This window comes from Antedon bifida, chromosome 6, assembly GCF_963402885.1.
Source record: "Antedon bifida chromosome 6, ecAntBifi1.1, whole genome shotgun sequence".
Classification (NCBI taxonomy): Eukaryota; Metazoa; Echinodermata; class Crinoidea; order Comatulida; family Antedonidae; genus Antedon; species Antedon bifida.
Genome location: NC_136231.1, coordinates 19,957,406 through 20,169,161, shown reverse-complemented (window position 1 = coordinate 20,169,161; position 211,756 = coordinate 19,957,406). Strand labels below are relative to the sequence as shown.

Sequence of the window (211,756 nt, the reverse complement as noted above, 5' to 3'; positions counted from 1 at the left end):
TAACATTATTTGGGGAAATAGTAGTCAAACTCTAATGAAAAGAGTTCAGACTCAGACAAAACAGAACAGCTCGATTCGTGTGTGGTCTAACATGGGACACACCTAGTAATGAGGCATTAAGACAAATTAATTGGTCACCTTTATCTGATCAAGATAGATACAAAATGTTGTATGGCTATTTATGAGGTATTGACAGGTAATGCTCCACCTTTCTTAAATAATATGTTTATATTTACAATGATATAAATTATTATAATTTAAGGCACCGTGATACACATCTATTCATCCCGAAGCCAAAAACCGATTTTAAAAAACGAAGTCTGTCTTATCGTGGAACAAGCATATGGAATAGTCTCAATGTCTATACACTTCCAACTTCAGGTACAATGTTGTCCAAAACGTATCTGAAAAATGCTTTGCAAAATTAATGGTATGGTATCTATGATGGTGTACATCCAGTTCTTAAAATGGCTTGATACTATGCAAAATGTGTTTATTATTACTATTATTTTAAGATAAAATTGAAAAAAAAAACATTATGTAGTACAGTAGAATCCGTATAAAGGAGACACTTGGGATAGGGTTCCCGTTGACGCGGGAAGTAACGGTATGGTGTTCCCTACTTGAAGGGTGTCAGATGGAAGGGATTCTGCTATAATTTTTCTGTTCAATTTTTTTTTTCAATCTTTTTTGTCGTATTTATATTGTGTTGGTTTTTTGGTAATTTCACGAACTTGTGTAAAAACAATCAATATTGATTGAACAGTACTGTACATCAGTCTCGTGAATAAATAAAGTTTATTTATATATATATATCCAATCTGCAGACAGTACTGTTTCGATCTTATTAGATCTCGTCAGTGCAGCTCAGGTTTCGAAATGAAATGTATTAAGGGGAAACTTTCGGGCCCCAATATAGTGTCTTAGTAAGAATTCTCTCTGAATTGAAGTCCCAAAAGACAGCCTCTACTGTAAAATTGTTATTCTAGAATAAATATGCCAAAATGTAATTTTTATTCAAGATTAACTTGAGTTAATCAAATTTCAAATGCATAATTCATTCGCTGAACACAGCATTCCAAGCAATCAGTTAATAAATACATAAATTGTGCTATAAGAACTATAAACTAACTTAAATGTGATTTAAAGTTATGAATCCTCTCAACCATTTTCTTCTGTCTGGTTTCTTTGCATTTCGAAGGTGTAACGTTTCTGGTTTTTTTTTTTTAGGTTTTGCATATTCTTTATAATTCAATGCACAGCCAACAGAGATTTATAAAAAAAACCTCCACTAACAGACTGAGATAAAACAAAATAAATAAATACAAATATTAAGATTAACAATTTTGGATCTAAAACGGAATAAACTAGGCCTAAGTATTAAAAAACTTACAACTGGTAGTGTAGGTCTAATTTAAACTTTCTATTAAATTGCTTAATTTAATTCAATTATTTTCTTTCGTCAAGCACGCTGGCTCGAAATCTGACTTGCTTGTCGCATATAATATAATATAATGGGTAATTGGTATTTAATTATATGAATATTCCACATTGTCTATGATAATGTGTCTCTCGAATAATAATAATAATAATAATTTATTTGAAAGCTACACTTTTGAAACAGTGGCACACTTCCAGAGTAAGTAAAATAAAATATCAGCCGTATACTACGCTTCGCTTTAAAGTTCAGGTACAGGCATGCATTTTAAATATAATATCTGGTTAATTGTACATAAATCAAATATTTTTAATACTGAAATGAAGACGAAAAACATGAATTTTCCTTAAAATGGTTAAAATTAAAAATTTAGCAAAATTCTGCTATAAAAACCAGGAAGACTTTTTTTCAGTAGGTGGGTAGTTTAACCTAATGGTAATTTGAACTGATAAGAAAGTGCTTATTTTCAACAAGATTGTGTAACACAAATAAAATCCCAAAAATGATGAAACATAGGGGAAACTATAGATCGATAATTATTGGAATGTAGATTAAAGCATTTATAGGTTTATGGCCTTTCCATCCTTTATACTAATGATTTTTTTTTATTCATTTAAATCTTCTTTAGTCAATAGTACTTATTTCTGAACTCAGATTTATCAAACATGCTGCAAAAAAATGTCAACGTGTTAACTTTGATTTATCGTTCCTCCTAGTCGTCCATTCATAGAAATACTGAAATACAGCATTTGGTATAAAACGAGACAGAATCAATTGTAATATGAAATATATTCTATTCGAAACGCCAGGGGCATTTATTGTTCAGGAGGGTTTTTAGGGAGGCGTTTATTTTTTGGGTGCAATATGGTAGCATTTATGATTAATAGCTCTCTAGATATGAAATAATACAACACACTAAATCAATATCAAGAAGTCAAAAATACAGTATATTGTATCAAATGCTTGATATGATAGTTTGTTGTAATATTGTGTATACACGCCCCAAGGCGTATTCGCGGAAGTAAATAATTTGGTTGGGTGTTATTCGAATAAAATACGGTTAAAATATTAATTTTGTGTAGGCCTAGGCTACATGATCTCTCGCCGATTTCGCTAGGAGGAAAACAAAGTCCTAGAATTTATTATTTAGAAATAATCAATTAAATTTATTACAAATGTGAATAAATAAAGTAAATAATATTGATATGTTATTTAATACAGCGCTAAGTCCAGAGTCAAATTTGGGAGTTCTATTTATAAACAAGAAATATTTCTTACAAAAAACGCTTACTAATAAGATTTAGTTTTAAAGATATATTGTCCCTCTGAAAAATATTTTTTATCTCAAATTTGTTTTTGAATGTGTCATTTTATTGTCACATAATAGTTATTTTACCTGAAAAAATGTAATTGAAAGCAAAAAATACTTCAACAGTGTTTGTCAGACAATGTGGTTTTTGAGTTATAATTAAACGTTTCTTTACTCTTTTTATAATATGAATTTTGTTACAGAAGTGAATAACTTTGATATGAAACAGACTCAATTTAGTTTATTTTATTGCTAAGGTCAAGTCTGGGGGTCACTTCATCACACCTTAGATACCTCAAGTGTAAAGTATCATATTACAAACAAAAACTTTCATGGACTGTTTTGATAATAATTCAATGATTATCTGACAGCGAAATACAGTATTGTCATGGGACTCATAAATACCAGAAATGCATTTTAGCAAAAATGTCAAAGTGTAGTACTATAACTGCTGCTTGATTTCATCTAATGAAGGAGTCATCTCGTGTGACGTAGCGGGCTAGAGAGCAGCAGCGTGAAAAACTACAGTAGGTCTATATTTTACATTTTTTGTAAAAAGTCGTCGTGCTTCACGGTGACAATTCATTACGATTGACCACGAACATTTGTAAGTGTACGATACATAGCCTACTACTGCATTACGAATTTTCAGATTTTCCAATTCGTATTCAATTAGCCAAAATGTGTGAATAATCATGGAGTAAAGGAATAAAGGATCAAAGCGAAAGTGATGAGCACTAAACAATGAACATTTTTAGAGAGGGCGCTATATCTCATTTAAATAAATCCTGATTTCTCCTCACAAGTTAACGGCGGTAAAGGGTGTGACCATTCTAGATAGTGAGATAAAGGCTGAATTATTTTGCTATATTTGTGAAATTTAAATAAAATTGAATACTTTTTCCAAGGCATATTTGTCAAGTGACATTACAGTCGGTAAGTGTTTGATTTAATGCGTGCCCAAATTTAATTTAAACAGCGAGAGTTGTGTTGCCTGATGGTGGTGGTCATTAGAACAACCACACTGACCAGGCAGCAAAAGGATAAGTCGTGCACACATTTGTGGGCCTAGGCCTAGCCTAGGCTACCACCATACCATAATTGTCTTATATACCTTCCAACTCTCACTCATAATGCGTAAGTCTCACGGCCTAGCTTAACTAAATTTGATATCAAATTCCAATAAAATATAATAATGTCACACAAGTTTCTTTAGTTTTATAATTATTACATTTTATTTGTAAAATTATAGGCCTAGCCTCTATCTAGGGCCTATTAATAATTATGCACCAAAATAACTGAACCAGTTATTATTTACTGTTTTATTTTATTTTTCATGTTAAACTTTTTTGCTATTTTACTTCTAACCTCATGACTGCATAAATAAAATGTCAATAACAATAGCCTGGTAAGCATACATTTCATTTATTTATTTATTTATTCATTGTTTTCCATCTTGGGTACACTAAACGCCCTGACTTACTAAAGACAAGGTAATGGTGGAGAGGGTGATACTCATCCGACATAATTACTTACAATGTTGTACTTATGGCACTGTTAACAATATCTTTAGCGTTCTTACTATCTTTAGTTCCTATTATTCTGTAAGCTGTTTTACTGATTTTCTCTACTGTCTTCATAATCATACATTGTTTATCGAGGCTATAAACCAAGCTATTGCACAAAATGTTAAAACTGATACATTACTGATTCGTAAAACAACACCAAGATTCTATTGCAAACATACGTCTTAAAAAATAAAGCCTCTGTTTGCACGTATTGGTAACGTATGTTGAATGTTCTTTCCAGTTAAGTTTATCATTAATTATTGTACCTAAATATTAATGTTTTACAATCTCAACCTTATCATTCATAATTATCAGCTCACTGTGGTATTTATCACGTTTCCTATAATCAATAATAACCTCTTTTGTTTTTTTTTATATTCAACTTCAAGTAATTATCAGTACACAAATTAAGAGAACCAATTTACATCACTGATATACTGTAACTGATTAGAGTGTACGTGATACTACAGTATGAGTATAGTAATACTAATGCACGTCAATTGTATGACCCACTATACGACCCTCGGGAGAGTTCATTTTGTCCGATGTGCGTCATTTTGTCCGATGTGTGTCATACCTTATGAATACCATGACGCACCCGTGCGTCAAAAATGTGACTTACCTTTAGGTGACTTACCTTTAGGTGACCATGACGCACCCATTTTGACGCACTGTGACCATGTTGTTTATGATATTGACACACCATAGTTCATTAATTGACGCACCCCTGTGTTAGTAATTATAATAATAATTTTGATATTTTGTCGGGGGACATGTTTAGGTTTCTACCCGATAATTAATGGACTCTCTACCTACCAATTTATTTCTACCAAGAACGTCTCTCTACATACACACCACATACACAAGGTTCAGTGTTGTTTTTTGTTGTACTTGAAATAATGTACACCCGACTACTAGCTAGCTTTACTTAACGAACATGTTGCAACTTGTTACAGTATATGACTATGAGCAAAGGATACGCCAAGCAAGTATACACATTAAATACAAATTTACCTATACTGTAGTAAGACCAGTTTTTTTTCTCAATAAATTCAAACTTGTTATTAGTACTGTAGTGAGCAACCCATTACATTCAATGGGTCAATTAATCTGGCAAAAATACTGTGATATCAAAAGTACAGTAATTCATTATTTTTAATTTTAGCAGTCAACCTAGCATTGCACTACCACCAATTTTTGGTATTGAAATGTTCTTAATTAAACTTAATTAATTATAGATGAATTCAATAGTATAGCAATTTTTCTAGTTATAGTAAAAAAGCTATTTATACTGTACTATGCCATGCGACTCCAAAAAGGGTTACTCTTATATTACATTACATTAAATACTGTATTAGTTTACCATTTTAGTTTTAAATAGTCAATGCACTCTGTTTGAAATGAATGATGTTATGTTATGTTAGTTACTACTACTCATTTATGTTATGTTAGTTACTACTACTCATTTATGTTATGTTAGTTACTACTACTCATTTATGTTATGTTAGTTACTACTACTCATTTATGTTATGTTAGTTACTACTACTCATTTATGTTATGTTAGTTACTACTACTCATTTATGTTATGTTAGTTACTACTACTCATTTATGTTATGTTAGTTACTACTACTCATTTATGTTATGTTAGTTACTACTACTCATTTATGTTATGTTAGTTACTACTACTCATTTATGTTATGTTAGTTACTACTACTCATTTATGTTATGTTAGTTACTACTACTCATTTATGTTATGTTAGTTACTACTACTCATTTATGTTATGTTAGTTACTACTACTCATTTATGTTATGTTAGTTACTACTACTCATTTATGTTATGTTAGTTACTACTACTCATTTATGTTATGTTAGTTACTACTACTCATTTATGTTATGTTAGTTACTACTACTCATTTATGTTATGTTAGTTACTACTACTCATTTATGTTATGTTAGTTACTACTACTCATTTATGTTATGTTAGTTACTACTACTCATTTATGTTAGTTACTACTACTCATTTATGTTATGTTACTACTACTCATTTATGTTATGTTAGTTACTACTACTCATTTATGTTATGTTAGTTACTACTACTCATTTATGTTATGTTAGTTACTACTACTCATTTATGTTATGTTAGTTACTACTACTCATTTATGTTATGTTAGTTACTACTACTCATTTATGTTATGTTAGTTACTACTACTCATTTATGTTATGTTAGTTACTACTACTCATTTATGTTATGTTAGTTACTACTACTCATTTATGTTATGTTAGTTACTACTACTCATTTATCCCAACCATAGCACAGTATGGACAACCATGACCATCAAAAATACATGATGAAACACAGAAAGTAATTGTAGTAATCATGTTCAACTCAGCTTAGCCACAGTTAAAGGATGTAGACATGTAGTAAACCATTATAGCAAAAAACACTGCATAAATCAATTTAAAGGTAACTGTGCAGTGTTTGCCATTTGCTATCAAATGAATAATTAATTACATGTCTATTGACGATGAGGCAATGTAGAATATTCTTGCTTTAGTGACTCATACACTGTACTGCTAGGCTTCTTTAGATTAAGGTGTGTGGTTTACTACTGAATAAAATTGTACTTAGATGCATTCAGTGTGGTGCTTCCGATCTCATACTATCTCAAGTTTTATTGTATTTTTTTCTCTAGATTATGTTTTTCTGCTATACCGGAGTGTTGTATTGTATTGTATTTAACCATAAATTTCAAATTTTAAATATATTTTTTTCTAGTTATTAGTTATTATATTACAGTGAAGTTTAATATCTCATGGTAATTGTTGTTTGTTCCTAGAGCCTCCCCACACAGACTACTGTACACATGTTTTGATGCTTTTAAACATCAGTGATTTTTGGTAACAACACAATAAAAATTATGTTTAAATAATTTTAAATATTTCTTTAAAATAAAACATATATTAAGGACCTTTGCACATTGAATTAAAACAAAGATAAATGCTCTTTGGCACAAACAAATTTCTATCTACAAAGTGACAAAATAAAAGTTGGATTACAGATCTATCACAGATTAAAATATCTGCATCACAGAAAATTTTAATTTTGCCACAAATGATATAAATTTTTGTCGGTAAAATTGTGAGTATCTAGCCTACACTTTTGAGTCGCTGGTATAATCCCACCTTCAAAACTGGAAGTTAATTTACGTTCAAGGGGGGTGGAGGGGAGCTTATTCCCTTTTCCCACATTTAAGAAATTGGCTACGAATGACGAATGACTATTTTCAAATTCATATTAAAGTACCATACTCATGTTGTGGTCCATCGTATTGGATCATATTGTCATTGTGAAGCAACATATTTTATTGAAATACATAATGGATTGGATAGTAGTATGTTGTATCAAATCCTGATGATGTCTTAGCACTGTGGCAATAATTCACAGTACTATCGTGAAGTTATAACAATATCTCAATTTGGGCGACCTTTTTTGAATGAAATTTGTTGCAATCTGGTAACAACAGCAGTAGCATAACACAAACTATAAAACAAACTCTGACAGCATTTTTTCCTTCTCTTTTTATACAGAAATGAAGTCTAGGAAGGAAAACGTTGAGATGGCCAAGTTGGCCGAGCAAGCAGAACGGTACGATGATATGGCAAATTATATGGAAATGGTTATCAACGACGTTTCCAAAGAAAAGCTTCAAGTAGAGGAACGCAACCTATTTTCAGTAGCTTTCAAAAATATTGCAGGTGCAAGGCGTTCAGCTTGGCGAGTAATAACGTCAATGGAACAGAAACATGAAGGTCGCAAAAAAGAGCTAGCAGGAAATTTCAAGAAAGACATCGTTGAAGAATTAAAGGACATCTGTAAAAGAGTGTGGGGGCTTATTATTACTCTGACTGAAAAAATTGACAAACAAGAAAACAAAGAGGATTATGTATTTTATTATAAAATGAAAGGAGATTACCATCGTTATGCTGCCGAAGTATCTGAAGATGAGGAGAAGAAAAAAGAAATAGAAGATGCTGGCGCAGCATATGAGGAAGCCTACGGGGTTCCAATGGTAGCAACTGATCCAGTCCGTCTAGGTCTTGCACTCAACTACTCTGTTTTCTTCTACGAAATGAAGGGAGAGGTTAAGGACGCATGCGAACTGGCCAAGAAAAGCTTTGACACGGCTATTGCAGAGCTTGACCAGCTCACAGAAGATTCTTACAAAGACTCCACCCTAATCATGCAACTACTAAGAGACAACCTGACGCTCTGGACAAGTGAAAGCGAACATGAAGGCGAAGATGCTGATTAAGAATAACAACCTCTTGGTCACCAACGTATCAAACACAAACTGGCGATACTTTCTTCTGTGCTACCTGAACCAAAAAAACATTTAATCTCAAAACTACCATCATTAAAGGACAAATTTATGTAGTAATATACTTCTGTATTACCAACAATGATTTTATATGCGTTATCCTCATACAAATTAGTTACAGTACTGTAGCTGCGTAACAATTGACTTAAAGCAACCATGCTAAATTAATTTATTATTCTCGGTTATTTTTTCAATTGGTGCTACCTTTAAAACTAGATAGTTTTTCTTCTAAGAACACAGGAAACCAAATGGAAAATACATTTTTGTTTCGTTTTTTTTTTTTAATTTAATGAAGAGTTATCCTTAATTTCAGGACCTCAATTAATTTTTTTTTTCAATTGGTGCTACCTTTAAAAGTAGATAGTTTTTCTTCTAAGAACACAGGAAACCAAATGGAAAATACATTATTGTTTCTGTTTTTTTTTTTATTTAATGAACAGTTTCAGTTCATTTCTAAAACAGTGAAATAACCCGTCATTATGACAACAAGTGGAAATTTAATCTCACCGTTACTATTACTATCTTTAATTGATAACGCAAGCATTTTTATGGCAATATTTTTAATATAAAACAGATTAAATGATGGTTGCTACAGTATATTTTCCATTTCTGTTGGTTTGGAAACAATTTCAATATTTTATATATATATGTAATTCTAATATAAAGAAGTAATTATTAGATCTGGTAAAGTAACATCCAAGAAACAAATATGTACCAAAATCTAAATTACAAACCCACTGGATCAATACAGTTTTCAGTTTCCAATAAAATCATAATTAATACTGTAATATGTGTGGGAATATGTATGTATGTATGTATAATGTATGTATGTGTGAAATTATTAGTGCTCCATGTCAGTCTATATACAGCATTTAGAAAAGTTTTTGCTTTCATCTGAGCTTTTTCAAATTACTGGTAGTCATTTCATCCCAGAATTGTGTTAGGTCTTCACGACCCAGCTGCTGATGTCGATTTGTCATCAATATGCGCAGATCTGCTATTCTTAATAACCAAATTCCCAATTGTGCGTTATTTACTTATGTCTGTCTGTTTGCTATTGATGTCTATTGCACATTATTGATTGACATAAAGTAGAATTTGTATCTTCAGTTGTCATAGAAACCTATTGGATGTAATAAACAAGTTTTCAGTTTACATACTCGTATTTACTTTCTTCAGCCTCCTTTCTAACCAAACGAAGTTCTGTTAATACAGTCGACTCTGCCAATGCCGGTCTGGAAACTCTCCCAACCAGACTTTTCTTGATGGACCAAAAGATCACAAATTCCTTTTTCCCATTAAAAGCGTATTTCGAATAGCAGACTTTACAGAAAACCAGACGTCCGACATGATGCTGAGCTCCGAATATCAAAGGGCTTAGCAGTGGCAGCGGCATGATCAGTAGCAGGCCCCTAATACCAGACACTGAGCCGTAGAAAATATGTACATAGTACAGTACTGGTGGTATTTGTCGCAGCCAGACATAAGATCAAATACAAGGACTGTTGAACGTTCCTATCTTGGCAAGGCGAGCTCAATATCCTGCTGTTAGATTGCCTTGGTCACACAAACCAAAATCCTACCTACTAAGTTTTCTACCTGTTGGAAATAACTACTGTATAGTATAAACACAATTAAATCGACAGAATTGTAAAACAAAGCATTTTCAAATAATAACAACGTATTATAGGTGATCTTTCTGATCGAAGATAGTTTTTAAATTTTTTTAAAACACAACATGGACATGTTATGTGTCCTATAGAAAACATACAGTACCGTAAACAGCTTGGTGAAATTACGAGACCCACATAATAATATTCAATTTTTTTACATGATGGCGTCATCAAAATATTGGTAATCCATATAAGAGCAAGAACATATTAAAACTTGAAAGCCACTCTGAGAGTGCATACCTCCGCCTTCTGTAAAATTCTCCTATAGTAAACTAACAAGCTTCAGTTGACTAACAATAAACCTGTAAATTAAATCAAATTATGTTTTAAAATTACAATTCACAAATTATAACTCTTGTACAAAACTGAAGGTTTTTGGACAAGTAGTTCTCGAGAAAATGAAATTTCAGTTTACTTGTTACTTTAAGACTGCAGCTCGCCGGCTTTTGAAAATTCTGTCCTAATCTTTTAACACTAGCAGGTCTGAAAATTATACTAAAAAGTGGTCCAGAATTGGGACCGTGGTCCGGATTTTGCCTCCAAAAGATGAAGATGACGTTCTTTGTGACGACACAGGTTATTTAAAATAAAATCATAAAATTCACTTTTTGGCTAAGATATATATACTGTTTCGTATGTTTTTCAGCGTTTCCAACCCTCTTGAAACCATTCTAAGGTGTTCCATGCATATCTGGGGCATTTTAGGTCATTGCCTGATTTTTCACTACGAAAGTATTATTGAGAGTGTTCTGTAAAAGCTTTAGTCGTGTACAGCGACACCTACCGGGTTTTCCGAGAACATTGCGTTAAATGCTTTAAAGCATGGTTCCCACTAGAACGCAACGCAGCGACGTATTGACGCAAAGTGATGTATTGCGTAATCACAAGTGGGAACCGACGACGCAACAATGCTGCAAAAATCGCAGGTTTGATTTCACGCAGGCGGGGGCAAACACAGTATTGGAAGGGTATTTTCTTACGTTGCGTAGGTTGCGTCACGTTGCGTCGCTAGTGGGAACCAAGCTTTATGTTTTCCGGTGTTCTTGCGTTGTGTTGCGCAAACTGATTTGATTTCCCGTAGCGACGTTTGGAGCACTGTTACGTCGTCGGTTTCCACTTGTGATTACGCAATACAGCACGTTGCGTCGTTACGTTGCATCGCGTTGCGTTCCAGTGGGAACCACGCTTAAGTATAATAATTATAAACAATTATATAATATATCGCTACACTTAAATTATTCCAAAACGCACCGAACCGTCCAGCGGCGATACCCTCTTCACAAAATAGGCCTACTAAAATAACTTTTCTGGACAGTGTTCCGAAGTTTATATTAACCTTTTTATAATCAAGATGACCGGTTAGCTCAGTCGACTGAGCGCCGTGTTAACAACACGAATGTCGTGGGTTCGAATCCCACGCTGGTGTTGGAATACAGTTCCACAACATCATGAGGCGGCAAAATCAATGCATATGATGTGTTGGAAACGACAAGGCTGTGGCAATGCCTTAGTGATGAGGAGGGGAGAGCACAATATAACATCTTTTTTTTTCTGTGGCTTACGCCACCTTCTTTGATCTCGTAAATGTTATGTTTAGCGCCCTCAACCTGCGTTATAATTAGGAACACATTATGATAGAACATTTTATTTTGTAAAGATGCAAATGTCTAGAGCAACTATATTTCGAAGTTGTACTAATCCGCCGTTGGGCTAGGCTAGGCATAGGCAACTGCTTGTATCTATCAAAAACAGATAGGCCCTACTATCAATTGTAAACACAAACCCCCAGAAAAAGTATTAACAAAAATGTTCAACTCAAACAATTTATAAAAAAGAATTTAAACAATACTTTTTTAAAAGTGTAAACATGCTTTCTTGGGCCCAACAATAGTTTGTGTCACTCATCATGATATATCAAGACCTTGATTTATTTATTTTTTCAACTTTATTTTACAAGGGTAGCTCTAACAGCTGGCAGCAGTAGGCCTACATCTGACTTGAAGAGGCACTCACTGATGAAATAATTTGCTGGTACTTGAAGAGAATCAAGAAAGCAAACACTTTAAACACCACTAGAAACATATTCTATTCCTTCAAAGGAACCAAGCTTACACTCATACCGTACTACACAAACGTATCACATCAGCGTTAAATGTCACCAGCATTCTATGTAACCATTCATCTTATACATACAGGTTTGGGCAGATAAACATCAACATCATCAGTTTGTTTTATTCATGTTTTTTAATGAAATGTACTCACATTCTAGTTTCCATTTTAATATTTTGACAAAATAAATTGAATCTTGTATCATCATTAACTGCAATACTACAGTGATTCTACAGTAATAGATATATAATAATGAATGTATTACTTGGCAAAATAGAATAGTACTTGCTTTGTATGTTTGTTTATTAGCATGATACAAAACAATACAAGGTATCTACTTACAGAACATGCCTATTGAAATTCAAGAAAATCGGTTTCTTAATAATCTCACAAATTGTAAAAAAAAGAAATTTAATTTTGTATTCTTTTAACATGGGCCGAAATAGTTATTATTTTCAGACCTGCTAGTGTTAAAAGATAGGAGACAATTTTCAAAAGCCTGAGCAGTCTTAACGTAACAAGTAAACTGAATTTGCATTTTTCAAATTCAATTACTTCATTCATTCATTTTTGTACAAGAGGCAAGAGTTTTAATTTTTGATTTGTAATTTTGAAACATAAATTGATTTAATGTACAGGTTTTTTGATACGAGTAGTTTAAAAATCACTTGTTTGTGGCGTTTTGACAGACTCGTCCATTACTATGGGAACAGGCTTTATAATTGTTCTATTGTTAGTCAACTGAAACTATTAGTTGATACAATTAATGTATTATGTTACTATTTGCAGCATTTTTTAGTACCAGCATATATTATGTGTCAGTGTTTATTTCATTCTGTAAAACTTACATCTCAGTAAAATGGTAGGCCCCGCATCAGTTTTTGTTCATGCACATGACTACACAACATAACTATAGTCTAGAAAGTCACGTGGAAGCACATCAATATCCACAAACTCTCAATTCGCATCTAAAGCAACATTTTGTCCTTCAGGTTAAAGGTTAAATATTTATTGAGATAACTATCTGATTTGTCAGAAAATGATCCGATAATCTTCAGCGGAACCTCTTATCGGTTCTATCGGCATGAACAATTCTTTTTGTCCATGCTATCGGTTAACTTTTATCGGATAATTATCCGTTAATTTTTGACTGCGGAAACACAGCCTAGTAATATTTATCGGTTTATAATTAAAGATCATTGTTCAACTGATCTACATAAATGTTGTTATATAGTTTATGAATATAAATTCCTATTTATAACGTCAGTAACGTTTGTAAAGCAGGTCGTTCGAAACAGCAATACGAATCTCTATCTCATTTAGACTACTATTAACAATTTAAATGTACTCATGTAATTCTATAATATTATTCAAAAGATACTTTACGAACGCTTAAAATGAATTGTTGCAATTGAATTGTATAGATTAAGTTTATGTCGTGTTTAAGTGTGCATAACATACACACTTTGGATACAAATCACTCTAAAAATCTGTATGATGTATAACAATTATTTTAATAAGCACATCAACACTGGAGCACATTCTACAATGATATAATTCTTTTTTATATTTTATATCTCATAAATACGAAAACTGATCTGATAGATTATCTATATCAATAAGTAGAATAGTATCATTTCTAAACTCTTATATACAGTTACTTTGGCAACATCGTGGTTACTTATACGATGGATGTATAAGACATATTTTTGTACAATATCATGGTAATTGTATTTCTATCTATACCGTTATATACCGAATCAACGGATGCCTACATGAATTTGACCACACGCAATAACTTACCAGCAGAACTGGAAACACGTTTAGAAGACAAACAGAAAGATAGGCCTAATCCTCTTATGCATTTATGGGGTAACGACCGAAGTATTTTTATTCCAAAAACATCGGTAAGTGCCTCTATTTTGTTAAATAAATAGCAACATGCCTGAATCCTGAACTCAAGTTCATTTAATTCGTTTCAGTTTAGCCCAGTGTTACTGTACAAAAGTACTTCTTTTTCGGTCTGTGGTGGTTTGGGGGGAAATAAGAGGGTAAAACCGAAGCTTTTTGTCATTCTCTATTCCACGATTATTTTCTTGGGTATCTTTTTTGGAATTTTAATCTTCTCAAGATTGATTGTTATGATATGGATCAATAAGGAAACCAATTAATATTATTGAGGTATTTGCTCTTCGTAAAACGGACGGGCCGTGTTCAGATCCGTCTACAACAGGAAGGAAGGCATGAATTCATGGTATCATGATATTGATTGGCCTTTCTGTAAAATAAACCCACCGCAAAAAATGTAAAAGCATCATTACATCTTTATCAAATTACTATATACAGTTGGTTATTGTGTTTGTAAATTGAATTGTTTAAAGGCACAGTTGTTAATCAGGGTGTCGATCAGTGCCTGTCGTTGTGGACAGACGAATGGTCCGCTTGGTGGTGAGGAGGTGATGATGGAATTATTTAGCCTAGGTAATGTGTAAAATGTAAATTGTAAAGAGCCAGCCGGCATTTTACACTACAGTGTTAAGTCCTTATCCGAAACAGGCTTGTTCAACTACCACCAGAATTGTTGTCGAGAAGAGCATTGAACCCGTGTCGATTCATGGTTATGGTTTGCGGCATTCTGCTTTAACCGAGAAGTTAATGTTGTGTCGTCGCAACTCTAGGAAATAATAAGCATAATAATCTTTTTTTTATCATCTTTTTTTTTATAGAAGCGCATTTACTAGACTAATAATAGTTTATTTTTATTAAGAAAATTGTTGTATAATAGTTGAAAATAACATTCAATGGAAAGCATTTTTTGGCAATGAACTAAACTTGTGTTCACAATTGTATATTATGGCAAGCCTCAGCTGTCTGAAGTATTCAAAATATTATATTATTATATCATTTTTTTATTATATTATATATTGTATTGTAATGAAATATACGTTTTGCATTATATTACTTAGTTTTAGCATTATATTATATCTATTTCTAATATATTATGTGAAAAATGTAACAAATTATTGACTATTTGTATTATATTATTCGGTTTTGGCATTATATTATGAACATTTACTATTATATTATTAATAAAATACATTATATTATAATATAATTGTATTATATTAAACGCATTTACCTTACTTTATAACATACAACATTATTATATTATACGGATTCGTTAGTTATGTTATTATTTTGTATGATGTTTATTATACGTCACGACTTATTTCAGTTCTTCTAACTCTTTCTCTCCCTCCCCCTGTTCACTAGCAATCAGCGGCAGAATCTGAATTGTGTGACTGTTGAAGAATAAATAATTATCTTTACTACGTACTAGGCCTAGGCCTACTAGGGGATCTAGCCTAGACGTAGCTAGTTAGACAAGTGACCAAGGACCACCGGACAGCTACAACTAATACTACAATACAATAATACTACTACAATAACTACTACTGCTACTACCTAGGCCTAGCAAGTAGAGTACTAGGTAGCAACTACTAGGCTCTAGGGCGTATGTATGATGTTAACTACTACTAGGCCTAGGCCTAGTTAGGCTAGGCCTAGACTTGGCTAGGACCGGGCCTGCTGCCTTAGGCTGGGCTACTACTACTACTACTACTAGGCAGTCAGCCCATGATGGGTATGAGTAAGCCAAAATTTTGGATAAGTAAACCAAAATTTGGGTACGAGCGAGTTGGCATGGGTACGGGTTGACCTGTATCCTTCTAGCTAATCGTACTAGGCCTAGGTCTCAAGTAAGTCTACGCTACCCAGTCCGGCTACAATATGGTTTATTTTGTTTTATAGCTTTATTGATAGCTGGGTTCAAATTTGGGTTTGGATGGCTTTTTCTCATTCTAAAACAGATTTCCTTATCATAATAAAATAATATATGAATTTATTTGTAATATTGTAATGTATACATAATATAAGTAATTGCCATTGCATTTATTATTATTAATTATATATTATACTGTTACCCCTTAATTATACTATAGTATAATTTCCTTGTTATATTTTACAATATTTTCTTCATAATTCTACAATTTTGTCTTTCACAGCACAAATTTATCATACTGAATCATCACACACCAAGTCTCATAAATTTCTACTGTATTTGTCCAAGCTACTCCAGCTACATGGTATTGCCTTGAGGCTAAACTACACGGTATACTGGCACTACCATCATTCCTGGCTCGTCAACCTGGACCACATAAGCACAGTTTCAGTTTCAGTTTATTTACCATTTCAATTTCTGAACATAAGAGATGAACAACTTATATGGATTGATAACCGTAAGAGCGAAGCTCGTTTACCGGTCACCCGTTAGTGCAGTGACATTACAGACAACATAAAGACAGGACAAAGGTGCAATACATAACAAGACATGTGAACACTTGTGTTTGCAACCCCTTGGATAAAATAATATATTTATATAAAGGAGAAAGTTAGATATTATAATATTTCTTTTCGATCATACAATGATAATTTTAAAATTATTTCCTAAGAAGTCATACTACTGATTCAAAATAGTGACTTACACCCTGTGGTCAAGGCTTTATTTTCTCTTATGCTTATTTCCTCCAACATACAGAGTACATAGGACTTTTTGATTCATAACTGTTGAATTGCATCCCAATACATAGTACCTATTGGTATTATATCTAAAAATACAAAGGCGGCTAACACAGATAGTTCCATATACAGTACTCTCTTATAAATAGATGTATCTCTCCAATCTACTCCCAACTACCTAATCTAATAATAGTACTATTAGCATGCTACTATACACTTTGTAGACAAGAAGTAAGTTGTATACACCTAGAGGACTTATGGTAGTACAGTCGAACGCCCTCTCACTGGCCCGGTCAACATAATCTATACCTAGATTATTACAGTAATTAAAGTACATTATTACAGAGATTTTTTTTTTTTTTGCAGAAATCAAAGTTATGTGTATAGAAAGCAGTACTCGTATTAAAAACTAAGGTTGTACTCTTGAACGCAAGCTGGCAGGATATTTTGAATATTTTTTATTGTTGAAATGAATGGAATCCTAACTTCATTTTCTACGAACTGGAGACGAAGACATATTATGACCCTTTTATTTAAATTTATTTGAATAGACCTCCATGTAAAGTCATTAAAGGCTACATGATTGTTTTAAATTTTAATATGTGATAGTAGAAAATCATTGTGTATAATGAGGACTATAATCTTATATTCACTTGCATTCTCATCTTTTTAAAATTTTATTTATAATGCTGGTAATGAGTTTAAAATTTAATTATATTGACTAGTTTTGATAATCATTATGTCCACATAAATTCATTTATATTTCTTTTGTGGAATATAGTTCATATATTATGTATTAAATAAATTGGTAAGGCCCTATAGGCCTACTGTTATTATTTAAGGAAAGTTTATATACACTTATTTTATGCCTACCAATATTAGTATTACAAAATTGTTTATATAAATATTTTGTCTAATTGCCTTGATTTTTTGTATAGGCCAATGGCATCAATGTTTTTCTCAAAGCAAATTAGCCTAATAATGCCACATTTAGAAACATGATTCTTTGATTTCTGATATTCTGTACTTGTGTATGCATTACTAAAATAACATAGTAGTTAATATATTTCATTTGTAATGTATGTATAAACATTCAGTTTTTTTTTTTTACATTTTTAAATTTAAACATTATTACAATACCTACCTTTCTGATATTGTTACTATTGTATAATATTTTTTGAGGCAGATTGTTTCCAATAAAAAAAAATTTTAAACAATTATTTTGACTTATACTGTACTATGTTAGTTCAGGAGATGAAGTGTGTGTGGGCAGAATCTGGTGTGAGGTGTATATTTGTCACTTTAAGACCTAAATTAGATGTTTCTGAAGAAAAGAAGTAAAAGGATACGCTTTCAAACAACTTCAAGAAGATTCACACAAAAATAATTACTTTCCAATAAAATAGTATAACAGTGTATATTACAGTACATTGAATAAACTCGAGCGGAATAATAACGCACATAAAAAAATATTCTTTTCGAAAAGTGCCCTCTCTAGTTTTCTATTAATTTATTAATAATTATTATTAATTAATGAGTAATATGAACATATTTTTTACATTTAAGGCTGGAAGCTGTATCTACTCCTAACAAAGTTTCATACCTCCAAATTTCATCAACGTATTCAAAACACTTAAATAAATATCACATTTAACATTACAAATTCAGGTTTTGATAGAATTTTGCTTAAAAACATATACAAACAAAATCGATAAAAATACTTTTCGTATTCAAAAACATTTGATACTTGGTATAAATGTTCAATATAGGTTGCTCCATCCATATTGCAAAAAAAAAATAACTATCAAGCCATATCACTGATTTTTTTAATTTACGTTTTTACAAAATGTACACTTATGAAAGATCATACAATTCCAACTCATTTTTTTCAACCTAATAACGATTTTGAAAAAACAACTAACAAAAAACTTTCATGAATGCAATTTTGTTTCTGTGAATAGAGCAACATATAGTGAACATTTATACCAAGTATCAAATGTTTTTGAATACGAAAAGTATTTTTTATCGATGTTTTTTGTATATGTTTTTAAGCAAAATTCTATCCAAAACCCGATTTTTTATGTTAAATGTGATATTTAATATTGAAGTGCTTTGAATACGTTGATGAAATTTGGAGGTATGAAACTTTGTTAGGAGTAGAACCAGCTTCCAGCATTGAATGTTAAAAATATGTTCATATTACTCATTAATTAATAATAATTATTAATAAATTAATAGAAAACTAGAGAGGGCACTTTCCGACAAGGAAATGAATGTTTTTTTATGTGCATTATTATTCCGCTCGAGGTTATTCAATGTACTGTAATATACACTGTTATACTATTTTATTGGAAAGTAATTATTTTTGTGTGAATCTTCTTGGAGTTGTTTGAAAGCGTATCCGCTTACTTCTTTTCTTCAGAAAACATCTAATTTAGGTCTTAAAGTGACAACTATACACCTCACACCACCTACTTCCAACACACTAGTTTCTGCCCACACACACTTTATCTCCTGAACTAACATAGTACAGTATAGGTCAAATTAAATGTTTTAATTTTTGTTTTATTGCTGCCTCAAAAAATATTATATAATAGTAACAATATCAGAAAGGTAGATAGGTATTAAAAATGTTTTAAAAAATATGAATATATGTTTATACATACATTATAAATAAAATATATTAACTACTATCTTAGTAATGCAAACACAAGTACAGAATATCAGAAATCAATGAATCATGTGTCTAATTGTGGCATTATTAGGCTAATTTGCGTTGAGAAAAACATTGATGCCATTGGCCTATACAAAAAATCAAGACAACTAGACAAAATATTTACATAAACAATTAATACTAATATTGGTAGGCATTTAAATAATAGTGTATATAAACTTTTTTTAAATAATAACAGTATAGGGCCTTACCAATTTATTTAATACATAATATATGAAATATATTACACAAAAGAAATATAAATGAATTTATAAGGACATGATGATTATCAAAAATAGTCAATATAATTAAATTTTAAACTCATTACCAGCATTATAAATAATATTTTAAAAAGATGAGAATGCAAGTAAATATAAGATTCATAGTCCTCATTATACACAATGATTTTCTACTATCACATATTAAAATATAAAACAATCATGTAGCCTTTAATGACTTTACATGGAGGTCTATTCAAATAAATTTAAATAAAAGGGTCATAATATGTCTTCGTCTCCAGTTCGTAGAAAATAAGTTAGGATTCAATTCATTTCAACAATAAAAAATATCCTGCCAGTTTGCGTTCAAGACCTGCAAAATGCTTAGTTTTTAATACGAGTACTGCTTTCTATACACATAACTTTGATTTCTGCAAAAAAAAAAAAAAAAAATCTCTGTAATAATGTACTTTAATTACTGTAATAATCTAGGCATAGATTATGTTGACCGAGCCAGTGAGAGGGCGATCTACTGTACTACCATACTGTAAGTCCTCTAGGTGTATAGAACTTATTTCTTGTCTACAAAGTGTATAGTAGTATGCTAATAGTACTATTATTAGATTAGGTAGTTGGGAGTAGTTTGGAGAGATACATCTATTTATAAAAGAGTACTGTATATATGGAACTATCTGTGTTAGCCGCCTTTGTATTTTTAGATATAATACCAATAGGTACTATGTATTGGGATGCAATTCAACAGTTATGAATAAAAAAAGTCCTATGTACTCTGTATGTTGGAGGAAATAAGCATAAGAGAAAGTAAAGCCTTGACCACAGGGTGTAAGTCACTATTTTGAATCAGTAGTATGACTTCTTAGGAAGTAATTTTAAAATTATCATTGTATGATCGAAAAGAAATATTATAATATCTAACTTTCTCCTTTATATAAATATATTATTTTATCCAAGGGGTTGCAAACACAAGTGTTCACATGTCTTGTTATGTATTGCACCTTTGTCCTGTCTTTATGTTGTCTGTAATGTCACTGCACTAACGGGTGACCGGTGAACGAGCTTCGCTCTTACGGTTATCCATCCATATAAGTTGTTCATCTCTTATGTTCAGAAATTGAAATGGTAAATAAACTGAAACTGTGCTTATGTTGTCCAGGTTGACGAGCCAGGAATGATGGTAGTGCCAGTGTAGTTTAGCCTCAAGGCAATACCATGTAGCTGGAGTAGCTTGGACAAATACAGTAGAGATTTATGAGACTTGGTGTGTGATGATTCAGTATGATAAATCTGTGCTGTGAAAGACAAAATTGTAGAATTATGAAGAAAATATTGTAAAATATAACAAGGAAATTATACTATAGTATAATTAAGGGGTAACCGTATAATATATAATCAATAATAATAAATGCAATGGCAATTACTTATATTATGTATACATTACAATATTACAAATAAATTCATATATTATTTTATTATGATAAGGAAATCTGTTTTAGAATGAGAAAAAGCCATCCCAACCCAGATTTGAACCCAGCTATCAATAAAGCTATAAAACAAAATAAACCATATTGTAGCCGGACTGGGTAGTGTAGACTTACTTGAGGCCTAGGCCTAGTACGATTAGCTAGAAGGATACAGGTCAACCCGTACCCATGCCAACTAGCTCGTACCCAAATTTTGGTTTACTTATCCAAAATTTTGGCTTACTCGTACCCATCATGGGCTGACTGCCTAGTAGTAGTAGTAGTAGCCTAGCCTAAGGCAGCAGGCCCGGCCCTAGCCTACTACAATTTAAGTCTAGGCCTAGCCTAGTACTAGTAGGCCTAGGCCTAGTAGTTAACATCATACATACGCCCTAGAGCCTAGTAGTAGTTACCTAGTACTCTACTAGCTAGGCCTAGGTAGTAGCAGTAGTAGTTATTGTAGTAGTATTATTGTATTGTAGTATTAGTTGTAGCTGTCCGGTGGTCCTTGGTCACTTGTCTAACTAGCTACGTCTAGGCTAGATCCCCTAGTAGGCCTAGGCCTAGTACGTAGTAAAGATAATTAGTTATTCTTCAACAGTCACACAATTCAGATTCTGCCGCTGATTGCTAGTGAACAGGGGGAGGGAGAGAAAGAGTTAGAAGAACTGAAATAAGTCGTGACGTATAATAAACATCATACAAAATAATAATATAACTAACGAATCCGTATAATATAATAATGTTGTATGTTATAAAGTAAGGTAAATACGTTTAATATAATACAATTATATTATAATATAATGTATTTTATTAATAATATAATAGTAAATGTTCATAATATATCGCCAAAACCGAATAATATAATACAAATAGTCAATAATTTGTTACATTTTTTACATAATATATTAGAAATAGATATAATATAATGCTAAAACCAAGTAATATAATGCAAAACGTATAATTCATTACAATACAGTATATAATATAATAAAAAAATGATATAATAATATACTATTTTGAATACTTCAGACAGCTGAGGCTTGCCATACGAGTGTGTGATACACTATATTACTTTATCATAGGATTATATGTAGGATATTGGAGGTATTTATTTTCAATTTAAATAGATCTTACCTGTATTGAAATATCACAAGATATACGTTTGGATTAACGTATCTTCGTAATCATATATTATGTAGGACTGTTCACCGTTTTGTTATAATTATTAGTTACGAATGTGTATAAACTAGGAGAGATTTTTGATGATAAAAAAAAATTTAAATTATAAAAAGCTCAGATATAAAAACATATTTAAAAATAAAACAAATATATATTAATTCCTTCTCTCCACATGGTGATCACCGCGCATGGCCTATAGTATTTCTGTTCCTACGGTGCAATAAGTAGTTACTTAACATACGGCAAAAGTGGCAAGACATGCAAATCAAGCAAGAGCGGTATCATGTCTAGCGACATACCGTGTGACGTCTTCTATGACAGCAACCGTCATCCAATTATTTTTTTTCCATTTGGGAATACACTATACTAGCTTTATGAATATTCATTGTATATTCATATGCTTAGTTATTCGTTATGATAATAAGTGTGGAATACTAGAACTAATAATAAATAATGTGCAAATAATTTGCTATCATATCTAAATGAGAAGGGTTAAAATATAGCCTACTGCACGATTAAGGATAAAAACGCAAAAGCACTATTTAAAAAGCAAAAAAAAATGTTATATACTATAATCCCTAATTTTTTTAATAGCTATGATGAATAAATTTTTCGTTTATCAAAATAATAATATAAATATCGTTCTTGTATTATCTCGTTTCAGCTGCTCTGGTTCAATACATTATTGAGGTTTCCCATGGTTCCTATTCTTTAAAATTTCTATTAGTTTGTGTTATAAATCTCTGTGTTTTAAATTTAGTTGGATAATTCGCTATATGGTTAATTTCAAGATCTCGGCTTAATTTTGTGCTCCGGTCTTCATTTTGAATATGTTGTAATTGTCTTCCGTAAAAGAGAAATCTAATTGTAATTTGATGGCGTGTATGCTTCTTGTTCTTGTCAAAGAATATGCCCCAGTAGTCGCCATCTTGATTGTAGAATTTCTATCGACAAAGGATACGCGTACATCATCCTTTGCTTCCTAACTATAAGTTAGGATTTAACTAGAAATTTAGGCTTCATAAAGGCGGATTCGTAGGCCCCGCTGTTTCATGTTCCAATCTGTTCTAGCGTTTGATAGTTGCTTTATTCTTACTTATGTCTTCATTGTCTCACAAAACACTAATACTGTAAATAAATAAACACAATCCTGTAATAAGTTGAAAATATTGAATTTGTTTATGTTTGAGTCTCTTAGTTTATTGTATCTGAAATAAATTCGTAAGTACCTGGTGAATTACCAAATTAAAATTGCGCCCTCAATAATTTGGTATGTTCTTTTCTAAGGCTTTAGTATAATGTCTACTATTTACTAAACAAATTTCCACTACAAAAATAACATTTTAATATCACTAGTGTTAAAATCGTAGTTCTAAGTTCTCTCTTTAAATGCAAACCCGACAATTAATCTTGAGTTTTGATCTTGTTTCCCTGTATTGTCAGATTCAGGGGCTAAGTTGCATTATTCATGGGGAATATATTACAAGGCAATATATGGGATATAATTGGTAATAGGCCTACGAGATATGTTGGTGTTAAATATAACTCAATAGCCAATTGTCAAAGCACGGAAAATAGTGTTTTTCTAGTTGAATACAATTCATTAGGTCTTCTAGGTTTCAAAACTACTGTACACGTCACAATTCAATTTTAGATCCTATAAACCTCCAATCGGTAATACTGGATATGGTGTTTGATTAGGTAATTGATTAATATACAACCAAGAATATAGTAGCCACTGTCGGTGTTATCAGAGCTTTTTAATCATTTATAAATGTGTAACCTATACAAGCTTGAATTATGTTTACCAGTAGTTTCACACACATAAACATACATACATCATGATTTAGCTGCACGTGTTATGTAAAATGGTATACTATAATCACAGTATGTATTGTTTATACAGTTACGTAGGCCCATATACATGTTTTCTTTATAGTTTTTCACGGAAATAAGGATTTATAGCTTTTTATTAAACTCAGTTCGTCTGTACGATTATTCTCTGAAGGCGTATGAAATCGGCGAACCGTAAACTGTGTTTTCATTATTGTTTCCCTATCCGTACTCGAACAACCGTACACATAGCATTGTTATGGTCGTCTTTTACCTGTTCGACGTGTATGAAATGTTTTAATAACTGTTACTTGTATAGAGTCGACCTGGCTGTTTTAACTGTCATTATATTGAAGTGAAGCCGTACATAATGTTCAGGATATGAAGAATAGGCCTACTACTCCATTTACCTGTCAGAATACCAGTTAGTACAGTACATACAAGGTGCTTCCGTGATGCTGATTGCTGTGCATTATTTCATTTATCAAGACGATTTACAGTGCTAAATTGATTAGGTGTTTAATATTGTTCTCTTGGGAGATATTTGTCTACTGATGAGGTTTTAAAGATGGGTATACGTCGGAATGGAAATCCACACCCTTTACATTAAATCCAGAATGTGCATTGACACCATAGAGGATGAACGAATTATAATCGCGTAATTTGAAGCCAAGAGGCTCATTGAAACGCGATTTGTAAGTATTCCTCGCATTGATTGATGAGAGTATTTACAATTCTACAAGCAAACGAAGAATATTACATGTTAATAGTTCTATTGGTATACGATTATTTGATTGTTCTGTCTGGCCGGACAGTACAGAGTTGAACCACACAACATTTATACCAGTTACAATCTGACGAAAAATAATTAGCAAATCAAACAGTATTGTTAGGACGTTGATTAAAGTCTAACAGTGGAACAAACTGTACCATGTGAAGCATAATACCAACCTAATAATGTGAGTTTGCTAACCGTTCCTGGATTACAGCTATTGATATTGATAGTCAATACCAGGTTTTATCATTACTGCAGTGGGCGTACTGAAAATCGGATTAGTCCTCCTCATCATACGTGATTCTGATTCGCTTTATCGAATTAATTGGCCTACTTTATGGTGATGGGACGCGTGTAATGGAAATACTATTTTCGTTCTGAATGCTCATTCCTACACGTGTGCGATATCAATAATTTCTGCTCGAGTTCTTTCATGGAATATTTTACTTGTTTATTATACCGGATTTCAAAGAGATCTGTACTTTACTAGGTGAAAGGAATTTTTGGAATATAGCCCGATTATGAGGTCAAATACATGGAGGTATTTACATGATAAATGAACTAAAGATATACGTCTTATTATTTGAGCTAGAATTGTCAATAACTGGCTTTTAAAACACATCTCTGCAACAGTTTTATGTGGATATATATTCAGGTTCCAGTGGAAACAAGATTTGTGTGCGTCGGGGTGTGTGTGTGGATATAATATTAATTTGGTAGGATGTCTGTTGCAGCCGTATCCGAGTCACGATTCCGATGGAAGCGACGGCAAAGCGAACCGCCGAGACCTTCGCGTACGTTACAGCGGAGAGTAAATATACGTCGAGTAAGCCTCGGAACATGCCTCGAATTGGGTCCAGATTATGACGGTGATTCTGATACATTCACGGTTAGTGATTCATGAATATCAATCAATTCAGTAGAACCCCTCCGCACCTATAATCAGAGACACTTCCTAAAGGGGACACTTTCTCATAAGACGAATAAAGGGAAATGAAACTCCACGATAAACCCTTATTTAGGGGTGGGGGAAGGGGGTGGTGGACGTCCCATTGAGAGGAATATGAACACCACAGGGATCCCCTTTTAATGAACACTGTTTTGGGTCCCGCAGGCTTCTACTGTATATACATTGTATTATGCGCCACGCATAATTTTGTAATTAAGTATACTGCTACACTGTAATGTATAGTTACTAATGTTAAATTAGTATAGTGACACTTGATATGGTTTAATATTAACACTTACACTATATTATTCACACGTATGGTAATACACTATTATAGTTATTAGATTATAAAATATTGTTGTTAAAATTAATTATCAATTATTACTAAATCATGAGTCATTTATTCATGGAGGCCCAGAGGGGTTTCCTGCAGGGCCGCGGGTACATACAAAATGAGAGAGTGTATACCTTATTTTGGCAAATATAAGATAACCTTAACAACATTCGGATGGTTGCCGTACAAGGTGTAATCTAAAGTCGATCATTGTGATCGCTATCGTTGTCGGGAGTGATTTCGTTTGCTACTCTGTCATTTATAAATATCATTGTCATCAACATCAACAGTTTTTCTCGCCTTGCGTATTATTATAGTCAATAGATCAATCACCACATCATTATAAAGTTGCCATTAATATATGATAAGCTCATTGTCATTAATATACATTCAAAACAATTAAAATCAATTTTCATTCTTTCCAGCATCCATAACATCTCATTCATGATAAATTAGCAAAACTTAAATCATCAGCATCATCATCGTCATTATAACATCGTCGTCGTCTCTAAATGAGGTTTGATGCGGAAAAGTAAAATGTGGGATAAACGCCTTTACACCGGCGCAGATCCTGGGGGACGGGGGACATTCCCCCTCCTATTTTTAGTGAGGGATTGTCCCCCTCACTTTTCAACAACAAAATCATTAAATTGTTGAAATGAAATAGGAAATAAGACTTCTATCGACATATCGTATGTAATTTCAGAAAATACAATATCCACATACAAATACAGTGTATTTTGCGTGAATATAACCGGTGGCGCATCAGGACCAGTGCCTAAAAAATGCGTAACGCCTTGGCGACCTCCTGGCCCACAGCCTAAGGTTGCTCGCTTCGCTCTCAAAGTAGTTCATTTTTATACGTCCGCCCCCCCCCCCCCCCCCCCAACTATTAAAAACGGATCTGCGCCATTGGCCTTTACACCATTTATCATGCTCACCTATCTCATTTTCTTCACCTATCTCATCACAAATGTATTTGTTCTTTCTGCACCGGAGTGTTTGATGAGGGAACGTGAATGCTTTTTTTTATGCCTCACATACAAGTGTAAAGGTATGGGTAATCGGTTATAAAAATTTACGGTACGTTGGTCCAATACACATTTTTCGAACTCGTAGCATGCGAAAATATTTTTATCACAATAACATTATAACATTATGAATACATTGCATATCTGAAATATATGTTTAAGCTTTGGTGACAGCAGATTTGGTAGACTGACTTTTTTTCTTCGAGTGCCTATTCGTGTGCCCCATCAGTATACATTATTATCGAATATTGTCAACATAGTAGTTTTATAATAATGTATACTTAAGTGACAGGAATAGGCTTCCGTAGTTTTATTCAGGCCTGATTCTCTAGGCGTTTCAGTTGAGTAATAATGTCCAGGGTCTATATTTTACGTTACGTTAGTAGCAAAGATTGTAGCAAAGGCATTGTTTATAAACAAGACACTTCTCGTAACACTAGTCCTTAACTTGGCCAATAAGAACGCAGGATTGGTCATCAGGAAAGAATCTTTGGTGGCTTACCCACTACACTGAAATAGTTTTGTAAACTAAATTTCCGTCATTCCTTGCCTCAGATATTATAGTAAAAATTGATTATTGGAGCAGCGGTGTATGGCGAAAATATGCACCGAGTTACCATCGGGAGATGATGACCTCGTAGCTATATAGTTTTATGGCTGGTATTACTAAGACAACATAACAATATATTTGTCTTATTAATTTTCTGTGTAACCTCATAAAATCGTTATTATGTTGCTATAGTTTGCAATGTACGATTTGAACTTTTATCTCACCTTTCGGTCCTACGGACACAAATATTATCACACTTCCCTGGGGTCATCCTTAACATTAACAAGTGAGCCATTCCTTATAACAACAATGTCGTATGATAAAATTCGTAAGTAAAACGTAGCGAGAACTTATATATAAATATTATAATTTTGATAGGTCATCACTTTTTGTATTTCCGTTGATGTTATCGTAAAAAAAGTCGTCATGACAACGTAAACACAAATACTGCATTCTGTAGCTAAAGTCATTAATTTGTCTATGCTGGTTATACTCGCTTCTCTAAATAATGTTAGATATGATAGAGGCGGATGATATCATTAATCATATTTAACCTAGAAAAAATATCGAATTATGGAGGTGAAAACTAACGAATATTTTATATTAGTTAGAGTTTGTTTTTATCCCTTTTATGTACAAGTATGCTGAGTTTGATGGCTTTCTGTCTTGATTAGCCTACTGATCTCAGTTCCCTGGTTCAAATCCTGACTGTGCCATCGTGGTAAAAAGCGCAACCTTGACCCATGATACGATTTCGCGACCCGTTGCCATCACAGATGTACATACGTGATTTGTTTAACTCTTCGGTCACATTTTCAGGTCCTTTAAAACGCGTTTTACGTTGTACAGTAGGCCTACATTTTGTCATTAGAAGGTTAAAGAAACATAAATCTAAGTAGTATAACATATGATAATAAAATTAGTAAGTTAGTTCTAGTTAGCTTTGTGACACACCCTATATTGAATGGACATCCTTTAGGGTACATATTCATGTGAACGGGGTTGAGTGGGGTGGGGGGAATAATGTTTTTACACCATTAAGTGTTGGGTTCCTATTCGTTCTGTAATAGGGGTTCTACTGTATTTAATATGTTGGAAATGTATCTCACTCAGCAATCTCAACCCTACCATTTCACAATCGGAAAAAATATTAAAGATATATTTTCCCCCTCAAAAATAATTTTTTAATTTTTTTTTGTTGAATATGCCATTTTAATATCACATAATAGTTATTCACTATGACTAAAAATTTGATCCAAAAAAAAAACATTTTTCACCAAAAAAAATGTAATTTAAAGCAAAATATACCTAAATTGTCTGGAAGACAATGGTTTTTGGTTGAAATTAACCATTTCTTTTGTCTTTTTATAAGTGAAATAATTATTTTTTTATGATTTTTTTTTCTACAGAAGTGAATAACTTTATTAAAACTGTGAAATTGCCTATTCAAAATCTGATTTTATTAATCTTTATTTTTTCATGTTTTTGGGCGACAATACATCTTTAACGAACACCCCATGGTTATTTATTGCTGAATAGGTTTTCGACTCCAGCTCTACAACGTTAAAGAGGAGGATACCATGTATATGTATGATGATGCGGTAATTCAGCTGACAATATATTCATAGCGTTAACTTGTCTCTTGATCTAATCAGAGAAGAATATATTTCACAAAAGTGACAAGTGTGAACATTCCAGTGCTCATTTAAAATTTAATTTATTGGCACAAATTGGAATTAGTTATTTAGCAGGCAGATAACGTTTCTGCTTGTTTTGAGTAAACGGTTTTTTAAACTAGAATGTGTAAAGAAGAATATTGATAGACCATGAAAGATTGAATTCATATCGTAACATAAAATATTCAATATGCATGTTACAAAATCCCGTATATCATCACATATTCATATCGTATACCGTACACTCTAAAATAATACAGTGTTTAAAAGTTTCATGTTCCGATTTATGGTATAATGTTTAAACCCTATCATCATACAACCCAAATACTGTATATACACTACAGTCGAACCTTAGAACTCTCATAATGAGGGGACACTTTCTTGTGGAATGAATGAACTTAGATATGTGAATTAACACCGTCGATTCACTGTTATACTGTAAAGATAAAACTCTCTTTCTTTGGTACAGGATGGCAAGATTGATTGTTAATTAGTTTATATTTTATCACGCTAACTGTAACAAATAAAGCATGACTTAATGTCCCGATGTACGGTGTCTATACAATGACAATTGCTATTGGTCATCATTCCATTAATTATTGATATATTTATATATATAGTTTCCTCGTTTCATGATTTCTTGGCGGATTTTTTTTTCTGTTAATGATGTAAACTTCCTTATCAGTGGGTAGTTGAAATTACAAGAATTAGACCTATAGATAAAACTTATGCCATGGCCATAATATTGGAGTCATTTTTTTTGTTATTGCTCGGTGTTTCATAATTTAACTTGCATGGTTGAAAACTCTCCGTGGGTATCCGTTTTATAGGCGTACTTGCTGTTGTTTAGGCTTAAAGAATGTCTTGCCCATGCCAAAGTCCGACCAACTCATTAAAGTATATTTTTTTGTTATTTTAATACAAAAATGTTTTGAAGCAGCAAAAAAAAAGATGCTCGGAAAGTTGAAGAGACCACTGTGCTTTCGTAACAAGAGGTAAAGACAGACAACATGCTGTGGTCGATTTGTCCTAATTAGTTACTGTATAGCCTTGGGCAATAGTTGATTCAAATTTAAAAAGAATAAAAACATCGACCGCTCGACTTATTGTCAATTTCCCCTGCACTGGAAAACACAACAAACTCATTGGATGTGCAGTTTTCAGTGCTTAATTTTAATTACATTTATTTTTCAATCCTGACATTGTCGTTAGACCTACTTGCTTGAATGCCACTATGAATATTGTAATAACACCAATGGAGTTGTGGCTTGGTGGTCCACCGGTCCTGGGTTGAAGTCCCGTCACATGTCAGGATTTTTTCTAAGGACAAAATTACAACTCCACTCCCAAAGACTTGTAAAAGGACTTTGTTTATGTAGCATCTTGTGTATATGTTTGTCTTGTGAACCGCTGAGGGTCCGTAATGATCAGCAATTGCTGGATGGATCACCCGCATTAAATATGGTCAACAACAAAAATGGCGATTTCAATCTTTTAAGTTTCATTGATTTTTAGCAGTTTTAGGAAGTTTCATGGTTTTTTTTTATTAGTAGGCCTACATTTTAAATACCCAACGTAAATTCTCGTAATTCCATGCACCAAGTTCAAAGGCTTTCAGTGGTGAATGTATTGTTAGTTTACTATTGTAACACTCGCGACAACAATAATAAAATCAATGATTAACGATTTAAACAACCGCCGCCATTTTTGTAGTGAAATGTTCAACGGGGCTGGTTCACTATATGTGAACGTGACGTATTTTTTCCTACACCGGTACTTAACTCGACTTTTATAAGGGATTTAAGAATAGTATTAATCAAAAACAAGGATAAATGCGAAGCTCAATCATATTAACATTCAACATTTTTCATTCACGAAAGCGAATGACATCACCAGTGTTGTTATTATCACAACCAGGGAAAGCAATACAATCTCTCTCAGTCCCCACTCTCCCCCTCCCCTTCTCTCTATCCCTCTCTCCTCTGCGCCATCCCTTTCCATGGTATAGCATTTTTTGCAGGGAAGTTGTAGCTGATTTCCGACCTAAATTCTATAGGCCAACGTCATTATCAGTATATGCAAGCATTATTCCCTACGTTTTAAATGTTTATTCTCATTGAGGTTTTAGTATAAAATGAATATTTTGTAATTTATCTAAATTATTTAGAGTATTGTTAATACGTTCTAAAAGGCCATGTCAATCAGGTTATATAGAAATCAATATGAATGTGATCCTTGTTTTGATGTCACGCATGATGAACTATAATGGGTAAGAATAAAGTAATCACTTAGCATATTAAGCAGCCTGGAATTATTATATAAAAAGGGGCTTTCAGATAGGGGCCATTGGGGTTGAATTGAATCCGTTGATTGAATGGTCGATATAACCCAATTATTCATTATGGTCTTAAATTTGTGTTAACATCTTTGTGAAGGCGGTACCAACCACCTCTCCAACAACCCCAAACCCCACATACACTCCCCATAAAATGGAATTCCCAACTTTAAAATAATATAATATGATAACCCATAGTTTGATGAGTTGGTATGTGTACATCTTTACAGATTTTATCTTTTTATAATTATATTCATGAAGGAAATATATGATATATAAATTGATTCAATCAAGCACAACAATACGTCTAGATAAGTTGGTATTTAGAAAGTTTTGTCTATCTTGAATAGGGACCTACTAAATAGAAGAACGGAAAAATTCGACCATGGCCATGGCATGCTATTGTCATGCAGTTCGAATTATTACGTCCTTTTGGTGGCTGAGCTGAAGATGTAGTTTCAATCCTTATAAGCCTGTGATTAAAGTCTTATTATTGTAGCATCGTTTCGATTGACCGGAACTTAAGTGAACAGTAAACAGATAAAATGGTCAGTAGCATTTGACAATACTAGAACCGGTACATTTTTACAAATTCTGTCATTATTTAAATTTAGAAATTGTTATTTCTAGAACTAATGATTTCCAATTTTTTTTCTCCCTTTGGGCTGGTGGTTTTTATACCTTTGCGATATATTTTACCAATGTTATTATAGTTATTTTCTGTGGGCTAGAGTAATTATTAGAAGCCTTTTGGGTTTTTTTTATTTATGCTGGGCTAGTTGTTTTCATTCATTTTACTTTTCTATTAACCAATAGATTTTTAAAACTTGGGGCTAGTATTTATAAGAAGCATATGTAAGATAATGGTGTTCTAGTTTTGTAATTTGTCCGATTTAATTCTTGTAGCCGTATGTTAAACTAATGTTTACCAATTGAGAACTGAAATTAAAAGGATAGGCATATTACAAGACTTTCCTGTTATTATGTGCTGTATAGATTAGTCTCGCACAACTTTGAAAGAGTTGCACAACCTAAAAATGAACTTTATGCTCACGCGTCACAACAAGGATATCTTGAAAAAATGCTGATCATGTTATATACATTATTGTACTGTGGATTAACCACTAAATGATCACTTTACACGTCATCTTTGCTTGTCATACAACGTTTTTGTTGACCTTATTTCTTAAGTTTAAGTTACGCGACATTTGTTATACTTATTTCTAAAAGTTGACTTCTTACTGTAGATTCACGTAGCTTTAACTATATTAGAAAATGTATAGTACATCTATACAATTAAATACAGATAATGATGTTTTGATTATATACTAGTCTACTGCACATAACGACTTGAGGGATAGTATGTATCGTACGATGGTAATAGAATACAAAAAAAGCTATCAAAGATTTCTATTCAATATAAATGTTTCCGGGACAGCTGAAGAGACGTCAATTGGGAAGGGGTCCTTGAGCTGAAAAAAAATGATGGATTAATATCGCCAAAGAGAAAACTTCTAATGAGTATTTCTGAATAAATTAAGTAGAACTGTTTGGAATTAACTGTCATCACTCAGTCAAAGGAATCTATTTTACAATTTATATCCGATTACAGGCCATATGAACATTTCATATTCAATTAAAATATTGTAATAGAAATTGTATAAACCACCATTGTTTAAAAATCTCTATTAATTTTAAACACTAACATTAACATTGCACCAACATATTTCATTTCTTTTTTATCCTTTTCTTGATTTTTCTGGATTATCGTGGTTATAGGCCTGGTGCTGTAGTAAGCGGATTGACATTTACAAGAAAATGATCTCTGTTTGGGTCAATGTAAAACCGACAAATCAAGTAGGCCTATAGTTTAAAACAGTTATTATTATTAATTGCAGTAATGTACCTTTTAGCACCAAACAAGCTCCAATTTTCTCTTTCATCTTGTGATCGTTTATCCCTTTTCTCCAGTCTCTTGTGCCATTGTTTGATTCCTAAATTATTTATTTGTTTTAAGTAGGCCTACACCTACGCATTTATATTTGAAATATTTATCAATTAATTTTGAAATACTTTATTATTCTATTGTAAGGAATTGAAAAGACGTGCTTTTTACGCAACAAATATTATACATTATTAATTTTATTGGAAAGAATTACACGGATTAGATTGAACGATAAGTGTAAAGGATAACAGGATTGAGTACGTTTTTCAAGGGTATGATGAAATGTTGTTAAGACAAGAAATGATAACAGACCATCACAAAACAAGAGAAAGAGTAAACTTGTTAAACGTTAATTTGCAATGTTAAACGGTAACAACACAAACTATGCATCATCAACACTTAATTATTTTCTTCTTCGTCAAGTTAAAGTATATCACAGATCGATCATCATTGAATGTGAATTTACTACTTACTGCAGTCACTTTAAAATCCATTAATATTCAATAAATAATTAGAGCTGAGTGAAAACACCAAAAACAGGTCATCGTTGCTGCTTACACAAAATCCATATTACTCCGTTTCGCAAATGTGACGTGTTTAGCATTTAACATACTAATTCATTTATCATTATGTTTAGGCTTCAATCTAATCATTATTTCTTCGTAAAATTGTTATACTTCAACTTTATATTCTATCTGCAATCTATCTCTATTCTGTTTACAATTAATAGCAGAATAGTTCAGAAACTAGTTCTTCACTGAGAAACAGTTCAGAAACCATGAGTTCTTCATTCAAAATAGTTTAAAAACGAATTCCTCATTGAGGAATAGTTGAGAAACTAATACCTTATTGAGGAATAGTTCAGTAACGAATGCCTCATTGAGCAATATTTTAGAAACTAATGCCTCATTGGTGAATAGTTCAGAAACTAATGCCTTATTGATGAATAGTTTAGAAACGAATGCCTCATTGAGCAATTGTTCAGAAACGAATTCTTCATTGAAGAATAGTTCAGAAACTGATGCCTCATTGATGAATAGTTCAAAAACGAATGCCTCATTGGTGAATAGTTCAGAAACGAATTCTTCATTGAGGAATAGTTCAGAAATTAATGCCTTATTGATGAATAGTTCAGAAACGAATGCCTCATTGAGGAATAGTTTAGAAACTAATGCCTTATTAAGGAATAGTTCAGAAACTAATGCCTTATTGGTGAGTTCAGAAACGAATGCCTCATTGAGCAATAGTTTAGAAACTAATGCCTCATTGATGAATAGTTCAGGAACAAATGCCTCATTGAGGAGTAGTTCAGTAACTAATGCCTCATTGATGAATAGTTCAGAAACTAATGCCTCATTGATGAATAGTTCAGAAACGAATGCCTCATTGAGGAATAGTTAGAAACTAACGTCTAATGGAGGAATATTAGTTTAAAAATTAACAGTTTAGATTAAAACTAATTTCTCTCTGAGGAATAGTTTAGATTGATACTAATTACTCTTTGAGGCCTAGTTTAGATTGAAACTTGATTCCTCGTTAAGGAATAGTTTAGAATAGATTGAAAGTTCAGAAAGCCCCATTTTCAGTTGATGAACATCAATTGTCGAAGTCCTTGTCGGTACTATTGGGCTTCCCACAATTTACACAGCTCTACAAACAGGTTTTACTGTATTGCAGTTAATTCATGAATATGATGCAAGAGTGTCATGAAGAATACCATGTCGAAAATAAATCCGTCATTTTTCTTAATTGATCTAATTTTACATGCCGTTGTTTTACGACCAACAAAATGATATACTCACTTTCGATTAAACACTTTATTTTCAAATTATAACGTAAGATGCGTCATGAACCATCACCTGACGGTCAATTTAAGGTAAAAATCATGTGAATCAAACATCTGTTGCCATTAATGTTAACTATAATAACGAATTATTAAGCGTTATAACGAATTATGAAGCGTTGTATCTAATTGCTTTTATATTACCATTTACCAACGCTCTAATACTAAGATCTGTAATCATGTTCGTCGCGTGTGAACTTTGTCTTTTAATAATTTTTCAGTAGGCAGACCCATAGTCAGATACTGCATCGTTATCATTAATATTTATTCAACGTGTATCATTATATGACGTATCATTAATCAAAACAATGTAGGTATTTCATCAACATAATTTTTCGAAGAATAATTAACCTATTTGCATTTAGAAGACTTAAGTGAATTATGCTTAGTGTTTAGTCGTGTATTTCTGTGAATGAAGACAGCCACATGCTTATATAAGTTCCTTCATCCTTCCAAATAATCTTGCGTCTTTTGCATATCTTCTTGTATATCTGCATTATTTTTCATGGTGTGAGAATAGATAAAGTTAAACATTTAAAAACTTATTATTGTGTTATTTTCCCAATAATGTGCATAGGTTTTAGTCTTAATTGGACTTTCTGTTTGAAAATATACTATATCAACACAATCGTGCTCAACGAAGTGCCCATCCATGAATCACTATTCCAACTATATGAACAAGCTATCTAGGCTTTAAAGCGAAACATCATTTCAAAATTTGAAAACGTCCGGTGTCTTTCCAACAATTACTGTATTCTCTCCTTTTATGTTCCAAATTGAAGGATAAAATTCTTGTTTCAAAATCGAATGAATATCAATGTAGTTAAGCACTTTCTATAAAAGACTGTGTGTATTCCTTACATGTAGATTCAATAGTTCCAATTTATTTACAAAGCAGATGAAAATCGGTGCTCATAATGCATCAATATTAAATTGGTTGAGTATAGCCGCACATTGTACTGAACTTTCCAATTTTTTCTTACATTTTGCCTTCTACATGTTTCATTTACGCTTTGAGAAAAAATTTTCAGTTTTTGTTTTCTGTAGACCTAATTTCTTTTAAAACATAATTTTAGATTTCTAATAATAAGATTAACATCAGAGATACAATTCTTGAATTACTCGCGTAGCCTCTGGTAGTGTGTAGACAACTTTTCTTGTGTACATTTTTCAGAAGGCTACGATGCCATCATTATTAAGAGATAAAATACACATTAAATTAATGGATTTCGACATATTGCACCATTAGTATTTATAGTATTCTGGTGATAATTTCTGATAATAAATAAATTAAACGATTTCATCGTGACTTGGCAAGCTTTCCATTGCAACATTTCATTTCGAGTGAAAGTATCTCTTTTTCTTTTACTATATCGATTACTTTGCTAGTGATATATATTTATTATATACAGTAACGGTAGACTGATATAATATGCAATTTAATTGAATAGCAAAAAAGTATGTCGAGTCATGAGGAAATACGGTCCTGCTACGGTTAAATATGATTGCTTAACATTGACACCATCATACTTTCAAATGTTTCAGTATATAGCTATATACAAATCCAATCTCTGTCGGAAATTTACACAAGTTTACTGTTTTTGTAAAACAGCTGTTGGTTGTAATGTTTTACATTAAAAAAAGTAAAAATGATTTAATCATTGTAGAAGTAAAATGATCATTATATTAGTTAGCATCACACCAGTGCCACTTCGTAGGCCTATTAACTAGTAGGCCTATATACTTTCGGTGAAATCAATCTGTTGGAAGGTGTGTTATCTTTTTAAAACATTTAGGTTTTTTCTCTGCCACTGTTACATTTGGAATGATTATATATTATAGCGTTATAATTGATTTTGTACAGGAGTTGAATGTCAACTTGAGTTTTTTAAATCGATTTGTGATTCGCCGCCTAGACTAGTTACTGGGGACTGCAATTTTATTTATCTAGAGGATCAAATGACTGTATAGCACCTAAAGATGAGTATTATTAAATTTGATTCACTGAATTCACAAACGTCAGAAAAACATTACGAAGGTGCACGGTCTAATGGAGTTATAAATTAGAAAGTTCTGTAAGCTAGTTTATCAACTGCATAGCAAACTTTCTTTCTTGTCTAACTGGGAGACAATATTATATAGGCCTACTTTGCCTTGCTTGCAGTTTCCTCAAGTTCGCAAGGTTTTAGCCTGGCTTTATTATCAGTACATACTTTCAATACGTTGGGCCTATAAAGTACTTGGGAATGATTGTCTTCAAGTCAATCTTAAGAAATTTCAAATTCAGAGAGATTATGGGCATAGAATGGTTACAATTATGAAATATAAGTATTACATTATTGTTCAACAGTTCTCATCCGTTCTCATTTAGCTAAATAGATCAGCCGATTCTCGTGTCGTGCAGTCTACCGATTGGGAAGTACCGCTAAGTAACGGCAGTACCAATCAGTGTCGACAATGATTTTGACAAAATAAGCTACTGTAGGCCTTAGTTTCAGATAGACTTGAACCAAACGTTATGTGTTCCAAAATGTGTATATTATTTGTCTTAGAATCTCAGATAATTGTCAGGTGACGCATGTCATGAGTATTTCATATACAGTAGAATGCAGGTTGCTAACAGAAATAAACTGGAACTGAAACAGGAATTTAACCAACGCCATATCATATATAGATATATAGATATACTCTGTGCTTAAAACATTACCCTACGTCTAATCAAGGGTGTTGCTTTTTGTAATAATGCATTTACTGTTGATAATAATTAAATGACTAATATAATGTATCTTGTTGTTTAGCTTCAAGCAACAATCGACACGTTCACAGACACTATCAGCTAATTGTAACGAGGTGTATGAATTAGCATATATCACGATTTAAACTTCCTTCGTGCCTTTAAAACAGTACTTTATAAAGTAAAAGAGATTCGGTATGAACCATCATTAATAGGGAGATAGATGATAAACGAAATATGAACAGAACAATGTAATAGACAATCAACGAATTTTATTAAGCGAATATTAAAAGGAAAAATGAAATGAAAATATTGCGTTGACTGCATCATGATTTTATCTATATTTTGGTTGACTATGAAGACAGTTAAATACCCCATGAGACTCCATGGATACCCGAGCAGTGGAAACAGAAGACAAATTGAATGAATTCAAATAGAAAAATTAAGGGATACATTTGTTTAAAGGGCAAAATTATGAAATTCTAGAAAATGGGGATCGTACTGTATTTTTGAAAAAAAATTCTTTGAACATGCCATCATAGAGAAGATGGAAAACGGAAGCAGGAAAAGAAAAGAATGTAACGTTTGGAATGAGTTACAGCCAGGTGTGTAGCAGAAGGAATTGACAACAAGAACATTGAGCTCATTATGGAATCGTGACATTACATTTGAGTAATACTCGGTAAAAGAGAAAGATAGGCATATAGACCCATCGTATGCCAACATTAGGTCGTTCTGGTCGCAATTTGTATCCACCCTAGAACCCTGAGAGTAGTAGAAAGTCCCTTCTATAATTAGGCCTATACCATGAGACAATTTTGTTTATTGTAGGAAAGATTGATACATTTAAGTAGGCCTATAATTCAATATAAAAATAAATTATTTCTTTTTGAGATTTGTTAATAAGATTTTACTCGCTCACTTGATATTGTTTTCTATGTTTATTTAAGTTGTCATTTAATCAGGTAAATGCGTAAGAAAAAATGTAAATCAAATTAACTGGACTTACGCAGTTAATGGTAACTTTTCACGTCCAAACCCGGAAGCATCATCGGTGATGCGTCCATGATTGGACGTGAAAAACGTTGCGACTAACAATTACGTAAGTCTAGTTGATATTGCGTTTTGTTTTGCCAGTTTTAGACAATGCTACTACACATTGGATTGCCATAATTGTAAATGATAGGCATAAAGGAAAGCTATAGAAAAATGATATTCATGATAGCTAGTAACATAACATAAATTACGGAATAACATTAACGAAGTACACTTCAACTCAGTTGCTTATTAATTTAAAAGCTTTCGATAAATAATACATTAACTTGTATAGCCTTCAAATATTTTGAAATGGATTTTTTAATTTACCTCACTGTCGATATTGATTTAATATTAATTAAATGATTGAATGTTCGTGAAGGACGATTGTTTCTATCTTTTGTAATGAAAATAATTAAAAACAACACTCGAAAAAAAATATGAAAAAAGAACAACATACAAATCAATATGAAGAGAGGATTTTCAAAGCTCAGCTACAGTAATGAATTATTATAACAATTTTATAAAATGTTGTTATATCTATAACAATTTTTAAAGAAAGTCGAAGGATAGGATATCGTGGAAATAGAAATCTGGAAAAACACAGTTTTACCTAGGCCTGTATTTACAATATTTGTGTACAGAAGAATATTACTTATTCTCACACTGATAAGAAAGTGATTTAAAAAAAAACCAATTAAAAAAACACAAACACAATGATGAAACATGCAGGTACATCGAACATTATTGGAATGTATGATCAATAGAATTGTTTTTCTTCATCTTGCCAGGGAAGGGTAAACATTTTACTTCCCTGATCCGTGCCTTTAAACATGGTAATAATGCATTATTGGCAAGATGATATTTCAAAAACAATACATGTTTAGGTCGTAAACACAAACACCTGTTTAACCTTTCGTCTTAATGTCAACTTCATAGATATCTTGCCTTGCTGTAGACATTATGTTTATACAGTAGCAAACAGAACCAAACATACGACTGATTCTATTTTCTAGTAAAGTGAAAAGGTGCAGTTTGGTTTATCGTTATCAGGAGTGCATTGGGGGCCAAAAGGCAATATAGGAAAGTAAGAAAGAAGTAAAACTGAGGCTAGAATTGATTTTAGAAATAAACATTTTAATAAAATTTTGGTATGTTCGTTTATTGTCCAACAATTTTCTTCAATGTCGTTCTTTCTTTTCGTAATAATTAATATCCTCGTTTGTAGTACAGTACTACTGTAACGGTGGTATTTTAGTGTATCCGTTACTATGTCATATAGTCTCAGCGGCAGGATTTCACACAGTCACAAAATGTACCAACAGCAAATATGGTTTATGGTCAGATACAGTTTTATTTAAGTATGCAATGTAATACAGTCTGTCCTGGCTATATTACATACGATTCCTTCTCTCTATTATAAACGTTTTATTCTATCAAGCTCTTTTCCTTCTCTTCTCTCCTCTTACCAGTACATCCATATTTTAAGGAACGGTCCTAATTAATATTCATGTACTGGGAGGGGACTATTTAGTAAAGGGAACATTCCATGATGATGAGGAAACAGTAATTGATTAAGGATGTGGGTTATAGGATAGTGAACAAAGAGTACCTAGGGATAGGAAGAAACCACTAGGAATGTTAATAGATGGAGTAGGGAGAAATAGTGAAAAAGGGTTGTTGACCTGATGGTCAGAGTGTTACATTATTCCCTCTCTACCAAAGAAGTGTCCCACTTCGTATATTTAAAATAAAACATAATTGTAATATAAAAGTAATTAAGTAAATGTGAAAATTATTAAAACTGTAAGCTAATTAAATTAAAAAAAACAAAATCAAGTAATATCAAGTAAAGGGAATGAACTATCATTCCAAAATCAAAATATAATGATGATAATACATTACTACTTCTACTAGTAATTAAAAATAAACAAGTAATGAAAATTCGTCATCACATATATAACAAAATATAAAATATTATAAGTTTTAAAACATGCAATTAATTAAAATAAGTTTATGCAAAAGTGAACCATCATTGAGAAATAGAAAGTATAGATTGAAAAACACAAGTGAAGGAGAGTAAAAAGAATGGTGATATAGTATACATCGTAACATGTTTTCAAATATTTGTATAACGTTGTCGGCAAGTACGGCGGAGTTAGTACACAAGGTAATAATTAAGCAAACAAATTTTAACAAGAGGAAAAAATTACCAAATATAGAACAAAACATACATGTAATTAATAAAATCCAAAACGGTTATTTCCATTCGTCGCCGGTTGTTTAAAACCCATAAACGCGAAAGTTAAGATCAGGTACGATCTAATGTCGGAATAAACAGTTCTATGGATAATAAATCTAACGTGACAAGAACAATGACAAATTTTGACTATCGATGTGGCTATTCGAATTTGCCTGGTCGCAGGTCATTTAATCCCTAGATAAATATATATCATGTTCAGGAACGACACTAAATGGAACTTAATCGAGTGCCAATAGTCGGCATGATGATCAGAACACAATGAAGTGTATAATCTAATCAAGACACCATAACATAAATCACAAAGTAAAAGACAAAATAATATTAACTCAAGAAAAAGTGATTGCCTAACACATACCGTAGTCGGAGTAAATTAAAAAAATAGAATTAATGATCGCCGTTGAACAAGTAAACCTCTCACATTTACTCTGTTCTCGGCAGTGAGTAAATCTGGTAAACAAGGTTATACAATCTAAAAAACTAAATGTACTAATACTATATTATGATATTTACAATGAGATTAAAAAAATATCAATTTAACCAAAAAAAATATTTGAAAACAAACTTCTTCACAAAGTTAAATTTTAAGCCTATTTAGGAAATTGCAAATTAAAGGAAAAACTTTAAAAACCACAGAATGACAAGTCGATCATGTTGAATTAATTGTCATATCTAGCAGGAGGGTTAATTTTTCGGCCATACCTTGTTCTGACGGATTGTTCGACAAAGGGTTTCAGTCTGTCGTGATGTATGCGTCGGGATAGGGGTTTAAGGGTGTTGGAATTTTGGAGTAGATACATTCTGCCTCCCTCATCTACTTTAGTTATGAGGTAGGGTCCAATCCAATTCGGTGTTAACTTCTTTCTAGAATTTACTGGGTCATCTAGCCAAACTTTGTCGCCAACATTGTAAGGGGTAAAACGTGCGGCTAAATCATATGTAAATTTCTGCCTTTCCTTTTGTCGTAAAGTATTGTCTAGGGCCATTTGGTGTGCATCTTGTATTCGCTTAGCGAGATCGTCAACATATACTGCGAGTGGTGAGCTATAGGGCTTTCACCATCTAAGGGGATATTTTAGTGTAAGCGAACATTTCGTCTATGAACTAGAACAAAAGGGCTAAATCCAGTTGTGTTATTGAGGTGGGTGATGGGGTAATCGGGCTGGTATCTTTACCAGGTATAAGACTGCGTGTTGAAATTGGAGTATTAACAGCCGTATTTCCCGAACGTAAAAACATGTTACAATATTATTATATCTATATCTATAATATATCACCCGAAGAAAGAGGAGGTCATAGAAAAGAACTAGAAATGATGGATCACTTACCACTTCGTTAATATTGTGTTCAAATCAAGTTGAATATACTATGGGCTAACGTCCAAAATAATGTTCAAAAATAAATCAGCCAAGCCATCCACAAACAAAATGTTTATAAAAAGTTCCATCTGCGACTCAAAAAAAAATTTTTATACGTATCAAAGTTCGTATAAAGCGTTCAAAATAAAAAAATGTCAAAAGAAAGTTAAACAAAAGGTCGCAAAAACAGTTAATGATCAATAGTAAAAATCCATCTTCTTTTCGGTCTTCTTTCTTCGTCTTTTGGCCTCGGTGTTTTCTCTTCTGTCTTCCGTTTTCTATTTCTGGGGTTGGTCCTGCAATTGTTTCAACCAATAATCTTCTTTTCTTCTTCTTTTGCTCTTCTTTGTCTGTGTTCATTCATCCATCAGCATCTGCTGCTCCACAAACTCTGCAAATTAACTCCAAATCTGATCCATGTTTTATCTTCTTTTTTTTTTTTCTTCTTTTTTCTGTTTGTTTTATTGGCTTCTGTGGGTCCAAATTGGTGTGGGAATCAGTTGTAACGGTGGTATTTTAGTGTATCCGTTACTATGTCATATAGTCTCAGCGGCAGGATTTCACACAGTCACAAAATGTACCAACAGCAAATATGGTTTATGGTCAGATACAGTTTTATTTAAGTATGCAATGTAATACAGTCTGTCCTGGCTATATTACATACGATTCCTTCTCTCTATTATAAACGTTTTATTCTATCAAGCTCTTTTCCTTCTCTTCTCTCCTCTTACCAGTACATCCATATTTTAAGGAACGGTCCTAATTAATATTCATGTACTGGGAGGGGACTATTTAGTAAAGGGAACATTCCATGATGATGAGGAAACAGTAATTGATTAAGGATGTGGGTTATAGGATAGTGAACAAAGAGTACCTAGGGATAGGAAGAAACCACTAGGAATGTTAATAGATGGAGTAGGGAGAAATAGTGAAAAAGGGTTGTTGACCTGATGGTCAGAGTGTTACACTACTAATGTTCTTCCAGCATGTATGCTAAAAACCTATTTAAAAAATATATATATTTTCTACTCACTCGTTTCAGCAACCAATGAAACAGGGTTTGTTTTACTGAAGCTAGATTTAACAGTATTTTTTGCTTGCTTTTATAAGTCTTGATTTAATTTGTTCTTATATTAATCTCTTTAATGTATCGATTGTTTCAGCATTGGTGTTATCGCAGTGTACACTCTGTCTGCCGAGTGTAATAAATCAACCTCGTACATGCAATAAATACTATGTTATTTATCTCTTTACTAGTTGATAGGGTTAATGCAACTTACAATTTAGAATGTGCAAATGTTTTTCAATGAAATTCATCTGTTTGTCATATTCAAGATTGTGTCATGTTAACTCCTGTCACCCAGGGATGACAAATCATTGAAATGATATAGGATGACAAAATAAAAGCTCTACACATTAAAATTGCCTTATGTTATGAAGCCAACGGATATGTTAAATGAGTATGGATGGATGTTGAAAGATTTCACTTGGCTCGTTACTCAATTCTGAATTACAACCATTCATCTTTCCTATTTATCTTCTTAGTCTTTAAATAAATATATTAAATATTTTACTGATTTAGATATAATGTAGGCTAATACATATAGAAAGTATCGTATAAGATGTGTATACAATACCTTTTAATAAGTATTTATTCTAATCTTCTTAATGTTTTCAAAAAGAAAAAGAAGATTTCTACTTATTCTTCAAAGTTACTGAATAAGTTTGGGTGACAACAGTTCAAATCTCATCTCATCTCATTGATTAATTAGATGCCTATTTCATTAAATTGTATTTGTTGCTATTAGATTCACCGTGTAATCTGTATATTATTTATTTTCAGTCACGACAGCGGGAAACCTCCACTAACATAATGGATTAAAAATATACAAACTTTAAACAATATCATAAAAATTATGTTTAAATTCATGAAGTGTTATAAACTTTTCAAGATATGGTGTATGTTTATCGTACAGGCAAAATAATGTACCTATATTGTAGTGGTATCATAAAATTTCCTTTGAAATTTTGCTTACGATTAAGCTAGTAGTGTCGTTTGTCACAGTCAGTATAGGTTAGACCTTCATGCCTACCTTTAGATGTAGTTCAGTACATTTGTATCTGACATGATGAAAGGTAATTGTTATCACTTCAATAGCAGACTGTTCGATACATACAATCACGTTTGGTTCATTAGAGTAGCAGGGTAGCTGCACTAACTTTTATTAGTTTCATCCTGAAATCATTTCCTTTTTCTTTTACCCTGAAAAAAGTGCATTAGCTGTTTTGCTCATAATCTTCATTGGTCATTAGAGTCATTACGGTACCGTAACCACAACGTTGTTATTTTTAATTTACACCATTCCTTCAATTTTCCACTGTTCCCGTGGCCTTATTCACCAATTGAATATAAAAACACAGTAAAAACAGTTAAACTTAATATCATAATTTAAAATGCTGCTTTGCTATAGAAGAAATATAATCTTATCATAGAGTTTGTTTTGTCATTAGTTTAGATGTTTATTTAGAGATAATACTTCTGTGTAATGTATTATTTATTCAATCTATTTACACGTACATTCATTTGATATTATAATGTTGAATGTGCATTGTTCATATTAGGAGATATTTTGATTTGTATAATATAATAGTATAATACTTTATAAGGCATTATAACAGGATATTTCAGTTGTGTTGTGTGTTAAAGTATTGGTGTGGCTATATTTGACATATTGGGATTTGGAATGTATTGTCGAAAGTGGGAATTTGTTGGTATGGTGGGATTTGTCGCCTTCAAATTATCGCACTATTTTGTAAAGTTGAAATTGGTTGGCACTTGAAACTGAAGTACCGTCGTTTAATAAGTCATTTTAACGTTTTAGGCCCAAGTTAATCAACCGAAACGAGTAAAGTATGTGAATTGGATCGGTGATTTAGTTGATTTCATAATTTAAACCTCTAGAGGGTGCTATGTAATTTATTGAATTTAATTTCAGAATTAAAACATTATTCATAGGTTCTTGGAGTATTTCTCTTTTTTTAAACAGAAAACTATTGTCTTAGTGTATTTTGCATGTACTAAAGCATATATACAGACTATATAACTTTTATAATCAATTACCCTTGGGCCGGGGCTACCACATATTTACGTAGGGCAACTACAAATTTCAATGGTCGGTCCCGATGGGCAACCAAGTAAAAACAAATACATTATTGTTTCGCATCAGTTTTGGCCACCAAAAAATTGAGAGGGAATCTCAAACACTGTTTCCTCCAAGGCAACTAAACAAATATATTTACCTACCTACCTACATAGACACTTTATAGAAAGAATAAATATGTAAACAATGTTTTTAAACAACACCAGTCCATTTATAAAAAAAAAAACTCCTTGGAAGCTTTGGATTTCTTTAACAATCAAACTAATGTATAATGATACGTAAAAAGAAATATCAAAAGAAATTTCCGGGTATAGGCTTATAATATAACATTATATTTATACTTCCTTTATATCAAAACTTTTAATACTTATTTAGACACAATACTATATATTAAAATAGCCGCTACAAAAATGTAGATGTAGATTTATGCATTGCGTCAACAATCCAGTTTTTACAATCATGATCCAAATGATGCTTCGCCCTAATTTACCCAACAATATTGATGATGAAGAGTGGAACTAACTAAGCTACCTGACGATTCTTCAATATTATATTATACAAGAATTGCCCTGTGTCTCCCCAATTAAAGTGAACAACTCAGTTGATTTTAATTATTTTCTTTCCCATTTGCGAATTCTGAATCAATCATTGTAGAGAATCGATCCGGTTTCTTTGTAAGAAAATACATTATTTTCGATACTGTGTACAATCTGTAGCTAGTGAAGCGTGCCTCGAAGATGGTCTTGTACTTACAATATTCATCTTTTGCAGTGATTACAATCAGAAGATTATTCTTCATAATAATTACTTGAGTTTGAGAAACGATAGTGTTCATCATCGTTGACATTATTACATTTCTCATACGATGTACCCAGCAGGCAAAACGGCAACTGTTGAGGTTTGTAGATCTTAGCCTATACAATACCGTAGGATTTGTATTTGGGAATTACTCTGTTTTAGGACCACGTATACATTTTCAGGTGTTGGTCCAGTAATTTTTAAGTGATACTATCAATAGACTGTTTGTGATGCGCCTGCTCAATACTTTCTGTTCATTAGTGTATAATGGCGTTACTAGTGGTGAGTGGGGGTGTACATTACTATCATTAAACGATATCCTTATTAACATTTTGTGTTTTGAACACCGTGTCACGGTGATGTGGAAATGGTGCTTCTTTGTTTTAATTGTTTCTGTAAAAATAAGAAAGGATTCGTGAGGATTGATTTGTTCATGGCACGTTCATGTCCATTATGACGAATACTGCAGTACGGTAAAAATGAATATACTAGGAAATAATATCAAATTTGTTCACGATAAATAATTTCATACTTTGAATTAATAATGATATACTCGTTCAAAACTTTTGTCCAATAGCAGACATCCAAAATGGGCGGATCCACAATTTTGCCGAGGTGGCTAAAAAGATGAACAATTTTGAGTGAGCGTGCTAGACGTCACTATAAAATCTAGTTTCAATAAATGGTTTCTTCTGTTTTTAATTCTATTTTTAAAAATGTTTATGTTATTTATTCTATTTTATTGAATTTTAAATGTAGGCCCTATTACTGTATAGAATTACTATAAAAAAAAAACAATAGAATAGCCGGTTAACCTTTACCCTTTGTTAGTAAAACTATTTTGTTTTGCAAAATATGCCTCCGCCGTGCAGAAAATTTACTTTTTCGTCCACTAAACAGGTATGAATATTTAAGTAGAATACGTCTAATACATGAGCAATTATCAGTCAATATGAAGTGTAACATTAGGAGAATGTAAAGGGTTAGAAATTTCATAGCCCAGCCTGGCAGGCCACGTGTGTTTCAATAGCTTTTATGTGTATTTATACGTACTATGTATGAATGAAGACGCATGAGTCCATGTCCAAGGCGCTATCGGAGATGTCTCTATTGAGCATGCGCTAGATTATGCAGCAAGAACATGTGTTTTCAACAAGTCCCAGAACCAAAGTGATGGTATTTTATTTTATGCTACAGTTTAATAAATATACCAGGAAGAAGAAATCAGATTGGTATCATCCAGCTTGGAAATTTGTCAGACCATTTTTTATATACTATTTTAAGATGCATGTTTATATCAATAAATGACCAAAATAATGATACGCCAATCTTAACTTCTTCTTACTAAAAAATCGTAATAGAGAAATGTGTTTTAATTAAATGTGTGTACCACGTATTATTAATAAATGCTCAGTTGCCTTTATACATACACCTTTTTATTCGCGTGGACGCGACTCAATAGTTCACTATGTCGGTCGATCGGTCTGTCTGTCGGTCCGGTATCACTATGCGTTTTATCGCTTTTCTGTTTTTCTGTTTTGAATTGTTTTGATGTACAGAAAAGTTTTAAAGTACATTACTTTTTGAAAGTTCATTTTTTCCTGAGAGCACGCGACTTATGGCTGTTGGCCTTGTTAAATATTAATTTTATCTCGCTAAAAATAGAATAAAGGCCCACCACTATTTATGCTTGGTTCTTACTTGGACAATGCAAAAACGTAGGTGCAATGCAAATGAATTGACCAATCACAAGCAACAGTTTGGGTAATCCATCGCGTCATGATTGGTCATATTAGTTACGGTGGTCTTTGTATCCAAGTATGAACCATACTTTATTTTTTCATCATTTATGTTGCTGTCATGCTGTCACCAAACGTATGTACACATAAAAGAATAGTTAATACTACAGTGTTTCAAATTTCCAATATAACCCTACCTAAGCCTACACCGAACAAAAAATGTTTTAACACATTTAATGCATTGTCATACAATAAATTCTTTGATATTTTGATTCCTTTTTTAAAAACAGGAATCTAGGACATCCAGCGGGGGATCTGTGTTTTATCCAATCAAATCAAACAATAGCAAAGATAGGTCAGCTGAAACTGAGACGCTAAAACCGAGATCATTATGGATTGGACCAAGAATAGAGATTACCGGATCATGTGAGTCACTTGACAAAGAAGTGGAAGACTTAAACTCATGGTAAGAATACTCATTTTCGTATGTTTCTCCAATAGAGACCAGTTAAAGCGTGCATATAAGGGCAGAGTAGACAGTTTGATTAAGTATTTCACTACAGTATCCTGAGTTATATAACTTACAGACCCGAAGAATTTGCACTATATCCTACTATCCATGCTGATAATGATCATGCAGTTTATGTTAGGACACATGATTTCTCTTTTTTAGGCTACATGTTTGAATCCATTTTTGTAAAACATTTTTAAATAATTTCTTTGAATCGAACATGTTTGTTTGAGTTTTTGGCCATCTATACATCTTGCACATTCAGGTCAAATAGGGAGAGGTCAAAGATAGCAGCACATAGTATGGGTATCGGTATATAATTCAGCATAGCTCATTAAAAACGTATTGCTTCAAGAGAATTTTGACTTTAATTATCGTTTAAAGGTCTTTTTTCCACTACAATCACTTCATAGTTATGCTAAGCTTAAAATAATGTATACAAATTATAGCAAAATACACAATAGCATATTCAGAAAAACACTTGTATTATGTAATCAACGATGATTGAAAGTATCAACTACGTTTGCAAAAAAGCAACTGATTTACAATGCATATTTTTTAGAAGCAGGTCAGAACATACAGTATCGATCAACCCATTTCAACCAATCAGAACCGTAGTTTGTATCATTTCCTGTAATTATAAATTAATAATACTTAATAGTAAATACACAGGTTAAAACTAACAATGCATCATACTGTAGTACTTGCTGAAGTGAGTGCTACCATGCACAATTATTTTACTGTAAAAGGTAAAGGTGACTCCCATATTCATTCTGAACGTAGGAGAATGAGCTGTTAGGAGCTCATTGTACTAAGCCTCGGCATTATGTGGTAGGGTGGCCAGTTCCTTTCCACGCCGCTTACTGTACACACTTAAAAAACGGTTGTCTTTGTAAATTATTGTTTTTCAATTTATAAATCCAGAAAGAAAAATCATAACTGGATTTTTTTGGGCGGGGGTGTCTGTGAGTGCATGAATCAATATATTTGCTGTTAAAATTTCAGCTTACTTCAGTTAAAGCCCCCATCTCCTACTGTACATGGTTTAATAAACCTTCAGTTAAATTATAGTGAGTGGCTGAGAAGTTTAAAACAGTGGAAGTGTTATTCATCCATAATATCAGCAAGTCCAAGGCTCACTCCAACACGAAACAGAGACTGTTGGGCATTCAACTAAAAGCAACCTGTAGCCCTAGTGTTTTACTTCTAAATGGCCAAAATCGAAGGTCTACCTTTTTTGATTGCTTAGCATAGACACAACATTGATTCGACATGGAAGCAGAGGATTAATTGAATAAAAGTTTATTGAAAAGCAGGTGTGTTGAATTCATTGAAAGCCTGATTGTTCTAGAACAATCTGTTAACTCATGAAATGTTCACCATTTACCATGGAGGTAAATGATTCATTAAACATTCATTATTTGTATTCAAATATACAATTAATGTTGATACTTACTGTGGTGAAAGTAACAAAAATACTGTAATGTTTATCAGTACAGTATGATGAAATATTGATTTTGGATACTACTGTACTGTATTGTAATAATAATAATTTTTATTGGTACCGTCAATGGAACATGTGAAAACAATTTTCTGAAATCAAATAATAATAAGTATGCAATTGATTAATGTTATTGGCTAGAGGCATACAGTAACCAAGGAAATATATATGCAGCAACAATGTAATTTAAATTAGAATTGACTTCTTAGGCAAAATTCATACTGTACATCAAATTGAATTTATTTGCCTTGTGAAATTAAAATAATTTATTATATCGTGATATCCAAAAGAAAAAAAAAGAAATTTATTTCTCTAATAAATCTAAAGATAAGATATTTTAAATGAATTGGTAAAAAGTGTATGGTTGAATATTGTTCAATAATGAATTAAGGAGGTTGATTTGTAAATGTAATGTAAATAAAATTAAACATCGGGTATACTTGTTATGACTTGTAGAGTCATTGGTAGGATTTTACTACTTAATAGTACTATATTTTCAGCATACAGTAAAAGTTATCCTTTAAAAAATGTTTTTTAATTAATTACATTTTTTTAGCATCGGTATAATTTATCCTCTAAAATTGAAAGTAGAGTAGAAAATATAATTACAACATAACAATATGTGTTCCAACAGAAATGCCTACAGTACAGTTGTATTGTATAAAGTTGCAAAACTTCTTGGGATTTTTAATTTGACACTGAGGAGAGTTGCAAATTTTTAGTAGTCAAATTGTTTCTTTCTTCACTCAAACAAATTAAGATTAAATCAGAAATTAAACTTTTTAAAAATTTGTTTAAATTTGAAAAAACTTAGTCTAGTCTTAACTTACTTAACTAACTACTACTAGCTGATAGGATTGGAAAAATGCGCATGCGGAGATTGCTGTGTATGCTACCTATCCATCCATTATTTTCTTTCAGTGGTATTATAAATTGCTAAACATTTTTGTCTTTTATGCTACCTGTCAGGATTAAAGATCCAATTTGAAATTTCTTGTTTTGACATTAATAAGAAAAGATGATTGATAGTTTAAACTAAAAGGTCACATAATATGTCCTGAAAATATTCAATGAATTCCATAATTTCAAATTGATTTCTCAGTTTCGTTCAGTTCAATTTATTTCATACACAGTTTAATTAATTGGCTAAATCAAAGAACAATTTATCACTTGGCATACTGCTGATTTGTTGATGCCTGGTTCAGGTTGGTAAAGCATACTGTAGATGTTTCTACACTACCAAGTATCAACAGAGAGTTTCCAAATATTTTCGAGTGATTGTGTGTCTTCTAAAGGCACAGGTAAAAATTTCTCCCTGGTTTTGGATAACAAAAATGTCATCCTGATAGAGCCTATATTTACTTCCAAAGTTCAACCTTTGTTTTTTTACTTGAATGATGTTTCCCTCTTCATCTATTGATTGTATTTTAGCTTTTCTTATCCAGATGAATTTTCTGACATTCTTTCTGGAGAATGACGGAGTTTTGTTTAAGTTGAATTGTGATGGCAGATTTCAGAAAGCCTTTTTACTCATTGACTATTTTCTTATTTATTTTTTTTATTCAATCAAAACCAACAGCAATAATTACCGCCACTAACAGGTTTGATACAAACAAAGCCAGGCCTTTTTAAAGCACCTTGATTGGTCCTAACATTGGTTAGGGCTTCTCTCGTCCAGTGCCCACCTGACCAGAGGAAAGGCATGGGCCAATACGTCTGAGGCAGATACTAGATGCAGGGGCTGCCATAAGAGTCAGCAATGCTGATTTCAAATGCCTAACGGGACCCCAGCTCCATATACAGTACCCGATATTCCCAGATGGTCTCCCATTCAAGCTCTAACCAGGCTCAACGTTGCTAAACTTTGGTGATCTGACGAAAACCAGTGTTTCAACGTGGTAAAATTAATTAGTGTTCTTTTGTTTGACATCAGACTGGTGGTCCAGGATTCTACTTTGACGACTGTTTCTCCATGTGTAAAATGCAACCACAAGTTCTTTTATCTTTTGGGTGTACTAACTCTGATTCCATTTTGGGTGTTTGCTTTTTTGAGGATGTTTAGTTTACGTTTTTAGCTAAGTGCATCTTGTTTGAGACTTCTTCCACTTCTTCCAATGCTGGATCTGCTGGAGTTTTAGTGAAACTATACTGTAAGATACTTTCCAGTTTGTAGACTAATAATTTCACCTTCCAAAAATGAATCCGTTTAAAATGTCTGATGCTTGATTTACTGTGTTTATGTTTTCTATGATTGGTCATAGTGGCCAAGTATACATGATGTTAAATACTTGATGGCTTCTTTGGTAGGCTGTAAAAGAAAAAAGATCTTTTACAATCACAACAGTGATCTTTTAAGTACGATTTTAATGACAGTTCATAGACTTTTATTACCATGTTTTATCTTTATATTTTAATTAACATCTTCTTTAAAATTGTAAATGAAAGCATATGGTTTTATATTGAAATCAATCACCTTTTATGTAAATATGCCTACTTTTTAACTACTTTTAACACTGTAATAATCTTAGTAATTTACAATAGAAAGAGAAATATTCATACAAATAATTAATTGTTACAAATGTACCTTTATTTTTATATAGAATATATATACAAATAAAACAGAGAATTATAATAAAAGTGGGACGACCCCACACAGGACAAAAAAAAATCACAACAGTGATCTGCCTTACATTTATTTACATACTGTACCATACTAACAGTAGTCTCTAGAAAACATCTGATGTCTCATTATTCATGACAGTTTTTCCACCTTCAGTCACTTACGTTCATTTGCTTTGAGCACTTATGTTAATTTCTAGAAATAAGCCTGAGAACAAAATGTACTGTATCCGATTTATTGTCTATGTTGTATTCATCAGATTATTGTACAGTGTAAATACAGTATAAATTCACAGTTACAGTCAAAAGTTTGTATTCTTTTTAATTGCCTGTGAACCTGATCATTTGTATCCATACTATATGCAGTGAACCTCCTGGCCACCATTTATTGTTTTGCTTGTCACGATACTGTACTGACAGTACTGTACTGTAGTTAAGAAGTGCTTGAGTTAACAAATAAGGTTTTATTTGTCCTATCACTTTTTATCTTATCAGATTTCATTATCCAAGATTAAAGAAAAATATATGTAAATATATGTATGTAGCTGGTAATTTAAAAAATGAATGCAACAATAATTGACTTAAAAGCAATTTAAGATGATACTTTTGCTATTAAAGCATGTTTTATAAATATGACCCTTTTCAGTGATAGTACTACTGTAATTTGAATGGGGTTATTAATAATTATATATTTTTTAAAATAAAATAAATGTATTTATAAAATCACTCAAGACTTCATTATCTGAGATTGAAGAAAAAAATATTTAAATGTATTATTACGATATTGTTTAAGAATTATTAGAAAAAGTTGCTATTAAAATATAATAAATGGAAATCAAATAAGCTCTTCTACTGTAGGCTTAGGAAATCTAAACAGTAATTAAAATGGCCACTTAATGATGCTTTCATTATTGATTAAATTCTAACAATTTAAATTGGCAATATAAATTATACATTCCTGAATTGCTGTGATGCATCTTTAGAATGTCTGGACTTGGCAATAAATGTAAACTCTTGAGAGGTAATTTTAGGAATGAATTATTTAGCTAACATATTGAATTCAGTTACTAAGATTTGCGCCACTGCTCATAGCGATACGGTGCAAATCAATTGATGGAGGAGGCTGCTCTGGGTATTCAATGTCAGTTAATAATTCAATAACATCTTCATAAAATTCACCTTCAGAAAAGTAATTTGTATATAAAATTAATATAAAATGTAAAAGTTGTTTTTTAGAGAATAACAGTGTTCGTCATTAACTCCACCTAATAACATTCCTAAAGACCTTGTTTGTGTACAGTGTGTTTGTGTTTTGTCTTGTGGAAAGGATTGCTACTCCATTGAGAAGAATAGAGAATATTTATTATTGAAATGATTAAAGAATAAATATGACAAATTAATTTTGTTTTTAATGTATTTATGTGTCAATGAGTTCCTGAGCATCTGTAAAAAAAGGTACAGTAATATGGTGTTTCCAAGATTGGATTAGATTCAAGTACTGCCTGCTTCAATGTTTTAATTGCTATTTTAATATTGTAAATTCAACAATGTTTACTTTGTTGCAATAAAGAATTTGGATATGAATTTGGGTGATTTATTTGATGTAAAGTATTTATTGTGTGGGAGGTTTGAGAATTCAGAAGAGATGTTTTAGTTATACTGCCCTCTATTATTCATTTACTGTACTTTTCATTTTCTAACTGGGTTTGCTGCCACCAAACTTTTAAGTTCATATTTAAAAAAAAGTGAACATGTTTTCACTTCATGAACCTTCACATAAACCGTGACAGTTTTCTGGCTTTAGATTTGGCTTGCAGAAATATGTAGTTTTTAGCATAGCTTTTTTCCAGTATTCTATCAGTCAATTTAGTATCAGTAATTTAACCAATCACGAACTGATAGATTGTCCAAACTGTGTCTTGTGATTGGCCAACTCACTTGCGTTGCGCCTACAGGTATGTCCTTTCTTGCTTCCAAGTCCACCAAGCTTAAATCGCTGACCTTTACATTTACAGAAAGTAAAAGAAAGATTTTAATAAAAATGTAGACAAGACTTGATAAATGGTTTTTAGCCATTTAGTCAGATTAAAGTGAAATAGCACTAATTAAGTAAAAGTAGATTTCATGTATTCTGTACAAGTTACTTATTATACTGTGTAATTTGCTATTCATTGTCCCTGCCATTAGAGATAGAAAATGTACATAAGGACAAATTAATTACTATATTTGCCATATTTTTAAAAATAATAACGTAAAAGCTTTTCCTTGTTAAATTTTGAAATAATAGCTTTCATTCATTGAATCTTCTGACCTTCTGTATTTTTGCAGAAACTATGAAAGGACATCACTTTGTAGTTTTGGTTGTAGTCTTTTCTTGGATTTGATGACGTAGACAAAAACTTATACCTTTTTTAACATGAGGCACTGTGTTTATGATACAATAATAATCAAAGATGTCATAATCTATCCCCACAACCATGTTTGTCACATGTCACATTTTTGTCACCCACGGCAACAAAGACAAATTACTACTTATATTTACTAGAAAAGAAAGAAGAAAAACAGTGCAATGCAAAAAGGAATAATATAAAAAGGCATCAATCAATTTACACAAACTTAAAATTATTAATATAGCATGTTAAACTTAAGTGACAAAGTGTGAAATAGACTATTAAGATGATTAAATGGCTACAGTTGTTACTATCAAAACATGTAATTAATACTCCATGATCAAACTTAGCTAGACCAAAATTGTTCCAACAAACCTAATTAATTATTTTAGTTCTCTTTTCTTGCGGAGCAAAGGAACAATAATTCCATATTTCACATTCTAAATATGCCTGTCCAGAAATGAACAGGCATGATAACTTCAATGATTTTATTCATGTTGTTTATCTGTGTCTCTTTAGGGCCTGTTCAGACCTACTGAGTTATACTTTTGTATCGTATGCGGCGTACAATTCCGTAGATCTAAACCAGCAAGATTAATGGAAGCAACTAACTTTTCGTTCATTATGACAGCTCATGGTACAAGTTTAGTGTACAATGCTTATGATACGAAAGTCATGCATCAATAAATCAAATTTAGGGTATGTTCAGATCAATGGAGTTACTGTGTGCCTTCGTATAGCAAGCAATGCCATATTATAATTAGCGTCGTAACAGAAAAGTGTTCAGATTTGATTAACTAACGCCTTTGTTTCAAACTGAAGTATCACTGATTTGGGCGAACATCTGGTAGTGGTACGCAGGAGTAACTTTGATTGGTTAGAGGTCAAAATAATTTATGCATGAATTTATGCATGACTTTCGTATTGTAAGCGGCGTTCACTAATCTTGTACCTTGAGCTGCCGTGACGAACGAAAGATCAGTGTCGTATGAGGTGGCGTCCACTAATCTTTTTCTGGTTCAGACATATGGAGTTGTTCGCCGCATACATTACGAAAGAATAACTCCGTAGGTCTGAACAGGCCCTTACTCTTGCATACCAGATGTTCGCCCAAATCTGTGACATTTCAGTTTGTAACAAAAGCGTTAATCAAGTCTGTTAATGATAAGACAACCTTGCTTTACAATAATAAGTATAACTCCATGGATCTGAACATACCCTTTGCCTTGTCTTGTTTTTCAGTTTTCACCATCTTTACGTGTATTGTGGTTTTGAAATCATAAATAAAATATGATATAAATGAAGTTACTCTTGATTTACTGAGTAGCTTTGTGATATGATTTATGGATTCTGAATTCTGATTATTAATTTATGTGTACATATGACGTACTACTACTGTATATTCAATACTATATTCATTGCTTTATGACAATGATTTTTCAAATGTATTTCATTTTCTATTGTTATAGTTTTATATTGTCTCTTAATTACTTTCAACTGATATTAGATGTTGATCTAAATTTAAATAAAATGAAAAACATCTGCCGGTTATTATCCATTATAAACTAATTTAGAACTTGTTTCAGTTTAAATAAATAATGTTCATATTTTTTTCATAAGCATAGGCATTTGTGATGACATACTGCTGGGTGTGAGGCTGTTAAAAAACACACTTAGTTTTCTAATTTTCTTTTCAAGCTTTCGGGGGCCGTTTGTAACTTAGTCATTAGCTATGGATACTTTGCATGCACGACCCCCATCAGGGCATTTGGCCCTTCTGTCATGCAAATCTTGGCAGCACTGATCACTTTCGTTGATGTAGCAGAAACATTAACTATCCTCTGCACCAATGATTGACTTAACACACTGACAATGTTTACTGTTAAATTGATACAATCATGTAATCCAGGCGTGAATTGTTTATTTTGATGGCACTTAATTTTAATCAACTTAAATTGTTGACTATACCTCAATTAATCATAAGTAAAACTTAATTGATTGATTTACAGTTCTTGCAGAAACAGGAATTTTACAGATTTCATCATCCTACAATGTAAATACCAAATAAACATTTTAAAAAATGTTATTTTTATGACCCGGATTTTATTTATTTTTTTATGAAGGCTTTACTATTTTCTTGCGATTTCTTAACATGAGAGTGATAGGCAGTCCAGCCACTGTTTACACACCTCGGATCTTGGCGACAATATGCAACTTAAAAATGGAATTTAATCCTTTTTTTGCTGATAAAGTAAATTCATATACTCTACTATAGAATCTTTCTCATCTGATGACTTAGATATAATTTTTGCAGCGATTAATAAATATCAAGTAGAAAATGGCCTCTTTGTGAGTCATCGATCTTCAACTACAGTATGCCTGAACTTTTTACAGTACAGTACTTTATTATTTATTTATCTCAAAGTTTAAGTTATACTCTTGCTATTTTAAACCTTTTTTACAGTTGAAAATATTTGTCTTTCAATATCAGTGATTTTAATCTCTGCAACGAAAATAAATTTATGATATATGTTATAACAACGTTCTAGGAGTTTGTGTGTACATTAGGAAACTGCTCTACGTACTCTGAAATTGGTTTCCATGGAAATGATGAAATACACCTGACCACATTCTGTACATGTTACGTACGATCAAAAGGCTATGAAAATCAACTTCAGTAAGATCATTACATCTCACAATATTTACATAATGTGATTGAGTCATATTAACCAAGGAATTTATATTAATATCAAACCTAATGTCTCATTAACTATTTCACTGTTTTAATGAAATATCACAAACTCATATTAATTTTACTATGACACATATTTAATGCAGTGCAGTATCTCAAATAAAATAAAATATTACTATAGTACAAAACATATACGCTTATCAAATATTTTTTAATATGTTAATGAAATATATACATTAAGACATTTTTTTTATTTTCACTAAACATGGATCGCTTTAAGCAATTCTTAACATGCTATAATTAATTTCAGTAGTTTTCATAAAAAAAATGTTTGCATTTAATAGCAAATCTGTATATTATTATTAATGAGCTGTGACTTGCCTGCAGATGAAATATGAAACATGCTTTGATAAATGAGATGACATATTATTTTTTTTTTTTTTGCTAAATAGTGCAGACATTTTACTATTATCACAACCAACCACATACAATCAATAAATACATGATAAACAGGTTTTATATTGAAAAAAATAATCTGTAATGCCACTTTATAGAAAAACAGGTACTGTATTGAAAAAAAATAACATAAAAAATTGTCCTATTCAACAATAAGCTTCTTTATAGATTACCACATTTAAGATTGTAGCTCTCCAGCCATTTTGCAATTAATTCAAAATGAAAACTTAATGAAACTTCATCTCTAAGTATAATGATAACAAGGTTCAAGCATTCGGTGAAATTAACAGGAATAATATTCAATTGTTTGTATTATAGGCTTTTTACAACATCATTGCATTTTTGGTACGGATTATTTTCTTGAAATCTTTAACTAATTAGATGTCATGTCATGTACTGTATAAATGTCAAAAGGGTTATTCTGACTGAATTTTAATTTGAAATATAAGTGATTCAATAGAGGTGGTATGAAAATACAATTATGTTTTCTTGTTTTTTTAGTTCTGGATATTAAGTAATGATACCATGATTTATATCATCGCTCACTTTTAATAAATATATTTGATTTTTGTGTCAGTGTGAATAGATAATAAAGTGTTAAAGTTTATTAAATTAATTGAAGTCAATTAATAAAAATTTAGTGTTCATTTAAAATTGTTGATTGTGTAGTGGTAGAACTTTGCATTGAATCTTGTGAGCTATATTATACATTTTTGGGCAACACACACAAGTGTAAGGCGACACCAAAGAGCTGTGTGTCTCTAGCTAAACTATCTTATAACACACATGAGTCAATAGGCTGTTGCTTAGCAACACAGCATCCCTACAAAGTCCTCCGAATATGTAGCAGGCCAGCAGGTTAGTGTTGGTGTCCTTTCTTTGCACGACACAATACTTTCCCAGACTACTCAAATCAAGTTGAACCGGCCTACCACCGACATCTGCCATGTTGGCTCATTATCATTTTTCATTTACTTAAAAAAAAACAGTGGACTAACATGATTTGATGGAAGTTACATCTTGATATTCTTATTATTGTTGAACTTGAAGTGCATGGATAATTACAATTACATACTTGATCATTGGTTTATTGTATGCTGAAGTTCTTTATAGCCTCTTTGCCTATGTTGTTTTCTTCTCGTAATATAGCAAAGCAACGGTTGGTGTTCTTTAGTTGTAAAAATAATCTATTGCTTAGGAGTTGTTTATGTCAATTTCGTTTGATATTATTTTGATAACCTATTGTTCACAAGGTAAGGAAATTTCTTCTGTTGACCTCACAGATTTTATAAAACTGATAATTGTCAGTATAAAATTTATTAAAATAATTGTAATATTTTAAATAACCAGAAAGGTCAGGTGTATTAATAATAATTCTGAAATTGATTACCATATTTATTAATTTGTTTTGTACAACAATCTGATAGTAAAGTTCTCCATGACTTAATTATAGTTTAAGAATAACCAAAATACAGTATTATTTAATTTCCAAAATTCTGAAAATTTGTCATCAATATAATACACTTATTTTTTTACATTTTTTGTATTGTTTGGATTTTCATTAGCTCCAGCTTCACTTATCAGATATTTTTTAACAACGTGTATTATCTAGGAAGTTCTTTTATTATTATCTTATTTTAATTTGCCAAAGTAGTTTATGCAGGTCATATTTTTTTCTTCACTTCACTGGTATACTTTAAGGTCAGTGAATTTTGTCACCTGGCACAGTACCTAAGGAATGCATTCATAAGGAGAGGCTCGTCACTGGCTTACAATACAACAATTTCTTTGGAATTTTAAGTTGAAAACTCTGTCCAAGAACTTTGCATACTATTTTACTGATGTGTATATTTTTCAGTCTGTTTTACAGGGAAATGATAGTGATAATAAATTGAGTATATCATTTTGTCATTGTCAAAACTATAGGAAATCACTTTTAGCCTTCTGATCAGCATTGGTTGTTTCAGCAAGTAAGTGTGGAAACTGTCACATGTATTTTAATAATAGCGAATTATCTATCTGTATTTATGTATTCATCATAGCTTGACGTTTAAAAGCATCCATTATGTGTCTCTATTATTGTTGTGATGCAAATGAGCTGTTATTAAAACTACTATAGTCTAGATTGTAATAGATAAGCAAGGTGACTACAGAACAGTGTGCATCTTCCTAAAGTAGTGTGCTTGTTGAAGCGTGTTTCGTCACTATATAATTGTGTTTGAGATCTCTTGCAGTTTACTTGTATAAACTATTGACATACCACTCAACTGTAGGTACTTTGTGACCTTCGTAGGATATGTTCAATGATTTCTTTCAATTGGAACATCTTGAATTTACATTAAACAATATGTGAGTGTCATTCCTAAGTGAAAATATAATCAATGTGTTTGTGCTATGTAATTTGCAAGATAATAGCAACAGACTCCTTTGCAGGCTTCAATCTCAACTTGTCAACGCTTTAACAGGATTATTTCAAAGCGCAAACAAGTTTACCTGTATCTCAGATTTGTATGCGAATGGAACCTATGTAAACAAAAAACATTTTGTTTTTATTTTAATTCAATATCGTCAGTATTTTTTAAAACAACATGTTCTGTGGAGGTATTAACAGTAGTATAAATGGTTATTTTATCAATGGACAACGAAAACAAGTTATTTATGTCTGATTATTTGATTGGATGTGGTAAGCTGTTGTATGCAAGCTGGTTAGTACGTGGATTAAACACAGTCCGCAGGAAATTGTTCGTTTGCATTTATTTGAAATTTATGTCACAATATCACCTGTTTTAATTTGTTGGATTTATTCATGATGATACCAGTAAGATTTCATCGCACTGTTCGTCCCCGAAGGGTTACACTCGCAAATGTTGATTTTAGGTGAGTGATTATCAATTTTTTTTTATTTATTTAAAAGTGTGTATGCTAAAGCACATGTTTGTTTTCTAGATTTTATCATCAAATTAAATATTAAAATATATTAATGAGAATTTGATGCCATTTTAACTCTAATTAGTAGATATCAGATCAGGAAGCATGCAAGGATAAACAAGCAACCATACTTTTGTTTTTATTCATGCCTTTTATAACAAAACTTAATTGACTTTAAAAAATCCATCAAAAAAGTATCAATCAATGTAAAAAAATCCTGAAACATTACCTTACTTTTTATATTGGTTTATATATCACCACTGGTTTCAACTTTCATTGAATTTGGGAAATTATAGTCTCATAATTTTTTTTTTTTATGAACTACTGTAGTATACCATTGTGAGTTTAAATTTTAAAGTACTGTATTTATTTGGACAATAAATAGATTAAAATATGATACCAAAGAAATTAGAAAAGTATTTTATCCTACTACTATAGTATACCATTTATGATGTCCTTGATAAAATAATTTTATCAAAAATCGATCAAATTATGGTATGATCAATAAGAAGAATAAAATCGTTGTATTCTTCACAATATTATAATTATCATCATCTTCTGATTGGACAAAGACAGAATGGTTCCTATAGTTCTAGGATGAAAACTTATCATCAATTGTTGTCGTCCTAGTATAAATGGGCCTTAACAGGATATTTGTATTTCTATTTGCACTATCCCAATCTTTTTAGGTATCTATGCTAGACAAATAACTTTATAATGTTTATTTAATGATTGAGCACTGCATATTTCAAACTTCCTTATCACCTCAAAGATTATAATTAATATCACAGATAACTGTACATGGTAAAACCATGGAGTAACATTCCATTCAATATGAAATAGCAGATATGCCAGTTTGAAACTCATATGCATATTCCAGTCACGCACCCAGTGGCATAACAAAGGGAACCCCCGGTTTAGCATCCCTAATTTACACCCCTAATTACCCACCCTGATCAGTGTAGTAAACTGTATTTGTTATTAAACAAAATCATCATACAATGTAATTTTAACAGATCTCACTGAGGCCTGTAATGATTACCGACTGGTTTCCAAGATTCTACATAACTGTAATAATTATGCTTTCACATGTTCATTTCATTTCTTAAAATATTTTGATTGATAATAATATTGTTTAAAAAAGGAACATTTTCAGACTGAAACAATTAAAAAAAAGTTATTATTTTAAAAATTATAAATTTAAGCATTAGAAAAATTGAAAGAAAGCTGAACGAAGAATGAGAGTGGAAAAGATTCTACGGTATGCGAGCATATTATAATGTAAAAATTGATGGTTTATGAAACAGACTATTATCTTGAGATACTTATCATGGATTCACATAGCTATTAACTTATTATTAATAAGAATGTGAGAATCTTTGACATTTACCTTTTAAATCTCTGTGTGGTTTGATATATTACATTAAATATTGTGATTTTTTTGTATACTTTATCAGTAGTTGTGATTCATAAAAATAATCTTTTTTAAAAATAAATTGTTAACCTTTATATTGTTGGCTTTTTTTTACCATAATTATATAGCTCTTCTCTAAACTTTTTTCCCTGTTGAAATACTAGTGTAACTGCCTGGCAGCTTGGAGAATGGCCAACGTGAGCCTAGATACCAACACACACAAAAAGTATAGGAAATTGTTATTAATAAACGATTATGGGACATTGTAATGTGCAGTAGGTTTATTCATATGTGTTTTAAGATGTTTTTTTCACGCTGCGCCTTTAGGCAGTTACATTCAAGAGAAGTAGGAAAGCAGAAGCTTTAGTATACTATATTATTACTAATAAGGCTGAAAAATGGGAATTTGTAAACTCGGACTGGGCATGCTCAAAGCATGTCAGGGAGAAGAAAGTATGAGATGTATGCAGACAGTAGTCTGTAAATAAACAATGTTTTTGTTTTGGCTGTCAGTGTCAGCATTTAGCATTGAATAATGGTCAAATCCTTCCTCTATGGTAACTAGTTGGCGAATGGTGTGTATTCGACTTTTACATTACACAAAATGTTTAATACTGATTGTTAAACAAAAAGGATTGATAATTATCATAATAAATCATTATTATTAAATAGAATATAAAAAAAAAGCATCATTTAAGATAGGAAAAAAAATGTAAACTGTTACGTCAAAAAGTCGAGCGGCGTTTTTTTTTGTAAGAAATATTTCTTGTTTATTTTGAAATTTTATAGAAATTCAGGAGTAATACGTTTGAGTTGTTTGTGTATTATGTAACATTGTTTTTCTATTGCTGGTTTACACCTTTTCTACAAACCATATTGTATTAAAGCACTTGAACCAATTTGAAAAGTTTGCAGGTAGAAATATACAAAATTCTATAATACCATCTGAATTAACTGTAAGGTCATCTTTTATTATAGGCATATGCAGTGTGCAAGGATAAAGCACATTGAACTATTAGAAGATAATAGGTAATTGTGCAAATAGTTTGTAATACAAGATAAAGTTATTTGCTAATTGCTACATTTGTAGCTTAAAAAATAAAAGGACACATTTGCACTAATACAGTGTACAAAAATGTTTTTTATCAGTGCAATGTTTTCCCTATGGAATTGCGATCATTTTGATACCTTGTGTGTGTAGGAAGAAGTGGGGAAAAGTAGAGAATTTAGACACCATTTTGGCCGGTATATTGGATTCAAGATGACCTGGATGAATTTTAAATTGTAGAATTCTGGTCAGTACCCCCAAATGGCAGCATCCACGTTGATTCTTATTTTTTCTGATTCTAAAGCATGATTATGGACTACTGTAACACTTCTTTTAATTTAAATAAAGCAGTCGGAATATACAGTTGTTGATGAGGGTATGTTCAGATGTAGCAAACGATGAGGTAATCCACGGATTAAAATGCCAAGGTGTTCACATGTACACTGTCGTTATATATGAATGGCATTAGACACAGAAGTCCAAGTGTCTTACGGTTTAAAGGTAGCCCAAGGTACCTATTTTAGATTTTACACTGTTGTGATGGTTTAGTTTGTTTTTTGGCCATTTCTTGAAATACAGCCATCTTGATTATTGTCTGCACTTAAATTCTTTCCTGAAAGCTACTTTTATTTCACCCATACAATTTATGCACTTTCAGATTGAAGAGCAGAGAGAAGCTATAGCTTGTTTTCAAATTTCCAATACTGTTACATTAAAAAACAGATATAATTGATAAATATTTTGAAATAATAGCAAAATTATTCAAGCATCGCTGGCGTTAATTAAGATGGGGTTATGTAGCTGTCGTACATGAGTGGAGTTAACGGCACTGCCTAGTTCAAAGGCATAGGCTATGCAGTATGTGTGAATGTACCGTACCATAAATTAACCTTTAAATGCATTAGTAAAATGAAATTTCTTGATTTACATTTTTATTGACTCAATTAAAATAAATTTAGAATAAATTAGCATAATTTTTCTGACTAATTAATATTGTTACTAGTATTTATTGATTAATTTTTCATTCTGAATGGAATTGATATTTATAACCTCAAAATCGAATTTAATTAAAAATATAAGTCGCTTCTTTTTGACTAATTGACTGTCAGAAATTAAATTCTGGATTGAAACAATTGATGAACATATTTATGAGGAGGATTTTGTCTTTTTCCTGCTTGTATTTTGATCAATCACAACACAATGGGTCATCCAAACTGCTGATAGTGATTGGTCAACTCACTTGCATTACATGTATACCCTCCAAGTAAGACCCAACTTCAGGCAGTAGATTTACGTTCGATTCTAGCAACTGTCTTTTGGTTGCTTAATTAAAATAGATGAAGTGTGTCAGATTCTTCAATATTACTTTTTACCTTGTCAAGATATGCACATCATGTATTTGAAAAACTCTATATTAGACTTGTGATTGACAAGTTGACACTAAAGCTATGGGGCCTGTTTCTAACAATTCCAATGTTTTATTAAAATCGTGTTGTAGTAAAATTTGTACTAAAAAAAACCAGTTTCTGAGTTTTTAATCATTGTACAGTAGAATGATGTGATTATTAACAACAGAGAGTGCGTTGTGTGTTTACACCATTTATTTGAGATACTCAGTTGAGGCACATGTGCCATACTAAACTATTAGGCCTCCCGATTGATGCTCTACTAACAAATGTATTATTTTATATATTATGTATTAGAGTTAGTTAAATAAAATTATGGCCTGATGTGTCAACAATTTTACAGAAAATATGATTACACATCGTCTTAGGTTATGCCATCCGCGGATGTAAACCTTTCTCAAGAATTTTCCATCAATTTCCTGAGTCTTCTCTGAAGCTATATTAACCAGTTTCAAAGTCCTCAGATATTACTTGATGTCATCTCTCTAAACCTTCTACTAAAAAGTCTTCCTCATCTTCTTCTTAGTTACATTCTGTGATTCTTTTTCTGTCCTCCATTTCATTTCTTTTATGATGATTTATTTTTGCAATATTTAAAAATAAATAAATTGTGCCTTCCTTTACTGAATAAATTTTACTCAAACATATTTTTGCTTTAAAACTATGGAAAAATAATATCTTATTTTACTGCAGGATTTTTTTTGTGTCCTCCATTTCATTTCTTTTATGATGATTTATTTGTGCAATATTAAAAAAAAAATTGTGCCTTCCCTTAGTGTATTTTGACAAAAACATATTTTCTCTTTAAAACTATTGAAAAATAATATCTTGTTTTACTGCAGGCTTCAGCACATTCAAACCATATTATGTTTTTGTGAGGTATTTTATTCTGTGAAACTACCAGTAACTGTTTCCACTGAAATTGAATTACAGCAGCATTAAAATAGGCATTTTTATGGATGTTGCTAACATGAATAATTCTTATTAGCTACCCAACCATGTGACAAAAGTACAAAGTTGAAAATGGACATTAAAACTCAGAGGTGAGTTGATGATGTCAACTTAATACATTCAATGCATTGATAAGAAATGCAGGAAAGTGACTTCCTCAACAATCTTCTAAATTGTGTTGTTCTGCTGTGATGCAATTAATTAATAAAGTTCAATATACTTTAAATTAATATATACTGTACTCTCACTGAATAATTTGCAACATAGAAAAACATTAATTATTTGTGTATACTTTACATTTTCATTATAGTGCTTTTAGACAAATATTTAAATCAACATTTTGTTTTTCATGGTTTGTGAGGTACTTCTCTGGTCAGAGGTACAGTGTTTTTTTTTTAAGTTTAACTCATTCAAAAATAATAAATATTTGTATTGCCAATCAATCAAGCATCCCTCTTTTGTTAAATTTGTTAATTCTATAAATGTTTTAAATGTATTTTAAATTTTTACTATATAATGTTGTTTTTAAAATTTAAATTAGGATGTTGCAATGTTTTCTTTTTGTATTTGGGGTCCCCAATGGAAATAACGTTTTTATTAAACTTTCGTGGGTTATCCTTAGTTCATTCAGTTAATACTGTTTTCTTGTACCTTGTCTTTTTAAAAAAAAAATTGTTTGTTTGTAAAATTGAATTAAATTAAATTACTATGGAGTATCAATTATCAGCTATGGTGAATTTTGAGCCCTGCTAAAGAAAGAATGCTAAAGAAATTAATACTAAAATAAGCGATAAGTGAATGTGACAAAAATTAATTAAACTGTACAAGGTTGCAAAAACACATGCACAAAAAAAACTTGAAATTGAGATATCTACTGTACAGAACAACCCAAGACAAAATAGTCGATACTATATTAAAAAAACCTAGTACTTGTGGCAAGTCTATTTCACATTTAAAATAATTTATTAAAAAAACACAATTGATACGTCAACCATTTCCATGGAGATATATTCTGCAATTGATTTCATTGTTGAAAATAATGCTAATAGACTCGTGGACACGAGGATATTTAGGCTCTATCGAAATAGACTGTTTTCATTTAGTATATAAACATTACATTACATTGACAAAGAAACATTTACTCTTACAAAATACAACCAGTTAGGATCTGAATTTCTGTTTTTATTTTTTGTAAAATCTAAACAAAATCAATGTTTTGTATTTTCTTTTTTTATTTTTTAAAGGAAAAACTTTGTTTTTAAACTAATAGACTACAATTGTTACTGTCATTTACCTTTAGCAAATGATATTCAAATGACTTTCCAAACCGATTAAAAGAGATATAAATTGTCAAAATGCAGGTCGATTTAGAAACTTACCGTTAGCCGATTTGTGATTGAAACAATTATATTAATTAATGAAGCAATAGATTTTAAATATCTACTTTAAATTCTTGTGAAGTTTAAAGATTCAATACTTGTTTTGAATCTTGTGTTCGTTACAGCAAACCATTGAAATTATATGTATCGTTAATGTATTTGTATAGCGCATTCCACAAACAAGTTGTCTCGATTCGCTCTGGACCGAGTTGTTAGTTTACACTTTTTAAGTACATCCTTCTCCTTTAACCCTTTCACTGCGGAGCATTATTCCTACCTCTGTGCGTAATATATATTTAAGAAAAACATATGATATTTTAATAAATTGCAAAAAAATACTAATTGAGATAATTGTGTAATTATTTTTGTGGTGTGTGATGGGCAAAGGGTTAGTCTACAGTTAGGTATAAAAAAAAAAAGTAATTTGCATATTGATGACGTCATGTGACGTCATTACAGGTATTTTGGATTTCTTGTTTTTTATCGAATCAATGATAAAAACTATATTTTTTATATGAATTCTTATGGAATACGTTTTTCCAACTGGATATTGATGAAGATACGTATAACAAATAAAAATATAAAAAAAAATTGAATTATTTTGATTGTTTTATAAAAATTATGCACAAATCAAAGTTTTGGGGCAAAATCGTGAAAATAATGACAGTTTCCAAAAATTCACTATAGTACAAAATCTAACTATTGTTTCAGAATTTTTTTTTTGGGTGTTGTGATAAACACGATGTTGCCCTATTGGGGCTGGTAAATTTTTGTTACTTTCAAAATTGCCGCCATTACGCTACTCAAAACAACTTTCCAAGATAGAAATACTATTATATATACTATACTGTATATAATTTAATTAATTAATTAACTATAGAGGGCGCATTATTTTCAAGACGATAATACAACTATAGAGGGCCGTTTTTTTTGCTGGAAAATTTTTTTAATGACTTGCAAAAATATTCAAGTTCATTGAAAGAATATAGAGGGTGCTTTATATTATAGGCAAATACGATTAAATAATTGTTTTGCCCATACCCGGTATTACCGGGTATACGTATTTCAACGACGTTTGTTTATACCCGGTAGTACCGGGTATACGCAGAGAAGGGGTTAAGAGTCATGTCATGTCAGTGCCGCCAACTGCTCATCTCATTATGTCCATGACAGTGGTTGTGTAAGCTACACCGAGATAACCCCCTACTTGTCGAAAGATGTACTAGGTTCCTTATATAGTCCTTAACCGAGAAGAAGTGAAATAAAATTATGTGGTTGATAATGTCTCAATATTTTGAGAAGATGGTTCTAGCATAATAAATGAGATGTCAGGAATTCTCAACCATATTCTATTTCTTTTTTTAAATGCATGGTGTACCGCAAAACTAACTTTACTAGTATATTTCTCTTTAGACAAGGAATTTAATCCTATTAAAGCTATTGACAATTCTGAAGTTGTTCAGATCTAACAACACTTGTTACAATGTTCAAAAGGGGGTTGTAGCAATAACAGAAGTCAGGACTTATTAACCCATTGGGGCAGTATAAATAATAAATAAGCTGGATCTGTCTTCTACATATCTCAAGGTTATCATGGTATATCATGTGGAATTTAACACCTTGATAGTTAATATGATGTCATCAAGAATTCAGGATAAGATATATGGATCCCAACATGATTGAATTTTAAATGTCAAACTAGTTATTTTTTAATTTTCATTTTTTAATACATGTTATCCAAATAGGCGACCATTCTCGATTGATCCAGTTGACAAAAATGCAATACACTATGCAGTTTTGTAGCAGGTATAGTGATATAGTGGATGTAATCGGCATGATTCAGAACGGTTTGATTCTGATCGGTTTGATTCAGATCAGTTTGATTCGAAGCGGCTTAAGCGTGCATAGAACATATCAGACCTATTTTTCATTAAAAACTTTCATTTGAGATAATACAAAAAATTGATTGTGAGACATGAATGTTTATATGAATGAGACAGAATAGTTATCATGAGTTGAAAGATTAGAAACTGTTTTAATCACTGAATTAGGTTGAATAGAACAATCAGATTTTCAAGGAATGTAACTATTCTCTCCATTCACAACACAACACAAAACATTCATTATTAGTTTTATAAATTAACACACCTCCTGGTTGTAATAAATTTAATTAATCCGCCCTTTTCATATTCAATGTAAAATACAACTTGAACTTGGGGTAGTTGTGACATCATTTCCAAGAAATAGTAAATATTATATACAATTTGAATTTCATCTTTTACCTCATGCAATTATTCCACTCGTAGCATTTATTAATTGTATACTATTTTTGTATTTTTAGTAAATTCTCTTAAACCAATCATAAAACATTAAATGTTTTAGCCATACATTTATAATATACCAAATAACATGTCATGGACTTGATACTGTATCATCATTACAAGATCATGGATGTTATTCATTCATTTCAATCTTTTATTTCGGAATCTCTTGTCCATAGAAAGTAAAAATTAATTAAAAATAAACAAGACTGTACTGTTACTACTACTCATCTCAGGATGGTATTCCATCTGGAGAGCATCTGTGACTATAAGACGTTGCCAATCACTTGAATTGAGTCTACACATCAGGCCATATACTTATATGTGATTTTGTATAGAAACCGTTGTAAACTGAAAGCACATCACATCTGCTTGTTATTACAGTATAGTTGTTATTCTGTCTGATTCTTATATTTGTTATCTTTGCATTTCTGCTTAGGCTAATCAGTCATCAACAGAATAATTCCTCAAGTTAGAAAATACATACTAATGTATCATATACATTCACCCTCAGTTCGGGTATTTTCATTCCTAAAGAGTATTGTATCCATAAAGTGATCAAGGTCACATTTTAATTTTGTATCCTATAACAGCAAAGTGTTTAACACTTTCATTACCTGAAGTGTAGTATCATTGTGCAGATGAAATTTTAATGGGTCAAAATCATTTGTGCATGACTTTTAATATATTATTTTGTTTCAATCTTACAAAACAAGTTTATTCATAGCAGTAGTGCCTGAGAAGAACAATATTTTTCAAAAAGCATTTATTTTTTATAACTGATGTGTAACGTTCATAGACACAATTAGTATGCGCCTCTTTGTTTTGTCAGGTCAGGTCAAATTTCTACAGTGAAGCTAAAAATAAAATTGACAAAGACAGTGTCTGTTAAAAATGAAATAATTAAAATAAAAGAATGTACATAAATAAAATTAGAAGACAAATCATCACTATCATCGTTTCTTAGAATGAGTACCACAAAATGTAGGGTTGCATTACAACTAGACAATGCTATGTGGTATTAGTGTACTATTCTCTGACCCCCACAGCATGCTATGGTTATATTCTCATCATTTACTTCCCTTGTGGGATATGCTTCTTTATACTACATATACAGTACTACAGTATTAGCAATCATATGGGCATTCCATAAATACCTCTCACACTGCAGACTTGTAGCACCGTGCTGTCATACTTTTTAAAACACAGACTAAAACAATGTAGAACTTTGTTTCATTCGTAAACTCATTGAAATGATGTCATACTGAATCACATCCCAACAACGTATTTTTATTCATTGTTATACGTATAATTTTCACACATTTTATAATCAATTTTAAGTATTTTTTCTCTTCTTCTACCAAATTGTAGTTTTTCTTTAGACCTGTGTCTTGTCACGGACTCCTATCTGCCAGTTTCTACCATATTCCACTGCAAGCCAAACAGCTACAGGCTAATTTAATAGGCTGTGTATTTTTATTAAAGTATATTTTTTTACTAAACTCAACAGGATATGTCCAGAATTAGCCGAATTATTTCTATTAATAGTCTTCTGACAATAGATGGTTATTATTTAACATATTTGTACAAATATTTCTTAAAATAAATGAACAAAAAAGTTCTTTATTGGAAATATTTCAAATTTAGTTTTTAATGTTTAAATTGCATACATGCTTCATGGATTAGCGTTTAAACCCCTGGATAGTTTCCTATAGCATTATGATTATGTAAGTGTTATTTATATGAATATAGACAAGAAATGAATATTTTAGTACATTTGTATTGAAGTATTGTCATTACCATACATTTCTGTCCTTTTAATGAAAAGAAACACCTTTCAAGGACCAGAACTTATGACATCATAGGTACTATTTGCATACATTTAATTTGGTTGAACAATTTTTGTAAAGTCTTCTGAACCAATCTGGTCCAACCTTGACAGAGACATGCCACTGGGGTTAGTGTCAGCTGATGTCAGAATCTTGATTTTATAGAGCTGTATGATCACTTGGACAAATAATGTAATGCATAATTTACATGAAACTACTGTAGGTTTTGGCTACTGTGACACTCGTCGTATTATTGACATATTGGACTCGACTGGCGCATGGCAAAAAGTCACTTCAATCATGTTAAAGCTCCCTCCTGAACATTACTCTACATGGAAGCATACACATACTGTAAATCGGTGTGTTGTTTTCCCCTGAATATGCCTGCCATTTGATTCAATTGACCAAACTATTAGAACAAATGCAATCTAATTTTTTATTGTGTGTCACAAGTGCCATTAACTAGCATGTTCATGTTGAACACCATCTCTAAGTAAATACCGTTAATTGATTCACCCCATTAGGTTGTTCTTTATGGAAGAACTGCAGAAGGTGGAAATTCAACACATTTTGTTAGATTCAATTTGATCTGGCTTAAAATCGACAACACAATTGAATCATTCAAATGCGTCAATGTTTATTATAATGAGAAGTGCATATTAAAAATGTCATAAATTTGAACGTCTAATTTGACGTCAAACAACACTTTATGACTTGTGTCTCATATTCTTTCTAGTAATCCTAGTTGAATCATTTACATTTTTAAACAAACAAATTGCACACGTCACAATGACAGTTTATCTAAAAAAAAATCCATAAATGTTTTTTTAGTGTGTAATCAATTTTATTTCATTTATTTTGTCGTTAAAGCATTTTTTTCCCAACCAGTACTTATAATTTTACCTTGATTTTAGAATTTAATAAAAATAGTGCATGATGATGAAAAACAAAGGGTGCATTGTAGGACCTATACATATTTACTTCCCAAAAATTGCTGAAGCTGGGTTTTCATTTTCAAACGGCTATTAGTGAAAATTCCTTTCTAATCCATTTGAAATTGAACTATAAACAGGAGTAAAGATCTTCTTCCAAATTCCAATAGCAATAATTTTCTTGGGAACAGAAACAGGACAATTTTGTGGTAACCTGTTAAAGGCAGCGAAAAATAACTGGTAAAAATACCCATTCAATTCGGTGTTAGAACGCAATTTAACCAGTTATCGCTGAGCAAATTTTAGCTGCAACACGAAATAGCGGTTATTTGATTGATAGCTGCTGACTTTGAGTCAACTACACTGCAGTGACATTTGAATTAACCGCCAGGACCAATTGCATTTTGGACGACCCACCCACTGATTTAAATGGTTATTTTGGAGCAAAAATTGAGCAGAAATGCAGTCAATATAAAAATTAAATTTTTAAAAATACCTTGAAGATTCATGCTTGTGTTTCCCAGCTTTAATGGTTTTTTAGTTCAAATCAAATCCTATTGAAATATCCAAAACAGCACAATAGCTTACAATAAACCTTAAATCTACATTAAATATGATAATAATAGTTTTCTTTTATCTGACAGCAGAAGAATGTATATTGTATTTAGTAAATGTATTAATAGTTTTGAGTAAATAGTAATAGTACCACTTTACCTTTTTTCAAGTTTGAATTTGAATGCATCACCTCACTTCTACTCATTGTAACAGAAATATTAAAGCGATAAAGCTCACCAACTTTTTGTCATTAGTTAATGATTGGAACACTACCAACTGTGCGTAACAAATGTTCATTCTCTTGCATTTTTATTATACAGGTTAAGTGATTTACTGTATTTGATGTACAGTAAATCAGATTGCTTTTATTACTAAATAATACCAGGGTACACATTATATATATATTGTTTAAATTCACTCCACTCCTTTTGCAAGCCATCCTTTTTTAACAATTCCAGATTTGTGTCTAACTAAGTAGATGTTTCAGTAGTTTTTCAAACAGAAACCTACTTTCCCTAGCACAGTGAGAATAAAAGATTAAAGCCCCATTCCCTACGTTTTTTAGATCTAATTTAAGATCACAAACTATATTTAATGTAAAAATAATACTATATGGTCCTATTGCGATAACTTTTTTCGTCTTTAAACGGTTAAAAATGTGAAAAATAAGTCGATTCTAATAATTATAGCGGCCCGCTATAAATCCCAAAATGCATTGCGCGCGGATTGATATTTTTGTTTTTCACCTGTAATTCGCCCACTTTTCGATCGATCGTGAGGCCAAAACAAATGGAAGACTCCTAACTTTTCAGCGAAAATACCGGGTTTTCCCCAATTTGTATCAACGGAGTCTGGCAAAAATAGAAAGACAATTAATGCAGCAACTATACAACATCAGGCTAGGTATATAGCTCGCGTACGATGTTCGTACGTTACCGATGTTTACCAGCTAGGCCTACAAAACTAAGCCTAGCTAGGCTAGGCCCTAATAAGACCGTCCACGAGGTCGATCGCCGCGAGCTACTTAGGTAGTGCATTGTTTCTCACTTTTTATCATAATTTACCATAAAACGTACATTTAAGACAAGAAATGACATGGTTTAATGTTTTTAAAGTGATATATATGTATTATTTTCCAAAAAACGTCCAAAATTGCAGGGAAGGGGTCTTTAAATTATGCCTGTATGCATGATCCCCATATTGGCCCACATACAGGAAAAAGTTGCCTGTGTACCCTCAATCATAAAAGAGCCTATGATTTCAACCATTTTTTATGCCATAGTTGTCGATTTGACAGTGGGGAGACAGAGTGATTCAAAGAGCTCTTTTTAGGAGACCCCTTAAAGAAACATTTTGTTGTGTCCTGAAGGTGTCCCTATAATAGAGGTTCTACTATCATAGTTGACCTATGAAAGGCAGTTCAGGTTAAATCCAATGACCTTACCATGTTACACTTTGCCTGACATTTTTACAGTGATTGATGCTTGTTTGCATGAATAATTTGTTTTGACAAGTAGACTAATCCCCAGATTAGCATCACCTCCTAAGGAGATTAAGGAAATGTTCAGACATATAAAGTATAAAGTAGACAAATGCCAAACTACAGCAATTAATTATATAATGTCCAGCTAAAAGCTATGTAAATGTTCAATGGAGTTTGCTTTCCTATTATTTATAAAGCAAGGTCACACTATAAAGCGTCTTTCACATGTCACTTTTTCTGGTATGGCTCCGGCAACTAAAATTGCATCTCAGTGTTTTCGCTGCATTCCACATGGCAATGCTCCAATCTTTTTACTTGATATGCGCATTGCGTGTCGCTAATAATCTGACGTGAACCTGAACTGAAGCCGCAACCGAACCAGAGCAGGTTAGGGTTGTGCAGTAGTAAATTTATTTCTTAAACATAAACACTGATGAAAATACACCATTTATGTTTGGAATTGGTTACATCTATCATGAGCAACATTGCTAATATTTATTTATTACACACAGTACACAACAGAACTAAATTGTTGATAATTTCAGGAAGTATTAAATGTGAAAATACAAGGGACTTTGGCCACCATATTAAATAGAAGATGGCAACAAAAACATGTAAAATTTACGACATTAAGAAAGCTAGTAGTAATGGTCTTGAAGTCTAATATATTGTTGAATTAGTGCATGATTATTGATAATGAATTAGCTTTAATAGTCATGTGACATTTTGTATACTGTTGAATACATAACAAATAGATTTCCTAAAGGTATATGTCACAGATGTTTCATGTTTTAGGATTTCATATTGGCTAATGTGCTTTTAATTCTATATTTATATCTAAAGAGTTTTAAGGCATCCTGTAAATTGGACGATTTTTTGCTGTTGGATGTGGTTGAAATAAAATAAAAAAATAAAAATAAAATAATCAAAAGGTAATATTTAATCATTTTTCAAATTATGATATTGCAAAATGATATTCTAAATGTTATTTTACCACATAATGTTATTTTTTCAATTTCTAAAGTATATTTTATATGTATAATTTCATAAAATATTGAAATATAATATCCACTGTACGGGCAATAGCTACTGTAGTAGTAGTGATAGGTTCGGGTATAAACATAGTATGTTAATGTATTTATATAGCGCATTCCAAAAACAATGTCATCTCAATGCGCTGTGGATGTTACACTTTTAAATTACATGCTTTTCCCCTAATATATCTAGAAATGGATTTAGAAATGACACGTCATGTTAACACAACAGAGGTGTATTATGTAGCATTCATAATTTAATACTGCTTATTGTATTCTTAGGTAAAAAAGAAAGTTAGTTTGTAAATATTGAACTTGTAAATTATATATTGTTTTGTATTGACATGATTTTTTTTTTTTAACATAATAAAATGTATAATAAGAATAATAAGTATTTGAGTGTCTATCTTGTTCTTACAGCTCAGGTACAGGCATGAATTTTAAATATAATATCTGGTTAATTGTACATAAATCAAATATTTGTAACAGAAATCAAGACGAAAAAACATGAATTTCCCTTAATATGGTCAAATACAAAATTTGGCAAAATTCTGTCATAAAAACCAGGAAGACTTTTTTCAGTAGTTAGGTAGTTTAACCTTAAGTAATAACATCTGGTGACTCTCTAGAAGGTGAAAAAAGATGGTGGATATACGGTGGATAATTTTTGCTATAGTATGAAAATAAAAATCTGAAGTTGAATAAAAATACCAGAAATGTAAAATTCAAGTTATATTACCTATATTTAGTCATCTTGATAACATTTTTTACCACACCGTTTATTTTTCATAACTTTTTAAAATGCCCCTCTCTTTACAAAATGTGTGTACAAAAGAATAGAGATTTTACTGTGTAATTTGAACTATCCCCCCACTGATAAGAAAGTGCTTATTTTCAACAAGCTTGTGTAACACAAATAAAATCCCCAAAATTATGAAACATAGGGGAAACTATAGATCGATAATTATTGGAATGTATGATCAATAGAAATTTTTTGCCCGCACCTGGCCTTTAAGTTCTGTTAATAAGAATTATAATTTAAAAAAAAAAACATTTTCAGCCAATGAAAATAATAGTAATACACTATTATATGTTTGAAACATGCAGTCACTACTGGAAAAAATTAAGGTTGACACTACTTTTTAGTCAAACAAAGTCAGTAAACTATTGTGTGGCATTAGAATGGCATATTGAAATAAAAAAAAAAAATTTTAAACAATAGATGTTGATTATATTCATATGTCATATGCCACTCCATCTTTAAATAATGATGCAGCATGGAAGGGAGGGGCTTTTCGCCCTCAGTAACCCAAAAATATTTACACTTCTTGTTTGAAGGCGTTGATTTGTGTTGCGTTGATGGCGGAGCTTGTTCCAGTTTTCGATGACACATTGACTAAATTGTTTACCCTCATATTCTCGTTGTAGTTAGTGGGTGTCCCCCTTTTTTTAATATCAGATATTTTGAACATATCTTTGTTTTGTGTTCCATTCTTAACATTATTTTGTTAATATTGTTAAGTAATCTATTATTTAGGTTTCAAATTTGCCAAATAATATTTCAATATTATCTAATACCATCATCTAATCTGTGCATTATCAAGAATGAATATTAATATATTGGCTTGATCCTTAATTTATTAGGATAGCCATTTTCAATCAATGTTAGATAATACATAATTTGAATTAGCAGAGGGCAGCAAGCACAGATAACGTATCATCTACATTATTGTAGAGGGTAGCAGATATTCATTTTTCTTCATCTTGTTACACAGTTTGCCTGATGCTCACTGTATACAATACTATCCACAGTGGAACAAGCTACTAACTGTATTTGATATTTCCGTTCCATCTATTTAAAATATGCATTTAAACAAATATAGAACACCATTAAACCTATATTTTATAACACCTAAATAATTTCTTGTCATTTGATTAGACAATTGTGGGTCACATGGCATGCAATAGTATGCACTATTTAACGATCGTTAAATATTAATTTTTTTAAATTTTTTTGTGTACGAAAAAAGAATCTTCTCACATACAAAAAAAAATTGCTATGATTCTGAGTGTGAAATCCAACAGGGCCGCCTATTTTTAAAACAAATTTTTGAATTTTTTTATTTCTTGAGAGATGTACTAATTCAAAAAAGCATTTAAATAGCTTTAGATTTAGATTTGTTTGTATGATTTTTATTAATAATTGGGAACAACTCTACAATAGTTTTGTAATGGTATAGCTGCCTCTCTAGCCTTAGCCTAGCTAGGCCTAGGATTGTTTGGTCAGTCGTTCACATAAATAACACTACAGTAGGTGTGTTTATAAACTCCAAATAAATATATTTAAAAAAAGCACAAATTTGTTTTGTAAATATATTACAAAACACTAAATTAATTTTACTGTTTCAATGTGAGTCAAATGTAGCCCTACCCTTTAATATTCAAATTTCAAATGACAGGAATTTATTTAGATTGTTATATGAAACAAATAACAAATGATTATATTTGTGGAATGGTACAAATAATGTAATACGGTGAATGATGAAAGGTTATATTTCAACTCGGCTTCGCCTCATGGACATTATTTTTATCATTCCACTCTTAAACATTGATTATTTGTATATTATACTGATACCCATGGTTTTAAAAGTTTCAAACTTTCCCAGTACATAAATTTTGATCCCATGTGTGGATGGATGCATGCAATAGAAAAAAGTTGTATAGCAAACACTTACTCTAATATAGATTATATCTCCACTATACTAAAATAAAACTATTAACAAATAACATAATACAGTAATAGATACACTATACATACACTATGTTTTAAAACTCTAGTGTTTTGTTCAAGTGTATTCTGTACTATTATCACGTCAACTGTACTTTAAGCACTATCATTGTTTTTATTAATACCAAAAGCAAAAACTTGCGGTATTGTTTACATATTGTAGGGAGTTCTCTGTAATATGTCAATAATAGCCTTGCTTATGCAAAGTAGTGTATTAGCTTTGACGTCATCCTGTGCAATCTGGAATACTGTGTGTGCTTTGGATTTCAAGTCCTCCAACCATGTGGCTTTATAGCTATACTATACTGCCTACCTTCAACAAACACACATTGCACACTTGATGGCTGTAATTGCATAGTAAAAAGTAGTAGTAATCACTAAGCCATCCCTTGGAGAATTATAGTTAGTAAGTTTGCTAAATAGACATATTACTCATTATCGGTTATGGAGATAAGTGGAGTATAGATGCACATTGGATCCAATCCGGCCTACTTGTTTCTTGGATTTATACCATTGTTTATCTTGTTGCCGGAACTGAAAATCTTTTTGATATGAAATCGAGAGATAGGATGCCAGTTTTGAAGCGATCAAATGCTATACAGACCCCCTTAGCTAGTCTACGACTTAGGAGTAGCAGTAGCGGTGAAGGCCGAAGGTATTTACATTTTTACGTTCACTTTACAAGTGGTAAAGATTTTTCTGTAGATTCAATGATGTTCATAGTACAACAATGTTTATGAGCCTTGTGAATTCTCATTGTTTAGCCTAGAGCCCATAACAATGTAGATTGCATATTCCCAGCGAATACCAACATTTATTCCAGCAAAAATGGTGGAATCAAATTTAGTAAATTTTAAAATAATTATATGTTAAAAAGAATTAAATCACATTGACCCCTCCTCCGTGCATGTTACCAATTAGGTGTGGGATGCATTCTTGTTTTCTTTATTATAATTGTAAAGTATTTTATCGATGCACTTAAAGCTCTTAATTTTGACAAACCAGATTGAATGATGTTTGTCAAGTCACCAATTAAACCTGAAACATTCCAATTGTCGTCTTAAATAAACATAAAACATTTAATAAGGTGATTCATAGATCATTTACCTTTTATTCTGCTCATCTTTGGAATGATCTTCCACAGGCTATTTTTAATTAATTTTTTTTCTCTAAATGTCTTTTCCTTTTACGAACTACTTTGGTCCTCTTGGTTTTAAACTTGTTTGTAGGATACTGATAGTATCACTAGCTCCTTTGAATTCTGTTTCAGCAAGCTCTCATTGGGAGCTTCAAATTGCTGGAGAACAGGGCGCTCGTCGAATTTTTTGAGGTTACTTTTAGAGTATTTCTTTTTGTGTATAAGAGCTTAGAAGCATAGTATTGTACTGTACTGAATATACGGTGCTATTTTAGCCAAATAACTGCTGCAACCTCCTTTTTCTTATGTTTTTTTAAATTCCTTTCATAGTAGTTTTTATTTGGTATATACAGTAATACTGATTTAACTTATTGGTATGACACTATGATTTTTAGAGAACACAAAATATAGTATTGACAAGTATTTGGTAATATAACTCACGTAATAGACTGATCACATAAATGCCTGGCGTATTTTTTGTTTAATTCAGTATATATGAAGATGAATGTATTACTTGATATGGAAGTAAAGTCATCAGTTTATATTACACATCCGAAAATGCATTTTAGTTATGAGATATGATAATTTACTTGACATTTAAAAGAGTACTATACTGTACGTGCACATGGGATTATCTGTGGTGGAAGGGGAGGGAGTGAGTTAATATGAATAAAATATTCTTGCATTTATTAAAGATTTGAACATCAAGTTCTTCTCATGCGTAATTTTAAAAGGGCGACATATTTGTCTCATACAGCAATGATAAAATACAAACATGTTTGAAAACAACTTTATAAAGGCCTGTTTACACTAGGATGACATTTAATTATATACTATTTTCATTGAAAACAATATAAATGGTTATCATATATTCCTACGATTAAAACTTTTTCATTATTATAGTTTATTCTTTAGGAAGAAAAAAATCTTTATCATTGTTCATCATAATGCGTGCCACATAATGATATGAACAAAAAGTAGAGTATTAAACAAAATGTACATGATTGAAAGATGATTAGATTTAGATGTATCAATGATATCTTTAACAATCTGAAAAAAAAAACAGAAACAGTGTAGCATAAATTGTATTTATTATGTGAATATTATAACTGTGACCTGTGTTGTCATTGTATCATTATACAGTTAACGGATGTGAAGGCTTCATTTATGGTCGACTTTATAGACAAATGATATCAAATATCTGTAAGATGACTATGTTAGTATTTATTATCTATCCAATATATTTCCTTTCCTATAAAATGATCAGGTATGGTGGATATTAGAATCATAACGAGGCATTTCAGTTGCATTGGGACATCCCATTGTTGATATACAGGTAGTGAAATCAGTAAACAAACATGTTAAAAATGTTATACACTTTTACACCTACCAATATCTTGACATGTTAAATTGAGGATGTTTATGGAAGACCCAATAGACTAGTGAATGATAATTGTTAAAGACTAAACATTGATGACGTCAAATATCTTGCTAAATAGACTAATCCAGACTATATAAGTCAGGTATCATTTAAAACAAGAACTTCACAAGATGCTCCTTTTGTTATTGAAAGATTAAAATAGTTTCATTTTTAGAATACAATTTGACTTTCACCAAAGCAATCTGTAATTTTATGGCCATATGGATGAAATGTCTATCAGCTGTTTAAATGTTTCCAATTATACATCTTTTTGTCATTTTCCTTCAATAATTATTTATCTTCTTACACAGAAAGCCATTGGCATGACACTGAATTATAATTTGACAAACTATTACAAACAAATATAAACTCACTGTCCAATGTGGCACAGTTTTAGGAACTTGTTTAACAGTATGCTGAAACTTCAAAAGATTGCTAAGAGCCCCTGTCTCTATTTGATTGATCATTTTGCAGTGCTGTTAATATTATATTTTTTTTATATAAATATTTGACTATATAGTATATAATGAATGAACAGAGTTGAAGAAAACACAAAACATTCATTGGTTTTAGCACACTTACTATGCATTATGTCAACTGAACTAAAGGCCCTTTTTGTGACATCATACTCTAGTATTTATACAAAATATTGTTAGACAGAAATATACTGACAAATAAATCTGAAATTGATATATGCGCCATTTGTATGTGATGAAATAGTTAATATAATGTATGCTTTTAATTTGTTGATTTATAGCGTTCTTTAAGTGATGGTATGGTTGAGGACTAAAATTTGTTGTGGCATTATTTTTTATACTTAATTTCAACTGGTAACAAATCCCCAACTCAAAAATGGACTCCCTAAAATTAAAAAAAAAAATTATCCAAAACTATGATTAAATTGCAAATGAAAATGAGACATTATAACAGTAATATCATTAATATACTCCGTTCCATTGACTAATTGCAAGATGCTGTTAGATCATTATGGCTTCATTATGAAATGATCAATCAATTTGTTAATTACGTACCCAGTTGCAATATTAGTTTTGATTATAGTATGGTGAAAATTACTTTAGTTAATAACACTATCAAATGACAAATTTAATATGCATCTCTGTAGGATGGCAAATTCATTCATCAGATGTTTACACATAGCTGTGTGTACCAAAAAAATGTCACTATTGATAATTCAAGGTTTAGATTCTATAGACAATAGATGAATTGCGATTGTTGAAGGCTAGCGTTCAAATCAATAAAATACTTAATCAGATAGCTATATAGGCCAAGTCCATATCCAGAAAAGGGGGAGCTGGGTTCACCTTTTATATTACCCATTGGGAGGATTGTAACTTCCATGTAATAATTCTGGCTATTGACTTGATAGTTTCATAAAAAAGGGCTGAGAGATAGGAGGCATAATTGGTGTAGAAAAGACTAACTGAGGACCCAGTAGATCTAGGAAAGTCACTTAACCTAAAAAAACACATGTGATTTCTTTGTATTAATGCATTTAAAGCCAAGAATCAAGCGAAAGCTGCTTTATTTTAAAATATTTCATGCTTTTTTACTTTGATAATATAATAAATGACAATAAAGTTCATCAATGTCATAATACTTCATAGCACATGTAAAATACAATAAACCTAATGTACCACCAAAACCGTCATGTTTCTTTTATTGATTTCTAGAATATAAACCTGACTTTTTAGGTTCATAGTTTTATTTATTGTCATCGAACAAAATATAAAGATATTAACAATTATGGATTTCACAGCATATACAAATTTACTTTTTATATCTACAGTACTAGCAAACCTTTTAACGAACCAAATTGATTAATTCTACATACTGTAAAGTTGAATTTACAGAAATTGGCAGATTAAGCTTCAAATATAAATGCTAGACTAAAAATAAATGTTGCAATTTTCAACTAGCAATGACAAATCTACTGCTGTAGCAACTTAATACTTTTTTAAGATGAATTTAGAGCCCTGTCTATACAAATGTTATTAGGTTTAATCATGGAGAGTTTATACCTCCATGGTTTAATCACACCTATTGCATAATTAATATCTTACTTATTTATCATGCATCATGCCTGAATACTCCTAATTACATTATAGTTTCTACCAGTTAATGTGTAATTTTCATTATTTGGTCAAGTATACTCTTTATTGAAGCACTCCAGACTTAATTGTACCAGAGTACATGACACAACACAACACTTAAAATTATACTTTAGTAGCATACTGCATTGCAATCTCATCCAGTATCTCAATTCTAATCAAATCCTCAGAAAACACATAACAGATTATTTTCAAACTTCTTAATTCTTTAAAGTACGTTGTAAACCAAACTTTAGCCGTAGCCGAAACAAAATTATCGGTTAATTTTATGACCAATCAGGTAATTAATTAAAAAATAAAGTGCGCATTATCAATCATTGCCAAACAACCAGGTGCCCAATCACAACGAAAACATTTGTCCTTCAGGTCAAAAGTTAAAAATTATCGCATTTTATTCGATAATTATCTGATTTGAATGAGATAATTATTGATAAATTTTTCTCCAGTGGAATTGGTTTCCACAGGCAGTTTTTATCAGTTATTCTTCAGTTTATTTTTATTGGTTAATTTTTGGCTGGTTTCACTGTACCGAAAGATTGTTTGAAACTACTGTAAGATAGAAACAGCAAAAATGTATGCCATGAAGGAAAGGTTGCTCATCTAAATGTCATTTATAGTAAAAAAGTATTAAAAATCCATACACGTTTTAAGAACCATTAAATTCTTAGGATTAAAATGGTGACGTTTAAGTTCATGTTTGATTGTACAATTGTAACAAAGTTACTGTACACACAAACATATGAAACAGAACAACATTCGGTAAATAATCTTACATTTACGGCCTGAGCAGGTTCTTTGCAAACCAACAGAAATGTGTCCACACAAACAAACAAAAACAAGAAAATGATACAGTATCTCAAGTGATTTCCTGTCTAATACTAAAGGTTTCTCCCACTTTTTTTTGTTAGAAATACCAAGAAGCATCCCAAAATTCCCAATCAATTTCATTTTTCCAATTTCAGATATCTGTTTTTTTGTAATTTTTTTACAAATTTAGTATAAAAGCCACAGAAACACTTTTTTCCCTTCATTGATGCTTCATTTACAAAAAGTTGAATTTGAATGCAGTGACTAAAGTGCATTATTTAGATGTTATATAAAGTACCTATAATTACCTTGATATTATGACAACTTCATTTCCAGGTTAAATCTCAGATGATTAATACTGTACCTATATTAGTTTGAGGAAGTGGCTGTCATCACTATGTGTTCAATTACTCTTTTGTATGTAGTCTAATTTAGTTGCCTTGCCGTGCGCTTCTTGTCTACCCTTGACCAGTGAAAATTGAAAGGAAAAGGAAGGAATAGATAGATTATTGTGTATGTTTTTTAAATCATTGCTTACCAGTCTCTGTCTGTATAAAGATGAAACGCTCGTCTAGACTTTCTCTACCGGCTTCCAGTCGGATAAATTGCCAGCTAAATCCTCATCGGAAAGTTACAGTTACAAAAAGGTTGGTGTTTTGTTAAAATTAGAATTGTTGTAAGGGAACTTAGAAATGGTTTATAGAATGGGTATACTATACAGTTTAGTACATACAGTAGGTCAAGCTATTGTTATAGTGGTAGATTTCCATCTAAGGTTTAAAACCATTTCTTGACCATGTATAAACATGGATGCTTCTATAAATTATGCTTAAATCTGAGAAAGGAAAACACAATGCAAACATTTTAATACTGCATCTTAGATACCTCAGATGTTCCATAGAATATGGATTTGACATTATTGTTCAGCTATATGATATTGTGAAATGATGAAAGGAATAAAAAATGAACGGTTCTATGGTTACATTGTATACACTATGGTGTAAAAATCACTATGTTGTGTCACATTGTTAAACGACTTTCAGGTACGTGCGCTGTCTCGCTGCATTTAAACAAATGTTGATTCTCAAATACAAAACTTACCTGGATAAACCTGCACAACTTCCAAAAAAGAAAATTAATTTATACATTGACATTTACATTTATAATTCAAAATTGATTTTTTTTTAAATTAGTACACTGATTGGTTTATTTTTTTTAGAGCAAGATTTGATTTGTAATGTGTATATTTTGATAATTTGTTTTAATTCCTTTGAGAATATGTTTTAAAAAAAATAGAGATACATCTTTGACGATGGCATTTATGGTACCTTTCATTAGTAATTGCTAGATGATGATGCGACAGTATTGCCTTAATAATACATGTAATAAAATGTATCAAAATTGTGTTATTTGATACTACATGATTCCCATCCTACAGAAGAGTATGGGGAAAAATAATGATTGTTAAGAACTTAATCTAAAAAAACAACAGTTTTTTTTAAATCATGTACCGTAGGCCTTCCATCGTAGAATATTCTTAAATGACAAATGATGTGTTTTGTGTGTGATAACGTGTTTTAGCTGCTACAGGATTCTTGTGTGGCCTGGTTTGTCCTATTCTAAACCATTTGTATGAACTAGAAATTGTATATCCCTAAATATATGGTAAAATTAAATGTATATCATGAACTTAGATATTCAAATCAGCCTACATGTTTATAGAATTTGTTGTCCACTGTAAAAAAAAACCCATCTTTCCTCTTTGGCCAATAGTGCTTGCTTACGATCGCACTTGCCCCTTTTTTGGGACAAAATAACCCTTGTAAATATCCTGTTTGTGTGAATCAGAAATTATAGTTTAATTTAATTTGTACAATATATACCTTGTATCCATGTACTGTAAGGGGGGTCATAGACGACAACAAAAATGACTCAAACAACAAGGTGTTTAAATGTATGATTCATATTGTTATTATTAGTATTGATTGTTCCTATCAAGTTTCTTTAGTACTACGGAACTTTCTACAGAAATTTGGTCCAATTATGGATGTACGGAAATAACATACAAAGTACAAACAAATAAAATATGATTTTTCCTAAAATTATTTGAATTACCTACCCAGCACAGTAATTAAAACACAATGATTATCTCATTCATCGTGAGATGAAAGGCCCAAAACATCTGAGTAGATAGGAGGTATAACAGATTCAATGCGAATCCGATTCAGTGTGAAATGAAGCTTAGTTAGAGTATCACAAGTTAGAGTAAGAGGAAAAGTATTCTCATACAATTCAGTGTGAAAGAGGCTTTAAATAAAAAAAAATGTTATGAACATCATGTGGCAAGATGAAAAGAGAGTAAAGGCATCAGTGTGAATGAGGATTTGTAGATGTTGAAATCAAAAGAATGTGCACATAACTCAATTCTTTGAGTTATGACATTCAATTAATGCAGATATATACACACTTTTGCAAATTGTCAGTGTTGTAATTCACAGCTCGGATTATTTATTAGTTTGCATTACAGAACCATGATGCAGCTAGTGATGATTTGCTCGACCTAGTTTTTAGATTTTCTTCAACCACTTTCAAATTATTAAACGTAAACATTTACATCAAAAACTCATAAGCATACAAAGAAGTTGATACTACAGAGCCACAATCTAGATTCTAAATTCTGCTACTGCGTTTAAAACCATACTGTATATTCTGATTTATGTGATTCTTCATATTTATAATTTAGGTTTTTATTTTAATATTCTAAAATAATCTCTATGAACAGATAGTGGCCATTTTGAGGAGTCCCTGCCCTGCCCAAACAACTTTGCTGTTGCCTAGTTCGCTCTCTAGAACATAGATACACAACACATTGAACTCGGCAGACTAGGTTTTTGAGTGCCCATATAGTACCATTATAATACATATACAGTACTTTATTTCCATCTGTCTATATATATTTGTTATTATCAACAGATTCTGGGGAAAAAATGCATACTTCACAGAATCACACTCGGTTATTCACCACTTTTGTTTATTTTATATTCATAATTCAGCGAATTTTATTTCACTGTATTCATAATTCAGCAAATTTATAACAAGCTCCAAATGAGTTTTTAGCTAACATCTGTGAAATTTAATGTAAAATCAATAATGTTAATGGTTAGTGGTAATTACATTTTTAGTGGTAATTTTATATGAAATTGAAGTTCATTGTTTGAAATCATTCTAAAATTTAAAATGATATAATAATGAGGTCTGAACATTACTGTACGTGATCTATAACAGCATAGTTTTGAATGTAGTTGAAAATGATTAAATTTCTCTTTAAGAGCTGGTAACAGATATTAATTTGATAATTATTCACATCAATATTAAATCTATTATATAGAATGTACACTAATAAATCATGTGAGATAGAATGTAGGCTTTGAGTAGATTTCCTCCATTTTGTCTATCAGAAGCAGGATCTATTTTGTTTGTGTATTCAAAAGAAAAACAAAACTTGTCCTTAAGGATATATACCACCTTTCTCTTGTTGTTTATAATATTTTTTTTCAACTCATGTTGACGTTATATATAGTTGTATATAGGATGTATCATATTCAAGCTATTGCCTTCTCTTCCTGTGTTGTGATCACAAACAAAAATCAATTTATATTCTGAAGGAGTTCTACATTCGTCGACCTAGTTGTTGCATCATAATGTGCTAGTTGCGGTTTAAGCAAACTTTACATCATGGTAAATCAGTTAAAAATTATCAGAAAAACGTTGTTATTAGATAATAATTAATTTTAATAAAACAACATTCGGCTTACGTACATAATATTACAACTTCAATTCAATTCAATTCAATTCAAGAAACATTTATTGACCATATTATAGCATAACATTAACAATGGTTGGCATATATATATAGTCGAGAGACTACAAAAGGTATACCAGTCAGACTTTCAAAGGCATAGGGTAATAAAGAATGACTTTTATCGAAACTATATAAGAAATGTTATACTATATTATTAAATACAGTATAAGTATAAGTAAAGCCTGTTTTCCTGTCGACGTTATTCGACGCTATTGTTAACAATAATCAGCGATCTCCTACGTAAACATTGAAATTTTAACGATTACAGGAAAAAGTACTTTTTTAACTAATGACAACGATACAAATCGTCGGCGATTTACAGGAAAAGGTGTAATAATCGATGGTAATCAACGCTACAAGTCGCAATCGTTGACAATTGCAAGAGTTGAATCCAGTTCAAATCTAGCCGATATCGCAACGCTAAAACGTAAGAACTGACCAATCATCTTGGCGATACAACACATGACGTCATGTAATTGGTGGAAAATTCTGCTGACTACATTTATTTTTGTTGCATTGCGGCGAGGTCAAAGCTAGGCCTAGCCATCCCAAAGTGACTATAAAATGATGTTCCGGAAAGTAGGCGTGGGGATATTAGGTAGGTCTAAGTCTTCAGCCTAGTCTAAAATGCTATTTGGACTAGGATAGGCCTACTGAGAATGAAGAACCATCATTATAGAGATAGTAGTATGCCTAGGCCACTTCTCCTACACTGTGAGAGGCAGGGGAATCCTCTATTCATTTTTCGCGTTACGACGACGTCGAGAAAGAAGGCAGGAGTTTCAACTCTAACGTTCAACACTAGAAATCAAATGTTTGCGCTATCGTTATCATTTCAACTTGATCGTTTTCAAACGATCGTCGTTGAACTTTTAACGATTAACGATGATAGCGTTGACTAACGTTGACAGGAAACCATGCTTAAGAATATTTTGTTTATGCCAATTTGAGGATATGCAATAGAAACACATTTACTCTGAGATACCATGTAAAAATATGTTTTCATATAAACACCCCATTGAGGTCAGATAGATGTCACTGACTTCTTATTTACCTATGTCATAAAATTGCTTATAAGTACAGTACAGTAATAGTAATTTTTTATCTTATAATGTGACATTTTAATTTATTAACCAGAGTAATTTTTAAGCAAGATTTATTTTATCTGTTTTTTGTGAATATTACTACAGTATGACAGAAATAGAAATTCTGTGATTAATAAGGTCACGGTTTGTAATGCAAAGGAACAGGTTAATATGTGAATAAAGTTTGTTATACTATATGGTGTAATAACTCTACTCTACTGTACTGTATACATAATCCGGAATAAAACAAAACACCTGCAGGTAAAGAAATACTAAACAAAGTAAAAAGAAACATAACTAGAGACTATAACAGTTTGCTTCATGATTGAAAGTACACAAGTAAACATGCCTTTTGAAACAAGAAATTGTACAGTGTCGTAAACCATAAAAAATAAAGTGGTGCGGTGATCGCAAGAAAGGGGAACAATGGTCGTACTGGTGTGTATGGCCCTGTAAACTGTTTAGTTCTGACATGAAATTGGTTAGGTTTGAACAATTTATTTGAGATGCCATTTAAAGCAGTTATTTGAAAGTTGTCTCTTAACCGTGGTGCACTTTTGGTAAAATGTTTAGTCAACCATCATTTCTTTTTATGCTTTTTATGTACTTCAATACAAGTACATGCAAGCACCATTTATTCAGTCAAAACATGCATTTGTATTTCCAGACAATTCAGTCATCCATTGCAATGCCATACCAAAAATATTCCACAATTTTGTCACTAATAGCTCCTATTCTTTAAATTTGTGTGTAATTCACCCAGTTTTTAGTAGTGCATTTTTTCTTTTGATAAAACCATTAAAAAGACTTCAATTTCCTTTCAGATGTTAAAACTCTTGCTCTATTAAACAAATGCTGGCGACAGTTTGTGTAAAAAGAAGGGACCCCATTATCTCATTATAGTAGCTTGTGATCAAACTACTAAATTATTACTGGGTTTTATTTTTTTTGGGAGGTGGGGTGGGGGAGTTGGGGGTGTTGAGTGGAGCCTCTGATCTTGTATTGTACTTTGTTTTTTCTAGATTGCTACAACATGTTTAAATATTCTAGTTATGTCCGTTTATCCGTCTGGTTATAATGCATTGATAAATAAATACCATAGTGAAAATGTGTAGTCTACATCACTATAATTACAGAATGAAACAAACGTTAAAGTACATATTCGTGAAGCTGAATTTCAATCCCTACAAACTATTCACTCTAGTTTTCAATATATACATGTACTGTACCTGTAGCTTACTCAAACTCATTTTGTTTGAAGAAATTCTTTGCAATACTCTTATACACTATTATATATACTTCTATACTACTATACATACATTGTTGATATGTTTAAAACATCTTTTTTTTGTAATAATAATGATTAATGATCTCTTGATCTATTAGTCAACATCTGTTTGAAAATTATACTACGTCAGCGATTTCAGAAAGTCAAATAGCACCAATGGACCTGAACGTTAGCTGTATATGCTATTGCAATTCATTGTTTTTGGAATTATTTTAATGCGTTTTTGGAGACTCGGAATTTTATCATATGTTCATTCTTTTATGGATGGAAGTAATTTGCTGCCTTTTTTTAATTGGATGACATTTTGTAAATTGCTTTGGAATTAGTTTTTTGGTTCTGTAACATCGGAATGTACTATAGCAAGACTGAACGTAGAGTCGATAAACATTTCTGTTATTACAGTATGTCAAAAGCAGGTATACCAGTATTGTACTTGGTAAAACAACATCAGATCTATGCAAATTATAGCTTTATTTGTAAATATTTCACTTTCATTCTTTTGTATTGATTATTTTTGTTTCTCAAATGTGTGATTGACTTGAATTGAATAATCTTGTTTCATTTACTACAAACAATCAAAGAGACTATGGAGCTTTCGATTTGAGATGACCAACAACCAACCTCAGTTAGGTCAATCGATGTGTCAAAGGTCATCACCTGGACCTAGAAACCATCAGCCTGTGTTGATGTGAGGAGTCAGGACACACATCGCAATATCTCCGCAATTGCACTAAACTATTGGTTGCCATAAATCAAAAGCTTTCTAGTACTCTTTGCAATAGAACCCCTTCTTTGAAATACCCCCTTTAAGGGGACACTTTCCATGATAGAATAACTTAAATTTAGGGGAAACTTAGTTGGATTCGAATTAGTCTGTTGATAGGAAGCATACTAGGAGATACAAGTCTTTTTTTAATTAATTGTTTTGGATTGTTTTGTCAGAAAAAGAACCTATTGTAGTACCTTAAATGCATAGGCAACTTAACCAGCCACCTAGGTACAAATTTCATTTCTTGTACTACTTTTCTTTAATTAATATTTCTATTCATAAAAATGGTTTTCTTAGATTTTTTTTAATGCAATTTAGATGTTCATATTTTTCCCTCATGCCTCAAATTTAAACTTTATTGATTTTCTGCTAAATGTAGTAGGCTACATTAGATGTTAATTGCCATTTCTTTTATAATAAATTGCTACAATATGTGATAAGACTACTTAATCTATTTAATAGAACTGAACAACTCATTAGTGGTTTGAATTTTCAGAACATTTGGCGTCCATTGCAACATTAACTATCGTTATAATATGTCTACATTAAGATAAAATTAATTTTAAAAAATGAATTTTTACTACGATCTGTATTTCAGAAAAAATGTTTCTTCACAATATATGAATATATTTACGTAGAGAAGATATTTATCTTAAGAGGTAAAAAACATTCTGTCTGACAGAAGTATTACTTTCAATTGAATGTTTAAACTGAATGTTTAATTATTATAATATACATTTATATTTCTCTCAGCTGAAATATATGTCAGTATGCCAACTCTAAAATAATTCCATGTTTAAAAAAAAGACATTTGTTCAATCTACAAGACTGAATAGAAGCATTTCTGGTTAAAAACTGATTGATTTAACTAAATTGCTTTACTGACCTGCAGGTATCATACAGTTAGTTTTTTTATCTACACGATTTTAATTATTTTCTTGGAATAAATGTCTCTTCTACAAAAATTCTCATGAGACATCTGTATTTATTACATACACAGGAAAGGAAAGAAAGATTTATCTTTTTAAACTAATTTATTTTTTGAATTTGTAAACACATTTATATTCTGTTAAAGAAGTAGAAAAATGAAACAAGATTTTTACATGATATTGGTTAGGTGAAAATTATGGAAAATGTTACTGTGAATATCCGTCTTGGCAAAATATATTATTTATTTTAATTTTATTATTTATTATTAATTTATTATATATTATTTTCGAATATAATATTGTTTACATAAAAAAAGCATTCATTCATCATACAAAGATGTATAGGTTTTTGTTTTGACCTTGTAATAATTTTCTATTGTGAAGGAAATAGTGAAAAATTCTGAAAAATGTTTATTGGAACAGTGACATACTCCCACTAAGAGTTTGTGGTTCATGCAGAAGTGTTTCTACTACAAAACAGTAGAATATTCAAGTAAAACTTGCAAACAAGATCCCTGATTTAGAAAAGTGCTTATTTCTACGTTATCATGGCATTTGTAATGCGTAAACGTCTTTCTCTCAATGAGATTGTTCAAAATTCTTTGGAAGAATCTACAACTACAGTTGAGTCAACATACACAATGAAAACAACTAAATCTGTTCGGTTTAGGTAAGTATATAGATATATGCTTTTTAAACCTAAATGTGCTATAATTTTCTTTTTTGTTATTGTTTAAATTTAAAGAGAAAAACATAAACAACCCTAGTGCACATCCACAATATGTCAAACCAACAAATTCGCTTTAAAAAAAAATGATATTTTAGTGAATATTAAATAATTTTTAGCAAGTATAACTCTAACTAAAAAATGCAGCTACCTCTGATAAATTATCGATAAAGCAATTTCTGTATAACATAACAAATGAATACAATTCATAAGTGCATCATATTTTATTTTTGTATTCGGCACCAGGCCATTGACATTTGGAAATTGAAATATTTACCATTTATTTTGGCCAGAGGATCATTCAGAGTTTACAGTCAATTAGAGATGCTTTAAAATCACTACAGTCAGGTGTGACATTTACATTTTCATATTGTACATTATCTCAATTTAACATTGCTTTTCTCTTCAATTTTCAAACATTAATCTAAAAACAAATTAAGGAAGTAACATCAAGACAGCAGTACTACTGACACAATGTAACAACTATTTTATCCTTTTGTGTAATATTTATTGTTGGGTCAACTAGCTATCATAGTATTAATACAAATTTATGCCCAAATTGGTCTCAAACTGTACAATGGTACACAAAAGTTTAGTATGAGCATAGTAAAATAGAATAGAACAAGACCATCTAGATGGCTGCAGTCGCGTGCTCAAGTTAGTGTTTACCGACCGACCAACCGACCAACCGAGTGAGCTGTAGAGTAAAAATTGTTCAATTATATTCTTTCAATTCAACGAATACAAAACATGCATTAATTATTTTAATTAAAGTACTAAACAAAAATTGTGTTTGAGTCATTACCACAAAATCCAATCAGTCGGAAAGTTCATAGTTTGATTTTACTGTCAAAAAAGGGAGAGTGAGCTAGGGCTACCCACCCTGGCAATGGCTGTACCCTGGTTTTCAATGTCGCATATGGTCCATCATGTGTAAGAAAATCAAAACAACCTTTGAAATATTGATGAATACAATTTTTTCATTATGAAATGAAATAACAAACACAACGAATTATGCGTACAAATTCAAGGTCTGTCTACACTATCAAACTTTATGTGACAAAAAACATGATGATGTCATATACTACCATATTTGGGCACATCACACATTTTTGTCGAACTAGTTTGATAGTGTAGACAGAGCTTTATAAATTAATGGGGAAATACAAGAGGGAAAGGGAAATTCAGTTAATGTTTGTATAATAATAATAATAATAGTTCATTCTTATATAGCGCATATAAGCAAGCTCTCAATGCGCTGAACATTATTACCCCAGTCATTTCCTGATCAAACACCATATATGCAGCTAGTAATCAGCGCAAAGTTGTGTCTTGATCTAACCGGGTTCCCAATTAATACACCTGGGTGGAGAGAGGCAAACGTAAGTAAAGTATCTTGCCTAAGGATACAAGCAATGCGGCGAGAATTGGATTCAAACCTCGGTCTAACGATCAGTAGTCGAACGTCCAACACACAGCGCCACATGACTTTTGATACTGTATTTTATGTTTTTCAATGAATTTTTAAAAGCTATTTCTATATTGGAAGCTAATTTGGGATCAATAATGCATACTTTGTCTTTTGCTAACAAGTAATATAGAACTGTAAATGGATAAAAATTGCCATATTGATTGCTTAATATCAGTAAGCTTTCGCACACGTCCATGCATTACTTATCAGCAAGTTTCCACACATGATTGTAATGTGATACACATATGAAGAGCTTGTTGTTAATATTAATTTTCTACGTTTACTTAATTGATGGATGGATTCTTTGCAGTTTTTGCTCTATGTTGGTGGTAAATACCCAACAAAAGACTGAAATATTTACAAAAGATACTTTTGACTAAGAAAAAAACTGTAACTGTATTTGTAGCTGTAAGAAATAATCCAAGATTTATGTTAGCATGGTTTTAATAGTTTCTTGAACTTGTAAACAATGTAACTTTTGCATCAGAAGGTTAAAGTTATATAATTATATTTCTATAGTAACTTGTAGCTTCCACTGGAATGCTACCAATAACAGTTTGCATTGACCTTTGGCCCATCACACTTATTAGTGAATTGTGTGTATTGAATACTGAAGTATAGGTTTAGGTTATTAACATAGTATACACAATTGACACTCAGAAGCAGGATTGGTTGACCAAGTAAACACACAACTTTTGATGAAGATTACCGGAGATAAACAGACATTTATCACTAATGTCCCGCCTACTGTCATGCAAAAAACCATCAGAATATTTTGCACAATTGAGTTCTACACCTGTAGAATGCAAGTTGTGATTGCTTTAAAGGCAATTTGAGACGAATGGTGGAATTCAGTAATTTGTCTGCTTACTAAAAAAAATCAGGGGCGGATCCAGCATATGGAATAGGGGGTGGGGGTGAGGGGGGGGGCCTAAATATTTCATAAGTGATGAAAACGATCCGTCGGGTTGAAGACAAATAAAAATGGTCATTATTTTATTTTAAAAAGCCATGGCTGTTAAATTTGAAGGGGGCTGGGCCTGTTTAGCCCCCGCCTAAATCTGTGCCTGAAAATCCTAAGGTATGCCGCATGCATCCTCTTCCCTCACACTGTCCCCCAACAGATCACATGCATAACCCCAGGAGATTAATGGGATTAACCTAATCAACTTAATTAACTTTTTGGTCTTTAACATTGTTATAACATTCAGGATTAAATTATTCTTTATAAAATAAATTATGTAAATTAAGTATTCAACCATTTCATTCTAATTATAATGTTTTGAAAAAAAAACAAACTGTTCGTTTACACATGTTGTCCTATTTCGTTGCCCTTTTAACGCATGAGGATATTTATTCATCTTACCACTGCTGAATGTTATGAAAAGATCATGAATACATCAATTTTGCTAATAAGCCAGAAAGATTACATCTAATAAAACAAACTTATAAAATGTGACATATTTTTGCGTGTGTTGTTTTACCAAGTTGTTACGGTGGTGTGTTACTCTTATTTGGTTAATGGCTGATATCAATTTTTACATAAGGTAGCTCAAGTTCGTTTTTTCCGTTCAGATAAACAGAGCAAGAGTGTTGATTGGTCAAGTTGTTTTGGTGGTATACTCTCTGGTTACCCAATAGGCCCACAGAATGTTACATTTCAGGTAGCTCGGTTTTGGTTTCCGAACATTCAGATATAAAGCAGGGGCATCTGTATTCTGAGATAAAAACTACCAATTCCATATTTAAAGAATGGCTATACGGTATATGTTGCAAATGTTATTTCGGGAATTAAAACGATCAATGTTCGCATAAGTAGCAATAATTAAATGGAAGTTTGTTGCAACACTAGCCTACTAATATTGTATTCTGAACACATCAGAGCAGAAATTTCTGATTTTGTGGCCACAACATCAACTTGTCTAGACTTTCTCTAAATTAATTATTTAGGCATGCCGTTATGATTTATAACTACTATTGATTTGACAATCAGTGCCTCAGAAATATAATTAAGCATAAAAAGAAGTTGTTAAATAAACACTAAATGATATAGGATAATTTTCCTTTTTAATGAATGTCAGGTTTGGTTTATATATTTTCAGAATAAAGTTTAATCAAATCAAATTTAATTTTTTTCAAATATTAATACCACAAATTAACTTTGCTGTAAATCATCTTTCAAAAAATACTGCCACCAATTGAACTCTATTATTGTCTTTAAAAAAACTATTGGTGGCAGTATTTAGTAAAAAGGTTTCTGAGAAGGAAGTTTTAACTTAAACATGCTTACTGCCCTCTACAGGTTAAACACTTTGATTAGGTATTCTTTCTGCCCCCACTCCAACATAAATGTATTTAATTTTATACCTCCATGTATTACATGGAGGTATAAAATTAAATACATTTAAATGCATTAAATGTATGGCTATGCCAATGTAAGGCCATAAACTGCCTGATAGATTGACATGATTTGACTTCATTTATGTTTTCTGTTCCAGTGTTCCTGACATCTATTCATCTACAGTGTGACTGGAAATTAATGGGTGGTGATTATTGTATGTCATTAGAACATACTTTGGGAATGTCCATAAGATATAAAATGCTTTTTAAACAAACATTTTACATTTGTTACCAGCACGTATGAACATTTGAACAAGAATATAGTTTTCAATATGTAGTAACAACTTTTTTATCAATGACAGTTTCACCCATGTGATGGTTAGCTAATATCTATACTATACTCAAGGGAAAATAAATGTTTGAAATAAATGTTGCACTATTATCATATGTTTATAACCAAAGTTCGTTAAACTAATTGTAAATTATTCTGTTACAGCGCCGAATAAACCATTTATTTCAAAATCGCTTTTAAAATATAATTTTTATCGACTGCATTTCTGCTCCTAAATAACCGTTTAAATCTGAGGGGTCATTGATGGAAATCATTAGCATTACCCAAAATGCAATGGGCTCTGGCGGTCAAATCAACTGTTACTGCAGTGTAGTTGACTCAAGGTCATCGGCTGTCAATCAAATAACCGGTATTTGCGTTGCAGTTAAATGTTACACAGTTAACTGTTTAAATGGCGTTCCAACACCTAATCGATTGGGTGTTTTTAACCGTTATTTTCAGGCTGTCATTTAACTGGTTACTGAATATTTGTCCTGTGTGTGTTATTACATAGTTTAAATTATGAAAATAATCTATTTTTAGATTATTTTATTGACACCAATAACACTACTACTATTCTCTATTGTTTGCCAATTTAACTTTTATCGTTTATTACCAAACAATTATTACTACCAGGTTTTCGCAACTTATTAAAACATGAGATTGATTTTAATTGCCAAAGAAGATACTGTTACGATAACTGCTATTTAATGACGACCTTAGATTCATTGATTTTGAATTTTACGGATTGTGTATTAGTCGTTGAACTGTTGGACAACTTCCTGTTACATGCCTTGCCCAACTAAGCAGAACAATTCTGATCTTGTGAACTACCTATTTATGTGTATATACAGACCTCCAAAGAAGCTTTTGTATATGTATTTTTAGTCCTGTACTTCTGTAAGGAAGACATTGTGTGTACTTCGCAGAAACTAACAGTCTGTACATTTTACATCTAGCTGTATATAGTTCAAATGCAACTTTGATTGTCTGGAATTGTGATTTTAGCATCTCCAGGTTTGATTCATACATTGGAAATAGTAGTATATTCATCTATGTTTTGTCACTTGTTTATTGTAATGTTTTAGGTCTTTTATTTTGTTAGTTCTATTCAACCATTGTTTAACTGAACTGGGTGTTTACTCAGTCATAGTGTTAGATGGGTTTAAACAGGTTAAAAATATAATACGATTAGGCTAGCTATGCAAAGGAAGTTATTTAGGTAACTATATTGGGACATTAAACAATAAAGAGATTCCTAAAGATCAAACTCAGGATGATCAAATACATTAGTATATGATACTCAGTTAATTGCGAAACTAGTCAGTTTTATTTTAGTGGTGTTTTAATAGTGTAGCTGAAAAAAAACAGTCACCGGTTGACAAGGGTGTGTTCACACTCAGATACAGGCTGGTGTAGCATTTTGCGTGTGAACTGGGCAATAAAATCTGCGATCCTCTTCTTAGCTAATTTGTTATTTGTAACTTTGATTGGCAGTTAAAGAATAACAATTTAGCAATTTGGTAACAGATGCTCTTCAAACTGAAACTGTGGAACTTGTTCATGGTGAAATCAAGCTCTGGCAATAAGGCTGTCAAAAATTGCATGTCTTTAACATAACAAACACCGTTCATGTGAGCACATTAGGCATTTTAGTCTGTGAATTACCTTACGACTCGACATACAGGTGTATTTACCAATCACAAGCGTCAGTTCAGACGATCCATCAATTCGCTTGCAGTGCACCTAAGTCCTTGCATCCAAGTGGAAACCATGCTTAAATGCCACAACTAGTATACCAGTCTTTCGTTGTTTTTCCCCCATATTATACATGCGCCCTGTGCCCTATCTTTTTATCTTGTTTTTAAATCTAGGAGAAAAATAATTACTTTTAAATTCTATTTAATGCCCTAGCCAAGATACATAATAGGAGCTCTAAGATAAGTATCGGGTACCTAAATTATAAAGTTGGTATTATTTAATATCACTTGACTTTTACAGTACAGGTAGTTTAACATTAAACAATAGAAGAATATTTAAATAGTTTAATGTATGCTAATATACTATGATTTTGCAATACCATGTAGGCCTACTTCCTTTGCATTTATCATATGATGAATTTAATATAATCAGGATCTTTATGAAATATTAGATATATAAATATGCGGTATCAATATGAAACTAAGTAGGTCTTTTATGATGCCCAAATATGGAATTGGGGAAATAGTAAACTCTCCTTTCATTTTTGAATATGAAGCCAATTCTAGCTTTTTTTTTATTTGGTATTAATTTAAGTTTTGAGATATTTTAGGATGGTATTACTTATTTTTATTTAGAAAATTGTCTTAATTTATAAGATTTATTTCAAGACACAGTGTGTCTACATTAGAAAACACTAAAACACCTATTTCTCCTACACCTAAATTTTTATTAAGGCGACTTAATTTTCACCTAAAATTCCTGACCGAAGAGCACATGATAGATGTTTAGATATCTGCACACTCGGCCGGTTTTGCAATTAAATATAAAAGGTTTTTTTTATCCTACTACCTGTTTAATATTATTAAGCCTAAATTCTCTGTACATAATAGATTTACTCTGCCTTCACATGACAAGATTGCTGACATCTCAAGTATTTAGTTCATTACTTAATGAACGACTATGGTAATGATTTGTCAGTAATTATAGAATATGAGTTGTGTCCTAGTGCTAGTATGTATGGCAGGTATCTACAGCCATAATGATAGATTAGTATCTATAGCAATTTGATAGATTATTATAGCCATCACATTATCAGAAATAATTATATTCACTTGCCTATATAACCCAGATTACTAATACACTATATATTCTGATTTACAGTGTTTCTTATCTAGCGCTAGGTTTTCGGAATTCCATGTGGCTTAAAAGTCTAGTTGTTCAGACTCGCATATATTACACAATGTTACTTAACTTGGAAAATCTTTTTTAAATGTTTTATTCAATAATACCTAGTCGCTTGAGAAGTTGTGACTTTTGGTACTACTAAACATCACATGCTATATGCACGCCCCTAGATTAGGTCGCTAATGCACTACTTCAGTACTCTAGCGGTAATTTCTAGAATGGAATATTTAGAGGGCGAGGTTCAGTTATAGGGGTTAGTTTGGGGTATTATTTTATGAATGATCTTGGCCTAGTTCAGCAATGTACATGTCTCGTATATAACTTCACTGTTAAAACACGAGTCTCAACATACTCTTTAGTATTGGTCTATTTATAGCACCTTTATGATAGCATTCAAATCTTGTTTTACATTTATTCTTAGCATTTTCTTTGTTACTGCAATGTTAGTCTTAAACATTTTCTGTTTGATAATTTAATTAATTGAAAATAATATTAAATTATTCATCAAATTAAAATTAGATAAAATAATTATCTTGATTTATTTGAAAAGATGAGTTTGAATAATGAATTAGCATATACTTTATATCAAACATAATTTTATTTATAATTCAATTTATTATTGCCATGCTTAAAAATTATTATTACTGTATTTATAAATTATTATTCCTATACAGTAAATTAATATTATTATTAGTATTTGTGTATCTTAATTACAGAACATTACATAGAGAATCGATAATAAGATTAGGATAAACATCAAATGATATTAGACAACAAATAATAATAATACTTGGTATTAGAAACGGGTTTATTTCTTATTGGCTAGCTGTCTGTTTGTTGTGATGTACTTAGATAGAATCATTCAAGCGCGACATCATTAGATTTAATACTTCTCTTCTTCAGTCTGTGTTGAAAGGTTTCTACGGCTTTGTATGAAAACATAAAGCCTGTTTATTGGCGCCGATTTGCCTGTTAACGTATCAAGGATTTCCCGTTAACAAGTTGTACAGGTTTTTTTCTATCATTGCTGGCTGTTTAGCTGATAGTAGAACTATGTCGTGTATCATGCTAGCAATTCAATTAGATTGGTCATGGTTTTAGTTTGATGCCGTGTATATTATATTATTTATAATGATAGATATGAAGAAGCGCTTTGTCAGGTTACGGACCTATCCAGAGGTATTAAAACGGTAAGCTACAGAATCCTACATATTTTCTTACAGCTATAATATTAACAGTAATTTGTTTTCATGTTGATATTTTGTTATTACAATTTTAGTGAAAATATAAGATAACATGGAGAATACTAAGTATAGTATAAAGTTTAATATGTCAATTTAAAACTGGGATCTTAATATACAAATATTGCATCTATCCATATTTTTGTTATATTATATTATACTCTATGAAAATAGGTACTTAAATCATGCTCCTGGCTTGGTAAAATAAATAGGTACCTAAATGTTAAACTGCATCTTATCATATAGTACTCGTTTATACACTTGGGTTGTGAGAATAAATATGTACCTAGATGTAGAGCTGCAAAGTAATTGTTTATAATCATCTAGTACCCATTTGTACTCCTTGATTGTGAAAAACTACCTAATTGCAAGTACATTTAGCATGACCATCACTTACCTATTTATACTCATTCAGGTTGTGAAAACAATCTAATAACTATTTATAGCCTATACTATGCTCAGTTGCAAGTAATTTGGTATTCATACTCATGGGTTGTGAAACAGCAACACAACGACATAGGCCCTGCACATTGGTGTATGCGCAATACAAGGAGTTGACCAATCACAAGTGACTGTCAAGATGACCCATCTTGTTGTGATTGGTCAAATTACTTACGGTGGGCTTATGTCTTTGAGTTGGGTCCAAGTGGAACCCAATTTTTACAATATGTACCTATTTGTAATCCTGGTTGTCGAAATAAATCTAGGAGGAGGTAGTTGGGAGTGTGTTACTTTAGTTAATATCTACTGTAGTAGTACCAAAGCTATCAAACAAGGTACCCATTTATACTCATGGATGGTGAAAATATATTGATGCTTAAATAGTAAATAGTAGTTGACTTCTAGTCCCCATTCATACTCATTTCTGTCTGCGTAACATTACACTAAAAACCACATTTAAAAAACGTTTAAGTGATATTTATTGTATGCACATTAAATCCAGAACGTCATGTACACATCATAGAAGCTCAATATTCCATCAAACAATACCTATTGCGAGTTTCAGCAATACTCTATTATACTATGACGCTTATGCCTTCATGACTACAAGGCCAATAGATCATGAGAAACGTCTTCTTTGTACTCGTATTATGAAGCACTTAACTCGTACATTTTATTCTAACGGCATTAATCCATTATCAACTGAATTCATTTAGCATAATATGTATTAGGATATTACTATATTGATAAATGTTTATATTTTATTTTATTCAGTGAACATTCGCTTAGAAAGTATTAAAAGATTTGTGATGGGGAGGCACATTTTACACTAATGGAATACTAATGCATTAGTTATTTTAATCTGCCGTAATTGCATTAATTCAGTATTTATACTCTATCCATTTTAGTAAGTAATCATAAATTAAAGATGTATTGTCCCTTGAAACACAAAAAATGAAAAAAAAAATATTCTAAATTTAAATTGGCCATATCAAAGTAATGTTAAAGTTATTCACTTTAAGTCGAAAATTCGAGCCAAAAACAACAAGTTTATATAATTAACAGGTAAATTAATTTGATTAAATTTCGTCTGGAAAATCATCACAAGCGAAAGTAAACAAAGATTTCAAACCACGAGTATACATTATACATGATGCTAATTAGGATTGTTTACAACTCGTCGCGGTTGAGAAGGTGTTTTCACACAGATCGCGAGGAAGTTTTATGATTATGCATACAGAGTAGCCAAACAAGCGCGTTGCATTATGAGATATGTTTTGATCGAAAACTTTGACTGGAAGTCAAAGTTATTTTTTGAACAAAAAAATGTCTGTATTTCGGTTAAATAATTTTTTTTTTTACTAATTTTTGGTGAAAGTTAATAACTATTATGATACTTCAAAATGACCCACTTTTTTTCGAAATTAAAAAAAAAAAATTTTTTTGAATTGGTCAAAGGGACAATACATCTTTAATCATCATCTGCGTTTGAATAGAATACTGGATTTCAAATTACAGGTTAAATTCTAAATGGTTATGTATATAGCCCTAGTCTTTGTACAAAATGACTGGGATCCAGGTGGATCTATGACAATCTGGGATGAGACATTACTAGTATTATCTGATATGCTCGTAGCCAGGATTTTTACAGTGGGGGTGGTGTGTCATTCTTTTGTGTGTGCATAATCAAGTACTATAGATTAAGTTTAAACACCCCATTACTTGATATGCCTTCATGTGTGTACTGAATGGTGGAGACTGTTAAATTCCCAATGTGACTGTTTTTGTTTTATCAAATAAATATATACTAAAGAGTGTGTAAATTGGCTAGAGGGCAGACTCTAACCCTAATCCATGTTATAGCAATTTATTATATTAGATTATTTTATATACTAAATGATATTTTTGAACAGATTTACGAGTGGCCATATTTATGGTTCTCGTTTTGTTTCAACACTTCAGGGGTCCGCCATCTAGCCAATCCTATAAACTTTTTGATATACACTGTGAAACTGTATTTTTACATGTTTGAGTAACTCTGTTCTATACACACTCTATCCAAGTCATATCCACGGTGCTCATGTGATCAGTTAATTATAACCATAATGTACTGAAAATGTGCCTATGATATAACTTGAGAACACAGGTACATTCAATGTTTCAGAATGTAACATTAACAAGACATCAGGATATCATATCCTTGTGGTTGAACGCAGAATAAAACTAAACTGAAATGTTACCGCAATCTTATTACTCTGGGTAAAAAAACATGTTAACAGCTTATGTTTTTGTTAATCCATCTGATGATCACAAACAGAATCCATATATAAGCTAAGAATCCATATTAAAATGTTTTCATTTCATTGTTTTTGACAATGGAAACCGGATAAGTGTGCTACACAGTATATATTCTCATGCATCAATGTATTAAATGTTAATGATTTCAAAGAATCATTATAACATTGCTTCTCTATTGATACATATTATTTTACAACTTGATTTTACATTATTGACATACACTGCATCCTGGAAACTTTAATTTCAAAACATCTTGTTGCATTGAAACCATTATGTTTATATAAGATTGTTTGGAGATTTATGTAAATTTCTTTCATTCCTTTCGAAATCTTTTCATGTTGCAAAATACATCATACACCATACTTTTATGTCCCACAATTCAAAATGAGTGCGTCAAAAACACTCCTATAGCAGATATATTGCACTCACCCTACTCTTTGGTTTTTCACACATTCTGGTTTACAAAATATCAATTTAATATAGTGAAAGAAAATGTATGTTTTTGTAATCACCATTAACATGCTGGTAAAAAACTTAAAAGATAAATATGCAATATCAAATGAAGAATACATGATTTTAAATAATTAAGGAATAGAACGAAGAAAACCAGAAGAAAAGTAAAATTTCCCTAATTTAGGCTAAATAAAGACAAGACTTTGTTAAATCTATTATTAATGCAAGTCGAGTATAATCACCTTCTAAATTTTAGCCAAATGTTGTTCTTAGTCATATTATGTGAATATATATATTGATTACAAAAACATCCCTTACAAAGTTACACTAATTTTGCGTATAAAGAGACTTGTAATAATCTTGTACAATTGTTTTACTTGGTACAATATTTTTTGTATTTGGATGTTTTTTAGGGGCAACTGACTTCGATTTATAGTAATTTTTTTGCTTTAGTTGCCCCCCTGACCATTGTGCTTTGTTTCTGTTCTGTATTATTTTAATGTTTATTTTATTGGTCGAATAAATAAATGAAATGAAAAATGAAATATAGTAAGGAACAAAGAACTTTATTTTTTATTCTGGTCTTCAAAAATCAAATGTTCTGTTACTGAGTATAATAGTACGTAATAATAATAATATGTTTTATTGTGAAATTTTAATAAATGTTAACTACAGTATCTATGTTTTTCTATTATGTTACAGCTTTGATGTCGAAAATGGAGCATCACCAAGTCGGAGCCCAGGCTTTGAGGTATCAAGTCCCTCAACGGCACTTGTGCTGTCTGCAAACTTTCCACAGAGGAGGGAGTCCTTTCTCTACAGGTCAGACAGTGACTTTGACCTTTCACCTAAGTCTATGTCCAGGAATTCATCCATTGCTAGTGATTCGTAAGTATACCATATTTTAATGTGAAACATTTTCATAAGATTATGACTTTAAAAATTTACAATCAATTAGTTTTATTTTATCTTGTTCTGTGTCACCGATTGTCGAAAAAGATATTAAGATTGATGTCCTCCGCAGGTGAATCAACTGAATCAAAAGCATTGTTTTATTCTGATGCATATATATTTCAACCAGCAACAAATTCTAGTTCCTAAAGCCTGTTTTCCACTTGAATTGAAAATTTCCCTATATGCGCATGGCTTCTTATTTGCATCTTCCAAGTACATTACTGCAATGTTTTTGTCTGGTAAATTTTTTGCTACAGCGAAATTAGTAGTTTACATAGACGGCTTCTACTTTTTCCAAAGATAACAGTTTGGAAATGAGTAACCACACATTGATGAGTACTCATGCATATATAATGAAAAATAATAAAAGTGTGTGTTTTTTGTTTTGTTCTTTGCAAAAATCATTGAATTCACCTTGTAAAAAACAGGCATTTATTGTATTAAATTCACCCTTGTAAAATAAGAACATTTGTTCCCTGCGAACATGCTTAAATAATAAATTGAAACTCAGAATGTCCCTTTAAATAGTGAACTAGTAATTTCAGTGAGTTTCTGTATACTCATTAACCTGTGTGGGAATCTACAAAAGCTAGATAGAGAAAGTCTATTGACATATTTAATCTAAGATATAATTGGATCATCAACGATAATGTTAATGATATTAAATTACTGAATCCTGTTACAGAATACAGAGATAACGAAAAGCATGTATTCTCTCACCAAAAAAAAAAATTATGTATAAATATTCTACTTCAGTTTTCTTTGGCAACAGAAATGGCAGGATAGCCTATAACAACTGGTTACACTGTATTGCCATCACAATTAAATAATGCCAATCTATTGTGCCTAATTTGCCAGTTTTAGCGAAACCAAATTTGCTAAATGACAGTTTCCTGACGGGCAATAAAATGAGTATGATCATTTCAATTAAGATCAACAGTCTATTACTGTACCTAAAGATGTGTATGTCTATTTTATTATTATCGATTATTATGTGGCAGCAGCAGCATGAGGTGATGGTAATGCAATCATAATGAATGTAAAAGACATTATGCTTCCAAAACACCATAGATATCTTACAGTCGACAACCTGGGTTTCATACAAGTCGACTTGGACGTGATCATACTCAATGTCATGATAGTGGACAAACCGGGATTCAGAAAAAACTGGTCGACAATAGAAATAACTAACATTTTTTTTTGTGAAAAGAAAAATATATAAATAAAATTTTAAAAACAAAACAAAAAAATAGTATATAATAAAATATATATATCTAAAAAATACACCAAAGGCTACAAAATTTAAAATGAATTAAAATTACAGATGCTTAGTTTTAAAATAGAATGTAAATGCACTACTAAATCATAATGGATTCACCCAGATAATTGCACTTCCTTTAATAGTGGTTTGTGTGTAAACATTTAGATTCGCACACACTAAGATCCATTGAATAAACATATTTAGATCAACGCTAAGTCCTTTGAATAAATTTAACATGATGGAAATGCTACGCTATTGTATCTGGCTCACCATCAACTACACGCTTGTTGATTACAAACACGAGTATTTTATAGCTCTTGGATACAAATTACTACTACCATGAACACTAAGATTTGTTTGTGCATTCTGCTATTTTACATTATAATTTATTCATCAATTTTTTATTGTCGGTTGTGTTATTTTATTACAGCATTTTGAATTTGGGTCAATTTGAATATTACATTACTGATGCAAAACATCTTCATATTATAGTTGTTCAATCTTTGATATGTTTGAGATATGTTTATGTTAGATATTACATTCAATATGATTTATATGAATACTTTTCAGATTTCAGTCATTAATCTTTGATAATGAATTATTATTCAAATACAGATTAAAAAGCAAATAATTATGCAATTTACTTTTAGGATACATTTTTAGCAAAAATGTGCACATTCTACAAAAAAAATATTTTATATCCCATTTTATATAAATCCCTACCATACATTGGTAATGCTTTATACCAAAGATAGTAATATCATCTAACCTATTTGACCTCAAATGACCCTAAATGTTTCACATCATTTTGTCCAAACCTTACCAAATTAAGAGAGAGGTACTGTATATTCACATGTTTGTCTAAATACTGAAGTTTAATTTGAATATTATTTTTATATTTTCTAGCCATAATAATGAGGATGTTATTGTAACACCTTTTGCACAAATTCTAGCAAGTTTACGGAATGTACGTAAAAACTATATCGCCATTACTGGTATACCTGCCAACGCAAATAGGTATGTGTCTATTTTATTGGAACAACTTATTGCTATGAACTGTATTATACAGTGAGGTAAAGTCGAAGGCTAGAGGGCATACTCCAGACTGAAAAGTGATTCCAACAGTAGGGGGAACCAACAAGATGGCGGCCATAAATGTGTTCAAAAACATTATTTAATATAAAAAATAATAATCTAATATAATACATTAAGACCACATAAATTACACCACATATTCTTCTAAAATTAAATATATTGTTAATCGCAATGGAATTAATAATTTCTTGGTAATCTAGCATTTTTTTAATACGAGGATCATATAGAATGCGTTCGCGTTTATACGCTTAACACGCTGCGCTGTGTATCGTTCTCACGCAGATAGGCTCAACACAGGCGTAGGAGTGCGTACTGTGTAGGGCATATCTGATTGGTCGAATGTAGCCACCATCTTGTTGGTTCCCTCTCCATGGAGAATCACTACTTGAACTGCGATAACACTGTTCTTTGTGATCTAGCCTTCGGCTATATAAAATCTTTGGTATTATATGAACTTAAGAGTGGAATTATGGGAAGCGTTATACTTATGAATATTGAACCGTTGTTTATACTGGCTCACTTGATTCGCTGAGAAGGATAAATAAATGTATTTCTGCTTTCTAATTAATTATAACCTTAATCTAATTAATATAACCTCATTTAAACTAGATTGTTTTCTTCAGGATACATAATAATTTATTCAAAAAATTTTCTTTGGGTTGATTCAATAATGAGTAAATAATTAAGTACAAAAAACCACTTACTATGTTTCGCAAATGGATCAACAACAACAACAACTCCTACATTCATTATATATTTTGTATCCAAATGAAATTGTTTAAAAGAGGATGTCAGTTGATGATTTAACTAATTAATCGATCTTTAAAAATGTTGTACTGCTCAAAAAAAAAAAAAAAAAATGCAATCATTCTTTATCAATGAAATGTACAGTTAATAAACTAGCTTTTTATCGCTAGCTTGTATTCAAAAGCACTGTGATTGAGACACCTTGCCTTTGGCACATGTTGCATTGTCGACTTGTCTGGTATCGGAAGCATACGGTTTTAACATTTTATTTTAAAGTTTTTGTATGACAACATACCTGTAACATTTATGATTCATTTTTTTTTTTTTCATTTTTATTTAGACAGTCGCCAAGAATGCCAAATCTGTCTAGCTCAAAGCCAGGAACTTCATCAAGTAAGTGATGTATAAAGGCTTTTGAAAATGTCATTATAAATATTTAAATGTCTACAATATGTCTACACTAAAAACAGTCTCAAACGGCAATAATAGTATAAGTCTGATCAAATAATTTCAATCTAAAGCTCTGTCTACACTATCAAACTAGTTGGGCAAAAAAAGTGTGATATGCCCAAATATGGTAGTAATATGCCCAAATATGGTAGTGACATCATGTCCATATATGGGCACATCACATTTCATTTTTTTGTCACATAAAGTTTGTAGACAGAGCTTTAGAACTTCAGAAAGGCTATAGCTTACAAACATACAGTACACTTTTTGATGCGGCATATATATTGTAAGTCATAATTCTGAATCTGACAAATTAACAAAACTAGTCTCTCTATGTACGATTGTCAGGTCAAAAAGTTTGCAACAATACAATAATATATTTATTTCTTTGTGTCATGTAAGTATAGCAACACACTTCATCCTGTGTGGCAATCGAAATAAATGACAATCAATTTCCATGACAAAAATAAATAGTTTCTCAAATAATATACATCTTTACAATCTCTCCTGAGTAACACGAGGCTCTGTTCAAAATGTAATTTTGATTAGATCAAAACAACGATTCTCATTCTAGGCTCATGTGCAGCACCCTATTGGACAAGTATACTGAATACATTGAATATATTGATGGTGCCCTAAAATGATTATACAGCATTTATTAAATTGAATAATTATGTCTACTATTTATTAAAATAAATTGGTCTGTAAAATGAAGAAAGAATGAACAAATTGTATTAGTAGGTTGTTGTGTGGGTGAATGTGGAGAGATAGATGTGCGAGTGGAAATGTGGGTGGTTGTGTGGACAGGTTGATGGATGGAAGGATATTGATAAACAACCAAATTAATTTAGTAGCTTTCTATTGAACGTTTAAAGGTGTATAGTCATGAATCTCTCAAAATCTAGATTTTGTAGAGCTTGGCTTCTGAACCACTTTGATGTTTTCACAATAAAACAACTCCAATCCCAAAGACTTATTTTATATGCAGACTTGTTTAATATGTAAAGTATCTTGTGTGTGGCACCTATAACGACAATTGATTAACTTCTTTATTTGGCCATCATGACATCATTCCTAAATAATGAATTGAAAAAAGAATACCAACATATTTTATTCTTAATTAAAGGTTCTTTAAACTCATAATTACATGTGGCTTTGTGCCAGAAAATGAATATTCTGTTCTTTAAAATCTATTTATTATAGAATGAATATTGTGAAAAATTCATTAGGAAGATGAAATATGTGTATTATGATAAATTACTTTGTTTTTATTTTAGTGGATGAGCCACTTCAGAAGCTTGCATCAGATACTCTAGAGGAATTAGACTGGTGTATGGAACAATTAGAAACTATGCAAACACACAGGTCTGTTAGTGATATGGCCACAAGTAAGGTATGTCACAGCTTTCTATCTATTCTTAAAGCTCTGTCTACGCTATCAAAGTTTATGTGATGTGCCCATGTTATATCGAAATGATGATGGTCATATCACTACCATATTTGGGCACATGACACTTTTTTTGTCAAACTAGTTTGATAGTGTAGACAGAGCTTAACACTATCAACTCGGACGGGAAAGTTGAGGCCATCCATCCCATCCATCATATTTACACTCTACAAATGAGTTTGGCTTATATCCATCACGGCAATGCTGTAATCTATTTTGTTTATATTATTCTTGATTTCTATATTATCTGTTTTTGTTTGTGATACAGTTTAAGCGAATGTTAAGAAGAGAACTAACTTCATCATCAGAGGCAAGCAAATCAGGAAATCAAGTATCGGAATATTTATTTCAAACTTTTCTCGGTAAGAAACAATATAATATATTACATGTAATGTATTACATGAAAACTCTCTAAGCATTCCATGAATACAAAGCATTCATTGTTTTAAAACACACCTACAGTACTGGATGTCAAAGACCAGATCCAACCTTCAAAAACAAATATGGTACTCGGAATTTGGCTTGCATGCACTTACTACAACCAATGGTCCTGGATGTTAATCTAACACCTATTCCCATGAGGATACATCCATTTATTGCACAGCACAATCGATAAATCAAATGGCATTTATAAACTTTAGGTGTGTTTATATACTTGAATATTGACTTCATTTTTTTCTTGAAATTGGTAACCATCACTATTCAAACCTGTTTGACCTGTTCAACGTTGACTAGCACTGTCCATAGACAGGACTATATCACTAAGCCCCTTTAAATTACCTACAATGTAATATTCAATGCCATAAAACCGAGCGGGGAACAGGCGTGGGTTTTTGTCGTAGTCTTTCTGGCAGAAAGGGCGTCCTAAAGCATAGAAACTGTGCAGCAGCTTAGTACAGAATTTCAGTATGGCCCTTTTTAGCTAATCTATATCATTGTTGAAGAATTTGGACCCAGGAAAAAAACGCAGGAATCAAGAAAATTGTTGACCTTCTCTCCACACCACGTGTTGTGAAAGTCCCCAGTAAAGCAACACATGCGCAGTGTAACTAAAATGAACTAAATTTTTTTGCGTGGCATAGCCTAGAGACGGCAAACGATGCAAAATCTTTGTAAAATAAAAGGCAATTGAAAATACACTGGAAGCGTCGGTATTATTAGCTATTTTATGAGACGATCTTGTTATTTTCTAGACCTATTTAGTAATAAAAGTAACATTTGCCTGCTGGCTATACTACAGAATAGGCAAAAAATCATCATATGGGCTAGGCCTATGCCTAGTCTAGTTTGAAAGGGCACTTCAGGAAAAGCGGGGTTGAACCCCCTGGCTACGGGATTGCTTAATGAAAAAAACTATTATTTAGTGCGAACACAATTTATCTAAATGTCCAAAACTTTTCAATTCATGGTAGAGGTATCTATGTTAATATATGTAAATTGCTTATGAGTTTGCGTCGTTTAATATGAAACACACTGAATACAGATCCAGCAGAAATTGACTTTAAGGTGAAATCAGCATGTGTTGACTTTTCATTCATGCATTAACATATAGAAATTCATTTCATATTCAATTAACCTCTGTTACCAGGAGTTCCTCAAACTAATAATGTACTGATCTCACTCACCAAATATCAAGTTTAAGGTTGCTACTGGCTTAAGACAAATTCTTGTACTTTTAGTGAGATCCAACTTACCCACTATACTGTGTTGTGAGAGCATGCATTGGGTTCAAATATCATTAGTAGCTTCTTATACTTGGCTCCGTAATTATATACACATAATATATTCCGATAATATAGTTTCTACTGTACATGTACAGAATACGCAAAGTTTCTTGAGTTAACAAACAACGGTAGTAAGTAAAACAAATACGTCCTGCTTGTTCGACGGTCGGTAAGTGAGAGAGAGACAAAGAATAAAAAAAGGTTTGCATGCCATTCGTTACACCTGCTAACACATATGCAAATTGCCTCTACATCAGCTCCCCTCTAGATCGCAAATGAAATGTTAGCGAGCGATGAATAAAAAAAAAATGTTTCTAGTATAAAACTTCCAGCATAATAAAATAACAGAATTTCTTCAACCGCAATCATAATCTGCAAGCTTACGTGGCCAGTGTACATGTCGTCCGCTACGCGTTTGCCGTGGCGGAGGTGCGACTGGAATAGCACCTGCGGTTGAGGAAAGCCCTGCTTCCGGTTGCCTTGACGATTCCGGAAAGTTGTTAATAGCTTTACCATTATTTACATAGGCGACTTTTAGTCTGTCCAAACTAACAGTTTCATGTTTACCTGCGATGCTCAAAACAAAGTATTTGTCAGTTCTGTTTAAAACTTTAAATGGCCCATTGTAAGGAGACTGAAGAGGTTTCTTTACGCTATCGCAACGAACAAACACGTGAGTACATTCACGTAAATCGTCATGGATTTGTGCGGTGCGTTGATTAGATCGTGTTGGCACTGGTCGAATATTCTGCATGTGTCTTTGTAATCTATGTACGTAATCCGCAGGTTCATGTGAGGCGATATCAGTAGGCGCGACAAACTGCCCTGGGAGTTTCAGGGTTGCTCCATACACAAGTTCCGATGAAGAACAGCCTAAATCAACTTTGACCGCTGTCCGGAGACCAAGAAGAACTAGAGGTAAAGTTTCACTCCACTTCTGAGGATCATCTTGAGCCTTAAGCGAAACCTTTAGTTGGCGGTGAAATCGTTCAACTAATCCATTTGACATAGGATGGTAAGATGTTGTTCGAATGCGTTTTGTGCCCAACATGTTAGATAGGGCGGTGAATAGTGCCGATTCGAACTGACGACCACGGTCTGTAGTGATGGTGGATGGCGCGCCGAATCTGGATACCCAAACAGTGACAAACGCTTTGGCTACAGTTTCAGCGGTAATATTGGTGATTGATATAGCCTCTGGCCATCTTGTAAAGCGATCGATACATGTAAGTAAGTAAGTATAACCATCCGATGAAGGTAGTGGTCCTACCAAGTCTATGTGGACGTGGTCGAATCTTATGTCGGGCGTCGCAAACGTACCTAATGGTGTTACAGTGTGGCGATGAACCTTATTCTTCTGGCATTTTAAACAACACTTAGCCCATGTCCGCACGTCACTGTTCATACCAGGCCAAACATACCGTGAAGCGATTAATTTTAGTGAAGCTCGAATCCCTGGATGAGAAAGTGAATGCAAAGAGTCAAACACTAACCTACGCATACCTTTGGGCACGAATGGTCTATGATTACCAGTAGTGACGTCGCATACAATAGTACCGCCGCTAGTCGCTATCGGTACGTCTCTCAACTTGAAAACAGACTTATGCTGATGTTCGAGCAACTCCGCATCTTTTTGCTGGTGCCTAGCCATGACGTCATAATCAATAGAAAGCTCCGATGAAGCTGACACTGCATTCAAGTCCATACGTGACAGTGCGTCCGCTACGGTATTCTCGCTACCCTTGACGTGGCGAATGTCCGTTGTAAACTGTGATACGTAGTCTAAGTGACGTATCTCTCGCGGCGAATATCGATCTGCGCTGGAACGTAATGCGTGTGTTAAAGGTTTATGGTCAGTTAAGATATAAAATGTTCTAGCTTCTAAAACGTGGCGAAAATGCTTAACTGCAAGATAGGTAGCTAGTAATTCCCGTCCAAAAGTACTATATCTCCTTTCAACCGGATTTAGACGTCGGGAAAAAAATGCAATTGGATGCCAAATATCTGCTACCATTTGTTGCAACACACCACCTACAGCGCAATTGGACGCATCTACCATTAAACACAATGCAGCGTCAGGATGTGGATGTTCTAGAAGAGTTGCCTCGACAAGTGCATACTTGACCTTGGTGAATGATTCAAGTTCCGTCGGAGATAGTTCAATGGCCTTTTTAGGTTTACCGACAAGTAAATCGGTTAATGGATGAATCAAATCCGAACATCTAGGTATAAACCGTCTGTAGAAATTAATTAATCCCAGAAACTCACGTAACTTACGCACAGTATCTGGTACTGGAAACTGTTCAATCGCCTCAACCTTGGAACGCAATGGCTGTATCCCAAACTCGTTAATTTGATGACCTAAAAATTGTAGTGAAGACACACCCCATACACACTTGGACGGATTAACAATGATACCAAATTCATCGAGACGTTTAAAAAGTGCCTGAAGATGCAATTCATGTTCAGCAGTATCCATGCTGGCAATAAGTAAGTCATCAATGTAAGCATAGACGAAATTCATACCCCGCAACACCTGGTCAATAAAACGCTGAAATGACTGTGCCGCATTTCGAAGACCAAATGGCATTCTTAAGAACTCGAACATGCCAAACGGCGTAGTAATAGCGGTTTTTGAAATGTCTTTAGGATCGACGGGTATTTGATGATATGCACGTACCAAATCTATCTTAGAAAAAATCTTGCATCCCGAGAGAGTCGCGGTAAAGTCATGAATGTGAGGGATGGGGTACATGTCTGGAACAGTCACATTATTTAACGCTCGGTAGTCCCCACATGGCCTCCAATCACCTGTTGTTCCTTTAGGCACCATGTGTAGCGGCGACGACCAGTTACTATCTGAGGGCCGTATAATTCCTAATTGTAACATATGATCAAATTCAGCCCGTGCAATTTTCAATTTCTCAGAAGACAGTCGGCGAGGTCTGGCACAAACTGGCAACCCATTTGTATTTATCTGATGTGTAACGTTATGTTTCACGCTTCCATTACGAAAACATGGTTTGGTAATCGTTTTATATTTGTTTAATATTTCCTGAAAACGAGGATTTACTTTTGGGGTCGGAAAGACCGGACTAAGTGATGCTAGGGTACATTCTATTCCCTTGACACTGATACTAGTAGTAGCATCGAAAAGCTTGCGATTTTTTAAGTCCACAATTAAACCAAAACGTCGTAAAAAGTCGGCCCCAATAATCGCATTAGGCACATCAGCAACAGTAAATATCCACCTATACGTGCGTCGAAATCCAAAATCAACTGTTAAGGAACGCTCCCCATAAGTAGATATTGTAGATTTGTTTACTGCTTGCAATACAAAGTCAGTTTTTCGGTGCAACTTGTCTGTTATTGATGGAGGTAACACGCTAACCTCCGCTCCAGTGTCAACTAAGAATCTAAGTCCTGAAGTACGATCAGAAATAAAAAATAGACGACTACCTTCACCAACGCCAGCAGCTGTCGCCGTCCCTAGTCGCTGGCTTGGTCGTTTCCCGCCTTCTGTGAGGAAAAAGAGCATGGTGAATTACATTTATGTGCCTTGTTACCATATCGATGATGATACCAACATAAACCATCATTAGTTGTAGCAGAGGGCGAGCGTTTTCGGCTTTCACGTTGTTTACTACGGCTTCTGCCTCTGACTCGTTTCGCCAAGGAAGAAACGAGGCTGGTCAGCTTACTAACTTCAGCTCTCAATTCTCGTAATTCGTCTGACGTTGCGCGTGCACCCGTATCCTTAATTGTCGTGGCAATAGTAGGTGGTGGTGGAGAAACTTCCAAAATTTTATCGGCCAACGCTGCCAGATCTGAAAGGTCCATATCCTCACGGGTGGACGCTAATATCAATTGCACATTAGTAGGCAATCTTTGCACAAACAACTGTTTCAGGATGGATGTCTCTAAATCACGCTCCCCCAGCAATTGGTACATCTTGCGTAGTAACTGACTAGGCTTGCGATCACCTAATTCTTCCGTTGTTAACAACTGATGAAGACGCTTTTGCTCCGACACGGATGTCCTTTTAACCAATTCCGATTTCAAATGGGTATATGGTCTTTGGTATGGAGGGCTTAGCAATAAATCTCGAACCTCCTGTGCGATATTAGGCGGCAAAGAAGCAATTATATACGAATACTTTGTTTCCTCAGCCGTAATTCCTCTGGTAACAAACTGAGCCTCCACTTGCGCAAACCAAATAAGTGGGTCATTCGCCCAAAATGGCGGCAATTTTAAACTTACAGCAGCCGCCACAGGTGGTGCCTCATCCATTCTAGCGGCCATTTTGATCGGTGTAGCTCTTACCGGAGAAGGTCTCGCCATAATTCAATTCACGTATCAAACAACGACAACTCAAAGTAATCTTGCAACAACGAAGTAATATATCCAATATAAATATTTAAATATTCCAAGCACTCTCGTTAGATCACGTCGGGGTCACCACTTTAGTGAGATCCAACTTACCCACTATACTGTGTTGTGAGAGCATGCATTGGGTTCAAATATCATTAGTAGCTTCTTATACTTGGCTCCGTAATTATATACACATAATATATTCCGATAATATAGTTTCTACTGTACATGTACAGAATACGCAAAGTTTCTTGAGTTAACAAACAACGGTAGTAAGTAAAACAAATACGTCCTGCTTGTTCGACGGTCGGTAAGTGAGAGAGAGACAAAGAATAAAAAAGGTTTGCATGCCATTCGTTACACCTGCTAACACATATGCAAATTGCCTCTACATACTTATTTATTAGTAAACTGCCTCAAAATATAAGTCATACTACCATGAGGTTATTAATCCACACAGTATCAACCATAGTGTAAATTATAAAGCATGAGGTATATCTATTAGGTATGAAAAATGAATTAAATAGTCTATTTTTATTAGTAATGTGCATATTTATCATCAGTAACTATACCGCTCTATTTAACCCATGTTCTAAAAGTAACGCAAGATGTATTATCTCCAGGGTTTAATACTATTATTACTTATATGAGATTTGTCTAAACTTGCTCAAGGCAGACACAACCTAGATGTAACTGCTTTTTATGATCAACATGCGTCGGCATCCGAATAAATAGACTTTTAGTAGCTCGTATTAGTAAAGTGGCTACTACGCGTTAAATACAGAAAAGAAATATGTAGCAGACAACGTTTCAAATGAGCAGAAATAAATTGTTAATATTGATAATGCGAATCAACCATGCAATGACAATTTGCCATCTTGCGTTGCGTACATAAATTGTCATGCCTAAAATGGTTATAATATTGAAACACACGGACGCAACAGATTCAAGAATATTTAGAAAGAATAATTTTTTATGAAAAATTGTTGAAAAGCACTGAGTTGACATTTACTGTATGTTTGTCTTTATCTAATAAAAATGAGTTACATTACAAGGAATGATGATTAGGCTGCTGTTCTGTAATGATTTTGTAATTTAATCCAAAATCAACGATGCATTGCCTATAAACTGTAAAATTCAATACAACAGATTTGAGTTAATCATAGATACGTTACATAACTATCAGTGAAAACAAAATCTCAGAAAATATAATCATCCTTGACATCCTAGGTTTTTATTTTATTATTTTATTGTATACGTAATGTTTGCCTTTCGTTTTATTGAATAAAAGTGGTAATAATAATAATAATATAATATAATATAATTTGTATAAGTTAATAAAAGGAATTAAATCAGATAAATGACAAAGTCAAGCCAATACTACAATATTTTTTTTCGTTTAAATATATATATTTCGACTATCTTTAAGAGTTAGAATCACCACTTTTATGAAATACATTTTACTCCACAAAATCGCACTTTACTGCAAAACATCCTCTTCGCACATAGAGAGATATTACCTCTGTGAACAAAAAAAGATTTATGTTATGTATTGAATGCAGCATATTGTAGGCCTATGACTTCATTTCAAATATTAATGAGTTGTTACTCTAAAACACAATTTTGACGTCTTTATCATATTTTGTTAGAATGCTAGCTACAAACCCGGTACCGTTTAGTTTGATTTTATGATTAATCGGGAAATTATCTTGTTTTAGACAAGGAACGAGAAATTGACATACCTACCCAGCATAATCGAGAAAATGCCGTTTCTCCTACTCATAACACACAGAAGAATATTAACCATCAAAAGAACATCAAACGAGGCAACGACATGAGTAAAATTAAGGGAATACAGAAACTCAAGCACCATGATAGTGTTTTGGAAGAAGATTTACCAAAGTATGGCATTCTGGTTACAAAACAAGAACAGCTTGAAAAAGTAAGATTTTTATTTTTTAAATACCATACTGATTCAGAAATAAGACCACCATTTTTTTAATTAACAATTTTCATGCAGATTGAGACACTTGGGTATTAGCCCCACCATTAAAGATGTATTGTTCCCCTGAAAAAATAATTCTTAACATTTTTGTTGTTGAATATGCCATTTTAATGTCACATAATAGTTCACTTTGACCAAAAATTTAGTCGGAAAAAAAAACTATTTACCTGAAAAAAACTGAAATTTAAAGCAAAACATAGTCAAATTGGCTGCCAGTTTTTGGTTGAATTTAACCATTTTATTTTGTCATTTTATAAGTGAAAACATTTTTTTTTTCTACGGAAGTGATTAACTTTATTAAAACTACAAAATAAAAGTTTGATTTAACATCTTCATTTTTCATGTTTTTGGGGGACAATACATCTTTTATTTAAAGATCTGTGTGCATTTGACATCTCAAATCTGCCATAAAGAGATAGAGATGTATGCCCAAGTGGTTTATCTATGGTCTATAACTTTATTGAACAGACGCTTTTATAACAGCGGCACACGTTTTATGATGGTGCGTTCATAAGTTTAAAGAAAAAAAAAGGAAAGGAAATGAATTATACAATAGTGAAAAAGTACAACACTTAACTTTTGATGGAGTATAGGCCTATATAAGTATTTATTTAAACAAATTATTATTAAATTAGTGCGAATGTCGGACAGAAACATTCTCGTGTATATATTTTCACCGAACAAACTCAACATGATTTGTTTGTATTTTATTCTTACTATGTTTAGTTTTGGGCTTGAAAAGTTTAATGACCTTTGTTTTAAACATTTTTTTGTATTTTAATATATAATATTTCAATTGTTTTAATTCATGTTTTTTAATTATGTTTTTCAGGAAATGGAAAATGTTGAGAAATGGTCATTTGATATTTTCAAAGTCAATGAACTGACAAATTGTAGACCGCTTACAGTTGTCACCTATAACTTATTACAAGTAAGTTATACACATTTTCTATTTACAATAAAGTCAAGATTGCTTTTATGAGTTACAATTGTATAATTTAACATCCATCAGTTGTCACTAATTATTACTTGGTAAGTTTACCACGTTGAAACACCGGTTCTCGTCAGATCACCGAAATTAAGCAACGTTGGGCCTGGTTAGAGCTTGGATGGGAGACCATCTGAGAATATCGGGTGCTGTATATGGAGCTGGGCTCCCATTAGGCATTTAAAATCAGCACTGCTGACTCTTATGGCATCGATGGCATCTAGTATCTGCCTCGACGTATTGGCTTATGCCTTTCCTCTGGTCAAGGTGGGCACTGGACGAGAGAAGTCCTTGATAAATGTTAGGACCAATCAAGGTGCTTTAAACAGTCCTGTCTTTGTTTGTATCAAACCTGCGGTAATTATCACTGTTGGTTTGGATTGAATAAAATAAAATAAAAATTTATATTTAGCATTTTCTTTTCCAGCAATAGTAAGTTGAGGTGTTCAAGTTGGTTTCAACTTTTAGATCATTCAAGTGTTGATTTTTCCTTAAGTTCAATATGTTTCTTTGGGATTCTTTTTTGCAATAGCATTTCAGACAAATAAACACCAGGAAAAAAACAAAATCTTTTTGTTGTAAAATATAAATTTTACCAATAATTTGAAATGAAAAACTTTTTTAGAATATTGCGAAAGCTAAAAAAAAGGACCATTTCTTGTACTTACAGTATTAAAATAAAATTTCAATTACAGAAAATAAATGAAACTTGATCTAAATATGATTGTTTAATTGCTTTAGTCTTATAAGACATCAGATTTAATGGCATCTTCACATTACCATAGATATTATAGCTGAAGGCTACAGAGTGAATTCCAATTCAGTTTTGAGAAGCAGCCAACCATGCACAACACACTGTATTAAATGTAATGCCCCATCCTCGTTGGTTCTATTCTGACATTTAGTTTTGGACAACAATAGAATATTTCTATTTTATTATGTTTACTTGTCAAACTGCAAAAAGTGATCATGTTTACAATCATGTACATAAATTTCCATATTGCTGCCGCCTACACATCTTTAACGTTCTAAAGAATAATAATAATATATATGTCCACCCAGGCAGCACTTGCCAGTTCTTATGCTATGACGTTATCCAAATTCCTTCACTTGCACTGATGAAGGGCTAGTGTTGCCCGAAAGCTCTGCTAACTTTTCTGGCTGTTTTACTTTATTGTTTTGATTTAGCTTTTCTTTTTTTTTTTTTTGCATCTCCATTGAGATCCAGCCACTGATACCCACAGCATTGTCATTTTTCAGTAATTTGCCTTTGGATTTATATATATATACATAAATCAATTGTGTTGCATAGCACTGTGCTCATATTCGGAACATGATCTCATAATCGCGTCGCCATGAGCTATGCTCGACGTGATTATGAGAACATGTTCCGAACAAATCTGCAAACTTGAGCAAACTTTTAATAATAATAATAATTTTAGTTTAGAAATTTGTCTAAAGTTTGTTAGTGTAGACCAGTTGATATTGGTAAACAACAGAAAACTAGTTTGCGAACATTAGACCATGCACCTTCTTAAACTCAGTGAAACAACAGTCATTTGGTGCTTTGCAGTCCATGTGGACACGGCTACTGTAGCCTCCAGTAGTCTGGGCAGGATTTCTAAACTTCTCCAAACAAAAGTTTGGTAGAGTGTGCTACTAGACTAGGCCAAGTGACATAAATATGTATTTTTGGTTGTATAAATAAAAACACTTTCCCTGCAATTTTTTACATTTTGTAAAAATAATGGCCTTAAAATGTTTATTTATTTATTAAAGCTCAAGTAATAAGTATGTTATAACACTACGGCCAGTCACTAAGAAGAAACTGGTTATGTTAATTTCTTATGCTTTTATTTTTAATATGAAATATTTATAATAAAATAATACATTGAAATACTTTATTGTCAGTATTCTTCTCGCTTTAAATCAAGTATTCTTAAATGTCATCATCAGCAATGCTTCAATTGGAAACTTGAGAAGATTATAATTTCATATTTTTATGACTTATCTTATTTTGCATTAAAAAAACATTTCTTAATTGTAAAATTTATATGACCATCCTTGTCAACAGGCAATTTGTATGTTCAGTATTTTGTTGAATAAAATTGTTTCTAGTTTCCTAGTGTCAATAGCAAGAGCCTCGGAAGAAGTGAATCAGGGTATGGGGCCGGCACCAGAGTACATTCAGGGACCATCCGTTACTGCTCTTTGAGAAAAAATGTTAAATAATCATGAAAAAATAAATTACCCCCGATTTCTTGGCTAATGAATAACAGGTAAAAACACCTGATTTGGTGTGAAACACCATTTAACAGGTTATTACTGAACTGTGCAACTTTTACCCAAAACAAAATACTTGATTCAACTGCTGTATTTAAAATGTTTGACTGCCTGAGTGCTTTTAATTGTGGGTAAATGTTTTTCGTTGATGATTACCTACTGATTTAAATGATTTTTTGGAAGCACAAACAAAAAAGAAAAATTGTAGTTGATGTCAGAATATTTTTAATCTATTTTGAAATAAACGGTTATTCATTGTTTGTAGTATCAAGTTTGATTTTAAAATTGTAAATTTGATTTATTGTTTTCAATTAACGAGGTACAGTATGGTTTGTATACAGTACATAATTTCATCATTTATAGTTGAACTCACAGCACTGTAATAGTAAATATTGTACAGGGATATAAATAACCATTAATTTAATTCCCAAGTATGAATGTTATCTTGTTTGTAACAGCCTTTTAAAAGGTCATTACATTGTTAATGGTAACTAGTTGCTGAGCTAAAGAGTACCAGGGTATTAATATAAGAGACTTAATTCAGCCAGATTTGACCAATGTGTGGGCTCTCAACAACAAATCACTAAAATAGACGGCAAGTGATGGATGCCTGTCCTACTAGAATACTTAGCGAGAATCTAAGTAATTGCCCAAGACAACGAAGCGTACATCTTAATTTACTATGCTGGCATTCCTAATTTAAATATATTTTGTAGTTCATATAGAAGTTATTTTGTTTATTTTTAAAATGGAAGCAGAAAAAGAATACCTCAACATTTTAAAAATATATAATATAATATCCACTGGCACTAAACATAATTTTGAATTTGGGCTCCTAAATAATATTTAAATCGGTGGATTGTTGTCGACAGAAATCCTTAGCTTTATTACCCAAAATGCATGGTCTTTGGTGGTCAATTCAATTGTTACTGCAATGTAGTTGACTCGAGGTAAGCAGCTGTCAATCAAATAACCGTTATTTTGTGTTGCAGCTAAAAATTGCAAAGCAATAACCGGTTTTAACACTGAAACGATTGGGTGTTTTTACCTGTTATTGTCAAGCTGCCATTTAAACCGGTTACTGAACATTTTTCGTGTTTGTGCTTTCAAGAAAATTGGGTTAATTTATTCATATGGTTAATAAACGGTTATTTTTTTGCAGCATAGACAGGGCCTATGAATAAACAATTTGCTTGAAATTGGCAGTAATATGTTTCCTCTTTAAAGATGTTTTGGATGATAATAATTTTTTTTTAATTTTCAGGAGCGAGGTTTACTGAAGACGTTTCAAATACCTGGAAAGACGTTGGTGACTTACCTGATGACATTAGAAGATCATTATAAGAAGAATATTAAATATCATAATCAAATCCATGCTGCTGATGTTGTACAATCTATTAACTATTTATTACGAGCTCCTGCTCTTGAGGTTTCTAATTTTCATTATTTTTTAATTTATTCTATTCCACATTTTTGTTTTCTTGGTTGATTTCGTATCACATACCCTATGGATTATTTTCTTCCATTTTAATGATTAAAGGTACTATTGCATGCTCAGCAGTTTGTAAACATTTTTGGAGAATTTTTTTATATAATATATAATAAAAATCCAACCTGTAGTGTTTGCTGTCTATTTGCTCTGCCGATTTCCTAGGGCTTCTTCTTTTTTTACAATGCCTAGCCTTTTTCGCTTAAAGATGGAACCAGTTAATTGAACAAAAGTTAATTTTAGAACAGTCGATGTGTTATATAACAAATAATTAATGTTTCGAAAATGTATGACTTTCCTATTCAACTCAGCCTAATCTCGTTGAAAAGAAGAATCAATCATTGACCTCATGAAAAAAAAAACCTAAAGCTAAAGCTCTGTCTTCTAAAAGAAGTGTGATGTGCGCATCTATGGACATGATAATCACTATCATATCTGGGCATATCACCCCATATTTGAGCACATCACACTTCTTTTTTAGACAGAGCTTTACTCATAAACTGTCATTGTTTGTATGATACTACACACACCTTTTTATATTTCAGTTTCAGTTTTGTTACAGACAACACTTTACTTTCTGTTATCAAAATGTAGATGTTTACATTGATTCAATTTGTTCTATTTATAGAATGTCTTCACTGATTTGGAGATATTGGCTGCTATATTTGGAGGTGCTATTCATGATGTTGATCATCCTGGTTTAAATAATCAATTCCTTGTAGCCACAAGTAAGTGCTATAAGACCATTCAAATCACCAGTATTTCTTAGAGTGTTATTCTAGCATTTATTTAATTATTATTAATTAATTATGTTTCATATAGTATAAATTTTGTTGAAGTTCTAATAGAAACCACCTATACCGTCAATACAGTTAGGAAAGCTCAAGGTAACAGATTAGCATACTAAGTCACAAGCCACAAATTTTAATTTTTATTAGAGGTTGAACAGCAGTTTTTTCAATATTTGAAATTATAAATTATGCTTGTTGCAACTTCAAATTCTTTGCTTCTGGGTATGCAAATACTTTTATAAAACAAATTCTTGTCATTTGATTGGAGGAGTGTAGATGACATGTCAAAAAATATTCTATATTTAACACTTGATTACATCATCAAGAGTTCAATGGTGTTGTAGAATACTGCAATTTCGTTTTGTTTAGGTGTGTTATAAAACAAATAATTATATTCGTGCAATGGAACAAATAATTTGGACATGTAATTATTTGTACCATTGCACTCATAAACATTCATTATTTATTATCAAAGGTTCTGAACTTGCTATTATGTACAATGATGAGTCGGTGCTGGAGAACCATTCCTTAGCTGTGGCATTTAAGCTTATTCAATGTGAGAACTGCAATATCTTTGAAACATTGACAACAAAACAGTTCCAAACGTTACGCAAAATAAGTATAGACATGGTATGTAATATATTTATCGTTTTAAGGGTCTTCCACACCTGTTCCGGCATGGTTCCGGTCCGGCGCCGGAAAATCCAATCGAACGTCCATGTTTCGTTTTTACGCGGCTACGCGCATATCGATTGGCGCATAGCCGCGTGGAGCGTCGTCAAAACGAAACATTGATGTTCGATTCGCCGGACCGGAACCGTGCCGGAACAGTATGAATTCTTTTAATATATAATGTGACAGGGGAAAACCTTGTACATTTGAGAATGCAAGGTCTGCTGTTAACTTAAAAATAAAAAGATGATGATGATCAAGTATATCTTCTCCTAACCCTTTTATTTTATAGTCTTTAGACTATGTCTTCCATGTAGTACATGTCGGTATATAATAAATACAAATTCTTCATAATAATATATGTATGAAAATATTTTGAGAATATGAACCTGTACTTGCCCCAACATTGCATCTTTATACTTAAAATCTCAGCAATGCTACTACTGTATATGTGTAATTCATCGAAATAAAATTGTTGTGTATAATGCTAGACTAAATTATGGTATAATTACATTATATTTAAATGGGAGGTTCTCTCCTGATGAACCTCCTTCCTAGTGATTGTTGCTGCTGTGTTTTACTACAGATTATATTCATTGTAAATCTTGACATTCACATGCTAAAGCTAATTTATCTTTTTGTATATTGAGACAAAAACAAAAACGCATACATTAATGTCATTGCGTGTCATAGCATGGTAGCAAACATATCCATCACACTCTTGTAAATTTCTTGTTTAATTTCTAGGTGTTAGCAACAGACATGTCAAAACATATGAGCCTATTAGCAGATTTGAAAACTATGGTAGAGACCAAGAAGGTTGCAGGGTCAGGTGTTTTACTACTTGATAATTACACTGATAGAATACAGGTTTGTCGAATGTCACCATTTTTTTTAATTTTTAAGGCTAGCCTACTCATAGAAATGCATATGTTTTTTTCACAATTTTGAAATTTTGGTATATCTAAAAACTATTATACAACCTATCCAACCCCTTATAATTTAGAGTATTTAATATAAATATGTACAAATTCATTCATGTATATATCCACAAAATTATATAATAAAAATAAAATAAATAAAATATCTTGTTTTTAAAAAATGTTTCAAACCGTACAACTATGCAATGCCTTAGCCAATATATATGCAAGGGCAATGCATTTTCCACCATTAGATAAGCAAACTAGGGCCTTAAACAAAATAATAGTTATTGGGATGGTTTTTCAAACGTTAGGAGAAATTGCAACTTACTGTGGTGTAGCAGAATGAATTGAAATATCACGAAACTCCTGTGATTATCAGGAGATTTGGGAGGTCTGTAAAAATGTTTCCTATCGCTCAGATAGGATTTGACTCTAGTTACGCTACTGTGCCATTACTGAAATTGTTCTTGTTTATGTGCGATCTGAAAGGATAACATTGTAAACATGCTATACTATCATTTTAACAAGATATAATGTGTTTTTTTATAAAAAGGTTCTGAAAAACGTGATTCACTGTGCAGATCTAGGGAACCCAGCCAAGGTTTTGTCAACCTACCGCAAGTGGACAGATCAAATTATGGAAGAGTTCTTCACTCAAGGAGATTTAGAACGTGAACGAAAAATGGATATCAGTCCAATGATGGATAGACATAATGCATCTGTTGAGAAAACGCAGGTAATAGATTTGAGCTGCATATAAATTGCATACTTTTAATAGGCTTATAAATAGGACCTAGGCACATGATTGGTTCTAGAATGAAAATAGCATAATTGCTACATTTGCTATAGCGGTAAGTATCAAACAGATAGCTACTGTAGATGTGTTAAACAATTCTAGTTGATAGAGATTACTTAGAGGGCTAGGTTTAGTTATGTTTAGGAAAATGTCAACTATCTTGCAGTTATTTATCTATGCTATAGCAGAGGAATAATATCAAATTAGTTGCTGTAGCTACAGTACATAGCTAAATTTACTTTGGGCATTTTAAAAATAGGTTTTTTCAAGAAAATCAGTATGATCTAAACAAAACTTATTTGCATTCACACATTTCCACTAACCGTTTTAACATGTTTAGAATATTTACTTTAATAAAAATAAGTTTACATACTTGGAATATTTGTATTTATTTACAGGTTGGCTTTATTGATTATATTGTTCACCCATTGTGGGAAACATGGGCAGATCTTGTGTATCCTGATGCACAGAATATTCTTGACAATCTAGAAGAGAATCGAGATTGGTACCAGAGTCAAATACCGAACAGTCCACCCTCACAAGAACTTGCCACCACAGCAGAATCTTCAGAAAAGTTCCAGTTTGATCTCCTGCTTGACGAGGATAAGGGTGATGTCGGGGATGAAAACGTTGATGCATTTGAATTGCAAATAACAGAAGACGATTTAGTTCTTTCTGACACAGACTCAGTGGCTACTTTGGTGAAAGGTGAATCCTCAAATTCACCATTCACAACAAATGACACTCCTTTAACAATAGAGTCGAAATTGACCATACCACGTTTATAGTTATATGTTATGATTCAAGTTTTGAAAAGACAATCAAGTTCAGTTTATGGAAAGATGTAAATTTTAACACAACTAAATTCAACATTATTGTAGAATTCAAATGGTTGTTAATTTATAGCGCTGAACAATAATATTGAAAATATGTACTATAAAGGTTTTGGGATAACTTTACTAACAACAGTAACATCTACTAAGGGCCTGTTCAGAACTAACGAGTTATTCTATTGTAAGTAGCGTACAGCTCTATAGGTCTGAACCAGAACAATACTTCTGGAAGCCACACACACTACGACACTGACCTTTCGTTTATTACCAAATCCCAAGGTACAAGATTAATGTACAACGCTTATGATACGAAAGTCATGCATCAACAAATTTTACCTCCAACCAATAAAACTGTATAACAGATGTATAACCCCAACCTGTGACACTTCAGTTTGTTACAAAAGCATTAGTTAATCGAGTTTGAACACTTTGTAGTTACAACGCTAATTGCAATACGAAAAAATAACTTCATAGATCTGAACATTCCTCGTCAAGAGAACTTTACACAAGAGCACTTTACTCAAGAAGGCAGATCACAGTAGCTTTTACTATCGAAAGACACTTCATAGAGATTTATAGATCAATATGTATTTAAGAAAATATGTCCAATAAGGGTTTGAATATACAGTAACTTCTGCAATAGGCAAAACCCATCAAACCCCACACCAAAACCAATGTCTAAGGAGCCCATTAACTTTCTTTGAGGAAACTACTCCATGGAGTTTAATAATTACAAAAGTAGATATGTACATAAGGGTTTGCTATAACTCAAACACTAACAGCAGATAACAAATGTACTATAAAACAAATACAATCATGTGGCACAGTAGCATACACTTTTGGAGAGACAATTTTATTTGGGCAAATAATGTACGACAGCCTTCTAAATTAACAAGAGGGAACACTTGCTATTCTAACTACTGTACACTCAGTACTTTTTCAACACTAACAACACACTTTACACATTATACATTGGCTGAAAGCATTTTCATTCTTATTGTTTGGAAACCATAGTAGGGGTTGTATTTGCATTGACTGCTGTACAAATGTCATGCCCACGATTAGTAAGTTTTGATAGTTTTGTGTAACATGATAATTAGCATTTGTGTCTGGAAATATGCTAGAGTAAAGCTGTAACACCACCATTCTTTGCTAGATGCAGATGTAGGTATAACCCTGATACTGTATCCTGTGTCAATGAATACCAGTTAGAATCAGTTAAAACCTGTATTCCACATTCTCTTCTGGTGTGATGTGTTAAAATAACTGAACACTTTGCCCACCATTCTTTGCCAATAGATGCTAAACCAGTTAGCACTTGTGTCTGATATTCTGTGTCAATGAATACAAGTTAGAATCAGTAGAGAACTATGTTCCACATTCTGTGTTGATTATGATGATGAGTTAAAATAACACCCTGTGTCTGTGGCAGTTTGTGCTAGTCGAGATAAGTTAATATTCAGTTTAGAATTCAGTGCCAGTGCTATACAGTATGTCTATACAGACTGCATTTAACAATTTCTGCCACTGTGAGCTGATGGTTCAAATCAGTCCATGATAAAATTACTTGCAGTACAAAGCCGTGATCACACTGGATTGGATCAATTATGGTAAAATTAACTCATTTAATTCGAAAAGAAAATTTAAATCCGTGAAAACTGGCTTCAATTCCCCAAGACAGTTAATTTTACCGACCACTACCTGGCCACAGTATAACCTATTGCAGGATAAAAAAAGTCCAATCGGATTGTCATGGTTAGATTTTAATAAAACTAACCAGGTTAAATTATAGTGCAAACAATGGTCAAGTTTACTGATGACCTTGGGTCCAATGTGAACAAAAGGCTTTAAAAAACAACTCTTACTTTGCATTGTAGCTAAAATATACTGTAAATCCAATTAAATGGTATTCCAATAGACCCTTTTTTTTTTTTTCATGAATGCCATTTAACCAGACTTTTTTTTTATATTCCCTCATATTTTTGATGGCAAGAAAATCTGTAATTTATTCTCAAAGTTTAACCTAGGCAATCTAACAACAGGACGCTGAGCTCAACTTGCCAAGATAGGCTATAATAACAGACTTTGATCTGCGGTTAGGCTTTGACGAATTCATACAAAGCTGTCAAATTCTAGGCTATGTACACCATACGTTGAATTTTTTTATTGCTATTTAATTGTATTTTGGTAAAAGATCGTAGGTGTCTGATTTTCGTCGTGTCAAGCTCACAATCCTGTTATTGGAATGCCTTGGTTTAACACATTCTTGAAATGTTCATTCTTTTGATACCTATAATTTGGTAAATCTGTTCTGAATCTCCCAAATCCAGAATGTTAACTGAACCAAAACATTCTGTAAATTGATTTCTACTCTTAAAAAATAAATTCTGCAAAAACAAAACAAAAACAGGCTATGTACAGCTTTGAAACTGGACACTGTAGACAGGCTAGGGTTCTGTGTTTTTCAGGGAGTTGCCTGCAGCGCTTTTACTGCCCACACTAACCAGGTATATGACTATGGTTTTAATTTTGGTACCGTATAACTGTACATTAATTATCGTTTATCGTTGGAATGTAAAGATGAGTTATAGCAATAGTTTATGTAACTAAACATGGGGATTTTACAATTAATGTGAGAGGCTAAAATAAGCTGTGTATTATACACAATGTACTGTATGTCACAAATAAAACATAAATATTCATTGTGTAAAACCTTAATAAATTCATGAGCGTAGCTATACAGTAAGGGATGAATTGTATTACTAATCCAAAATAAATCATTATTTATTACATATCAAATAGATCTCTGAATAATGTGTGAGAAATAAAGTAGATTATTCGACTATAGAGTCCATGTCTAATAGAGAGCATGTTTAATACTATTGTAAATATATATTGAAGTGGTATTAAATATATGGTCTTATTTGGTAGTTGTCTCTTCCAAAAGCACAAAATGGGATGTTTAAACTTTATTTATTGTTAATGTATATTAGAAATAATTAAACAAATTTGATCAAGTCGTCATTTGTTATTGCACTCTTGTATATACAAACTGAAAATTCCAGTTTTTGTTTTTCTAATAATCTTGGAATATTAAAAGTGCCATTAATTATTATTATTCATTTCATATAATTTCCAGATTTTTTAAGAAAATGTTTAAATATTGTGTTTGTTATGATTGACTTATCCATAATATATCACTCTTTTTATTTTGTAATTTGCATTATTATTGACAATTAATGGCAATTTTTATCACCGTGTCAACTCCATGTTTAAAATTGCAAATAGTGATTGTTTACATTTGTTGGAACATTGATTGTTTCAATCAACAAGGTGAATAGAACAGTCAATCCTTCAAATATTGAAAATACACCTTTCTTTTTTAAAAGTAAATCGATATTTATTATTATTTTTTTTTTCGATTTTTATAGTCAACACAAAACCCCTCTGCTTCCATCCATGGATGTTAAAAGTTATGAAATACACATACAATATTTACAGTATTTTTACCTTTTTATTTATCAATATGGCTGCAAATAAGTATTGTTGGAAAAATACAATAGTTTAAGCCTCTGGTTTTCCAATTCCAAATAAAGGTAATAGATAATATTGATTGGCTATCATCGGGTAAATTAATTTTTGATAATCTACATTTAATAAGGAATTGCATTTTTTAAATGCTATCAAACTTTATGTGACAAAACAATCCATATATGGACATGATGATGTCATATCACTACCATATTTAGGCATATCAGTACCATATTTGGGCACATCACACTTTGTCATAATTTTAAAATACAGGTATACGTCCAATTAAAGACCACTTTTGGGACCCAGGTTGTAGTGGTCTTTAGTAGCTTTTGTCTCTAATTATAAACACTCCAGGGCCAACTAAAGACCAGTTTGGAAAGTAATCGGAATTGTTTTATTGATGGGTGTAGGGCCCGGTTGCTAATATACTTTTCGTTATGATATAAAATGTTATCTCTTAGTGTACGTGAATTCTGTAATCCGATTGGTCAATATGTATGAGATATAATTCCGTATTACGCCCATTTACTCAGTCAAGCGGATCAGAAGGGTAATATATCCCGTAATACCTGTTTGATGTTTCTACCCAAGCGTAGTTCAACCATCGAATTTGAACCCGTATTCAACGGTCCGTAAAAAAAGCTTATCGTAATCGTCGAAAGCTCCCTATTGTTGTTGTGATAGTCAAAATGAATGTACACTAACAGATAAAATCGTTGCACCCTGCTTGTTCTTACGAAATACGGGAAATATCTACGTTCTGGTTCCATAGATATATTTCCCGTATTCCGTGAACAAGCAGGGTGTAACTAATATTATCTGATCAAATACATGCTAACATTATAATGTTATTGTGATATTTAATCAGGGGCCGACGCAGGGGTGTTACCCCATTTGCCCGGGCAACAGCCTTAATTTCATACTAAATGTTTTTTTCTGCCACTAAATTAAAATTTAGATCCCATTTCATCATATTATATATTAACTATTAACGTTATAGAAGTCCGGAGTTGGAAAAGACTATTTTATACCTCCATGGTATATTTATCTTCATTTCCCTATGTCCGTAATATTTGGGCGAATTTCCGTAATAATTACGGACGTTCTGAACTTTGAAAAAACAATGTTTAATTGCTTCTTTCTGCAAATTTCGATGGTGGTTGTACAGTTTATAGTGGATAAATAGTGGATTGTTTTAATTATTAATTGATAATAATTAATTTGTATTCATTCATATTCATACTGGAAGTACCTTCGTCGTGGACCTCATCTTCAAATATATTGAAGCTACTGTACACACTACCTACATACAATAGAATAAAATTAAATAAGATACAAAAATGTAACATGTTTATTAATCATGTTAAAAGTGTATAATTGTTGGCGTCATTCCTACTACAATATAATAGTCAAAGTAGGAGATTCTCTTACGAACAAATTTTAATGTTGACCCAGCCTAGTAAAAGAACCTAACAATTAAAAATGTGTGTATACTACTCTGGAGCTGTGGTCACCGTGTGTTTCTGAAGACATGATTGTTTTTCAAATATTGAATCCTGGTTTAATTGGGTGCTCGGATGTTTTGCCAAATCTTATTTCACCGACAACTAATTATAAGCCGACAAGCAACTTGCATTCAGAGAAAAACCAAACTTTTCACACACAGGGCTATTACATACTTGCTCGAAAACGGACCATAGAACAAGGTAAGATTGAGTCTTAAATAGCCCTAGAAAAATATTGCAATTATTGTTGATTTACATTTTGCCTATTCATATATTTTGGGATTTTTTCTTTTTTTGTGCTATACACAATTTTTTTTTTATAAGCACTTTAACATCTCCATTCTTTTTTGTAACTATAGTAACAGAGAAGCATTTTTAGGGAAAAAATTATAAACTAAAAAAACCAAGACCATTTTAAGATAAATTTCATGTCCGGCGGGGCTGTGGATATGGATACCGCCTGTTCAATCACCATGATAATGTACTATAAAATCTGATTACGCTGTTGTAAATTAGTTGGTCCACCATAAAATGCTCTTTTTCCAAAATTTGAACCCCTCCACCCTTACCAGGAGGCTTCTAGAAAGGAAGACCATTTTACGGTTACAACAACCAACCCCACTCCCCTTTTATATTTAGGTAATTGACGCGTGGTGTACTGAGTACAAACCGCCCACCAAATTTACTCTAGACGCGCGCGTGTAACATAAAAACCGCGCGACATTAAAGTACTGTACACAACAGTACACTGAGTACCTGGTGGTCCGCGGCAGCACGCGGCGGCCTGCCGCCTCCTTTTTACAACGACTCTCAGTCAAGGCCACAGTTACGGTGTGATACACACATACTTTTTGCGTGGGGAGTATTCTTCAAAAAAGTATCCCAGTGTCTTTTGTATTGTTACGAATACTTTGAATTTTTAATCGGGTTTGATTCGTATGGTTTCACAAAAATCTGTCAAGCGGAAGGAAGCGAACCGTAGCCATTTTGTTTTTGGCACAGCGTCATCAGGAAGTGCTTCATAGTTTATTACACACTGTACCACCAGCTAGAAAAAATCGGAGAGACTGAGTTTAGAGGCTACTCCCATATCAGTATTTCGAGTTGTGAAAGTGTTCAATCAGATTGAAGCCAAAATGGGTTAGAATAATGCATTAATTATCTATAGTTAGGGCCAAATATGAGGACTAGAGCGTAGGCTATTGGGATGGGTTGTTGGAATAAAGAATTATGTATGAGGTAAGCTAGGGAGTCCTAGGCTAGGCCTTGCCGGCCCTCTATAGGTAGGAGGTCTAGCCGTTTGGCTAGGGTGTGGGAGGCAGGCCTAGTCTAGCTAGTTATAATTAGAAGGCCTAGGTAGCCCAATAAATATTACTGTTAGGTAGGTGTAGTAAGTAGTAGGCTTAGTGTAGTTTAGTACTATAGTATTGAATAAGAGATTAAGACTTTAAGTTTAAGTAGAAGATCATGACATGATGTTCTGTAGACATTATTTAATAGCATATTTAATATTATTTTTAGGCTATAGGCCTAGGTAGATTAATTAAATTAGGGCTAGGCCTACAGTCGGGGTTAGCTAAGTAGATGAGGCCTACGTCTTTAGTAATACTATTCTCCTACGCCTAGTAATACTATATCTATCTCTCTATATATAAATAAGGCCTGAAACCACAATTGGATCAATCAATAGCACTAATTAATAACAGGGTTTGGATGGAGTAGCCCAGCAAGCACTAGGTAGGAAAAACACTACCATACTCACTTTTCTAGAGTTTGGTCCAAGCCTAAACTAGCTAGAAAAGGATATTTTTTTGGGCAAGTACTGTACATGTTCTTTGGGCAGCGGCTTAACTCGAACTAAACTAAGGCTCAAAAACCTGCGATGAAATGGAACACAGACTTCAGTGCAAGGCGTGGTCAAACGTAAGTTCCAACCTACAATTTACAAGAAAAAACATATTTTTTGATCATTTTCTCTATATTCTCAGTACTGACAACTAATCATTAGAAATAATATATGCTAGCTCAAGCTAGCTGTCTAATTATTAACTGAACAACCATGAATAAAAAACAAATAGTAATATATTGAAATTATCATATACAGTAAGTATTATAAATAAAAGTAGACATGTCTTCTGGAGAAGTTACATAAAAAAAGGTGTGGACGAACAAAATCTACTGTCAAGTTGAAAAAAACTTGAGGTGGTCGGTTTTAAAGGGAATTTATCATCAAAAACAGGCGAGTGCAACGACAAGAATTTGTAACAAAAGTCTCTGTTTAGTTTTAACAATCATTAAAACTTAAAAAACTTCTATTTAAAAAGCATTTAAAATTCTTTGAAAGGCAGTTTAACAAAGTTAGTATTGTGTTTCATGCCATGTGACCAGAAAAATCTGGCTCTATAATAATTATAGACCTACCAGCAGTCCTATTATGATTGACTGAATGTTGTTTATTTAAAACTAGGCCTATATTTAAAATGCATGTTTGTTTTCGATCATTTGTAAGCATCGTTTTTGGTACTGTACATTGTGCTACATCATGGAAAATGTATATTTTATATTCACCGTTGATTAGGTAAAAACATGCACAAAGATTATGATTAATGTATTGTAACCCAATAATTATGTAAATGAGTAATAACCTGCGACTTGCAGCCTACTGGGCTGAATTGCGCACAGGTGTGGACGACAATACACCGGGGTAACCCCCTACTCTTCAGAAAGATGTAGATGCATGCACACACGCCAGATGTGTACACTGGACCTCCAGCTTTAATTCCTTATCCGAGAAGACTTGTTCTACCACCAGAACAATAGTTGAAGAGTGTCTTGAACTTATGCCGATTGTATAGCTAGTTATACAGTACCTTGTTGCTTCCTTGAGGTATGTTGTAGTAGGAGATTGGTCAGAATACTCCACTCCAAACATGATGTTCTATGAATAGACTAAGTAGCGTGCATCAAATGTCCTCTCTTGGATGGTTTTAAAGGCCTAGTCTAGCTAGGCTTAATTTTGTACTGTAGGCCTAGCTGGTAAACAGCGGTAACATATATGAACATTGTACGCTAAACAATGTATATGCCTAGCCTGACGTCTAGTTGCTGCATTATTTGTCTTTCTGTTTTTGGCAAAATCTGTTACAAGTTGGGGCAGTATTTTCACTGAAAGGTTAAAATTCTTCTATTTCTCTTGGCTTTCACGATCGATCAAAAGTGGGTGAATCACAGAAGAAATATGAAAATATCAATCCGGCCTATAGTATTTAATTTACATCAAATGACCTTAAATTAGTGTAATTTCTGAATGTTCAGTTTACAAATTGTCGAATTTACAAATGGGTTGTGATATCGATGATGTCATTAAAAAACAAATAAAATCGGAGGTTATGTTAGTACATACTGTACGCTATATACTGTACTTCATAGCTACACATACAGTACTGTAGGTACCGCGGCAATTGTTGACGTACAAAATGGCTATAAATTTTCATTCCAGCAATCAAAATAATGACGGTGTCCCTTTGTATGAATCGTCAACGTTCATGGCCCAGCTCCTTGTGGTTTACGCGTCCATATATCGGCTGTTTTATGTTACATCAGGGACCGAAACTACTACTTTTGCATTTTCTTCCTTTTAATCAGGTGACCATTATCTAACTTTGGCCTCCTTGTGTACATTTTTTTTATGGTAATATTTGTTGTTTTTATCTAATATTCTGTTGTTTAACAATTTGACCATTCAACATATACAGTAAATCAAATATTTACTCCTTTTTGTGCCATTTTCATTACAAAACGGCAAATTGTAACGTTGAGGTGCCAGGGCCATAGCCACCTGTACGGTTGGTAAGGTTTCAACCTGACCACTTTTTGGAATAAGACTTTGACAACCTCATGACCTGCACAGGGGTATTGTTCTATCTTGTTGCGACAACTGCGCCACTTCAAATTTAATTCTCATGGCTCTGCATGCTACTGTACTTTCGCACCTGTCTCAAAATGTGTTAACAATAACATTATTATGGATAACATCACTGCAAATCATGAGTTTTCACAGAGGATGTACAGTATTATCAGTTGGATTGCCTGACCTTCAAATCAAGGTGCTAAATATTAACATCGTCTTTGATTAGTTGATCTAAAGGTTGTCCTAGGGTTGCTCTAGGAGTAGTTTTTCTTAGGGTAGTTATCCGAAGAGTAGTTTTCCATAGTTAGTTATCCTTACAGTATGGGTAGTTTTTCTTATGTGCTAGGTTAGTTTCCCTGGAATCGTACTGTTAATTATATTTGTTTAATCTTGCAGATAATCGTGAATCGTATGTGCAAGAGGCAAAAATTGCAGAGCAAGCAGAAAGATATGATGACATGAAAAAGGCTATGGATAACGTGGTGAAATGTGGTGGTAAACTCAGCTCTGAAGAGCGAAATCTACTGTCCGTAGCATACAAAAATGTGTGTGGGGCTCGACGCTCATCCTGGAGAGTAGTTACCTCCTCCTTGTCTTCTTCTAATGTTACACCTTCCCAACTAGAAGTTGGGAAGAAAATGAAAAAACAAATTGAAAAAGAGCTTAATGAAATCTGCACCGAAGTTCTTTCTCTAATTGATGATATCTTGAAGCCTAAGCAAGAAGATTCTGAGCAAGAAGATTCTGAGCACAAAACATTCTTTAATAAGATGAAAGGAGACTATTACCGCTACCAGGTGGAAGTAGCAGGCGATGATACGAAGCAAGCTTTGACAGAAAAAGCAAGATTGGCGTATGAAGAAGCAAACGAATGTGCCAATAAATTGCCTTCAACCCATCCAGTGCGGCTTGGTCTTGCGTTGAATTTTTCAGTCTTTTACTATGAGATTGAGAATGATCCAGAAAAAGCATGTGGTTTGGCTAAGAAAGCATTTGATGAAGCCATTGCTGACCTTGATACACTCCAGGAAGATTCTTATAAGGATTCAACTCTGATCATGCAGCTTCTTCGAGACAACCTTACACTTTGGACGTCGGGTTTGGGAGATGAAAATGAAGAACAGCAAGAATAATGTTTTTTTTAAATATTCCATTTACTACAGTAACAAATTGTATACCTACCACATTATATATCTGTCCAATTGAACAATATAAATAATAATACTGTAAACAATAATATCATACAAATTGTTGAAAATGTTTATTAACAATATCTTCATATTAAGAATTTTACTATTAGTATAAAATAAAATCATATACGGTTAATTTTAAATCCACAGTCGTACAGTTGTCTATTGATGGACTCATAATGATTGGTTTTAATTCACATTGTGTTTTTGCTGAGGTTACATTTATAAAAGCCACCAGAGCCCTTTGTTTATTTTCTACCCTTATTTGAGAACATTTTTTTTTTTTCTGTTTTTTTCCTTTACAATTTACTGTAACATTGTTTTAACTTTAATTTAAACTTTAAATTATGTAACTACGATATACGGTGTAGTACTGTTGTTGAATAAGTGTTTTGTGAGTAAAGAAATTGCTTAAAACTAATAGGTACTGGTATACCGCATATTTTATGAACTGTGTAGGTGTATAAATGTCATCCCTATTATTAAACATTGTAGAAGATCAAGATTAGCATAATATTTGTCAGTTAGGTTTTTGTACAGTATTATGAGTAGTAAAGGCCAATTTACACAAACGGTAACAGTAAGTGGAATATATAGGTTATTTCTTATGACCATTTACAAAGAACGCGGACGGGCTTGGGATAGAAACGGATTTTATTTTGTCACTATACCGCGCAGTAATTTTGGATTCTGGACAATCAACGACATTATTGATGTGGCATCATCTATCAACAACTTTTGGACTCATTCAAGTCCAAGGTGTCAATAATATGAGTACCTCAGTAGGACTACCCTAGTTTTGTAACTTCTTTTAAAAAAATATAAAAAAGCACTATACGATGTGACTGATTGTTTGTATAAGAATAGTGTAAAGAAAAGATACATTTGGGACGTTATTAGACAACAAGGTCGATGACCTGTATACTGGCCCTCTAAAACCAGGCCTAGCGTAGGCTACTGCTCTAGGCCTATTGACAGTTCAGTCATAATACTGTACGTCATGCCTAGACCAGCAGTGCCTGCCTGCAACATGTACTACCTCGAGGCCTACAAGCACATACTTCTCACCATACCATATGCATTTTTTGCGCGCTGTGTAAATGTAACAAGCGAAGCAGTTTTCCGCTTACCGTTACCACTTGTCTATGTAAATTGGCCTTAAGCCTCCTTGTTTTGTGAACCACTTACAGTATAGAATTTGCTGTGTAATTGTGGAAACAAAATCAAGATTAGGACTTTGATTTTTGCAAAGTTTAACTTTAGAAATGCAATTAGTGCATATAATCATGTGTAATTTCCTAACAGTCGGTCTACTGTATGTTACATACAGTCCATTTATCTTGGTTGTAGAGTGGTTTTCAGGTTGTGGAGGAGGAAAGAGAAAAAGTGTGGAGTTTAATTTACTACCAATGTTTGAGTATTATCAACTTTCTCTTGCATTATTCCTTTCCTACACCAGTGACACATTCATACAGATTGTAATTTGCTTTGGATGTATAAATGTATCACCAATATATGCACATCACAGTATGAATAGTTTGCTGTTTTTCAAATATAATATTAGATGGTATGTTGTTAGTTCTGTTTTTATAAGTTCAATATTACTGTAAAAAAAAATGTAATTCACTCGATTTTCATTATCAGGTTTTAGGTTGTTGGTTCAATCAATGTATGCATTTGTCAACAAAAAGTTAAAACATGCTTAAAATAAATCCGATTGAAAATGTTTGCGATTATTTCAAGTTCTGTTATGTTGTACAGAGTTGGGTCTCAATGGAAATTCGGACTATCACTATTTCTTTTACTACATGTTTTATCCTAAGAAATATGATTTCCTCACCATCTTCATTGAGTACAAGGGCTAGGCTGGTGGATTACTAATGGTACAGTATACACCATCGTCTTTATTCACCAATAATCGCGATATGGTTGAATGATTCCAGAGCGACTCTCGTCATGTTTCTAAGTACTGTTTCAGGTCAATAGTGCAAAAACTTACTAGTAAACACACTTTTGAAATTAATCATCATTAATCAATGTTGAATTTTGTTATTGTTTTTTTGCCTATCTGGATATTAAAGTGTTTCTTCAAATAACAGAATAACATTTTGGAGAATTTAACAGGTCAAATTTGCAATTGAAATGATGGGTACCTATCTCTTGTATGTTAACAGGTAAAACTCATGAGGTAGATTTTGCTATGCACACATAACGTCGCAGCAATTGTTCTGAAATCATATGTACATCTCTAATACATTGTCAAAATATGGTTCTCATGTACAGTTGTCCTTTAAATATGACCACAGGCCAAGAAGCTTGTTTGAGCTGCAGGTACTGGGTAAATAGTTTTTTGCACACAGGCGAGCGGACAGCGGTCACTGCCATGTCGCAGATCAAACAGTCACTATTATGCACAGTAGGTGCATGTAGCATGACTTTCATTACAACCAAACAACAGTGAGCAGACTAAACCTTTACTTGCATCACTGCAAGTCATGAGTTTGTGAGAGGATGCAATATCATATCACCCTAGGGTAGTTGTACTAGTGTAGGCCCTAGTTGTCCTAGTGTAGTTATTCTAGGATTGTCATCCTAGGACTAGTTAGAAGTAATTCCTAAGCATAGTTGTCCTAGGGTAGTTGTCTTAAAAGTAGTTGATCTTATAGGCCATGGTAGTTGCCCACTGGTAACTGTGTTTTTAAATCTTGCAGATAAACGTGAAATGAAAGTGCAAGAGGCAAAAATTGCTGAGCAAACAGAAAGGTATCAGGACATGAAAGAAGCCATGAAAGAAGTGTTGGAATGTGATGGTAAACTCAGCCCTGAAGAGCGAAATCTACTGTCCGTAGCATACAAAAATGTGTGTGGGGCTCGACGCTCATCCTGGAGAGTAGTTACCTCCATGCTTAGTAAGATTGATGACCAAAAAAAAGCAGTTGTGAATACAATGAAAAAGAACATTGAAGATGAGCTTAATCAAATCTGCTCCGAAGTTCTCAAACTAATTGATGTCCATTGCTTAAACCCTGAGAAAGAAGATCCTGAGCATAAAGACCCTGAGCACAAAACATTCTTTAATAAGATGAAAGGAGACTATTACCGCTACCAGGTGGAAGTAGCAGGCGATGAAACGAAGCAAGCTTTGGTGGATAAGGCAAGATTGGCGTATGAAGAAGCAAACGAATGTGCCAATGAATTGCCTTCAACCCATCCAGTGCGGCTTGGTCTTGCGTTGAATTTTTCAGTCTTTTACTATGAGATTGAGAATGATTCAGATAAAGCATGTGGTTTGGCTAAGAAAGCATTTGATGAAGCTATTGCTGACCTTGATACACTCCAGGAAGATTCTTATAAGGATTCAACTCTGATCATGCAGCTTCTTCGAGACAACCTTACTCTTTGGACGTCGGGTTTGGGAGATGAAAATGAAGAACAGCAAGAATAATGTTTTTAAAAATATTCCATCTACAGTAATTTAAGATACCATGATTAGGTGGCACTATTTAAGTATGAATGTGTTTCAATTTTCGATTACTGTACTATTTACTATTTTTTTTTTTTGTTGGCAAAATTGTTGAAAATGTTTTGAAACAGTATCTTCAGATTAAGAATTTTACTATTAGTATAAATTAAAACCATTTTCAGTTAATTTAAGCCCACAGACGCACAGTGGTCTATGCACTCATAATAGTTGGTTTTAATTCACATACTTGTGAGGTATTTAACTTTGGTTAGATTTAGCATTTTATATAAAAGCCACCAGAGCCCTTTGTCTATTTCTAATTTTACATTTTTTATGAAAATCATTTTTTTTCCCTGTTTTTTCTTTTACAATTCACTGCAACATTAACTATAAAAAACTCTTTTATTAAACACTGCAGAAGATCAAGATTAGCATATAATAATCATCAATTAGGGTTTTTTGTACAATATTTTCAATGTCAGTAGTTTGGTAATTTGATAAGTAAGCCTTCTTGTTTTGTGATCCACATATAGTATAGTATTCTTTATATTGATTTTTATCTGAGCATTTGCCATGTAAATCAAGATTTTGACTTTGATTATTATGCAGTTTAACTTTAGAAATGCAATTAGTGCATAATCATGTGTAAGTTTCTATTACAGTAGGCCTACTGTACATTACATGCAGTCTTTTTATCTTGGTTTTCAGCTTGTGGAAGAGGAAAGAGAAGAAAGTGGAGTATAATGTGTACGATCTAATTAACTTTCTCTTGCATTATTCCTTTCCTACACCATTGACAAATTCATACAGATTGTAATTTGCTTTGGATGTATAAATGTATCACCAATATATGCACATCACAGTATGAATAGTTTGCTGTTTTTCAAATATAATATTATTAGATGGTATGTTGTTAGTTCTGTTTTTATAAATTCATTAATATTACTGTTAACAAATGTATTTCACTCAATTTCATTATCAGGTTTTAGGGTGTTAGTTCAATCAATGTATGCATTGTCAACAGAAAGTTAAAACATGCTTTAAATAAATCTGATTGAAAATGTTTGTGATTAAATATTGGTGTGATTATTTCATTTTTAAAGTTTATGTTGTACAGAGTTGGGTCTTGATGGACAATCTGACTATTACTACTATTGCAATCATTTTGGTTCAGTATTGTATTTGCAATGAATGTGAATATAACCAAAGGCTTGTTTGGCATGTAGCTACCGAGGAAATACTTTCGAGCTGCCAGCTAAACGTTTTTACAGCGTAAATCTAAAAAATTTTATCAACTTTAAAAGGGACAATGTGAGGAGGTGACATGTCATAGCGTATTTTCTGCTTGTCGCAGATCAAAAGGTCTACTATTATGCACAGTAGGTGCATGTAGCATGACTTTCATTACCAAACAACAGTGATCAGACTAAACCTTTACTTGCATCACTGCAAGTCATGAGTTTGTGAGAGGATGCAATATCATATCACCCTAGGGTAGTTGTACTAGTGTAGGCCCTAGTTGTCCTAGTATAGTTATCCTAGGACTAGTTACCCTAGAAGTAGTTCCTAAGCACAGTTGTCCTAGCGTAGTTGTCTTAAAAGTAGTTGATCTTATAGGCCATGGTAATTGCCCACTGGTAACTGTGTTTTTAAATCTTGCAGATAACCGTGAAATGAAAGTGCAAGAGGCAAAAATTGCTGAGCAAACAGAAAGGTATCAGGACATGAAAGAAGCCATGAAAGAAGTGTTGAAATGTGGAGGTAAACTCAGCTCTGAAGAACGAAATCTACTGTCCGTAGCATACAAAAATGTGTGTGGGGCTCGACGCTCATCCTGGCGAGTAGTTACCTCCATGATTACTAATGCCGATGATGAAAAACAAGCAGTTGGGAAGGAAATGAAAAAGAAAATTGAAGATGAGCTTAATGAAATCTGCTCCGATATTCTCGATCTAATTGATGTCCATTGCTTAAACCCTGAGAAAGAAGATCCTGAGCATAAAGACCACAAGCAAGAAGATCCTGAGCACAAAACATTCTTTAATAAGATGAAAGGAGACTATTACCGCTACCAGGTGGAAGTAGCAGGCACTGATACAAGACAAGGTTTGACGGATGAAGCAAGATTGGCATATGTAAAAGCAAACGAATATGCCAATGAATTGCCTCCAACCCATCCAGTGCGGCTTGGTCTTGCGTTGAATTTTTCAGTCTTTTACTATGAGATTGAGAATAGTCCAGATAAAGCATGTGGTTTGGCTAAGAAAGCATTTGATGATGCCATTGCTGAGCTTGATAATCTCAAGGAAGATTCTTATAAGGATTCAACTCTGATCATGCAGCTTCTTCGAGACAACCTTACTCTCTGGACATCAGAAATGGATCAAGAAACTGACGATGCAGAGCAACAATAAAGAAAATATTCCATACTAAAGTAGTTTAAGACACCATGATTTAGAAGCACTATTATAACCTCAATGTTTTTCCATTTTTATTTTCCTTTAATATATACGTCAGAAACTGCCCCTCATTATAAAATAGGAAATTAGTCAATATGGTTAGAAACAGTATTTTCAGGACGAGGAATATTTACTCTTAGTATAACATAAATTTTACTAAACTTTTATTAAAATATTTTTTAACTCATACTGTAGATGGTTTTACGGATCTTCAGGTTACAGGGGTATCGGTGACTGTCCAAAAAAAAATTTTTTTTAAACATCGTTTAATAATACCTACTGTTTTGTGAGTAAAGAAATTGCTTTAAAACTGATAAGTATGGGTATATAAAATTACCACATATTTTATACCAATGAAATTTACTTGTACTGTATATGTATAAATGTTACCCCCTGTAGATCACGATTAGTATATTATTGTCAAGTATTTTCAATGTCAGTAGTTTAGTAGCCAGACTTGTTCTTTGATCCATTAAAAAGTATTCAATTTTTGCCTGAGCATTTGCCATGTAAAATGTGAAAATAGAATCGCCATATAAGATTTGTATAAATATTGTAGTTTAGTTTTAGCAATGCAATTAGTGCATATAATCATGTGTAATTTCCTAACAGTACTGTATATTACATACAGTCCATTTATCTTGGTTGTAGAGTGGTTTCAGCTTGTGGAGGAGGAAAGAGAAGAAAGTGGAGTTATGTACTACCAACTTTTGATTATTATCAACTTTCTCTTCCCCTTGCATTCCTCCTTTCCTCTACGCCATTGACACATTCATACAGATTGTAATTTGCTTTGGATGTATAAATGTATCACCAATATATGCACATCACAGTATGAATAGTTTGCTGTTTTTCAAATATAATATTATTAGATGGTATGTCGTTAGTTTACTAATATTACTGTTAAAAAATCACTCAATTTCATTATGCATTGTCAACAAAAGTTAAAACATGCTTAAAATAAATCCGATTGAAAATGTTTGTGATTAATTATTTGTGATTTTTAAAGTTTGTTATGTTGTACAAAGTTGGGTCTCGATGGACAATCTGACTATAATATATTGTGTTATAATTTATATCATAATTTCGGTTCAGCATTCCTTTGCTAGATGTTTTTAATGCTGTCTTATGTTAACAACACAGGCATGACTGTGACACTGGTTGATCAAGAATATTCATCAGTCTCGGCTTGCAGCAAGCTTCTTCTGACACACTACTACAGTATTATATTCTTGTCGGGCACAACTTCCAAAGATTAAGGATAGCGGAGCCCAATGACTAACTTTATACAAGTTTTCAGGAATCAATGTGGTTATGTGCAGGATAGAGATTTCCTTGTGTATTTTGCTGATGGAATCCAAAGTGGATACATGGATAAAATTATACATTTTGTCCATGGTTGATATACAGGATGGAGGCGGAGATCCATGCACTTCCCCCACTCTTTGAAGGAAGGCAATTGACACGGCTAGGGTATTTATTGTCGGATACATTTCAGTATCTTTTTTTCCACCGAAAACCATACAACCTTGAAAAGAAGCCCTTTTTTGAGGCATTCCTTACTGACTTTGTGACATGTCACATTTATTATCTATATTAAAACAAAGAAGCAGAACAACATACTTTTTTCTGTAATACATGTCTGCCCGTATGTTATATATTACAGTACCACGAATAAATTGTATTTTTGAAATTTTTGGCGGCGATTACCTTTCATAAGCGATTTTTATTTGGTGGGGAAGGGGAAGGAGAGGAGGAATACACGTCACACACTGCTGTACATCTGATCATGAGGGCAGCAGCAGCATGCAGACTACACCACCACAGGACTATACACACAGTACAGACAGCCACATGTATGGATCTTTGTTATGTTTAATATGAACGAAGCTCTAGCTAGGCCTACAGTAAAGGTTAATAGGATTCAGGTAATTCTTCTCTGAACTATAAGTTGTATTTTAGGATCAGGTGCCTGTCTGATATGTTTACAAAATTAAAATGTTTAATGGAATCCATGTTTTATTTAATTAAATTATAATATGGCTAGGCCTATCTGGCCTAGGCTAGCCTTAGGCCTACTAGGCTAGGCTAGACTCAACCTAGCTAGGCTAGCCTAGGCCCTAGACTCTAGCCTAGAGGCGGCCTAGGCTAGCTACTAGGCCCATGCCTATATTAAGGGGCCTACAGTTACAGTACTGTACCTACTGTTCTGTAGACAAGAGAAAACTAACTTGGCCTCTAGTAGTAGGGTAGGCCTAGGCCCCTTAATGATGTACCAGACATCGTCAGTGGCAGGTCATAAAGAATTCTACAGGTATTGAATAAATATAATATTTAATAATTAAATAATAATTTGTTCAGGTCTCAGGCCAGATCTAGACAATAAGGGGCCTAGAAAAGACATATACAGTATCAGTATTAATTAGCGTGTGGATAACATATCTATATGTACCGTCTAACTAGGTGGTGTATAGATATAGCCACTGCGAATTTACATTTTGTATCCAACAGCCAATCAGAAAGCAGAAAATGTTGTGTCAAAACACATTTTAATTTAGTGGCTCCTAGAATTTTCTTCCAAAACCATGGCAAAGCCTTGTGTGTGTCTTGTGTGAAATAATTCAAAATGCTTTATACTTTTATTATTATTTTATACTAATTTTTTACTTTGTATAATTGTATTGTAATCTATGGCGTTTTTCCAATTCATTCACATTTACTACGATGTGGATAGCTTTTTCAAATGTTGCTTTCATATTTGTTTTATAGAATGCATAATAGTTTAAGAATTGGTGTACTTTGTTTGGTTGTCATGTACCTTGATCTACTTGATAATTTTGGATGTGCTGCCAGAAAACAGTACATCTACCAGAGATATCATTATAAGAAGAAGCCAAAAATAGTAAGTTATCAAACAGAATACACATTTTGTTATCTTGTTTTTGGATTTGCCCATCGGGACTGACCATTTTAATTTTTAGTTACCCTATGTATTATTAGTAATACTTAATAGGCTGGTAATAGGATCTCAATGAAGTACAATTAAAATCAGCAAAAGCTGAATAAAAAACTGCCTGAAAGGGTAGAACTAAACCTTCCTCACTGCATACCTTTTTTATTTTATAGTATTTCAATCTATTGGATCAGCAAAAAAAAGAAAAATTTATTTTCCATAATATTAGGAACAAAATGAGTGAGTGGCCGAGCAGTTAAGACAGTGAAACCGTGATCCATAGCCATAACATCGGCAAGGGTTCGAGGCTCACTCACTCCATGGTTCTGGTGGTAGAACAAGTCTTCTTGGATAAGGACTATAAACCGGTTCAGTGTATGCATATTGAACCTATATAAGAACCTAGTACATCTTTCGAACCGAGTAGGGGGTTACCCCGGTGTACTAGTTCACACACACACTGTCGTGGACAGACGTAATGGCGCCGTAGTTGGCTGCCGATGACCCTTAGGGGAGAAGAATGTTGTTTAAAAGGTGTAACATCTAAGTCCACAGCGCTCTGATCTTCATGAAATAGCGCTATATAAATGTCGCATTACATTACAAAATGAATTATTTCTTTATTATTAAATATTTTATTTTATATTCTACCTAGGAGAAAAGATACAAGAATGAATTATCAAATTGTGAAAGGAGTAACAAATGTTTGCAATTAGCTGGTGTTGAGAAGACAATGTGTGCTCGTCAATGTATGGCATTGGATTGCTTTCATGAACTTTATGGCAATGATTTGGTAAGCTCTTTGGCAATGGTATTAACGCTGTATGTTAGTTTTGGTTTATTTTCTTATTGTTAAACTTACACAGCAGCACAGATGAACATGTTCACACCAAGAATAACTCATACAGTGTATTAATTAAAACTTTGCCTTTAGAAGCATGGTGCCCGCAGGGTATGGCCTCATAGTTTTCTGCAAACAATCACATTGTAGTAATAATAATAATGCATAATTACACTAAATAAAAATAATATTCAAATAATGCATAATTACACTAAATAAAAATAATATTCAAATAAAAATCAAAATAATCAGATTTAATATTTATGACATGGTAACCAATTTAAAAATCAAAATGGGCCTTAAAGGTTATTTTAATCCACAACCTTATGCCAACTACAAGTTGGCACCAGATGAAAAATTGATAGAAAAGGACATAATTTGACATGTTACCCTGTCTACCACCACAGGCCAAAGCAAAGAACATAGGCTTTTAGAACATACACAGTACTGTCCAAGCTCCACTTCATCTGAAGTATTATATATCACAAGAACATTGGTTTGGTTTGTTTGGAGGGGGAGGGGGTTTTGTGTGTGTCAAAGAAGCTATCTACATTCATAAATCGACTCTTAACTAGGAGGACGATTGTCTCCAACTTCCAAATGCTTATGACCCGATTCGCGCCGTCTATAATTCTACATGTGAAAACTTTGATCGGTCCCTTTTCGAATGGGCCTTGGCCTAGCATTTGATTAAAAGGAAGTTATTAATAAGTTATTTAATAAACAAATAATGAATTCTGTGAAAGATGAGTGTTTGTTTTCACATAATATAACAATTCATCTCTCATCTAATTCCACTCACAAACATTCATTATTTGTATACATTACTATATCAGACTTTTTGCTATTGAATCTCTTATGAATATTCTTTATTTTCTGTGTGCTGCCCTCTGCATTTTTATTTCAGCTATGATAATGTATTGACGACATTGGTTAATTGTGTGGGATGGCATTGAAAAAGCTGCATAATTCAACATATTCTCTGCTTTCATCGTATTGCTTTAATATAATATAACAGACATTTGAGATTTATTTTTTAAGCTTTCTAGGTATAATATCACTGTAATATATTTTTATGACATTGAAAAATATAATTTTAAAATAATTTCTTTTAATTTATACTTTCTACTGTCTGGTATTCCTAAAATAATAGTGTTTTTAGTAGGCTATGTTTAATGAGTTACACACAGTATGTTAATCAGTTGCATTATTAAAATTAAGTTTGAATTAGAATAAATTCATGGAATTATTATAATTATATTGCATAATCTATATCACATTAACATAACATTTATTGTGATTCACACATTACATTGAAAAAATTTATAATCATAGTCATCTACACATTGTTGTTAAATTACATCAAAAATTAGCATAAACCATGTTGCCTTCTCATCATAATGTACTCATTAGCATACTTGTGTTCATAATGTATTCATTAGCATAATTCATATTTTATATCATAGTCTATTTTAGAATCTTTTTCTTAAGATAATTTTAATATTTCAGTCCATGAATCATATTAACATAATTGATTACTGTATTTGCATAATTCATGTCACCTTAATTATTATAGGAGTTCTATTTTTGCCACATCAGGGGATCGTAATATTAAATGTTGACATGTGTTTCATAGTAATTGTTCTACAGCAAGTAAAACAAACCATTTGCAAATGACATTCACTTTCATTATTTAAAGAACATAGTTGAAGATTCATCTATAAAATACATTGGTAGAGGTACAGTTGACTCTGCCTAATTCGAATCTAATGGGACTGATATCAAAGTTTGAGTTATGCAGACTTCGACTTACAGAAAAACTTTTGTAAAAAAAATGCTAGGCCTAGGTTCACTCACTAGCCTCGCTACGGCTAGACTCTAGGCTTAGGCATATTTTGCGAATACATATCGCGTCGATATCACGGCCTACACGATGAGCCTTCTTGAATTGAATTTGTTGCTTAGCTAGCTAGGCCTAATACATGCTAAGCCTCCTTTATCTGAGACGTCGACTTATACAAATTTTAACTTGGAAAAATTTGACTTACAAATTAAAATTACACAGTAATATATAGGAAAGAATTGGGACTTTCATAAAAATTTGACTTTCACAATTTTTCGACTTACGCGAATTCGACTTTATTTATATTGGTACTTTGCATAAAACTTTACTACACTTTAGTAAAATTTGCAGTGACTATTAATTCAGTTGTTTATATTAATTTTATATTATTTGAAATATAGCACAATCTTTAATTTATGATTTGTTCCTTCTTAATCCTAGCTAACATTTTCCCCAGGTACCTTGTAATTGCTAATATATTTCAATAGAGCAGAAGATAGCTTAGAGTGATTTTCACTGGACATGGACTTGGATTGAACTGAATAGTATTAGTTTTCAGTAGGTACTGTAGGATTATCTAATGGCATTATTTGGATTAAATAAACACAGCAAATTGACATGATCTGGTATACATCCAAATTTGAATTTACCAGTACCAAAAAAATGCAGGCTACTTGTTAAGTGTAGTTTGTATTGAAAGATTTTAATGTGATTAAAAGATAAATTGTGCATTAACAAACTTGATAGTGGTGAACTTATTGTACCGCAATTTATCTCCAAATTACAGTATGAGCTTCTCAATTAATATTCATGATGTCTATTAATCGAGACTGAAGATAAGTTTCGCAACACAAACAAACAGCTTACAAAATAATAGGAACTAAAGATAATTAAAAAATTTAAATTATGTCGGATAATTATCACCCTCTCTTTAGTTTAGTGTACCAAAGATGGAAAACCAATAGAATGAGAAACTCGTTTCTCCCTACTGCAATGAGGCAATTCAATGAAACTTGGAAACATTGATCATTTTATGCTATACTCTCTTCACACACCAATCTTGCTTGTATTTTGTATTTTAAACTATGTATTTTATCTGTATTTTAAATTATGTGTTTTGTTTGTATTTTACATTTTTATATTTTTATGTGAATTTTAACTTTGAATAAACAAAAATTGTCGGTTTATTATACAGGTAAGCTAGAACTCATAGACTACTAACACCACTACTGGTTTGTGTAATATTTTACTGTGTTTGACCATGAATTCATAATTTAATTTAATTAAATTTGCCGCCACCGATTGTCGCTGTTTTGCCCGTATGGTTTAGATGCCCTAAAAAATCACTCTCTGACTAAACATTTGAAAAATATCCTGTGTGAACAAGGGTCTATTAGCACTACATTATATTTAACCCATACACACACTTTTATTATTTTGTCTCGGCTCCATTAACATCATAAAAACACTGCCATAAGCATAATACTTTATTATACCAGCATCTTGTTGTTTTTCAAGATGGTGATAAGGGTTGGGTAGTTGCAAACTACTGTCTAATGTCAACCTTTTGACAATAAACACAATTTATTTTTAAAAAGTGAAATGTTCAAGCCTGTAATCAGGTGGGTTTGTAGAGTTTAACAGAACCACATTTTTTCTGAAGTGTCCTCAAACTAGAGACCAGCAGTGAAAGTTCTGTAAATGTGTTATACCTCTCTAAAAATCATATTGTTTTTTTTTAGCTAGAAGAAGGAGAAGTTGATGTACGTGTAACATCGTTTAAGGGTTGCTGGCAGAAGAAATATTTTACAATTGCCAGGTCTGGATTATGACCCTCATCAATGATACAGAAACAATGAATTGATTCACATCGACGAATGTGCAATACTGATAGGGTGCTTCTGATTCTCGACGACCAACAACCTAAAGATCTCTCTAAACTATCAAATTTGCCCATATATGGACATGATGATGTCATATCACCATATTTGGGCACATCAAACTTTTTTTGATACTAGTTTGATAGTGTAGACAGAGCTTTAGAACAAGCTGTGTCAATCTATGCGTCATCGGTCAGTTGTCACCTGGACCTAGGAAGCAAATGTGTGGAGGGTGGAGGGAGGAAGCATGTATGCGCACAGTGAATTGAAAAAAACATGACCTAGTTCATCAGTCCTTGCAATTTGAAAACTCCCTATTAATAAATATACTTCTGGTTAAATGTATTATGTGAATGAAGTTTTGACTTGTAAATATATGTGAATTTTCTTTGTATTTAATGCTTGTATATTTGTACAATGTTTAATAAATGAGTAATAACATTAAATAGCGTTCGTTTTTGTTTGTATGATGATGTATGTTCAGATGTTAAGCCAGACCTTACAGTATATTTGGCCAAGGTACTCGAAAAATCCAATATTTAAAAAAATCACTAGGCTTTGTTATAGCATGGAACAAATCCCTACTGTAGGCTATAGGTTTTTCTCTGTATAAGATACTCCATCAAAGACCACTTTACTGTGTGGTCTACTGCAGCTCTGCATAAACTATGTATGTGTAATTGAAATATCAAAGGTATAAACTCTAGTTCCAGAGTAAAACATGAAATAATCTTGTTGGTAAAAAAAGGTGTATTCAATTTTCAACTATAAATTCGTTGCTCAAGCAGCACAAAAACAATTTTTAGTATGAAACTTTTGAAATTTGCTGGTATTAATCTTGTTTATGATACAAACTCTCGTAAATAAGGGCTTTTTATTGGTATTATAGAGGCAACTAGATTTAAAAAGGGTGTTCATGAAAATGAATGATACTTTTAAAATATTAAAATATTGTACCTGAAATTAGTTGTGCACGGGTAATTGTATTTCGTATAGAATAGGATATGCATACAATACCTCATTGTTATACAATTATTACAAAATATATTTGTACTAAATCCAAACCATTATTTAAAAATTCCAATTGGATTTGGAAAGTAAAAGGTATGTTTCTGATTCAAACTAGTGCTATTCTCTTCCATTATTGTTTTTTTTTTTTTTCGGGTTATACAAGCTTATTCAGTGGAAAGATTACAAATAATTCGTTGTTAGAATCACAGGGGAAAGTCAAACTTGATTTAGGATTTATGCAATGTATACACATATACAGAAACATTATGGTATAATTATTGAATTTAGAAAAGTGTATATTCTTAGCCCTTTTTTAACAAAATCCCTGTACTATAATAGTACAGGGATTCTTTCCAAAAATTGGCCTTTTGTTCTTTGACATAACTGGTTACTATACATCAATAAGATGATACTAGTGCAATGTATACACACATACAGCAAAATTATGGCATATTTATTGAATTTAGAAAAGTGAAAATGTTTTATCCTTTTTTTTTAAAATCCCTGTAGTATAGTACAGGGACTCTTTCCAAAAATTGGCACATTTCTAGCCTTTCTTTGACATAACTAGTTACTATACGTCAATAAGACGATACTAATGCAATGTATACACACATACAGTAAAATTATGGCATGATTATTGAATTCAGAAAAGTGTATATTTTTAGCCTTTTTTGACAAAATCCCTGTACTATAGTACAGGGATTCTTTCCAAAAATTGGCACATATATAGCCTTTTATTTGACGTAACTGGTTACTATACGTCATTAAGATGATACTAATGCAGCAAAATTATGGCATAATTATTGAATTTAGAACTGAAAATTGTTGGCCCTCTTTTGACAAAATCCCTGTACAGGGATTCTTTAAAAAAATTGGCACATTCTTTTCTAGCCTTTTATTCTTTGACATAACTGGTTACTATACGTCATTAAGACGATACTAATGCAATTTATACACACATACAGCAAAATTATGGCATGATTATTGAATTCAGAAAAGTGTATATTTTTAGCCTTTTTTGACAAAATCCCTGTACTATAGTACAGGGACTCTTTCCAAAAATTGGCACATTTATAGCCTTTTATTCTTTGACATAAGTGGTTACTATACGTCAATAAAATGATACTATATTTTGCATATATACACATACTGTATACAGCAACATTATGACACATAATTATTGATTTAGAAAAGTGTTTATTTTGTTGACAAAAAGTACAGGGATTCTTTCCCTTCCAAAAATTAGAAAATTTCTAGCCTTTTATTTGTCTTAGGGAGTAGTTATTTTAAGGGGGTAGTTGTCCTACAGTAGAGGTAATTACCCTAGGTGGTACTGTAGTTATCCTAGCGGGGTAGTTGTCTGGGTGGTAATTGTTCTGGCGGGTTAGTTGTCCTACAGTAGAGGTAATTACCCTAAGGTGGTACTGTAGTTATCCTAGCGGGGTAGTTGTCTGGGTGGCAATTGTTCTGGTGGGTTAGTTGTCCTACAGTAGAGGTAATTACCCTAAGGTGGTACTGTAGTTATCCTAGCGGGGTAGTTGTCTGGGTGGCAATTGTTCTGGTGGGTTAGTTGTCCTACAGTAGAGGTAATTACCCTAAGGTGGTACTGTAGTTATCCTAGCGGGGTAGTTGTCTGGGTGGTAATTGTTCTGGCGGGTTAGTTGTCCTACAGTAGAGGTAATTACCCTAAGGTGGTACTGTAGTTATCCTAGCGGGATAGTTGTCTGGGTGGTAATTGTTCTGGCGGGTTAGTTGTCCTACAGTAGAGGTAATTACCCTAAGGTGGTACTGTAGTTATCCTAGCGGGGTAGTTGTCTGGGTGGTAATTGTTCTAGCGGGTTAGTTGTCCTACAGTAGAGGTAATTACCCTAAGGTGGTACTGTAGTTATCCTAGCGGGGTAGTTGTCTGGGTGGTAATTGTTCTGGCGGGATAGTTGTCTGGGTGGTAATTGTTCTAGCGGGTTAGTTGTCCTACAGTAGAGGTAATTACCCTAAGGTGGTACTGTAGTTATCCTAGCGGGATAGTTGTCTGGGTGGTAATTGTTCTGGCGGGTTAGTTGTCCTACAGTAGAGGTGATTACCCTAAGGTGGTACTGTAGTTATCCTAGCGGGGTAGTTGTCTGGGTGGTAATTGTTCTAGCGGGTTAGTTGTCCTACAGTAGAGGTAATTACCCTAAGGTGGTACTGTAGTTATCCTAGCGGGGTAGTTGTCTGGGTGGTAATTGTTCTGGCGGGTTAGTTGTCCTACAGTAGAGGTAATTACCCTAGATGGTACTGTAGTTATCCTAGCGGGGTAGTTGTCTGGGTGGTAATTGTTCTGGCGGGTTAGTTGTCCTACAGTAGAGGTAATTACCCTAGATGGTACTGTAGTTATCCTAGCGGGGTAGTTGTCTGGGTGGTAATTGTTCTGGCGGGTTAGTTGTCCTACAGTAGAGGTAATTACCCTAAGGTGGTACTGTAGTTATCCTAGCGGGGTAGTTGTCTGGGTGGTAATTGTTCTGGCGGGTTAGTTGTCCTACAGTAGAGGTAATTACCCTAAGGTGGTACTGTAGTTATCCTAGCGGGGTAGTTGTCTGGGTGGTAATTGTTCTGGCGGGATAGTTGTCTGGGTGGTAATTGTTCTAGCGGGTTAGTTGTCCTACAGTAGAGGTAATTACCCTAAGGTGGTACTGTAGTTATCCTAGCGGGATAGTTGTCTGGGTGGTAATTGTTCTGGCGGGTTAGTTGTCCTACAGTAGAGGTGATTACCCTAAGGTGGTACTGTAGTTATCCTAGCGGGGTAGTTGTCTGGGTGGTAATTGTTCTAGCGGGTTAGTTGTCCTACAGTAGAGGTAATTACCCTAAGGTGGTACTGTAGTTATCCTAGCGGGGTAGTTGTCTGGGTGGTAATTGTTCTGGCGGGTTAGTTGTCCTACAGTAGAGGTAATTACCCTAGATGGTACTGTAGTTATCCTAGCGGGGTAGTTGTCTGGGTGGTAATTGTTCTGGCGGGTTAGTTGTCCTACAGTAGAGGTAATTACCCTAAGGTGGTACTGTAGTTATCCTAGCGGGGTAGTTGTCTGGGTGGTAATTGTTCTAGCGGGTTAGTTGTCCTACAGTAGAGGTAATTACCCTAAGGTGGTACTGTAGTTATCCTAGCGGGGTAGTTGTCTGGGTGGTAATTGTTCTGGCGGGTTAGTTGTCCTACAGTAGAGGTAATTACCCTAGATGGTACTGTAGTTATCCTAGCGGGGTAGTTGTCTGGGTGGTAATTGTTCTGGCGGGTTAGTTGTCCTACAGTAGAGGTAATTACCCTAAGGTGGTACTGTAGTTATCCTAGCGGGGTAGTTGTCTGGGTGGTAATTGTTCTAGCGGGTTAGTTGTCCTACAGTAGAGGTAATTACCCTAAGGTGGTACTGTAGTTATCCTAGCGGGGTAGTTGTCTGGGTGGTAATTGTTCTGGCGGGTTAGTTGTCCTACAGTAGAGGTAATTACCCTAAGGTGGTACTGTAGTTATCCTAGCGGGATAGTTGTCTGGGTGGTAATTGTTCTGGTGGGATAGTTGTCCTACAGTAGAGGTAATTACCCTAGGTGGTACTGTAGTTATCCTAGCGGGATAGTTGTCTGGGTGGTAATTGTTCTGGCGGGTTGGTTGTCCTACAGTAGAGGTAATTACCCTAAGGTGGTACTGTAGTTATCCTAGCGGGGTAGTTGTCCGGGTGGCAATTGTTCTGGTGGGTTAGTTGTCCTATAGTAGAGGTAATTACCGTAAGGTGGCACTGTAGTTATCCTATCGGGGTAGTTGTCTGGGTGGTAATTGTTCTAGCGGGTTAGTTGTCCTATAGTAGAGGTAATTACCCTAAGGTGGTACTGTAGTATCCTAGCGGGTTAGTTGTCTGGGTGGTAATTGTTCTAGCGGGTTAGTTGTCCTATAGTAGAAGTAATTACCGTAAGGTGGTACTGTAGTTATCCTAGCGGGGTAGTTGTCTGGGTGGTAATTGTTCTAGCGGGTTAGTTGTCCTATAGTAGAGGTAATTACCGTAAGGTGGTACTGTAGTTATCCTAGCGGGGTAGTTGTCTGGGTGGTAATTGTTCTAGCGGGTTAGTTGTCCTACAGTAGAGGTAATTACCCTAAGGTGGTACTGTAGTTATCCTAGCGGGGTAGTTGTCTGGGTGGCAAGTTCTGGCGGGGTAGTTGTCCTACAGTAGAGGTAATTACCGTAAGGTGGTACTGTAGTTATCTTAGCGGGGTAGTTGTCTGGGTGGTAATTGTTCTAGCGGGTTAGTTGTCCTATAGTAGAGGTAATTACCGTAAGGTGGTACTGTAGTTATCCTAGCGGGGTAGTTGTCTGGGTGGTAATTGTTCTGGCGGGTTAGTTGTCCTACAGTAGAGGTAATTACCCTAAGGTGGTACTGTAGTTATCCTAGCGGGGTAGTTGTCTGGGTGGTAATTGTTCTGGCGGGTTAGTTGTCCTACAGTAGAGGTAATTACCCTAAGGTGGTACTGTAGTTATCCTAGCGGGGTAGTTGTCTGGGTGGTAATTGTTCTGGCGGGTTAGTTGTCCTACAGTAGAGGTAATTACCCTAAGGTGGTACTGTAGTTATCCTAGCGGGGTAGTTGTCTGGGTGGTAATTGTTCTGGCGGGTTAGTTGTCCTACAGTAGAGGTAATTACCGTAAGGTGGTACTGTAGTTATCCTAGCGGGGTAGTTGTCTGGGTGGTAATTGTTCTAGCGGGTTAGTTGTCCTACAGTAGAGGTAATTACCGTAAGGTGGTAATGTAGTTATCCTAGCGGGGTAGTTGTCTGGGTGGTAATTGTTCTGGCGGGTTAGTTGTTCTACAGTAGAGGTAATTGCCCTAAGGTGGTACTGTAGTTATCCTAGCGGGGTAGTTGTCTGGGTGGTAATTGTTCTGGCGGGTTAGTTGTCCTACAGTAGAGGTAATTGCCCTAAGGTGGTACTGTAGTTATCCTAGCGGGGTAGTTGTCTGGGTGGTAGTTGTCCTAGAGTGGTGGTTGGTCAGAGGGTAGTTTGTCTTGGTGGTAGTTGTCCGGATACAAGCTTGTCGGGCTAGGACATGTTTCGGACACGAAGCTTATCAGGCTAGATGTTTCATCATTGAACATTCTCTGTGATTCTGATAAAAAAGTGAACATGAATTCTACCTCTATAGTTAATTTATTTTCACCATTCAATATACACATACAGATTTACTTGGTTACACATTGCTAATGTAACTAGAAGGGGAACATATTATTGGATATCAATCTGCAATGTTTATAGAATTTGTTAAACATTTACTTACATAAATATATTTATATACCATTATATTTTGACTATGATATTATCTACATCTAATTGAACACCACCAAGTTTTCACTTTTTTTTTCAAACAAATAAAATCAAATTATAGCAGTTATATATAGGCGTTGCCAGGATTTTGGAGAGTAGGTTAAATTGACACACATATTAGGATTACATAATAAATATATTAACTATAGCATGCAACCGTGACCCAATATCTGTGGGAACTAAACTTTTACTTTTTCTTTAGACAATGTCGCTTGAATATACTCTAATAAAAAAGTTTTTTTGCACCTCTGGCGACGCCTATAGATATGATTTGTACAGATCTGTTTGAAAGGTATGAATATGGGTTTAAACCCAGCTTGCGTACCCCGATATGGTCTGTACACGCAGACTATAGATAATAACCAAAGACGGTTTATACATTACACATGGATAACATACGGCAAACACATTTTGCTACCATATATGAAAGGAATGCTAGGGTTGGATTGCACAACTTGCTTAGTTACAGTCTCTCTCAATAATATCAGTTTGTCAGGAAGAAAATGCTTTATTCCAGGAGAGCTCTGGTAAATTATAAACCAAGGAACAAATCCTGAGCTATCAAACATTTTTGCCGTGTATACAGTAATATTTAATCTAATTTTCTAATTATACTTTCTAAACACAATAATATAAACAATTTAAATAAGTATTTTTAACAAAATGTTCACCCTTTCGTCAAATATAATCATATTCATCAATAAACATAACAACAAATTAAAGATAATCTTGAACTTTGACATATTGAGAATACATGTTGATTGAATGAAAGACACAAGAAATTGCAATTAGCTAGAAAAAACAAATACAGAAGCAATTATGTTAATGACGGTACATTATTACATAATTTTGTAATATATTTAATACAGGAAGGTACAGCAGCAGAAGCATAAATTACATTGAACTCTGACCTTTCTGATAAATATATTTTGATTACATTATTAACCTATTAGAATGAAAGAAAGACAAATAAATTGCAAACCATTAACTAACAAAATACAGAAGCAAAAAATTATATTTTAGTCGCATAGTTTTCAGGAAAGGGTGGCGATTCCTAATGTTAGAATCCATAAAGTTAATATTCATTTTATAATACAAGTTTTAGTAGAGGTAGAGGGGAGGGAGACTAAAATGAGCACTTCACATGTTGTATGTTTTATTTTGCATAAAACCCACTATAAATATATGAATGACTAAGTGTGTATAGATTTACACAACTGGGCTACATTACATTCCCAAATTGAAATTTGTAATACTTTACACCTACTTCAGTGTGGTCATAAAGAAACACAACAATAAATATAAGAACAATGACATTTATTTTGTAGAGAAGTGAATTAATCCTCCAAAATCGAACCAAATTAGTTAAAATAAACACAATCTTAATCAGTTATATTCACATTATCCAGATACATAATCATTAAATTTTATACGTGAACCCAAATAAAATGTTTGATTACGTGGTAGATAAAGGCTATTGTTTACGCCCACATTGCAAAATAATGCTAATAAAATTTATCAATACCACTTCAATACTGTACTTTAATCAATGTAGGTATATTATTATTATTCAATTTTCACTTGCTGTCTACATGATACTTATTTGAGGACATTTTGCCCATTATCATTTTTTGTGTGGGCAGGTCCGTTTCAAAACGATACATAATATAAAAAAATTATAATTTAAATTTTTAAAATAATGATGAAGCAATTTAAAATTATGGAATGTACAATAGGAATAATGAAGTATTGTATTTTGGTTTTTTCCTCAGAAAATTAAATTAGTATTTCTTAAATATTTTTTTATCATAGGTATGTAATATTCAGTTTATTAAAAACACCCCTTTAGCTAAAATGAACTGTTCTAATTTCTGAGCAAAATTAAGGCAGTTTTATTGATCTGAAGGAATAATGAAATGTGCTTTGGTTGTAACAGTCCTTGTGGATGAAACAAATATAAAACACAGAAATAGTCAGTACTTTTTATCATCTACTCAAAGAACAATGCATTATTTTTAAATACTTCTACATTAACAGCATAATAAAAAAGGAGTATACTGTACAAAAAACAATAGCTATTGTGTGGAATTTCTAATAAATAAAATAAATAAATAGTATACATTCTCTGTACAAGAATAATTGACAGTCTAATAATCAAAATAAATATTTTTTGAAAACAAAATAACAAAATAATATTAATCAGAAAAACAACATGGGATTAACAAATTTGAAAATGGTAAGACTGGCCTACATGAATTATGTTATCTAAATTAAAATATTTAATATACATATGTTCATGCATTAAAGTCAGTAATTAAGGACCACAATGTAAAAAGAATATTATGTCAGCAGTTACCACGACTACATTTGATTAAATGAATTCAACTGCCCACACATTGTCAATACTGATGATGATTAAAATTATCTAGCAAATGCTCTCCTCAAATAAAATTAGATTTTACGCTAATATCGTAGCCAAGGATAAGTGCTTCACATGCCATATTATAATGCCATTATAATTGATTATTTTATGAAAATGTTGGAAGGTATAATAGGTAAAAAATCTAGTAATAATCATTTTTCAACCAGGTTCAATAACAATCACATTCAATAGTTATTATGGACTTAACTTATCATTATAATATCCATAACAGAAATTTCTTTCAGATTGGAAAAATCTTTCTTGATGGGGATTGTGAATAAATTAACTCTAATTATATTTTATGTTTAATACTATAGGGTTTTCATTTTAATGTTTTTCCATAAAAATAATCTATCTTTAATAATGATGGGATATGAATAATAATTATATTTTCATGGTTTGTACATAATCAGTGCTGAATATATTTTTGACTAATATTTATGCATTTGATATTATTGCAATGTCTTTGTATTACCAACAAATTTCTTTGTTTCATCACCGTTTTCTCTTCCTATTAAATCTATGCAAAAATCATTAGCAATCATGCATCCATGATGAATAAATATATCATAAACTTAATTTGAATACATTTTATATCTAAACGTAATAACTTAAGGATAAAAAAAAAGAGAACAGTTATATTTTACCCACATGTTGGTTGATACTAAGCACGGATTAATGGCTAAATTCGTCCATGTTTAAATTATCAGCTCCAAGAAAATCTACTATTTATAAACAATGACATGCGTTTTATACATCATACACATTTATTTTTTTTATATATATTGAATGATAAACATTGAATATTATTAGTGAACAAGAACCCTAATCATCAACGCTGTTCCACATTGCATCAGATCATCAGTGACGCCACAAAGTAAGGACTACTGTAACATGACTACCGACATTTTATGTTTTCACAAACGGACAAATATTTAACCATAACATTAGTAGTTAATTAATTAATAAGTAATTAAACTACACCTTTTAATAGCCGATTTGTCTAGCTTTAAAGCCATGCAAATAAAAAATTTAAACAAAAATGACTTTAAGCTAAGATTACTGTATGTGTTTTGGAAACCTCATACGCATGTTTTCATCAAACCACTATGTTGTTAGTGTCACTTCGTGGCGTCACTAACAAAATTTTATTCTTGATTTTTAAATAATTGTAAATTAACAAGCACTAAAAACAGTACACCATATTTATCTATGGTAATATAAATTGATGGGTAAACATCAATATTAAATAGAATTTATAGCTGGACATTGAACACAATAGATTTAAATCAATTATTTTTTAATCATTTTTTAAAGTAGTTTTTAGTGAAAGGGAATGCAGTTGAAGATGTACGTCTCCACGAGAGTCAACAAATCTACCCAATTAACTTAACCTTTGACCTTTAACAGCTACAATTGCTTGAAGCTGGTTGAGGGTTTTCCGTTAGCCTCGTGCCTTTTGAGCCGCTTACAATTGTTGGGTCGGAATCCAAACTTTCTGACATTTTGTCGCATATTATATCCACAAGTCGCTCAAATGTTTGTTTTACGTTTATGTTTTCTTTCGCACTGGTTTCAAAGAACTCCAAACCTGAAATTAGATTAAAGAATCTTTAGTTTTCAGTATTTATTATAACAAGCTTAAAAGGGTCTTTTACTGGCTCCAGTTTATGTTCACATCAGATTGCGCGTACAGCATTAGTGTCTTTTTGTTTTCAAGCGCCACTTGACTATGTGCATAAAAGATTTGCATATAGCTGCGTATATAAATGTTGAGAAAACAAACATTCAGAAGTTTTTTTTTTACAACTTGCAAGTTCTTTAGATTATAAGAAAAAGAAGGGAAGATTAAATTCTTTTCTTTCTTTTAAAAAAAAATTAAAGCTTGATTCCCACTTGGATGTAACCAAACCGCAAATAATTTGACCAATTTGACAACGCGATAGACCGTCATTCGCTTGTGATTGGTCAATTCACTTGTGTTGAGTCTACGTTATTGGGTCGCATCTGAGTGGGAACTCAGCTTTACAGTGATCCCTGTATGTTCATTGATGACACTGTATACTGTATTAGGTCTATTAAAATTGTCACCTTCCAAACTCCTTCACGGCCATTTATTATTTTTTAAAATTTTTTTACATACCCAGTTGATCTGCCAATTGTTTTCCTTTCTCTGCTGACAGTACTCTTTCTTCTTCCATATCACATTTATTACCAACCAAGATCACTTGAGCATTGTCCCATGAATATGTTTTTATTTGTGTACACCTGCCATGAGAAAAAAAATCCAAATTGAATGTGATAAAAAATAGAAGACTACTATAATAAACAGTAACAGAATAAGGTAATTTCAGCACACAAAACACTATTTCGAAGCCCTGTAAAAATCTCTCCTTTTAAAATAATTGATACAGTTGATGGGACCCAATTTACTACCATTTATACCTGATGAGGTACACTATGGCTTGTCAAACCTACTGTAGTAGGAGCATAATAGTACTTGGAATCATTTTCTGTTTCTGAGGCTTACTTTTATTAACATGATAATTTTTACTGACTATAAATTACAGTAGGCCTACTTGGTATTATTTTCTGTTTCTGAGGCTTACTTTTATTAACATGATAATTTTTACTGACTATAAATTAGAGTAGGCCTACTTGGTATCATTTTCTGTTTCTGAGGCTTACTTTTATTAACATGATAATTTTTACTGACTATAAATTAGAGTAGGCCTACTTGGTATTATTTTCTGTTTCTGAGGCTTACTTTTATTAACATGATAATTTTTACTGACTATAAATTAGAGTAGGCCTACTTGGTATCATTTTCTGTTTCTGAGGCTTACTTTTATTAACATGATAATTTTTACTGACTATAAATTAGAGTAGGCCTACTTGGTACATTTTCTGTTTCTGAGGCTTACTTTTATTAACATGATAATTTTTACTGACTATAAATTAGAGTAGGCCTACTTGGTATTATTTTCTGTTTCTGAGGCTTACTTTTATTAACATGATAATTGTTACTGTAGATCCAAAAGCAAACATCATTCAAAATGAATTATCAAATTCATAAGATGTGCAGCTGCATGGCTGTCTCAAAATAACGACATGTCTCAGAATATTGTGAGCGTGCATATGCAAAATCAATGGTTAGCCACCACTATGAAATCAATGCAGCGAAGAGCAATTAAATGTTATCCATGGTAAGATTATTATTAGCAAGATTGTTGAATAAGACAAAATGCCATTTTCTTGAAAAATAATTGCCAACTTGAAATATGTAACAGTACGTGCAGCAAAGGTAAATTTTCAAGAACACTTGGATTCTGTTGAGTGTTTGAATCAAGAGATGGCGGATAAAATTAAACAGAAAATTAGATTGAAATCTTCGGAAGATTAATAGTAACCTTGATGACATGGACAGTCGGCAGCAATAAAATAATTTCTTTCTTAATGAAATTGCCGAAACAATATAAATGTTGCTTAAAGATAAATGCTTAGGTTTGAAATGAGTATAGTGATCTACTGTATGTCCTAATCATTGTAGGCTCCACCCAACAATTTGCTGTGGGTGGAAGATACTGTAGAGTACAATGTTTCAGCACATTATATCATAAAAAGAACAATGAGCGCCGTTTGGTAGTAGCAGCACTCGACACACAGGGACCCTTATAGAGACGATTGACTGCACAAAATTTCTTTTAAACGCTATTTTCAAAGCACTTTTGACAAAAATGATTTACCACAAATTGCTTAATATTTAAAATTGATTATATTTACACACAATTTTTTAAGGGATACGCCACAGAAGCAGGTGTATTGTACTGTAGGAGTGTCTAATTCACATTCTCCAATTTCCATAAAACTGAGGATGATTCAGTTGCGCAGTACAGACTTACTTCTGGTGACATTTTACGCTGGCAGGGTACCAGTATCTTTTTCATGGTCATTACTAATACTATATAACCTCTCTATGAGATTTACAGTATGTTACATCCTGGTCAATTCCATTGAATGTATTGGAAAACCACATCAACACCATTCTACTGCAGATACTGCAGTAATTACATTTTGTAATTCATTAGAAAGAAACTACTAAAATCAGGGTATTGCTAAACCCCGCAAACCTCCAAAAAAACATAGCAAACCCCACCGAACCAACAAAAAAGTGATTGAATCATGGAGTGTACCCCTAAAATCATACATGATTGCAGTAAATGATGTAGTTACTGCAGTACAATAATCTTGACATCAGAATGTGTGCACTTTATGTTATCATTTTCTTACCAATCTTGTACACTATTGAATGATTCTTCATTTGTTACATCATACATAAGAATAAACCCCATAGCTCCTCTGTAGTAAGCTGTTGTAATTGTACGATACCTCTCTTGCCCTGCTGTGTCCTGAAAAACACAAAATACAAAATGTTATATAATAAACTGTATAGTGCAACATGAATATTTTCAATTAATATTTTCCTATGCATAGTGTAGTAATGTATGTGGTGTCATCACTGGTCATACTTTATTTAAATTTTGTTTTAAATTAAGCGTTTTTCACACCTGTTTTGGTCGAGCTTTGGAAAATAAAATCACATCCCAATGTTTCAATTTCACGACACCCCATGTGACTATGCACCAATCTTTTAACTTGATATGCATGTAGTCGCTTGCTGCATCGTGAAAACAAATAATCACTGTACGTAGCTGTACGTGCAATCCAACACAAACCTGAACTGGACATGAGCAGGTATGAAAGACCCTTTATTACATACAGTATAGTGACTGACACATAATGTAGAAATACTGTATTTATTTAACATCTTAAAAGATATTTTGAATAAAATTTATGTCAATATCATACTTTTATGCTGGTTGTATTAATATTTTTTATCTTATATAAAAATAGTCAAATTTAATATGGATAATTGTTATCATTGGATTCCATGCCTTTCTTTCAATTTAATCATCACAGAATTAAAAACATTTTTAAATATTAAAAATGCAGTAGTGTATACTGGATACACTGTACAGTATCTTGAATATTTGTGATATTATTAAAATATTCAAGACTATTTCAGTATTTAGAAACAAAAGAATTTATGCAGCGTTATATGTAGCCATGTACAAGTGTTGCTTGCCACTCTTTGAATGCAAATTGAATTTATCACTTTGAAAGGTCAAACTGCAAATATCAAGCAAATACACACATTCAAACATTGCTTTTTCACAATCTTTGATGATTTTTAAACGACAGCAATTCTATTCACTGACACTAAAATACTAACAACTTCTCACTTCGTTTTCCTCCAATTGACCTAGTGTTACTACTGTAGGTTCAGGATTTTTATCTTTTGCGATTTAATTTCCAAAATTTATCCGTCTATAGATGACATTACAGGCATTGAACCAAATAGTGTTTTTTTACAAAATACCATGTATATGGAGAGGGAGTCTTCGAGAATAGGCTATTGTCAGTTTATCCAAGTAAGCTATGCACAAAATAGACAATGGGGTTTGCAAGATAATTGGACACATCAGATTTCTATTTTTGTAGCCAGTAAACAGTAAATGTCAATCTATTGTATGGTTGCAATGCTTCACCATATCCTGCTGGAAAAGGAGGATCACACAATGGACAAACTTGTATTTGTAGTCAGCTAACCTATACTATCACTGTTGTGTAAACACATTGTTATGCTCACACTTATCAAAAGTAAATATTTTATCATAGATATGCCGCCAACACAAATTCTTTAGGCTAATAAAGGATGGCTAATGAACTGAATCACTATCTATCTAGGGTTAACGTTTATTGTAACACCAAGTATCAGTACAGTACAAATCCAAAAATTAGGGAGATTTTCCTGCCAAACACAAAAAGTCCCTTCTTCAACTACCTTTACTGGCAGAACTGTTCCTGCCAAATCCCAAAATCCTTCAACTACAGGTAGAAATTGTGTCTTGCCAAACCTCGCAGATTTTCCTGCCAAACCCCAAAAGTCTCTTCCTCAAATATAGGCAGAGATTTTCCTGTCAAAATAAGTTCCTATTCTATCTACCTGCCAAATATAGATAGACAGTGATTTTCATTTATTTCCTGTGCATCTAGCATGATGGGATAGATACAAATTTTTCAAGAGTTTAAATATTCTTCTGAAAATGAAGTGACAGATTGAAAACAATCACTTTTATCACACAACAAGAAGCAATGACAATGCTCGACAGCATGGTTATTAGCCACCTGAGTGATGCACTAGTAGTGTGAAGAAAGCTAAGATGTTGGCAAAATTATTCCATTTCAATATTTATTTTTAGAAACAAAACTTTTAAATCATAATTAGAGATGAGAACAGTTTTAACTGTTCTCATTAAAATGCCTTTTCTGTGGTACTGTAAAAAAGAGAGAGTTGTATAAACTCTTCTTAGAATAAGACAATTATTTCCCCTATGCTTACTATGGACTAGTCTGAAAACCCCACCCTCATTTGCCAACATAAACACCACATCATTCTCAAGAATTCTCAACAAATGCATTGTCACCAAAATATTACAAATATTACAACTTTCACAATAATTTCCATACAGTAATATTTTAACAATCCTGTGGAATTTATTGAATGAAAAATTAATGATAAAATTATTTTTTTTAAAATTTTAATATCTTTAAAAATAATGCAGTAACTATAGGCCTAAGAAAAATGTGAAGTTCAGTCCATCTAAATTTAATTATTATTTTCAAAAATCCTTAAAACTAAACATAGAATATTATTCAAAATTCAAAAGCTGTATATCAAAATACCTTGGAAAGAGTGTACATATTGAAAGCTATAATGTTCAATACCTAAAGCAAAAGTTATGATGACTAGACCTGCATATATCTGGAAACACTAATAAAACAACTATATTCAGAGGCTTGCATAGGGATATTCAAGTGAGACACTGTAGATTTAGAAAATCTTACAGCCAACATTTGAAATTGAGATTTGTATAAGGAATAAATGTCTTGAATGCACCACACAAAATGATTTTTTTTTTCAAAAATAATGTCAGATACTAAATTTATAAAATGGATTATCTGCTTCATACCAAATATACCGTAACATTCAATTTGAAACCGATAAACATTAACAATTTATTATTTCTTAAAATCTTTTTGTGCTCATGCTACTCAACTAAAATTATTTACTGGGGAATCACGGTCTGAACACACCTAAATCATTGCAAACAAGTGTAAACCTCTACTATTACTAAGCTCAGTGCTACTCAACTAAAATTATTTACTGGGGAATCACTGTCTGAACACAACCTAAACCATTGCAAACAAGTGTAAACCTCTACTAAGCTCAGTGCTACTCAACTAAAATTATTTACTGGGGAATCACTGTCTGAACACAACCTAAACCATTGCAAACAAGTGTACAGTTAACCTCTACTAAGCTCAGTGCTACTCAACTAAAATTATTTACTGGGAAATCACTGTCTGAACACAACCTAAACCATTGCAAACAAGTGTAAACCTCTACTAAGCTCAGTGCTACTTCACTAAAATTACAAACTGGGAAACTCTCAAAAGTGCAATAATCAAATAAACTGGAAATGTATTTAAACTAATATTAATATTCTTTTTAGTTTTGGCTCACTGCTAGTAGCACTTACAGTAATTCTAAAAGTGTAGATTGTATTGTATGGACACATCCACACATAATGCAGCAATCAAATATTATCTGGAAAAACAATAACTTTTTTTCTTTTTTGCTCATGAACTGCTAGACTAGCATTATAGAAGACTGTCTGAACACCACCCAAATGAATAAGCTATCAAGTAAGCCAAAAATCTTTACAAAATTTTATAATTGATTTAACTATTTTTAGTTGCCAGAAACTGCGTGGTAATAGATTAACGCTTGAAGCATAGAATAGCAGATAGTATTGACAATATTATGCCTATAATAGCAGATAGTATTAATAGTATAGTATGTATGCGTTTACAATTCAAAAGGTTTTAAATCCTGAAAATGAAACAGTGTCATTGACAGTATAATTAAAAACCAGTTTATACTGGAGAGTGAGTTGAGTGTACTTGAAAGAGGGTTAGGCCTAATTCTGGTTCATAATATTGATTACAATATAGTTAATGAGTAATGATGATGTAATATTTTAATTAGTGTTTATCTATTTATCTATTTACTAATGAGAATATGGAGTGAGTGTACAGTAGAATCTGTTTGGAACTTTGACTATTTGAACTTTAAGTTCACTTGATACAAAAGCAGTATAATGTCTAGCCACAATTAACATCCGGCAGTATTGTGTCTTCTGACAGCAATCTTTATCCCATGTGATACTGTAGTATATAGCCAGAGATTTTACAGTATGTAGTGGTGTAGGTTATTAAAGGTAATATTTAGGAGTTAGGTGCTATGATATAGGCCTTTTGCAATCAGCAAACACAATATTGCAGATGTTTATTTCTGCTTGTGTATCGGCCACCGGAAACCGAAGAAATGAATTTCGTTTTTACTGTACAGTATTTCATGTCATTTCCTACAATCATACATTATTTGATTTATTTTCACGAAATTCATGCTATAAATACATCAAATGAAAGAATAAAGATTGCTGTTGTGGTACAATACTGTACTTTTTATCAAAACAGTCTTGTTATTTTTTTTTTAATTCTTCACATAACAATTTTTTTTATTAAACTAAAAGTTCACAATACAACAAGCATGTAAGAATTGGTTTACTATATTAATACAACCAATACACCACACCTTGATTCACACAAACTGTATTCAATTTCAATGAGTGCATTCAGTGTTCATGAATACACAATATAATATTACAGGCTACTTGAATATCGCAGTTAACATTTTTTTTTTATTATCAATATTAGCGCTGCTTCAGATGCATCATTTCAATCATAATCAATCTTATATGTAAATTTTATTCTAGAAGGAATTGATTTATTAGGTGATGGATTGTTGTGATTAATTATAATTTACAACAAACAATTATTATTAAAAGACTATTATTAATAATACCAATACTATTAAAATTTATAATGATAATGATTAAGGATTGTTGTTTTCTTTTTGAAGCCTCATTCTCGTCGTATATTATTAACTATATATAATATGGCCGACTTCTGTCAAAAATGACAATGTCAATTAGTCTTACAATTATCTGAATGATGACTTAAGCCAGGACTGTTTAAAGCACCTTTGGCTGGTCCCAACATTGACCAAGGGCTTCTTTCAACCAGTGCCCACCTTAACCAGAGGAGAGGCATTAGCCAATACGTCTGAGGCAGATACTAGATGCAGGGGCTGCCATAAGATTTCAAATGCCTAATGGTACCCCAGCTCCATATACAGTACCCGATATTTCCAGATGGTCTCCCATCCAAGCTCTAACCGGGCCCACTTTTGCTTAACTTCGGTGATCTGACGAGAATGTTTCAATGTGGTAAAGGCCCATTTACACTAGGATGATAACGATCAACGATAAATAGACAAATATGCATTTTTCGTAAAAAAAAAAAACTTCTCATTCTAGAAGTATAGAATAACCATCTATGTTTCCTTCGATGAAAATGATATATTCAAACGCCCAATCAAATGACATCACGATTATTAAGAGCAATAATATCGTGGCAATACAATGATTTTATTTTGTTTTTATTTATCATGACGCCATTTGATTGGAATTTTACAAATATTATAAATGATTATCATATAGTTCTAGAACGAAAACCTTTCTAATTTCTTTTGTTTTATGTAATAAAAATGCATGCTTTTATATTTATCGTCGATCGTTATCGTCCTAGTGTAAATGGGCCTTAAGGCCGTATAATATTCACCAAATATTAACTGATACTACTAAAATTATAATCTCTCCACTTGATTGTAATGTAAAGAGATTCAAAAGCTGAGAATTTTGTAATAAAATGACTGCTTCATATTATTGGTTACGTCACCCAAATGCATCAAACGACATTTAACGTTTCTGAATTCTATTTTACCTTTTAAATATTGAAATGTTCTGTTGGAAAAAGGACACCAAAGATACTGTATGAATATTTCTGTACCAAGACAATAGAAGCCAAACATTGATTGATTTCCTTGATTAAACATGGCCAATCCCTTTCCTACTAGATGCAACAATGAACCACAAAAACAGGATTCAATCAAGTTTTAAATAATCATTCAATTTGTATGGAGTAAAGATGACACTCTCTCCATTGCCATCACACATTCATTTTAGGTGGAGGCAAAAAAAAAAAGGCATATAATTTTAAAAAGTACTAAAATCTATGTGCTCTAAATAATCTTTATTGCCAGTATGGCTGGGTACAGTAGTTAAGGTTGAATACAAATTAATTTAATGTACACTGAATGTGTGAGCCTTTCCACACTATGGCTGTAATGTCAACTCGAAATTTTTGAATTATATCAATTTCAGGTTAAAATCAGTAATTTTGGTCATTTTCCCCCATTAATTAAAACTAAAAGCCATGGTTTCGGTTTTTCGTAGCGGTATTGTTAGTATTGGTAATGGATTCATTGTTGGATACACTAAAGTTAGGTATGTACTGTAATGACTAATAAATATCATTACAAAACTGTCTAACAATACTTTAGAGTGCGTCATGATTGTTCATATTTGAGATATGTTGGACCTCTGGCCAGCCTAACACAGTGAGAAAGGGTTATTATAAATTCTCTTGGTTACAGTCTGTATAATAAAATAAACAGCCTCAATCTCAATATTGAATATTAAAAATAAGATCCTATATTTGTGAGTTGTATTGACCAATAAGGAAAGAAAACAATACATTGTATTTCCTTCTTGTATTAACATAATACAGTGTGGCTATGCTCAGATGTAAATTGTAAATAATATCTACAGTACACTCAATGGTTTACTAAAATCAATAATACAATATTAAATTTTCAGTGGTTGTTTGGATAAGATGCAATACTGTTTCAAACAAATGAAATTTGTAATTCTTATTCTAAACTACTGTAGTGTTTTTGCTGTATAATAGAATAGTTTGTCATTGACCACACCTTGCAATATGAAGAGGATACTCAATAGGCAATATTAACGTGAATTATAGCTGAATTATATGGAATTAATAGTAGTACAATAGTAACTGGACACACAAGCTCATTCCAGCTGATAAAGCTTATATTGATTATCATCCATTGTGTTTTACTTAATGAATTTCACTTCACCAATTGTAGTGCTGTAGGTAATACAGGTTTAATGTATAGTATAAACATGAAAAATAGTTTCTACAGTTCTTGTATAACCTGAACACCTAATTAATACTGTAACAACCCATGGCCATGGATACCTTGGTTTGCCTTGGTTAAATTTACCATTTTTCAGTCAATTGCGATTCTGGCCTTATGAAGAACATATGCAGATCATGACTATAAAAAGTCATATTTTATCAATGATGAACACGCAAGCTTCGATTCTTTTAATATTCTAAAGAAATGTTTAAAGAACCTCCTCTAAATTGGTACAGAAACCTATAGGCTATAGGACAATTTAACAGAAGTTTTATCCTACTGTACTACTAATACTAACTGCATAAATCGGCAGGCATGTATAGTAAATTCTCATAAATGTTCAGTGTACTGTATTAATGACTTTTACTGATAATTTTCACATTTTATCGCAAACATCAGATGACATATTAGTTGATTCAACTTGATAGTTTTCTTCGGGTCTGCAGTTTTGTAATTTTAAATTGTACATTTAAGAAACTTGATACAACACTCCCAGTATGAATTTCCTTGCAAATGACTATTGATTAGCATTGATTTTCCAGCACGATATGTTCTTGAAGCTTGCACAAACACACGCTTTAAAGCATTCAAACAAAATACTAACTGTACAGTCTTAAAATATGCTGACAGACAGTGACATACAGTACTGTATTATGAGCCAGAGTTACAAAGTGCTACTGTACACAAACAAACACAAACATATACACAAGATGTACATGAACAAAGTCTTATTACAAGTCTTTGGGAGGGGAGTTGTAATTTTGTCCTTAGAAAAAATCCTAACATGTGACAGGATTTGAACCCAGGACCCTTGGAGTGGTAGCGAAGCATCATAACTACCAAGCCACAACTCCACTCCATTGATGCCATTGTGCTGCGGCTTCACAAACATTGATCACACTAGATGTATAAATTTAATCAGAAAGAAAAAAAAATCAACTGTAAACTCCTGTTACTACTGTACATGCCTGGTAGAGTACTGCAGTTAGATTAACCAATGCCAACAGTTAATTTTTACTGACCACTGTCTGCTCAGTAGAACTTACCATCTTGGTTTGTACAGATACAGATCTTTTATTGTCATACAAACCAAAATAGTACAGTATGAAATTTGTCTTCTTGTTGCGAAAAAGAATACACTCAATTAGTACACTTGCAAAAAACCAACAATTTTATCAACAATGAAAATGTTTTTATTAAATACACTGACTGAAAACACTGTGGTTGAACAGCTGAATGCAATCCGCTCCTCAAATTCCGGAAAAAATGAGCCAGGAACACAACTGTAAACGCCAATGTTGTTTAGGACCAGAAAGTCAACCTTGTCCAAACAATAATTGGGTATTACAGGATTGATTTCTTTGTAGTAAATGTGAATGGTACATTATCACTATGGATAAACTCTGGTGTTTTCCCAAAAAATTTAATGCAAAATTATAAGACATAATTATCTTTAATATACTTTCTAAAGCTCTGTCTAAACTCAAACTAGTTTGACAAAAAAAGTGTGATGTGCCCAAATATGATAGTGATATGATGTCATATGTCCATATATGGGCACAGCACATTTTTTGTCACATAAAGTTTAATAGTGTGTAGACAGAGCTTTACAGAAATAAATGATTTTTATTTTGGTAGTGTCCAACCAGTGACTACCATTGACCAAGATAAAACAAGAGGGTTACTACTGGTGCAATACTTAAAGACCAATCATTTTGTTTTGGTTAGAAAAACCTTCAGCCAATGAATATAATTAATATACTTTAACATATTATTATCAACACCACAAAACATATTGCAAGACTTTATTATTCTTTGTTGGAAGCTGCAATCAATTTTTGTGCTGGTTACATACTGCAGCCTTAATTACCATCTGACATCATGTGATAACAACAGAAATGTAGGTCTTATCAAGAAACGATGGAGAAGGGGCATTTTTTTTGTCATGCCTCGTGCATTTGGAAAAATTATATAACTGAAATTAGTAGTAGTAATTTGGTTTGGGTGCTGGCAACTACCTGTACCTGTATACTGTACTTTGGCCTTCTTGTCTCCTTTCACTTGTTTTCATAGCACTTTGATTGAGATTTATTTTTGTGCTTTATAAATTTCAAACAATTTAAATTAAATGTTAATAATCCTATTCCTAAAACATTTATAAATTTGGTTACTCAATATCCAGAAGGACCTTGCCTTTGACTATTATCAATTAGTGCTGTGAAATGCAAACTATAAAATGAAAGCATTTTGTGGGTTTAAACTTGGCTTTATGCTTTTGTTGGATTTTGGTCTGTAAAATGTGTGCATTGTCACTTATCACAATTGGTCAATGAAGCATACAAATTTAGAAGACCTCGATTTAGTCACTTTTAAATTTAACTTTAAAATCTAACTGATGCATGCCTAAACGTGTATAGTCACTGTACTGTAAGTTTGCGGTAATTACAATTTACACAGACGAGCAGTAACGGTAATAAAAATATAGAATCTATGTTAGACCATTTACTGTACAAACAACGCTCAGCAGATGGGCGGTTTCCACTCAGGATAGATACAGAATATACATGGGACAATCTACGCGGTTTTTACCGCTCATCTATGTAAATTGGCCTTTATGGAAATAAATTTGAGAATGTCATTTCGGTTGTTGCCTGGTTTGGCTTTAGTATGCACCCTATCTGTCTTGTGATGATCAATCACCTTAGAGTGTGTGACTCACCTTTTACCAAGCCTAGCATTTTCCAGAAATTGTGGAATGACCGAAACGTCAAGACATTCTCTACCTAACTTTAGCAATAAGTTGTATAGTTATTTTTAACACTGTGCTATGTGCTCTTTTACGATTTCATGATTAAGTTCATGATGCAATATAAATTGTAATTTCTCAGTGATAAATTGTTGAGTTGAACAGCGAAACAAATGAGCCACGACATGACTCATAATGTACATAACATGAGTAACTACTCAGCGCAGTAGTAAAAAATGGAGACTGGTTTGGTGTATCTTCTACATGTACAGTAAGATAAGGTCTCAGGGTACACTTTGTAAAAGTAAGATTGTACTCAACATCTTGCAGTCAGTATACTGTACCTTGCGATGTAATGCAGAGTTGAAAAAGAAGAAAGGGCTTACCAATACCATACAATATTATTTAGTGTACTGTACTGTACTAAAGTCATTTTTTGTCTTTGTTTCAAAAACAATTAAAAAATGGTATAAAAACTGAACTGAAAAACAAGACAGGAGGTTATAATGTCTGTTTTCCACTAGAGGCGAATTTGTTGGCGCGAATCAAAAATATTAATTGTAAATGTACGCATGTATTCATATTTTCACCTTCCAAATCCCTTTCTGCGATATATTCTAGTTTAATAATAATAGTTTAAATAGTTCACAGTAGCTATGTTTTTTCTAAGCGAAAAATTGCGCAAACAACCACTGGTCAGGAAATGAGTGATGGGCGTGTTCATGAGCACTCGTGTGAATTGAATAGGTCGGCAGACTTACAATCCAAATCTTATACTGTAAGTGGAAAGGGTAGCACATTTTTTTCACTGCGAAACATTTGATTCATATTAATTGAAAACTGGTTTACAGTAAGGAGACAAGTTAAAGCAATAAAATCACTATACCTCTCAGGCCCGCTTACTGCATCTACCTCAGACAATCAGAAACAGAAAAGTTAAGCTAATTTTGAAACTGTCCAAAATATAAGTTGTATGTAATAATATAGTAGGTTATGCATATCATATCATATCAACAGAACCCAAAGGATTTAATTTTTTGTTTTCATAAAAATCACACTTACCCATATTTGTAGCTTAACTCGTTTGTCATTTCTGAAGACTGTTTTGACTTTAAAATCTATTCCAACAGTACTGACGAACGCTGACGTAAATGTGTCGTCTGCGTACCGGAATAAAAATGAGGTTTTACCGACACTGCTGTTTCCGATGATCAATAATTTAAACATATAATCAAAGTTCTGATCTGCTGCATCTTTTTGCCATTTGTTATCCATTGATGCTGAAGCCATCTGAAAAAAATAATAATGTAAATTGAAATTTATTTATGTTTTGAAAGGCGCCTGTGGTTATTATTCGTTTTAATTCTATAGTTGCGGGCAGCATACCCGTTTTATAGCGTCCTCTATTGTTTGGATATTTTATAAATTCTCTAATACAGTATTTCAAACACAAAAAGTATCAACATTTATTATTAGTCAACCCTCGAAGAGTCGACTGGAATCCTGCATACAGTAACTACTGTACTATAGAAGCCTAGCCCATTTAATTCTTTTCCTGATGGAGTCTGCATTTAAAAAAAAAACATTTACAACATCTGAGTGAACTCTGGTATTTAGACATTTTTTTCCTTTAAATCTCTCTTTAGAACCAAATGATTATAATATTTTTTTTAATGTTGTTATTCCATCCTTCTAATTGGCAAACATTTTCAAGTGCTTTGTTTAAGAAGTAGTGTACAGTAATACCAAGTGCCACATTTTTTAATTAAGTATTTAAGTCTGTATTGTTCGAAAATCAATTATCCACACACAATTGAAATATTCAATATCTCTCCTATGAATTGTTTTATAAAGCACATTCAAATTCTCAATTTTAATGATCTTTAGTGATTATTTTAAAACAATTATTACCTTACAGAACAATTGAACACAATAAAACAAAATAAATGAATAGAGTCAATATATTGACATTCTGCAAAATACATTACAGGCCTTGTCTGTATTATAATGAATTATGTTAATTAGCATTGTGAATGTTCTGTCACAAATCCATGTGAACAATTATTTCAACCTAATTAAACTTCTGTCACTCTTACTCAACACATATGCTACACTAAAATCTTTTACTGGCTAACAAACAAATATTTAATACTTTTTATGATAATAAATTCCACATAAATTAATGTTATTTCATTTATGCATACATTGACAAAACATGAATGTCATTGTCATTAGTTGTTTAAACCACTACATCAAACTGTTTTAGAAATATCTAATTCACGATAAAAATCTAAATAGTATGAAACATTAAAATAGCCAATCTTGACATTATCTTAAAGATAAAAAAACACAAATTATGTCAATGAACACAACTAATTATGTCTTGCATCAACCGTCATCCAATCAATAACAAACCTGAAGTCCTGCCTCGTGTCTCATTTGTAGAAAAATTCTTCAAATTTTCTAATTCTTATAAAAACTACACCTCCAAAAATATTAGCTTGTTCAGTTTACTAAAGCTCTTGTTAAAATAGTTTCTTATCAGCCTTATTGAAAGGACGCGGTTGATCGATTTGCTTTTATCGGCCACTCCAGTGTTCTCGCATTAAGTCTGGCCTAGCATTATTAAATATGGAAATAAGGTCTAATCATACATAATGAATGCACCGTCAATAAGGTCATTCAAGGTAAAGAATACCATGCTGTCACTATACAAATTTAAAACGATTTCTTTCATCATTAGTTGAATGTTTGAACGTCGGTTAACAGAATTTTAGAACGACTTAAAAGTCTAAAAGCAGGAATTTTGGTACCCCATCAATATTTTTTTTTAGCAAGTGCAACCTGACATTGGTTTGTCGGTGGGCGGAAGTAAGGCACCACACACCTCTACCTCCTCCCTCAACCACCACCATACGGCATCGATTCGGATTTCGGAAACGGATGATGATTATTGATAATATAAAGTTTCACTTACCTGTATTTATTTATTAATTAGTAATGTCCAAAAAAACAATGTGACAGTTTATTTCACACACAATATTGAGTATAATCTCTCTCCGTCGGCGAAACTGTTCGTTTTATAATACTGTGTCAGGCAACAATCAGCATCATCAAAGGATGGCTTATTAGCATAAATGATTGGCTTATGCCATGCGCCCATAATCATTATTTATTATGTTGATCAGCATAATTATAGATGGCGCTATCACTAAATCTTTGTTTTGACAAATTAATCCTCATATCATCATTTTCTACCGCTTTTCATAATTATGGCAGTACAACACATTCATTTATTATTGATATATAAGTATTGTAGCAAACATATTTCACATCATTCATATTTATCGTATTATTGGAGACCAACATGAAGTGGTTTTGCATACTTTTTATATTGTAAATATCCTATCCTTTTTTATATAAATGTGCAATATTAATCTCCCACAAACATAAGAAAAAATAGACATAAAATATTTTTGTACTTTATACTTTTTTAAAAGGGGTTGCAAGTAGGAAAGGAGTGATGTGAAACAAATAAGAAAGAGAAAAAGAAAAGAAAAATATCAATAAAAACAAAATCTTTGTGTAAGAAATTTGTGTAATGACAAAAAATACACACAGAAATGTAACTCTACATTTACAATTTATTCCTTTCACATAATATAAATTTTAAATAGGTAAATTATTAATACCAACAAAGCAGCTTTCCATGTCAAAAAAAAGAAAAACAATTAAATAAACAAAATATTCCCTGTACCACTTATAAAACCAACTTGAACTACAAACACAAATTATTTATATAAACTTTAGTATAATATTAAATGTATAGCAGATACTAATGCAAAATCAGACTACAGTATTGCTAACCAATTTGCAGCTAGATTACTAAATACTAGCTTCAATGTTGGTACATGTTTCCATACGTGTTTAATCAAAATACCTGGCTGATAAATTTGAAAGAATCATTTTAACATATATTGAATTATGCTATATAAATGAATACATTATTATTATTTAAAACATGACCATATTTGGAAGATGATCTCACTTTTCAAACAATTTGATGATTAGGTGTCCAAGACAAATATTTGTAAAATGTCCACATTCACATAATTCACAATTACACATACCTGACTTTCAAGTATGACATACATTTTTGTAAACCTCAAATTTACCCCAGTGCACTATATTGTTGATGTATATTGACAGTATTTCTCACAATAACCATTTATTAATACATTTTTATTTTCCAAAATGTTTGAATATTTTTTATTTCAATTTATAGTTAAATTTTCAAGCATTTAAAATTTGATGATTATAACTTAAAATTGTAAATTCTAGGACATTTGTTTATGTGCAATAACTTTTTTATCCCTATAATCTATATTTAATACAAATTGTATAACTATTATGAATTAACATGGATGGATCCACCCCCAGATTTATTTTGTGTTTTTGCGAGGGCCCTTTGATTGTTGTCAGAATATGCTGTTTTGGGCCAGCCTCATTAAACAAGGTTAACAAATAAAAATGTTCAATCAAACAAGACAATGTATTGCACAGCACCATAGAGTCAGCACATAACTAATGAAAAAACTTAGCACAGGGACAAACAAATGATATGCAAAAATAGTCTAATCTAAACTAATTTGCATTTCTATACGTAAATTCATATACATATATGTAAAATAAAGTAACATTAGGTTAAGTTAACTTAATTTTACAATGTTTAGAGCCTGGTCCTAAGCCTCCTATTTCAAAATCCTGGATCCACCACTATTCAAACCATCTATTTGTTAATAAATGTGGTATATTTCAAACCATTGCCATAGAATAGTGTTTTTATTTACCCACCAGCAAAATCAATGGCTAGCTTGTATTATTAAGAGAAGGTACATTACATAATGTATTGTCAACATGACATGGTCTTTCTGTAGATGATGTATGAACAAAAATGGATAGAAAATACAAAAGATTTAAACTTGCAGAATGTACAATCATCAGCAAAGTTTAGCCTGTTCCAACAGCCAGTTTAAAAAAAATGGTCAGTTTGAAAAAATAACAATGTGCAATGGCAGTAAATGTTTCAAACTTAGAATTGTGCAGTGTCCAAATAAATACAAAGTGCTATGATTTATTGCAGCAAAAGAAATATTGATGTATGTAGAACATATGCAGAGTTCTCTAGTTGCTAAAATCAATTTTAGTAGTCTTGAAAAGAAATTTCTCTAGTAAATAGTAATCATCAGTAATTTTTTTACGCATCACGTCAAACAGTCATTCTGTGCAAAATAATTTTCTGACTTAACAGTGCATTGTAGTTGCTTAGTGGCTGTGTCATGAAATCGAAAGACCCACCATGCTGTGTTTTAATGCTTGTATGATGGGGGAAAACCATTCGAAGCAGGATATTCATTGATTTGTCCATAATTATTATTATCGTTTTACCGGGAGGTTCCCATAATTTATGTTTTTGTGTGTAGTTTGTAGATTTCCATAGTATTTATCTTAATTTTTGTACGTACATAGTAATTACGGACGTCTGTAGCACTTGAAAACTCTGCATATGGACTTTAATCGTTTATATGTCCAAAATACATTTCGGTATAATAGACTAACACAGTCTCTATATTACCTTGAGCTATACTTTGAACCCTCAATAAACTTCTTCTACAGGTACAATGTTTTAGTGATAACAATGGCAGGATTTTGAACGAGGTAAAAACAAACTAAAAAATGAGTTAATTATTCAATATAACAGCAGTATTTAAAATGTAGTTGGTGTATACAGTTTTTCTGAGAAGGCTCTCACTTTTTCGTTCCCTCTAATCTCTAACTCTTGAAGAGGTAATTTTGTAACATTAAAATCTTCGTATAAATCATTAATCTGAAATAAACAAAAGCATTGTTTTTATTATTTTAATTGGTATGACTAGATTGATGGCAATGGGCTATGTTCATGAGTTGAAGCACGATATATTATCAAATAGTTTATCCATCCTGTAATTGGAGAGTTACTTGCTGTTGGATGCATATGAAAAAAAATATGAAAGCATAGCTATTTTACGTTTTCAGGCTTTGAATGAATATAAAAATAGCACACCTACTAGAATTCCAAATATAAAATTTTAAATAACTGTCACAAGCTAGACAGGAGACTAGGTCACACAGCCACTGTCACTCATCAAGAGGGCCCCTTGATTGTCAGCATACGCTGTTTAGGGTCACCCTCTATAAATAAGGTGTAATAAAATAAAATAAAAAATTTGAAAAGGTAGAGGAGACAAAGCAAACTTTTCCGGTCAGCAACTCATAGCAAAATAATAAAACAGTACGAATAAACAAATTTGTTTGAACGCTAACTTTATTTTATAAACACTCAATCCTCCCCCACTCCCGAGATCAACATGCATTATCTCCTTATTTTCAAAATACGGCTGCATCATAAACGACCAGTCTTCATAATGTCATTTGTCAATAGTTTTTGTGACTCTACAGTAACCCCCATGTGTTACTATTAGAGTAGTGGGTTATTATTATAGATTGACTTACAAGGTGGGTTACTATTAGAAGAATTACGGTATATTGACTCACCTGGTCTAGATACTTGGCCTGTAGTTTGATCCTGGATTGACATATCTTACAGTTTGATGCTGTCATAGGATTGTTGGGAAATATGAGTTGGTTCACTATAATATTATGCGTATCAATACCAAATTTGGTCAATTCTTGCACCAATCTTTCAGTCTCATACAATGATAAAAACTCTGCTATACATACACATACAAAAGTTGTTTGATCCTATAACAGAAATGGTACCAAAATGTTTTTTAGTTTATTAGAGAGTCAGGTCAGGATCTACTGTGGCATCAGACAGTCAGAGAATATTACTATCATCATAACTTTCTATAGACACCTAGATTTGTAATAACTGGCATATTTTTGTTATTGCCACAATTTTAGCAAACAAACAGAAAAAAAGAATAATATAGAACAAAAAATCATCAAATGCCTCACAATCGTGATTTTAACTCTTAAACTTTTAAGTTTGGTGGAATCATACATGATTTATAGAACAAAGAATCATACGCAATTATGGTTTAACATGAATACAAATAATGATCTCGAAGAAATACTACTATTTAATACTACTGTACATAAATTTAAGCACAGACAATAAGTAAAAGGTCAGCGTATAGCTACAGTGTCATTTATAACTTACTGGATTTTTGAACTGTTCATTTACACTGCGAATTATAGGTAATATACTTTCTAATTTTGCTGTCATTGTATCTGCATTGAAATCTGCCATTCCAAATATACCACCAATCTGTGGAAAATGAGAAAATTAGAACAGTATACTAAATAGAGAGTGTTACGTTGCGGAAAAACATAGGACTGCCAAAATTCATCTTAATTTATAGCATCAGGACCATTTTGCCCATAAAAGCTATGTTTGAAGTATGATTAGCTGGTCTAGGGCGACCTTAGTTAATTTAGGCCTACCAAGCACACCATTGACTGTAGTAATACTAAATAATTTACCTGTTGAATGAATGGTGTGAATTGGTTTTTGAGTTGTAAAATCTTGCCAAGACCTTTTTCTATCACTGATGGAAATGACAAAAGTCTAAGTGTGTGACCTGTGGGTGCTGTATCAAACACAACTGTTGAAAAATTCATACTTTGTACAAGCCTAGAAATAACACAGAAAATATGCGATCAATAAATTGCTAGAATAAGTCCGAAAGAAGCATACAAATAATTAGTCAAATAAATAATTTAAAAATAAGCCGGTCTTATATATAGCGTTTAAAGCTCAAAGCCTCTAACCATTTCACATTATTATCCAGTCTAGAAACATACTTCCGTAATGTTGCAGCAGCGCAGTTGTGATTGTACCTATTTGTACAACTGGGTGAAGGGAGGCAAACTATCTAAAAGCATCTTGCCTGAGGATACCAGCAATGACAAGTGTTGGAATCAAACTCCCGATCTCAGAACACAATGTGCCACACTATCTCAAAAAGACTGGTATTTACTTGTCTCTCAGGAGTTATTATACCCGTGAATTGAGGCCAAGCAAATTACTTATATAGGCTCTTGAAAAATGTATTTAATAAATGGCAGAAACATGAAAATGGACAGACCAATGCTTCTCTACCAACTTCAAAATGTTAAATATGGTGAATTGACATCTTCATCAGTTGAAGGAATTCCAATGTATTACCTCATGACTTCAGCAAAGCTCATGGCCTCATCAATCCCTGGAAAGGCACCTAGGAGATCCTGCATCATCTGCTTACCTAGACTCATTACATCTATAAACGGAATAAAAACCTTAATATAACATTTGTGAGAGAAATTCATAGAGTAAGAATGTGTAATGGAAAAACTAGTTATAAAAAACTACTATCGTACATCCTTTGGTATAATCCACCCCCTTAGAACACGAAATTGGGTTGACTTTGGGGTTTAACTATACCAGGGAAAACCCTGGTTTATAAAAATAATTGGTTGGTAAGCACCTGAACTGGCTAGATTGAGGCCTACACCCATTAAATCACGGTTATAATTCAGCAGGTTAACATTGGTATAAATACTCTTGTACGGAGGTACAGTATTCACAACGTTGGGCAATGCCACACTTTTAAACAGAGTTCTTGTCCAAAAAGGCAATTGGTCATCTAGGGTATTATTACTAATAACCAGGGCACTTTAAAGTGAGGCACTTAAATTCAAATCACAAATTTTCAAACATGGCATTTTTTCAAAGAGGAAACATGTTATTGAAACAGAGCAGAACTTTTGGATAATTATACCTTCGTCTCCCAAGTAGTCATCAGGTAGATCAGCCATTCCAATATTGGGATCTATCTCCATAGCAAATAAGTTATCAAACCCTTTGACTTTGGTTGGTACTTTAGAAAACTTTTGATCAAATGCATCTGATATATTATGCGCTGGATCTGTTGATATAACAAGCACACTTTCTCTGGATTTGGCTAATAGGACTGCCAGGCTACAGCTGAAATAAAACATTTTGAAAGAAAAAAATATATTAAATATGTACACATTATCTTTTAATAATTCTGGTACAGTTTACAATACAACAACATTGAACATGGGTTCTCTGGTACTATTTGAGTACTAAATAAACGAGTACCAATAATTGATGGTCTACTTAATTAATATTTTAAAGAGGCTCAGCTCACCAGTTTTACCAGCTGGTTAGAGTACAGTACCACTGTAGTGGTTTAGTATAAGCGGCGGGTTGTGAATGTGGGATCAATTCTTCTTGCATGACGCCGATGCAATAATGGCGGTGAATAAATATTTAATAAATTAAAAATCATTCATAATCATAAATGTCTTTCTTTTAAAAAATGTTAATTAATAATAAATTAATGTTTTTTATTTATTATTATTATTAATTATCAAATATAATATTATGCTAATCTAATAGTAGGGAAAAACCAAGACAAAGACATGTACCAAAGGGTTATCAGACGATCGGGACCACGGACGATCGGGCCCAGACGATCGGGCCCACTTCAAGACGATCGGGCCCAAATCGTGAGACGATCGGGCCCATCAAGGTTGAAAGACGATCGGGCCCAGAGACGATCGGGCTCAGACGATCGGGCCCAACAAACAAGACGATCGGGCCCAAAAACATTCTCGGAAAATTTTAAAAAATAAATACGCGAATACAAACAACACAATAATAATCAAAATCAATCACATTTATTCATAAATCGAGAGTATTGGTAAGAAATTCTTAAAACCAGTAGGCCTAGTGTTAATTAGGGGAAAATTATGATAAATTCAGAAAAAAATCTAATTAACCCTTTTAATTAAAATCTTAATTCTTAATCATTTCCTGCTTTTATTTTTGATGTAAAGCGCATTGAGAGCCTGCTTATATGCGCTATATAAGAACAGACTATTATTAAATTATTATTAATTACGCAAGAAAAGCACGTTGACACTAGCACTAGGAATTAAAAATGATGAAATGTGGCACATTATTTTATATAACACAAACGACTATCGGGCCCAACGCTAAGACGATCGGGACCAACTGGTAAGACGATCAGGCCCAACGTGGTTCTGAAAACACTGGACGATCGGGCCCAACTGTTATGACGATCGGGCCCAACGCTGAAGACGATCGGGACCATCTTTTCTGGGCCCGATCGTCTTGGGCCCGATCGTCCGTGGTCCCGATCGTCTGTTCCCCGTACCAAAGCTAGCCTTCCCATTAGAAGAAGCCTAGCAGTCGGGGAGAGCCAGGCCAACTGTCAAGGATGCAATCCCGAGCAGGCCAGTCCTCTAGCGGATCGATGTTGCCTCGGATTCGTCGTTGCCTCTAGCCTACTCTAAATAGGCTAGGCCTAGGATGTAATCGTGTGTGGTAACTTACCTACATGTTGTCTTTCCCACTCCCCCTTTACCGCCTACAAAAATCCATTTTAAAGATGTTTGGTCGATTATATTTTTAACAGACGGTTCTAATGGTTCTAAAATGTCATCATCAACGTGTTCATCGAGTGCAGCCGCCATCTTGAAATACAGTAAAAGTAAAAGGTATGGAACGCTAGGAATGCCTACAACAAGGGTCGTCGCCAGGTGTACATGAACAAATTTAAATGAAAGCGCTCAGAAACTGAGTGAAGTACTTGGCACAATATAAAAGAATACAAATTGTTCTTTTATTTTATTTGTAAAGTTATTTATGAACCGATTTTCTTGAATTTCAATAGACATGTTCTGTAAGTATACACCTATTTACAATTCAGAATGATAACTTCAAAACATACAAACAAAGCAAGTACTATACTTGGCAAAAATATATTTTTTTGCAAACTTTGATTTTGCCAAGGAAATAGACAGCATCGACTGTAAGATCAAAGAACAATCCAATCCGCTAATATATGCTAAAACACTGTTGCATCAGTCATTTCCGTGTGTGCAGGGTTGACTGGTGTACAATGCAATAATTTTGTTTACGGTTTTATCAGGTTTTGTCAAGAATCTCCCTAAAATGTAGATTTTATAGCATTGTGGTGATTGGCTAGTGGTTATGTTATCTATATGGACATCCTTCTGCTACAGCGAGCAAAAAGAAGTAGTCACACTGCACCAAATGAACTGTAGTGGAATATAAAATACAAATACAATATTCTTTATTATAAACTAAGACCATGTCATTATACATTAACTATTTGCTGTATCCTGAGCATAATAATAGTAATAAAAGCAGTTTACTGCATAAATAAATAAAAATGTATACACAAATAAATCATTAATGGTAAAAAATTTGAAAACTAACATATTGTTGAATATTGTCCACCTGAAAAATTTAAACACCATTTTTTTAATAGGATATTTTAATGTCACATAATAGTTATTCACTTCGACCAAAAAATGGATCAAAACAATATTTGGGGAAAAAAAGAAGGCTGTTGTCTGGAAGTTTTCAGGTTTCTGGTTAACCCTAGTGTTATGATTTATTTTTATATTAAGTAAAAACAATTTTAGTTTATTAAAACGGCCTTTATCAATTTTAATTTTTCATGCTTTGGAGGTGATACAGTACATCTTCGTTAATGGACGGCTTACATAAACTAAGTGGACAAGATTGGCATTTACAAAAATGGGTCTTGAAGGTGTCTCCTTAATATAGGCATTGCACTAGATCATTGTATACAGAATCATTAAAATTGATTATAAAGGTAATATAAAATTATATAATAATTTATTTACCAAACATTATTCTTGTCTACCTGTAATAATACATTTTACATTGATTGATCATAGGCATGCAATAAAAAGTGTTTCTATGAAACATATTACACAATATTTGAATTGAAATTCAATTATTAAAATAGCGAAAAGTTTGTAACTTTTCAATTTGTTTTTCAGAAAAACTGATTTCTTTAAAAATGTCCTCGTAATGTTAAAATTGCCACGTTTAGAGGGCTAGGTTGAGCCTACTCAGGATGCAATGCAAGGATGTACGTGCAAGTAATTTGACCACCAATTGATGAGGAAGATCATCCAACCATCAATTGTATATGGGCAAATTACTTACATTACACATAGGTCTTTGCATTGTATTCTAGTTGGAACGAAAGGTTCCACAATCGGTCTTTTATTGGTGGTAACCATTGCATTTCAGTTATTTTTGTGTTCCTTTGCTGTCCACTAACATCACCGCTTTAGTTGTAATTTACCATAGAATTTCAAAACATCTGGATGAGCTCTGACACAAGATTTCTCAAAATCAACCACTCTAAGTCCTTGTAGGCTGCGAGCCCTTGATAGAGCAACATAAGCCTGTCCACACTCAAAGACTCTTGACAGAGACATTTCAACACAATCTAGTGACATACCCTGAAAACATAAGAGAAGAGAAAGTAATAGTCAGGTTCTGGACACTCAATAGTATAGCCAAACGTAGTGTGTAGATTTCCACATGCCTGGCTACCATTTTGTCGAGTATGTTGAAGATATGATCTAATAACAGATTTGATTTTGTTCATTGAGAAAGTTCTGGCAACTAGATGGCTAGCCCCATTTAAAGACATTGAATACAATAAAAATGCTGTTAATGAAATATTGATGAACACACGTTCACAACAACTATTTAGAGTAAGGTAGGGATGCAACTCACTTCTCTTTTAAAAGGTTGAGGTGAACTTGAATTGTACAAATGAAAATTTATCATAGCCTACCTAATGCCTACACCGCGCATACTTTTGCTGCTAAACATGATTTGACAATCTGCAGTTCAACAGTCTTTTGTATATGGTAATACGATAAGAAAAAAAATCGAACCTGGCTTTTATGAATTGAGATTGCCCAGGCGAGTTTGACAGGTAATTGTCTTCTTGTCAATACCACACCAGCTCCCATCTTGATTGTCCATTTGTCAACTCTAATAGGTTCATGGACCCCACACAAGAACTTTATCAAAGGAAAACCTGAAAGGAAACATAGTAAATAACAAATAAATATTTTGATTGAAATAATAATCGCTATTAAAGGAGGTGAGAATAGGATGGCAAGAACAAAAGGATGAGAAAGGAATAATAATAATAATAATAAAGCCTCAGGCCAGACCTACTCCAGGGACTCACATTTAACAGTCGTCCTAGAGGACTACAGTCGTGTAAGGACAAGTAAAATATTTGAAAAACTTTTGTTACAATAATTTGATATATTAATGCCATAAACAAGGACATTATAGAATCACTACCATTTCTGCTCACTAAGTTTTGTTAGGAAAAGTTTGAGCAAGAGCAAGTGAAATATCTGCCAAACCAATATGGGGCCCTGCTTCCTTTACCCAGGAGGAAGAACGCCAGATTTACTCTTACAACACAATAATTATAAATCCCATTGTTAGATACAATACAAAAAAACAACCAACCATGGTTTCCCGGTTGAAAGCCAGTCACAACTCCTCTAGCACCATTAACCAAGCCCCTTGATACATCAAGATTCTTAGCTAACATCACCTACATATACAAGTACAAAATAAATCATACATTTTTAGCTACACAAGCAAAATTTTAAAATAGCACTCATTTAGAATATGTTGATATAAAGTTTGCAGTACACCATCCTGAAAAGAACTGTTGAGTTTCTCAACGTTTCGATCAATATACTTTGATCGTCCTCAAAGAAAGAAGAATGCATAAAGTCCAGGAAAATAGGAATATAAGTGAAATTGGGTGGGACTGGTGAGAAATCTAAAACAATAGGAAGGTTCACAGTGGGAGGGATAGAAACTAGCTATAGAAGAGCATTGTTTCTCATGAATAATGATGAATAGAAACTAACTATAGAAGTGTGAAACAGTAAAGTGAGACAAGCTTTATCATTTTAGAATATCTTTAAGATGATCAAATTATCAAAAAAAATCAAACTAACATAATGATAATCATCCAGTAGCAAAACAATGTAAGGAAGTGTTTAATAAACTTAAAGTACCGGGGATGTCCCGGGTAATGATTCATTCCTTAACATTTTGTAATCAAAACATCTACTGTACCTGTGTTCCTTTTTTCAAAATAATTTTCTCATTAACTGGACAATGTTTGTCAATATGATGAGAGAGGTCTGGATTGCTGTCAAAGGCTTTAAACACATGGGCCTCCCCTATAACAAAGAATAAAGAATTAGCATAACAACTGACTGTAAGACACTGTTCAGAACAGCGAACTAGTAGTAGTGATGGTGATGATGCACCAATCCTAATATTCTGGGTTCAATTCTTCTTTCTTTTGTACTTTGTATTAGGTTTTGTTTTTTCCAAATTTGTAAATATGGATGGTCTAATTTAGAATAAACTAAATAATTATACTGTAATTTAATATCCCTACACTTTTTTCGGGATGTTATAGTATACAAATAATGAATGTTTATGATTGAAATGATAAAAATAATTTCACGAGGGGAACCCAAAGAGAGGCTAGGCCAAAGTCCTAAACCATTGGTAGAGGCAGCATTTCAATTCTGGAGGCGGCGTATAGAACAATAGATGGCGGACACTACAGATTGATGGAACAGTCAACAATAGCCAGCTGTTGAATGAATGCGCATCCCATTGGACTACATAACAACACTGCACTCTACACAACATCGGGAGTGCTACATATCATGTGACCCATACTGTAATCGTCCTAGCAAATAACAAGAATTTAAGTGTGTATAATACTGTCCAGACCAGCTTTAGACCATTGAACAGTACACATCAACTTCAAACCACTATGACATTTAAACCACAAAGTTTTCAGAAGTTGAAAGCCTAAACTTCTTAAAAGTTGATGCCTTGCCAGGTAGACTAATACTGTACAGTAGTAAACATTTAAAATTCTGACCTGGGAGCTTCTGAAGTTGAATTTCATTAATTTGATTGACATCTTCTTTGTGTGTACACAGTCTTGTTGCTAGGATACCATTACTATCAATTGAGTGTGATGCAGTTGCGGTCAGTTGCTGTTGAACTTCTGGAGGGCACCTACATATAAATAAAAAGAAGTTTGTGGTAATAAAGAATGTTTAACTGAAATACATATTCAATATCCAACAAAGGAATTATAGGGCCTATATTTCACTTTTACTACCTTCCAGTACGAATATTTTGTAATGCTTGAATGAACTTTGGGTCACTCTGCCTCTTGACCTCTGTGAGTTCAAATGTTGTCCCAATACTTCGGTTCCAAGCAGGTGACTGTAAAAAGTATAAAATGAGAGTTGAATCATTAATTTATTTGGGACCATAGTTTAATAATTAAAATGGTTGCGTTCAAACTTCAAAATGACTCGTTTTTGTAATATGATTGAATAATATTAACTTTAGTTTTCCCAACTGGTGTTAAGTTTCGTTTAATGGGTGTAGGCTGTCCCTGATTGGGAGACAGGTGCAGGTTGTCTCTATGGTAATTCGAACATTCTACAGTAAGTTTTTGTCCTAAATTATTATAATGGTCAATTTGGACAGATCCCGCTATCCTAAAACTGAACCAAAATCTTTTAACAAATATGTAATAAACATTAGTTTGCACAAACCTGAAAGCAAAACTTCTTTTCACCAGTTTTAGTAACTGGTGGTAGCTGGAAGAAGTCTCCACTTAGTATGATTTGAATTCCTCCAAATGGTTGCGAGTTGTTACGAACTGATCGTGCCACTGCCTGAAGTACACAAATAATAACATTTTTTTATTTCTTCAAGCATAGTAAAGTGTGTACTGTATTGAAGATTGTCCCATTTTGACGAAATCGACTGGCTACCAGAAAATCTGCTAAGCACTGATACTTTTTTTTTCCACATTACATTAACATTTGTTGAGTACTATTAACTGAATGGTCAAAATACTCTAATAACTAAATACAGTACTCTATGGGAAAACTATATCAATGTTAAAGTCATCAATCGAATACGCCAATTGGAGGCATAAAGAGATATTTGAACAGTCATGAATTTGTATGCTATTAATCTTTTTTAGTATTTATTTATCTCTTACATCTAACTTTGTGAAAATTTCTCCATCAACCATTGAAATTTCATCTATAATCAGATGGCGACATCTCAACCAAATGCTCCTTCTTGCTGGTCTTGAAGCAAGTTCAATGCACTGTTCCACTGGTAAAGCACCTGATCCAATTCCTACAATTGATAATATAATCATTCAGTTGTTCTGTTGTTATTTTCTGGGAAATCATATTATTCTAAAAATTATGTACATTGTATAGAAAGAGCTGTATGACATTGAAATGTGTTTTTTGTTTTTTAAAATGAAGAAAACAAAAAATAAACACTGCTGTTGAAACACGCACAATGCATATAACAATATTTAAAACCATGCAACAATTTATATTTGTTGTTATTCACCAGCAAATTGATGTAGAGTTGTGCCACCTATGTGACATGCAGCAACTCCAGTACTCGCTGTAACAAATGTACTGTTTGGAGGTAAAGCACCAATGATGTGTTTCAGTAGAAATGACTTGCCAGTCCCTGCACTGCCTGTGAAAAATATGTTACTGCCCGACAGCACAGCTTCTAACACCTTCATCTGACCTTTGTTTAACTTAATTGTTGGTAGTGACACACTTAGCTTTTTTCGGGGCATCTAAATAAAAGAATATAAAACAAGAATCGATCATTGAACTTAACTACTAGTTGCCCTCATAGTTCTGGGAAAAGGAAATGGAGCCCTGGGTGCTGACATAGGACTCTAGTTGGAATGTACCATCAAGTCATTTCTCACATTAAAAATATACACTTTTGTATTAACAAACAATGAGAAATAATAAATAAATATATACAGTAGCAGGTCTTTTAGTAAACACTACACTTGGATTGTGGTCTAAAAAAACTGTGGAGTATGGGCAAGCAAGCAGTAAACAACAGACAACAATCTACAGCTACTTCTTACTACATTCTGTGTATCTTCTGAATCAGGTCTTGGACGTTTCTGTACTCTTCTCTTTGCCTGATGTGGTGTTGTTGTTGATCCCTTCGCTTCTTCTGCCTTTGCCCTCATATCATTAACTGTATTAACATCTTTGTCGTTCAAAGGACTTATCTCCTCGAAAGTATGTGGCATATCTGAGAGAAGTCTCATTCGTGCAGATAAAGGTTTTGTTGATTTACTACACTCTACTTTCAAGGCAACACATTTTAGGAGGGCGTTGAGTTTGTGTGGAGGGCAGTTTGACAGAAGAAGTTGTATTCTTTTTTGTGGGAATGCTATTGTTGCTTTGCCCTCTCTTACAAATCGTTTATGTAGTTTAACATCGTCAGTCATACAGTATTTTGTGACATTATTGTTAATTGTCACTTTGAGAATGACATCTTTAAACTGGTTGCGACCCACAATCACATTTGCTGTTCTTGATGTGTGCCGTTTAATAATTTCTCCGCTAACATTTAGCGTTTGCATGGTAATACTGCAACTAAGTTCTGCACTTTCCATTTCAAATCACTGTAAACAAAAATGCAAAATGACTAGGTAGGCTACAATATACAAGCTAGTAGACTGCAGTCTATCTAGTAGTGTGATTAAACTGTAGTGTATAGGGCCTTAAATACCAGTTTTACTACTAACTAGCATCATATAAATCATATTCTAGCTTGCATGGCCAGCTAAATAATTAGGTTAACTATAAGGATTCCCAAGTATAAAAGCCAAACCAAACCAAAGCCTATGGATGATTAAGAAGTACTTTATCGGCTCAGAGACGTATCGGCTCAGAGCAGGCCACGTCTATTATGGGTCATGAATGGATCCGATGACCTCTCTAGCTACTAGGCCTAGCTAGCTAGCTAACTAGTACGCCGGCCTGCCTAGTAGAGGCTAGCTAGCCTAGACACATACACTATACTACAGGCTGAAGTTACAGGCTAGCCTACACCAACTAACACTTCAGACAGGCCAGTCTACTCCTTCACGTCGTATACAAACGATAACAAAACATTATATTCTATCTAATGTGCTAATCATATTTACCTGCGATTCTATTTAAAATAAAATATAAAACACGATTATCACTAAAATGAACTGCATTCATGACCACGGATCATAACAAAACAAAAAGTATTTTAAATTTTAAAATTCCCGGCCACATTATGTCAAGGTATTGTCTAAATTGTCCAATCACAACAACGGTCGTCATTGAAGCGTGAAATATGGCGCGCAAAATGTGCCTTCAGAGTTCTTTGTTTACAAAAATGGCAAACATCTAAAGGAAAATTGGATGATTTTTCACGCTGCTGCTCTAGCCCGCTACGTCACAAGAGATGACTCATTCAGAAGCTGAAAGCAAGCAGCAGTTATAGTACTAGAGACTGACGTTTTTGCTAAAATGCATACTCGACTATAATTTATAGGTCCCAGCTGCTGGACCCAAAAAACGTCTGGGAAATGAGTCTATTAGGACATGTCATGCTAAAATTACAAATCCCAAAGCATTTCTGGTATTTATGAGTCCCATTTGATTATAATATTGTAATTCGCTGTCAGATAATCATTGAATTATTATCAAAACAGTCCATTAAAGTTTTTGTTTGTAATAGGATACTTCACACTTGAAGTATATCTAGACGTGATGAAGTGACCTCCAGACTTGACCTTAGCAATAAAATAAACTAAAATGACAGAAATTGAGTCTGTGTTTCATGTCAAAGTTATTCACTTCTGTAACAAAAAAATAATATTTATTCACGTATAAAAAGAGAAAAGAAACGTTTAATTATAACCCCAAAACCAATTTCTGACAGACTATTTATTTTATACATTTTTCAGGTAAAATAACTATTATGTGACAATAAAATGACACATTCAAAAACAAATTTGAAATAAAAAATACTTTTCCGAGGGACAATAATCTTTAAAACTGTAACTTAAATAAGCGAGCTGCGTTTTTTAAAGAAATATTTCTTGTTTTAATTTAAAACTAAATAATAAAAATACAATATAGTCGGTTTTCAATGAGGGCTATGTCCGAGACGTATCATTTCAATCACCATAGTGAAGGAAAATAACAGATATAATATGTTCGGAGAGGAGAAAATAGATTAATCCTACGGTACCCCAAAAGGAATTGGCACTATTATTTGTTTTCGGCAATAAATAACAAAAAGGCCTAATTTCAGTTTTCCTTTATTTCATTTCTAGTTAGACAAAAAGGGTGTAGGCCTATAGAATAAATTATATTGATTGTTTCACTGTTCTGATTATCAATCGACTCTGATGTCTAGTGGGAAGTGGGAATCATGGTTTTGCCAAAAAGGTTTTTGTGTTGTTTTACCAGAAACGAAAACGAACCACAATGATTTATAAAGATTTTATACAAACTTTGAGACTGATTTTTCAATTCATTGTTAGTTTTTTGGAGCAGTGATACAGTATTTAGTTCGTAAAAATACTCTACATAAGTAATACTAACACTGACGAAAATAGTATAACTTACATTCTTTCTTTCAAGTGCAGAAACACAAATAGCAAACACTGGAGCGTGTGTAGTTATAAGTCACTGTTTGTAAATTGATTGTGTAGGCTAATTGTTGATTTTAGGGATCGATCAATCAAACTACCTAACATGGATAGGTCTTTGGAACATGACAATCTACAAAATCAGAATTGTTGCTAATATTTACGTTTTATATTTTAGGAATGAATAGAAACGTACCGTATACAGTACTTTATAGAACCATGTTGGCTGCCATATGGTTTAGGACATTCTCGACAACTAATTGAATTGTTTAATTTGATAAAATAACTTTGGAGTTCGAATAGATTATTACCAATGATTATGACTTAAAATTTTTAAATCATCTTGATAAATAGTTGGATGGAGTAAATCAACTTAGTTGCGTAAGACTTGTTTGCATGGATGTTGTACTTCGGTACAGGACAGTAAGTAACCACGAGAGACGTAAGATTACAGCGATAACTCTCAACATTATTGTTTATTTTCGTCACCCAGATAATTCAAAATTGTCGCTAGACAAGAGATTCAGTACAAGCTATGGTAAATAATTGGGGACACCGAAGGTTAAACTCAGCAGGGCCTTCACGAAAGAAGAAATTGAGCTCTTTGGCTACTTGATCTCGATAGGTTTCCAGTGGTGATTTGACCCTTAGCATTCATCGTTCGATTACCAAATACAGCTAAACTAGACAACACTTTCTCCAGTAGGCCTATTACTTATGTGAAACATACGATAGACCCTCCCCCGCCGACCAGTACGACACGGTTAACCAATGAGTTCAAGCGTCTCGACGCTGAGTCACTATTTTGATTTTTATAAGCAAGATTTTGTCAAATGACGTTTCAAATACCGATTTAGAACATCTAGTATTAATATAATACTGAGCTTTCAAGCATACCTAACAGTAAGTACACTTTGAGCACCATTTGATCATTATTTCGCTTTTTTGAAAGTGTACAAATTGGCATTTTGTTTGTCTGTAAGATTCAGCCGAGTGGTCTAACGTCTAAATCTTTAGTAACTTGTTAATTAAAAATAATATGCGAGTTCTTAAACTTTCAAGAGATGCGTTGGCGACATAAATTATTCCTTTCAAGGAGACTTAGAAAGATCATTTATGTTGCTACAGTTTCTGTTATGATCAGTTTGGCGATATACAACCAGTTTGGTGAAAACGTCATTGCAAACTCTAAAACGCATTTGGAATCAGGTAGGCAGGGGACACTGCAAAAACAATCGAACAATAATGAAGATTTACGTAAGCACAAATTAAATCAAAGAAGTTTAAAACGACTGACTTTGGATGGAAGTATTTCAAACGTGCATTATGTTACTATTGAAGATACCCGTAAAAATACGCCTAAGCCAATTGTAAGAGCAAAAAAAGAAGACAAAGTGGAATTAAAACGTATGAGAGAAAGAGATAAACGAGCAATGAGAAGTAAATTTCACTATACTCAGACGTCAATAGATAGAAGTGGCCTTTTTGATACTCCGTTAAGTCTGAGTAAAAACATTCGAAAACCTCAAAATCAGGTACAAAAATCTGCTGCCTACGTCAAAGGAAGTATACGATTTTTTGCAAAGCCAGAATGGTTTTCTGTTGAAGACATTAATTCAATGATAACACTCTCAGAAGATAAAGACGTCATACGTATTAGTAATCTAGAACTAAATCCAAACGACATAAATTGGAAAGCACTACGATTTACACACGAAACTCATCACGGTGATTTTCAACATAAAGCCATTGAAGGTTTAGGAATCCAACCGTTAGATGTTAAAGTATATGGTCTGACATCACACTCGTTATCTTTGCATGAAGTTCTAGCTTTCCATTTGGACAGAGTTCTTGGTTTACGTAGAGTATTGCCAACTGTAGCAAAACGTATGAAAGGAAATGTTGCAAGAACTTTAAACATTCCAGAGAACTCACTGCATTGCGTAGTGGCAATGAGAAATAATGTAGATATTCAAGCAGTTGGTAATCTTTTAAAGCGAGATGTTTTATCATGTAAAACTGTCCAGCTTTCGGATATCAGTAGGTCTAGGAAATGTGGCGGAATTGACGGACTAGAGTGGGGAAGGCTGGCATTGTTTGATTTTCTTCTCCAGGTAAGTTATGAACAACTTTTCTTTTTTCATGAAAGAAGAATTAATATCGACAACAATATTTATATTATCTTGAAACAAACTACTCAAATTAGTTTAAAATTGATTTATTAAACAATTTGCTCTGTTTATTAATAATTCCACACCACAAGGTAACATTTAAGAAAGGTTTGATTATTATTAATCCGCGATTGATGAAAGAAGTTGTAGTAAAGCAGTTTCAGCATACACTACGAACAGGTTTTCTATGTGTGGAATTTTTAACTTTCCAAAAAACATGTTAATAAACTGAATAAAGAAAAAAATAAACAGCCTACATTACCGTGTCTGCTGACTCAACATGTCGATGCAAACACCTAAATATTAATCTAACTCATAGTGTGATGAATGTTACAGTCAGAAGACACGGTAATATAGGCTGTTTATTGTTATTGTCACCTATAGAAATATTGATGTAGTCCCAACACCATTGTTCTTTATCTTCTTTAGAACCACAATCGATTGAATAAACAATGCTGTGGGTTTCAGCCAGCTGAAAACGAATGTTTGACTACTATCAATATTCAAGATTGCTCCAACACAAACATTGGTACTGTACACAAATCACAAAACAGCAATCAACTAATATTTTTGAAAAATGACATGAATATCATACGTTCAGAAAAATCAGTTGATTTCGAGATTCTTAACGGAGTTCGAAAGTAAGTATTCATTTCTTATATTATACGCAACAAATAAATGTGTACAATATATCAAACTACAGAGGCCTGAGCCCTATCGTACAACATTATAACCTTAATTTCAACTTTAAATGACCTGATGTCTCAGAAAGGTCAAAAGCGGCATTTTGGTTAAAACAACCAGCAGCACATTTTAATTTTTTAACAGCTTCGTGCGGAAAAACTAATTAGGCTATTTCATAATAAAGTGGTTACTCGCAGCAAGCATGTTGTGCACCCGGCATGTACCCATCCAGTTCTGTCAGATCAAAGATTATGGTGTTTGATGACGTAGATGTTTCACATCGAACGCAATAAAATATCAATTCAAATTCTAAATACACAGTTCCAAATTCTCATATAGAAAAATTGTTTCAATTCAAACTGGATGCATAGTTAGTTAGTTAGAAATACACAGTTACAATGAATTACTTACAGACAAGTTTTAAGATAGACACAAAACTAATCACAACTCTTTTTTGTAATATATTTTAATATTTGTAGGCCTAAAGCTATTTATAATATAACAATTAATAATTACTACCAGATTTAGCAATTAAGTATCACATGAGAACCTACAACAATAACTCTTTAAGATAAAAACGTTGAATCATCTGTTATTTTAAAATCATGTAATTTGTTCGGTAGGCAGCCACGTAAAATTACACATTCGTCATCTACATTTTTTCTCTCAATGAACAGGTCAATTTAAAAAAAAAACTACTAAGTCTTAAAAATCCAGATGGAATATGTGCTTATTATCGTACTTTCGTTTATGATTCATTTTTAAAATTCATGTTAAGAATACAATGAAAAATACGATTAAATAAATATGAAGTTTAATGTGGCCATTACTTCCTTCGTTCGTATTACAAATTAAATAGCATTTAATATATCCTAGGCTTCTTTTTATTTATTTCATACTCATCCAACAGCGAGTACAAACTCGCCAATTACAGAATGAGATAAACTATTCTATAGTTTATCATGCTTATAAAGTCTCATTTGAGGCTTAGGCAGTGGAGTTGAAAAAGTCGTGAGTTACAACCCTGGCACTAGGTCAGGATTGAACCCTAGACATTGGGATTGGAAGGCAAGCACGTTAACCACCAAGCTACAGCTCCACTTTTGAGGTTTTCTTTATGATAAATGATCCTCTTGACACATATTCTGTTTTCTCTGCTTTTATGATATCATTTTCACACCTTCTTTTCACAGGTTTCCTGTTGGAGCAGTTGATATTATGCGGAAAGGCAAGTTGAAACTCAAGCTGTTACAATCGTTGTTTATCGACAAGGCCTACTGGGATGGAGTTGGTGGACGACCTGGTATAGAACATTTACTCAATGTAATTGTCGACAGAGCTAAAATATTTTTGGATTATTATGATACACACATACAAAAAGTGCAATAGGAGTACAAGTTATAAATATTAATGTGATTCTTATTCAATTATGAGGTAAATGTGTAGAATATACCAACTAGGACTATTCTACCAAATTATTATAGCCCGATTTTAATTGTGCAAATTTTTATGGTTAAGAAGAGGGAATACATAGAATACACATTAGAGCTAGAGAGTCAATGGCAATTCTTACGTTATAAACTGATCTAAACACGTACTAGACATGCAACTCCTTCGAGTTAAAATTGAGCTTAACATCGTTTTTATAGGCATACAATAACAAAGTAGATGGTAATTGCCACGGGCTACGATAAATGGTTATTTATATTCATGGCATCGGGTTTTTCTATTTCTAATTCTCATGCATATATGTTCACATTAGAAAATAAAAATCAACACGTTTTTGTTTCACTTCTAACGGTATACTTATGATACTAGACTGGGTAATAATAGGTCTATTGAGAATCGTCTGACTAACTACAAATATGAACGCATTAAGCAGATGCTATTTCTCACATTTTGTTCAGTATATGATTCAGGAACAAATAGAATATCGTGACAATATCATCATGTGGTCACGTAGGACAACTAGTATAGTGCAAATCTCTGACTGAGCATGCTAAAAAAATGCAAATCTTCCAATGTTCGATCGTGTGCATGTGTATAGTAACTTTATAAACGATATTGCATTAATAATGTTATGAAGAATTACAATATCTGTAAAGATATACAAACGATTACCATTAGGTCACTATTAAGGATCTTTCAGTATAAATGAGGCCTATATGAAATATTTTCCCTAGACACAAACGGAAGCAATTACACTAATAATATGTATACTTTAAAATACTTAATAGGCCTACATACAAGATTTTTTAGACGAAAAAGAAGGTATTTTGTTACAGATGAGATATGTATCAAATAGCATTAAGAATACACACCGATTGCCACATGCTGGTAAAGTGTAGATACAATTCCACCAACCAACTCTGTAAATGGTGGTAGTTGTCAATTGATGTGTCGCGTTCGCCATCACGTACTCAGCGGCTCATGTCATTAATATACGGTAGTAAAACAAAAATACATATGATCATTGAAGGAAGTATTATATTCAAATGACTATGTAAATTTTCCAGGTGAAGAATATTTCAGCGTTAATGGATAAATAAAACCCGGAAGCATTCTGAAACTTCTGTTTTTCCATATTTTAAAAAGAAACACAGGCAGTAATTATTAGTTATTGTCATTTTGCAGTAAAAGGAATCTCGAATACGCAGAACTGATCAACCATTGAAAAGAACGCCGGGTGGTGGAAACAACATATGGATTATTACGTAACAATGTAGAGCTTCATATCATTGCTTTGAATGGTTGCTGAATTTATTTAATTAAGACCAATATTGACAATACGGCTTGATCCATGAATAAAATGTTAGTACAGATTGTGATAAACGGGTCAAAGTCTTTTTGTATCAATACGTGTGATTGTGTTTTACTCTAGAAATAAGCTCACAATATGCGGTTTTGCAATCAAATTACGACAGTATTTTGTAATTCTTTTAAATAACTGTGAGCTTAACTTTACATGATATTTATTAATTTAGAGATGGAGAGCAAATTGTATTGATTGGTTTCCAGATTTGACATCCATGCCTACTTCGACCTGTAGACACAACAGTGATCATGCTTACGCTAAACCCTATACTCGTGGTGGTAGTAGTATTTGTTAAAATAATTATTGTAGGCATTCTTATACGTTACAAAAAGAAGCCTAAACCTGTTAATGTTGCAATAGCGATACTAGTAATAGTTGTTGTGTATCAACTCCATGGATTCATTACCCCAAACGGATACCAGCTTCAGATACCAAGCGGGTAAGTCAATTATAGTACATTTGATCATAACAATATAGAGTCTCGATATACCAGTCAGCAAACAGAAAAAGAAACACTTTACTTTTGTAAAACAAAGATTTGATCAGAATGGTATACAACTAAATGGAGGATCACTAAGCGACGACATGTGATTCCTACTTAAATTCAGTATTTTGAATTAAAAAATAACAAATTTAACGGGGTCCATTATTACATATGATTGAGCAATTAATTTTAAATCATGGAAGATACAATTCATTGCTTAACAACTTGTGGTTAACTAAAACATTGACGGTATATAATTTTACTTTAAAAACACCCGATTCTCGGTTACTGTGTCTATATAATTCCCCAATATATATTGTCGTATGTGTGTCGATACACAGCAGTGAGAATTGAGTATATTCAATATTCAAAAATAGGAAATGTTTACAGACAATGGCGCATACAAATTGATTGAAAATGATACTCTAATGTTAACTACCAACCCCACCTATCAACGATTATCTGTTTCATTCAACAAAGGGATATCAAATGGATGACAAACGACCTTCGTTTAGAAAATACATATAGTAATATATCTGAAGATAGGCTACAAACACTTGAACGGTCATTATTATGCCAATCTTGTCGGATTTTTAACCAGGAACATCGCAAGATATTCAGGTATGAATGACAATAAACAGGTAAGCCTATGTAGCAAGCTAGTATATATACTGAGTAATATCATTGAGTTAGTTACTGTTGGTCTATTATATTCCAGTGAGTAACAAGCATGCTAAATGGGGTACATTCTTAGTTATCGTAAATACTGTATAGTAAACCCATCCTCACGCAGATAATTCTATTCAGGAGTCACTTATAATAGGGACACTCTCGAGTCAACGTATACGAAAGGCAAATGTGATGAACGAGGGCAATGTGACGACGAAGGACTCAATCTAGGGACACCTCTATTGAGAGGACACTTTAATGAAACTTTATTTGGGTCCTGAAGGTGAATAGAGGTGCTACTATATTATATTTTACAGATATCAACTAAGACAGGAAGTAAACAGTTCAGCAGATATGTTGGTGATGGCAAAAAACAATGTTCATATCAATGAAAGTATCCAGTATTATTTAGCCAAAGGACAGAAGTTTTTCGTGGTGAATAAAAAATTATTAAACGTTTTACCAGATGTAAGTTAATACAATACACGCTCTAGTGTTTAACATAATTCCTTTCCTTTGGTTCAAGTCCCGTCACATGTCAGAAATTTTTCTAAGGACAAAATTACAACTCCACACCCAAAGACTTGTAATAATGTAGCATGTTGTGTATATGTATATATATATAGTCTTGTTTTGTGAACATCTGAGGGTCCCTAATGATCAGCAATTGCTGGATGGACCACCCTCTCATTAAATATGGTTTTTAAAAAAAGAGCTAAGCGTGCATAAAACGGAGTTAAGCTGACTCGAGTCATGTCCGAGATACAACCGACGTAAGGACTCGTATAATCAGTTACCTGTGTGTTGTTAACTCCAATTCCGATGTACAACTGGTCAGTTTAAGAGGTCACTTTTTGCGATAGAACACAGAAGAAGCTATTGGTATTATTATAACCGTAAGATTTAGTGCTCCGATAGAGAAATGACCGTGTTTACGTAACTTTTAATCGCCGAATAATACATTGATTTGAATTTATTAGGAAAATAATCATAAAAAATACATACAAAGTGATAACATAAATTACTGACATTACAAATACTACATTTATAAAAGATTTTCCAGGATAACCCAAAAAGCTTAAAACATTTACATAATTATTTGAATATAATACTTCCTTCAATGATCCATTACCCGATCATATTTCTCAATTAAAAGTCGAGGGCAATTTTTTTTACTTTCAAGCTAAGTGTGGCGCGCTACCCTTTCCACAACAGCTACAATTTTCTAAAATGTTCACCAAATTCTTATTATTTTTTTTCAGAGGTCACCGTTAGTGGGGAAACATTTTAAACGATGCAGTGTAATTGGTAACAGTGGTATTTTGCAAGACAGTAAATGCGGTTCAGAAATAGATAAAAGTGATTATGTATTTAGGTATCGTATTTATTTTGACTAGAAATACTCAACTGTAGTCAGTACAAGCTGTTTCCCAGCTTCACAAAGAATACACTGTAAATAATCATCAAATAAATATCATGTGCTGCATCCAGGGAGTTTTTTTCTGCAACAAATTATAATAACGAACCAATACTGTGTGACGATGTAGGATTTATCAAAAGTTTTGTCAACAAAACTTCATTCAAATCCTTTGTTATAATAATTATGTAGAGTACCTTGTGTGTATGTTTGTATTTTGTGTTGCCATTAGGGACAGTACTACTGGCAATGCAAGTGAATTTACATTCATTCATTTAATTTTTGGAATAAAGAATTATATAATTATTATTGTATAAATAGTGTTCTCATGTTTAATATCAGAAAACAACCAATAATTGAACACAGATAAATATTGCATTTACTTATTATTAGGTGTAACATGGCTCCAGTAAAACAGTTTGGAAATGATGCAGGGTACCGCATGCATTTCACCACCATGAATCCAAGTCTACTGAAAAACAGGTAAAGATTTCACAGAAAGATTTCTCAAATGCTTTAATTTTCTCAGTTCCATGTAACTATTTGAATTGTTGGAATTATCTTGTCTTTTCTTTTGTGATATGTTCAATCGAATTTGAATGAAAGACAGTGTTCTTTTGTATCAATTTCAGTTCTTGATAAATATATAATTGTTTTTAGGTATAATACATTCGATAGGCAGCAAAATATAAGTGATTTTCGTGAAGATACTTCTAAATATAAAGGTTTAATATGGATACCTGCTTTTGGTGATAATTACTGGACAAAAACAGTTTTTAGGGCTTTTCATCACCATCGGACATCAAACTCAAAACTTGTGTTTGGTCATCCTGAACACTTTAAAGCTATCTGGAGGTTTTGGGCAAAACAAGGTTTACAGACATGGCCGTCAACAGGTAAATTATTTTATTACACATGGTACCTCTTCTTGCTGTCCGAAGGACGAGGCAATGATTAAAAGCATCATGCATAAGGATACAAAGGCACAAACAGGCTCGAACCCTTTCCTATCACATGCTAGTAAGATTTATTATTACACCATCACTCTCTGGTCTATGCTGATTTTCAAGATGCCCATGTTGCTTAAAGATGTATTGTCCCCCAAAAACATGAAAAATGGAGAATAATTAAATCAGACTTTGAATAGGTTATTTTGTAGTGTTAATAAAGTTATTCACTTTCGTAGAAAAAAAACCAGAAAAATGAATGTTTTCACTTATAAAATGACAAAATAAATGGTTAGATACAACCAAAATACCTTTGGCTGGCAGCCAATTTGTCTTTTGCTTTAAATTACAGTTTTTTCAGGTAAATCAATATTTTTTCGATCCAATTGGAAGGTGGATAATTAATGTGACATTAAAATGGCATATTCAACAAAAAGAATTGTAAGAATTATTTTTTCAGGGGGACAATACATCTTTAACTTTGGTGATCTGACAAGAAACGATGTTTCAATGTAGTATAGCCATACCAAATATATCACAATGACATTGATTCAGTCATTGAAGCAGGATGGTTCTCAATCAAACGACTTAATCTTAGTTTCCACAAGGACACAAAGCAAACATTTTTTGTACAAGAAAATATTAATTGTCTAGAAAAACTAGAGGCTAAAAAATTACGCATGAACAACCAACTTAACTTAATATCATTTGAAATCGTATTATTTAATTTGTATAATTTTTTTAACATTCCTTTTTATAGGATTCTATTTAGCAACAACAGCTTTGGATCTGTGTGATGAAGTTCATTTATTTGGTTTCTGGCCATTTAATAAACAATACTACCCAGAAACACATGACGTACAATATCATTATTATGAGCACCTGCCATGGGCCAAGAAGCACAATATGACGTCAGAGTTCCAGTTACTCTGGCAAATGCACATGAATGGTGTTCTGAAGTTACACATTGGTAAATGTCAACAATGAAAAATGGTTTCTAAAATTGTTTCTACTTCAACTGGTTGGAGAAGCGGGGAGTGGGGAGGTTGAGATAAGGGAGAAGATGTTTACTTCAGTATACACTATACTCTCTAGAGACCGTATTCTACATGTGGAGAGAAGGCATTTATATATATATATATTAGTAAATTTTCAGTATATCACCGGGCGGTTTAGAATATATTCTGTGCCTGTGGTGTTTATATATACACTATAAACACAGGCATAGAACATTAATTCTAAACCGCCTGGTGATATACTGAAATTTAATTAATTTGGAACAATAAGATGAGGATATCTGTGAGAATATATACTATGCTCCATAGAGTTATGTTTAAAGGATGTAGATCATCAGGACTTTGTACTGTAACATAACTCACTGTCTATATTTTATGTGCAATGTATTAAGTTTAACATTTATATTTTCCACTAAGCAGTCTCCATACAGCATGAGGTATGTTTCTGCTGTGACTATTGGTTGCTTTATGCAGGAAATTTATTTACTCTAAATCTGCAATGTATACAGACATGGACATTGTGAGTCTGAAACGATGAATTGTTCAAAAATATTATGTATATCATCAATAAAATGTTAAATGACAAAGGGGTACATACTGCTAAGCCCTTGGCATTTCCTTAATGCTACCTATACCCTTCATCCATCTCTTCCTTTACTTGTTTGAGGGCGTCTTCCATCGTGAGCCTGGATTTCTTATGCATTTTAATATACTGTAAAAGAAATTAGTTTATTTACAACTCAGGTGAAATTAGTAGGTAAGGCTGAATATAATGCAATTAAGATTATGTTGTTTATTATTAATGCTAATCATATATGATATTGATATTTAAGTATGTTTGGCAATACGAATAAAAATAACAAAACTCAATGATTAGTTACATCATTTTACAAATACACTTTTATGTCAAATGAATGAAGGGGTTATATGTTTAAAACTACAGCCAACCCTTATTTAGCATACTTTGTTGGGTCTTGAAGCTGTCCCCTTAATAGGGGTTCTACTGTAAAGTGTATATCGAACAAAACGCTGTTTTTTTAATCAACTCTCCTTCAAAGCAACGATCTTAAAGCTTGGTTCCCACTAGGACGCAATGCAAAGACGTAAGCATAATGCAAGCAAGTTGACCAATTATAACCCGCAAAAGCTCAAATAATCCATCGATTACTAGCATCCAAGTGGGGACCAAGCTCTAAAATGATTTCTTACCTGTTTGGTCTGTTCAAGTGTTGTATACTGATAATCTTGTGAGATTGAGTCAACTAACTGCTGGTGGGAATACTGCATATGCTGTACAGCTGACTGTGCTCCAATTAGCTGTGCCCTCAAAAGGTCATTCATTGCAAGAATGCTTGGACTGTAACCAGTAAGTGCTGTATCAAAATAATATGAAAGAGATGATCTTCTGCTTTGTCCCATTATAGAGTTACAGAGTTTTTCATTGATTGATAATCTTTGCTATAAAGAACAAAGGCAAGATTTGAACTCAAGCCTTCTTACCTTCTTTACCATTGCTTGTCAACTCACTCTCTCCTCCTTCCCATTTCAATCTCTGTCTCTTTGCCCTATTTCACTACAAATGAAGAGTATAAAATATAAATGCTTTACTGACATACCTTCTAAGGCCTCTGTTGAAATGACATGGCTTGTAACCAGTTTTGGTTCCATGAATCCAGCAACTCTTGACGGGGCAAGGCCTGGGATTTCAGAATCTTAAAAATAAATAACACAAACAATAATATAAAAATATAAACAATATATATAACTAAATCAAACATTTTATCAAATACTAACTGAAAATCACAGCTCTACTGTTCAAAATATTAAAATAGACATGGACATGCTCACAGAAAATCTGGATGGATACGGTAGATGTTAAGTTGAGGTTGGACATCCGAAATTGACAAAATTATATTGGGACTGCAAAGAAGAGACAGCCTCATCCAAATATTATGGGTATACTTCCCTATTTTAGGACAATGATTATTATTTGGCTTGATGTGATTAAATTGATATACAGTAATGATTTAGTGGATGTTTGCTAAAGCCCCATTTATTATACTGAATTTCATATTTATAGACATATTTTTTATGGTCAATTCAGCTGACAGACTTATACCTCCAAAGGTCAAACAATACAAAAAAATGTAGTAAAGCCCAGGGCCTGAAGATATGATAATGCGAACTGTCAAACGTCAAAGAAAATCTTACTAGCATTTCGTTGGTGGTGTATATCTCCCTCGGCTACTTGTGTTCCAACATCAATACCTGGATTTCTGGGTTGACTCCTCGTCCTCTTTCTTGGTGTAACCGTTAAAGTCCTTGTTTCAGAGTATGAACTATAACTATGGGTGTAAATCTCTGATCTCACTGAATCATTTGGAAGCTCTTCTACCTCTGAGTCTGTTCCACTATGCTTTGAGTAACTATCAAAGTCCTCTGTGTAACCATAGCTTCCTTGCTCTTTAGTTCTACTTTCAAATTTCTCTGATTTTCCTTTTGATTTGTCAGGTGTCTGCGTACCAATAGATGACGATATTGATTCAGATACATAGCTTTTTTTTTCTTTTACAGAGTCAGTATACGTATCTACTAATTCCTCTATGCTATCAGCATCTTCAGTTTTTATTTCAGAGATAGTCTTATCGGTTACTTCACTTTCGAAATCACTTTCATAATCATTTTTACGTGGCGTATTAAACTCTTCAACTGACGGTAGCTGAAGATCATCAATCGTCTGATAAGCGAACTTGTTAAAACTTGGTACAGATCTTTCGGTCTTAATCTCCTCTATGATGTCATCATCCTCAACTGTGCGAATGCTAGAGGCCAATGACAAAGAAGATAACTCTTTTACTATTTCTCTTGGTGCTTTTTCCATCACCTTTTCTTTCTTAACACTATCTGAAATAACATTATAAAAATAAATTAATAATAATATTTCAACATTCACTGAAAGTGCAGTGCTTAATTAAAATGAGAATAACATTTTTAATTTTCAGTAAAATAAATAATATTATACTAAAATTATAACGAACATAAAATAATCTTTCCTAATTTTTTTTTTGAGTTGGAAAAAAAATCGCATTCTATTCTTTTAATTAAGGAAATCTTCTGCCTACCAAAGTGCATTTTTTCCATTCAAGTTAATAACTTTATGTTCCTTTTGATGAGCTATTCCAATAATTCAAAAAGCATCTCGACACAAACTATCTACTAATGTATTATTACAAAAATATATAGTCTTTACCTTTCTTGTCCCTTAAAATGCTTTTATTTACATCAACATTTTCTTTAACCTGCAGAAGGAAATACATATAATAACATATTACATTTGATTTATAATAATTTATTAATGAAAGTTTGGTCAGAACGGTTTGAGACATTTTGTATACAGAAAAAAATGCTAACCTTATTTGGTACATCCTTTGGTTTTATTTGTGTCTGCTTCCTTCTGATTGGTGGGATATCAGGTGAGGTCACAGGTGATAAGTTCATGATAAATGCTTGCATTTCATCATCACTATCATTAAAATTTCTGGTAGAATGGAAAGATGACTTGTTATCTTTCTTCTTAGGTGTTGATGAACTAACTTTGTCTTTCTCCAGGTACTTCTTTTTTGCTAATTTTTTAACAGGTATAATTTCTTCTTCTGGTTCCCTTAAATTCTGCTCTTCAACCTAATAAATAATACAGTAACAAATATTATTATTATTTTTATTGTTACTTCAAAAAATTGTCTATCCATTATATAGGTATATAAATATTATACAGTATATAAACACATCATAAGGTTAGAAAAAGTATCTATATATTCAGGGTATATTCGACCAACTCATAGGTGGATTTAAGGGGAGACGGCCCAGGCCCCCAGTAAATGTTGCAAACCATAATGCAAAAGATAGGACACCAGGTTAAGTTCAGCATTTCAAAATCCTGGATCCAACTTCCAAGTTTGATCCAATAATGTCAGTGTCAACAGTCATTAGAACATGCTAATAATAAATGGTAAAAAAATTACTTACATTATCATCACTGTCAGCTGAATTAACATTTGTACTCTTATCCTTCTCCAATGTTTTAATTGCGGACTTTTTCTTTGTGCCATACTTAGCACTAAAAGCTGCAGCCTTATGCAACGCTGATGAACTGTAGTTGGGTAGTGTTTTATTTAGATTTTCTGATGTAGGCTGTTTAGAAGACCTGGTGTTCTTGGTGTTTACCAAGGTCTGACTAAGGCTCTTCTTAACAAACCTATTCTGCAAGACTGGCTGTGGGTCATCTTCTTCATCAGTGGTTAAGCTGATATCACTCAGGCCTTCGACTTTTGTTTTTTTAATTTGTGTTCCCGATGTTTTCATGGATAGTTGGGATAAATATGCCTAAATAAAATCGTAAATTTTTAACATTCATTTAAATAATGCGAATGTGGTAGGGACACTTGATGTTAATACAGAAAGAACTGGGTTCAATTCCCTATAAGAACAACTCCCAGTCAACTCAGCTGTAAATGAGTACCTGGTTGAAAAATACTAGGGAGGATAAGGTGGCGTGGAAAGGAACTGGACACCCTACCACATATTGCCAAGGCTTAGTACAATGAGTTCTTAACATCCTACGTTCAGAATGAATATGTGACTAATTTTCAAGAATATTTATTTATTTACACAATAATGCATTTTATCTTATTGTTTAAAATTCAAATTTTGCACAAGGAATACTTGTTTCAAAGCAATGTAATTTCTACAGTTTACACTGGGCTTTAGCAATGTACTGTAGGCTTGGTAATCCTGCTCAATCGTAGTAATAAACTCACATCAAGCTCAGATCCACCATCGGTACTGGCCTTCGTTTTGGTTGTAGCTGTCGGTACATGACTCAAGCGTCTAGATTGCTTGAGTAGCTCCTGGGCCTTACCAATCACTGATGAACTATTTCTTCTACCTTGCATTGTTATCTTTTCACTTTGAAAACATAATCAATATAGGGGCCTATAGTCAAATTAAAAATAATTCAGTATTTGATAATAAAATATTTATGATGAGGTTGGATTCAGAATTGAGAAAATATTTTCATGAGTTGATTGATTTTTTTTTCTACCTAGGCCTACCACTACCAGCAGGGAATAATTTCACCATTGTAGCATAGCAAAAAGCTATACAAAACAACCTCATTGCTACACATTTCTAAAATTGTGTAGCAAAAAATTCAATACAAAACTCTATGTTTCTTGACCCAAAAATCAGTTTAGTAATATTGCTAAACAAAATTTTAAAATGAAATTTTTCCCTGTACCAGATGAAGCAGTTTAAAATTAAAATGTTACCATACAGGTGAAGAACAATATTATAGAAAGAAAATTACTAGGCCCCTAGCCTAATATTGTAGTAAGCCGGCTGTGTCTAGCTAGTCGGGTATCGGATCATCTCGGTCGCGTTTCATTTCGGTCGCGCTTCCGGTAAATCGAACTTCCGGCGATTTCTATGGAACGCCGCTCAATGCAGTACTGTACACTGTAAGCTCTAATTAAAGATCGAAGCGTATCGAAGTGTAGGCTCTATTATTTTTTATGTGTTTACTTAAAAATGTTTTTATAATAATCATTATATTTAAATAAATATTGTAAAAACAGTATTTTATTAATTAGTTTATAAGCATTATATTTTGATATATTTTGTAAATATTCTATTTGTTTCTGACGGGAAAAATTCAAACTCACTTTACACTTTTGTCAATGATCATTCAATCTTTTTATTTTTAAAACAAAAACATATACACAAATATATTTTTAAAACAAAAACGCATATACAAATGTTTAAATTCATCATTCAAATTGAAACCTTTTTATTTACATCTACAAACGTTATTAATTTATCTATGTATTTAATCTTTTATTTATTAACAATGTTTACCTCTATTTACATCTACAAACGTTATTTAATTTATCTATGTATTTAATCTTTTATTATTAGCAATGTTTACCTCTATTTACATCTACAGACGTTATTTAATTTATCTATTTATTTAATCTTTTATTTATTAGCAATATTTACATCTATCTCATCTACAAATCGCGAACATCATTTGATATAACGTGTGTTACTTTTTCCGACAAATACAATGAGCTTTGTGCCCTTTTGTCTGGATGCGTGCATTGTTTCCCCGCTACACACGCGCTCTCTTTTTTTGCGTGCTTATGCTGATATTTTTTTTTATTGCCTCTAATTAAATTTATACATCAATACGGTAAAACTTTGAAAAAAATGCTCAATGGCGGTTTCTTCTTTTAAGAACATTTCAAGATGGGCTTCTTTTCAAGACTACTTTTTAAACTAAACAGAGGGGCTTCTTTGCAAAATTAATGCTGTAGATTTAGTAAATTGCAACTACAAATGTAGGACTTTGTAAGACATTTTTGCCGCCAGCTTTACGTTGTCTGTGGACAATCAGCGTATCATCATGTTTCAAGAAAAAATTGACTGGAAAAGTAGTATAGTATTAACGATGGTTATGTTAGCGGTGTAGTTCTTCTTGACAGCTAATAATTATACATATTTTTTGTATAATTTAAGGGACGGATGGAGGGACATGGTAGACATTTTTTTGGCCGTTTTACGAATAATTTTTCGATAATAATTCATCTAAAAAAGCTACACCCATTCCATTTGTATTGTGGTGACAATAGACAATAGACACAAAAAGGTAAAATAGACAATTCGCCTTATTTCTTTATTTCTGTTTTTATTATATTTCATAACAATAAGCATACAAAGTCAACAGGCAATATGGTTTCATTCTAATTCAATAGCATGAGACATAATGCGACACGTCAATGCATTATGTTTTTAAAAATTGTATTACATAATCGTGCAATATAGTGTATAAAAAAGCTCAGTGAAAGTCTCTCACTGATTTTTACTGGCACCAAACAAATATTCCCAATTTACTCATTCATAATTATTAACATATTGGAGTCTTCTTCGTAAGCTACTTGTTGTGTCCTGAAAATATAGATAAAAATCGTTACAAATACAGGTTTATAAATTCTAACTACTACACGTACCGACTGCTGAAAGAGAGTTAAATCTGACAGTTAAGTCCAATCCTACAATAGCATCCATTTTTGTATGCTTTATGCATAATTGACGCGCCATACACCACGATCGATATTGTTGAAAATTGACCTTAATTGACACGCGACCGAAATGAAACGCGACCGAGATGATCGTAATTCGCTAGTCGGAGGCCTAGCCAGTCAGAATACCAGCATGCAGAGCGTTTTTAATTATTAACCTGCCTACCTGGCCTCTCTCTAACCTAGGCCTAGCTACAGGAAGGTCTAAATAGCCTAGTTAGGCCTTCTACGCTAGCTAGGCATAGGGCTAGGCCCTCTTGTCTAATAACTAGCCTAGGCCAGAGGCCTATTAGGCCTAGCAGCCTAGTATAGTAGTAGTAGTAGTACTAGCCTAACTAGGCCTAGTACTCTAGGCCTAGGGCCAGGCCTTATAATAAGTTAAACCATATTTTATTTTTAGCACTTACGATTTTATCCCTCATAATTAATATAGCGGTTTACCTGCATAGTTATTAAAAAATAAACAATTATATACCATTCCTTCGCTAGGCCCAGTTAGCTAGGCCTAGGCCTACATTTTAGTTTAAATCGTCGCTGAATCCCCGCGCGCGACATACATGACACAACAAACACGACTCTTGCACGTTGAGGGCCGCCTTGCCAAATAATTATATATGGCGCGCCGTAAGTGCCTGTTAGAAATACACATTTTAAGACCCGATACCTGTATTTTCTGTCAATTTGTATTTTAATTTTATTTTATATAATAACAATTTATTCTAGTAGCTAAATAGTATAATAACATTTAATGAGTAAAAAGTCAAACATCCCAATTACAATCACATTATTTTAATTACAAGTACTGTACTGTGCAATACAA

The 211,756-nt window shown here is 32.6% G+C and overlaps 10 protein-coding genes and 1 pseudogene across 22 annotated transcripts; 6 read left to right on the top strand and 5 right to left on the bottom strand.

Moving 5' to 3' along the window:
• Positions 1–3,542: 3,542 nt before the first annotated feature.
• LOC144845146 (14-3-3 protein zeta pseudogene) lies at positions 3,543–9,849 on the top strand (annotated as a pseudogene). The gene is made up of 2 exons (XR_013612499.1): positions 3,543–3,683; positions 7,904–9,849. The product of XR_013612499.1 is annotated as a 14-3-3 protein zeta pseudogene (transcript).
• Positions 9,850–24,727: 14,878 nt separating this feature from the next.
• LOC144844614 (3',5'-cyclic-AMP phosphodiesterase 4C-like) lies at positions 24,728–130,705 on the top strand. 5 transcript variants are annotated; one of them, XM_078701598.1, is made up of 15 exons: positions 24,728–26,145; positions 49,295–49,470; positions 105,559–105,744; positions 107,978–108,088; positions 109,254–109,306; positions 110,641–110,756; positions 111,079–111,172; positions 118,624–118,847; positions 119,743–119,841; positions 123,446–123,610; positions 124,299–124,398; positions 124,937–125,091; positions 125,881–126,003; positions 126,610–126,792; positions 127,251–130,705. In XM_078701598.1, exons 1-15 carry the CDS (start codon positions 25,978–25,980, stop codon positions 127,638–127,640), a joined length of 2,343 nt encoding a protein of 780 aa, XP_078557724.1. In that variant the 5' UTR covers positions 24,728–25,977; the 3' UTR covers positions 127,641–130,705. The 5 variants fall into 5 exon arrangements, with proteins under 5 accessions (XP_078557724.1, XP_078557725.1, XP_078557728.1 ...); XM_078701599.1 differs by lacking the exon at positions 24,728–26,145 and adding an exon at positions 47,255–47,365; XM_078701602.1 differs by lacking the exons at positions 24,728–26,145; positions 49,295–49,470 and adding an exon at positions 61,822–62,050.
• LOC144844909 (uncharacterized) lies at positions 116,024–117,277 on the bottom strand. Its single transcript, XM_078702017.1, has one exon. It carries the CDS (start codon positions 116,873–116,875, stop codon positions 116,024–116,026), a length of 852 nt encoding a protein of 283 aa, XP_078558143.1. The 5' UTR covers positions 116,876–117,277.
• Positions 130,706–133,503: 2,798 nt separating the features above from the next.
• On the top strand, positions 133,504–144,727 carry LOC144845255 (14-3-3-like protein 1). Of its 5 annotated transcripts, none has more exons than XR_013612522.1 (3): positions 133,504–133,864; positions 137,031–139,186; positions 144,409–144,727. XR_013612522.1 is itself a non-coding variant. In XM_078702444.1 (2 exons), exons 1-2 carry the CDS (start codon positions 133,861–133,863, stop codon positions 137,765–137,767), a joined length of 741 nt encoding a protein of 246 aa, XP_078558570.1. In that variant the 5' UTR covers positions 133,504–133,860; the 3' UTR covers positions 137,768–139,552. The 5 variants fall into 5 exon arrangements, 3 of the variants coding, with proteins under 3 accessions (XP_078558570.1, XP_078558571.1, XP_078558569.1); XR_013612521.1 differs by having other exon boundaries at positions 137,031–139,212; positions 144,435–144,727; XM_078702444.1 differs by lacking the exon at positions 144,409–144,727 and having other exon boundaries at positions 137,031–139,552.
• A 954-nt stretch (positions 144,728–145,681) lies between these two features.
• On the top strand, positions 145,682–151,709 carry LOC144844668 (uncharacterized). The gene is made up of 4 exons (XM_078701688.1): positions 145,682–145,696; positions 146,516–146,648; positions 147,355–147,492; positions 151,126–151,709. Exons 2-4 carry the CDS (start codon positions 146,517–146,519, stop codon positions 151,213–151,215), a joined length of 360 nt encoding a protein of 119 aa, XP_078557814.1. The 5' UTR covers positions 145,682–145,696; position 146,516; the 3' UTR covers positions 151,216–151,709.
• Positions 151,710–157,414: 5,705 nt separating this feature from the next.
• Positions 157,415–177,224, bottom strand: LOC144844623 (ras-related protein Rab-3-like). 2 transcript variants are annotated; one of them, XM_078701621.1, is made up of 5 exons: positions 177,064–177,224; positions 175,149–175,376; positions 164,320–164,438; positions 162,173–162,297; positions 157,415–161,620 (listed from the first exon to the last, which is right to left on the bottom strand). In XM_078701621.1, the coding sequence occupies exons 2-5, from the start codon at positions 175,374–175,376 to the stop codon at positions 161,433–161,435; spliced, it is 660 nt and encodes a 219-aa protein (XP_078557747.1). In that variant the 5' UTR covers positions 177,064–177,224; the 3' UTR covers positions 157,415–161,432. The 2 variants fall into 2 exon arrangements, with proteins under 2 accessions (XP_078557747.1, XP_078557746.1); XM_078701620.1 differs by lacking the exon at positions 177,064–177,224 and adding an exon at positions 176,502–176,787.
• An 833-nt stretch (positions 177,225–178,057) lies between these two features.
• On the bottom strand, positions 178,058–184,652 carry LOC144844620 (ATPase ASNA1 homolog). Its single transcript, XM_078701617.1, has 7 exons — positions 184,513–184,652; positions 182,909–183,114; positions 182,317–182,407; positions 181,632–181,782; positions 181,309–181,416; positions 180,681–180,887; positions 178,058–179,973 (listed from the first exon to the last, which is right to left on the bottom strand). Exons 1-7 carry the CDS (start codon positions 184,650–184,652, stop codon positions 179,854–179,856), a joined length of 1,023 nt encoding a protein of 340 aa, XP_078557743.1. The 3' UTR covers positions 178,058–179,853.
• A 647-nt stretch (positions 184,653–185,299) lies between these two features.
• Positions 185,300–192,203, bottom strand: LOC144844180 (ATP-dependent DNA helicase PIF1-like). 2 transcript variants are annotated; one of them, XM_078700936.1, is made up of 11 exons: positions 192,113–192,203; positions 191,039–191,587; positions 190,492–190,732; positions 190,124–190,266; positions 189,669–189,791; positions 189,224–189,330; positions 188,978–189,117; positions 188,149–188,255; positions 187,525–187,612; positions 186,930–187,075; positions 185,300–186,485 (listed from the first exon to the last, which is right to left on the bottom strand). In XM_078700936.1, the coding sequence occupies exons 2-11, from the start codon at positions 191,576–191,578 to the stop codon at positions 186,303–186,305; spliced, it is 1,818 nt and encodes a 605-aa protein (XP_078557062.1). In that variant the 5' UTR covers positions 191,579–191,587; positions 192,113–192,203; the 3' UTR covers positions 185,300–186,302. The 2 variants fall into 2 exon arrangements, with proteins under 2 accessions (XP_078557062.1, XP_078557061.1); XM_078700935.1 differs by lacking the exon at positions 192,113–192,203 and having other exon boundaries at positions 191,039–191,603.
• A 2,458-nt stretch (positions 192,204–194,661) lies between these two features.
• On the top strand, positions 194,662–199,269 carry LOC144845698 (Golgi-associated kinase 1B-like). Its single transcript, XM_078703126.1, has 3 exons — positions 194,662–195,711; positions 196,198–196,409; positions 197,646–199,269. The coding sequence occupies exons 1-3, from the start codon at positions 194,662–194,664 to the stop codon at positions 197,839–197,841; spliced, it is 1,458 nt and encodes a 485-aa protein (XP_078559252.1). The 3' UTR covers positions 197,842–199,269.
• Positions 199,270–199,286: 17 nt separating this feature from the next.
• LOC144845697 (alpha-N-acetylneuraminate alpha-2,8-sialyltransferase ST8SIA3-like) lies at positions 199,287–203,771 on the top strand. The gene is made up of 7 exons (XM_078703125.1): positions 199,287–199,706; positions 200,232–200,372; positions 200,738–200,888; positions 201,683–201,795; positions 202,231–202,320; positions 202,498–202,733; positions 203,545–203,771. The coding sequence occupies exons 1-7, from the start codon at positions 199,516–199,518 to the stop codon at positions 203,769–203,771; spliced, it is 1,149 nt and encodes a 382-aa protein (XP_078559251.1). The 5' UTR covers positions 199,287–199,515.
• Positions 202,216–211,520, bottom strand: LOC144845867 (uncharacterized). Of its 2 annotated transcripts, XM_078703343.1 has the most exons (10): positions 211,344–211,480; positions 208,618–208,792; positions 207,827–208,183; positions 207,212–207,481; positions 207,051–207,099; positions 206,012–206,704; positions 205,417–205,512; positions 205,010–205,173; positions 204,399–204,512; positions 202,216–202,306 (listed from the first exon to the last, which is right to left on the bottom strand). In XM_078703343.1, exons 2-9 carry the CDS (start codon positions 208,750–208,752, stop codon positions 204,426–204,428), a joined length of 1,851 nt encoding a protein of 616 aa, XP_078559469.1. In that variant the 5' UTR covers positions 208,753–208,792; positions 211,344–211,480; the 3' UTR covers positions 202,216–202,306; positions 204,399–204,425. The 2 variants fall into 2 exon arrangements, with proteins under 2 accessions (XP_078559469.1, XP_078559470.1); XM_078703344.1 differs by lacking the exon at positions 202,216–202,306 and having other exon boundaries at positions 202,534–204,512; positions 211,412–211,520.
• Between the last annotated feature and the right edge of the window lie 236 nt (positions 211,521–211,756).

What these genes read in the sequence shown, in the direction of transcription:
- LOC144844614 (XM_078701598.1), top strand. Translation starts at nt 25,978, where the DNA reads ATGTCTGTTGCAGCCGTATCCGAGTCACGATTCCGATGGAAGCGACGG. An exon ending in GTGATATGGCCACAAGTAAG is followed by an intron (nt 110,757 to 111,078) that starts GTATGTCACAGC and finishes TTTGTGATACAG; the next exon opens with TTTAAGCGAATGTTAAGAAG. An exon ending in CATCTGTTGAGAAAACGCAG is followed by an intron (nt 126,793 to 127,250) that starts GTAATAGATTTG and finishes ATTTATTTACAG; the next exon opens with GTTGGCTTTATTGATTATAT.
- LOC144844909 (XM_078702017.1), bottom strand. Translation starts at nt 116,875, where the DNA reads ATGGCGAGACCTTCTCCGGTAAGAGCTACACCGATCAAAATGGCCGCT.
- LOC144844668 (XM_078701688.1), top strand. Translation starts at nt 146,517, where the DNA reads ATGCATAATAGTTTAAGAATTGGTGTACTTTGTTTGGTTGTCATGTAC. An exon ending in ATAAGAAGAAGCCAAAAATA is followed by an intron (nt 146,649 to 147,354) that starts GTAAGTTATCAA and finishes TATTCTACCTAG; the next exon opens with GAGAAAAGATACAAGAATGA. An exon ending in AACTTTATGGCAATGATTTG is followed by an intron (nt 147,493 to 151,125) that starts GTAAGCTCTTTG and finishes GTTTTTTTTTAG; the next exon opens with CTAGAAGAAGGAGAAGTTGA.
- LOC144844623 (XM_078701620.1), bottom strand. Translation starts at nt 176,525, where the DNA reads ATGAGACACGAGGCAGGACTTCAG. An exon ending in GACACGAGGCAGGACTTCAG is followed by an intron (nt 175,377 to 176,501) that starts GTTTGTTATTGA and finishes TATTTTTTTCAG; the next exon opens with ATGGCTTCAGCATCAATGGA. An exon ending in TTCAATAGTGTACAAGATTG is followed by an intron (nt 162,298 to 164,319) that starts GTAAGAAAATGA and finishes TTCTCATGGCAG; the next exon opens with GTGTACACAAATAAAAACAT.
- LOC144844620 (XM_078701617.1), bottom strand. Translation starts at nt 184,652, where the DNA reads ATGGCGGCTGCACTCGATGAACACGTTGATGATGACATTTTAGAACCA. An exon ending in TCACACCATTCATTCAACAG is followed by an intron (nt 181,417 to 181,631) that starts GTAAATTATTTA and finishes CATTTTCCACAG; the next exon opens with ATTGGTGGTATATTTGGAAT. An exon ending in AGGCCAAGTATCTAGACCAG is followed by an intron (nt 179,974 to 180,680) that starts GTGAGTCAATAT and finishes TGTTTATTTCAG; the next exon opens with ATTAATGATTTATACGAAGA.
- LOC144844180 (XM_078700936.1), bottom strand. Translation starts at nt 191,578, where the DNA reads ATGGAAAGTGCAGAACTTAGTTGCAGTATTACCATGCAAACGCTAAAT. An exon ending in CAGAAGATACACAGAATGTA is followed by an intron (nt 190,733 to 191,038) that starts GTAAGAAGTAGC and finishes TCTTTTATTTAG; the next exon opens with ATGCCCCGAAAAAAGCTAAG. An exon ending in CTTTCAACCGGGAAACCATG is followed by an intron (nt 187,076 to 187,524) that starts GTTGGTTGTTTT and finishes GTTTCCTTTCAG; the next exon opens with GTTTTCCTTTGATAAAGTTC.
- LOC144845698 (XM_078703126.1), top strand. Translation starts at nt 194,662, where the DNA reads ATGCGTTGGCGACATAAATTATTCCTTTCAAGGAGACTTAGAAAGATC. An exon ending in TGTTTGATTTTCTTCTCCAG is followed by an intron (nt 195,712 to 196,197) that starts GTAAGTTATGAA and finishes TATCTTCTTTAG; the next exon opens with AACCACAATCGATTGAATAA. An exon ending in ATTCTTAACGGAGTTCGAAA is followed by an intron (nt 196,410 to 197,645) that starts GTAAGTATTCAT and finishes TTCTTTTCACAG; the next exon opens with GTTTCCTGTTGGAGCAGTTG.
- LOC144845697 (XM_078703125.1), top strand. Translation starts at nt 199,516, where the DNA reads ATGCTTACGCTAAACCCTATACTCGTGGTGGTAGTAGTATTTGTTAAA. An exon ending in TATTAAACGTTTTACCAGAT is followed by an intron (nt 200,889 to 201,682) that starts GTAAGTTAATAC and finishes ATTTTTTTTCAG; the next exon opens with AGGTCACCGTTAGTGGGGAA. An exon ending in CCAAGTCTACTGAAAAACAG is followed by an intron (nt 202,321 to 202,497) that starts GTAAAGATTTCA and finishes AATTGTTTTTAG; the next exon opens with GTATAATACATTCGATAGGC.
- LOC144845867 (XM_078703344.1), bottom strand. Translation starts at nt 208,752, where the DNA reads ATGCAAGGTAGAAGAAATAGTTCATCAGTGATTGGTAAGGCCCAGGAG. An exon ending in CAGCTGACAGTGATGATAAT is followed by an intron (nt 207,482 to 207,826) that starts GTAAGTAATTTT and finishes ATTATTTATTAG; the next exon opens with GTTGAAGAGCAGAATTTAAG. An exon ending in CAAAGGATGTACCAAATAAG is followed by an intron (nt 207,100 to 207,211) that starts GTTAGCATTTTT and finishes TTCCTTCTGCAG; the next exon opens with GTTAAAGAAAATGTTGATGT.